The following is a 250,296-nucleotide window of genomic DNA, read 5'->3' as shown; positions in this document are numbered from 1 at the left end:
AGGCAGGGCAGATATCAGCAAGAATCCTTACTCCATTGAAAGAAAAAGGATTCGGCAGGCTCTCCAGAGCAAAAAACTCCAGCAGCAGTCAAGGGCAGCCCAAGAAAGAAAGACTCACCATGGCTTAATAACTTCTAAGCATTTTAATAATTTTTTTTAAAAATATTCCTCTTACAAATTCAAACCTTCAATGTAGCAAAATAGCCAGCCAGCTGTATGTGGACGCCCGTCTAAGAGACCAGGTACGTGGAGACATCAGCACGTCAAACTCCTCCGGATGCACGTCAATACAATGACATCGTCTGGGAAAACTCAGTCTCAGGCCGCGTACACACGGGCGGACTGTTCGCCCAACCTTGTCCGCTGAACAGTGTTTGGGCGGACAGTCCGCTCGTGTGTGGGCTTTCAGCGGACAGTTTCAGCGGACAGTTGGACGGACAAAGTCTTTCGGAAATTCCGAAAAACTGTCCGCTGAAACTGTGTTTGAGCGAACAGTCCGCCCGTGTGTGGGCTTGTCCGCTGTACTTTCGAAATGAGCAAACTGTTCCCGCTCGGAAAGTCCGCCCATTTCGAGCGCGTGTACAGGTAGGCGGGGCCCGCGAAGGAGACGTCGCGGGCTCCGCCGCCTGGAATGGGCTTAAAGGGGAACCCCAACGCCGAAAAAAATCGGCGTGGGGGTTCCCCCCAAGTCCACACCAGACCCTTGTCCGAGCACGCTACCCGGCCGGCCAGGAAAGGGGGGCGAGCGAGCGCGCCCCCCTCCTGAGCCGTACCAGGCCGCGTGCCCTCAACATGGGGGGGTGCCTTGGGGAAGGGGGGGCCGCGCGGCCCCCCCACCCCAAAGCACCTTGTCCCCATGTTGATGAGGACAAGGGCCTCTTCCCGACAACCCTGGCCGTTGGTTGTCGGGGTCTGCGGGCGGGGGGCTTATCGGAATCCGGGAGCCCCCTTTAAGAAGGGGGCCCCCGGATACCGGCCCCCCACCCTATGTGAATGAGTATGGGGTACAATGTACCCCTACCCATTCACCTGTGAACTAAAGTACAATAAAAAACACAACACAGAGAAAAAATATTTTATTGCACAGCTCCGGGGGTCTTCCGTCTTCGGGGGTCTTCTCGCCGGACTCCTCCGCTATGTGTGTGTAGCTCTTTTGCTAGCGGAGGAGTCCGGCTTTCTTCCTCCCCGCCGCCGGCCTCTTCTCCCGACTTCGGGGGTCTTGTCCCCCTCTTCGGTTCTTCTGCCAGGCCACCGCGCCTGGTCCGGTGGCCCGGTCTTCTGTCGCCGTCTTCCGTTCTTCTGTCGCCGCCTTCGGTTCTTCTGCCGGGCCACCGCGCCTTCTTGTAGCTCTTTTACAGGCGGTGGCCCGGTCTTCTGTCGCCGCCGCCGCCTTCCGTTCTTGTTCTTCTTCTTGTTCTTCTTCTTCTCCTGGAGATGTTGACTCGACGAGCTCTCCGGCCGGAATGCCAGAGCCGCGCTGTGCGGTCACTTATATAGTGACAATGGGGCGGTGTCACATGGTATATGTCACATGGGTTGGTCACATGGGTTGATGTCACATGGGGACTATGACATCGTAAGGGGGCGGGGTCACCATGTGACCAACCCATGTGACATATACCATGTGACACCGCCCCATTGTCACTATATAAGTGACCGCACAGCGCGGCTCTGGCATTCCGGCCGGAGAGCTCGTCGAGTCAACATCTCCAGGAGAAGAAGAAGAAGAACAAGAAGAAGAACAAGAACGGAAGGCGGCGGCGGCGACAGAAGACCGGGCCACCGCCTGTAAAAGAGCTACAAGAAGGCGCGGTGGCCCGGCAGAAGAACCGAAGGCGGCGACAGAAGAACGGAAGACGGCGACAGAAGACCGGGCCACCGGACCAGGCGCGGTGGCCCGGCAGAAGAACCGAAGAGGGGGACAAGACCCCCGAAGTCGGGAGAAGAGGCCGGCGGCGGGGAGGAAGAAAGCCGGACTCCTCCGCTAGCAAAAGAGCTACACACACATAGCGGAGGAGTCCGGCGAGAAGACCCCCGAAGACGGAAGACCCCCGGAGCTGTGCAATAAAATATTTTTTCTCTGTGTTGTGTTTTTTATTGTACTTTAGTTCACAGGTGAATGGGTAGGGGTACATTGTACCCCATACTCATTCACATAGGGTGGGGGGCCGGTATCCGGGGGCCCCCTTCTTAAAGGGGGCTCCCGGATTCCGATAAGCCCCCCGCCCGCAGACCCCGACAACCAACGGCCAGGGTTGTCGGGAAGAGGCCCTTGTCCTCATCAACATGGGGACAAGGTGCTTTGGGGTGGGGGGGCCGCGCGGCCCCCCCTTCCCCAAGGCACCCCCCATGTTGAGGGCGCGCGGCCTGGTACGGCTCAGGAGGGGGGGCGCGCTCGCTCGCCCCCCTTTCCTGGCCGGCCGGGTAGCGTGCTCGGACAAGGGTCTGGTGTGGACTTGGGGGGAACCCCCACGCCGATTTTTTTCGGCGTTAGGGTTCCCCTTTAAGCCCATTCCAGGCGGCGGAGCCCGCGACGTCTCCTTCGCGGGCCCCGCCTACCTGTACACGCGCTCGAAATGGGCGGATTTGCCTCCGCCTTACGTGGGCGAGTCCGTTCATTTCAAAAGTTGAGCGAACTGTTTGCCCAACCTTGTTCGTCAAACAGTCCGCTCGTGTGTGGGCAAGTCCGCTCATGCAAATTTTGAGCGGACTGTTTGATGAAACTGTTTGCCGAACAAGGTTGGGCGAACAGTCCGCCCGTGTGTACGCGGCCTCAGATGTGCATCTTTCCCTATGAGTTTGTGCAGGCGAGGGAGAGGCCATCCCTTCCCTGCACTCAGATCTCAGGTTACACTAAGCTCCCTGCTCTTTGATGTTCAGTTTGTGATGTCAATTTCCCCACCCTCTGCCTTCTGGTGCTCTAAAATGCTGTAGAAAAGAGAAGACTGCAGATAAACAGGTACAGTTTCTGTAGGCGGATTTGTTTCATCACTGTTTATCGCCTGAGGCCAGTCACTTCACTTGGTATATGTAATGGAACCACTTTAAGCCTTATACACACGGTCGAACTGTTTGACGTACTTAGTCCGTTGAAACATATTTCAGCGGACAATCCGCTCGTGTGTGGGCTTCAGCTGACTTTTTCAGCGTGCAGTCCGGAGTACTAAGATTTTCGGTTTTTCCAAAAATCTGTCCGTCGTACTTTGGTTTTTAGCGGACAATACGGTCGTCAGTATGCTAGTCCGATGGACTAAGAATGACGCATGCCCAGAAAGGATTTACAGGGCTTTGCTGTGTCTTGGACTTCCTATTTCTAGTCCCGTCGTACGTGCTGTACGTCATCGCGCAAGCTTTCGTCGGACTGTTTGGGTATCCGTGTGTGGTCAAGTCCTTTCAGTGGAAAGTACGATGGATTGTCCGTCGGATTGTATGACGGACTAAGTACGTCAAACAGTTCGACCGTGTGTACGCGGCATTAGAGAGGATCAATCACATTCTTTTGTGTAAGCCCTATAAACAGCAGTGTGGTTTGAAATAGGGTGCAGCTCCAAGGTGGTTATGCTCCTCTTTACTTATAATGATTGGAGTTAATGGAATCACAGTGAAGATGTTGTGAATACAATGTCTGTTTTTCTCCTATTATAACAATCGGTGTAGAAAAGTTACTGAAAAATGTTTCATACTGGAAATATTATTTATTTGGATTGACCCACTCAGAAATCTGGCATTCCAGAGATTTCAGCTGGAGAGAGAGTAGTTGTCCCAGCATGCCCTTTCTTATTGGGAGTGGGTGGGGGTATAATTCTCACAACAGCATGACAAGTAATGAGGTCTTTGAGAATCAGTGGAAAAATTGGGATTGCTACAAAATGAGGGCCCATCTGGTGGTTTTGTGTTTCCCCTTTGCCAGTTGTTAAGCCCCGTACACACGACCGGACTTTTCAACATCCAAAGTCTGACGGAATGATTCCGGCAGACTATTCGATCGTATGTGGGCTGCAACGGACTTTTGATTCACAAAAGTCTGACAGACTTTAGAAATGGAACATGCTTCAAATTTTTCCGCCAGAACTCTGCCAGACCCAGAAATCCGCTCGTGTGTGTGATAGTCTGACGGACTAAAACCGACTCTAGGGCAGCTATTGGCTACTGGCTATGAACTTCCTTATTCGAGTCCAGTCGTACGTCATCACGTTCGAATCCGTCGGAGTTTGGTGTGATTGTGTGTGGCCAAGTCCGCTCATTCGGAAAGTCCGTCAGAACTCTGTCAGAACTCCGTCAGAACTCCGTCGAAAGTCTGCCGGACTTAAGTCCTGTCGTGTGTACGCGGCATTAGTTGTTCTGTTTGGGACTTGTATCTCTAGAGAAAGTAAAAAATAAGCCATTGGAAACTGTCTGTGATTCAAAAGATGGGGTGGATCTTAGGTTTTTCTGTTGGTGGGTACACAGAGACTTCCTCCTGGTAGCATTTGTCAAAAGATATTATGCTGCTGTGGCTAACTAAAACTCATGTCAGCAGGGAATATTCAGACTTTGGAGTCCTGGTGCACTGTGTTAGCACATGTGTGTTAATGCACATTTTTGCTTGCGTTAAGGCAGCCCATTCAAATGCATAGGCTGGCAATACATCAAGTCATCTAAAAAAAAAGACACAGCATTATTTTTGGCAATGCTCAACACCACAACACATGACAGTGCATCATCATGTGTTGTCATGAACTTCAAAATATGTACGTTTGTTGGAGCTGCATTGCCACAATGCGTTGACATGCCATTCAAAATGACATTAAGTACTGTATGTTGCATTAATGCACCACTTGCCCTACTGCACCGAAAAGGTGTAAATGAGCTCTTGGTCATGGGTTTTCAGTTATAAGTAAAAAACACAACAAGGAGAATAATGGCTATAGAAGAATGGTGGAATTTCTTGAAGAAATATACATTTATTGGCTGATTTAATCTTTTTGTTTGTAGCCAAGCCTGAATTATACCTTTTACATATCAAGGATTTACTGCAGGACCAGATTAAGACCCACTGGAGCTCTGAACAAGATGTAGTGTCTTATATTCAGCTTTAAAAATCTATAGAATAGTCATTGGGGTTTATTTACAAAAGGAAAATCCACTTTGCACTGCAAGTGCACTTGGAAGTAAAGTCGCTGTAGATCTGAGTGGGACATTCAAGGAAAATAAAAAACAACATTTTAGCTTGCACATGATTGGATGATAAAATCAGCAGAGCTTCCACTCATTTCAGATCTACCCCTTAGATTGAGAGAGACTGCACTTCCAAGTGCACTTGCAGTGAAAAGTGGATTTGCCTTTCGTGAATAACCCCCGTTGTTTGTTATATACATTTTCAAACCTTTTTTTGATTTTGATGACTATGCATCCATGTAAAGACACATAAAGCAACTAGATTAGAAATGAATGGTTGTATCTGATATTGATAAGTGTGCAAGAATCTCAAAGGCCAAAGTGCAAGCGATCAAGCAGTGCCAAAGACTGGAGACTTGCAAGGGGCTAATGGGTGGGGGATTAAATAAATAGGTGTGCCTGCACTATTAGTGTAGTTACACTTTGGAATTAGGAAGACAAACACTTAACAGCTTTGTTTCTATTGCTTTCTCTCCTATAATTCCGTCAAATCCAGTTGATGACCTAATTTTACTTACTCTAATTTTATACTGCCAAGCCCATACAAGTCCAACTGACTTCTAACTTATCATTATACCTCGTTTTATTGGCTTATAAAGGAGAATTAGATCATTCAGACTGTATAAACTAACAGAGTAGTCCGGATAATACCATTCAACAAACATGTCTCTGTTAATGTTTCCTTTATAATCAAGCTCAAACATAATACCCAACTGGTGACAACAATGCAAAGAACAATATGGTATCCAAGCTGCAGTATTCCATAGCAGCCCATTAATAATACAGTTATTTTTTACTGATGTATAACTACAATAATTTATTATTTACGGTTGATGTAGGTTACTTTGTATTGCATGCTATCATTACTCTTTGCACTTCCCTAAGTTCACAATGTCTTTGCTTTAGTTGAAGCTGGAAGCTCATTAGAAGAATGGTCGTTGCATGTGTTATGTATATCATTGCTATCTTAAGTATAGATATCAAAGATTTTTTTAAGATATTGATCAAGTAAATATTTTAAATACATTTCAGGAAATATTGCCAAATAGTTATTATACTAACATTAGTATTAATGCTGATTTTAAATGACAGAGCCTTGTAGTGTTTTAGCTTGGTTAACGTGTTTTATGCCGTTTGCATGTGTACTCATTTTAAATGCATTTTACATGCAGTTATAGTCATCATGACTGCTGGTGTGCTTAATGAAAACTTTACCTAAACTGCAGCAAGCAGGTTTTTAATAAGTAATGCCACCCAAAACTGATATTTTAGATTTTGAGTCAACCAGTAGGCAACTTTCAGGGACTCTATTGGTGGATATCTCTCTGCTTGACTTCTCTAGTATGCACTTTTGCCATGAACAGAGGGGTTCACACTCTCTGTTGATTTTTTAAATGTATTTTTTATTGTAGAGAATGCAACAGGAAGTGCAAGAAGTATCGTGTTGTAGAAAAAGCAAACTCAGCCTCCCAATCCCACCTATAATTAAAATGTCAGTTTTGGGTTGACCTTTTTTTAGAAATTCACCAAACTAAAACAAATTGGTGAAACTCTGTCAGGGTTTTTGGTGAACCATTGAGGAAGCTTTCTTTTACTTTGTGTTCTATAGCCCAAAAAAAATGAGATGAAACCCCTCCAAATTGAGGGAAATTCTTGATCTGCCACCAGAACTAGTGTCTCCATGGGAAGATTTCCCCTCTATACCTATTCTAGTGACCACTCCCATTTTGGATTTTCTTTCCCTTTCCGTGATAATGGTCACCAAAACAACTTTAGAGGGTGGATCTCCCCAGTAGGAATGAAAACCTGATAAGTGTTCTACTGCCTCTCTATTCTATATATAAAAAAAAAAGTTTTGCCTTCAGTTATACTTTAAGACGCTTAATATGTAGTTTCCAGAATGCCAGTATGTAATCTGGATCCACTGAAAATGCTTTATTGATTATTCAACAGTGTAAACCTGATATCCATACTTGCACATTTTGGTCAATTTTGGCTTTAATCATACCAACGAATGAGCTACGATTTAGGCTGAAGTTTAGGTCTGTATATTTTTCCATGGTAACACTGGTCCAGCTTGGATGCATGTGTCATACCTGGCCAATCCCTATGGAAGCTGGAAATCACGTTAGTAGCTATCACTTAAACAGTGATTGCCATAAGCTTCCAGATCTTGTGCCCACCATCTTCATTGCTACTTCACTGAACACAGGAAGTTGCTCCCTCAGCCCAGGCACCAGTCAGAGATAACTTTGCATTTTCTTAATGAATGCGAAGCACTCTTTGAATGAACGAAGTGGAGAGATGGGGTGGCATCATTACAATATCCATCTCATCCAATCAGGGAACGCTTTGCATTCATTGTGAAAATGCAATGTGTGCTCTAAATGGCGCCCATGCCAAGAGAGCAATCTCTTGTGTTCAGTAAGCAGCACAACAGCCACAGCTTGGCATGGGACCCAGAAGCCAATGGCAATCCCTATAGTCGCATTGTCTACAACAGTTATTTCCAGATTCCTCGGGAGTCAGTTAGGTATGACACATACATACTTGTTGGTTTATGCTAGATCATTGTAACTATGCAAACATGTACATACCTAACCTTCAGCTTTAAGGCCAGAGTTGGTATAAACTATGTAAAGGTGGACATCAGTTTTACCCTCTTGTGTAATCAATAAAGCATCTTCAGAAAACCCCCTATGGAGTGCCGCTGTTCTTTGAACTGTTTATATTATACATAGTGGAAGTGTAACTGCCTGACACTTGTGCTAGCATGTTAAGGTGGTTAAAGTGTGCCAAGGTGTTGACTGGTAGACATAAATGTGTAAAATGTTCTCTTGTTTTATAAAATCTTCTCTTTTCACTTTGCAAAAAAAAAGGTAACCAGTTGTAGGATGCTTTCTTATATTTCGTCCACAGTGATGTTGCTTATTCAGGTTGGGTGTAGCCTGATAATGTAATAAACACACAAAGTAACCAGCAGTGTCATGTAACCCATAACAATCATATAAGATTATATCACGTGCAATAGGTTATTGCTGTTTGAACTGTTGTTAAATAATTAACTTCGTTGTAATTTTATTACTACATTTTGCGTTAAGGATCATACTGTATATATATTTCATAGAAATTCTTTTGATTCCAGAGCTGCCAGCATTATGGAAGATTGTTTTCTTATATAATATTATTATCTTGTATTACCACTATGATTTTCCTTGTTGATACATCTTGCTATTTACTTTAGAATCTCATTCAGTCAAAGACAACTAAAAATCTGCCTAAATTTTTTATGTACTGTTTGTGTAAATATATATTTTATGTTTTGCGTTATCTAAATTCAGACTTTTTTTGACCTTTGCATGTATACCAATGCCTAGCATTACCTTGAATAAAAGTACTTTTTTCTAATAAGGTTGTTTTGGATTGTTTTCTGGAGCTTAAATTGTCTTCTTATATATATGTTAATAGAAACCAAATGCATAAATAAAGGTTTATGAGGTAGGTACTGTGACAAATGGAAGGTCTGTTACTAAAGTAAAGCGTAAAAGTGTCCCTGATCAGGTGTAAGCCCTTGTACACACGGTCAGACATTCCGATAACAAAATCCGTCGGATTTTGTCCGAAACTGGTGTTGCATACACACGGTCGGGCAAAGTTGTCGGAAAATCAGATCGTTCGTAACATGATGATGTTATTTAGTTACGACGGGACTACATTCAGGCTAGTAGCCAATAGCTTTGGTCTAGGAATTTGATCTGAGCATGTGTGGCACTTTGTCCAATCGAAATTCTCTACAAACGATCGGACAAAGTCCGATCGGATCAAGTTGTTGGAAAAGTTTTATATCCAACTCTCAAACTTTGTTGGTCGGACATTCCGATGGAAAAAGTCAGATGAAGCCCACACACGGTCGGATTATCCGACAACACGGTCCGATCGGACATTTTCCATCGGAATGTCCGACCATGTGTACAAGGGCTTAGGGTCTACGACACAGTGGCTGGTGTGCAGTGTGATCCGGTGTTCTGCCGTATAGTGTCCGGCCATCATATAGCGTCCGCCCCGTACTGCGCATGCGCAGTACGGAGCAGACGAAGCTTCGGAAAATTTCCGAAGCTGAACGGCACCTGCGCCGTGAGTGGAGGTGGTAGCCCCACCATCCAAGCGGACATAGGGTTGTGAGTATTAAAGGGCCCCTCAAGGGCGAGCTTCGCTCTCCGCGCTTCGGGCTCGGCCTCGCTGCGCTCGGCTTTTTTTTATTCCTACTCTATGTCCACTTGGATAGTGGGGATAGAACCTGGACTCACGGCGCAGGCGCCGTTCATCCTCGGCAATTTTCGGAATCTGTGTTGCTGTGTACTGCGCATGCGCAGTACACAGCGGACACTATCCGATGGAGGACATTATTAGACAAGACACCGGCCTGGATAACTACAGTACCAATGCGCAGACTGCAATGTATTATATTGTTTGGTTTCTTTTTGTTTGTTTTTTTGCGGACCTTATTGAAATGCCACAGGTGACATTTCAAAAAATTCAATTGGCCACCGTGTGGTGCAAGGCAGTGGATTGCCTTACATTGCACTGCACTGGAAAAAGTGTCCTTGTGCCTGTGGTGCCATACATTTTGCCATACATTTCTTCAGTGCACACTGCCCATACACCATTGCAATGCAGTGTTCTGGACCAGGCACATAGGAGACAAGCCATTTTGTCTTCTCTTGCTGTGGGATTAACCTACCCAAATCAGCCCCACTGCATCTGCTGTAAGTAGGCCTGAAATAAATTTGGGGTGTTTTTTGGATCCCCCTACTTAAATTATAAACATGTATTATCATGTCTGTTCCTACAGTTAGCTAGTCTATCAAAGCTATGCTAATAATAATGGTGATGGTATAATAATAACATGAGCTATAAAAATAAATACAATGCTCAACAAAGCAAAGGTCTTATTTATTTATTGAGAACATAGAACACTAACATAGAAATCTAAGAATAATCCGGGATGACGACCGCAAGGGTGTGCCCGTCCATGATCTCTTGCTTTCTGCTCGGTTGTCTTCCCCGAGCCTTTGAAGCAGTTTGTTTCTGCCTGGTGCTGGATTTTGACTCATACCAGACGATGTGACCATGCTCTCCTGGCCCATGCCTCCCCCCCCTTCCCTGTTTTTATTTTATAAATTTATAGCTACTTTATGTTTTTACTTAATCTTATGCGCCTTCACCTTAGACTTTAGGCTGTTGTCGGTGATCCAGCCCTACTAAGACTGCCTAGTTTTGCCCAAACCCCCCAGCTAACCTGGGGGCCTTCTCTCGGGGCATAATATTTTTTATATATATATATATATATTTTTTTTTTTTAAGGGAGGAAAAGAAAGTGGGACCATACCCCTGGTGGGATAGAGGCAGTCTGGGGGGCCGATTCCAGGGCTTAATGTATATAAAGTCTAATTTTTTATGTGTACTGGTTGGTTTCTGGACCCTAGGAACTATAAAGGGCTCTAATCCTTTAATCTTTCCATCTTTTACCCTGCCTTACCTCCTTCTCCCCACTCCCTCCTCTCCTCATCCATGCTCCCTCCCCGTTCCCCTTCCATTCCCCTGCTCCCCACACCCTGCACCTCTCTTCCCCCCTTCCTGCCATTCCCTCCTCCCCCCTGCTCCCCCTCTTACTTCCTCCTCCCCATCCCCCTCCTCTTAATTCCCTTCCCTTACCACTCCCTCCTTCCTATAAATTTTTTTTTATTTTTTTATTTTTTCTTTCTTTCCCTGATCCCCCCACTTCCTTCCTATCCTCCCTTCCTTGCTCGGGTCAAGACATGGTTTATTTCAGGTCTACCCCCCCTTAAGGGGGCGGGTCATAATCAGCACTGGTGGCCTCCCGCCTAGGCCTTACGGGGTCCCCTCTTATTGTTGGACTCCTGGGGGCCTGACGGCGCTTCGGCGCGGGGGTCACGTTCGGGGACCGAGGTTATGTTCTCCCCTCGGCGCTTCCTGCGGGGCGGCGCCGGCTGGGGAGAACCTTTAATCCCATTGTTAGTTTTATCCACTGCTACCCGGTAGCAGTACTACGAGATGGGCTTAGCTCGTCTCGCCTGTTTTTGTTCTAGTTTTAATTGCCCTGTGCAGGGGCAGTAATAAGGTAATAATGTAGTAATATTCTAGTAATATTGTAGTATTATTGCTGTTAATGCTGTTATGTTTTGCTCTTTGCTAGCCTTGTGGTTGGTGGTAGAGCCACCTCTTTTAGTGTCCTGTAGCAGGATGCAATGCCCACCAATTGTGGTGTTTATGTGTTTCACTTGTCTACTCTGTGTTTCCTTTTCTCTCTCTTTCTCTTTCTCCTTGTGTTTCCCTTCCTCCCACTCCCCTATTCGGGCTTGGATTGCCTCGCCATGGGATCAGGGTAAGTACGTACCTTGTTGGCCGCTCTATAATTATATGGACCTTCCTTTACCCCCCAGATGGCTCAGAATGTGCTGAAAATATTCTCGCAGAACATCCATGGGTTTAATTCCCCCATTAAAAGGTCAAAGGTTTTCCGTCATTTAAAATCTCAATCTATTGATGTGGTGTGTCTGCAGGAAACCAGGTTCTCCCTATCCTCATCCCCCAAATATTTGTCCTCCCATTATCCAGTGTTTTATACGGCTTCCGCTTCTGAGAAGCAAAGAGGGGTGCTGATGGCCTTTAGGCGTAACCTCCAATTTACCTGTTCTAAGGAAATCGCAGACCCTACGGGAAGATATTTGATCTTGCAGAGCACCCTGTGGGACCAGGAGGTCACTTTGGTTGGATACTATGCTCCTAACTCATTTCAACAGAGGTTTTTCTCCCATTCGCTTCAGGTGATCACTAGGCACCAAAAAGGCCTCCTGATTATGATGGGAGACTCCAACTCTGTTTTTAACTCCTCTTTGGACAGACGTAGTCTCAGGGAAGTGCCTCCGTCCCATGATGCCTGCCAAGAACATATATTGCGTGATCTCTTCCAGTCATATGGCATGGTGGACGTGTGGCGCGAGCAACATCCGTTGTCACAGGAATTTACCTTTTTCTCTAACCCCCACCAGAGTTTTTGTAGAATAGATCACGTGTTTCTGCAACTTAGCTCCCTGCCGTTGGTACATAAGATCATTATCGCCACTTCTCCATGGTCTGATCGTGATCCCTTGATCCTCGGAATCTCCTTGGCGGGATTCTCCCGCCCGGCCTTTCTCTGGCGGATTAATGAATCCCTCCTGAGTACGCAAGCAACATCCTCTCAGATAGAAACACATATCCAAACCTATTTCACAGAAAATGTAGGCTCAGTTGATTCTCCAGTTGCCTTGTGGGAAGCCCACAAGGCGACGGTCAGGGGACATCTAATCCGGATCGCTTCCTGTACAAAGCAGGCCAGGGAGCAGCGGATACGGGAGTTGACTTCCTTATTAGAAGCGGCAGATGCGACGTGGAAGGCACGTCCTATAGTAGCCCATAGGCGGACACGTGACAACTTGGCCACCGAGTTGGACCTGCTCGTCTCTGCTCAGGCAGAGAAAGCCCTGCGCTGGTCCAAGTATAAATTCTACAGTTGCTCGAACAAACCTGGTCCTATGTTAGCTAGGAAACTTAATTCAGCGGGACGTCCGGGCAGGCCGGTTCGATTACAGGTGACAGGTGGGGGATTCACGTCAAAAATCCATCCAAGGTAGCGGCTGGCTTTGCCTCCTTCCTCTCCTCCCTCTATAGTGGACCAGCTGCCTTCGACCGAGACAAGGCCGAGAGTTTCTTCCAATCGATTAGTCTTCCTTTATTATCCTCGGCGGCACAGGCCAATTTGAACGCTCCTATAACGGAAATGGAGGTCGCCCAAGTAATCTACGCCCCTTTCCGCAGAGAGCTATCCCGGAAGTGGGTGCAGAATACCTGTACTGTACAGGTATCTGCACCCCCCTCCCCCCTGAAAGGTGCCAATTGTGGCGCCGGAGGGGGGGAGGGTTCCGATGAGCGGAAGGTCCACTTTAGGGTGGACCTCCGCTTTAATCTTCACATCAAGAGATGGTCTGAAGCAAAGCTCTCCTAGTCCCATAGTCCACTACAAGGGTGGCGATGTGAATACTTTTTCCAGATGAAGAATTCTGATATGCACTCTTCTGTTATACACACCTTGCTGGGTAATCCTGCTTGAAAAAGCATCCCAAGACTACCCCAGCAGTATCCAGATGGCTTAGGTATAACCAGGTTTCCACAGTCTAGATATATCTGATATTAAAAAACATGCACCCATGGCTCGAATTGTGGCCAAAAAGTCAATTTATTTGGCTCCAAATGGAGAGATTTAACAGTCTCAGTTTGCTTGCTGACTTGTGCCTTTAGAGGTTACCACCCACATTTAATGATACCACTTTGAACCATCCAGCACTTGGATCTGGTTTTTACACATCTAATAAAGCTATTTTCACTGTCTGTCATCTAGGTTCCTGCTCAACCTTTCAATCATTGCTAGTGGGAGTAATCAAGAGCTCTAATATATATGTAATTGGTGGGTCCCACTTTTCCAACTCCGACCAGCAGAGAAAGATGTTTGATATGCCTTTGTTTTACAGTACAAGTAAAATGCATGTCCTGGGACCTGTACCAATGGAAGAGTCTTTGTCTCCACTTTGGTTAAAAAAAAAAATCAATCCTCTACAGATCAGTTACATATTTAGCAAGGATTTTAGACCTCATGCACCCAGGAGGTTTGGTCGATCAGCATCAAATCCCACCATTTGTGGGTGCCTGGAAGGCACAGGTACAGCCTCCAGCCCTGCTGCCAGCAGCATGTCAAAATCTATAGCAGGCTGAAATACGTGGTAGTTACACATGGCTGGACACTGTATTGAGCAGCACTGAAAACAGGAATAATGCAATCAGGGCATACATTAACACTTTAATATCACTTTTGTAGTAGGGTACCATATTTAACACTGAAATAAATTTCACAGTATTAAAACACATTACATGTCCATTATATTTTCTCTAGCTTTACCGACATACAGCAAGGTTGAGAAATATGCAGACATACCCAGCTCTACCCACCCACAGACCGTGTGACTTCAGAAGCACACCTAGACTGTCAAGCTTTGACTTAGCTACAACTGGATTTCCATGACACATCATGAGTCAGTCAATTGTGTTTCCTCCTATGGAGGAATTTCCTGTGTTATAAAAGCAAAAAAGGTAAACCGGTAACAAAAATGTATATTAGGGACACTCCCTGCTCTCCTACGTGAGGCAAGATATACAGTGACAGTGACATTCCTTCCTGTATACACTATGCAGTATGAGGTTTAATAATGTATTGACACAGTAAAGGTTAAGTAATTTCAAACTGAAAAAAAAAAGTTCCTAATATAGAGTGGAGCCCTATTTGTATGCCGAATGGTTCATACCAATTTAATAAAGTTCAGGAAAATCACAGGCTTTAAACTGAACATAAAAGTCAGAAGTTAGCTTTTAATGTTGACAGAAAAGCAAAAAAATAGCATAAATAGTCAAAAAATAGAACTGGAAAATTGCACATTTTTTATGAATGGCTCAGTAGTGGGAGTAGGTTATTAAAGGTACAGAACATGCTGTGTTGGTCATCCAATAGCAAAATCCATTACACCTCCAATATTCTGCAGACATATTTGTTTTCTACATAGCTTGCACCGTGGTGTTTCATTTAGCACCATCACATAGCGATACATAGGAGAAAACGACTTATTTTTTAAACATAAATGTTAGGCCGCGTACACACGGGCGGACTGTTCGCCCAACTTTGTCCGCTGAACAGTGTTTGGGCGGACAGTCCGCTCGTGTGTGGGCTTTCAGCGGACAGTTTCAGCGGACATTTTGACGGACAAAGTCTTTCGGAAATTCCGAAAAACTGTCCGCTGAAACTTGGTTTGAGCGAACAGTCCGCCCGTGTGTAGGCTACTTTCGAAATGAGCAAACTGTTCCCGCTCGGAGGGAAGTCTGCTCATTTCGAGCGCGTGTGCAGGTAGGCGGGGCACGCGACGGAGACGTCGCGGGCTCCGCCGCCTGGAATGGACTTAAAGGGGAACCCCAACGCCGAAAAAAATCGGCGTGGGGGTCCCCCCAAAGTCCACAACAGACCCTTGTCCGAGCACGCTACCCGGCCGGCCAGGAAAGGGGGGCGAGCGCGCCCCCCCTCCTGAGCCGTACCAGGCCGCGTGCCCTCAACATGGGGGGTGCCTTGGGGAAGGGGGGGCCGCGCGGCCCCCCCACCCCAAAGCACCTTGTCCCCATGTTGATGAGGACAAGGGCCTCTTCCCGACAACCCTGGCCGTTGGTTGTCGGGGTCTGCGGGCGGGGGGCTTATCGGAATCCGGGAGCCCCCTTTAAGAAGGGGGCCCCCGGATACCGGCCCCCCACCCTATGTGAATGAGTATGGGGTACAATGTACCCCTACCCATTCACCTGTAAAATAAAAGTACCCAAAAAAAAAACACAACACACGAGAAAAAATATTTTATTGCACAGCTCCGGGGGTCTTCCGTCTTCGGGGGTCTTCTCGCCGGACTCCTCCGCTATCTTCTTGTAGCTCTTTTACTAGCGGAGGAGTCCGGCTTTCTTCCTCCCCGCCGCCGGCCTCTTCTCCCGACTTCGGGGGTCTTGTCCCCCTCTTCGGTTCTTCTGCCAGGCCACCGCGCCTTCTTGTAGCTCTTTTACAGGCGGTGGCCCGGTCTTCTGTCGCCGCCGCCTTCCGTTCTTCTGCCGGGCCACCGCGCCTTCTTATAGCTCTTTTGCAGGCGGTGGCCCGGTCTTCTGTCGCCGCTGTCGCCGTCGCCGCCTTCCGTTCTTCTTCTTCTTCTTGTTCTTCTTCTTCTCCAGGAGATGTTGACACGACGCTCTCTCCGGCCGGAATGCCAGAGCCGCCCTGCGCTGCCACTTATATAGTGACAATGGGGCGGTGTCACATGGTATATGTCACATGGGTTGGTCACATGGGTTGATGTCACATGGTGACCCCGCCCCCTTACGATGTCATAGTCCCCATGTGACATCAACCCATGTGACCAACCCATGTGACATATACCATGTGACACCGCCCCATTGTCACTATATAAGTGGCAGCGCAGGGCGGCTCTGGCATTCCGGCCGGAGAGAGCGTCGTGTCAACATCTCCTGGAGAAGAAGAAGAACAAGAAGAAGAAGAAGAACGGAAGGCGGCGACGGCGACAGTAGCGACAGAAGACCGGGCCACCGCCTGCAAAAGAGCTATAAGAAGGCGCGGTGGCCCGGCAGAAGAACGGAAGGCGGCGGCGACAGAAGACCGGGCCACCGCCTGTAAAAGAGCTACAAGAAGGCGCGGTGGCCTGACAGAAGAACCGAAGAGGGGGACAAGACCCCCGAAGTCGGGAGAAGAGGCCGGCGGCGGGGGAGGAAGAAAGCCGGGCTCCTCCGCTAGTAAAAGAGCTACAAGAAGATAGCGGAGGAGTCTGGCGAGAAGACCCCCGAAGAAGGAAGACCCCCGGAGCTGTGCAATAAAATATTTTTTCTCGTGTGTTGTGTTTTTTTTTGGGGTACTTTTATTTTACAGGTGAATGGGTAGGGGTACATTGTACCCCATACTCATTCACATAGGGTGGGGGGCCGGTATCCGGGGGCCCCCTTCTTAAAGGGGGCTCCCGGATTCCGATAAGCCCCCCGCCCGCAGACCCCGACAACCAACGGCCAGGGTTGTCGGGAAGAGGCCCTTGTCCTCATCAACATGGGGACAAGGTGCTTTGGGGTGGGGGGGCCGCGCGGCCCCCCTTCCCCAAGGCACCCCCCATGTTGAGGGCACGCGGCCTGGTACGGCTCAGGAGGGGGGGCGCGCTCGCTCGCCCCCCTTTCCTGGCCGGCCGGGTAGCGTGCTCGGACAAGGGTCTGTTGTGGACTTTGGGGGGACCCCCACGCCGATTTTTTTCGGCGTTGGGGTTCCCCTTTAAGTCCATTCCAGGAGGCGGAGCCCGCGACGTCTCCGTCGCGGGCCCCGCCTACCTGCACACACGCTCGAAATGGGCGGACTTGCCTCCGCCTTACGTGGGCGAGTCCGTTCATTTCAAAAGTTGAGCGAACTGTTTGGCAAACAGTTCGCTGAAACAGTCCGCTCGTGTGTGGGCAAGTCCGCTCATGCAAATTTTGAGCGGACTGTTTGCCGAAACTGTTTGACGAACAAGGTTGGGCGAACAGTCCGCGCGTGTGTACGCGGCCTTAGTTTTTGAGTACCAGGATTTCATGTCCAGCAGTACTACAAAGTTCATTTCACCACATACAGTCCCAGTAAAAAATAAACAAATAAATAAATATATAGCGTTACCTGGCTATTTCGGCCTATTTTCCCCATTCACAGCATGTACAGCCAGGCAGACGGCATTTTCAGCATTATTCCTTTGGCTCAAGAATCAGTCTAGGCGTTTTTTGTTGTGTTTTTATTGAAGAACAATGGACTTGGTCGTGGATAGGGAGCATGGGATACCCCTGAACTGTAAAACTTGAACTTAAACATCTTGAGGTCTGCTAAATTTCTGCCTATTCTGCACAAGCCTTAAAATCTTGGCAGAACTTTGCCTGCACTCTCCCAGCAAAGTCCCATATAATCTCCAGCTGTCTGTGACCTGTACTTCACTCACAGCTCCAAGCACCTCACTGTCACCCTTACAGCACTGGAATCCTATACTTAGCCCTTGTACACACGATCGGAGATTCCGTGGGAATGTTTATGATCGGAGCGTTTTGTCAGATATTCCGACTGTGTGTGGTCTGCATCGGACTGTTTCCATCGGAATATCCGACGGACCAACTTTTCCAACTTGCAGGAAATATTTTCTGACAAAATGCTCCAATCGGACATACTCCAATCATGTGTAGTCTACTCCGATGGACAAGGTGCCACGCATGCTCACAATCAAATTCCGACATGGAAGCGCTCGCTCAGGTAAAACTACTGCTCGTAATCGATATAGCACATTCGTCACGCTGCAATGTTACAAATTCTTTCATGAAGCGCATTCTCTTGTTCTTTACAATGCTGCAAGAAGGAACTTCTTTTGATGCTCATAGTCACACACACTTCTCCCAAACGTATTTCCTGACTCTTTTTTACTCATTTCAGCAATACAATTTTTGAATTCGCCTCATATTGTCTTCACTTTTCAAAGTTGAACTTTGTAAGTTCCTGTGTTCTGTATGTTACGCTTTACACAAAAACACCAAGTAAACAAAAATTACCTGAAATAATGTTTTTGATACACCCAATTTGTTGGTTTCTTGCACAATGAACAATGTGTGATTTCCTTTTTCATTGCGCAAATGATGTATTTGGACTAAAATTGTTGTTTTCGGTGAGAATGGGTGTTATTTACTAAAGGTAACTCCACCTTGCACTCCAAGTGCAGTTTCAGGTGCACTTTTGCAGTGCACTTGTAGTGCATAGTGGATGTGCCTTTAATAAAAAACACCCACAGTGATGTGTTAATTTTGACAATCATGCCATTTTCCTGCCATGATGCTGAAAATGAGCACGATTTTGGTCAGTAATGCACTACATACATTAGTTACCAAAAACAAGGTGTGTGTGTAGCAGACCCACAACATAATAAGATTATCTGAAGAAGAGACTGTCCCCTCATCTCGCTCAGAACTTGGGTTTGCACTGTTGGTGAAAAAGGCACAACAAGAAAAAACATAAATTTACCTAGGAGACACCTAAAACCAAGCCAAGCAGTAAATGTAATCAAATATTGGAGTTTCAAAGAAAAATTTATTCATAAAATGCCGCTCAGACATTGTCTGGCATATCAATGGCCCCCCTACCCACAAAGTAGTCCATGTATTGGGTTCTAATCTGACGGTGCTTTGGGGGGCCAAGCCAGGACGAGAAGCTTCAAGGCCCGTGAGGTTCTCATTTTCCAGCAAGTTTGCTTCTTGGGCAACTGAGACTGCATAGTTTGCAGAATGTCTTTTGAGGAAATTGTGCAGAACACAGCAGGCCAGCACAATGTGATTGATTTTGTATTCCGCCATGTGGATAGACGTTAAAAAAAGGTGGAACCGGCTGGCCAGTATTCCAAAGGTGTTCTCCACCACTCTTCGGGCTCTGGACAGCCGGAAATTAAAAATCTTCTGGTCCAGGGTGAGGGTCCTCATCGGGAAAGGCCGCATCAGATTGTTTGCCAGGGCAAACGCCTCATCCGCGACAAAGACGAACAGGAGTCCTTCCTGATTCTCCTCTGGGGGTGGCAAGCCCAGACTGCCACTCTGGAGATGCCAGTAGAACTCCATCTGTGCGAACACTCCACCATCCGACATCCGTCCATTTTGCCCCACGTCCCCATACAAAAACTCATATGTCGCAGACACCACCGCCAACATCACAATACTATGAAACCCCTTGTAGTTAAAATAGTACGACCCCGAGTTGGGTGGTGGGACGATGCGGACGTGCTTCCCATCAATTGCACCTCCACAATTGGGAAAGTCCCAACGACTGGCAAAGTGGGAGGCCACAGTCTGCCATTCCTGTGGCGTTGAAGGACACTGTGGAGTGAAACGAGACCAAAAATTAGGGGGGGGGGGATGTATTGGACAGGTAACCCTCTCCACTTGATTGAAAGCTGAATGCCTAAATAATATGTGATACTTTGGGAAGCCCCTCCTTACTTACACTATTGGCAGCCCATCGGACAGGTAATAAGTGTCATAATACCAAAAAGAAAACAAAATGGAAGCACATTTTGACATTCTGCTATTACATATCAAGATAATTATAGGGGAAAAAATTAAAAAATTATAGCATTTGAAAGTATTGAGGAAGGCCCTTGCACTACATGCTTAGGTGAATTCATCCATAAATGTGACCATCAAAAAGGTAGATATAGTGTGTATTGGGTTTGGTAAAGTCAGCAGATAGAGGATTGCTATCAGCTGAGCTAGCAGTTGGGGGGAGGGGGTTCCTAATGAGTTTGGCACAACCAAAAAAAAAAAATGTCACTCTGCATGAATTGAAGCACGCATATCACATTTGTAGACATTTTAGGGGGTGTTTAGGGGAAAGCAATACTATGGAGCTGACAAAAGACATTGGTAAGTAACTAGACTATAGTTTTATGGGCCAAGAAGAGCATGGTGGGGAAGTTAGTGAGGCAAATATGCATGAGGACAAAGAGGCAGAGCATATGAATTAGAGCATATTGCAATGATGGTAATTAGGGAATGAGGAAAGAAATGCAAGACATTAGCAATCATGAAATACATAGAATGTGATGTTTAAGGATAAAACTTACCTTCATATAGTCCTTCTGCAGGACCTGAATGATGGCAGAACAGGTCTCTGGAATAATGATCCCCAGAGCCTGGGGGGAGATGCCTGTAGAGAACTTGAGGTCCTGAAGGCTTCTCCCAGTCGCCAAGTAGTGTAACGTGGCGATGAGCCTCTGCTCCGGAGTAATGGATTGCCGCATGCAGGTATCCTGCCTGCTGATATAAGGGGTCAGCAAAGCCAGCAGACGGTGAAAAACGGGGTCCGTCATCCGGAGATAATTCCTGTAATCATCAGGATTATTCTCCCGGATCTCAAGGAGCAAAGGCATGTGCGAGAACTGGTCACGCTGGCACAACCAATTCTTGGTCCACAAACGCGTCCCCTCCCTGTTCATGGACCAGGCTTGTGTCAAAGTAAGAACCCCAACATGAAGCCCCTGCACAGCACAAACTCTACGACGAGTACGTAGACGAAACATGGTTTGAAAACGGTCGGCTGGTCAGAACGGATAACAGAAAGCACCGATAAACAGCAATGCCTGAAAGAACGAACTGAATAGCAGAAGCAAGCAGACAATAAGCAATGCAAATTAAAGCGTACTATACCAAGATATAGTCCACAATGAGAAACAAATACTTACTGACTACACGCACTGATTATCAGATACGCAAAGACAAGCAGAAACTGAAGAGCAGTAGCGATCTGAATCACTAATCTGAAAAGCGCAAATCGTCTCTCACCAAACTTCTACTAACACGCGATACACACAAGATCAGCAGAAGGAGCCTAAAGGGTGCCGGACGTGGTGCTGAACTTCCCTTTTCTAGTCCCGTCGCATGCGGCTTACGTCACCGCATTCTTGGCAACCGGAAACTCCGACAACTTGGTCCGACCGTGTGTATGCAACATCACTTCTGGACCTCGTCCGCAATTAATCCGGTCGGAATAACTCAGACGGATTTGGTTGTTTGGAATCTTCGACCGTGTGTACAAGGGCTTATTCAGCCAACAGGATCATTGGTTGCGTCCTGCCAATATCACTCCCTTACTTGTGATGCAGATGTAGACTCACACCGCCTCTTGGACAACTTGGGCTCTCTCCCACAGTTTCCCACCATCTCCATCCTGTGAGCTGTCTCCTGATCCCCTGGATTCTTGGTTTGCTTTGCAATAGGCCCCCCAACTAAGCCTAGATGGGACCTCAGTGTCTTCAGACTGGCTTCCTTCCCTGCCCTCTGCCCAGGAGGGCAAGACCCCATGACAGGGGTCTCCTCTAAAAGCCTGGACCCAGAAACACTGCCCTACATCCACATACTGCAAGCTGCTCTTACTGCACAGGACTCAGACTATTTATGGACTCTCCCCCACCTTCTCGGCACACCTCCCCAGGGATTGTCTGAAAATATTCAGGCTGCAGTCTCTGCCCACCCTCCCTCTATGTTCTAGAAATCTCTATAAGCCAGGGGGAAGTATCAGAGCAGATATACTTACCTGCTCTGTGCAAAGGTTTTGCACACAGCATCCCTGATTCTCTTCTTTTTGGGACCCCCGCCAGCAGTCCTGGCTTCTCCCCCCTTCCAGGCAAACAGGGATAGTCAGGGACACACCAAAAGGTCAGGATCACAGGCAAACAGGGATAGTCAGGGGCACGCCAAAGTCGGTAACAGAACAACAGAAGAGCACACGGCAGGTAACAGGAAGCCAACACACACAAAGGTTGATCAGCAGGGTAGGCCTGCTGTGCACAGGTTAATATAGAGTTCTCTGATAGGAGCTAGGGTGGAGCCATGCTAGAGGAGGGATTACAAAAGCAGTCAGGTCAGAGTTGACTGGTCTCTAGAGATGAACACATGGAGACAGGTAAGCAGACAAACTCTATTGCATAACCATGACAGTACCCCCCCCCTCTTACAAGACCTAGCCCTTCCCCGCCTGGGACCAGGTTTAGAGGGGAACTTCAAATCAAACTTCCTCAACAGACGAGGTGCAAAGACCTTGGAAGCCAAAATCCGCGACCTCTCCTCAGGACCAAACCCTTTCCAGTGCACGAGGTACTGGAGAATGCCTCTACAGAGTCGGGAATCCAAAATTTGGCTAACCTCGTACTCCTGATCCTCCTCAGAGACTGGCGCTTCGGTAGGGAGAGGACGAGAGAACTTATTGAGGACTAAAGGCTTCAGAAGAGCAACATGGAAGGAGTTAGAGATTTTGAGGCTTTTGGGAATCTGGAGCTTGAAACAAACCGGATTCAGTTTAGAAGTTATGGTGTACGGACCAATGAATCTTGGGGAAAATTTGAGAGAAGGAATCCGGAGTTTGATGTTCCTGGTGGAGAGCCAGACTTTGTCTCCTGGCTGAAGAGAAGGTGGCTTACGCCTGCGACGGTCAACAAAACTCTTGAATTTGTTGGCAACTTTCTGGAGGGAATCATGAACGTAAGCCCACAGGGAATTGAATGATTTCTGAACAGTAGCCAAAGCTGGAATGTCAGAAGAACAAGTCATAGGAAGAGGGAGTTGAGGATGTCTTCCATAAACAGTGACAAAGGGGGTTTTCTGAGAACTGACGTTGACATGATTATTGTAGGAGAACTCAGCCCACGGTAATAGTGATGCCCAATCATCATAATGGGCCGAGACCAAGGTATGGAGAAAGACCTCCAACTCCTGATTAACTCTCTCAGTCTGGCCATTGGATTGGGGATGGTAAACTGCACACCCCTGTCCGAAACAACATGGTAAGGAACACCATGAAGGCGGAAAATCTCTCGTACAAAAATGGGAACCAAGGCAGGGGCAGAAGGGAGACCAGGAAGAGGAACAAAATGAGCCACCTTGGAGAACCAATCGTTTACCACCCAAATGGCCATATTATTATCCGACAGTGGAAGATCAGTGATAAAATCCATGGCAATATGAGACCAGGGCTCCTTAGGAATGGGCAAGGGCGTGAGGAGACCAGCAGGGGCTTGAGTGGAAGATTTAGGCTGCGTACACACGGGCGGACTGTCTGCCCAACTTAGTCCGCCGAAACACATTTGAGCGGACAGTCCGCTCGTGTGTGGGCTTCAGCTGACTTTTTCAGCGGACAGTCTGATGAACAAAGTCTTACGGAATTTCCGTAAAACTGTCCGTTCAAACTTGGTTTGAGCGGACAGTCCGCCCGTGTGTGTGCCAGTCCGCTGTACTTTCGAAATGAGCGGACTTTTCCCGCCCGGAGAAAAGTCCGCTCATTTCGAGCGCGTCTCCAGGTAGGCGGGGCCCGCGACGGAGACGTCACTGGCCCCGCCGCCTGGTATGGACTTAAAGGGGAACCCCAACGCCAAAAAAAATCGGCGTGGGGGTCCCCCCCAAGTCCACAACAGACCCTTTTCCAAGCACGCTACCCGGCAGGCCAGGAAAGGGGGGCGAGCGAGCGCCCCCCCCCCTCCTGAGCCGTACCAGGCCGCATGCCCTCAACATGGGGGGTGCCTTGGGGAAGGGGGGGCCGCGCGGCCCCCCCACCCCAAAGCACCTTGTCCCCATGTTGATGAGGACAAGGGCCTCTTCCCGACAACCCTGGCCGTTGGTTGTCTGGGTCTGCGGGCGAGGGCTTATCGGAATCCGGGAGCCCCCTTTAAGAAGGGGGCCCCCGGATACCGGCCCCCCACCCTATGTGAATGAGTATGGGGTACAATGTACCCCTACCCATTCACCTGTGAAAAAAGTACAAAAAAAAACACAACACAGGGTTAAAATATTTTATTGCACAGCTCCGGGGGTCTTCCGTCTTCGGGGGTCTTCTCGCCGGACTCCTCCGCTATCTTCTTGTAGCTCTTTTGCTAGCGGAGGAGTCCAGCTTTCTTCCTCCCCGCCGGCGGCCTCTTCTCCCGACTTCGGGGGTCTTGTCCCCCACTTCGGTTCTTCTGCCGGGCCACCGCGCCTTCTTATAGCTCTTTTAGAGGCGGTGGCCTGGTCTTCTGTCGCCGCTGTCGCTGTCACCGCCGCCGCCGCCTTCCGTTCTTCTTCTTCTTCTTCTTCTTCTCCAGGAGATGTTGCCTCGACGATCTCTCCGGCCGGAATGCCAGAGCCGCGCTGCGCGGCCACTTATATAGTGACAATGGGGTGGTGTCACATGGTATATGTCACATGGGTTTGTCACATGGGTTGATGTCACATGGGGACTATGACATCGTAAAGGGGCGGGGTCACCATGTGACACCAACCCATGTGACATATACCATGTGACACCGCCCCATTGTCACTATATAAGTGGCCGCGCAGCGCGGCTCTGGCATTCCGGCCGGAGATATCGTCGAGGCAACATCTCCTGGAGAAGAAGAAGAAGAAGAAGAAGAAGAAGAAGAAGAAGAAGAACGGAAGGCGGCGGCGGCGGCAACAGCGACAGCGGCGACAGAAGACCGGGCCACCGCCTCTAAAAGAGCTATAAGAAGGCGCGGTGGCCCGGCAGAAGAACCGAAGAGGGGGACAAGACCCCCGAAGTCGGGAGAAGAGGCTGCCGGCGGGGAGGAAGAAAGCCGGACTCCTCCGCTAGCAAAAGAGCTACAAGAAGATAGCGGAGGAGTCCGGCGAGAAGACCCCCGAAGACGGAAGACCCCCGGAGCTGTGCAATAAAATATTTTAACCCTGTGTTGTGTTTTTTTTTGTACTTTTTTCACAGGTGAATGGGTAGGGGTACATTGTACCCCATACTCATTCACATAGGGTGGGGGGCCGGTATCCGGGGGCCCCCTTATTAAAGGGGGCTCCCGGATTCCGATAAGCCCCCGCCCGCAGACCCCGACAACCAACGGCCAGGGTTGTCGGGAAGAGGCCCTTGTCCTCATCAACATGGGGACAAGGTGCTTTGGGGTGGGGGGGCCGCGCGGCCCCCCTTCCCCAAGGCACCCCCCATGTTGAGGGCACGCGGCCTGGTACGGCTCAGGAGGGGGGGGGGCGCTCGCTCGCCCCCCTTTCCTGGCCTGCCGGGTAGCGTGCTTGGAAAAGGGTCTGTTGTGGACTTGGGGGGGACCCCCACGCCGATTTTTTTTGGCGTTGGGGTTCCCCTTTAAGTCCATACCAGGCGGCGGGGCCAGTGACGTCTCCGTCGCGGGCCCCGCCTACCTGGAGACGCGCTCGAAATGAGCGGACTTTCCTCCGCGTGTGTGGGCGAGTCCGTTCATTTCAAAAGTTGAGCGGATTGTTTGGCGGACTTAGTCCGCTGTAATTAGTCCGCTCAAAAAGTGCCGTGTGTGGGCAAGTCCGTTCATTCAAAAGTTTGGACGGACTGTCTGTCGGATTGTCTGACGAACTTCGTTGGGCAGACAATCCGCCCGTGTGTACGCGGCCTTAGACTGCGTACAGACGTGACAAGCCTTAATGTAGTCTTTAACATCCGAGCCAAGATTAGGCCACTAGTAGTGACGACTGATGAGCAGGAAGGATCGGAGGAACCCAGCATGACCTGCCACCTTGGAATTACTGTATGTCCCCAACGAAGGACCTTAGCTCTTAGCTCCGTGGGAACAAAGGTCTTGCCAGGAGGAATTTTTGATTCCAGTGTGGTAGAATGGGCAACAATGCATGAAGTAGTAATGATCGGCTCAGGATCAGGGGTGGACTCCTCGTCCAAAGTGTCAAATGACCTAGAGATCGCATCAGCTCGACTGTTGTAGGAACCAGGTTTGTACGTAATCGTGAATTTAAAACAGGAAAAGAAGAGACTCCACCTGGCCTGTCTGGGGATCAGACGTTTAGCATTCTGCAGGTATTGTAGATTCTTGTGATCACTAAAGATCGTTATGGAGTGAGGGGAACCTTCCACGAGATGACGCCACTCCTCCAACGTCAATTTAATTGCGAGAAGTTCCCGATCACTAATGGCATAATTTCTCTCTGCCTGAGATTTTTTTTTGGAGAAGAACGCACATGGTTGACGTTTCTTCTCAAAGAACTGAAGAAACCCAGCTCCCACCCCCTTCGAAGAAGCGTCTACTTTAATAAAAACTGGGTCCCCAGGATTTGGTTTCCTCAAGAGAGGTCCAGAGACAAAGGTCTGTTTCAGATTGTGAAATGCAGAGACAGCCTCGGGAGGCCAGTCTTTGGCATTCGCACCCTTCTTGGTCAAAGCGATAATAGGCGCGGTAATGGAAGAATAATTCCTTATGAACTGCCTATAATAATTTGTGAAGCCAAGAAAGCGCTGTTTGGCCTTGAGGCTAGCGGGAAGTGGCTAGTTGGTAATGGCTGAGACCTTTCTGGGATCCATGCGAAGACCCGAACTAGAAACAAAACATCCCAGAAACAGGACCTCAGAACTTTAAAGGAACATTTCTCCATCTTGGCATAGAGATTATTCTCTCTAAGGCGCTGAACTACGGTGCGGACATGGTTTCTGTGAGCAGGCAGATTTTCGGAAAAGATGAGAATATCATTCAGATAGATGACAACAAACTGGTACAGTAGATCCCTGAAGATTTCATTGACAAAGTTCTGGAACACAGCTGGAGCATCACACAAACCAAAAGGCATAACCAGGTATTCGTAATGCCCGTCCCTAGTGTTAAACGCAGTCTTCCATTCATCACCTTCCCGTATTCGAATGAGATTGTATGCACCTCTGAGATCCAACTTAGTGAAAATGGAAGCCCCCTTCAACCTGTCGAATAGCTCAGATATTAGAGGTAAGGGGTATCGGCTTTTGATAGTCACTGCGTTTAAGCCTCTATAGTCGATGCAGGGTCTGAGGGTACCATCCTTTTTGACAACGAAAAACAAACCTACTCCGCCAGGCGATGAGGATTTCCAGATGAAACCTCTCTCCAGATTCTCAGCGACATACTCAGACATGGCCTGGGTCTCTGGAATGGACAGAGGGTAGGTATGACCCCTGGGCAGTGTTGCTCCAGGGACAAGAGGCGATTCAGTTCGCATTGTGCACTATACAAGTATTTCATTCATTCATTCATTCACAAGGTCAATAGCACAGTCAAAAGATCTGTGGGGAGGAAGCACCTCAGCAGACTTCTTACAGAACACATCCCGGTAATCGCTGTATGCCGTGGGAAGATCAGACGATACGGATGTGGTAGCAATGGGAAGTTTCCCCTTGGGAGCCACCTTGAGAAGACAGGACGAGAAGCACGAAGGACCCCAAGCCAGGATCTGCCCAGAAACCCAGTCCACATGTGAAGAGTGGAGCTGTAGCCAGGGAAGGCCCAATACAATGGGGGTAGAGGCCTTGGGTAGAATGAGGAAGGAAATCCACTCCTAATGGAGTATCCCTACCGACATCCTAATAGGTAGTGTCTGGAAACGGATAGGGCCCCCTGGGAGCACAATGCCATCAATTGCCGAGACTACCAGTGGTGTAGTGAGGGGAGAAAGGGTAAGCTTCATAGAAGAAGCAGTTCTCCAGTCCATAAAATTGCCGGCAGCCCCGGAGTCAAGATATGCTAGGACCGATTGGGGAGAAATACCTACATGGAGGAACACCGGAAGAAGAAGATGAGAAGGTGATGTTTCTGGGTCCAATACTCCACCTTCCAAATGTATTAGACCCGAGCGTTTCCTTAACGAAGCCAGCAGGAGTCACGAAAATTACCCTTGCCCCCACAATAAAGACACAAGCCCAGAGTTCTGTGTCTAGCACGTTCTTCGGGGGTTAGTCTGGTCCGGCCCAGCTGCATGTGTTCCTCAGCAGGCAGAGGATGCTCCACAGGGCGACGGGGAAGGAGTTTAGGCTGACTAGGACCTAGGGGGTGCTGGCGTCTTTTTTCTAAGGATCTCTCCTGGAAACGAACATCAATCTGATTGCATAAGGAAATTACATCGTCCAGACCGGCGGGGATAGCTCTTCCTGCTAATTTGTCCTTCACTCGGTCAGAGAAACCATGTAAAAAGGTTGCGACCAGGGCCTCATTGTTCCAGCTCAATTCAGCTGTGAGGATACGGAACTGAAGTGCATATTGTCCTACTGAACAAGATTCTTGGCAAAGGCGTAAAAGGGCACTAGCCGCAGAAGAAACCCGAGCTGGCTCCTCGAAGATATTATAAAAGAGCTTCAAGAAGTCGGACAGGCTGGAAACCACCGGATCATTTTTCTCCCACAGGGGAGCAGCCCAGACTAAAGCTTCACCGGAGAGGAGGGAAATGATATAGGCTACCTTTGCCCGATCAGACAGAAAGTTTTGAGGCTGGAGCTCAAAATTAATGGTGCATTGGCTGAGGAAGCCCCTGCAGGCCTTGGAGTCCCCAGAGAAAGGGGGCGGAGCTGGCAGTAATAATGAATGCGTGGATGCGACTGGTGTGATAGGTCCAGCTGCTGACTGTACTTGAAGCTGCAGGTTCGGGGTTCCAAAGGAAGCCTGCAGCTGCTCGAAGCGGGAAGCCAGATCTTGAAGGAATCGCATCACCTAAATCTGATTAGATTCCTGGGTCTCGAGTCTCCGAACTATGCCCTACAAAGGATCGACTGCAGGATGGGGCACGTCAGCCGGGTCCATGGCTGATCAAACTGTCAGGTCACCTAGAGGCCAGGTGACAGATGCACACCATAGGGATCAGGAGTGTACGCAAGGTTGTGGACCCTACGGCTGACTGCTGTGGACAGGAGTCAAGGTGATAAGGAAGGCAGGGCCGCCGGAACACCAAGACGGATCCCGCCAGGGTTAGAGAGTAAGATTCCCTGGGGCACGGTGTCTAAGAGCCAGCAGGTGTTCACCAGAGCCTCTAGTGGTGAGGATGGACTGGGCTGCAACTGGCTCCAGGTCATGACCCCCAGGGTACCCCAGCTCACACCCACAGTCGGAAACAGGTGCATAGGGATAGTGAGGGATTAAGCCAAGGTCGGGGCCACAAGCAGACAAGGACAGCAGAGTTCACGCCAAAGGTTCAGGATCACAGGCAAACAGGGATAGTCAGGGACACGCCAAAGGTTCAGGATCACAGGCAAACAGGGATAGTCAGGGACACGCCAAAAGGTCAGGATCACAGGCAAACAGGGATAGTCAGGGACACGCCAAAGTTGGTAACAGAACAACAGAAGAGCAGGTAACAGGAAGCCAAACACACAAAGGTTGATCAGCAGGGTAGGCCTGCAGTGCACAGGTTAATATAGAATTCACTGATAGGAGCTAGGGTTGAGCCATGCCAGAGGAGGGATTACAAAAGCAGTCAGGTGAGATTCGGCTGGTCTCTAGAGATGAACACATGGAGACAGGTAAGCAGACAAATTCTATTGCATAACCATGACAGTAACACTAAAGAGTCACATGACACTGGGGAGGGAAAATGGCTACTTAGGCCCAATTTGGACATTTACACTTAGGTATGTACTCACTTTTGTTGCCAGTGGTTTAGACATTAATGGCTGTGTGTTGAGTTATCTTGAGGGGACAGCAAATGTACACTGTTATACAAGCTGTACACTCACTACTTTACATTGTAGCAAAGTGTAATTTCTTCAGTGTTGTCACATGAAAAGATATAATAAAATAATTACAAAAATGTAAGGCGTGTACTCACTTTTGTGAGATACTGTATATAGCTGTATATAAAATGCACTTTTTAAATTTTAGAAGCCAACATAAAGGAATAGTAGTGGTAAAAAAAAGCCCTTTTGGATTTATTGAACCTTTTTTTTGTTAATTCTCCTTTAAGGGGGTGTGACAGGGGGGGTGTCCTATGCCTACATACGTTTGCTAGTAGGTGTCCCTCATTCCCATCTCAAAATGTTGGGAGGTATGGGCTTTTGAATTTTGAAGTGAAAAAAGCTCATCAATACAGGCCTTTAACCACTTGCCGCCCGCCAGCGGCGCGGCTCTCATTCTAGGTGGGAAGATTCTGCCGTCCATCCATTTAAACAGGGAATGCGTGAAATCATGTGTGCGCATCCCTGTACCTTCAGTGGCAACGTGTCATGGAGACGCCGCTTGCCACCGAGGGGTGTGAACAGCCATTGGGCATGGCCGTTTACTATGTGATCGGCCGTGATGAAGTCATGGCCAATCACAGATGATACCGCCCCACTTTTCACTGCGCATGCTCTCAAACGCGAGCATGCTGCGTGTGCACGATGGTAGCAGAGTGTTCCCGGGAACACTGCTTGTCACCGATGCTGGTAAACAGCCATTGGTCGGCGGATGTTTACCATGTGATTGGCTGTGATCCTTTCACAGCCGATCACTAAATTTAAATACAGAGCGGTAACGAGATGTTACCGGCTTCTCCTCCATGATCGTGTGTGAGAAGGAGATTGCGGTAACATCTCATTACCGCCTACAGTGTACACCAATCACACTGATTGCCCCCCCCCCCCCCCCAATAAAAAGGACCTGTCACCACCCATCAAAGTACCTGTCACAGTCAATCTGAATACCTATCACAGTCCATCTGAGTACCCGAGTACCTGTCACAGTCCATCTGAGTACCCGAGTACCTGTCACAGTCCATCTGAGTACCCGAGTACCTGTCACAGTCCATCTGAGTACCTGAGTACCTGTCACAGTCCATCTGAGTACCCGAGTACCTGTCACAGTCCATATGAGTACCTGTCACAGTCCATATGATTACCTGAGTACCTGTCACAGTCCATATGAGTACCTGAGTACCTGTAACCACCCATCAGAGTACCCGAGTACCTGTCACCAGGCCATCAGAGTACCTGAGTACCTGTCACCATCCCATCAGAGTACCCGAGTACCTGTACCATCCCATCAGAGTACCCAAGTACCTGTCACCAGCCCATCAGAGTACCGTGGGCGGCACAGTGGTGTAGTGGTTAGCACTCTTGCCTAGCAGTAAAAAGAGTCGCTAGTTAAAATCCCAACCACGACACTACCTGCCTGGAGTTTGCATGTTCTCCCTGTGCCTGCGTGGGTTTCCTCCGGGTACTCCAGCTTCCTCCCACACTCCAAAGACATGGAATTGGCTTCTGTCTGAAAAAAAAATTGGTCCTAGTATATGACCAATGTGAGTGTGCGATGTACAGGGATAGGGACAATTGTAGACACTCACTCAGGTTGAACTGGATGGACTGGTGTCTTTATACAACCTTACTAACTATGAAACTATGTTGTGGGAAAAAATTACAACTTAAAAAAACTCACCATGCTACTTACTAAATACCTTGAAATGTCTACTTTCTAAAAAGGGGTCATTTAGGGGGTATTTGTACTTTCCTGACTTTTACCAAATATATGTAACAGTATAAATTTTGGCCAAAATGTATGAAGAAAAATTACTAATTAGCAAAATTTTATGACAGAAATACAGAAAAGGGCATTTTTTTCACAAAATTTATGTTTTTTTTAATTTATAGCACAAAAAATAAAAACCCACTAGGGATTAAATACCACCAAAAAAAGCTCTATTTGTGTGAAAAAAAAGGATGCAAATTTCATATGGGTACAGTGTTGCATGACTGAGTAATTGTCATTCAAAGCGTGAGAGCGCTGAAAGCTGAAAATTGGTCTGGGTAGGAAGTGTCCTGTACTGAGGTGGTTAAAGCGGAAGAAAAGCCTTACTATAATTATTCTTAAAAGTGTTCCCCTCCTCCTCCTCCTACATATACCATGCAAAAAGATCACAGTCTGGTTACATGATTCTGCAGATCCACTCCCCTGTATAAGGGGCTCAACAACGGCTGTGAATTCCTGGAGCAATGACATCATACATAGGCTTCCATGGCTCAGCGGTTGTTGGTGCTCCCTCCTCTCCCCTGCAGCCACCCATCACAGACACAGGGGAGCCAGAGCTGTAGGATCATACGATTGGACCCAAGAGGATGAAACGTAAATACAAAGATCTTTTTTGTACAGGGTAGGCAGGATAGGTATGAGGAGGAACATTTTCAAGAGTAGTTATATATATTTTATCGCTTATTTTCCTAGTGTCTTACCTATCTGGTTATCATGCTGTATATTGCAGAAACAACTTCCCTTAGGGCTGTGATTGAGAATTTTTTGCTCCAATTAGGACATCTGGTGGACATTTTTGTCAATACATGTTTAAAGTGGTAACTCCTGCAGTTCAGCAATTTATATGTACTTACTGTGCTTAAAGTGAAGTTCCACCAGAATTTTTTTTTTAAAAGTCAGCAGCTACAAAAAGTGTAGCTGCTGACTTTTAATAATCAGACACTCACCTGTCCTACGGTCCAGCAATGCTGGCATACGAAGTCCGGCTCCTCTCCCCCTCCTCTCCATGGCGCCGCCATTCTTACTGTGGGCACTCGGCTGTGGCTTCACAGCCGGGCACGCACTGCGTATGCGCGAGCCATGCTGTGAATGGCCGGGCAATCTTCTGGGACCTGTTCCAGAAGATTGTAGGGAGGGAGGGGGAAGAGGAGAACTTCTTTCCGGCTCCGCGGTGCCCTGGGAAGAAGTGGGAGCTAAGTGCCTCTGTAAAGAGGGTATCCGCTCCCCACAAAAAAATGACATGCCAAATGTGGTATGCCAGGGGGTCACCATCACTTAAAGCGGAAGTTACATTTTTGGGTGGAGCTCCGCTTTAAACCCTTCAGCCCTGGAAGAATTTACCCCCTTCCTGACCAGAGCACTTTTTGTGATTCGGCACTGCGTCGCTTTAACTGACAATTGCGCAGTCATGCCATCCCAAACAAAATTGACGTCCTTTTTTTCCCCTCAAATATAGCTTTCTTTTGGTTATATTTGATCACCCCTGCGGTTTTCATTTTTTGCGCTATAAACAAAAAAAGGGCAAACATTTTGAAAAAAACTTATTATTTTTTACTTTTTGCTATAATAAATATCCCCAAAAATATATATAAAAAAACGGAAAATTGTATACTCACCTTTCCGTAATTTTCCTTTTCTGACGCATCCCATGGCAGCACACACAGTGGGTTGTGACTCCGCCTCCACAACCTGATAGGACTGGTTAGTTATAAGATTTGAAGAGGAGTCCACCGTTGCATTCTCAGTAACTATCACCTTAGAGGGGTGGGATCCTGTGTGCTGCCATGGGATGCGTCAGGAAAGGAAAATTACGGAAAGGTGAGTATACAATTTTCCGTTTTCCTGACGCATCATGGCAGCACACACAGTGGGAAATAACTCGCTACATGGGAGGGTGCCTTTTAGAAGTTTTTTATTTACTCAAGTACAAGATATGGATGAGTTTGATTGAATAATTGATCTCCCGAACTCAACCGTAGTTAATTGAGCCGGGTCTATTCTATAGTGTGACATGAATGTGGTTTTTGATGACCAAGTTGCTGCCTTGCAAATAGTCTCTGGTGATACTCTGCTGTACGCTGCCCATGAGGTCGCCATCGCTCTCGTCGAATGCGCTTTCAGGTTTTCCGGTATTGGAAGGTGTTGAACTAGGTATGCTTTCTTGATGACTTTAATCAACCATGAGGATATTGTTCTTGAAGAAGCCGCTTGACCTTTTTTGGCGCTGTGCGGTATGACCAGGAGGTTTTCTGACTTCCTGAATGGAGCGGTAGCCTCCAGGTAGGCGGATATTGCAGACTTCACGTCCAGAGGATGTGGATTTCCATCTATGTTGAGAAAAACGGGAAGATTGATCTCCGGATTAAAGTGGAAGCTAGATGCTACCTTTGGCACAAACCGTTCTGAAGGTCTGAGTACGACCCTGTCTGGGAAAAAAACTAGGTGTGGTTCTTTGATTAGTAGAGCTTGCAGCTCGGAGACCCTTTTGGCCGATGTGATTGCAACTAGAAACGATAGTTTTAGTGTCAAGTCCCATAGGGATATTGATCCCCCCGTCGAGAAAGGTTCTTTGGTTAAAGCTTCCAGGACAATCGATAGGTCCCAGGTCGGAAAAATTGGTTTTCTAGGAGGCCTTATTTTTAGGCATGCTTTCTGAAACTGAATGATGAGGGGGTTTAAAGCCCACTTGATTCCTGTCATTGCGGATATGGCAGAGACGTGAACCTTTAAAGTGCTTGACCTTAAGCCTTTCTGTAGGCCTAGTTGTAGGAATTCTAACACCTGAGAGACTGATGGAGAAAGGGGATTCCAGGACTGTAGTTGGGCTATTGCAGAAAATCTTTTCCAAATCTTATTATATATGTTGTTTGTCGATTTCTTCCTTGCTTGTTGTAAGGTGGATATTACTCTTAATGAACAACCCTGATCTAGTAACCTTTCCCTTTCAGTTTCCAAGCCGTCAGGTGTAGTCGCTCTGGTGACGGGTGTAGAAATTTCCCCTGTGAGAGCAAGTCTGGGAACAGCGGAAGTGGGAGAGGCTCTTCTGTGTTCAATTGCAGGATGGTCGGAAACCATGGTCTTCTGGGCCAGAAGGGCAACACTGCTATTACCGTGGAAGACGAAGTCCTCAGTCTGGCCAGAAACCTGGCTATCAAGGGCACCGGAGGGAATATGTAACCTAGGCGAAATTCCCAAGGATGGTGGAGACAGTCGATCCCTGTTGCTGCTGGATAGGCGGTCCTTGCCAAGAAGCGAGTACATTTGCGATTCGCTGGAGTCGCTGCCAGATCTATATCGGGAACACCCCATTTGTGTGTCAGAAGAGTAAAGGCCTTGTGACTGAGAGACCACTCGTTGTTTGAAATAAATATTCGACTTAGATCGTCCGCGAGTTGGATGTGAATTGCGGGTACGTATACTGCCTTCAGATCCGTCAGGTAGACTTGGGCCCACTCGATTATAGGTCGTACCTCCTGCATTAGGACTTTGCTTCTGGTGCCCCCTTGCCTGTGGACATAATTCACAGCCACTGTGTTGTCCATACGTAGGAGGACACTCTTCCCTGAAAGGAGGGGACTGAAAGTTAGAAGTGCTTTCCATGCAGCCCTGAGTTCCAGAACATTTGAGACTATCCCCTGTGGACAGAAGGACCAGCGGCCCTGTGCTCCCCGATCTAGATGATACGCTCCCCAGCCAAGGTAACTGGCATCTGACGTTACTATTTCTGGGAGTGGATGAACGATGGGACGACGGCGAGTTAAATTGCTGGTTTGAGTCCACCAACGTACTGACTCCTTGACTGCTCTGGTGATTGTTATTTGTTGTGACATTGACACCCCGTTCCATTGTTTTAGGAACGAATTCTGGAATACCCTGGAGTTCCATTGAGACCACTGAACCATTAGAAAGGTTGATGACATTGAGCCCAGAACACTTAAGCATTTTCTTGCAGATAGGTGGTCTACTGATAGTAGCTTTCTCACTTTGCGGATAAGAGGATGAAGCTTCTCCTGGGGGAGCCCTACTGTGTTGGAACTGGTGTCCAATTCGGCTCCTAGGAAGACCATCTTCTGTACTGGGACCAGGCTGCTCTTCCTCCAATTCACTATCCACCCGAATTGCTGGAGCGTGGAAATCAGAATTGAACGATGTCGTAGAAGTGTTTCTCGACTGTCTGCTAGAAGAAGAATATCGTCGAGATAGTGTAGGACTCTTAGACCTCTTTCTCTCAATAGTGCTATAACCGGAAGTAACACCTTTGTGAAGGTCCTGGGCGCCGTTGATATCCCAAATGGGAGGCTTTTGAATTGAAAGTGTTGCCTGCCTATCGCAAAGCGTAGGTACTTTTGAAAGGTTTGATGCACTGGAATGTGTAGATAAGCGTCGGATAAATCGACCGAGAGCATCCAATCTTTCTCCCCTATTGCTAGTAATATTGATTGGAGACTCTCCATCCTGAATGATTCGACTAGAATCATTTGGTTTAACTTCTTTAAATCCAACACGGGCCTCAGGTCTCCTGTTTTCTTTGACACCAAGAAAAGGGGAGAGTAAAACCCCTCTCCTCTCTGCTCCTGTGGAACTTCTATGATTGCTTGCTTCTGGAGCAACTCCATAATGTATATGACCAAAAGCTTTCGCTTTAGGCGCGAAAAGGGTAGTTTGGTAGATTTGTAGTGTTTTTTTGGCGGTTTTCGCTTGAATTTCCACCTGTGACCTTGCTGAATGGTGGATATCACCCAGGGTTCTTTTATTTTGTCTATCCAAGTTTGGGCAAATAGCCTCAGCCTCGCACCAACTATTGTGGGCTGGGCATGCGTGGCATCAAAAAGGTTTTTGTTGGTCTCCCGGCACGGTTGTCTTCGATTTTTGGACTCTCACAAAAGAGGGTTGTGTGCTTCGCCAATTCCGTTTGAATTCTTTCCCGGGTCTATAAGACCTTACGTCCCGGTACCTTTCCGGAAGGTGACGTCTGAAGGGCGGATTTTTCTGTTGCTTGGATCTTCTGTCCGACGGTATTAGACCCGATTTTCCCCCCGTGACCTTTGATATTGCGGAATCTAATTTTGAACCAAAAAGGTTAGTGCCATCATAAGGGATCTTACACCAGCTGGATTTGGAAGTCGCATCAGCAACCCAAGGTTTTAGCCAGAGAGCCCTTCTGGAAGTTACTGAGGCCAGCATTGCTCTTGCTGAGGACCGAATAACGTCCACCGCCGCCTCCGCTACGAAATCACCCGCAAGGCTGAGTTCCTGCAGTGCTGAAATGATTTTGTCTTGGTCTGCTGCTTCTGCGATTCATTTTTCAACTCCAGATGTCCAGGAGGTGATGGCTCTACCGACCGCTGCTAGAGCGATTGCAGGCCTACAGGCCCCCCCCCCGCTGCTGAGTAGGCTTTCTTAAGGTCGAGATCGATTTTGCGATCCATCACATCTTTAAAGGTTACGGCGTCTTCTATTGGTAGGGTTACATGGCGCGCTAAGCGCATCAGTGAGGAGTCTACCACGGGAGCGGAGATAAGAGGGTTCACTGCTGGCTCTTTTAGGGGATAGAGCTTCGCTAATCTGTTGTTTAAGCCGGATTTCTTTTCTGGTTTTTGCCATTCATCTCTTATGAGCTCCTCTAGCTCTTCGATAAAGGGGAAGACCTCAGGGTCTTTTTTTTGGGTTAGGGAAGTATTTCCTTAACTTAGGCGGGACATCTCTCTCTTCCTCCCAACCGATCGCTTCCTTAACCGATTTCGCAAAAGGGTTTATTAATGCAAAGTCGAAAACTGTAGGGGTCAGGGGATCCTCATCCTCTGGGGAGTCATCTGGATCCTGAGGGGAATGAGAGGTTGAGGCTGAGTTAGATGACCTGATTGGATCATAAGCTGTCACCTGTAGGATTGTTTCCTTAACTGAGTCTCTTATAATATTGGAGGCTTCTCTAGCGTCAGCTTCCTTGTCCCGAGTTGCTTCCTCCAGACAGATTTGGCAAACAAGCTTACTAGGTAATGCTTGCGCTCCACAGACCCAGCAGGTATTAACCGCAGGAAGGGTATGGTGTTCCTCTCGATGTGAGGATGGCGGTTCTCTGTGATGACGGGAAGACCTTGACCGACTTCGCCGAGAGTGAGAGTGTCTTGAGGGGGAACGTTCCTTTCTTTTAGAATGGGATGACCCCGAAGACCTGCCAGAGCTACCAAAATGAAAGGTATTAGTGGCAGTGCTCTCTTTTCCTCCTCTTCACTACTTACCAATCCATACGCCCCCTTACCTTGCAGTTCTAGGATGGTCTACTAAGGCAGCGGTCTCCATGGGAAGAATAGAGTACACCTGTGACCAGAGGTTTTCAGTATAAGAGCCAATGCAGAGTATGGGCAGAAGGTGCAGCACATAAATGAATGGCAAAGTGCATAAAGATGAAAGAAAAGAGGCGCAAGAAAACCCGTATACCACGGTCACAGTTAACGTTACCGAAGCACTATGGCGGGCTTGCGATCCCAGATGTGAGGAGGTATTACCTAGCAGTACATTTGGGAAGAGTCATTGACTGGCAGCGTCATGGTAATCTAAAACTGTGGGCGCAGATCGAACAGGAACAATCCCCTGTCCCCTTGAATAGAGCACTATGGTGTTGGGAAGACTTGCCACAGTCCTTAAAATCGCACCCTTTAATAGGAAATTCACTGAGAAAAAGCAGACAGGCAGTGTTAAGTGTACAGCAGACGTCCACGACCTCGCCCCTAACGCCCATTCTAGGCAACCCCAAATTCCCTCCGGGCATGTCATCCATACACTTCCGGACCCTACGGGAGTCCGACATCACAGCCGCATCTAATTTTGTCCTAGGAAATAGATGGCCATCTATTACAGAGTTGACAGATTCTGCAGGTCCCTTCCGTGTGCCCTTCTGGCCGGCGGCACAACTACATCACTTCCTACACTCTTTACATGACCCACATCAATACTGTAGACCCCTTACTACATTTGAGGATTACTGCTCGGGCAGGGAACCACTTCCCCGGGTCCTGTCTGGAGCATATACCCTTCTTAATACACCCCCGGTCCAACCTGAACTGACTTGCATTGAGAAATGGGGCGTAGATCTCCAACGTACTTTTGACGCAGGGCAGGTCCACAGGATGATACACCTGTCTCTCAAGTCTTCCATTTGTTCAAAGACACAAGAAACGAATTATAAGGTTTTGATGAGATGGTACTTGACTCCCAGCAGACTCCGTGCCATGTTCCCGGAGACCTCAGATCGGTGCTGGCGATGTGGCACGGATAAGGGGACATTGCTCCATATTTTTTGGACCTGCCCCAAACTGCTAACATTTTGGCACTCGGTACGCACTATATCTCAGGACTTCACGGAATTCGTGATACCTGATGATCCCGCCTTCTTCCTGCTGCATGTCTCTACCATGTCGCTCAAGACCTATAAAAAATCTATTCTACGACATTTGGTGAATGCGGCCAAGGCCTGCGTTCCCCTCATGTGGAAACAGCAAAACCCACCTACGGTGGCATTGTGGCTGAGAAAGGTTGAAGAAATCAATAAAATGGAGGACTTGATTTTGACAGCAGCGGATAAACGTGAGGTGTATCTGCAGATATGGACCCGTTGGAACCTATTCAAGTATTCAGATGCAGGGAGACCCTTATTTGACGCCTGACGTGTTAAATAGTGTATGTTACCCGGGGGCTCTACTATTGAGACTAGAGACCCTGCGACCTGCCTCTACAGATTTGTCTACCCGTTACCCCTTCCTCCCTTCCCTCTCCCTCTTCCCCCCTCCTTCCCCCAATCCCTATCTCTACTTATTGTTTCTCCTTCTTTATTTTCAGACTATCCATTCTCTCTGTTTTCTCTGGTGATTCCAGTTCACGTATTTTACATTGCACAGTGGTGATATATGGTTGTAGTCAATTATATATGAATGGAGGATGGTCATCAAAGTGGCTACTTTCAATATACGTCTGTGCATTTCACCGTGCCCTCGGGCAACCATAGATATTCGATCTGAGCTGGATTTTGTCTTCCACCGGTGCTGCGCACCTGTTTTCACCAATCTCTGTTACCTATATGATATGGTCACCAGACTGTTTGTTTTTTCTTCTCTGTTCTATGTACCGATAAAATTAATAAAACTATATTTGGGAAAGAAAAGAGGCTTACCAGAGTTCAGGAGGACTTGTCTTGCAAGGCAGCAGGCTGTGTGCAGAGATCAGGATGGTAGATGGCGTGGAAAGCACCAGCAGCACTTCCAAACGAAAATGACATTTTTTAAATAGCCCGCCGTCGCTGGAGGAGTGACGTCACCGCCGCGCATGCGCACTGGCCGCCTGCGCCGTCCTGCGCCATCTTGGATGCTGGCAAATGCAGAGGGCAAGGGGAAAACGTCACTTCCTGAGCGCCGATCGTCCGAACGGAACCGCCATGATGGAAAGGTCACAGCGCCGTGGAACTACAGGGCTCAGCGTGCCCAGAGGGGGAAAAAAAAGGAGAGGAAAAAAAAAAAGGACTGAAAACAGAAGGTAGGCAGAAAAAGGAGACATGCTGGGGAGCACGACAGATAGGAAGGGGGAGACCGCTGCAATCATTACAACCTTTTTAAGGTTTTCCCTTTTAAAAGCCCGCTGCTTTGTAATTTTTTTGCCCCTGAGACCACCAGAGTGGGGCTCCCTGCGTTATGGCTCATTTAGAGACCGTACGGACAGGGACTTCCAGGTAGGAGAGGCTGAACCTAGCTGGGGTGGTGCGGTAAGGGGTTCCATGCTAACCGAACTCGAAACGTAATGTCCCATACAGGTGAGGAAAAAAAGGAGAATGCAACGGTGGACTCCTCTTCAAATCTTATAGCTAACCAGTCCTATCAGGTTGTGGAGGCGGAGTCACAACCCACTGTGTGTGCTGCCATGATGCGTCAGGAAAACAATTTTTTTCCTCAGTTTAGGCCGATACGTATTCTTCTACATATTTTTGGTAAAAAAAAAAAATGCAAAAAGCGATTTTTGATTGGTTTGCACAAAAGTTATAGTGTTTACAAAATAGGGGATGGGTTTATGGCATTTTTATTAACTTTTTTTTAAACGGCGGCGATCTGCGATTTTTATCGGGACTGCAACATTATGGCAGACACATTGGACATTTTTGACACATTTTTGGGACCATTGTCATTTATACAGCAATCAGTGCTATACAAATGCACTGATTCCTGTGTAAATGACACTGGCAGTGAAGGGGTTAAACCATTTGGTGGCAGTGTAGGGGTTAAGTGTGTCCTGGGGTGTGTTGCTAACTGTGGGGGGTGTGGCTGTGTTTTAAAGTTCACTGATCTCTGCTCCAATCACATGGAGCAGAGATCAGTGTCACTGTTCCTAATCAGAACAGAGAGATGCTTGTTTATTTTAGCATCTCCCCGTTCTTCCTCTCCATGAGGCGATCACGGGTATCCCCGCAGTGATCGAGTCTGCGCGACTGGACTCATGGACTGGACTCGCGTGCGCCCCCCTGCCGCCACTTAAAGGACAACGTACAGGTATGTGATTCTGCCTGTACGTGCCCTTCTGCTGACGTATATCGGTGTGAGGCGGTCAGGAAGCGGTTAAAGTGCTTGTTACCCCAACATTTCATTTCCCTGATATGTGTCTGCTGTACTTGTATGAGCAAGTATCCTGTTCTCTTTGTATTTCTTCCTTTATGTGAAATTCCTGATGGTGGTCCTGCTAGTCCACTTACCATCCAATTAAAAACTGACCACACTAAGCAGGAGAGCACACTGTGGTAACTTCTTTAGCTATGCTGGGAACTCAGTGTACTCTCCTCCAATGATCAGACTTATCCTGAACTTGCCCCCCCCCCCCCCTGCACAGCCATTCATTGGGAAGCTCAGTGTGCAGCTGCTTCTCCTCCCCCAGCTCTTAGCCCTTGTACACACGGTCGGAGACTCCAGAGGTCCGGAAGTGATGTTGCATACACACGGTCGGACTAAGTTGTCGGAAAATCCGATTGTACATAACGTGATGACGTTATTTCGTTACGACGGAACTACGTTCAGGCTAGTAGCCAATAGCTTTGGTCTAGGAATTTGATCTGAGCATGCGTGGCACTTTGTCCTTCGGAGTAGGCTACACATGATTGGAGTATGTCCGATAGGAGCATTTTGTCTGAAAATTTTACCGGCAAGTTGGAAAACTTGGTCCGTCGGATATTCCCACGGAAACAGTCCGATGCAGATCACAGACAGTCGGAATATCCGACAAAACGGTCCAATAGGACACATTCCTTCGGAATCTCCGACCGTGTGTACAAGGGCTCATGCAGCTGAGAACAGAAGGAATGTGATCACTTAGAAAAAGGAAAAAAGGTATTTATAATTTTTTTTATATCTATACAAAAGTGTTTTGCCTTTCGCTTCTATTTTAAACTGAATGGGTTGTTTTACAAGGTGATCGTTTACAATCACCTTGTAAAACAACCCATTCAGTTTAAAATTGATGCAAAAGGCAAAACATTTTTGTATAGATATAAAAAAAAAAAACATAAATACCTTTGAGAACATGATGTTACAGGTTCCACTCATGTTTAGGGTGGAATATGTAACATGTTCTCACTGCTACTGCCTCGCCGCCTCTAAGCTCTTGTACACACGGTCAGAGATTCCGACAACCAAATCCGTCGGATTTTGTCTGTCGGATTTTGCCCGACGGATCTTGTCCGAAACTGTTGCATACACACGGTCGGACAAAGTTGTCGGAAAATCCGATCTTTCAGAACGTGATGACGTAATTTCATTACGATGGGACTACGTTCAGGCTAGTAGCCAATAGCTTTGATGTAGGAATTTGATCTGAGCATGCGTGGCACTTTGTCCGATCGGAATTCTCTACACATGATCGGAGTATGTCCGATCGGAGAATTTTGTCGGAAAATATTTCTGGCAAGTTGGAAAAGTTGGTCCGATGGATATTCCGACGGAAACAGTCCGATGCAGACCACACACAGTCGGAATATCCGACAAAACGCTCCGATCGGACACATTCCGTCGGAATCTCCGATCGTGTGTACAAGGGCTAAGTATAGGATCCCAGTGCTGTAAGGGTGACAGTGAGGTGCTTGGAGCTGTGAGTGAAGTACAGGTCACAGACAGCTGGAGATTATATGGGACTTAACAGCGAGCTGGGGATCTTCTCCCTGAACTTGCTGTCGCAATAAAAAAAATGTGTCTTCAAGCGCCGGCCATGTCATTCAATCACAGTTCTGTGAATGGGAGAACTACAACTACCAACAGCCTTTGGAGCTTTCGGCTTGTAGTTCTCACTGAACTACCAGGGTGCTGTTGAGTGCTCTAGTAGTTCACTGTTTCTTCCTGTCGTTGTGTAACTGCCTGCCCGTACAAGCAGACAGCTTTCACTGACAGTGTGCAGGAGACCTGCATTGCACCTGCGATCTGCTAATTGCAGATGCAATGCTTTACAGGCTCCTGGGTAAAATAAATAATATATGCATTTTTTTTACCTGTAAAGATGTGAATTTATTCATTTTTTTACAAAGTTGAACTTATTCTTTAAGGCGGAACTTTGTCTAAAATCAGAAACTTCACCCAAAAGTTCTGCTATAAGTCCCCACTTTCATATTTGGCATGTCATTTTTTGGGGGGCGGGTACCTAGTTTTGACAGGTACCTGTTCCCACATTTTTACTCTTATTGCTTAGGTGATCTGAGCAGAAGTTGTCCTTCCCCCCTCCCCACATTCCTCTGGGACCTGTCATAGGTCCCAGAAGACTACAGGACCATTCAAAATGTGCAGCACGGGTCATGCATATGCAGCGGGCAGCCGGCTGTGAAGCCTAAAGCAGCTAGGATGCCTGGCACTGGGAACCTGAAGGATAGTGAAGAACATGCCCGGGTGAGGACAGTGCTGGATCAATGGACAGTTAAGAATCCTTTTATACACTGGCTTTCTTTTTCTCTTCCAGCTTCTGCTGACATTGCTCTCCAGGCTGCTAGAAGGGGCTCAGTTGAAGTGCACTTGGTATCACTCTGCCTGGAACAGGAGCTGAAGCTACAGAGGAAGCATTGGCATGTGACTCCTGGATCCTCCTTGGCTGCCTGCTTGGTGCCCGCTTCATGCCCTCTGATGCTCTGGGATGGCGGGTCGGCAAACACAGATCGTGATCAATGGATTGCTGACCCCGGGCATGCACTTCCCTTGTTTAAGGTTTAGGTCCACACATCAGAGGGCCCTGAGGGCCACTTGTGGTCTGCAAGTTACAGCTTGAGCACCCCTGCTATAGAGGGATATGCTTTGTTCGTATTTCATGTCTGAACTCCTCAGCCATGTGTCTGTCAGTATGATGACGCAGAAGCCAAGGTGGGAGGGAATGTGCTGAGGAAGGAGGGTTCGGTATGGTCAACATCATCATAAATTGCCGACATCAACACATTCCTGCACCTGTCTTTCAGGCAAAATCCACTGTCACTGTTGTGCCCCAAGGGGAGTCTAATAGGGGGCTATAAGCCACTTTAAAAATACCCCAAATTGTTTCCAAACACTACACTGATAATGACTTAAAGCAGAACGTGAGTCATTTTTTCAGCTTTCCATCTAGTAAATCTTCTGCCCTTGATGTTTTAACTTTGGATAGTAAAACATTTTTTTTCTGCCAGTGAATACCTTATATAGCCCACTTCCTGTTTCTTGTCTGGTAAAAAGCCTAGGCTGATGACATCATACACAGCTCTCTCTCTCACTCTTGTGAGAGTTTGCCAGGAAGGGAGGGGGGATGAGTCATAAGAGGGCCAATGAGAGCTGCAGGGCTGCAGAGCTGGAGGTGTGCCTCTGTGCCTCTGTGTAAATCCAGGAAGTGAACATTTAGCAGCTTCAGCTGCCCACAGTTAAAATGGTTGCAATCAGACTAAGTGGAGGAAGATTTCTGCAGCATATTTGGTAGTACAGTATATAGAAAATAATATACAAAGTGATTGGAGGGAAGCTTCAGAATGGCAAAGATGTTTTTATTACAAATTATGTGAGCAGACTGCAGTTCCTCTTTAACCACTTAAGGACCAGAAGGATTTCCCCCCTTAATGACCAGGCCATTTTTTGCAATACGGCACTGTGTCGCTTTAACTGACACAAAGTTGCACCCAAACAAAATTGACATCCTTTTTTTCCATAAATAGAGCTTTCCTTTGGTATTTGACCACCTCTGCAGTTTTTATTTTTTGCGTGATAAACAAAGAACGACAATTTTGGAAACAAATATTTTTTTTTACTTTTTGCTAGAATACATATCCCAAAAAATATATACAAAAAAACACATTATTCCTCAGTTTAGGCTGACATGTATTCTTTTACATATTTTTGGTAAAAATAAAATCACAATAGGTGTATATTGATTGGTTTGTGCAAAAGTTATTGCGTATAAAACTATGGAATAGATTTAGGAACTTTTATCTATTTTTTATTGTTTTTACTAGTAATGGCAGCGATCTGCAATTTTTAGCAGTACTGCGAAATTTCGGCATTGCATTATAACATTGATCAGTGCTAGAAAAATGCACTGATCAATGTAAAAATTACACTGGCAGGGAATGGGGTTAACACTAGGGGGCGATCAAGGGGTTAAGTGTGCTCCCTGGGTGTGTTCTTACTGTAGGAGGGATGGGGTGCCAGGGACATGACATGACCATTATCATTGAAAGTAAAAGAAAATCAAATATTTTGGGTTGTCCCCAGAAAAGTAATAGAGGGGAAATCTTCCAATGGGGACACTAGTTCTTGTCACCCTGGGGGACCCAAGGAATTCCCCTTAATTTTCAGGGATTTCCTCTCACTTCCAGTTTGGCTATGGGACAGGAAGTGAAGGGAAATCTCCCCAATGGGACACTGATGGTGCAAAACAAAAAAAAAAAATGACTGGGGTTATAATCCTCCCTTACTCCAAAATGAAAAAAAAAGTTTTGTCTATAGTTCTACTTTAAACACTAGCTGCCCACAGTCAAATGATGGCTGGGCGGTGCAGCTCTCCTTCTGGGTGGACGTCATATGACGGCCTTCCAGAACGACCGCTCTCGTGTGCCCATGGGGGCACGCATCGCGGCAATCGGTGGTGTGGTGTGTCAGTCTGAAACTAAAGAGCCTTTGACGGAGGTTCTTTACCATGTGATCAGCCATGTCCAATCACGGCTGATCACGATGCAAACAGGAAGAGCCGTTGATCGGCTTTTCCTCACTCGCGTCTGACATTAGAGGAGAGCTGATCATCTGCTCTACTGACGGGGGAGGGGGCAGTGCTGATTATTTATCACCGCAGCCCCTATCGGATGCACATCCAGGACCACCAGGTATGCCACCCTAGACCACCAGGGAAATGCCAATCAGTGCCCATGCCCAATGCCTGCCAGTGCCATCAGTGATGCCTATCAATGCCATCTATCAGTGCCTCCTATCACTGCCACCCATAAGTACTCATCAGTGCAGCCTTTCAGTGCCCATCAGTGTCGCCTATCAGTACCCATCAGTGCCCACCAGTGCCATTCATGAGTGCCCATCAGTGCCACTTATCAATGCCTATCAGTGCTGCATATCAATGCCGCCTACCAGTGCCCATCAGTGCCCATCCTCAGTAACTGTCAGAGCCACCTCATTGGTGCCACCTCATCGGTCCTGCCTTATCAGTGCCCATCAGTGAAGAACTTACTTATTTACAAAATGTTATAACAGAAAAAAAAAATGTTATTTATTTTTTAAAATTTTAGACCTTTTTTTATTTGTTTAGCAAAAAATAAAAACACAGAGGTGATAAAATACCACCAAAAGAAAGCTGTATTTGTGGGAACAAAATGATAAAAATTCTGCTTGGGTACAGTGTAGCATGACCGCTCAACAGCACTGAAAGCTGAAAATTGGCCTGGGCAGGAAGGGGGTGTAAGTGGCTGGTACTGAAGTGGTTAAAAGCATGTAACAGCTGTTATATTGTGCTGATCAGTAGCTGTCATATGGGCAGAGATAAATGAGTAGCAAAATATAACAAAGTATTTTATTGCATTTCAAAGTCCATCAAAAACAGCTGAGTGATAGATGAGCTGGAGCAGAGTACAGGCTGTATACACAGGGGGAGCGCACATGCAGACACCGGCCAGAAGTGGCAGTAATGAGCTCTACCTGACTGGCACGCTCTCGCCTTCTACCTGCCTGAGCTTTATTAGCATATATCACGCCCACACACCAATCACATAACCCCATATGACAAGCCCTTTTAGGAAGTAAGCGCAATAGATTATGGGAGTTGTAGTGTCAGCCGGTCATAGGAAGTGACGTGTTAGTTTTCTATGAGGCCGCCCTCCGTTGCTTAGTGATGTGGGCGGAGGGAGGTGGGATGTGAAGTGACAGTGGAGGAATGGTACAGTGAAGAGTATACGGAGAAGAAGAGCGGCAGAGAAAGTCTCATCCATCCAGGTAAGCTATACACCGGGCGCTGTGTGTAGCGGGTATATAGAGAATATACAGGCGGCTGTCCTGTCACCATTCATCTCCTCACCTGACATACAGAGTGTGTGTGGTGAGGTCACAGCCCGATCACTGTACGGGAAATGATCTGTATCCTCTCATGGTGGGTCCAGCGCTGAGATCTGATAATATTATTATTATTAGTATTACAGGTGATAGATGACAATCCTGTACATTCACATCGCACTCTGCACCCAAAGAGCTTACAATCGAAGGCCCCTGACTCACATAGACAGGAGACTAGTATCCTATTATCCATGTGTCTGGAGTGTGGGAGGAAATCCGAGGACATGGAGGAATCCCACACAGGAGGACATACACACTCCATGCAGACATTGTCCTGTCTGGGATCTGATCACAGGACATGCAGACACAGGAATTCAAGTACAACTATAGGCAAACTTCTTTTTTTTCATGTTGAGTAGAGCAAGGGAGGGTTATAACCCCTGTCAGATTGTTTTTTTTTTTTCTTTTTCCCACCATCTGTGTCCCTGACTTCCTGTCACATAACCAAACAGGAAATTAGAGGAAATCCCTACAAATTAAGGGAATCCCTTTTGGGGACCCCCCCCAGATCACCAGAACTAGCTTCCCCATTGGAAGATTGACTCTCCATTACTTTTCTGGGGACAGGCCAAAATTTGGGCTTTTCTTTTTTACTTTCACTTTTAATGATCATGATAAAGAGGACATATAGAGAGGGTGAATCTCCAACCTCTTAACCACATAAGGACCGGGGCTCTTTTTCAAACTTGTTGTTTACGATTAAAAAATAAAATAAAAATAAATTCCCGTTTAAGACCATTGGGTGGAAGTGATGATTGACATCGCTTCCGTCATGCAATGTTATGAAGACGAGGGGGGGGGGGGGCATCATTTCCCCTACTAGATTTCCTGCCTCTCAGGGGAGAGGATCGTATCGTCTCCACCGCTACCGACTGATCCAGTAAGCAGCAGAGACAACCCGGAGCATGGCAGGAGGGGGGGGGGGGGAGAGACACCTCTCTCATACCGTGGATAAATGTGATCTCACGGCGAATCCGCCACAGACACCACTCTTATGTTAAAGTGGACCTCCTGCCTTTTTTAAAAATACCGTTGTTATGGCAACTATCTACTGCCATAACAACGGTATTTAGCGCCAAAGTACCAGCATATACCAGAAGTGGTTAATGGGGGCACAGACGGCAATAAAAAGTGACAGGCATTCAAATCCCTCTTTACTCTATCCAAAACTAAAAAAACGTTTTGCCCTTTTGTTATTCTTTAATAATATATAGAGCAGGGATGTCCAAACTTTTTTCAAAGAGGGCCAGATTTGATGAAGTGAACATGCGCGAGGGCCAACCATTTTGCCTGACATTCTTTGAACCATTAAAATTCGGTCTAAGTGTGTTCATCCGAGCACTAATACACTTCCCCACAAGAATTCTCTTGCCTTTGTGGCTTTGTGTGTTGAAGAGATGAACTCAAGTGTATTATTTGGATACACCGTATTTATTGGCGTATAACACGCACCTTCACTTTAAGAGGGAAGTTTCAGGAAAAAAAAAACTTTAAAATTTTAAATAAAGAACTGTGAAGCAAAATAAGGGTCAGTGCCCATCTGCAGCGCCCACCATTGCCGGGAATGCAGCGCCCACCATTGCCGGGAATGCAGCGCCCACCATTGCCGGGAATGCAGCGCCCACCATTGCCGGGAATGCAGCGCCACCATTGACGGGAATGCAGCCACCATTACCATCAGTGCAGCCATGGAGGGCAGGACGAGCGCCAAAGACATCCTACAGGAGAATCTCCTGTTTACACAACGGCCTCTTTAAGAGAAAGTCCCGCCTCTTTTGATGGACAGAACAGTCGTCCAATGGCAGAGACGGGACTTCCTATTACAGAGGCTGCCGTGTAAACAGGAAATTCTCCTCCTGTGTGCACGGCACTTGTCCCGCCTCTTCCCTCTGAGGCAGCCAGACTATATATCTTTTGTGGCCCCAGCGCTGGGAGATCGCCGGGGGCCACAAAAGATATATATGTTTAAATAACCAGGCGGGCCGTTCAAAACCGGGCCGCGGGCGGCCCGCGGGCCGGGGGCGGCCCGCGGGCCGGACTTTGGACATGCCTGATATAGAGTGTAGAAGGAGAACAGCTGAGCTCACTTCCAGTGTACTAAATTATCGGGTTGCACTGATACCGGTATCGGTGCCGATGCTAAGCATTTTACACGAGGACTTGTACTCCAATACTAAAACCCCATTCCTTCCGGGCAGTTTGTAGTGCCATTCCAATGTGCATTGTAGTTTATGAGATTAGAAATCGCACCTAAACTGGACTGAAATCGCACAGGACTCTTTTTCAAATTGCACTGCGGACAGGCTGTAAAAACCGTTGTCTCTGCAAGTGAAAGCTATCTGGGTTTTCCCATCAGTTTTCATGCCAATATGGTGAGAAGTCCTAAAAACAGTCACATGACACCATCAATAGGTATTGGTATCAGTGAGTACTTGAGAAAAAGTATCGGTACTCGGTCTTAAAAACTGGTATTGGTGCACCCCTAATAATGATACCCTATAGCAGTGTTTGTCACATTTTTAGACTGGAGTATATTGAGATTTTCCAAACTTTAAAGGTAGTCAGGACTGAAAATAGTTGAGAAGTGCTGCTCTGTAGGATCCTCCATATACAGACAGATCTTCACACTTTACTGTACTTGGCCCTCGCTTTTATACTGTGAGCTCTAAGGAGCAAGGCCCTCTGATTCCTATTGTATTAAATTGTATTGTGATTGTTCTGTCTGCCCTCCTGTTGTAAAGCGCTATGTAAACTGTTGGCACTATATAAATCCTCAATAATAATGTTTGTATGCAGACTGAGATCCCTAAATTTATTTTATTATAAAAATACGATTTATAACCCTCTTGTATTTTATTGTAATTGTACTGTTGTTTCTATACATCTTCTAAAGAAGAACAATAATAATGTCTCATTTGCTGGGTACCTGGCGGAGTGGTTTTGCTGTTTGGCATGGAAGGTGCGAGGTGGTGAATGATTACATATTGTTTGCATATAGCAGAGTATGATATAAATATAATTTTTTTTTTTTTTTTTTATTGGAAATGTACTATTTTGTCCAGGGAGGGTTTTTTTATTAGATCTTTGACTAATACATTTGTACAACATTTATATTCTATGTTCATTAGTAATACACATATTGTATATTTGAGCTTTACAGAACCTCACCTGCCTCTGTTATGTATATATTGGGATGGGCCATTCTTGTTCAATTACTAAAATCTTTAAAGTGAACCTTTGGCTTTCTATGAAGGGCCAACCAACAGATTCATGTTACAGCCCTTCTCCCCAATGGCACACGCTCTCCTTTCCTATACTCAACACTGGGAGCAAAGAAGAAGCTTGGTGAAGCTGTCCTGTATAGTCTGCAAGCTATTCCAGTTCAAGTGAACCTGATGGTATTGGGTCACTTTGTATGATAACAATGCCTGTAATAGAAGGGGCAATACATTTACTTTACTAGCAGCCTATTTGCTGATATACCATCTCTCTACTAAATGCATTTGAGTGGCTGGATGGGTCCCTTCCCCCCCCATTTATATACGGTGATTCCTGTTGCCAGCTTGCATCCTGTAATCACAACTAATTTGGTGGGAGAAACCACAGCGTACAGAGGGTTAGCAGGTATTCTACATACCCAGAGGTATGTAATATTTGTATTACGGGTAGGCTTGACCATAAAAGGTGACACTGTGCCAACTGCACTGTGGGACATAGCATGGAAGTGTGCTTAGTAAATGATTGCAGATGCAGCTCTGGTCTATTGATACTTCTTCATTGTTTGGTTTCACATTGAGAAAAGACTACATTTCTTGTTTTTTCAACTCAGGTAGACATGGCAGACCTGGGGCAGGAGTGTCTGGATTTTGCTGTTGAAGTAGCCAAGAAAGCCGGTGCAGTATGTATCTCTACAACCTTCTCTCTATATATGCCAAAATTAGCAGCAATTTTTCCTTTCCTTTTGAATATTACATGAAATGTGAAAGAGCTTTCTAAATTAAGTACAGTATGTGTGCTATCTCGCTATCTCGCTATCTATATCTCATGACACTGATAGAGATTACTCTCTATAAAAGCTCTTTTACTAATTCTTGCTCCCACTTCTTACTGATGGGGCCACACATGGCCCTCTTCTTGCAGGTTGGGTACCAGGGCTTTAGAGTCTTTTTTGTAATCTTTCTTCATAGTCCGGGCACAGGTGCACTTTAAGTCTGTAATGCCTCTTGCATAGATAAATCGTAGTGCCTCTCAGTTTACTATTAGTAGTAGTACTAGTCTTTGCCATGGGTGAATAGGTGACCTTCTTAGTGTATGCTCTGTCTTGGCAGGTGGTATGTGCAGCACTGAAGGAGGAGGTGTCAGTGATGGTGAAGAGCTCCCCAGCAGACCTGGTGACGGCCACTGACCAGAAGGTGGAAGAGATGATTATCTCATCCATCAAGGAGAAATATCCAACTCACAGGCAAGGCTGCAATAAACTATACACCTCACTGAATGTCATTTGGATATTTGCGTTGTTCCAAACAATGCTATGTACATAGGCTGACCAATCTCATTACACACCGCTAACGTTGTGTTCCCTCCCCTTCTGTTTCAGCTTTATTGGTGAGGAGTCTGTAGCAGCAGGTCAGAAAAGCATACTGACCGATAACCCAACGTGGATTATTGACCCCATTGATGGCACCACTAACTTTGTACACAGGTAGTTTTTTTCTTTTTATTTCAACAATGACTTCCAGAAAGAAATGTTTCTGTGGCATAAAATATCTACATATGTGATTTTGATATGTCTGGTATTGGTTACATCGATGTGGTTTTTATTCAGTGAAACAGCAATTTTATTACCGTAGTTGTACAACTGAAGAACCCAAAACTGAATTTGCTACAAATCTAGTCACAAACTAGCAATTCTGTTCCTCAGACCACCAGGTAACTGCACACTTATTCTACCTTTTTTGTTCCTGCATGTGACTACTTCTCCTCAAGATGGTGTAGTTAGGCCCTTTTCACACGCCTGATTTGTTGCAACCTCCAGGTTCCCGCAGCAAGAATCTGTGTCCAGGTTTGGACATCTGTCCCGGAACCGCAGCTAATTGCTCTGTGTGCAGCTACATGTCGCTATCAGCCCACCGTTAGTTTAAATAGGCTGATTGGTGCATATCTTGGCGATTCCTGCAGTAAGAATCTGCCAACCAGCCGTGTGAAAGCGGCCATAAAGTGATACTCTTGTTGCCCCTAAAAAATAGTAGTAGTTCTCTGTAACAGAAGTTGACTTATCTCTACAGCAGCTCATGTACTGAAGGTCTGGAGCCTCCGTCATAATCGCCAGCATTTAACACTTTTTTTTGTGGTGTTTTTTTTATTTCTCATCCCCCGCAGTACGCTGTGGTTTCATCCTTTGCCCTCTACATTACATTATTACTACAGAACACAGTAGTGACATTGGGGTCAGCAGATGGAACCAAATTGTGTGGCAGGGGATCAGAAATCTTACACATTCCGAATTGTAGAGTGCTAAGATTTTTGAAAAAAGCTGTAGCTGTTTAATGGAGAGAAGATCGGAGATCTGAGCTGCCATATAGGTAGGCATAATACCTTTCCTTTTTTACAGGGTACTGGTTTGGGGGATTTTATGGTGTGAGTCACTTTATTCAGTTTGAACTAGAATAAAAAGGTTCCTTTCTATAATGCTGAGGCTGCTTTTAATTTATGGTCCAAGCCTTCAAAAGCCACTGGGGTTAATATACTAAAACTGGCGAGTGCAAAATCTGGTGCAGCTGTGAATGGTAGCCAATCGGCTTTTAACTTCAGCTTGTTCAATTAAAGTGTTTGTAAAGGCTTTGTGTGTGTGTGTGTGTGTGTGTGTGGTGTTTTTTTTTTTTTTTTAAAATAACAAACATGTCATACTTGCCTGCTCTATGCAGATGGTTTTTCACAGGGCAGCTTGGATCCTCCTCTTCTCGGGTCCCTCTTTGCTGCTCCTGGCCCCTCCCTCCTGTGGAGTGCCCCCCACAGCAAGCAGCTTGCTATGGGGGCACCCGAGCCGAGCTACAGCTCTGTGCGTCCATGCAGACATGGAGCTGCTAACTGACTTTGACAACCACGGGATCCAATGGCGCCTTTGCTGTGTATCAGCCAAACAGGAGGGAGAGTCCTGGGCGGCCGAGGGATTCGTGGACATCATTTGACAGAGAAGGGGTTCAGGTAAGTATTAGGGGGGCTGAGGGGGGCTGCTACATACAGAAGGTTTTTTTTTTTATCTTAATGAATAGAATGTATTAAGATAAAACCTTCTGCCTTTACAAGTCCTAAAGCTTTGACAATAAGTTTACGTTCACATTGGGCTGATTTGGCATGTGATTTGATATGTAAAATTGCATGCCAAATCGGATCCTATTGCCAGCAAGGGCACCTCCCTAATCGGTGTGACGCCGACTTTTTACGGCGCCGCACGGATTCCCAAAAGTAGTTCCTGCACTACTTTTGGCGACTTCGGGGGCAATTGAATAGACATCTGTGCGGGTTCATGCAAATCGTCCCTGATGTCGGACTTAAATGCTGGTTTGAAATTGTGCGCGTTCAGCTGAACGCACACGATTTCAAACTGGCCCTCAGTGTGAACCAGGGCTAAAACCTGGAAGCTGATGGGTTTCTATGCAGGGCTATACCATATTTTGCACACTCCAGTTTTGGTAAATCAACCCCATTATGTAGTGGAGGGGATGGGTACAATTTCTGAAGGTGTATTAAATTTGCAAGTTCAAGCCCCAAAATAACGCAAAGTAAGAAAAATATATAATCAGAGGTTTCAATAACTCCTCATCTTTAGAATTTTTTTCTCAAAGTGTCTTTAAGGACAGCACCCGGAGAGAGAGTAGTTCCACCTAACTTCCCAGGAAACATTGCAAATCCTTTTAAGGCAGCCCCCTTCCACCATGGCCTCAGTTGTAGTGTTTCCTCCGTCATGGTGGAAGCACTGCGAGGAAGTGTGGGTGGGCTGCACTCTCTTCAGGCAGAGGTCCTGTGTGTGGGTGCATGGCTCACCTTAAAAGGTTTCTTTTTTTTTTTTCTAAATTGAACCTTGTGGTCCCCTGGGGCTGGGCCATCCCAGCATCCCCCCAGATGGGTGGGGGATGCTCCGGAGCTCCCCCTTTCTTTCCCGGCTGTCCCGAGCTCTCGACAAGTGGGGGAGTCTACCCCCTTCCTGGAGCATAGAGCCGAGGCTTCCCGCGTCTCCCTTTTGTTCCAGGTCTGGATAGCGGGCGATGTCATTTCTGGAGGGGGGGAACGTGTGGCCGGGCACATGGCTTCTGGTTCCGGCCTGTGTCACGCAGGAAGGCAGGGAGCGGGCCCTGGCTGGTGTAGACTTCCGGTCCTCACAGCGGCGAGGAGACTGAGAGTTTAAAAAAAAAAAAGACTGACAGCAGAGCGGCTACTCCTGCTGCAGTATGGACTTGGTGGAAATAGCAGTGATGGCGGGAACAGGAGCCACAAACGCCAGCCCAGCCCAGGTAAGCTGGGGCAGAGGCCCCTGGGCCTTTTTTACCTTGGGACTTTTCTTTTTCCCTCCACATTCCCCCGTTGACTGTAGTTTGAGGAGCCTGTTCCATGTCCCTTTGGGCAGCATTTTCCCAGGTTTCTCGCAATACTGACTTTGCATTTGAGCATATGGGCATTCTGAAGGATGCCATAGATAAACTTGCTGATTCCCTTCTAAAAAAAAAAAAAAAAAAAAAAAAAAAAAAAACATGGGTCTCATCTATGGCAAATCTTAAACTGGTCATGGCTTCAACCGTGGTTGCCAGAAACTTGGAGCAGTTGAAGCAGCACATCGAGGGAGGTACCTCCGGAGAGGATCTGTTGGATACCATCCCAGTTCTGTCAAAGGCAGTGGGATATTTAGCGGATACCTCAACGGAATCAAACAGAATGTTCACGAGGACTTCAGCCCTGGTAAATTCAGCTCGAAGGGTGCTCTGGGTAAAAACTTGGTCCGGGGACTCGGCTTTTAAAGTGAAGCGCTGTGATCTCTACTTTTTTAGGCCATTTTGGCCAAGAAAAAGGCTTTTCCCGCAAAGAACATGCCTTTTAATCAAAAATAATTTTCGTCCTCTTTAGCAAACCCAGGCCCCCAAGGAAATAGGCTATAAAGAAGCCCTGGGGTACACAGAGGAGGAAGAGGTAGGGCGGCTGTTCTGTTCAGACATCCCGAACAGCTAGCTAATGGCCAGTGACGGTGATCCTGCTGTGGGAGGGAGACTTCTAGCCTTCTTCCCTCAGTGGCGGGCAGTAACGTCCAGTCCATTTGTCCTGAATGTCCTCTCCCAGGGGTACGGGCTGGAGTTTTCAGAGAGACCTCCTAAACCGCTTCTTTGTTTGTGATTCCAGTGCAAGTGAATCACAAACAAAGCTTGTGGTTTGTGATTCCGGCGCAAGTGAGGAGAGGGTGGTGGAGGAACCAGTTAAACCTAAGCGAGGGCCTATTTTGGGTATTTCCTACCTCAAAAAGGTTAAAGACCAATGCAAGCTCCTGGGGGGCTCACCTGGAAGATCATTTTACCCATGGAATCTGGACAAGTTCAGCTGGAGGGAGCTGAAAGCAATTTGGATGGGGCTACTCTGGTTTCTGGAAGAGATCAGGGATCAACACGTTCAGGTCTTGTGCAACAATGCCACGGCTGTCGCCTACAAAGCAAAGCAGGAATGGAGCAGGGTTCTCCTGTCCTTGGCTCGGGAGATCTTAATCTGGGCAGAGAAGAATCTGGGGTCCCTGTCAGCCATACACCTGAAAGGAAGCTTAAATCTGATGGCCGACTTTCTGACCAGAACAGTTTTCGGAATCAGAGTGGAGTCTAAACTCTGAAGTTTTCCAGGTGGTGATAAGCAGGTGGGGCAGTCCTTAGATCGACCTATTTGTGACCAACTCAAACTCGCAACTTACTTTTCCCTGAGCAGACGGGAGCAGGCAAGAGTTTTGGATGCTCTGGCTCAGCCTTGGGACATCCATTTGTGCTATGCTTTCCCCCTCCCTTCCTGTTAATACCATTTAGTCCTCAAAAAATTTCAGGAAGAGTCCACGAATCTAATACTGGTGGTTCCTTTTTGGCCCAAGAGGGTTTGGTTCGCAACACTCCTGAACCTAGTGATGGAACCCCATTGGATGTTACCCCTACGGGACGATCTTCTGAGCCAGGGACCCATCTGGCATCCAGACATAAGCCAGCTCAAGTTAGCAGCCTGGTTTCTGAGGAGAAGATACTAAAGAAAAGGGGTCTGTTGGACAAATTTGTTTCCATGTTGTTAAACAGCAAGAAAAAAGTCACAAGATATTTATTTCAAGGTTTGGAAATGCTACAACTCTTGGCGCGGGGCAAAGAAGTATTTGCCGCAGGAGACTATTTTCATCCTGGAATTTCTTCATGATGGAATGGAGAAGGGGTTAGCCACAGGTGGCCGCGTTATTTTTTATTTTTTGGAAGTACAGTTATCAAGAGATCCATTAATTATTAGGTTCTTTAAAGCAATGTCTAGGTCAAGGCCAGCACCTATATAAAAAAAAAAAAAAAAAATCCAAGTTTTGACTTGTCAGTGGTCCTGCAGGGGCTAACGGGGCATCCTTGCGAACCTCTAGAGGAGGCGACAGTGAAAGATTGGACTCTGAAAACACACTTATTATTCGCAGTAACCTCCGCCAGGACAGTCTGTAAGCTGCAAGCTTTTTCCATAATAGAACCTTTCCTAACAACAGTATTTTCAGATCTAATCCTGAAGGTGTACCCAGGCTTTCTTCCTAGTGTGTCATCTGCCTTTCATTGTTCTCAGAAGGTGATTCTACCAACATTCTGCACATCCCCAGACAATTCTGAAGAGGAAAAGTTCCACACGCTGGATGTGAAAAGATGCCTAATGCATTATCTGGAATTGACCAAACATTTTAGGAAGTCAAATTCCCTTTTTGTGCTGTTCTTAGGGGCACGTAAGGGACAGAGTGCTTCCAAGAGCTCAATAGGCAATTGAGGAAGCCTACAAAGTCTCAGGACAGATACCGCCAGAGGGTATCCAAGCCCACTCAATGAGGACAGTGGCAACATCTTGGGCTGAGAGGGCTGGTGCCTCTCCCGACCAAATCTGTAAAGCCGCAACGTGGGCAAGATTCACTACATTCATTCGGCATTATAGAGTAAATCTAATGCAGCCTCAGAGCAGGCCTTCGGCCGGAAAGGTCCTGCAGGCGGTGGTCCCACCCTTTCTCGCTTATCCTCTCCAGGTGCTGTCCTGAAAGACGCTTTGAGAAAACCTTCGTTAGAATTACCGGTGACGATATTTCTAGAGCCGCGTACACACGGGCGGACTGTATGGCCAACTTAGTCCGTCAGACAATCCGACGGACAGTCCGTCCTACTTTCGAATGAACGGACTTGACCACACACGGATGCACAAACAGTCCGTCGAAAGTTTGCGCGATGACGTGTACAGCGCGTACGACGGGACTAGAAATAGGAAGTCCAATACACAGCAATGCAACCTTTCGCCGTGTAAATCCTTTCTGAGCATGCGCCATACTTAGTCCGTCGAACTAGCCTACTCACGAGCGGATTGTCCGCTGAAACCAAAGTACGACGGACAATATTACGGAAATTCCGAAATACTTAGTCCGCCAGTCTGCACGCTGAAAAAGTCCGCTGAAGTCCACACACGAGCGGACTGTCCGCTGAAATGTGTTTCGACGGACTAAGTTGGCCAGACAGTCCGCCCGTGTGTACGCGGCCTAGAAGTCTTTCAGGACAGCAGCTATTATGCCGCGTACACACGACCAGACTTATGTCCGACAGACTTTCGAAGGAGTTCTGCCGGAGTTCTGACAGAGTTCTGACGGACTTTCCGAATGAGCGGACTTGGCCACACACAATCACACTAAACTCCGACGGATTCGAACCTGATGACGTACGATTGGACTTGAATAAGGAAGTTCATAGCCAGTAGCCAATAGCTGCCCTAGCGTCGGTTTTAGTCCGTCGGAATAGCATACACACGAGCGAATTTTTCGGTAGGAACTGGGTCCGGCAGAGTTCTGGCGGAAAAATTTGAAGCATGTTCCATTTCTAAAGTCTGTCAGACTTTTGCGAATCAAAAGTCCGTTGCAGCCCACACACGATCGAATAGTCTGCCGGAATCATTCCGTCAGACTTTGGATGTTGAAAAGTCCGCTCGTGTGTACGGGGCTTTACCCTCCCTAGTGGTTTTGCACTGTTATATGTGTATATTTTGTTTTTAAATTCAGTTTTTCAGCATGGCTGGAGGTTTCTTGTTTATGACTGAGGCCATGGTGGAAGGGGGCTGCCTTTAAGGCCGGGTTCACACCGCTGCGATGCGGGAACGCCGCAAATCCGCGGCGTTTTCCCGCAACGCACACCTCCCGCCGGCAGTTCACACTGCCCTATGCGGACGGCTGGGAGTGTCAATGTTATGTTAATGACACCCCCAGATCCGTCTGCATATCGCAGTGTGATCTGCCGACTCGCACAGGAATCGGATCGCATGGTGTGAACCCCCTTGCGATCCGATTCTGTTGCGGACCAAAAAAAGGGTCCCGTGCGAGTTTGCTGCGGGAGCGCTGCGAATTCAGCCATACTATCTGTATGGCTGTACTCGCATCGCTACGGAGATCGGATGTGATTTGCGGTGCGAATCACATCCGGATCTCCCCCCGCAGCAGTGTGAACCCAGCCTTAAAGTAATTATTTGCAGTGTTTCCTGGGAAGTTGGGTGGAGCTACGCTCTCTCCAGGTGCTGTCCAGAAGACTTCTAGAAATGCCGTCACCGGTAAGTCTAACTAAGGTGTTTTTTTTTATTTTTTTTATTTTTTTGTATCCAAAAAGCTTTGTGTATGTGTTTACTCTGTCAGTTGTGTTTGTTCATACTTTTTTTTTTTTTTCAAAATCCTGCATTTGGCTTTGCCTTTTTGGCCAGATCCAGCTTTTTCAGATGTTTTTGCACTGGATGATCAGTGAAGCGTTAGAACCTCTGTGTTGACATGAACAAAGACTGCTGTAATCACTTTAAACTGATTAAAGATATAGTGGAGTGTTAGCCATCAGTTAATGCAAAAAGTTTGGAGTTCCAGGCCTGGTTTACCCTGGCCTTTTGAGAGGCAGTAAAATCCCATGGTTCAGCTGTGTTTTTACTGCCCCTCAACTGCTCCCCTTTAGCAGTGACTGGGGTGTATACATGCCACGACAGGAATTATACCCTCTGTCACATTTAGCTGGCACTACTATTCAAGTAAATGGGGTTACGCTGCAACCACCCTGCAACACTCACATGGTTGTGGTACAGTAGTCCGGCATTTAGGAGGTTAAAACAGGTGGCAAGGAGCTGATAAAATGACTCCTTACCGCCTGCTAAATGCAGCAACTGAAATCCCAAGCAATGATACCAGCCCCATCGGGTTTCTTTTTTTGCTGGATTGAAAAACACCTCCTCCTATTCTTCTCTTAATAGCATATGGGAGAACTTACAATCTAGATCCTATTATGTCATTTGTTTTCTAGGTTTCCATTTGTGGCAATCTCTATTGGATTTGCTGTGAATAAGCAGGTAGGTTGAACTCCCACTTTATCAAATATATTGATTTTATAGTTGCAATGTTTTTTTGTAGCTGTCAATTTATGAACTTCATTAACCGCTTCAGCCCTGAAAGATTTTACCCCCTACTTGACCTGAGCACTTTTTGCAATACGGCACTGCGTCACTTTAATTGACAATTGCGGGGTCGTGCAAAGTTACACCAAAACAAAATTGAGTCCTTTTTTCCCCCCACAAATGGAGCTTTCTTTTGGTGGTATTTGATCACCTCTGTGGTTTTTATTTTTTGCGCTATAAACAAAAAAAAAAAACGACAATTTAGAAAAAAAGCAATAGTGTCTACAAAATAAGAGATAGTTTTATGGCATTTTTATTATAAATGTTTTTATTAGTAATGGTGGCGATTTTGCGATTTTATTTATTTATTTTTTGCAGACACTTTTGACACTATTTTGGGACCATTGTCCTTTTTACAGCGATCAGTGCTATAAAAATGCACTGTAAATGACACTGACAGGGAAGGGGTTAAACACTAGAGGACGATCAAGGGGTTAAGTGTGTCCTAGGGAGTGATTCTAACTGTGGGGGGGGGGTGGGCTACCACTGACATGACAGCGATCACTGCTCCTGATGACAGGGAGCAGTAGATCCTGTCATGTCGCTAGGCAGAACGGGGAAATGCCTTATTTACACAGGCATCTCCCTGTTCTGCAGCTCCGTGACATGATCGCCGGGACACCGGCGGACATCGAGTCCACGGGACCTGTGGGCACGGTCACGCTGTACGCGGTGAGTGCTAACCCTGCCAATTAAAGGGGACGTACAGGTACACCCATTTGGCGACTGCTGCCATTGTGCTGATGTATATCGGCGTGCAGCAGTCAGCAAGTGGTTAATCACTGTTTTTGAGCTAACTGCTACAAAATACTAGCTGGCCACTTTATTGGGTACACCTGTTCACTTGCTCGGTAACATAAATTGCTAATCGGCCAATCACATGGTAGCAACTCAATGCATTTAGGCATCTAGTTGTGGTGAGGACGACTTGCTAAAGTTCAAAAGGAGTATCAGAATATGGTGATTTAAAGCGGTAGTAAACCCGCAATTTTTTTTTTTTAACACCTGCAAAGCAAAAGGCATAATGAGCTAGTATGCACTGCATACTAGCTCATTATGAAATACTTACCTTAGAACGAGGCCCCGACATCTGGCCCGATCCACGCCGAGGGAGCTGACATGCTCCCTAGGCGTTTCTTCCGGGTATCGCGGCTCCGGCAGTGTGAGTGGCCGGAGCCGTGATATCGTCACTCCCGCGCATTCGCGCAGGAGATTTCATTCCGGCCGGCTGGCCACTGCCGGATTTTCAGGCCAAGAATCCCCTTGTGCGCATGCGCCGCTGCAGTCAGCGGCGCATACGAGGGGAATATCTCCTAAACCGTACAGGTTTAGGAGATATTTTTTTTACCTACAGGTAAGCCTTATTATAGGCTTTCCTGTAGGTAAAAGTTAAAAAATTGAGTATACAACCACTTTAAGTGACTTTAAACGTGGCATGCTTGTTGGTGCCAGGTGGGCTGGTCTGAGTATTTCAAAAACTGCTGCTCTACTGGGATTTTCACACGCAACCATCTCTCGGGTTTGCATAGAATTGTCCGAAAAATAGAAAATATCCAGTGAGCAGCAGTTTTGTGGAGGAAATGCCTTGTTGATGTCAGAGGAGAATGGGCATATTGGTTCAAGATGATAGGCAACAGTAACTCGGATAACTACTTGTTACAACCAATGTATGCAGAATACCATCTCTGGATGCACAACACATTTAACCTTGAAGCAGATGGGCTACAGCAGCAGAAGACCTAACTAGGTGCCACTCCTGTCTGCTAAGAACAAACTGAGGCTACAATTTGCACAGACTCCCCAAGATTGGCCTGCCTTGTATAAATGGTTCAGGCTGGTGGAGGTGTAATGGTGTGCGGGATATTCTCTTGGCACACCTTTGGTACCAATTGAGGTACCGTTTAAATGCTACGGACTACCTGGGTATTTTTGCTGACCACGTCTATCCCTTTATGACTACAGCGTACCCATCTTCTGATGGCTCCTTCCAGCAGGATAATGCACCATTTCACAGAGCTCAAATCATCTCACCACTGGTTTCTTGAACATGACAATGAGGTGACTGTACTCCAATGGCTTCCACAGTCGCCAGATCTCAATCCAGTAGAGCATTCCTGGTAAGGGAACCAGGCAGTGAAGACTTTCAGCTTCACTCCTGGTTCCCTACTGCGCATGCGCGAATTGCGCTGCTCTTTCTGATTTGGTCCCTGCTGTCTTCTGGGACCTGTGTGAGGTTTAAGAAGCACAGAGACACAGAATGAGTAAGGTGGAAGCAGAGAGATCCTCACATACAGCTTTCTCTACAGCAAGAAGACCAGTGATCAGTACAATAGTGACGTCACCAAATCTTGTAAAATTAGCAGTTGGAGGCAGCAGCCCTTTAGTTCCCACACTGCATATAAACAGCTATGAGGCTGTAGGCACAGGACATGCACTGCATTTTTTAAGTTGAATTCTTTTAGGGTATTGCATAGATCAGGGGTGCTCAACCTGTGGCCCTCGACCTCAAACTAGGGAGGTGTAGGCTCGAGGTTGGCAACCTGTTGATTGCAATCTGGACCCACCCAACAGCCATCGCAGAGCATCAGTGCATTGAGCTGGCCCCGGATCGGGAGGAAGTGCAGGAGACGTATAAGCGGATGCTTCCTCTGTAGCGCAGGCCCATGTCCCATTATACACCACATAAACTGCACTTTTGCAGTGGGCCTATTGGCACCTATAAAAATAACGACTATCAGGCTGATTTAACACTGATTCACAGGCGCAGCTCAGTGTGGCTTTCCATTGGGTTAGCTGCACTGAGCCATAGACTTCTATTATATCCTGATGGTTTTGGTGCAAAATGCACCACACCTGCAAGATATACATTTATGGCAAAGGTGCACTGTGCTGCATCCATGGTGTGGGTAAAGTGTCTTGCATCAGTGTGAAAGCAGTCTTATGGGGGGCTCAGGATAGGTTGGGCTTGTTTTACAAGCGGTTGTTTTTTTGCGGTTTGGGGGGTGGTAAAACCCCATAGTTAAGATGTGTTTCCACCACATCCCCCAACCAGTGTTGTAGCATCAAAAGTCGCAATGGCGACCCCCGCCTCATGCTCCAGGGGGCCTGCAAGACCTCCCTGTCACATTCTGTTTTAAACTTGAACAGGAGGGGAGGCACATATAATACAGGACCTGATCTCTCCATTTTCTTCCTGCAACCACTGAAAGCCAGCTATTCCTCCTCTCCCTCCCACCGGCATTCAGCGACTGCAAGAGGAAAATGTTCATTATGTTATTTAAAATCAAAAATTTGAATTTCCGAACAACGTCATTTAATTGTGGTAACCAGTCGTGGGACACATCACTTAAAGTGATACTAAAGTCTTATTTTTAAAGAAAAAAAAAACGGCTAACATGTTATACTTACCTGCAGTGGTTTTGCACAGAGCAGCCCCTATCCTCCTCTTCACGGGTCTGTCTTCGATGCTCTTGGCCCCTCCCTCCTGTTGAGTGCCCCCACAGCAAGCAGCTTGCTATGGGGTCACCTGAGCCGAGCCGCAGCTCCGTGTGTCCATTCAGACACAGAGCTGCAGTTTGGCCCCGCCCCTGCCTCTCCTGATTGGCTAACTGACTTTGACAGCAGCGGGAGCCAGTGGTACCGTTGATGTGTCTCAGCCATTCGGGAGGGAGAGTCTCGGATGCCTGAGGCACTCGTGTAAATCACTGGAGGGCTGCTGTAGACAGAAGGCTTTTTATCTTAATGCATAGAATGCATTAATATAGAAAAACCTTCTGCCTTTACAACCCCTTTAACCACTTCGCGCCCGCGGTATAGCCAAAAGACGGCTGCAGCGTGGACGCTATCTGCCGGGAGGCCGTCCCTGGACTTCCTCCCTTTAACTTCCCCTATGCGCGCCGCCGCGGGCGCTCATCGGGGAAGTTCTGTGCTGGCCATGTCCCCCAGACACAGCCAGTCACAGATCGCTGTAAGCGGCCAATCACAGCGGCCGTTTACAGCGCAATCGGCGTGCCCAATGAGAGATGATCTCATATGTAAACATATGAGATCATCTCTCAGCGCCGCTCTCCCTCCTCACACAGACAGCGTGTGAGGAGGGAGAGATGAACCGCTGCAGAGATGCAGCGGTTAGTGTAAAAAATAAATAAAAAGAAAATAAATTGCCCATCTGTCCCCACTGCCACCTGTCCTTAGTGCCATCTGTCATCAGTGCCTCATATCAGTGCCATCTGTCATCAGTGCCACCTGTCAGTGTCACGTGCCATCTGTTATCAGTGTCATGCGTAATCAATGGCAGGTATGAGTGCCATGTGTCATCGGTGCCATCTGTCAGTGTCTCGTGTCATCAGTGTCACGTATTAGTGGCATCTGTCATCAGTGCCACGTTCGTGTCACTTGTCATTGTCCTGGTGCTCCAGGGCCTTCAAAAGTGTAATAGGTAGTCACCAAGTTAGATGTGTAATTTATGCTCCTAGAACACATGACGGCGCTCCTGCATGTTGGGCCTCTCTATGTGGCCAGGCTGTGGAAAAGTCCCACAAATGTGGTATCGTAATACTCAGGAGGAGTAGCAGAATTTATTTTGGGGCATTATTTGTGGTATACACATGCCACGTGAGAGAAATGACCTATTACAATGACAATTTTGTGGAAAAATTTAAATAAAATAATCTTCATTTTGCAAAGAATTGTGGGAAAAAATGACAACATCAAAAAGCTCACCATTCCTCTTACTCAATACCTTGGAATGTCTACTTTCAAAAAAGGGGTCATTTGGGGGGTATTTGTACTTTCCTGGCTTGTTCGGGTCGCATGAAATGAGATCGGCTACCAGTACATCAGACGTGATCAATGTTTTATGATTTTCACCACAGCTTGTAGACTCTCTAACTTTCACAAAGACCAAATAATATCCACTAATTTGGGTTATTTTTACCAAAGATATGTAGCAGTATAAATTGTGGCCAAAATTTATGAAGAAAAATTAATCATTTGCAAAATTGTATCACAGAAACAAAGAAAAAAAATTTTTTTTTTTTTTTTTTCTAAATTTTTGGTCTTTTTTCATTTATAGCGCAAAAAATAAAAACCCCAGAGGAGATCAAATACCACCAAAAGAAAGCTCTATTTGTGGGGAAAAAAAGGACAAATCATTTAGATACAGTGTTGCATGACTGAGTAATTGTCATTCAAAGTGTGAGAGCACCGAAAGCTGAAAATTGGTCTGGGCAGGAGGGGTGTTTAAGTGCCCAGTAGCCAAGTGGTTAATTGGCCCTTGCTCCCCTGGTCTAGGCGTTTCCTATAAGATGGCAAACCTTCACTATTTGAGTTTGATTCCCTTTGAATTTACAGTAAATGTAAAATGATGTGCTTTCCAGCTTTAGCATATTTACATATTTGCTGGATAATTATAAAATCAGTCATGTGGTGATGTGATGTTAGGAATTTGGTGGTAGTATATAAAGCGGCTGAGATCCAGGAATAGCTACACATGTTGAGCACAGCCGGTGCACAGAGCTGGCACTGATGCAAACGCACAGCCAGAACTAGTCATTTACCTGACTCTTTTTAGTTCAACTGAAAAAAAAATGTTTAATTCCTTTCATCCACATTGACAACACCCAGTCATTAGAAATGTGTAATATATAACCGGGTCCTCCATTTTTAGCTAACTGTAACCATAATTATATACCATACATACTGCTCTCTGTGTTAAAATAATTCTGTGACTCATTGCTATGTACAGTATATAGTTTAAGGTTTTATAAAGCACCCATCATAAAATCTCAGTAAATCTAATGGAAACACTCTTGTACTATTCCTTGTAGCGTTTAGATGTTTCTGATTATTTATTTTTGTGACTACTGGAGGCAGACAAAACACATACTGACTTATTTAGTAAAAACAGCCAATTATATTCCAACCCACTGGAGTCAGATCATTAAAGTAGAACTAAAGGCAAAACTTTTTTCTTTTTCATGTTAATTAGCGCAAAGGAGGGTTATAATTCCTGGCTTTTTTTCTCTTTTTTGCCATATGTATCCCATTAGAGAGATTTACCTTCACTTCCTGTTCCATAGCCAAAACAGGAAGTGAATGCAAATCCCACCAAAGTGAGAGAATTCTTGGTTGTCACCAGAATTAGTGTCCCCATTGGAAGATTTTGCCTCTATTACTAATCTGGGGACAACCCAGAGAATGTGATTTTCTTTCATTTTCCGTGATGATAAAACCCTGACATTAAATAACAAGTCTGTGTGTGTGTGTGTGTGTGTGTGTGTGTGTGTGTGTATATATCTATCTTTCCTTAGGTAGAATTTGGGGTTGTGTACAGTTGTGTAGAAGATAAGATGTACACTGGCAGAAAAGGAAAAGGAGCCTTTTGTAATGGTCAGAAATTGCAAGTTTCTGGACAGAAAGGTAAGCATACTGCCTGCTGTCATACCATCAGCAAGTCCTCCTACACATACTGCCCATTGTCATATCCTCCACATCACTCTCCTGGACATACTGCCTGCTGTCCTACCCACAGCAAGTCCTCCTACACATACTGCCCTTTGTCGTATCCTCCACATGCCTCTCCTGCACATACTGCCTGCTGTCATTCTCTCAACAAGTCCTCTTACACATACTGCCCAATGTCATACCCTCCACATCACTCTCCTGGACATACTGCCTGCTGTCCTACCCACAGCAAGTCCTCCTTTACATACTGCCTGCTGTCATACCATCAGCAAGTCCTCCTACACATACTGCCCATTGTCATACCCTCCACATGCCTCTCCTGCACATACTGCCTGCTGTCATACCCTCACCTAGTCAATAGGGTTCAATATTGAGTTGGCCAACTCTTTACAGTTATAACAGCTTCAATTCCTCTGGGAAGGCTGTCCACAAAGTTTATTGAAGATTACAAATCGTCAGACAACATCGTGGACATCACAACAGCAATGCAGACCTGGCAGAGATTTAATCTCTGCCAGGTCTGCATTGCTAGAACGATGTCCACGATGTCTGATTTTTATCTTCAAGAAATGTTCACCTTTGCTTCAAACTTGTGAGTGTGGTCAACATTTTGGCTTCTATCCAGATTACGGACTGGACCTGCACCAAAAGGTTGAAGTGTGAGATTGCTTCCACCTGGAGTGGCTTGGCTTTGCTTTCTGTTAGACTGTCTATGGGAATGTTTGACCATTCTTCCAGAGGCACTTTTGTGAGGCCAGGGACTGATGTTGGATGAGAAGGCCTGGCTCACAGTCTCCACTCTAATTCATCCCAAAGGTGTTCTATCGGGTTGAGTCCAGGACTCTGTGCAGGCCAGTCAAGTTCCTCCACCCCAAACTCTCTCATCCATGTCTTTTATAGACCTTGCTTTATGCACTGGTGCTCACTCATGTTAGAATAGGAAGGGGCCATCCCCAAATGGTTCGCACAAAGTTTGGAACATGAAATTGTCCAAAATGTCTTGGTATGCTGACGCCTTAAGTGTTCCCTTCACTTGAACTAAGGAGCCAAGCCCAACCCCTGAAAAACAACCCCGCACCATAATCCCCCCTCCACCAAATGATTTGGACCATTGCACAAAGCAAGGTCAGTAAAGACATGAGTTTGGGGTGGATGAACTTGACTGGCCTGTGTCCTGACCTCAACCCAATACAACACCTTTGGGATGAATTAGAGCAGAGACTACGAGACAGGCCTTCTCGTCTACCTTGTAAATGTGCTTCTGGAAGAATGGTCAAACATTCCCATAGACACTCCTAAACCTTGTGGACAGCCTTCCTAGAAGAGTTGAAGCTGTTATAGCTGCAAAGGGAGGGCCAACTCAATATTGAACCCTACGGATGAAGACTGGGATGCCATTAAAGCATTAAAGTTCCTGTACGTGTAAAGGCAGGTGTCCCAATACTTCTGGTAATAGTGTATTTAACTTGTGCAGAATTGTTATGTAGTGGACTGTAATAGCTTGAAACTAATTTAGCAAAAGTCTATTGTATGCCTTTCTTCTTGCAAACCAGGATTCAAACCTATAACCCAAGGTTAATAAAATGTACATTTAAATGAGGATGCATTGTTCTCCTGATTTGTTTTTAACCTTTTAGTCAAGGCCTCTATTTGTTGATTTCCAGCAGTGCTGAATAAATATAAACTATATTCTTGCTTCATATTTTCCAGATATAACCACATCCATGATTATCACAGAACTTGGATCAAATCGCAATCCAGAGGTCATTAAAATTATTCTATCCAACATGGAGAGACTGTTGTGTATTCCAATCCATGGGTAATTGACAACATAGTACTACAAATATTGTGAATATGTTTTCTTTTACAAACAGTATGTATGTCTTTTTCTTTCTAAAATTGGTCCAAATTGGTAGAACATGTGCCATGTTTGTGTTTTCAGCTTATGGTATGCCTACAGTTGATTGTGATTCCCCTATTGATTGCTGTTGTGATTTCAAATAGAACACTGACCACCTTTAATAATGCTTTACTCTAATATTTTAGTATTGTAAAAAAGTGGCAACAACTCCAACTGAAAAAGCTATTGCGCTGACTAAAACCCAACTGTCATTTAACGGGGCACATAAGAGGGCCAGGATAGTGGTAGGGAACACCAGGTGAAGTGGATGCAGCTCATCTCAGATTAGGTCTTTAGATCTTGATGCACATATAAAAAACAAACACAAGAGGGAGTCTCCATCTAGGTGTAGCGATTTATTAAAATGAATAAAACACCATAAAAATGTACCACTAGTAGATCAAGGCTTGTCATAAACCCATATAGACCTTCAAAGGCTCACCCTGAGGCGCATGTGGCTGTTGAAGCAAAGTTCTTGGTGGAAGTACGGCTGTCAGGCTTTACTTTCTTTTACTAAAAACTGTATATGGGTTTTCCCACCCCACACCTGTCTATGATGCTCCAACCTACATGATCTTGCCAGAAGAGCTTTAATCTTCTCACCTCCAATGTAATGGAGATGATCAAAAATATAATTGTAGTCCTTCATGGATGACCAACCATGGCTACATAGATATGGTAGAGAAGTGAGCATGGCAACCCTAAGACAAAAAGTGTGCTATTGGCATGATTACCAAAATAAAGAGACACAAGACTGGAAAGAAAACCAACGCAGGACTGGTAAGCTGCAATAAGTTACATTTTGTCTTTTGGGTTTAGATTTGATTTAACTTTGTTTTAGTATCAAAGGTGCCATGATCCCTTTCATGAATATTTTTAGCATGTGGCATTATGCTTGTCCTATGTAGGATCCGTGCAGTGGGCACAGCAGCTGTGAACATGTGTCTTGTAGCTACCGGAGGAGCTGATGCTTATTATGAGATGGGAATCCATTGCTGGGATATGGCTGCAGCATCGATTATAGTTACAGAGGCTGGTGGAGTAGTGCTGGATGTGAAAGGTTGGTATTTTCAACAGTAATTTACTTTTTAAATTGTTCAGAAAAGAAACGAATTGTCATATATATATATATATATATATATATATATATATATATATATATATATATATATATATATATATATATATATATATATAAATTATATTGTGTGTGTGTGTGTGTGTGTGTGTGTGTGTACTCATTTGCAAAAATAAACAATTTTCACAGAACAGTCACCAAGCAAACCTCCCTATTATATTAACTAATGAGTGATTGCTAGCGTTAGCATGTGTCACCACACCTAATGAAATATCAAACAAAAAACAATGCAGCGCTACTCCAAATAAATATAAATGACCATAAAGTGCTAGTACAGCACCCTACAAGTGTCTACCTAAAATATACAAATACAACATCCATGTAAGTAAGCAGAATATGTGCAAACACACAAAGGAAATAATCCTCCTGGTGAATAATAAATAGTACACCCCCTAGGGAGTGTATGCACATTAAAATATTGTGTATATAGTATGTGTAATAATGTCACCCTCTGGTAATAATGAAACCCAGCCTTGAAGTGTGATTAAAAATATAAAAGCCAAAGTACATATAAGCAGTGCAATAATATAACTGTAATCCTACTAAATATAAAGAAATGCATACATATCACATGCACTGATATTACAGGGTATGTATAGCAATGATGGTGTCACCCTTCTGGTGATTACAAGACCCAAAGTAAATAGAATAAGTGGCCATACATATATCCTTTTAAATTTATGCAACAGTTTATTCATACATGGAATATATGCAGATAAGGTGCACTTCTCCTTTTAAGAAGCATGCAGTGACTAACTGCTGTTTGTTTTGCCTTGTGAATCCATCACCAATGTGGATAGCAGCTCATCTCAATGATCGGACCTAGTAGGTATAGGTCTAATGCTCATCTCCCTTTTAGAGTTGAGACCAACTCCTATCCTGATGGTGTTCCTCTGGGATAGGGCTTTTTAAATCCACTCCTTAATTGTTAGGCGCATGTGCTCAAAAGGAACAACATTACGCAAACAAACCATAAAAAACTAGCAAAGAATTTATTAAAAACCTTTTCTGAAGTGGGCTCTGATAAAGTATATTGCTTAGAACCAGGAATCACTTATTTTATTTATTTTCAGCTATTTATGTAGCACTGTCCACTTACACAGCGTTTTTATATAGTTATACTTTTTTTTTTTTCTGATAGATTAGTGCATTTTATATACTATATAGATCAGACCAAAATGAGAGGGAAAGACAGACTTTGTTTCCGAATGAGGAACAGTCCCTCGAACGCAGGGAAAGTTGGGAGCTATGCAAGATGCAAAATGGAGGAACCTTCCAGTAAGACTGCATTCTCTGTTAAATTACATTTTTAAACAACTCCTATGAGGTCCACTTGCATCTAACAGTCTAAATAACTTATATATGACATTATCAATCAATTTTGGTAAAACAAAACAACCCCATAATGCTCCTTAAGTAGATGGATTAGACAAAGAAGAATTGTGTTTGGCTCAGTGTCCTCTGCATGTTATAACTGAACAGGTCTGACAGATGGAGAAAACTAATTTGAGGTCTGTACTGTGGAATAGGTTGGTTTGCAATGCAAAAAAGGGGTTTGTTAACCCCAACGTATTTGAAAACGATTTTGTCTCTTTAAATGACTGGAGTGTACCTCTTTAAGATCTTGTCTGCAGTGCTTTTTTTATTTTTTGTGGCTTTCTATTTTTGCTAACTCGTTCCATTGTCTTTTGTTCCAGGGGGACCATTTGACCTGATGTCTTGTAGAGTGATTGCAGCCAGCAGCACAGAAATTGCAGAGAGAATCTCCAAGGAGCTGCAGCTCATACCATTAGTGCGGGATGATGAGTAGTAGGAGTGGATCGATTTGTTGGATGCACTGTATTAAATTTGCACTCTAGAGTCACTCAGGTGGACATGCTGCCTTTTTATATGCAACAATATCGAGATTTTACCGCCTTCATTTTTTTTAAATGACTTTTTATGTCCAATGCTTCACAATATTACTTTTAAAATAATTATTATTGTTGTTACTTTTGTCATTTCTGTTTATCAGTCAAACGTACAACAAGGGCCAGCAAGTAAGAGATTCTGAGATCTGTAACTTACTTCACATGGCTTATTTACACATGGTTTGAGACTGTTGTATTTTAAGTTATATTAGTTGCTTATGTTTTCAAATGACGGTAGCTTGTTTATTTGCATTATATCTGTCAAAATAAATGGATATGTCATGCCATAAAAGTTGCAATGAATTTTACTGTGTTTTATGACTTTCTGCAATGTTGGTGTGCCATTACTAGAAAGCATGTGTCTGAAAGAGAAATACTGTAATACAGGAATTTAGAGAGACATTTCCTGCTCTGTTGATTATATGCAATGCCACTCCTGTCCAGTGATATTTGGGAGATGCCTTTTATGTATTGTGCAGAATTAAACTATAGATCTACAGCTGCTGATTTCTTCACATTGCTCTGTCTACTTTATTGTGTGTAAAGTGTCTAGGTTTTCTACTTTCCCTTTGGCTCCATTCCAGCTGCTGATCGGTGGGTGATGTGACATTAATTCTGAAAGTCATCTGCCTGAAAGATACCATACTGTCTGAAGATACCACTGGGTGGTATCAAGTATGATTGGTGCAACCACTGCCAATCAGCATTCAGGCAGGCTTTCCACCTCCAAAGAAAACCCAAGTTCGATCAGTGGTTTATGTCCATGTACATGTACAGAACATCCTAGTTGAGCAGTAGAGCATAGATTAGATGTGTTTTTTGTTCTTCTTCTTCTTTTTTTTTTTTTTTTTTTTTTTTGCATTTATGTATAGAAGTTTAAAAAAAAAAAAAAGTCTCTCTCTCTAAATAAACTTGTCGTGCTCACCTGCTCTGTGAAGTGGTTTTGCACAGAGCAGCCTGGATCCTCCTCTTTTCGGGTTCTCCACCGGTGCTCCTGGAGCCCCCCCCCAGTCTAGTGCCCCTAGAGCAAGCAGTTTGCTGTGCGGGCACTGAAGCAGGCTGTTCTGTGTGTCCTTTGGCCCCCGCCCCCTCTCTTCCCTGGTTGGCTCACTGCTACCAATAGCTCCCACCTCAGCCAATGAGGAATGAGTCTCCAGAGAGCCAAGGCTTCCGTGCACATTGCAGCATCTTGATAGGGCTCAGGTACGTATATATATTTTTTTTTTTGGGGGGGGGGGGGGGGGGACAAAAACTTTAGAACCTCATTTAAAGGTCCGTATTTGCACAGAATGGCCATAAGACATTGCCAGACCACCTTTATCAAAGCCATTCTGGATATGCCATATCATGCTATACGGATACTGGAATCCAGATTCTGATTTGTACTCCATAATACAGATTAACTCAACTGTCCTCTGAAATTATCTTTTAACCTGAACTCCAACTTCCCACTAATTTGTACTCCTCCCATGAGCTGCATGTTGGTTCATTCCTGCCCCATAGCTCCCGTAAACTGTGGGGTGGGAAAGGACCTGGGCCACAGCCTACAGGAATACAAAAGAAGTGGAAGTTTGGGTTAGAGATGAGTTCAGAGGAAGCCTGAGCTTATCTCTACTCTGGCATCCCACCCATCTCTTATACACTTTCTGTCAGCTTAAGCCTCATACACACGGTCGGACTTTGTACAAACTTTTCCGTGGACTTTTGTACAAAGGGCGTGGTCCACAAGTTTGTATTGCATACACACGGTCGGACTTTTTGACAACAAACACGAACGTAATGACGTCACAACGTACTGACGCCGCTTCAAAAGAGGACGTTCAATGACTCCATCGCCACCTTTGGTGAACTTCTGTATTGTAGTCTGATCTTTTGCATTGGTTCTGAGCATGCGTGTTTGTACCTTGTACAAAAGTCCGATGCTTTTGCGTACACACGGTCGGACTTTGCTCCATCGGACTTTTGTTGCCAGAAAGTTTGTCCGTTCGCACAGCCAACAAAAGTCCGATGAAAACAGAAAAAGTTTGTCCGATGGAGCGTACACACAGTCGGATGTTGCTCCAAAACAGCTCATTTGCATGTTTGTTGTCAAAAAGTCCGACCGTGTGTACGGGCCTTTATAGACAAGGCCAGGTATAGCCCTTCATTATTCTAGGAAGAGCTGAGTAGTCTTACACAGAGTAATGTGATAGTTCAGGAATACTAGACTATTGGAGGTCCACCTAGGTGAAATATGTCTTATTCAGAGTCATTTATGTCCACAAATCTGTATAAATAAAAAATCTTTCACAAATTTCTCAGTTCAGTTTCTGCTCTTTTACATTTATTTTACATTATTTGATATGAACAAGAAATTTACAATGTACATTACAAGTGGTAGTAAATGTTTTCCTCTTGTCTACTTGAAGTAAATGCATACACAAACATTGTGTTTTATATATTGAGTTATTCATACATATAAATAGTAAAAGAGGAAAGCAAGTGTTTAAACATAGCATTGGTTTTTGGTCTCAGTCCTCATCTCTACATCTTACTTTACAATACAGTAAGATTTTCATAGCATGCTCTCTCCACATGAATAGGGTGGTGAAGAATATTTCTTTCTGTCCAGAAAACCTTACAGGAAGTGAGAAATCTGCCAAATGGGTACGGAGGCAGCAGCAACATTGACAGAGGTTCTACTAAATACGTTTTTTTTTTTTTTTTCTTTTATCTCGGTGAGATTTCCCTAATTTCCTCTCCCAGTGACCTCACCACAACTAGGAAAACGCTCCAATGGGGTGAGTTGTCCCATCTTGCCGATATTACATCTAAAACAGAGTTCTGTTTCTACTACTGTATCTCACCTGGCTGTTCACATAGATATGCACAGGAAGACTACATTTTCAAGTTTACAAAATGTATTTGTTAATCAATTTGGAAAAACAAACCAATTAGTACTTGCGCTGCTGTTATATAAAACACATACAATAAACTTAGAAGCAAGTAAATCACAAATCCAGCGCTCATGGAAATGTAATTTACATATATGAACATATAAGCTGCTGCTATAACATAAAAATCAATATCTCTTATGCTTTAAAATGATCAGAAATGATAAGCAATAAAGCAAAAGCAGCGCTCTTTGGTGTATTAACACCTTGCTTCCAAACTGTTCAAGATGATTACACCCTGTGACAGGTGAGTCCAAGTAAAGGTTTCTCCACTCAGTATTCTTTTAGATATGTCAGGTGTATAGATGTACAAAACCTTCACCACACCTCGTAATACCGCTCCCCTCAGAATTTGCACTCCCCAGATAAAGATATATATGCCATTTGATCATATCTTTCACATTAATGAGTCACTCAAGAACAGGATATTCCCCCAGTCTCAATATCTCATGACATGCCCTTTGCTGCTTTGGCAGCCAGCGCTATTCTCTTCACTCTGAAGTCCCAGGATGTGGACAGGCCCTTGGGATTTTCACTGGTGGCCATGCATTGTACAAGATGACATTGAAAAGTGGCTTCAGGGTACTGGTCAAAGAAAGCTTAGCTAGCTTGGCTTTCCAGGTACTGTCCAGGGGTATGGAACTCAATCTCCAGAAATTTTCCAAGCCGAAAATTGCTGGAGATTGAGTTCCAAACCCGTGGACAGTCCCTGGAAATCCAGGCTAGCTAAGCTTCCTTTGACTGGTACCCTGAAGCCACTTTTCTATATCACTTTGTGCAATGCATGGCCACCAGTAAAAATCCTGGGACTTCAGAGAGAAGAGAATAGCACTGGCTGCTGAGCCAGCAAAGGACATGTCATGAGATAGAGATCGGTGCAAGATTCTGATCTTGAGAGACTTGTTAATGTGAAAGATCTGATCAAAAAGTGTATATATCTTGTTTTTCTGGTGAGTGCAAATTCTGAGGAGAGTGGTATTATCAGGTGTTGAGAAGGTTTTGTACATCTATACACCTGATAAATCCCAAAAGAACAGTGAGTGCAGAAAGCTTTACTTATCTGTCGCAGGGTGTAATCATCTTGAACGGTTTGGAAGCAAAGTGTTCAATACACGAAGAGCGCTGCTTTTGCTTTATTGATTATAATATAATATAATTTATGATCGTTTTAAAGCATAAGAGATATTCATAACATATACAGAGATGTAGTTATCTGAATAGTACATTTTAAGGGTAATTGCAGGTTCTGTAACAACTCCATCCAAATCTGCTGACTTACATTCTTCCAGATCAAGCACACTGGCATCTAGCTTTAGGCAAATTTACCCTTTTTTTTTTATTATGGATGTTATTAATATAATGCATCCAGAGTATTCTTCTCCATAACACAGTCTTGTTGATCGTAGTGACTGCTTCTCAACTGAGTTCTTAGTTGAAGTCACCCACCTGTTCGGTGCTTGTTCTGCTCTTTAAATCCTTTTAGTCAGATCACACAAAGTTATGCCTCACTTTGATCTGTATACACAAACAATGGTATGTCTTGCTTTATTTTCTGAAAGACAAATTAAAGGTCTTGTTAAAAAAATAAAAAGGAAAGACAAATACATTGATGTTTATTTATTAACACTAAAAAATTTAATTTTGGGGCTTAAAATGAAAAAGATGTTATACTAATCTGCTCTGTGCAACAATATTACACAGAGTGGTATGTTACCCCCTTTCGGCAGTCCCCTGCCGGCACTGTCCACTGCCTCCTGTAGATGCCTCCTTAGATACCCAGGTTCTATGGAGGCAATCATGTCCACAAGCTCTCGAGCTGGGCTGTGTGCATCCATAGACACAAAGCAACGTTAAGCCGTGCCCTTGCTCACTCCACACAGTTTGACTAACAGCAGCAGGAGCCTGTGGCTCCCAATGCCCACTGTCTGCTGAGTAACAAGAAGTGAGGGGAGCAGTGGTGGAGCCAGACCAAGAGCCAGACAGGAGTTTGGGAATGGAGGTGTGTAGAACAGGTACTGGGGCTTTTTTTCTTTTTACCTTAATGCAGAGAATGCATTATGGTAAAAAAACATTTTGACTTTAGAACCATTTTAAGATAAATAATTTTTTTTTTTTTTAATATTCGCTTATACCAATGACGATGCCTACCGCGACTGTTTTGTTTATACTTCAGCTATCAGCAATCGCACAAATTCATTTTTTTTTTTGTATGTGTGTTTTGTTTTTTCAATGTAAAACGTGTGAATATATGTTAAAATATCAACGAACAAAGCAAACAAAAAACAGGTTTTAATTATTAATAACACAAGGGAAGAAAGAATTTCAAAATCGCGCTACCAAATTCCTCCCACCTCAGCGCTAAAGGTTCAAGTATCGCTAAACGTAATAAATATATGGTTTGCACCTAAACAGCAGCCACTTAGGCCGCGTACACACGCGGGGACTGTTCGCTCAACTTTGTCCGCTGAACAGTGTTTCGGCGGACAGTCCGCTCGTGTGTGGGCTTTCAGCGGACAGTCTGCTGAACAAAGTTTTTCGGAAATTCCGGAAAAACTGTCCGCTGAAACTTAGTTTCAGCGAACAGTCCCCTCGTGTGTAGGCTTGTTCGTCAAACTAAGTTCCGCGCATGCTCAGAAAGGATTTACACGCCGAAGTTTGCATTGCAGTGTATAGGACGTCGTTTTCTAGTCCCGTCGTACGTGCCGTTCACGTCATCGCGCACGGTTTCAGCGGACTGTTCGTTCGTCGTGTGTGGGCAAGTCCGTCCATGCTAATTTTGAGCGGACTGTCCGCTGAAACTGTTTGACGGACAAAGTTGAGCGAACAGTCCCCGCGTGTGTACGCGGCCTCACAAATAACTTATTACATATAGATATGAATGATTAAAACAATTTTGCGATCACTTAAAAGCGATTAAAATTCAATAATCAAAGCAGCGCTCCAGTCAACACGTACTAGTGACATAAATGTACATGATTAATATATACATATAAACAGACTCAAAATAGTGCTGCTAATCACAGTCTTAAATACAGTGGTAGATGTGCAGGAAATAAACCAAGTCTGTGAGAGAGCTGAAATAGGTGAGTATTGTAGATAGATTAATCGGTAAGTGCACTCAACACCGTTATCCTCCACACCATGCTCCACACGACCCCCCTAAGGGTTTAAACTCACCAAATGGAAGAATTTAACAAGCCTTACTCCACCAACCAAATCACAGCCTCCACCTCTGGTTCAAACTCCAGACATCCGAAATAGCAGCAGTACATGAAAAAGAAGCAAGCAGACTCCACATCGAGCAGATCTGTTTGATTTGTTTTAGTATAGAAGGAGGAGGAGGTCACTTCCCAGCGTTTAATTCTTCCATTTATTGAGTTTAAAACCTCAGTGGGTCGTGTGGAGCATGGTGTGGAGGATAACGGTGTTGAGTGCACTTACCGATTAATCTATCTACAAAACTCACCTATTTCAGCTCTCTCACAGACTTGGTTTATTTCCTGCACATCTACCACTGTATTTAAGACTGTGATTAGCAGCACTATTTTGAGTCTGTTTATATGTATATATTAATCATGTACATTTATGTCAATAGTACATGTTGACTGGAGCGCTGCTTTAATTATTAATAATTAAAAAAAAAACGAGTGAACAAAAAAAACATAGGCAGAAAAATGGAGGAGACTAAGAAGTTAATTAAGGCTGATTATAGTAAATTAAGGGTTAAAGGAGAAGTCCATCCTTAGCTCGTTTGGCTGGGCTTCTTCTATGGGTCACAGATGCGCAATTCGTTTTCCACTGCTGTGACCCTTTTTCAGCAGAGAGCGGTCTGAAGTCCGCTCTCTGCGGACGTCACTGGAATCAGTCCAGGCACCACATCATCAGGACAATAAAGTCTGGATCCACCAGGTGCCTGGACTGATGCCTGTCTCGGCCTCTCAGCAAACTGCAGAGAGACAGAGATGGCCAATCCCTGCCCCTCCACAGCTCATCTGCAGTGAGCAGAGAGGAGAGCTGCTGATTGACAGTCAGAAGCTCTCGTCTCGTGGGATCTGTGAGAACCGAGCCTTCTGTGATTATCGATGGCTCGGTTCTCAGTGTAGAGGCGCCGGGGGAACAGATGCAGCATCGGTCCCATGCTGCATCCATCTAGGTATGCATAAAAGGGGAGGGAAAAAAAATACTTCTCTTTTAACCACTTGCTTAACTCTGGGAGGGCGTACTATGACGTCCACCCAGAATTCCGCTCTTGCGTGCCCCCTGGGGCGTGCACTGGAGAACTTCCATGACCGCTGGGTCCTATGGATCATGGTGAATGGCCGCTGATCGCAGCCGTTTACCATATGACGGAGCGATCACATGTAAACAAACCGGCGTGATTTCTGGTTCATCCCTCCCCTCTCAGTCTAGTGTGAGCGGAGACAGCAGTGCTGTGGGCTGCATGTGTAGTGCCCCCAGCGCTGCTCAGTAACAGATCCATCGATCCATCCATCTATGCTCACCCATCCATACTCTGCATTCTCTGCATACCCATGCATACTCTGCATACCCATCCATACTCTGCATTCTTATCTATCCATCCATGCTCACCCATCCATACTCAGCATACTCATCCATGCATCCTCACCCATACTCATCCATCCATCCTCAGCAATACTAATCCATTCATCCATCCATGCTCAGCCATCCCATCTACCACATCCATAATTGGCCATGCTCAGGCATACCCAGCCATACTCAACTGTACCCAGCCATAAACAGCCATACTCCGCCATACCCAGTCGGACCCAGCCATACCCAGTTGGACCCAGCCCTACCCAGCCATACTCCACCATACCCAGCTGTACTCAGCCATATCCAGCCATAGTCAATCGTACTCAGCCATACCCAGCCGTACGCAGCCATACCCAGCCATACTCAGCCGGACCCAGCCATACCCAGCCATACTCAATCGTGCTCAGTCATACCCAGCCATACTCAGCCGTACCCAGCCATCCCATCTATACCCATCCATACTCAGCCGTACCCATCCATACTCCTTCATGCGCAGCTATCCCCATCCATGCTCATCCATGCCACACCCATGCCATTACAGTGCCTCACAAAAGTGTAATAGGTAGTCAAATTAGATTTGAAACTTATGTCCCTAGAACACCTGATGGTGCTCCCTGCATGTTGGTCCTCTGTGTGTGGCCACGCTGTGGAAAAGTCTCACACATGTGGTATCGCCATACTCAGGAGGAGTAGGAGAATCTATTTTGGGGTGTCATTTTTGGTATGTACTGTGTTAGAAATATTGTGTAAATGGACAACGATGTTTAAAAAAAAAAAATGCGTTTTCATTTTCTTTACACATTTTCCAAAAACTTGTAGAAAAAAATTAAATGTTCAAAAGAATTGATATGCCTCATAGATTATACATTGGGTTGTTTTCTTTCCAAAATGGGGTAATTTTTGGGGCGTTTCCATTGTCCTAGTTCTCCAGGGCCTTCAAAAATGTAAGAGGTAGTCAAGAAATTATATGTGTAATTTATGCTCCAAGAACGCCTGATTGCGCTCCCTGCATGTTGGGCCTCAGTATTTGGCCACACTGTGTAAAAGTCTGACACGTGGTATTGCCATACTCAAGAGCAGTAGTAGAATGTGTTTTGGGGTGTAATTTGTGCTATGCATATGCTGTGTGTGAGAAATAACGTGGTAATATAACAATTTTGTGAACAAAAAAAAAAAAAAGAAAATCTTGATTTTGGAAAGAATCGTGGGAAAAAATGACAACTTCAAAAAACTCACCATCTCTCTTACTAAATACCTTGGAATATCTACTTTCCAAAAAGGGGTCATTTGTGGGGTTATTTGTACTTTCCTGGCTTGTTAGGGTCTCAAGACATGAGATAGGCCGTCAGTACTTCAGGTGTGATCAATTTTCAGAGATTGACACCATAGCTTGTGGACTCTATAACTTTCACAAAGACCAAATAATATACACCGATTTGGGTTATTTTTAACAAAGATATGTAGTGGTATAAAAAAATATATAAAATATATGAAGAAAAAATACAAATTTGCAAAACTTTATAACAGAAAGGAAGACATTTTTTTACGTCTCTTAAAATAAAAAACCCAGCAGTGATTAAATACCACCAAAAGAAAGCTCTATTTGTGTGAAAAAAAGGACAAAAAATTCAAATAGGTACAGTGTTGCATGACACTGTAATTGTCATTGTCATTCAAAATGTGAGAGCACCGAAAGCTGAAAATTGGTTTGGTTATTAAGGAGGTTTAAGTGCCCAGTGGTCAAGTGGTTAATAAGGGGTTAAACAGAGCAACATTTAATAAAAAACTAAAAAGATTTTTTTTTACTTGACAGGTAGGCTGGTTTAAACTGACTTCATCTGCAGATCAAAGTTCTTCCCTTTGATCTGTAGATGAAGAAAACAGTAAGATACAAAAAAGGAACAATGTTTCTTTTTATCTTTCGGATTAGCGATGTTTTTTTTTTTTAATTTACATCTCCAATTTCTGGGACATCAGTTTACACTTCAGCTGTTAACAGGGGAACCCCACTGACAGCTGAATGAGTCATTAGTTGTTAAGGACGCCGCGGTCCTGCTCTTTAACAACCAATGATTGCCGGCATTTTCTTTTCTTCTACATTTCTACTGTCAGTGGGGGAATCCCGCGGTCGGCTGACAGAACTGAGCCTGAAATTATCGGTTTCAGGTATTGGAGTATTTGCACTAGTACTGATACTCGTGCAAATGCTTAGTATCAGTGGAACCCTATAAGAAATAATATTGTAATAAACCAGTAATTGTTTTTTATGATACTTTTCCACCACCAGATGCTAAGGCCTGCTTTAAAGAGAAGAAGCATATCTACTCCTGCACTCTACAACTTTTTGTCATTTTCTTCATCTTAATCTTAAGTGTGTTGGCTTGAATTTGTGTGAAATAACTTGTTCCCCAGACAGGCTGTGGTGCGAGACAAACAAGGCGTTTGCCTTGGGCGGTATTTTCCAGGGGACGGCACCACCCCCCCAGGCAGAAGGGACACTGTACCAGCAATTGTGTTGGTGCGTGGGGTGCGGACCACACTTCGCACCGACCCTCTGATAGTCTTAAATGTAAGCTCCTCTTCCGGTGACCAAGCTGCAGCCACCGATACTCCGGTGATGTCACCCGGCTGTTACCGCTTCACCTGGACTCCGTGGCCGCAACTTCTAGGTGCTGCATGTGAGATTACCCCATCCAGCAGAGAGGAGAATGAGAGGAGAGCGGAGGGGACGTCACATTGCTCAGCCATTTCTACGTGACTGACAATGGGGAGGAAGAAGAGGGACACCCTTTGAGCGGCTCTGCTGTGCCTCCTGCTGCAGGTGAGTGGGGACCTACAATGTCCCATTCCAGGCCTGGAGAAAGCAAACCAACCAGCTGGTGTCACCTCAATCCTAGGGACACCTACCTATAGTACCTGGACAGCACACTATAATCCTAGGAACACCTACCTGACCATGTGTAGACATACCTACGTTCCCTGGACAGCTATATACTCTACTGCCCTATCAGCTCCGACCCTTCTCTATACTACCTACTGCACTATGGACACCTACCCTTTTCTACACTACTTACTGAACTATGGGTCATATGCCCTTCTCTATATCTACTACCTACTGCAATATGGACACCTACCCTTCTCTTTACTACCTACTGTACTATGGTCACCTACCCCCCTTTATACTACCTACTGCACTATGGACACCTACCCTTCTCTACACTATTTACTGCACTATGGACATATACCCTTCTCTATATCTACTACCTACTGCAATATGGACACCTACCCTTCTCTATACTACCTACTGCACTATGGATAACTACCCCTCTCTATACTACCTGCTGCACTATGCACACCAACCCTTCTCTATACTACCTGCTGCTCTATGGACACCTACCCTTCTCTATACTACCTACTGCACTATGGACACCCACCCTTCTCTATACTACCTGCTGCACTATGGGCACCTACCCTTCTCTATACTACCTGCTGCTCTATGGACACCTACCATTCTCTATACTACCTACTGCACTATGGATAACTACCCTTCTAAAGTTACCCTTTAACTTGTGCTTTATTGGAATCTACCCTACCATTAGCTTCTCATATTTTGGACACCTACAACCCATTGCTGTATTAGCTACTGCCTTGTAGATACCCTCTTTACTAAATATTATCTACTGTACTATGGACACCTATGCAAATCTGTATCACCCCCCTTTTCTCCCCCTCTCTCTCTTCCCCATCTCTGAAGAGGTGGGGCTCTACTAGGAAGAGGTGGAGCCTAAAGAAGAATGGATGGAGTCTGAAAATAAAGGTGTGGATCATAAACAGGAAGGGGTGGGGCAAATTTAGATATGGGGGGAGCGCCTGACTTTAGTCTTGCCTAGGGCAGCACAAAACCTAACTACACCACTGGCTGTGGCACTGGACATGGTTGTATAGTGAAGATCTCTGGAAAAGGAGAAACGTGACTATTGTATGTGACATTGCAGACAATACAGGCGGGGCAGGGGCAGGTACATACACAACACATTAACTAAAGAAGAACTTGTACTTTAAGCATCATGCTCCTAACGGCAGACCTGAATGATGAGTTTATGACAGAAAACTGTTATGCAACATTAGATATTATATGGGGTGATCCAAGATATGATGAATAATTAATAATTCATATAATATAACACATCCCTAGCTAACTGAAAGCTCACAAAATAATTGTTTCTATCCTGTTGAACTCCATGAAGTCATACAAAAACTTAGCAGCATCTCCACATGCTATGTAATGCTAACATCTTTGGTTATCCTACCCCTCTCCCAGTCTGCAACAATCCTTTCTTAAGGAGTGCCAATTGTGAAAGAAAGCTCTAGCCCTCTATTTCACCAACAATGTAGGATGTCCGAGCATGGAAAAAAATAATGCCTATATTCCCCTATAGATTTAATTGCACACCCGATACTAACTCTAAAACCACAAAGACGAGACACATATTTCTACTACCCTGAGTTCTTTTGAGCTATCCGCTAACTGTCTTATTTCACACTAAATCTGATTAACTGCGAACAACCGCCAAAGTTCCAAATCAACTTCAAAGACTCCTTGCAGACTCAATTTTCAGAACAATGGGATAACACTAACCAATAAATCTTCTGTTAGCCCTAGAATCCACATTTGCACATTGGTATGATATACAAGCGAAGCTACAGAACTTTTTCTGACTATGACAGATAAATGCTAACACTGCCTACATGGCACCATCGTACAAATGAGACTGGAATGGCACTTGATCAAACCCTTTTGAGCTGACATCTCTGATATCCTAATCTGGTGGGAAGTCCGCCAGCAGTCTGGCGGTAAGTCCGCCAGACTAAGTCCGTCGGATAGACGGCTACGTGTGTACGCGGCATAAGCGGGGTTTCTGGAAGAAGCATAAAGAACTGCCAAAGACACCCTCCCAAAACCTTCAGACAAACCTGGAAATACTGGATTCAAGTAAACATTCACCTATAAATTGCTAGCTTTGGCAATTCACAATCACCAATGACATCCTAAACTCTTCCTGGTGAGACATAACTTTAAATGATATTGTCCATCCTTCTTTTTCCCCCTTTTAGTTCTCTCACTCCCTCCTTTTTTCCTTTCTCCTCTTTTCACTATCCCTTTCTCTGCTGTTTCTGAAGTGTTTCCATTTTTGCCTAGGAGATTGGAGATCACAGATAAACTTACCTAATCCTCCAATACTCCCAGCACAAGACCTTCCCTATGGCTCGTGCCCCCATCCCCCCCGCCCCAACACACACACATACAGTCTATCGGTCTTGTGCGGTGGACTTTTCCTGACATCATCACACCTATAGACCTGCTCTGGAGGTGAACACACCAGGAACAGTCCACCGCTGGATCGAGGGAGAGCGATGTTTGCCGCTGGAATGGAGGACTGGAAAAATTAAACAGCTTTCTGGGCGCCCCTTGACAAAAAAAGCAGTTGCCCATGCATAAAAAAAAAATTGCCCGATATTAAAATGGTTGTAAAGGCAGAAGGTTTTTTTTTTTTATCTTAATGCATTTTATGCATTAACATAAAAAAACCTTCTGTGTGCAACAGCCCACCTCAGCTCCTCTAATACTTACCTGAGCACATCTCGATCCAGCAATGTTGCATGAGAGACTCTGCTGTCCGGGACTCTCCCTCCTTATTTGGCTGAAACAGTAGAGAAGTGCCATTGGCTCCCACTGCTGTCAAAGTCAGTGAGGAGAGAGAGAGAGAGAGAGAGGGGGAGTGGGGCAGGGCCGGGCCGTGGCTCCATGTCAGAATGCCACACAGAGCTGCAGTTCGGCTCAGGTGCCCCCCATAGCTGCTTGCTGTGGGGGCACTCAACAGGAGGGAGGGGCTAGGAATGCCAGCGAGGGACCCAAGAAGAGGAGCAAAACCACTGCACAGAGGAGGTAAGTATAACATGTTTGTTATTTTTAACAAAAAAAATAATTGATTTAGTAACACTTTAAGCTTTAAGACCAAATCTCTTTTGGCATTCAGAGAGTGGGTCTTAAAGCTTAAGTGCTAGAGTACAAGAGCTAGACCAGTATATGAATTTGGCGCATTTGTCACCACTTTTAGACTGCATGAGAAACACTTTTGCAAAATCTACTTGCACCAGTCTTTATGAATCCCAGGGTTTATTGCTTGTGCTTATTTAATGCCTGACAGTGGTCTAAAGTCCTATTATGTATATGCATAGCAACTTGTATTTCGATTTGGAAATGCCATTCCCCTTCTTGAATTCCAATTCTAGAGAGAGGTTAATGTTATGTAAAGTATTCCCCAGCATCTCCTTGGATGTCCATGCTGCCCATACTGGTAGGTGTGCACAGCCTATTGCATTGGGGTGTGCACCCCAAAGCTCAAACACACATGCGTGTGTTTGTATATACACTATATATATATACACATGTGTGTGTAGCGCTGACATCATGGTTTATTGATGTGATTATACATGCTTTAATGTGAGGTATATGGACATTACTGTGGTTTCGCACTAGAGCCATCTAGTGGCCAAATATGGGTAACACACCTGTTTATCATTTACCTCAGAACAACCTAAAGACTTGTACAGGAAGTAACTGTTTGTTTTGGATTCTGAAGGTTGATCTCATTACCCAGGAGTCCGTGTGTGACCTACCCATGAACACTCTCACGCAGTGCATGCTGGGTAGGGGATATAAGGGACATCAGCGGCCATTTTAGGTCTCTTGGGACCACGTTACCTGCCTGTGCGGATCGGCGGAGGGGTTTCCCGAGAGGCAGCGGCTAACAGCTATTGTGGAGCGCCAGACTGCTCACGTTTGTGACGTGACCTGACGGAGCCTGAGAGCTGTTGATCAGATTGACGAGGCCCAGTGACACTTATCTGAGTATCGGAGGACTAGATCCAGTCAGTGGAGTGACACAGAACATCTGCCCAGCTGATACAGAAGCAAGCTACAGTTGCCGGATCAAAGTTGTCACCCAGAACTCCGATCCAGTTGGTGAGCGGGTTACGGCCCACCATTTGTTAATTTGCTGCACACAGTTAGACTCATTTACAGGCCTTGCTGGAACTTGTTGTTCCACGGAGGCTTAACAGAGCAACTGACATTGAGCAGGCTTGAGGCCTACTTCACTTTAGAACAAAAATATTACAGCGCACACATGCAAAACTAACATTTACCTCCAGCAAGGCTTTTTAAAAACACCTAGACAATTTCAAAAAACATTATCAAAAAATATGGGGATTTGGTCACACCATATTGCTATATGGTGCTTAAGCCCACTTACTGTGACAACGTACCCCATGATTAGTGGGTCCTACACTATCCATAGATTGGGAGATCCTGCTTCTCTGAACCATGGGAGCTATACTCCTCTATATGGGAGAATATGAGATATTTTTTTGGGTGGAGCACCCCACTCCCTCAGTGAGAACCTCTCATTAGTGACCACCTGTGTCATGGTGGAGAGGAGTATAGCTCCCATATAGAGGAGTATAGCTCCTATGGTTCAGAGAAGCAGGATCTCCCAATCTATGGATAGTGTAGGACCCACTAATCATGGGGTACGTTGTCTCAGTAAGTGGGCTTAAGCACCATATAGCAATACGGTGTGACCAAATCCCCATATTTTTTGATAATGTCTAGGTGTTTTTAAAAAGTCTTGCTGGAGGTAAATGTTAGTTTTGCATGTTAGTTTTGCATGTGTGCGCTGCAATATTTTTGTTCTGTTGTATGGTCTTATGGCAGCATCATCTTTATGCATTTTTTTAGGGTGTGCCCCCCAAATATCTTGTTTGTCTATTGTATGGATTCTGACCAAATCCCTTTGGGTGGAGCACCCCACTCCCTCAGTAAGTATTTCTCATTAGTGACCACCTGTGTTATGGTGGAGACCTCATGTTCTCCCATATAGAGGAGTAGAGCTCCCATGGTTCAGAGAAGCAGGATCTCCCAATCTATGGATAGTGTAGGACCCACTAATCATGGGGTACTTTGTCGCAGTAAGTGGGCTTAAGCACCATATAGCAATATGGTGTGACCAAATCCCCATATTTTTTGATAATGTTTTTTGAAAATGTCTAGGTGTTTTTAAAAAGCCTTGCTGGAGGTAAATGTTAGTTTTGCATGTGTGTGCTGTAATATTTTTGTTCTGTTGTATGGTCTTATGGCAGCACCATCTTTATGCATTTTTTTAGGGTGTGCCCCCCAAATATCTTACTAACTAACTAACTAAATACTAAATAAATACTAACTGAGGTGTTACTTTTACGGGCCAGTAACACCTCAGTTAGTATTTATCACGCTCTTATTAGTTACCATTTTAAGTTTTTCCAGATAAGATTCTTTGCTGTCATTTCTATTGTGATCAGGAACTGATGACTTCCCTCGCTGGAGCTCTATTATCATCTCCTCTTCTGTGTACAGATCCACTGGGTCCAGGAAGTTAGCGTTGATTAATTGGACCAATAATTCTTTCTCTGCAAAACTTTTAAAAAAGTAAAAAAAAAAAGACAATTATCTATCAGATAATTAAAATACTTAAAGTGATTGTAAAGTATCGTTTTTTATTTTTTTTAAATAACAAACATATCATTCTTACCTCCACTGTGCAGCTCGTTTTGTACAGAGTGGTCCCGATCATCCTCTTCTGGGGTCCCCCGGCGGCTCTGGCAGCTACTCCCTGCATCAGATAACCCCCGTAGGAGAAGAGCTCTCCCATAGGGTTACCTTGTGGATGCGCTCCCGAATCCAGTATTTGTGTCCATAGACAGCCCTGCCAACACCCCCCCCCCCCCCCCCACGCCCGCGTCATTGGATTTGATTGACAGCAACGGGAGTCAATGCTGCTATCAATCTATCCAATCAATATCTCTCACTGCTACTTTTGCTGGATAGCTTAATAAATGAGAGAAAATGTTTAAAAAGGCGTGTGAAATAAAAAATTGGAAACCATTATGGTTTAGGGTCAATGTTATTTTTCCCTTTTTCATGTAAATGTTTTCCATGAAAAAAAAATATGAATTTAAAATATCCATATGCAATACTGCACTATTCTTTAGGGCCTCTGCTAAAAAAAAAATAATGTTTGGGGGTTCTGAGTAATTTTCTAGCAAAAAAAGCAGATTTTACATGTAAGCAAAAAGTGTCAGAAAAGACCTGGTCTTCACACTTGTTTTTGTTTTTTTTTAGACTAAAGTAAGCATAATTCTTTTGTACTGCATATATTTTAGGCTGGGTTCACACTGTGCAGAGCGGCTTGCAGCAAGGGTCCAGTGCGTCCCTGTTCAGGGGTAAATCTGGTCCGAATTTATTTTAAATTATTTTACATACTGTCACCAGTCAGTGTTCCTGGTCGCCTCCACACCAGTTATATGACAACGCTGTATGCACCGGTGACAGTATGGAAAAAAAAAATGAAAATTGTGATAAAAATGTACAACTTTAAAAAATGTGCCATGCCTCTTACAAAATACCTTAGACTGTTTACTTTCCAAAAAGGTCATTTGGGGGGTATTTGCACCGTCCAGACATTTTTGGGTCTCAAGAACTTAGATTAGGCCATCAGTACATCAGGATTGATCGATTTTCAGATACAGTGCCTTGAAAAGGTATTCATACCCCTTGAAATTTTCCACATTTTGTCATGTTACAACCAAAAACATAAATGTATATTATTGGGATTTTATGTGATAGACCAACACAAAGTGGCACATAATTGTGAAGTGGAAGGAAAATTATAAATGGTTTTCAAAATGTTTTAAAAATAAATATCTTGAAAAGTGTGGCATGCATTTGTATTCTGCCCCCCTGACTTAATACTCTGTCGAACCACCTTTCACTGCAATTACAGCTGCAAGTCTTTTTGGGGATGTCTCTACCAGCTTTGCATATCTGGAGAGTGACATTTTTGCCTATTCTTCTTTGCAAAATAGCTCAAGCTCTGTCAGATTGGATGGAGAGCGTCTGCTAACAGAAATTTTAAACTCTTGCCACATATTCTCAATTGGATTTAGGTCTGGACTTTGACTGGGCCATTCTAACACATGACTATGGTTTGATCTAAAGCATTCCATTGTAGCTGTATGTTTAGGGTCATTTTCCTGCTGGAAGGTGAACCTCCACCCCAGTCTCAAGTCTTTTGTAGACTCTAACAGATTTTCTTCTAATGCCGCGTCCACATGATCGGACTATCAGGCGGGGCACCGGCTGACTTTTTCTTCCCAAAAGTCCGGCGGACTTAGAAAGAAGTTTTGACTCAAAATTGTCCACTAGACTCAGCAGTCCGGCGGACAATCCTCCCGTCTGTGTGCTAGTCCGCTGGACTTTTCAAATGAACGGACTTTCCCACACACTGAGTAAAGTCCATTAATTTTGAACGTGACTCCAAGTAGACAAAACTGTCGAAGGAAGTCAATGTCGCCACCTCCATCGGCGAGATTGATGCCTCGCTAGCCCCGTCGCCTGGTATGGATTTTAAGGAAAAAAATGGCGTGGGGGTCCCCCCAAAGTCCATACCAGACCCATATCCGAGCATGCAGCATGGCTGGTCAGGAAAGGGGGTAGGGGCGAGCGAGCGCCCCCTCCCTCCTGAGCCGTACCAGGCCACATGCCCTCAACATGGGCCCCCTGTGGCCCCCCCACCCCAAAGCACCTTGTCCCCATGTTGATGAGGACAAGGGCCTCTTCCTGACAACCCTGGCCGTTGGTTGTCGGGGTCTGTAGGCGGGGGGCTTATCGGAATCCAGGAGCCCCCAGGTTACGGCCCCCCACCTTATGTGAATGAGTATGGGGTGCAATGTACCCCTACCCATTCACCTGGGGGAAAAAAGTAAATAAAAAACACACAACACAGGTTTTTAAAGTAGTCCGCCGGAAAAGTCAGGTCATGTGTGGGCGTGTGTGGGCAAGTCCGCTCGTTTGGAAAGTCCGGCGGACCTCCGCTGCAAAGTCCGGCGGATTGTCCACCTGACTAAGTCCGCCGGATAGTCTGATCATGTGTACGCAGCATAAGATTCCCCTGTATTTGGCTCCATCCATCTTCTCATCAACTTTGATCAGCTTCCCTGTCCCTGCTGAACAAAAGTATCCCCACAATGTGATGCTGCCACCACCATGTTTCACACTGGGTATGGTGTGTTCAGGGTGATGTGCAGTGTTAGTTTTCCACTACACACATAGCCTTTTGCTTTTAGGCCAAAAAGTTCAATTTTGGTCTCATCTGACCAGAGAACCTTCTTCTACATGTTTGCTGTGTCTCCCACATGGCTTCTCGCAAACTGCAAATGAGACTTCTTATGGTTTTCATTCAACAATGAATGAATGAAATGAAATCCCGAAATGTAACACACATTAGGACAGAAAAGGACCCGGCAGTCCTAGTAGATGATAGGCTCAGCAATGGCATGCAATGCCAAGCTGCCGCTAACAAAGCAAACAGAATATAGGCATGCTTTAAAAAGGGATCAACTCCAGAGATAAAACGATAATTCTCCCGTTCTACAAGACTCTGGTCTGGCCGCACCTAGAGTATGCTCTCCAGTTCTGGGCACCAGTCCTCAGGAAGGATGTACTGGAAATGGAGTGAGTACAAAGAAGGGCAACAAAGCTAATAAAGGGTCTGGAGGATATTAGTTATGAGGAAAGGTTACGAGCACTGAACTTATTCTTTCTGGAGAAGAGACGCTTGAGAGGGGATATGATTTCAATATACAAATACCGTACTGGTGACCCCACAATAGGGATAAAACTTTTTCGCAAAAGGGTGTTTAACACGACTCCTGGCCATTCATTAAAATTAGAAGAAAAGAGGTTTAACCTTAAACTACTTAGAGGGTTCTTTACTGTAAGAGCGCCAAGGATGTGGAATTTCCTTCCACATGCAGTGGTCACAACAGGGGGCATTGATAGTTTCAAAAAAACTATTAGATAAGCACCTGAATGACCACAACATACAGGGATATACAATGTAATACTGACATATAACCACACACATAGGTTGGACTTGTGTCTTTTTTAAACCTCACCTACTATGTAACATTCTCTTCTTCTTTAATGGGATAATAATAAAGCTGCTTTGCTAGTGATACTGATGGAGTTCTGCCAAATGTATTTTCAAAGGCTTTTATTTTCTAGTAATATCAAGAATAATATTATGCTTTTTTTTTTTTTTTAACAATGGCAAATCCAAAAGCTGTCATAACTTACTTTTTATCACCACTGTCTTCTGTGTTTTCTGCTTTGTCCTCAACCTTCTTTTTTTGTGTGTCTTTTTTTAGTATTCCTGAAAATGAATAAATTAATATGTACTGTATATTATTACCAAGAGACCTTTGAATTGTAAAATGCCAAATTGTAATCTGAGCCCTTGTCTGTATTCCAAATATTCTTACAACGTATATGCAATGTGATATATTCTATATGATTAGTATAGTTGTTACTATAGTTCTCTAGGTTATAATTAGGGTTGTCCCGATACCACTTTTTTAAGACCAAGTACCGATACTTTTTTCAAGTACTCACCGATACTGATATTTTTTTTTATGTCATGTGACAATTTAACTGATGGCCACTGATAGGTGGCACTGACTGATGGCTGACACTGATGCCTGGCACTGATAAATGGCACTGATAGGTGGCATTTATGGGCACTGATAAGCGGCACTAATGGGCACTGATAGGTGGCACTGACAGGTGGCTGTCACTGATGGGCGGCACTTATGGATAATGACAGGTGCCATGCACTGATAGGTGGCAACTTATGGGCACTGATAAGCGGCACTAATGGGCACTGATAGGTGGCACTGACAGGTGGCTGTCACTGATGGGCGGCACTTATGGACAATGACAGGTGCCATGCACTGATAGGTGGAAACTTATGGGCACTGATAAATGGCACTGATGGGCAGAACCTTTGGGCACTGATAGGTGGTGCTGACAGGTTGCTGCCACTGATAGGCGGCACTTATAGGTGGCACTGACAGGTGGTTGGTACTGATAGGCAGCACTTATGGGCACTGATAGGTGGCACTGATGGGTGGCTGGCAGTGATGGCTGGCACTGACAGGGGCACTTATGGGCACTGATAGATGGCACTGATAGGCAGCACTTATGGGCAGGCACTAAAATGCAGCACTGATTGGCAACTGCATAATAAATTATATGAATGATGATGACATGGCATATAGCATTGCAAAATCCTTCTTTGCCTCTCATCATTCATGACATTTAACATTTAACATCTAGTAAGTATGCTGCGAAGCCCATCTCGGTACGCTTTGCACTCGGCTGCAGTAAGCCAGCAGCGGATATCTTGTTACACCTAGCCCATATAGTTCAGGCTGGATGCAACAAGATGCCCATATAGTTCAGGCTGGATGCAACAAGATGTCCGCTGCTGGCTTACTGCAGCCGAGTGCAAGGTGTACCAAGATGGACGTCATGAATTTTACCCTTCGAAGGAGACATGGAGCATGACTTGCTGTACTGAATGTGATGGCTCCGATCACCGTTTTGGACAGAATGTGCGGCGGCGCCCTGCATTCCTGCCCCGGACAGCTTAAGCATAGTTCTTCTGTTGCCAGACCAATCTCTGCCCGCCAACCTCCGGTTGCAGGTATTGGATTAGGCTTCGGGGGCATTTTTGCAAGAAGAAAAACTCACACAAATGCTCAGAATCAATCCTGATACCGATACTAGTATCAGTATTGGGACAACCCTAGTTATTATGATAGCAAACTGATATTACTGTCCTTATTTTTAGCAACGGGGACGGTCAGTGCACCTAGCAGTATCATCGTTCAGGGTGCAATGCTTGAAATGCATACTGCCTGCATTCCAGATATGCAACCCTGGGCACATACTGCCCCCTCCAGCCAAAGCAGCTGTCAGCTTCTCAAAGAGTTTGACAGGCTGCTGGCAGTAAGGTTGGATGGGGCACCTGTGCCCTCTGCTAGAGCTAAACTATAGGGCACTAAACGTCAGAGTCTCATGCCTAAACCTAAACACTTAGTGTGAATGGGGAGTTAGTAAAAAAGAAAAACATCTGACAAGAGACAATACTGTTTAAATTCAGGCTGAAACCAAACGGAGGAATAACGTGTTAATCTTACATGTCTCTTTGGTGAAATTTTCTTATTCAAGACACACAAATGAGGTTCACGATTTAACTTGTAGGTACTAAATAAAGTTTTTTTTATAGGTATAGCCTAAAACATTTAGATTAATACAATGTATGGAATTTATTGGGGGTCTTGTCAGCTCCACTTACCTTGCAAGGAATTTACAGAAAGCTTACGGAGATCATTCTCATATTGTATTCCATTTTTCTGTAACAAATAACAATAATATTAACATGCAATGTATGCAAAACAAGCTGGAATAGACATCATACCAGTTGATTCAAATGTTTTCATACAGACAACATTTTAGTCCAGACTTCATCCATTCCACTCTATTCCAGCCCTGATAAATGGGGTCCCCAAGAGGCCATAAAACCCATTGGCTCTTATTACTGAACATAAATAAAAAATATTCTCTGGACACATATCAGTGACGTGGCACATTCATTCCCCATCCTTGACCTTCAGGCTGCCATTGGATCTCACATGTTGGTAATGTATTTTTAGACTCTAAGTTAATATGAAATGTACCCAAAAGTATGTAATGTTTCATGTTTAGATTTTTATATTCTTCCTCTAATAAATGTCAGAAAGGTATGCTTTAAATGCCACCATTTTCTATGTAATTTAATGAATGTTATTATCACACAAAAAGATTGTAATGTGGTCATATCTGTGCATTTTGTCTCTCCAAAAATAAAATGAAATGTGTGTGTATATATATATATATATATATATATATATATATATATATATATATATATATATTGTGAGGGGTTAGCTCGGCAGCGGGTGTGTGTGACCCCCTGGATGGGTTCACAACACAAAATCAGGCACAGCAGACAGCGTTGTAGGTGCAAAAAAACAAAAGATGCGGTTTATTTATGCTACATGCAGTGATACATATAACAGCCAAACAAAATAAAACATGAAAATAAATCCTGGTCAGCTTGACCTCTAACTACACACTTAGATTTCCCTGTCTAACAACTGAGAGCAGCCTTGTGCTGCCCCAGTCCCTGTCCCTGTCGTAGAGGTTTGCCACACAGGCGTTAACTCACCGCACAGAACAGGTGTCACACTCCCCAGTCTATACAACACAAAAACTGGTTCCAGGATGGAGCATCTCCCTAAGCATGCTGGGGTTTTTTGTAGAGGTCTTAATGAGCCCACTTACTTCAGCTGGGCTCATTAACTCTTCCCTTCTAGTTGTATAAGTCTGCATAAAGCCTGAATCTGGCGCACACATATTTCCCATCCTGGATACAACCAGGTGATTTTACCTGCGTGCTGCCACATACCCCCCCCTCTTGTTTCAACCTTGGGGTTGTAACACAAGCAGTCAGACACGAATGTATCCGAGACAAAGCATCCACATTCCCCATTTTAACACCAGGGCGATGCTTAACTGTAAAGTTAAATTCCTGTAGGACCAGGAACCACCTATTTACCCTTCTATTGGTCTCCTTGTTTTGAGACATCCACTTTAAAGGAGCGTGATCGGTCACCAGGTCAAAGTGTCTACCTAGCAGATAGTACCGAAGGGAATCTAGAGCCCACTTCACTGCTAAACATTCCTTCTCAATCGTGGCGTAATTTACCTCATGGGACTTCAACTTCCTGCTGAGGTAAATGACTGGGTACTCTTCCCCGTTCCAGACCTGGGATAACACTGCTCCTAACCCAACGTCTGATGCATCAGTTTGTACCACAAAGTCCTTAGAGAAGTCTGGTGAGTACAACACTGGCTGGCTACATAAGGCTGTTTTTAAGGACTGAAATGCTTCTTCAGCCTCTGGGGACCATTTAACCATGACCGACTCTTTCCCTTTTGTCAGGTTGGTGAGAGGCACCGCCTGAGAAGCAAAATGGGGAATGAATCGTCGATAATAGCCAGCGATTCCCAGAAAGGCTCGTACCTGTTTCTTGCTGTTGGGACGTGGCCAACTCTGTATGGCCTCGACTTTATTGACTTGGGGTTTTATCACCCCCCTCCCAATAGTGTACCCAAGATATTTGGCCTCCTCCTGTCCAATGGTACACTTCTTTGGATTGGCCGTAAACCCAGCTTCCTGGATAGAGTCTAGGACTGCTTGTACTTTTGGCAAATGTGAGACCCAGTCTGTGCTATGGATAATCACATCATCCAGGTAAGCTGCAGCATATTTCTGATGGGGCCTCAGAATCTTATCCATTTTTCGCTGGAACGTTGCCGGTGCATTCTGTAACCCAAACGGCATTCTCTTATATTGGAATGCCCCATCTGGGGTTACAAACGCAGTTTTCTCCTTGGCCGACTCGGCCAGGGGAATTTGCCAATACCCTTTGGTGAGATCAAGAGTTGTCATATATCGGGCCGTTCCCAGCCGGTCAATCAACTCATCTATACGCGGCATGGGGTAGGTGTCAAATTTTGTAACTTTATTCAATTGTCGAAAATCGTTACAAAACCGCCAGCTCCCATCAGGTTTGGGCACTAGTACGATAGGACTGGACCAGTCACTCTGGGACTCCTCTATCACACCCAATTCCAGCATCCTTTGAACCTCCCCACGTATTGCCTCCCGTCGGGCCTCTGGTATTCTATAAGGTTTTAGTTTTACCCTTTCTCCTGGCGGGGTGATAATGTCATGCTCTACGCCAGATGTTTGTCCCGGCAGCTCAGAGAAAATCTCTTTGTTACGAAGTACAAACTCTTTAACCTCCTGTTGTTGGGCTTTCGATAAGGTGTCTGCTATTCCAACCTCAGGAACTAAGCAATTAGGCTGTGCTTGTGACAAAGTCTCTGCGACTAGGGATTCCCTATCCCTCCAGGCTTTCAGCAGATTGACATGATAGATCTGCTCCAGCTTTCGCCTTCCTGGCTGTCTAACCCTGTAGTTCACCTCACTAATTTTTTCAATTACTTCGTATGGACCTTGCCATTTGGCCAGAAATTTGCTTTCAACCGTAGGGACTAGCACCAAGACCCTATCCCCCGGGGAAAAAGTACGGGTCTTGGCCCCGCGGTTGTACACTCTCTGCTGTGCTAACTGCGCTTGGGTCAAATGTTCCTTTACGATTGGCATTACCTGTGCAATTCTATCTTGCATCAGGGCGACATGCTCAATCACGCTCCTGTGAGGAGAAATCTCATTTTCCCAAGTTTCCTTGGCGATATCCAGCAGCCCTCTTGGGTGTCTCCCATAGAGCAACTCGAAGGGTGAGAAACCCGTAGAGGATTGGGGTACCTCCCTAATGGCAAACATCAGGTAGGGTATTAGACAGTCCCAATTCTTTCCATCTCTATCCACCACCTTCTTTGACATTTGTTTTAGGGTTTTGTTGAATCTTTCAACCAACCCATCTGTTTGGGGGTGATACACAGATGTACGCAATTGTGTCACTTTTTACAACTTGCATAGTTCCTTCATAACCCTGGACATAAAGGGTGTACCTTGGTCCGTAAGCAGTTCCTTACAAATACCCACGCAGCTAAAAACAAGAGATAGCTCTTTGGCTATGGTTTTGGCCGAGGTATTTCGAAGAGGAATTGCTTCCGGATAACGGGTGGCATAGTCCAATATAACCAAAATGTACTGATGCCCCCTGGCGGACTTCATTATCGGACCTACCAAATCCATTGCGATCCTTTCAAAGGGGACCTCAATGATAGGAAGAGGTACCAGCGGGTTACGGAAATGTGGCATAGGTGCCGACTTCTGACACACCGGGCAGGAGGAACAATAATTTTCTATTTCCTTCATGACCCCAGGCCAATAGAATCTCTGCAATATCCTCTCTCTGGTTTTCTCTGTCCCCAGATGACCTCCCAGAATGTGCCCATGGGCCAATTCTAACACCAACTTCCTGTAAGGTTTGGGCACTACAAGTTGCTCAATGGTTTCTTCTGCCCTTTGAGCCACTCGATACAGCAGGTCCCTTTCCATAGTAAAGTACGGATAAGTGCAGGTCTTATCTGGGTTCACTAACTCGCCATCTATTTTCACCACATTTTCCCGTGCCTTTATTAGGGTGGGATCTTTTAACTGTTCTGTGGCAAAATTTTCCCTGTGAACCTCAAGATCTGAAAACTCCACAGACGGCATGTTTTCATCTGACGATGTTGGCTCCTCCCTAGTTTCTCGAGTTTGCCCCGCCAATACCGACAAGGGAAATTCAGGAGAGTCCTCACCACTCCCAGAGGAATTCTGGTCATCTTCCTGGTCTATAGGGGCACCAGTGGGGGGCTCTGGACAATCCCAGAGTTCCCAGAACTTTGGAAAATCCCTTCCCACAATAGCATCATGTGGTAAGTGAGACACTAACCCCACCTGATGAGAGAGGTTACCTTTGGGGGTCTCAAAAAACACTGAAGTTACAGGATACTCTTGGGTGTCCCCATGCACACAAATAACAGCCACCTTGTTCTTCCCAGAGACCTCTGTAGTAACTAATTCAGCTTTTATCAATGTTACCAGGCTACCTGAATCCAGCAACACATCAACATTTCTACCATTAATACACATTTTACATAAATGTTTCTCAGGTCCCCGAATGGCAGTGCATGCAACTGTCGCAAACAGCGACTGACGTCTTTCCCTTATAAAGTCACATTGCATAGGCTCATCCACAACTGGGCAATTGGCTGCAATATGTCCCTCTTGCCGGCAGCGGTAGCAAATAATCTTTTTCGCTGCCTCTTGCAGCATGGGCTTCCTGGGTTGCTCCCGCCAGACCTTGGGTAGAACTCCCACCCTCTCACTCTCTCCACCCTCACCTCTTGGAGTCATCTTACCCGCCACTGGGGATGATCTGGTCTTAGGGTAGAAAGTCCGTGAGTCCCTGGAAGAGGTGGTCAGGTTCTCTGTAGCCAAGTACCTCTCAACCAGATCCACAAGTTTATCTGCATTTTCTGGGTCTCCATGGCTTACCCATTTTTGGATGGCAGTAGGAAGAGCTCTCAGGAAACGATCCATGACAACACGTTCCACAATGTTTGGTGCGGTCAAAGTCTCTGGCTGCAACCACTTCCTGCTCAGGTGAATGAGATCATACATTTGAGACCTGGGAGGTTTTCCAACCTGAAAAGTCCAATTATGCACACGCTGAGCCCGGACGGCCAGGGTGACACCCAGCCGTGCCAATATTTCTGTTTTTAGTACCACATAGTCTTTTACTTGGTCAGGCTCTAGGTCATAATAAGCTTTCTGCGATTCCCCAGTTAACAGAGGGGCCACCAGTCCAGCCCATTGCTCCTTAGGCCACTTTTCCCTTTCAGCAGTCCTTTCAAATGTGGTCAAAAACACCCTTGGATCATCCTCTCCAGTCATTTTTGTCAGTAAACGGCTCACACCAAAGGATGCGGTATTATTGTAACCACTTGCTTCATTGGTCTGCGGACGTTGCTGTATCAATGTCTCTATTTTCTGTTGAAAACTCTGCTCTTGCTTCTGCAACAGGTCTATGAAGCGGGCTTCAGATTGCTGCTGGGCTTGTTGCTGAGCTTCCAAACTCTGCTGGTGAGCTTTCTGCTGAGCTTCCAGACTTTGCTGCAAAGTCGCATTTGTCTGCTGCTGGGCTGCAAGGCTCTGTTGTTGAGCTGCAAGGCTCCTTTGTAAACTCGCATTTGTCTGCTGCTGATTGGCATTTGCTAGAGCCAGCTGTCTCAGTATCTCCTCCATGCTGGCCTTAAAAAAAAAAAAAAAAAACTGCCAAAATTCTCCACCAACTGTGAGGGGTTAGCTCGGCAGCGGGTGTGTGTGACCCCCTGGATGGGTTCACAACACAAAATCAGGCACAGCAGACAGCGTTGTAGGTGCAAAAAAACAAAAGATGCGATTTATTTATGCTACATGCAGTGATACATATAACAGCCAAACAAAATAAAACATGAAAATAAATCCTGGTCAGCTTGACCTCTAACTACACACTTAGATTTCCCTGTCTAACAACTGAGAGCAGCCTTGTGCTGCCCCAGTCCCTGTCCCTGTCGTAGAGGTTTGCCACACAGGCGTTAACTCACCGCACAGAACAGGTGTCACACTCCCCAGTCTATACAACACAAAAACTGGTTCCAGGATGGAGCATCTCCCTAAGCATGCTGGGGTTTTTTGTAGAGGTCTTAATGAGCCCACTTACTTCAGCTGGGCTCATTAACTCTTCCCTTCTAGTTGTACAAGTCTACATAAAGCCTGAATCTAGGGCACACATATTTCCCATCCTGGATACAACCAGGTGATTTTACCTGCGTGCTGCCACAATATATATATATATATATATATATATATATATATATATATATATAGTATACATACGCCTGTAGATATATATTGTGGCAGTGTAATGCTTTGATACAGTGAAAAAAGGTGTTATTACTACCCAGGGTTCTCATCCAGGTTGAGGGGCTCCAGGGTGGTTTTCTCATTCAGAGGAAACTGTTTTTCTAGGTTTTCTCACTGCTTGGTAAAACCTGGTTTGGGACCTGGAGTCCAGAGACTTCATAGAGGATTGGATGGGATGAAGTTTGCAATCATGAGTCCTGATTTTGCAGACGACCAGCGCACTAACTGACATTAGGAAGGCTCCCCTTAAGAGACTTGTGTGAGCCTATATTGCTTTTTGCTTTGAGCTTTGGAGACAAGATTGTCTAGAGGAGGCAGTCATGGACCTGAGACTTGGGGCCAGAGTAGCTGTGTGCACTGAGTAATGGCCGGTACATACGATGCAAAAATAAGATGACAGATCTTCGTTTTTTTTTTGTGCATGCTAGTCAGATATCAAAAATGGAGAGTTTACTAAAGTTATGAAAATTCTCATACGACAGAATAAAGAATCGGAAGTGATGTCATGTGTTGTGTTGTATTTCTATTGTGATTTCTGACGACAACTGTACTGATTAAACGAAAATTGTACAATCTGGTATCATACAAGAAAAATGTTTGTGCTTGTTCCATCGGATAATATCGGATGAACTGTCATGATCGGCTCTCAAAATCTCTGTACCAACGATCCGATTATCGTACGATTGTGTTGAAAGTGGCATTTTTCGTCTGACTTTCGGATCGTGTGTACGGGCCATAAGCCAGGAGTCTAATGACCATCTGTTTTGTGTTACTGCAGATGTACAGAGAAACAGATTAAAAACATTATTACACATTGATTATTAAGATTTTTTACACTAAGCTTATTCATTAACAGATACAGAAAATAAATTGCAAACAGTCTGTAGATTTACCATTTACCCATTCACATCTTTGCTTTTGCTAATTGTTAGTGAATAAAAATCTCTCTCACACACCAATTTATAATTGTATTGTTGTTTTGTTATTTTTATTTATTTATTGTCATTAGTATTAGTGCTATTATATCTATATATTTTTTGGAGGTGATAGGATTATGGGGGTGGCTGCTTGTTGTATGGTTCTCTTGTGTGAACACTGGGGGTCTTTTACAGAGTGTTTATTTTCATATATCGCCTGTTTAATTGGGTTCCGCCCACACTTTCGTTAAGGGAGGAGATTCTGGTGACATTTAAAGTGTGGGATTTCATCAGATTGGATTAGCTCTGAGGAAGGAGGTATGACCCCCCCCAAATGTGTAATGCCCCATACACACGGTCGGAAATTCCAACGGAAAAAGTCAGATCGGATTATGTTGTTGGAAAATCCGATCGTGTGTAGGCTCTATCGGACTTTTTCTGTCGGTTTGAGAGCTGGATCTAAAATTTTCTGACAACAGAATCCGATCGGACTTTTTCCAATCGTGTGTAGTGAATTCCGTTGCATAAAGTGCCACGCATGCTCAGAAAAAATTTGGAGATGAAAGCTATTGGCTACTGGCCTCTACGTAGTCCTGTCATACGTGTACAAAGTCACCTCGTCCGAATGATCGGATTTTCCGACAACTTTGTTTCGTGTACCGTGTGTATACAAGACAAATTTCGCGCAAAATCCATCGGAAAAAATCAGACGGATTTTGTCTGATTTTAGCCTTTTGACTTGCCCCATGAGCAAGGACTGATGTGATATGTATATATAAAATCTCATCGGTTGTATTTCTGGATACACAGCCACCTGCAGAAGTTGCTGAAGTCTCCTGATGCTCCAGTCCCTCAAGTAATAGAAACAGTCACGGGTGTGATGGGCGTGAAATCCCTGCCCTTGGCATTCCTTAGAGAAATTACAATCCTGGCAAGAAATAATGACAAAAAAAAACATTACAGTCCATTCACATTCAAACCTACACATTATAACACATAGTAATGCATGACATGCCAGAATCTATTATTTTCAATGGTGCTTGTTCAGATCTGTGCACAGCAGATCTGATCCAACATCCTCTCTGCTTTATCACCATTCTGGTTCAAACAGATCAAAATGGTTTGAAACTGAATGTGCTATGGTTATATAGTTAAATAGTTACAGTGGTGTGAAAAAGTGTTTGCCCCCTTCCTCATTTCCTGTTCCTTTGCATGTTTGTCACACTTAAGTGTTTCGGAACATCAAACCAATTGAAACAATAGTCAAGGACAACACAAGTAAACACAAAATGCAATTTGTAAATGAAGGTGTTTATTATTAAAGGTGAAAAAAAATCCAAACCATCATGGCCCTGTGTGAAAAAGTGATTGCCCCCCTTGTTAAAACATACTATAACTGTGGTTGTCCACACCTCAGTTCAATTTCTCTAGCCACACCCAGGCCTGATTATTGCCACACCTGTTCACAATCAAGGCATCACTTAAATAGGAGCTGCTTGACACAGTAAGGTCCACCAGAAGATCCTTAAAAGCTACACATCATGCCGAGACCCAAAGAAATTCAGGAACAATTGAGAAAGAAAGTAATTGAGATCTATCAGTCTGGAAAGGGTTATAAAGCCATTTCCAAAGCTTTGGGAATCCAGCGAACCACAGTGAGAGCCATTATCCACAAATGGCGAAGACATGGAACAGTGGTGAACCTTTCCAGGAGTGGCTGGCCACCCAAAATTAACCCAAGAGCGCAGCGACGACTCATCCAAGAGGTCACAAAAGACCCCACAACAACGTCCAAGGAACTGCAGGCCTCACTTGCCTCAGTTAAGGTCAGCGTTCATGCCTCCACCATACCATCAGGAAAGACTGGGCAAAAATGGCCTGCATGGCAGAGTTCCAAGGAGAAAACCACTGCTGAGCAAAAAGAACATCAAAGCTCGTCTCAATTTCTCCACAACACATCTTGATGATCCCCAAGACTTTTGGGACAACATTCTGTGGACCGATGAGACAAAAGTGGAACTCTTTGGAAGGTGTGTGTCCAAGTATATCTGGCGTAGAAGGAACACTGCATTTCATAAAAAGAACATTATACCAACAGTAAAATATGGTGGTGGTAGTGTGATGGTCTGGGGCTGTTTTGCTGCTTCAGGACCTGGAAGACTTGCCGTGATAAAAGGAACTATGAATTCTGCTGTCTACCAAGAGATCCTGAAGGAGAATGTCCAACCATCTGTTCGTGTACTCAAGCTGAAACGAACTTGGGTTCTGCAGCAGGACAATGATCCTAAACACACCAGCAAGTCCACCACCGAATGGCTGAAGAAAAACAAAATGAAGACTTTGGAGTGGCCTAGCCAAAGTCCTGACCTGAATCCTATTGAGATGTTGTGGTATGACCTTAAAAAGGCCGTTCATGCTTGAAAACCCTCTAATGTAACTGAATTAGGACAATTCTGCAAAGATGAGTGGGCCAAAATTCCTCCAGGACGCTGTAAAAGCCTCATTGCACGTTATCGCAAACGCTTGGTTGCAGTTGTTGCTGCGAAGGGTGGCCCAACCAGTTATTAGGTTTAGGGGGCAATCACTTTTTCACACAGGGCCATGATGGTTTGGATTTTTTTTCACCTTTAATAATAAACACCTTCATTTACAAATTGCATTTTGTGTTTACTTGTGTTGTCCTTGACTATTGTTTAAATTGGTTTGATGGTCCGAAACACTTAAGTGTGACAAACATGCAAAGGAACAGGAAATGAGGAAGGGGGCAAACACTTTTTCACACCACTGTACATAGTAGGTGAGGTTGAAAAAAAGACACAAGCCCATCAAGTCCAACCTATGTGTGTGTGGGTATATGTCAGTATTACATTGTATATACCTGTATGTTGTGGTCGTTCAGGTGCTTATCTAATAGTTTCTTGAAACTATCAATGCCCCCTGCTGAGACCACCACCTGTGGAAGGAAATTCCACATCCTTGGCGCTCTTACAGTAAAGAACCCTCTAAGTAGTTTAAGGTTAAACCTCTTTTCTTCTAATTTTAATGAGTGGCCAGGAGTCTTGTTAAACTCCCTTCTGCGAAAAAGTTTTATCTCTATTGTGGGGTCACCGGTGTGGTAATTGTATATTGAAATCATATCCCCTCCCAACCATTTCTTCTCCAGAGAGAATAAGTTCAGTGCCCGGAACCTTTCCTCATAGCTAATATCCCCCAAACTCTTTATTAGCTTTGTTGCCCTTCTTTGTACTCGCTCCATTTCCAGTACATCCTTCCTGAGGACTGGTGCCCAGAACTGGACAGCATACTCTAGGTGTGGCCAGACCAGAGTCTTGTAGAGCGGGAGAATTATCGTTTTATCTCTGGAGTTGATCCCCTTTTTAATGCAAGACAATATTCTGTTTGCTTTGCATGTCATTGCTGAGCCTATCATCTACTAGGACCCCCAGGTCCTTTTCCATCCTAGATTCCCCCAGAGGTTCTCCTCCCAGTGTATAGATTGCATTCATATTTTTGCCACCTAAAGGCATTATTTTATATTTTACTACATTTAACCTCATTTGCCATGTAGTTGCCCACCCCATTAATTTGTTCAGATCTTTTTGCAAGGTTTCCACATCCTGCGGAGAAGTTATTGCCCTGCTTAGCTTAGTATTGTCAGAAAATACAGAGATTTAACTGTTTACCCCATCCTCCAGGTCATTTATGAACAAATTAAATAGGATTGGTCCCAGCACGGAACCCTGGGGGACCCCACTACCCACCCCTGACCATTCCGAGTACTCCCCATTTATCACCACCCTCTGAACTCACTCCTGTAGTCAGTTTTCAATCCATGTACTCACCCAATGGTCCATGCCAAGGGACCTTATTTTGTACAGTAAATGTTTATTGGGAACTGTGTCAAATGCTTTGAAAAAATCCAGATACATCACATCTATGGGTCTTCCTTTATCTAGCTGGCAACTCACCTCCTCATAGAAGGTTAGTAGTTTGGTTTGGCAAGAATGATTCTTCATAAATCCATGCTGATTACTGCTAATGATGCGGTTCTCAATACTAAAATCTTGTATATAGTCCCTTCTCATCCCCTCCAAGATTTTACATACTTTTGATGTTAGGCTAACTGTTCTGTAATTCCCAGGGATGTAATTTGGGCCCTTTTTAAATATTGATGCTACATTGGCTTTTCTCCAATCAGCTGGTACCATTCCAGTCAGTAGACTGTCAGTAAAATTTAGGAGCAATGGTCTGGCAATTACTTGACTGAGTTCCCTAAGTACCCTCGGGTGCAAGCCTCTGGTCCCGGTGATTTATTAATGCTAAGTTTCCCAAGTCTAATTTTAATTCTGTCCTCTGTTAACCACGGAGGTGCTTCCTGTGATGTGCCATGAGGATAAACACTGCGGTTTTGGTTGCTGAAGTCCTCCGATTCCCTCGTGAAGACTGAGGAAATGGTTGTGAGGAATGTAATGACAATAATGCACCAGACTTTCTGCATTCCTGGAATACCTCTCCCATATTACAGTTAAGCCTCCTTCCACAGTTGGGGAGATTTACTAAAACTGGTGCACATAGAATCTGGTACAACTGTGCATAGTAACCAATCTGCTTCTAACTTCAGTTTGTTCAATTAAGCTTTGACAATACGACCTAGAAGCTGAGTGGTTACTATGCACAGCTGCACCAGATTCTGTGTACATCACTTATTAGTAAATCTCCCCCAGCGTGTACTATACTATATGTCTGCGCAGGGCCATGTTTACCCGCAGTTGTAGGCGGGGCTTAATGCGCCCTAGTGGGGACACTGTGTCACAGCACGCGCTAGTGCCTGAATCACATGCATGTGAATTCAACATTAAGGCGGTATTCCAGACTTAAAGAGGAGTAGGATAACTTGTACAGTTAACACTTTGTAGTCTGTGGCCATATGTATCACACTGTTAACACTAAGCACTTTGAACTTCTGTTAGAATTGACCTCCTCCCAGGTGTGCAGCATTTCTGAGCCAGCACTGTAGAGTCACCTGTCACCTCACTGCCAGTGATCAATTCGTATATTAAAAATGGATGCAGGAAATACACTTCTCCATAACTCCATGCTTGGTTTTCTACTGGGGCCCCACTTCTTCTTCCTCCATGACTCCAGGCTAGGTCCCTGGGTACTCTGTGCCACAAGGTCAGTCCAAGTATGTGGGTTGCTAGTGAAGGGGCAAAGCATAACACTACCAGAGTACCTGTCACCCCTGCCATGTAACCCTGTTCTTGGTTGGTTGACTGGTTTAGCATATGACACAAATACCATAGCCATTAGCAACAGCAATATAGCTACCTTAGAACAGCTCCTCTGATCCTTAGACCTTAGACTGTATCTTCTCTGAACCTCTTTAGTCCCCTGTTGTAAGCCCTGTTCTATTGATATGCCTTACATGCACCCTTTTAGAGACTTCAGACCAGGCAGATTAGATGAACCAAGAAGTAGCAATAATAAATAAGCAGGGCCCAGCATAAGGTAGCACAAGTCCATACAAATCAACAGGCTCCAAACCCCGCTGGAAACTCTAACTGGACTTCCCCCAAGGTAAAGTTCAGACCAACAGAATGACGGTTACATTTTGTCAGTCTTTCCCCTAACCGACCCTACCTGATTCCCTTATGGCAATAATGAGACCTTTTTTTTTTGGTATGACCTGTAGGGGGCGGTAAACTTCTTGAAAATAGTGGGAAAATCTGTCCGGCAACATTAATAACTCTTCCTTCTCAGGAACCTCTAGCTCAGCCAAGGACACTTACAGTACATTGTAGCAAAGGGCTTTTATACATAAACACAATTGAAATGACCAAACCCAGAGTATATAACATAGCAGGAGAAAACCTTTTACCACAGAGAACCTTTTGGAAGCACCTGCTTACATGTGGATGCACAGGTTTCCCTGCATTCCTATGCAGGCAGACAGTGTGAGTTCGGAGACACATGAATATCATATTGGGACCTTTGGCTGTGCCTGTGAAACCACTGTGTCCTGACTGCCGTCAGTGGGATTGCCTGCATAGGAATGCATGGAACACCTGTGCATTCCTGTGTTGGTAAACAACGCCCTACACGGGCGTTTGGTTTAGTGTGCCCTGTGTTGACAAAGCCCTAAACAAAGAGGTTCTCAGATCATCACTGACATAAGGGATTATGTGTATTGATCATTTACAGCAGTGACAGGATAAAAAACTGAAATCCCAAGCAGATTTCCTGTGTCTCTTCTTCATTTCAAGGATTAACGTATATATCAAGCCACAAACCATGGATTGCTCTTCAGATGGCATTTGACAGAGAGTGAGGAGGCATTATGTCTCCTGCTCATCACTTTTTCTAACCACTTAAGCCCCGGACCAATTTGCAGCCAAAGGACCAAGCCCCTTTTTGCGATTCGGCACTGCGTCGCTTTAACTGACAATTGCGCGTGGCTCCCAAACAAAATTGGTGTCCTTTTTTTTCCCACAAATAGAGCTTTCTTTTGGTGATATTTGATCACCTCTGTGGTTTTTATTTTTTGTGCTATAAACAAAAATAGAGCGACAATTTTGAAAAAAATGCTTTTTACCTTTGGCTATAATAAATATCCCCCAAAAATATATAAAAAAAACATTTTTTTCCTCAGTTTAGGCCGATGTATATTCTTCTACATATTTTTGGTAAAAAAACCCCGCAATTAGTGATTATTGATTGGTTTGCGCAAAAGTTATAGCGTTTACAAAATAGGGGATAGTTTTATAGCATTTTTTTTTTTTTTTTTACTAGTAATGGCAGCGATCAGCGATTTTTATTGTGACTGCGACATTATGGCGGACACATCGGACATTTTTGACACATTTTTGGGACCATTGTCATTTATACAGCAATCAGTGCAATTTAAATGCACTGATTCCTGTGTAAATGACACTGGCAGTGAAGGAGTTAACCACTAGTGGGCAGTGTAGGTGTTATGTATGACGTTATGTGGCTTTTTTTTGTAGGGGGCGTGGCCTGGCATGTGACATCACTGATCGTCTTTCCCTATAAAAGGGAACAGACGATCAGTGACAGCCACAGTAGGAAGCACAGGGAGAGCTTTGTTTACACAGACCTCTCCTCATTCTTCAGCTCTGTGACCCGATCCACTGGTCCCGCAGCCATGGTCACGGAGCTCAGGACCGGAGGCATGCTCCCGACCCATGGCTGGGCACTTAAAAAGCAACATACAGGTACGTGCTTGTGCCCAGCCATGCCATTCTGTTGACGTATATCGGCGTGAGGCGGCCCTTAAGTGGTTAAACATAAATACCCACATCACTGCCCCCCCATCACTGCCCCCCCAACTACATGCATTCATAGTTTCATAGTTCGTAAGGTTGAATAAAGACACCAGTCCATCCAGTTCAACCTGAGTGAGTGTCTAAAATTGTCCCTATCCCTGTACATTGCATACTCACATTGGTCCCCACAATCCAAGTTCCCCATTCATATACTATGGCCAATTTTGGACAGAAGCCAATTAACCTACCTGCATGTCTTTGGATTGTGGGAGGAAACCGGAGTACCTGGAGGAAACCCACGCAGGCACAGGGAGAACATGCAAACTCCAGGCAGGTAGTGTCGTGGTTGGGATTTGAACCAGTGACCCTTCTTACTGCTAGGTGAGAGTGCTAACCACTACACCACTGTGCATTGAGGCTGAATGGGTCACGTTTAGCCAAGCACGGCAGTGGGGATAAATTTTGCTGCACCTCTATGTTAAGCATTGCAGCTGCAGCATATTTACACCCCTGTCCGCTGCCTTTGCTGTTTATGAGGGAGTGGTTGGGGGGAGGGGGCAAAAATGCCCCTCAACCACGTATTTACAGTTCCCAACTGCAAGTATAAATGAAGCTTTACTTTGCCTGTAGAGAAAGAATGATTATTCTTGCCTGTCCCTGTTGAAATTGTGCTTTGCACGCACCGCAGAATTCACACTGACACTGCGTGCACTTGAAGTGTAGACATCCTCCTTTCAATAATTCAAACTGGAACTTACAGGAAGGACATTCTGTACAGCATTAAAAGGAAAGAAAAAAAAAACTGAGATATCTTGTGATCACAAAATGTGCATTTTACAAGCATATGTATTTTTTCTGCAGTGCAAAGCAATAATAGGATTTTTATATACAGCTTACCTGTAAAATCCTTTTCTTGAGAGTACATCACAGGACACAGAAGCTTCATTACATAGTGGGTTATATAGGCACCTTCGGGGATTGGACACTGGCTAACCCCAATTAAGGAGAATTCCTCCCCTATATAACCCCTCCCATATGGGAGGCACCTCAGTTTTGTAGCAAAGCAATAGGAAACCACGTAAAAACCCAAGAAGGGCGGGAGATCTGATGTACTCTCAAGAAAAGGATTTTACAGGTAAGCTGTATATAAAAATCCTATTTTCTTGATCATACATCATGGGACACAGAAGCTTCATTACATAGTGGGATGTCCCAAAGCTCAGTTTGAGGGGAGGGAGACACAGACCAGGATTATAGACCGCCATGGACCAGAGGAACTAAACTGCAGCCTGCAGTACACTGCGCCCGAAGGCGATATCCTCTTGCCCTCTGACATCCACCTGATAAAATCTGATGAATGTATGGACTGATGACCAAGTTGCAGCCTTACAGATCTGAGTCAGGGAGGCCTGGTGATGCACTGCCCAAGAAGCACTTACAGCCCTAGCTGAGTGCGCTTTCACTTGAAAGGGAGGAATCTTCCCCTTTACACTATAGGCCTGAAGAATAACTTGTCTAATCCATCAAGAGAGAGTGGATTTCAATGCTGCCTGGCCCCTTTTAGGGCCTTCTGGCAAAATAAATAAACAATCAGTCTTTCTTATCTGAGCAGTTGCCTGGAGATAGATACTGATCGCCCTTACCACATCTAGAGTGTGCAAAGACTCTTCTTCTGAGGACTGTGGATCTGGAAAAAAGGATGGTATGATTACATCTTGATTCAAATGGATTCCCGAAACCACCTTAGGTAGAAAGGACCTATTAGGATGCATCACTACTCGGTCCTTGTGAATAATTAAATAAGGTTCTTTGCTTGAAAGAGCTGCTAGCTCTGAAACTCTCCTAGCCGAGGAGATGGCTATCAAGAAGACTAATTTTTTAGTCAAAAGAACTAACAAAGCCTGATGTAATGGTTCAAATGGTTGTCCCTGCAATGCAGAGAGAACCAAATTCAAATCCCATGGGCACACTGGAGGTTTGACTGGCAGCTTTAACCGCATGGCCCCCTGAATGAAAGCCCAGATAAGAGAATGTGATGCAAGTGGCTTCTGGAAAAACACTGACAAAGCTGAAATCTGAACCTTGATAGTGCTTACGCCAAATTAATTTCTAGGTCTGACTGGAGGAAAGCCAAAATCCTGCTAACGACATACTTTCCAGGATGCCATCCCCTGGGTTCACACCAGGAAACATATGCCTTCCAGATTTTATAGTAAATAAGCCTGGAGGCCGGCTTTCTGGTATTGACCAGAGTAGAAAGGACTGACTCAGAGAATCCACGGTCTTTCAGAATGTGGGTCTCAGCAGACAAACCGTTAAATTCAGACTGTGTAAAGCAGGATGGTAGATTGGACCTTGGGAGAGCAGATCTGTTCGGAGAGGAAGGATCCAAGGCCTGCCTACTGCCATCTGCATGATCTCTGCATACCAAGGTCGTCTGGGCTACCAACAGAACAAACTTTGTTTCCCTCTTGACTCTTCCCAGGAACCGCGACAGAAGCGGATACGGCAGGAAGGCATAGATTAGATTGTACCGATCCCAGGGAATTGTCAGAGCATCTGACCCCTGAGCAAGTACGTCTTTTGTTCTTGACACAAACTTGTCCAGCTTCTTGTTGAATCTGGACGCAAACAGATCTACATCCGGAGTACCCCATTTGTGACATATGGTTTGAAATATGTCGGGGTGTCGGAGCCCATTCTCCTGGACATAATTGTTGGAGGCTTAGAAAGTCCGCTTGCCAATTTTACACTCCTGGAATGAAGACTGCAGAAAGGCACGGAACATGCCTCTCCGCCCAAGCAAGTATGCGATTCACCTCTCTTTGTGCATCCAGACTTTTGGTGCCACCTTGGTGATTGATATAAGCCACCGCTGTGGCATTGTCAGACTGTATTTGAACAGGGTGACCCTGTAGTCTGTAGGACCAGTCCATGAGGGCCATATAAACTGCCCGAATTTCCAGAATATTTATGGGCAGGAGTCTTTCGGTCGCAGACCAGCTTCCCTGCGTGCATACCTCTTCCAACACTGCTCCCCAGCCTGTCAGACTGGCATCTGTAGTTACGATTATCCATGGAAGGGGAAGAAAAGTTTTGCCCTTCAGTAGATTCTTGGTCTGTAACCACTAAATGAGACTCTTGCGTATCCCTGGGGATAAACACATAGGAAGATCCAAGGCTTGGAGCTTCTTGTTCCAAGCCGCAAGTATGCATCTCTGTAAAGGCCTTGAATGAAACCGGGTGAATGGAACGGCCTCGAAGGAGGCGACCATTTTCCCTAACAGTCTCATACACAGCCAAATGGGAGAACTCCTTCTGCTCAGCACTAGGCGAACCAGAACCCTTATAGCCATGGCTTTTGGCCTTGGTAGAAACACCCTGCCCTGAGCGGTGTCTATGATCATGCCCAGATATTCCAACCTTGTAGCAGGTTGCAGGGACGATTTTTCTAGGTTTATAATCCAACCTAGGTTTTCCAGGAGCTCTAATGTTTTTACAATACTGTGGTTCAAGAGCGCTACTGTCTGCTCTATGAGTAGCAAATCGTCTAGATAAGATATCATGTTTATGCCCTGACCTCTTAGGTTTGCCAAGAGAGGGTCTAGAATCTTTGTGAAAACGCAAGGAGCTGTAGTGAGACCAAAAGGCAGGGCCACAAATTGAAAATGGTGCTGATCTACCACGAACCTTAGGTATTTTTGGTGTGCAGGAAATATTGTCACATGAAAATGATATCTATTGATATTGATATTGATATTGATATCTATTGATGCCATAAACTCTCCCCCTTGCAGGGAGGAGACCACAGAGCGTATTGACTGCATTCGGAAAGACCAAATGTGCAGAAACTGATTCAAATCCTTTAGATCCAGGATAGGTCTGACATTTCCATTTGGTTTTGGAACGGTGAAGAGATTTGAGTAAAACCCTGAACCCTGCTCTTTTGGGTCCACTTTCACTATCACCCCCTGGGATAGTAAGTGATCTAAGGCAAAAAGTAGCGGTCTTCGCTTTTCTGGATCCTTGGGGATCCCTGACCTTAGAAAGCGAGATGGTGGAATCTCCTGGAACTCTAGCTTGTAGCCCAGAGATATTGAGGAGGTTACCCATTTGTCCTGAATCTCTTCCCGCCAGGCTTCTGCAAACTGCAGGAGCCTTCCCGCCACTCAGCCGAGTGGGGGCACCCCTTCACAAGGAAGCTTTGGGGCAGGCTTTCGCCCCCAAGTCTTCTTCCGACCCTGGGTGTGACCTTGGGCCTTTCCTCTAGAGGGAGGTTGGGAAGGCCGTCGCCACTGCTTGGAGCTTGATGCTCCAGGAGAAAGAGAACACCTAAATGAGGGATGTTTGTTCCTTCTGATTGGTAAGAGAATAGATTTACCCCCCTGTAATCTTTTGGATGAATTTATCCAAGTCCTCCCCAAATAAGCGTTCCTCATTAAACGGGAACCCAGTCAAATATTTTTTACACGACAGCTCAGCTGCCCAATTTTTCAGCCACAGGGACCTTCGCATGTGTACCAACAGGAGAGACAAACGAGATGCTTGTTGGACAGAATCCAAAATCGCATCAATCATGAAACACAGAATCTGAGGAAGTTCTACATAATTCTCCACTTCCTCACTGGGAAGGAGGCCAAGCATTTGCTTAACCTGTTCCTTGAGGAACTGAGACAACCCCACAGTTGCGACTGTAGGTTGCACTACAGCGCCAGCCATGGAAAAGGAGGCTTTCAATAAAGTTTCCAGCTTCTTATCAGTTGGATCTTTAAATACCTGAGCATTATCCAAAGGACAGGTCAGGTTTCTATTCACACAAGAAACAGCTGCATCGATGGATGGGACCCCCATTTCTTGGTGAAACTTTCCTTCAGAGGATAAAGCATTGAAAACCTTTCAGGAGGAGAAAACAGTTTATCGGGATGCCCCCAATCCTCGTACAACAATTTATCCATTAAGGGATGAATTGGAAAGGAAAAAGCAGTCTGTGGGATTTTTCCTGACCCCCAGGGAAGAAACAGAGGATGTAGCGGCCTCAGCAGTGGGCATTCTAAAAGTGGTATGCACCAATTCAGTGTAATATTGGACCTGCTTTTTGAGTGCCTGAGAGGAGGAGACTCTTTCCTCTTCCTCTGATTCATTCGACTGCTCTTGATCCCTATCCCATGATAGGGATTTCTCCTCATTGTCAGAGGTGTCATCTGAAAGAGGAATTTCAGCAGAGGGAGGGGATCTACCCCTTTTTCTGCTATCTTTTAGGGAAGCTGAAATAAAATTCATAATTCTCCCTTCAAAACCCTCCAATGTAGCCTTAAGGGAGTCTTCTGTGACATACGCTGGGGCTGAAACATTAAGAGAGGCTGCAAAACCTGACAGGGGCACTGACTCATCCTGTGAGGCTGGCTCCAGTCTTGCAGGGAGGGATGGTAACCTACAGGCATCTTTAGGACACTTAGACCTAGGCGGTGATTTCCAGTGCCCTTGTTACCTCCCCTGAGACCTTCTTACAAGGAGACATAGTCCTAAGCTACAAAGCAGAGGTACTAGTACAAGGTGCAATCACTGTTGTGCTACAAGTCTCACAATATACATATATGCTTAAACTGCACAACCTGATGCTGAGTTTGTGTCTTAGGATTGCCTGGATCCACTCCCTTAGGATGCTTACTGCCCACAGCTCTGTGTCATCCGCTTACATATCCCTGCCGCTCTGGGCTTTTTAAATTTGCTGCTTTGACGCCTGCGCAGTGAAGCGCCATGCATGCCGGCATGCAAGGCCCCCGCAACCACACCCCCCCTCCGTTTTGCCATAGGAGCGCGCCCTTGCATGTTTACGCACGCACGCGCACGCGTGCGTGCACGAGGTCTGTCAGTATCCGAGGGGGAGGAAGAGGACCACCTGCTGAGCTGCGTGGGACCCCCCCAGACTACGTGGTACCTCTCTTTTAGCCCCTTTTTGTGGCAGAGCCTGCACCGGAGGATGTTAGCCGTCTGGAGACTGGCTTCAATGAGCGTGTATCCTGGAAAGGCATGCAAGTATACACCAGGCTGCTCTTTACTCCCTCTAGTGGGGGAAACCAGATAAGACATACAACTACTCACATGAAGAAATACATAATATATGATTTATATAGGATTAACTTCTCCTACCTGTCCCCGCCGCAGGAACTGCTGAAAACAGACAGTTTCCAACCTTCACCCATCACAGCGGGCAGAGTTGTGCCAACCTTCAGGATTTTTGGGGTTCCTTCTCAGAGGAACCTCTTACCTGGACCTTGTAAAAGACTCTGCCAGAAACGTTCGTGCCACTGTTTTTAATAGTACACCAAATCTGGTTTTCCCAGAGCCCAGTCTTCCAAAGGAGAGGACTTACAGGCAAAACCTCTTTTCTTCGGATGACGAGACCCGGGTACCATATCATCTTGGGAGTCAAATATCGGCCCGAGATATGGATCCGGTTAGCATAGCCCTTAAACCCATGCAGGGACCTGCATAGAGCTTTCTTCATAGCACATGTTTTACGTGACCAACCACCTTAGACACTGGCAAAAAAAAACATATGGGAGGAGTTATATAGGGGAGGAATTCTCCTTAATTGGGGTTAGCCATTGTCCAAAGGTGCCTATATAACCCACTATGTAATGAAGCTTCTTTGTCCTGTGATGTATGATCAAGAAAAATTATTTTGAAGAAACTATAAGTTATTTATTAAAACATTCATTTCTCCTCATACTAGATATATGTGTGGTATGAGTACATTGTATAACTTTCAGTAAATCTTTAATATTCTATAAATGAGTATCCTTTTTTGGAGTAACGTCATACATGAAGTTACACAGACTCCCAAAATTCTCATGCTGCATTATATATGGAAGAACCTTATAGTTTTCTCCCATCTCAAGCTATTTATGATGGAATAAACTGATGCAGGTGGCCTGTATTTTAAGAAATATGTAGGTTACCATTACCCTTCCTTGCTATCATGTTCATCCAGTGGCTTTAGTATTGGTCACTGTATATGCAGATCAAAACTGTGCATATGTATATAGCATGAAGGTTGTTTAGTGACAGACTCCGTAAAGTTGGAGTTGGTAAAGTGGTACTAAATGATAGACATTCTCTCCCCAATGCCCCAGTACCCTTCTATGACTCCCCATACCCAAACACTTACCTATCCCCAAGACAATCTGCACCATTTCTCCTATCTTTGGGGTACCAAACTGGGACGTGCGGTGAGGTCAGTGGCTGTTGAGGCACTGGCTAGTATCAGAGCCAGATACACACACGTTACATAAACCGCGAACATCCCCTTTAACAAGGGGAACCCAGATCCCAGCCCCCCACCCTATCTGAATGGGTAGCGGATATATCGTACCCCTACCCATTCACCTGGTGTTTTTTTCCTCCTTGCATCGCCGTCTTCTTCTTCTTTGTATTGCCATCTTCTTTTTTTTCTTCCTCCAAGCTGCTGCTGGTTACTCGATAAGAAACAAACAAAAAAATGACATGTGATGTCACAAGAGGCGGGCCCTCCGTGCGATGTCATTGGATGGCCATGCCCCATTCCTATATATGAGGCGCCGGACAGCTGGGAACATAACGGAGGAAGACAGCTTTGCGACACCAGCTTTTTTTTCGTATGTTTCTTAGCGGGTAACTGGCAGCAGCGAGGAGGAAGAAGATGAAGAAGACGGAGACGCGAGGAAGAAAAAGACAGCGACATGAGAAGGAAGAAGAAGAAGAAGGCAGCAAGGAAGAAGATGACACCAAGAGATGACAGCTGGGGGAGAAAACGGTGTTAGAAAAAGACGAGGGCACCAGGAGCGACGACACCGGGAGAGACGGTGGCTCAGGGTTATTTTACTAATAAAGGAATTGTCAAAAACTGTACTACGATGTATCCCTACCCATTCACATAGGGTGGGGGGCCAGGATCTGAGGGTCCCCTTGTTAAAGTGGGCTTCCAGATTCTGATACCCCCCCTGCCCACAGACCCTGACAACCACGGGCAAGGGTTGTCGGGAAGAGGCCCTTGTCCTCATCAATATAGGGGCACGGTGCTTTGGGGTGGGGGGATGCAGAGTCCCCCTGCCCCAAAGCACCCACCCCCCCGTGTTGAGGGCATGCGGCCTGTAATGGTTCAGGAGGGGGGCTGCTCACTCATCCCCTCTCTTTCCCAACCTGCTGAGCGGCATGCTTGGATATGTATGGATTTTGGGGGTGAACCCTGCGTGTTTTTTTTTTTTTTTGGTGTGGGAGTTCCCTCTGAATCAATACTAGACTCCAAAAGCCTGGTAAAAACCTGGGGGGGAAACCCCACAGTGTTTTGTTTCTTGAATAATTTTTTTTTTAAATCAGCTGTCAGCGGGGAACCCCACTGACAGCGGATGGCTCATCGGTTGCTATGGACACGGCGGCCAGCTCCCCGGCCCCCTGCTTAGCAAACAGCTATATACAGTAGTAAAATAAGAAACACAAAACGCAAAACCCATCAAAAATGCACTACTTGCATTTCTCCTGCAGCTCCATTGAAGTCTATTAGCCGCAAATCATGGGAAAAAGGTCCCTGACCTTTTCCAAAAACGCACCAGCCCCAAAACGCATAGATGTGAACTAGTACCATAGGAAACAATGTTAAATGGACTAGTGCATTTCTGCAAACTGCAAAATGCACTAAAAACACATAGGTGTGAATGTAAGGTCACAGACAAATTACTGAAATTTTGAAGTCATAACCTCATTACTGTAATTTCACAGTAAGTAGATAAATAATAAATGATTATGTTATTACATATAGCATAATAATATATTATTTAGCTTGATTAAAACATTCTTTATTCTCCCTTTTAAGGCTCCATGCACACTGGAGCTCATAAACTGCAGTTTATTGGAGTTTGGGCGTTTTTTTTAAAAGCCCATAAACTCCACTCTATGTTAGCCTATGTGTCCATGCACACATAGACATTTTTCAGCTTTAATGAGCAGTGGAGTTTATGGGCTTTTTTCTGAACGCCAGAAATTCGCGCTCAAAGTGCCGTTTTTCACAGCCAAAAAACGACAAACGCTGATAAACGCTCATAAAAGCTTATAAACGCTCATAAACGCGCGTTAATTAGTGTTCAGCATTCTATTTTTTCAATGCATTGTGGGAGTTTGGAATGTACTGTGGGATTTTTGGAGTGCCCTCTGTGTATTTTTATTAAAAACGCCCATAAACGCTAACGCTAATAAACGCTCATAAACGCTCATAAACGCTACTACAAAACGCTGTTAAAAGCACGTTTTTCAACCAGCGTTTTCTGCCAGCAATCTGGCGTCCAGAAAAAGCTTTTTTGAGCTTCAGTGTGCATGGAGCCTAACTGTGTGAGAACAGCATAGGGAATGGGACATAGGGAGCTCTGCTGCATCTGCCTTCCAGCTGCCCAATGCGTCAGGTGCTGCAGGTCTCTGTTCTTCGCTCTCTGCAAGTACTGCATAACTTCTGTGAGTGCCGCTGCCAGTTCTAAATCACTGCATAAACTCTGTTATTGTATGTTGGAACATGTTGACAATACAACCCCTGCAATTTCAACCACTGTATGCACGCTATGCCTTCCCCCTCTAGAGTACATGTTTTTTCTATTACAGGGTTGATCATTTTAGCTGATATGCAAAGTACAACTGGAATATTTACACTGAATTACAGAATGCAGATAAAATTCCCTGTGAAATATGTGCAAATAAGCATTAGTAATCATAAAAACAAAAAAAAAATAGGGCATAGGGCTTCATTTAAAAGCCTTTGACATTTCCTTTTACTTATCTGCACACATTTTCCAGTACTGCCTGAAGATTTCCTACATGTACTTTGTACTCCATGGCAATTCATCTACTAAAAATGCAAATGTTGATTGCTATAATTATTATACCTATCCCATTTATGGAAAGAAATTCATCCAGTTCCTGGTTTTGTTGCTTCCACAATTTAAAGTTCTCGCAGCTCATTGTCTCATGTATGTCTTCCCACTGTGTGATACAAATCAAAGATAATCACTATTCTGCACAGAAAAAATGCTGCACTTGTAATGTTTGTAGTGTATCTTATAGAATCTGCATATCAAACTAGAATAATGCACTTGATCTTTCTTGCTCATTAGGATCAAAAGCCAGGAAGGTCCCCGAAGCTCAACTGGTCACGATGCTTTCTTGGTTAACTAAGTAATACAGGCAGCCCCTGGGTTACGAACAAGATAGGGTCTGTAGGTTTGTTCTCAAGTTGAATTTGTTTGTAAGTTGAAACAGGTAAATTTTTTAAGTGTAGCTCCAGCCAAAATAATATTTAAGCTTTTTGGATAGCATAGGGAAGAGTTAACACCCCTGTAATGTTTTTTTTTCTGTCTGTACCCCTGTTCAAAAGATTTCGCCTTACTTTCTGTCCCCATGACAGTTGGATTTTGAACATTTTGGGTTGTTGTGGAAACAAGGATTGGTGATAGCTCCAGTGGAGACACCTTTTTCCCATAATAACTCTTAGGCCGCGTACACACGGGCGGACTGTATGGCCTACTTAGTCCGTCGAAACACATTTCAGCGGACAGTCCGCTCGTGTGTGGGCTTCAGCGGACTTTTTCAGCGTGCAGTCTGGCGTACTAAGTATTTCGGATTTTTCGAAATACTGTCTGTCATACTTTGGTTTCAGCGGACAATCCGCTCGTCAGTAGGCTAGTTCGACGGACTAAGAATGGCGCATGCTCAGAAAGGATTTACACGGCGAAAGGTTGCATTGCTGTGTATTGGACTTCCTATTTCTAGTCCCGTCGTACGTGCTGTACACGTCATCGCGCAAGCTTTCGACGGACTGTTTGTGCATCCTTGTGTGGTCAAGTCCGTTCATTCGAAAGTAGGACGGACTGTCCGTCGGATTGTATGACGGACCAAGTAGGCCATACAGTCCGCCCGTGTGTACGTGGCTTTACAAGAGTGAATTTTCCTTCCTAGGGGGAGATTTCCTCTCACTTCCTGTTGTCTCCCCTCCGTTTGTAAGTAGGATGCGTTTTTAAGTCAGATGTTTGTAACCTGGGGACTGCCCGTACTTGGTAGATATATTTATTGCAAGCTAATATTTTCACTATACTTGTCAAAGACCTTGGAGGCTTTAATGCAAACAGACCTTTACGTACACTAACGGCCAGCACAAAATAGACTAGAGGTATTTACTTATGTAGTAGCCCAAGGAAAACCTCATGTCTACATGTCTGATTGATTGAAGTTAGACATTTGCTAAGAAAGAAATGTCCATCCAGTCCTGAGATTAAAGATCCCAGACAGATAACCTTGCCAGCCTGGAAGCCTGACTTTTCTAGGTCACCTTTGTGCCTCCAACTTGTGACTGCACAATAAAGGAACAGCAGCAGACTGATGAGCTCCCCCTCTTCTCTTTCCTCCTATTAGGGTGTTCCTTAGGAGTATATTTACATGCAATACCTCTGCCTGACTTCTAGTGATTTCCCACTCCCTGACAGCCTTAATTCTACTGTTCAGGGGTATACATGAAGTTAATATCAAGACAAATTCAAGCACCTCCACTGGTTGCATTTAAAATACATGTAATCGTTATACTGAATACTCAGCTGCTTTAATTTGGGATGTTTTTTTATATGTGGCTGAAGTTCAACTTTAAAGTAACTCTGTTGCTAAAATTACAAGTATACAATTATGTAGGGCTAAAGGCAAATGAGCAAGATGTTAGAAAACTAAAATTCCACTCCCTCAGTGTGCACGGTGAATACTAAAACTATAGCTGCTGCTATATTAATACAACATTCTTAAATTTGGTGCCAAATAAGACCACCAATGGTAAAAATTACTAAGGCACTAGCAGTGCTTTAAATAGCCTAAACTTACTAAAATAAAGAAATAGTCAAAATAAAATTCTAAGTGTAAAATCACCTTACTGGGTGTATGTAAAGCCGCGTACACACATAGCCGTCTGTCCGACGTACTTAGTCTGGCGGACGTCCGCCAGACTGTCCGTCGGAATTTTCAAACGGGCTACTTGCCCACACACGGCACTTTTTCAGCGGACTAATACGGCGTACTAAGTCCGCCGTACTAAGTCCGCCGTACTTTCGAAATGAACGGACTCGCCCACACACACGGAGGAAAGTCCGCTCATTTCGAGCGCGTCTCCAGGTAGGTGGGGCCCGCGAAGGAGACGTCGCTGGCCCCGCCGCCTGGTATGGACTTAAAGGCGAACCCCCAACACCGAAAAAAATCGGCGTGGGGGTCCCCCCCCAAGTCCACAACAGACCCTTGTCCGAGCACGCTACCCGGCCGGTCAGGAAAGGGGGGCGAGCGAGCGCCCCCCCCCCCTCCTGAGCCGTACCAGGCCGCGTGCCCTCAACATGGGGGGTGCCTTGGGGAAGGGGGGGCCGCGCGGCCCCCCCACCCCAAAGCACCTTGTCCCCATGTTGATGAGGACAAGGGCCTCTTCCCGACAACCCTGGCCGATGGTTGTCAGTGTCTGCGGGCGGGGGGCTTATCGGAATCCGGGAGCCCCCTTTAATAAGGGGGCCCCCAGAAACCGGCCCCCCACCCTATGTGAATGAGTATGGGGTACAATGTACCCCTACCCATTCACCTGTAAAATAAAGTACAAAAAAAACACAACACACGAGATAAAATACTTTATTGCACAGCTCCGGGGGGTCTTCCGTCTTCGGGGGTCTTCTCGCCGGACTCCTCCGCTATCTTCTTGTAGCTCTTTTGCTAGCGGAGGAGTCCGGCTTTCTTCCTCGCCGCCGGCCTCTTCTCCCGACTTCGGGGGTCTTGTCCCCCTCTTCGGTTCTTCTGCCGGGCCACCGCGCCTTCTTCTAGCTCTTTTACAGGCAGTGGCCTGGTCTTCTGTCGCCGCTGCCGCCTTCCGTTCTTCTTCTTCTTCTCCAGGAGATGTTGACTCGACGATCTCTCCGGCCACAATGCCAGGGACGCCCTGCGCTGCCACTTATATAGGGACAAGGGGCGGTGTCACATGGCTTTATGTCACATGGGTTGGTCACATGGGTTGATGTCTCATGGGGACTGTGACATCGTAAGGGGGCGGGGTCACCATGTGACACCAACCCATGTGACACCGCCCCTTGTCCCTATATAAGTGGCCACGCAGAGCGTCCCTGGCATTGTGGCCGGAGAGAGCGTCGAGTCAACATCTCCAGGAGAAGAAGGAGAAGAAGAAGAAGAAGAAGAAGAATAACGGAAGGCGGCGGCAACAGAAGACCGGGCCACCGCCTGTAAAAGAGCTAGAAGAAGGCGCGGTGGCCCGGCAGAAGAACCGAAGAGGGGGGCAAGACCCCCGAAGTCGGGAGAAGAGGCTGGCGGTGAGGAAGAAAGCCGGACTCCTCCGCTAGCAAAAGAGCTACAAGAAGATAGCGGAGGAGTCCAACGAGAAGACCCCAGAAGACGGAAGACCCCCGGAGCTGTGCAATAAAGTATTTTATCTCGTGTGTTGTGTTTTTTTTGTACTTTATTTTACAGGTGAATGGGTAGGGGTACATTGTACCCCATACTCATTCACATAGGGTGGGGGGGCCGGTATCCGGGGGCCCCCTTATTAAAGGGGGCTCCCGGATTCCGATAAGCCCCCCGTCCGCAGACCCCGACAACCAACGGCCAGGGTTGTCGGGAAGAGGCCCTTGTCCTCATCAACATGGGGACAAGGTGCTTTGGGGTGGGGGGGCCGCGCGGCCCCCCCTTCCCCAAGGCACCCCCCATGTTGAGGGCACGCGGCCTGGTACGGCTCAGGAGGGGGGGGCGCTCGCTCGCCCCCCTTTCCTGGCCGGCCGGGTAGCGTGCTCGGACAAGGGTCTGTTGTGGACTTGGGGGGACCCCCACGATGATTTTTTTCGGCGTTGGGGGTTCCCCTTTAAGTCCATACCAGGCGGCGGGGCCAGTGACGTCTCCTTCGCGGGCCCCGCCTACCTGGAGACCCGCTCGAAACGAGCGGACTTTTCTCCGGGCGGGAAAAGTCCGCTCATTTCAAAAGTACGGCGGACTGGCATACACACGGCCATATTGTCCGCCGAAATGCGAGTACGGCGGGCAGATTGGTGTGCAACACGGCATTCTAAGTCCGCCGTACTTTCGGGTCAAAAAAGTATGCCGGAGGCTACACACGGGGGGGATTGTTTGGCGGACTTGAGTTTGCCGGACTTTTCCACCGGATTGTTTGATCGTGTGTACGCGGCATAAATGTCAACTTTCACAGAGTAAGAAACCTTATGGTATAAAATTGTAATTCATTTGATAGAATAAATACTGTATATTATTTAAACTTAACTCATTCCTCTATGGACCACTATGCATCAATATTCCTTATGATCAATTAGCATGCCTCTATTCATATATTTAGTGCATTCGGTTACAGTGAAGAAACAAAGTAAAAATGTAAGGAACAACAAAGTCCCTCACTGTTTCAATAATAGTTCATTGTCAAAGACAAGGTAGTGCAAGAAAAAAAAATATATGACAAGTGTTGATAGCAGGTCACTCCAAATAACTGCAGTCCACCACCACACCTCCTGTGCAATTCCCTATGGATTTTGCACTTACCAGAAACACCTGGTTCAAAAGCACTTCTCTTATCTGCAGATGACCACTCTTATCGTTAGCTCTCAATTTTGACACCAAGGCATCAGATATATCCCATAAGTTATATATCAATCACTTTTTCAAAGTCACTTTGCACATGTAGAGGAATATATAAAGAAACTACATAGCGTAATCCCGTTCGTAACAAACAATTTATTTATACTTAAAAATCATCAAATTGCACACTCACAAAATCATCATCTTGTACAGCGCATATAACGCTCTACCCTTCCCAGGAACACCGTGGTTAAGCGCTGCAAGGTTAGACTGGAACGATCATAATGTGTTTTTGAATTTATATGCACTGTACAAGATGATGATTTTGTGAGTGTTCAATTTGATGATTTTATTTAGATTATTTCTTTATCTTAGTAATTTAATTATGTAGGGCTCCCTACAATGAAGAGCACGATACTCATAGCTGCTGATGCCTACACTCCTGAACTATGTAGAAGGGAAAGGAAACCACAACTGAAAATCCTTCAGAATCCAGTGTTAATTTTCTTGTCACCTGCTGTGCACTGTGGTTCCTCAGGCCTGGAAGAGCAAATCACTGAGTGCACTACTGGACCAAAAAAATTACCCCCCCCCCCCCAAAGCGTCAAGTTCTGTAGGATCTTTAGACAGCAGTTTCTCTTTATTATTGCAAAGACTGGCAGTCCCAGCAGCAAGGGATTAAAGTGGTTGTAAACCCTTACAACACACTTTGACCTACAGGTAAGCCTAGATTAAGGCTTACCTGTAGGTCCAACAAATGTCTCCTAAACCTACACGGTTTAGGAGATATTTGCCGAAAGACAGGCACCACTGTCTACGGCGCATGCGCCGTAGACAGTGTCGCGCAGGTGCACTGAGCGCGCCACCCGTCAATGGCTATATGCCGCGCGTGGCAGCTCTCGTGCACATGCGCGGGACTGACGTCATTGCGGCTTCGCTGAATGCCAGCGGCGGAGCAGCGAGACCCACCGAGAAGATGGATGCGCCGGACTACAGGGGACAGCGGTGACTTCGCTGGCTCCTGTGTCAGGTAAGTGACACATAATGGACTACTATGCAATGCACCTTTGCAGGGAATCAAAGAGGAAGTAAACTCATCAGGGTTTACTTCCTCTTTAAGTATTCTGTGTCTTCCTTGTGGGAGCCTGTTTAATGTACAGTTTTATTTTAGCAAGTCTTTCAAATGTTGCATAAATTACTTTAAATGTTGCATAGTTCAGTGCAGAGCAACTGTAATATCTAGGGGACACTTATCCTTACCTTTTTGTGTTAAAATTATAATACTTGCTGCATAATTATTTATTAAATACTTAGGCTTACTTGCTGTTTGCAGCTGAAACAAGTGCTTTTATTGCAAGTTGGACATTCCATTTTTAATGTGTCTCCCTCGTGTAGAACTCCAAAAGGACACTAAGAAAAAGGTAAACACATTAAGAAATATTAACAAACTTTTTTTAAAACATATATCAAAATCTGTACATACTTCATCAGTGCCATGTTGTAGAACAATGTCACCACTGTAAGCTATGTGTAAGTACCAAAACAGTTTGTACACATTTTAGAATAGAGGAGGTTGGTGTAGGTAGGTAGCTCAGAGGAGGCAATAGTGACTGGACATGCCTTTCTCACCTGTCTAGTTGATTTCCCCCTCTTTGAGAGAGCTAGTCTATGGTTATCATATCATATTATCATATATACTGTATATGTGATGGTTTTCTAGTCTGCACTGGCTGACTCAGGAGATGCTCATGTCATGCCTATGGACAGCTTTTAGATGGCATAGACAGTAGAGGTTGGTTGGATCATGCCTCTACATCTACATTTATGACAGGTTCCTAAACAAGATATTTGCCTTGGATTCATGTTTAGTCCTATGAAGCGGGAAGGGGTAAACAGACTACAGACTCCTCGCATGCCTGTTCATTAGGGAAAACAATAGTGATAAAATAAGGTTTTTCAACCTGTCAAAATCACAGTTTTCTCCCAGATGCTTTAAAAAACAGTATCTGTCAGTAACTCATATACATGTGACTGTCACTAAATCAGGCTAGACCATGCAATTGTCCATCTTGAGCCCTGGAGTGAGTGTCCTAAATTAGTGTAGCATTTTATTTTATGAATTGTCTCTTCATATAATACCGTAATTGGATTATAAACTATTTTAATGTTTGAAGATTTGTTTTTATGTCTTGAGAGGGATAAAAGTTTATACAATGCCCAGGATCATTAATGCTATAATAATAATAATACATTTTATTTATAATGCACTTTCCATCAAAAGATCTCAAAGTGCTACATAGTTACAATTAAAATATACAACTAACATCAATTAAAAAATGTATTAAAAAGAAAAGTCTTTAATCCCTTTTTAAAACTTATAGTTGATTGAAATACCCTCAGACTATCAGGCAGAGCATTTCACAATCGTGGGGCAGCAGAACAAAAAGCCCTATCTCCCATTGTCGTTAATCTGGTTTTTGGAATTTGGAGAAGATTTAATTAAGTTGAACGAAGGGAATGAGATAGATTTTGTAATCTCAAAAGTTCCTTAAGATAAGATGGAGCATGTCCATATATGCATTGGTGTGTAAGAAGAGAGACCTTATACTCTCTTCTTACAATAATAAGTACAATAATAATAATAACTTATTTTAAGAGGTTATATGGAGAGCTCAAATTTGCCACTGGGAATTACTATGCAATGTTATTTTTTTTGTATCCATTTGCTAATGCCAATTCTAGCAAATTCACAAATCCAGTTTCTGAAGCTTACATGACTGCACCAGCTGAATTCAGGCATCTCCATCAGTGCTCTGTCTCTCAGCTTTCTTTGAAATAAATCATGGGTTGCTTTGTCAAGATAGTGATGGATCTGTAAAACAAAATAAATTCTGGATAAGGAGTTACAGATAGACCAGTACTCTTATTGCCACCAGAAATCCCTTATCACTGTGTATGTCTTCTTAAAGTGGACCTACCAGTAACTTTACAAGTCTGCGTAAATATACGTATACCTAACGTGACTCAATATACAATAGTACAGTTTAAAAAAGATCCACTCTCTTTCATTATAAAGCAGTCCATGAGCTTCAGTCAAGTGATGACTTTGCCTAGGCTAAGAAGATGTTATGGTACTGCTGTAGTCAGAAGACATGAGGTCAGCTAGGAGGTCCACAGGAGGCACCACTGGGAGGAGTTGCCCATGGACACAGAGCCCTTCAACATAGACAACTTAAATGTCCCTGACTTTAACCCCCAGAAAATGCAGCACATTGGGACTGCTGTCTCTCCCGCTCCAGCCTTAGACCCTATCTCATGGGTACCTTATAATAAATGTACAGTTTTTTTTAACATTTGTATTTTTGGAACCTGGGTATCCAGCAAGTTGAAGAACTCCATAGATTCCTCAGAGTTCCTGTTTTTCTCCAGTTCTGGTTTCTTGCAAATGGGGCACACCACATGTATAATACTCTTCTCTTTGATGACAGAGGAAAAATGACGAACAAAACACTGCTCACAAAAAGAACAATTGCAATGTGTCATGTTCACAATCTGGAAGAAAATAAATGTGATAAATTAACCATATGAGTGGGAGTTTAGTACATTTGCCACATCTCTATTTTTATTGTGTAGCTTTCATCCTCACTGGCATAGTCAGCACTACCACTGCATATCTACTGTGTAGTGTGCGTGTGTGTGTGTGTGTGTGTGTGTGTGTGTGTGTGTGTGTGTGTGTATATATATATATATACACACACACACACACACACACACACCACACACACACACACACACACAGTATATATACACACAATACTGTCCAAATTGTTTAGGCAAAAAGATAAATAAAAATGTTAATAGTTTATTTTTATCAATTAACAAAATGGAAAGTAAATGAACAGAAGAGAAATCCAAATCAAATGAACATTTGGTGTGACCACCCTTTGCCTTCAAAACAGCATAAATTCTAGGTACACTTGCACACAGTTTTAGAAGGAACACGGCAGGTAGGTTGTTCCAAACATCTTAAATAACTAACCACAGATCTTCTGTGGATGTAAGGCTGCCTAAAATCATGGACACCATTGATCCTGACCAAATCTCCAAATCTATTTGCAGAAATGCAGCCTCAAACTTGCAAGGAACCTCAACCGTGCTTCACTGTTGCCTGCAGACACTCATTATTGTACCGTTCTCCAGTCCTTTGGTGAACAAACTGCCTCCTGCTACAGTCAAAAAAAAATAAAAAATTTTGACTCATCAGTCCATGATGTCCACCTGTCGCCATTTTTCTGCACCCCATTTCCTATGTTTTCATGCATAGTTGAGTCGCTTAGCCTAGTTTCCACATCAGATGTATAGCTTTCTGGCTGCAATTTTCCATGAAGACCACTTCTGGCCCGACTTCTCCTGACAGTAGATGGGTGTACCTGGTTCCCACTGGTTTCTGCCAGTTCTGTGCTGATGAGACTGCTGGACATCGTCTGATGTCAAAAGGAAGTAAGCATGATGTGTCTTTTATCTGCTTCATTAAATTTTCTTGGCTGACCACTGCGTTTAGGGTCCTCAGTGTTGTCCTTTTCTTTGTGCTTTTTCAAAAGTGCTTGCGCAGTACATCTTAAAACCCTAGTCTGCTTTGAAATCTTTGCCTGGGAGAGATATTACTGATGCAATACAACTACCTTGTGTCTTGTTACTGTGCTCAGTCCTGGCACATGAAACTTTCTTCTCCAACCTCACCTTAGTTGCAGAGTTTGGCTGTTCCTCGCTCAGTCTTAAGCCTTCTACACAGCTGTCGCTGTTTCAGTCAATGACTGTGTTTCAACTTACATATAAAATTAATGATCATTAGCACCTTGGCATAATTAGTTAAGCATACACTGACTCTAATCCTACAAAATCCCCGACTGTGCAAATGTACAAAGCGTGCAAGTGTAATAATTTATGCTGGTTTAAAGCCAAGGGTAGTTACACCAAATATTGATCTGATTTAGATTTTTCTTATGTTCATTCACTTAAACGTTCACTAAAAAAATAAATGAATATAATATATACTTTTTTGAAAGCATTCTTACGTTACAGCATTTTTTTCACAGCTGCCTAAAACTTTTGCACATTTCATAGGACATGTACTGTGTAAAAGTCTTAGGCAGGTGTAGAAAAAATGCTGTAAATTAGATATTCTTTCAGAAATAGAAGTGTCAATAGTTTATTTTTATCAATGTACAAAATATAAAGTAAATGAACAGAAGAGTAATCCAAATCAAATCAATATTTGGTGTGACCACCCTTTGCCTTTAAAACCTTACATTTCTCAATTCTTTTGGTTACACAGTTTTTGAAGGAACCCAGCAGGTAGGTTGTTCTAAACATTGTCACATTTCCATGTCCTATGAACAAGGAGTCTTGGAAGTGATGGTTTGGCTCTCACAGAGCCCCAATCTCAACATCTTTGAGTCTGTTTGGGGTTACATGAAGAGGCAGAAGGATTTGAGGCAGCCTAGGTCCACAAAAGATTTGTGGTTACCTCCAAGATGTATGAAACAACCTACCTCCTGAGTTCCTTCAAAAGCTGTGTGCAAGTGTACCTAGAAGGATAGAAGAATTGATGCTGTTTTGAAGACAAAAGGTGGTCACACCAAACAATGGTTCTGATCTCTTGCCATATTACATAACCTTTATCTTTTTTGGGTTCTGATCCAAGTTATGGACCAAAATTATATTCAACAATAGATACTGCCTTCTCTACCCTGCTAGCAGACCCCCTTGTAGCCCCATTATGATGAGTTCCAACTTTTCTTGTGTTGCAAATGCTGCACAGGTAGTATGCCTACCCCTGAACAAATCTATTAGTAGAAACAGTGTAAGAGAACAATATTTCAACCCAGATGGGCCTTTGTTTTGCTGGGTCATAATTAGTAAATCCAAACCTAGATTCTTCTTTCTCCATTATAAATTACCATATATTAAACTGATCTGATTGATAGAAAGATAGATACCTTGGAATATGGGTATTGGTCACAGCACAGAGGGCATTCGTGTGTGAGATACTGGAGAGCAGAGTTGTAATCTTGACATGATGAAACAGCCTCTTCTATATTTTCCTGGCTCCAGGAGCCCTTGTTCATTTTACATAATTGCTCATAGATTTGTTTCGTTTCCTGTAACTGAAATAAAATCTCCAGTTGAATCAAAGAAAATAAAATAAAGCATGATAAGGTATACATGATCAAATACTAGCAATGATTAGATTTTCCACTGCATATTTTGTTCTCTTCCCTGCCATAACCCCTGGCAACTCCCATGGAGCATTGGGATGTTACTAACACTGTGATAATGCTCATTGGGTCTAGGTCCCTCTACAATGAGTTTCAGATGGATCACATTACAAATAATGTTATCCTGGTCCATTTTTAGTCCCTTTAAAGGAACAGGAGCACACTGGACACCCAGCAAGAGCACAATGGCGGCGAAGGTGCCCAGTGTGTCCCCGGACCATATATACGAACAGTAACAAAAAACTGGCCACTGCCCACACCCATAACTGATCTTCACAGTAAGGAGCACATGGAGGGCATATGCATGTAAGATAAAAACAATTCCATAGCTCAACTCACCAACCAGTCTGCTGACCAACCAAATGAACCTATCTAACCATCTGTTAAAAGCAGGGGTTTGGTAAGCACGCATTTGCAAAAGCATGTGAAAGCTGCCTTTTCCTTTGCCTGTTCAGTGTTCCTGTTTGTTTGATCTTCTGTTGCCGATCCTGCCTGAACTTGACCATTCTCTTCCTGCTGCTTCTGTCTGGCTGATCCGCTGCTGTGACTTGGCTTGTCTGACCCTGCACCTGCCTACATCCGTGCCCATCTGCCTACAAGTTCTGCATCCGTGCACGTCTGCCTGCAAGTTCTTCATCCGTGCACGTCTGCCTGCAAGTCCTGCATCCGTGCGCATCTGCCTACAAGTCCTGCATCTGTTTGCATCTGCCTACAAGTCCTGCATCAGTGCGCACCTGTCTGCTACTTCTCAGCGTTCCTGCATCCGCAGCAATCAAGCCTGTTCCTGTCTCTGCCAAGTGGATACCATCTTCTGCCAAGCAGACCCTGCAGGCTCTCCTACCCCACTGTGCTCCGAGGGTCACTGTTCCCACTCCAGTGAACCCGGAACCAGACCCATATGAGAGGTCTCCCTCTGCACGTCAGGCTCACCTCCAAGGTGCGTGTCAGAGGAAAAGGACCCCCAAGCTAGTATTCTCAGGAATTCTACTGGTACCTCGAGCCACACTAGAAAGGAAGAGGGGGTGTGTGTATTTTCGGGGGGGCGTGGCCGGATGTGCGGAGTGGAGTGAGTGAGTGTGTGGAAGACACCGTGTGTGTCTCCCTCCCAGGCCCCCATGGCGAAAGCGTGGAGCGCTTAATATTACGGCCGGGTGCAGCGCGAGGAGGGCTGGAGCTGAGCAGCATAGCTGGACGCTGGACGGGAGGAGGAGCGACGGCGCTACACTACCTTATTGTGCCGAGCTCTCCGGGATCTCCGCTGACTTCCGGGTTCCGTATCCCGACGGCCGAAGAGAAGTACGAGCTCACGAGTACCTCCGACCAACGCCGAACCTCTCCTACTGAGAGACGCCGCTTACAGTAACCACCGAAGGTTCCCCCGCTCTCCGGTAAGCCGCGACAGGAGGAAGGAGGTAAGCGGCGGGATTGCGGGGAGGAAGAAACCGGCAGTCTGAGGGGCATTGTAGGCGGAGGTCTGGTGGAGAAAGCTGGGACACAGTGATGCCTGTGGGCTGGTAACATTTAATCAGGAGGGCACCGGAGGGGGTAAGAAAGACTTGTATTTTCCTGTCAGCTTTTTCCCTCTGGATGTCTGGATGCCCGGATCCCATCGCCTTGTGTGTGAGACTGCTAAACTAAACTATTAGCCTGGGTAATACATGCAAAGGAATACTTCCTGTCAAAAAAAAAAAAAAACCCGAACATTTTGTAAGCAGTGTTCAGGAATATCCGATTCTGAGAGCCTGTGGCCTGTGGACTGACTATAAGTCTAGCTCAGTACTGCATTAATTTATCAACTGAGGGACGGTGTTTGTGCTAAATATTAACAGGCTAAACGGTACCTGAGCTAATGTGAGCAAAATAAATGTTTGTGGTGTTACGAAACCAAGAAAAACCAAGAAATAGGAAGTGTTTGTGATACCTGAAATGAACATTGGAATACGGCTATTACTGCATTTAGTGATTATTGTGTGGTGGGCGGTTGGGTCAAAATCCTCTTAAAACACGCTATATCCAGGATTGTTCTGAAGTAAGGGGTGAGGAAGGGAAAGTAAGATGCAACACCTGCGTTCTGCAAAAGAAAGGGGGGAAAAAAGCTTGCAACAGTCCGCCACAGCAGCTAAGTTAGAACAATATGCTCATAACCCGGTACAGTCATCTCAGACTCCTCCAAAAAAAGGACAGTCAAAGGGGCAGCAAGGTGTAATGACCGAAAGGAAAAGCATGGGACAGTCAAACATTAATATTAACACGCAGGCTGGAGCAGTGGCAAAATCCTCAGTAAATAAAAATGCGGATGCAGGGGAACAGTATATAGAAACTACAGCAGGTGACTCCCCCCCGTTAGAAAAAGAGCCAACTATAAAGGACGTGCTATTGGCCGTAAACGCATGTAACATCTCACTGAAAGAACTTTGTAACCAAATGAAGGGAGTGAAGGAGGATCTACTGGTAGTAAGGCAAGACCTACAGAAAGTGGTGGAAAGGACGACAGAACTTGAGATAAGGACTAGTAGATTAGAAGACGATACAACCTTCCTAATTAAAGAAGTAGAAAGCTTGAAGGAGCAGTTCAGTGGATACAGAACAAGAATGGATGAAATGGAAAATAGGCTCCGGAGGGACAATGTGCGAATAGTGGGACTTCCTGAAAGAAGCGAGGGTGTAAACCCTGCTGAATTTATGGAGCATCTTTTGGTTGATTTGTTTGGAAGGGAGGCTTTTTCAACAACATTCTCTATAGAGAGGGCACATAGGGTACCCTTTAGAGCCCCACCTGAGGGGGGGCGCCCCAGGCCACTACTGATGAAATTACTCAATTATAAAGATAAAGTGGTGTTGTTACGGAAAGCAAGGGAAATGGGGAATGTATTGTATAAGGGTGTTAGAATCTCATTATATTCTGACTTCTCCCCAGAACTCCAGAGAAAAAGGGCAGAGTTCTTCCAGGTGAAACGCAGGCTACAGAAGCTTAGGGTGTCGTATGCTCTTCTTTATCCTGCAAAGTTACGGATTAATGCTCTAGGGCATACCCAGGTTTTTTGCTCCCCAATGGAAGTGGAAAAATGGATAGAAGAAAATAAAGAAAAATTTTAGCCCTTGGGGATCTTGGTCAGGAGTGTGCTAGGAAGATAGAAAGAGCTGGGGGGGTGAAGTATGTACGGTGTTTTTTTTTTTTGTTTTTTTTGTGTGAAAGGGGGGGCGGGAGGGAGGTAACACACGGCGAGTGTAGCAGGTGTGGGTGGTGAATAGGTTGTGAAGAGAGTGGTATAAGGTCACTAATAGCCCCTTGGGTAACACCTGGGAAGGTGGGGGAGGGGTGGGAGGGAGGTAGAATGGGAGGGGAGGGAAGAATATGGGGGAGGTTGAGGGAAAAAAAAAATATATGTTTGCACTAAACGGGGTTCAGGAGATAACCCAAACAAAGAAAGGATACAAAGTCTGGGGTGGTAAAATTTGGGGTGGTAAAAAACAAGGAAAATCTGTTGGTTTCACGGGGGAAAATTGTAATAAACAACTATATAGTATAATTCACGTTAAGAGACACATAATATATGAAATAATGGTGATGATTAGTAATTTTGTTATTATATTGGGGATTAATATCGGGGGAGTTTGGTATAATTTAATAAAGAAGGTAGGGGGGAGTTGGAGGGTACTGGGGGACAAGTGGATCCCAGTAGTGTCCTCATTAGACTGTTCATCTTGTTCTCTCTCCTCCCTGCTCAATTTCTCTTCCCCATCTATTTATGTTAATGCAGGATGGAAAAATTAGAAAAAAAAAAGAAGAGGAAGAGGGAGATTAGGGAAGTAAACAAGTGGCTGAGGAGCTGGTGAAGTAAGGAGAGGTTTGAGTTCCTGGAGAACTGGGCCGACTTCTTAGTCAGTCACCAGTTCTATAGAAGGGAGGGACTGCACATAAATGAGGATGGTGCAGATCTGCTGGGAGTGAAGATGGCCAAAAAGTTAGAGGGGTCTTTAAACTAGGAGACGGGGATGGGGACGGGGGGTACAGAGGTAGAGATAGTCAGCCATGAACATATTAAAGAGGGTAGTATTGGGGACGTGAGTGATAGGTTGCTAAAGCACATAAATCTGAGGTAAGTATAGTAACAAGTCCTATTTGCAATCTCAGAACACCTAATAAGAGGACAGTATGCGACCGGTCTAAACTATGTGGCATGTTCACCAATGCCAGGAGCCTGGCGGACAAGATGAGTGAACTAGAGATACTGTTGAACGAGGAGGATTTCGTATTTTTTTTTCAAAATTTCAGAGGCCTGGTTCAACAGCTCTCATGATTGGCTGGCGACTATTTAAGGGTATTCCCTTTATCGCAGGGATAGAGAGGGTACAAAAAAAAGGGGTATGCCTATATATCAGGAATAATGTACAAGTGAATGTGGGAGATTACATCACTAAGGGAGCTAGGGAGGAGGTGGAATCCTTATGGGTAGAGCTCCAAAGGGATGAAGCTAAGGGGAAAATAATACTGGGAGTATGCTATAGGCCCCCCTAACCTGAGGGAGGAGGGGGAGACAGACCTCCTATAACAATTTGGATTAGCAGCAAGGATGGGAAGTGTTATCATAATGGGCGATTTTAATTATCCAGACATAGACTGGGCGGAGGGAACCACACATTCGCCCAAGGCTCGCCAGTTCCTAGATGCCTTTCAGGACAATTTCATGGGTCAGATGGTAGACGCACCAACTAGAAGCAAGGCGTTACTAGATCTACTGATTACCAACAATACAGACCTGATCACGGATGTGGAAATAAAGGGCAATTTAGGAAACAGTGATCACAGGTCAATTGGCTTCAGTATAAATCACACAAATAGGAAACGCAAGGGGAACACAAAGACACCGAATTTCAAAAGAGCCAACTTCCTTAAACTACAAACCTTAACCACTTTCAGACCGGACCATTTTGCTGGTAAATGACCAGAGGTCTTTTTACACTTTGGCACTGCGCTGTTTTAACTGGTAATTGCGCGGTCATGCAATGTTGTACCCAAACAAAATTTGCGTCCTTTTCTTCCCACAAATAGAGCTTTCTTTTGATGGTATTTGATTGCCTCTGCGATTTTTATTTTTTGCGATATAAACGTAAAAAGACCGCAAATTTTGAAAAAAAATGATATTTTCTACTTTTTGTTATTAGAAAAATCCAATAAACTCAATTTTAGTCATACATTTAGGCCAAAATGTATTCAGCCACATGTCTTTGGTAAAAAAAAAGTCAATAATTGTATATTTATTGGTTTGCGCAAAAGTTGTCACATCTACAAACTAAGGTACGTTTTCTGGAATTTACGCAGCTTTTAGTTTACGACTGCCTATCTCATTTCTTGAGGTGCTAAAATGGCAGGGCAGTACAAAACCCCCCCAAATGACCCCATTTTGGAAAGAAGACCCCCTAAGGAAATTGATAAGAGGCATGTTGAGCCCATTGAATATTTTATTTTTTTGCCTCAAGCGATTGAATAATGACAAAAAAAAAAATTTTTTTTTTTTTTACACAAAGTTGTCACTAAATGATATATTGTTCACACATGCTATGGGCGTATGTGAAATGACACCCCAAAATAAATTCTGCTGCTTCTCCTGAGTACGGGGATACCACATATGTGGGACTTTTTGGGAGCCTAGCCGCGTACCGGGCCCCGAAAACCAAGCACCGCCTTCAGGCTTTCTAAGGGCGTAAATTTTTGAGTTCACTTCTCACTACCTATTACAGTTTTGAAGGCCATAAAATGCCAAGATGGCACAAAACCCCCACAAATGACCCCATTTTAGAAAGTAGACACCCCAAGCTATTTGCTGAGAGGCATGTTGAGTTCATGGAATATTTTATATTTTGCCACAAGTTGCGGGAAAATTACAAACTTTTTTTTTTTTTTTTTTTTTTTTAACAAAGTTGTCACTAAATGATATATTGCTCATGCATGCCATGGGCATATGTGAAATGACACCCCAAAATAAATTCTGCTGCTTCTCCTGAGTACGGGGATACCACATATGTGGGACTTTTTGGGAGCCTAGCCGCGTACGGGGCCCCGAAAACCAAGCACCGCCTTCAGGCTTTCTAAGGGCGTAAATTTTTGAGTTCACTTCTCACTACCTATTACAGTTTTGAAGGCCATAAAATGCCAAGATGGCACAAAACCCCCACAAATGACCCCATTTTAGAAAGTAGACACCCCAAGCTATTTGCTGAGAGGCATGTTGAGTCCATGGAATATTTTATATTTTGCCACAAGTTGCGGGAAAATTACAAACTTTTTTTTTTTTTTTTTTTCACAAAGTTGTCACTAAATGATATATTGCTCACGCATGCCATGGGCATATGTGAAATGACACCCCAAAATAAATTCTGCTGCTTCTCCTGAGTACGGGGATACCACATATGTGGGACTTTTTGGGAGCCTAGCCGCGTACGGGGCCCCGAAAACCAATCACCGCCTTTAGGGTTTCTAAGGGCGTTACAGTTTTGAAGGCCATAAAATGCCAAGATGGCACAAACCCCCCCCAAATGACCCCATTTTGGAAAGTAGACACCCCTAAATTTAGGGGTACACTAGTGAGACTAGGTAATAAATGGCGGGTGCCCTGAAACTATAAAAAAATAACTAACCAACCAGCGTCACCTGTAACAGTTATATGGTGATCACTGGTGAAAGGGTTAACTAGGGGGCAATTAGGGGGCTTTATGCGGTAGTATATGGGGGTCCCTGGCGCTATAAAAAGCTGCAGCGAACCTAAATACCTACCTGCCTAACTAGCGTCACCTGTGACACTAATACAGCGATCAGAAAAACGATCGCTTATTAGGCTGGGTTCACACTGGAGCGATGCGGGAACGCCACGAATGCGCGGCGGGTTCCCGCATCGCATGCCTCCCGGCGGCAATTCACACTGCCCTATGCGAACTGCTGGGAGTGTCAGTGAAATGTTACTGACACCCCCAGATCAGTTCGCATATCGCAGTGCGATCTGCAAACTCGGATCGCATGGTGTGAACACCCATGCGATCCGATTCTGCTGCGGGCCAAAAAAAGGGTCCCGTGCGAATTTGCGGCGGGTGCGGCGGGTGCGGCGAATGGCTGAACTCGAATCGCACAGAGATCGGATGTGATTTGCACTGCAGTGCGGTGCGAATCACATCCGTTCTCATAAACCGCTGCAATGTGAACCCAGCCTTAGTGACACTGGCGACGGGGGGTGATCACGGGGTTAAACCTTTATTGGGGGGGTTAGGGGGGTACCTTAGAACTAAAGGGGGCTAACCCTAACTGCCCTAACAGTTATTAGTCACAAATGACACCCGCCGGGTGATCAGGGGGTTAAACCTTTATTAGGTAATAAATGGCGGGTGCCCTGAAACTATAAAAAAATAACTAACCAACCAGCGTCACCTGTAACAGTTATATGGTGATCACTGGTGAAAGGGTTAACTAGGGGGCAATCAGGGGGCTTTATGCGGTAGTATATGGGGGTCCCTGGCGCTATAAAAAGCTGCGGCGAACCTAAATACCTACCTGCCTAACTAGCGTCACCTGTGACACTAATACGGCGATCAGAAAAATTATCGCTTATTAGGCTGGGTTCACACTGGAGCGATGCGGAAACGCCGCGAATCCGCGGCGGGTTCCCGCATCGCATGCCTCCCGGCGGCAGTTCACACTGCCCTATGCGAACTGCTGGGAGTGTCAGTGAAATGTTACTGACACCCCCAGATCAGTTCGCATATCGCAGTGCGATCTGCAAACTCGGATCGCATGGTGTGAACACCCATGCGATCCGATTCTGCTGCGGGCCAAAAAAAGGGTCCCGTGCGAATTTGCGGCGGGTGCGGCGGGTGCGGCGGGTGTGGCGGGTGCGGCGGGTGCGGCGAATGGCTGAACTCGAATCGCACAGAGATCGGATGTGATTTGCACTGCAGTGCGGTGCGAATCACATTCGTTCTCATAAACCGCTGCAATGTGAACCCAGCCTTAGTGACACTGGCGACGGGGGGTGATCACGGGGTTAAACCTTTATTGGGGGGGTTAGGGGGGTACATTAGAACTAAAGGGGGCTAACTCTAACTGCCCTAACAGTTATTACAGTCACAAATGACACCAATGCAAAAAAAAAAAAATGACATTGGTGTCACTGTGACTGGGGGGCAGGGGTAATTGGGGGGGTGATCGGGGGGTAAAGGGGGGGTGTGAGTGTGCCTGGCATGTTCTACTGTGTAGTGTAGTGCTTGTGCAACTCACCGATCCGCTCTCCTCCGTGTCGGAACGAAAAATACCGACACGGAGGAGAGAATACATCACTTCCTCTCCTGTGTTTACATTACAGGAGAGGAAGTGATGTCACCGGGGATTTCTATTCGTCGGGAGCGATCGCGAGGGGGTGGCCATGAATGAATGGCCGCCCCCTCGTCCCGGATCGCTCCCGGACGAAAACCGACCGCCGCAGGCACCGGGCGGGGGGGGGGAGGCAAGGGACGTACATGTAAGTCCTTATGCCTGCCCGTGCCATTCTACCGACGTACATCGGCGTGCGGCGGTCGGCAACTGGTTAAAAAAGGTTAAATGTTAAAAAAGACCTAATGTTCTAATGGTCTTGTAATCAATTTTTCATTCAATTGCATCAAAGATGGCTGAGGTCAATTACAAATTGCTAACCAGATGGCACTACACACCATCAAAACTCCATCAGATGTTCCCCGCCAATTCCCTGTTGTGTTGGAGGAATTGTGGGAGCAAAGCAACACACGCGCACATATGGTGGTCGTGTTCACATATCCGCCCCTTCTGGGCTAGAATTATCCGACTTATACAACAAATATCCAATGTTACTCTACCTTCAGACCCATGGGCCATCCTCTTCCATGCTACCACGGAACCAGTTGGAAGATATAAACGTTCCATAGTCCCTCACCTGCTCAACGCGGCCAAAGCACTCATACCCACCCATTGGGGTCAGCCAGAAACTCCAACCATGAAAAAGTGGTTTCAAAAAATTTCAGAGGTTAATCTCATTGAAGAAATCACCCACCGCATCAAGGACACTTATCGACGACACACTCTAACCTGGTCCCCGTGGACAGAATTCAAGCACACCACAACTTATAAGGAGATAATTGCACAACCCCACTGAGACTCAATCCACGCCTGTTACATACGCTATTATTATCTTAAGGTTGATCCCCTGAGGTTATTATTTGGCTCATCTCTCATGTGAACATAATGTACTCTGACATATTCTTTACTGTGCTCCATGCATGCCAGCCTCCCCTTCCTCCTCCTCCTTACCCCCCTACTTCTTTTTCTTTTCTCTCCTTCTTTTCCAAATTTCTTCTGGGAACTATGCACACTTTCCCCAACTTGAACGTAAACATAAGGGCTTACATAAACACGGCTGAGTGCAATTCATTCAAACACCTTGACGTAAGGATTTTAAAATTGGTTTTATAATGCATTCTTGGGTCCATAAGTGACCTTACATGTCTTCAATGCCCTAGACTTTACCCACAGAATCGACACTACAATGTCTTGTTTAGGTTCATGCTTTAATGTAATTTGTATTCCCTGTTTTTCCTTCAATAGTATTCTTCCTCTATCTTTGGTCTCAAAAAATATATGTAATTTTCTGTAATTAAAATGCGTGCATTTCCCGCCTTGATTATATGTCTTGGCTCAGCTACAGCGGAAGGCTGTCAGAAGTTTTACAGTGCCGAAGTTCATAGCTTGCTGCTGCTGTTGCAGAGGGAGAAGGGGGGATATCAGGGAGATAGACAAGACACTATCCTTGCAGGTTTAACTCAGCACAGTATGTGTCATTCCCGTTCTCCTTCAGCAGTAAATCTTGAGGTTGTCAGCTGATCAGCCTCTAGTATTTTAAACACAGTGATGAGAATACAGGACAACAGAGGCTGTGCAGAGCAGAATGAGATTGTATTTTAAACAGTTTATTTTAATCATTCGTTTTAATGTTTTACATTTTCTGACTAAAGCTCCACTTTAAAGCGGAGGTCCACCCTAAAATGGACATTCCGCTCATCGGATTCCTCCCCCCCTCCGGCGCCACGATTGGCACCTTTCAGGGGGGAGGGGGGTGCAGTTACCTGGATAATCCAGGTAACTGCACCCACTTCCGGGCTAGCTCTCTGCGGAAAGGGGCGTACATTACGCCCCTTTCCGCAAGTGCCCACCCCCTTCCGCAAGTGCCCCGCTGCCTGCTGGGAAACACACAGATCCCAGAGGCAGCGGGGACCGTCCTCATTGCGCAGCGCGGCTCGCGCATGCGCAGTAGGGAACCGGGAAATGAAGCCGAAAGGCTCCATTTCCTGATTCCCATACCCAAGATGGCGGCGGCAGCACTCGAGTGTTGATCTAGAGATTGGCTTCGGGTGCCGACATCGCGGGCGCGCTGGACAGGTAAGTGTCACTATTTTAAAAGTCAGCAGCTGCAGTATTTGTAGCTGCTGACTTTAAAAAAAAAAAAAAAACGCGGAGTCCCGGCGGACTCCCGCTTTAAGTTAAGCATTCCTAATTTGAACTGATATAGACATATTTCTGTAAACCACTGGATGTTTGGCATTACTGAAGGGTCAGCAGATAAAAAAAAAAAAAAAAGGGTACTTATCGTACTAGAGCATATTGACTGGGAGGGACAGCTGTCTGTCCCTAGGGTCATGTTTAGCAGATTATATCTAAAATGATTTGATCTGTAACACAGTCACCTCACGTATAGGCAGACTTAAGCAGGGACAAATGTTGATCCATTTGCTGCTGTTTCTGCTTAATAGAAATCAATCTAATGATTGACTTCCGTCAAATTGGACTGTTGGAAAATGTTTCTTGATCAGCATGCTGCAGCCAGTTGGCTGCAGTGCTGATTACTATATTCTAAGGCCGCGTACACACGGGCGGATTGTCTGCCCAACTTAGTCCGCTGAACCGCGTTTCAGCGGACAATCCGCTCGTGTGTGGGCTTCAGCGGACTTTTTCAGCGGACAGTCTGACGGACTTTGTCTTTCGGAATTTCCGTAATTTTGTCCGTCCAAACTTGGTTTTGTCCGTCCAAACTTGGTTTCAGCGGACAGTCCGCTCGTGTGTAGGCAAGTTGGACGGACTAAGTATGGCGCATGCTCAGAAAGGATTTACACGGCCGAAGGTTGCATTGCAGTGTATTGGACGTCGTTTTTCTAGTCCCGTCGTACGTGCTGTACACGTCATCGCGCAAGTTTTCAGCGGACTGTCTGTTCATCGTGTGTGGTCAAGTCCGTTCATTCAAAATTTGGACGGACTGTCTGTCGGATTGTCTGACGAACTTAGTTGGGCAGACAATCCGCCCGTGTGTACGCGGCCTAATAGTGAAGAAGTCCCTGCTTTCAGAATACAATAGAACCGTGGGGAGGATTCCTGCTTCCACATAACATTTGTTGAGGGGGGAATATGGTCGCTTTTTTTTTTTTTTTTTGATCAGCCCAATGGCTGAAAGAAAAAATAAAATCTATGGCCAACCTTAGTATGAAATCAGGACATTCCTTTCCCTAATCACCATATATTATACAGATTCACAGAAAGCTACAGCACATGGGTTTGTTCACACTGGACAATTACATTTGTACTCGGAGTCAATCTGTTATAGTCTAGGAAAGGAACAAAGAGCAACAGAGAACATAGACCTGAAGTGTGCTGGGGTCACATGGTCAGTATGCCTAAAAGGGGGCATAACCAAGTATGAAATTAATGAAATGAAAGAAGAAAGAAAAAGGGAATGGGTGGGTGGGACACGACGGCCTACCACCACGAGGGGAGGAGGCAAAGGAAGGCAGGCTTTATGCAGCCTGACTCCTTCCACAAATACAGGCTGACCTGCGGTCAGCCTTACACTTGTACTCGGAGTCAATCTGTGATAGTCTAGGAAAGGAACAAAGAGCAACAGAGAACATAGACCTGAAGTGTGCTGGGGTCACCTGGTCAGTATGCCTAAAAGGGGGCAAAAATAAACACAGTAGGATGAAAGCTTTAACAATCCGATTTATTACACACTGAATTATGTATAACCTGCCAAAACTGACAACCGCTTGTGGTATCTTGAAAAGTGGCTCTGGGACATACCCAGAGAAACAAGTCGACCTTCACCTACCCAAAAAAACAACTAATAAGGACTGGGGCCCCCCCAGCGCAAAGCCACAGAAGCTACTCCTATCCTGAATGAATAGCCAAAGTACGCTTAAGGGTGCAGACCCTGACTGGCCAAAAAAGAGGGTGTCAATGAAGTATGCATTGAGCTGCAGTGAGAGGAGCGCTAGGGAAAGGCAAACAGACAACCATCCCTGGGTTTGACAGATGTAGTACTGATAAGCTGGTTTAAACCAACACCGGGCACCATGCTCCCTGATGACAGGAACAGGAACCTGATGACAGTGCCGCCTCCCGATTGCTGTGTCTTGTGAGCATGCAGATGAAAACCGGGGTGCCAAACCAGTTGATTGACCAAAGTAAGCAAGACCCTGGGCCAGAAGCGCAACTCCCCTGGCCTCAGGAAACATAAAAGTCCAGATAAAACACTGCCTTGAGCACCAAGCTGGTCCACAACGTAAAAGGAGACCTTGAGAGCATGTTGGAATGTCACGAAGAATATGACCCTCGATGGGAAGACTGCTGAGCACAGCAGGAGGGCTACTTTCCTGGAACCCTGAGGACAGATTATAATGCACAACCTGGGCCAGAAACATAACTGCAAGAGAAAGGCGAGCAGAACTGAGAAACCTGTGACAGCAATGTAAGCTGCGTGAAGGAACGTGACCGAACGAGAACATGAGTAGCGCGCGCTGACGAAAACCGAGGCTGCAAGAAAAAAACGCAACCTGCAGAAGAAACGCCAGTTACACGAAAGCGTGAATTGATGAACAACGTGAGAATCTGGGAAAACAAGAGAAACCTGGGAAAATGAGAAACCTGGGAAAACGAGAGAACATGAACGTGAGTTGGCATAGAAACGTAAATGGCACAAGAAACTTACCTGCATGAGAAACGTTGTTTCGAACATAGTTTTGAACGAAAAAAGTGAGCAGTGTAAGAAACAGATGAGGAGACTTGCCACCGAACAAGCCAATTAAACAACCACCTCAATCTGTTAACCCATAGACGTGATGGGTAACCTGCAGTGGAAGAACAAACCCAGCTGTGTGAAAATGACCAGAGAACATAACAGACAATCAGCCCATGACATAACAATACCCCTGGTACCTGACAAGTATAAGGATGTGGGTGGAGAAATGACAAGACCAACAGCGCATGAATGTGAACCTAATGACAACCCACCCTACTGTATGCAGTAAGCGAGCCCGAGCAACCTGCAGCTCTAAGGCAGGAAATTAAACATGAACACTCAGGGCCAAGGTACCCAGAGACTGTGGTGGGTAGTAGTAAAGGTGTAATGGTGAAAGTGCATGTATGACGTATGGACTACAGGCGAGAAGTTTGTGGGACAACAATCAATTAAAAATGAAACCTCAGCCCGTATGGTGCTGTAGACGTGACAGATCCTGGATGTAAGCACTAGCTAACGGAAATGTAGTGAACGAAAGGAAATGACATAAAAAAGGCATAAGACATGAATGTAAGAAACATTGGAAATGTGAGAACGTGAGATTACGTAAGAAACATGGGAAACGTAAGAAACGCGAGAATACGTAAAAAACATGGAAAACGTGAGAAACATGGGAAACACGAGAACACGAGAATATGTAAGAAATGTGAGAAACGCGAGAATACGTAAGAAACATGAGAAACGTAAAAAACATGAGAAACATGAAAAACGCGAGAAAACGTAAGAACACGGGAAACGGGAGAAACATGGGAAACGTGAGAAACGTGAGAAACGCGGGAAATGTGAGAAACATGGGAAACGTGAGAAACATGGGAAACGTGAGAAACGTGAGAATACGTTAAATTTGAGAAATGTAAGAAACATAGGAAACATAAGAAACGTGAGGAAACGTAAGAAACCCGGGAAACAGAAGAAAACATAGGAAACGGGAGAAACGTGAGAAACATGGGAAACGAGAGAAACAAGGGTAACGAGAGAAACATGGGAAACATGGGAAATGTGAAAAAACATGGGAAACGTGAAAAAACATGGGAAACGTGAGAAACGCAAGACACACGAGCACCGCAAGAAATACGGGAAAGGTGAGAAAATGTAAGAAACATGGGAAACGTGAGAAACGTGGGAAACGCGAGAAACGTGGGAAACATGGGAAACATGAGAAACGCGAGAATACGTAAAAACATGAGAAACTTAAGCAACATGAAAACATGAGAAACGTGAGAAAACGTAAGAAACATGGGAAACGGGAGAAACATGGGAACGGGAGAAACGTGGGAAACGCGGGAAACGAGAGAAACATGGGACACTAGAGAAACAAGGGACACTAGAGAAACAAGGGAAACGAGAGAAACAAGGGAAACGAGAGAAACATGGGAAACGTGAGAAGCACAAGAAACACGAGAAGCACAAGAAACACGAGAACCACAAGAAATACGGGAAACGTGAGAAACGTAAGAACGTGAAAAGTACGTAAGAAACACGGGAAACGTAAGACACATGGGAAACGTAAGAAACATGGGAAACGTGAGAAACATGGGAAACGTAAGAAACATAACGTAAGAAACAGGAGAAACGTAAGAAATGCGGGAAACATGAGAAACTTAAGAAACATGGGAAAAACCATGAATTGGTATGAGAAGCGAAAAAAATTGACTGAGAACCCTACAATTGCATGAAAAACTGTAAATTGCCCGAGAAACCGTAAATTGCATGAGAAACCGCAAATTGCATGAGAAATCGCAAATTGCATAAGAAACCGTAAATTGCACACAAAAAACGTAAATTGCACAAAAGGCCTTAATTGCATAAGAAACCGTAAATTGCATGAAAAACCATAAATCACATGGAAACCGTAAATTGCCTGCTAAACGAAAGTGCATGAAACCGAAAATTGCCTAAGAACCGTAAATTGCATAAGAACCGTAAATTGGATGATAAATATAATTGCATGAAAAAAAACATAAATTGCATGAGAAACCGTAAATCGCATGAGAACGTAAAGTGCATGAGAACCGCAAATTGCATGAAAACCGTAAATTGCATGAGAAAACCGTTACTGCATGAGAAACATAAATTGCATGAAAAACCGTAACTGCATGAGACCATACCTACCTGGAACCCCCACTCCCCACAGAAAATGCTTGGTTTGCCGCTCATGAACACCAGGCTGTACAGGCCGCAGAAATGCTGAAACTGGGAGTAGTATGCACTGGATGGCCATATGAATGAGTGAAAAGATAAGCCGGTTGCAGCTTTATAGCTCAGAGCACCGGGAGAAGCATGTGGACAGCCCCCCCCCCCCCCCACACGAAGATATTGTACCAGGAGAGGGGAGCTGGCGGGAGGCCGGCCGAACACCTCCCCCCGGCGTGAGCACTGGGAGAAGCATGTGGACAGCCCCCCCCACGAAGATATTGTACCAGGAGAGGGGAGCTGGCGGGCGGCCGGCCGAACACCCCCCCTCCCCAGCACGCGCACCCCGGGAGAAGCAGGCGGGCGGACACCCCCCGTGATGTCAGATAACCCAAGGGGTAATAAGAAGGTAGGTGAGCAGGTGGTCGGTCTCCCTGGTGGTGCCCGGCGTGAGCCCCGAGGAAGGAACCGCCACCACGACTGCAGCCGATTCGCACAGTGAGGACCCGGAACTGATGTCACAACACGACGGCCTACCACCTGCGGTCAGCCTTACACGTATCTATCCCAAAAAGGTTTTCCATTACTGGGCCCCTGTGAGCAATACTAGGTCCATAAAGACTGCAAAGACATGGTTTGATGAGTTTGGTATACAAGAATTCAAGAGGCCTGCACAGAATCCTGATTTCAAGTCTATTGAAAAGTTTTGGGATGAATTGGGACACTGATTGGGAGCCAGGTGTTTCCATCCAACATTTGTATTTAACCTCACAAATGCTATTTTGTGGAAATTTGTGGATATCATTCTTAGAAGAGTGGAAGTGCTAAAGCAACAATTAGTGTGCCAACTCTTTATTAATGGCTATGGTTTGGAAGGGGGTGTCTAAAAAACTCATATAGGTGTGATGGTCACGTATCTACAAACCTTTGGCCATATGATGTAGTTACCTGTGAGGATTGAGTTTGATCATCAGAGCGTTCTCGTGAAAGGTAATGAAAAGCAGATGTGTAGTCTGAACAGGAGGAAACAGCCTCTTGTATGTCTTCATGGCTCCAGCTGCCATCGTTCACCTCACAGAGTTGCTCATAGATCATTTGCTTTGTTTCCAAGGACTGTAAAATACAATTTCATAGTAATAGTAAAAGGGATAAGAAATACATGTATACAACCACAAGTCTTCAGTCCAAGATCCTTATATCTAACTAAAACCTTCAGGGCCCTGCTGCAAGAAACCAAGATACCCCAGCCTGGGCCCTTTCCTCCGGCCAGGGGCCCTTCACATGTTCTGCAGCTGGCTTCCTTCCTTCCATCTTGGGGCCCCCTCACAGTGGTGGAATATCAGGGCCCAGTGGCAGGTGTGACCTTTGTGACCCTAGTAGTTCCGTCAATGGTGTCAATAGTTGTTTATTTTTGTTATTTTAATTTATTGTTATTTTATTTATTATTATTTTTTTACATTTTATTTTATTAATTTATTTTTTTACATTTCATATTATTTTTATTTTTTCCAATTTTATTTTTTTATATTTTGACAATTGTTTTAGGAGTCCCACTGGGGGCTTTGGTGAAATATCAGGAGTCTAAACAAACCTCTGATATTTCACCTTTGAGGCAGAGAAAGGAGATTGAGGACACAACTCTTAATCTCCATCTCTGCAGCCTCAGCTGCAAAAATGAATGGGCAGGAATAGCTCTGTAAAGAGCTTCCCATAAACATTTTTAATGTTTTACATTTTCTGACTAAAGCTCCACTTTATGTTTAGCATTCCTAATTTGAACTGATATAGACATATTTCTGTAAACCACTGAATGTTTGGCATTACTGAAGGGTCAGCAGATAAAAAAAAAAGGGTACTGATCATACTAGAGCATATTGACTGGGGGGGACAGCTGTCTGTCCCTACGGTCATGTTTAGCAGATTATATCTAAAATGATTTGATCTGTAAGACAGTCACCTCACGTATAGGCAGACTTTCTGCTTAATAGAGATCAATCTAATGATTGACTTCCATCAAATTGGACAGTTGGAAAATGTTTCTTGATCAGCATGCTGATTACTATATTCTAATAGTGAAGAAGTCCCTGCTGTCAGAATACAATAGAACCATGGGGAGGATTCCTGCTTCCACATAACATTTGTTGAGGGGGGAATATGGTCGCTTTTTAAAAAAAATTTTGATCAGCCCGATGGCTGAAAGAAAAAATAAAATCTATGGCCAACCTTAGTATGAAATCAGGACATTCCTTTCCCTAATCACCATATATTATACAGATTCACAGAAAGCTACAGCACATGGGTTGGTTCACACTGGACAATTACATGTATCTATCCCAAAAAGGTTTTCCATTACTGGGCCCCTGTGAGCAATACTAGGTCCATAAAGACTACAAAGACATGGTTTGGTGAGTTTGGTATACAAGAATTCAAGAGGCCTGCACAGAACCATGATTTCAAGTCTAGTGAAAAGTTTTGGGATAAATTGGGACGCTGATTGGGAGCTAGGTGTTTCCATCCAACATTTGTATTTAACCTCACAAATGCTATTTTGTGGAAATATGTGGATATCATTCTTAGAAGAGTGCAAGTGCTAAAGCAACAATTAGTGTGCTGACTCTTTATTAATGGCTATGGTTTGGAATGGGGTGTCTAAAAAACTCATATAGGTGTGATGGTCAGGTATCTACAAACCTTTGGCCATATGATGTAGTTACCTGTGAGGATTGAGTTTGATCACTGCACACAGAGAGTTCTCGTGAAAGGTAATGAAAAGCAGATGTGTAGTCTGAACAGGAGGAAACAGCCTCTTGTATGTCTTCATGGCTCCACCTGCCATCGTTCACCTCACAGAGTTGCTCATAGATCATTTGCTTTGTTTCCAAGGACTGTAAAATACAATTTCATATTGAGGATTAGAAAAAGAAATATTGAATCATTAAGGTTATCATATTTCAGTGATGATTATATTTCTAAAAATATGATTATCAAAATATTAAAAGGCCTAACTCCTACGAGAGTATCGAAATTCTGCACACCCCAAAATGACCGATGTTGGAGACAATGTGGCGGAAAAGGGGATATGCTCCACACATTTTGGAGCTGCCCCAAGCTGACATCCTTTTGGGAGTACATTTTTCAACTATTCTCTGATATAGCCCAGGTACCAGTAACATCTCAACCCGACCTGGCAATTCTCTCCCTAAACCTAGATATATACCCCAAACATCTCAGACTTGTGATTCTACATGTCTTACTCTCAGCCAGGCTGTGTATTACTAGACTGTGGAAAAATCCTTTACCGCCCACGGTGGGAGACGTGGTGAAAACGACACACCTGCATTTCACTTACGAACGAACGATAGCACGCTGCCAAGGTACCCTACAACACAACTCCCAGGTATGGCTCCCATGGTCAACATGGATCAAACACCAAACTATCCTTCCATTGTCGCAAGGGAGTACTATCATAAATCCACCCGCAGATTTCTGAATACAGGAACATTACTGTCGTTACCCTATGCGCCATAGTTATGTTGTCAACCATACGTATTATGATATTTTGCTTATAGCTGTACCTTCTGCACTAAAAGATTAGTATTTTACATACCATCAGAGGGGTGGACTCTCCTCCTGGCCACAGCATTGTTCCCATGAGGGGTGTCCAGGGGGGAAGCTCCAATGTCCCCTTAGACAAATTAGCAACAAGATAACATCTCTATTACTAATAACTGCCTGTATTCTACGTTACTGTACACTTACCCTTGTCTTTGACTCACTCTGGGTTAATTCCGATATCGACAAGTTAACGAATGTATGTATTTTGATACTATTGTAATGCACTGTCATTTGTAATACTTGTTAAAATCTAATAAAAATCTATATTTGAAAAAAAATAAAAAAAATATTAAAAGGCATAAGAAATACATGTATACAACCACAAGTCTTCAGTCCAAGATCCTTATATCTAACTAAAACCTTCAGGGCCCTGCTGCAAGAAACCAAGTTACCCCAGCCTGGGCCCTTTCCTCCTTGTCAGGGGCCCTTCACATGTTCTGCAGCTGGCCTCCTTCCTTCCATCTTGGGGCCCCCTCACGGTGGTGGAATATCAGGGTCGCAGGTGTGACCTTTGTGACCCTAGTAGTTCCGCCAATGGTGTCAAAAGTTGTTTATTTTTGTTATTTTAATTTATTGTTATTTTATTTATTATTATTTTTTTTATATTTTATTTTATTAATTAATTTTTTTACATTTCCTTTTATTTTAATTTTTTCCAATTTTATTTTTTTATATTTTTACAATTGTGTTAATAGCCCGATTGGGGGCTTTTGTGAAATATCAGGAGTGTAAACAAACCTCTGATATTTCACCTTTGAGGCAGAGAAAGGAGATTGAGGACACAACTCTTATGCCCCATACACACGAGCGGACTTTTCAACATCCAAACTCCGACGGACTGAGTCCGTCAGACTATTCGATCGTGTGTGGGCTGCAACGGACTTTTGATTCGCCAAAGTCTGACGGACTTTAGAAATGAACCATGCTTCAAATTTTCCCGACGGAACTCCGCCGGACCCGGTCCCCTTCGAAAAATCCGCTCGTGTGTATGCTACTCCGACGGACTAAAACCGACGCTAGGGCAGCTATTGGCTACTGGCTATGAACTTCCTTATTCGAATCCAGTCGTACGTCATCACGTTCGACTCCGTCGGAGTTTGGTGTGATGGTGTGTGTCCAAGTCCGTTCGGTCGAAAAGTCCGCCAGAACTCCGCCAGAACTCCGTCGGAACTCCGGCGGAACTCCTTTGGAGGTCTGTCGGACATAAGTCCTCTCGTGTGTACGCGGCATTAATCTCCATCTCTGTAGCCTCAGCTGCACACAATGAATGGGCAGGAATAGCTCTGTAAAGAGCTTCCCATAAACATAGTTTACTAAGCTTTAGTTATGAATGGACAAAGTCAGTGATCAATACTGGTTCCATTCTGAAGAGGAAGGGGTCGGTAAATGACATATTTACCGGCCCCTTCACCACTCTCCATCCTCACACATTCCCCTCAGCAGATGGCTGGAGAAGAGAGGGGGAAAGCTGGCAGAGATGCGTGGGACAAGGGGGGGGGGGGCAGGGGAGCCCACATGGGCCTGGGGACAGCAGAAAGAAGAGGAAGCTGAATAGGAGGGATAGCAGGGGTGGCATATAGAGGAAGCGATCCCCTTCATTTTCCTCCTGCAGTCACTGTGGGAGGGAGGGAGAGAAAGCAGGCTTTCACCAGTTGCAGCAGGAAAATGGAGAGAAGCGGCTCATCTTTATGCAGCCCCCTCTGCCCCTCCTATCCAAGTGTACAGGAGAGCTGCACAGGCCCCCTGGAGCTGGACAAGACCCCTGTAGTTTCCATGAAACACTGAAAATTCTGCAGCCTTTTGTAATTTTTATAAGCAATGCAGGCAATATAAGCAGTTACAATGAGATTTTAGTAAAAAGAAAAAATCAGCGCACTAAAGAGACCTATACGTAAATTGTGGTATATAAAATAGTCATTTATTGAATGCTAAAAAATCACACACGCAATGTCCAACTCGGGAACTTATCCACAATTGTCTATGTGAAAAAGAGGTTCATATCGTGGTTATCAAACCTTGTGTAAATTGAGACACTTAAACATGGATTACATACGATACCGCCAGTACGCCAGATCACTCGGGGTTAACACCATCTGAGCTCCCGATCTTCTAGGTGAGCTGATGTCCCAAGTAGGGATGAGCTTCGTGTTCGAGTCGAACGTACGTTCGACTCGAACATTGGCTGTTCGGCCGTTCGGCGAATTCCGAACCCTCCGATGCTGCTCATGCTGTCTTGATGTGTCACTCTGATCCAATAGCAAGAAGGCATATTGGACAGTGAGAGGAAACCTAGCAGGTGAGAACATGATTGTGGATACAGCCATGGCTAATTAGAAGGGGATGTGCCCCAAGGAATGCTGGGTGCCTGTATTTAAATCTGATGGGCACATGTGCTCAGGGTTCCCTCTTGGTCCTAGAAGTCAGCATATTGGGCATGTGAGCTAAAGGGGGAACTGGCTAGTGACTTGAAGAAACAGAGTCCACTGAGTTTCTTCTGCAACAAAGGGACTTGTTCTTCCATACAAATGCTGTATGGTTCAGCAGATAATCTGCTTCACAGTTCTACAGAGAGAGTGGTCCTCGCTTGTGCATACGCTTGTGCATAGTTAATTTGCAGTAGCCTACTAATTCCCTGCTCCTATCCACTTTCTCCAAGTAAAAAATAAAAACACATCCCCTAAACTGATCATTAGAGGCAATGAACGGAAGAGCGTGCGCACCTGGCTGTGTGGAAATACAGTGTAATTGGCTGTGGATTAATCAGTGGGAGACCCAGGATCCAAGCAGCTCCTATGGGAGCAGGGCTACATGTAGTTATGCATTAGATCTGGCGGGCTGACATTGGCCTTTTATACCTCAAGAGTAAAATTCCCCCCTCCCTGCATAAATCCCAACAAAGGAGATCAGGATGTTCCTGAACATCTTTGTGTTTTTCAGGTCTTCCTGTTGCATTTGACATTCTAAAAAATTCCTAAACGCAAAATGTATAGTGGAAACCCATCCTAATGGCCACAGACTCAAATGTGCAAACCCATGAACTCAAGCAAAGGGGTCTCGTCAATAGAACTGCCAAAAGTTATAAGACATTGTCAGGTGGATTAACTCTCCAGCATTTACTAAAAACTGAAAATATTTTTGAGTGGACAGAAAAATTAAGGTGGAAAAATACAATAATACAATCTAAATCTATTCTAAATTCTCATTTAGAAGACATCATGTATTGGTTACTCTATTAGAGTCAAAACCAGCATTCCTTACTTGACTGAAGCTTATTCTTCTGGAGCTGGCTGTATTGACAACTTCGTTTCTTGTGGCTGTATTGTCAGAGTCTGTTAAAAACAAACTTGGATGAATTCACTGATGTGCCTGTTGTTAATATAACATTACAATTAAATATTTAAAAATTAACAAATTTTCTGTAATGCCCTATACACACGACGTCAAAATCCATCTGATTTTTTTCGACGGATTTTGGGCCAAACTTGACTTGCATACACGCGGTCGCACAAAGTTGTCGGAAAATCCAATCGTTCAGAATGAGGTGGCGTAAACCACTTAAGACAGGACTGTAAAGAGGGCAGTAGCCAATAGCTTTCATCTCGTAATTTATTCTGAGCATACATGGCACTTTGTCCATCGGAATTGTCTACACACGATCGGAATTTGAACAATCGGATTTTGTTGTCGGAAAATTTTAGATCCAGATCTCAAACTTTGTGTGTTGGAAATGCTGACGGAAAAAGTCTGATGGAGCCCACACACGATCGGATTTTCCGACAACGCGATCCGATCGCACATTTTCCGTCAGAAAGTCTGACCGTGTGTACAGGGCATTACAGTACCTATAAATAGTAATCATCCCCTTAGAATATTAAATCAACATTTGTTTGGCTGTACTTCTCCTGTGGATCACAGGAGTGCAGTTTGTGTATAAGTATACATCAACTTTACTATGACACATTCCAATCATCACAGGTGCAGCTAATTCTTTTCCAAAGTCACATAACAGGAGATTACTTGTGTGTAGTTAAGGGGTTTCAGGAAAGTTCAACCACTTCCCTACCCACCCATAGTCATATGACGCCCACAGATGGGATCTTCCATCCTGGGTGGGCGTCATATGACATCCTCCCATTCCCGGTCGCCTAGGGGGCACGAGAGCGCAACCGGCGACGCGCGGGACCCGGTGCGCGTGCCTGGCGGCTGTGATGTCTGCCGGGCACCCACGATTGCCCGGGAACACAGCAGGACCGTGGCTCTGTGTATGTAAACACACAGATCCACGTCCTGTCAGTGGAAAGGAGGCCGATGGTGTGTTCCCAGTACAGAGGAACACCGATCGGTCTCCTCCCCTCAAAGTTAGAATCACTCCCATAGGGAACATATTAACCCCTGCAGCGCCCCCTGGTGTTAACCCCTTCCCTGCCAGTCACATTTACACAGTAATCAGTGCAAATTTATAAAACCAATCGCTGTGTAAATGTGAATGGTCCCAAAAATGTGTCAAAAGTGTCCGATATGTCCATCACAATGTCGCAGTCACGAAAAAAATGCAGATCGCCGCCATTACTAGTAAAAAAAATTTAAAAAAAGGCCTTAAATATAACCCCTATTTTGTAGACGCTATAACTTTTGCGCAAACCAATCTATATAAGCTTATTGTGATTTTTTTTTAGCAAAAATATGTAGAAGAATACATATCAGCCTAAACTGAGGGAAAATTATTATTATTTTTTTTTAAATGGGATATTTATTATAGCAAAAAGTAAAAAATATTGTGTTTTTTTCAAAATTGTCGCTCTTCTTTTGTTTATAGCACAAAAAATAAAAACCGCAGAGGTGATCAAATACCACCAAAAGAAATCTCTATTTGTGGGAAAAAATTACGTCAATTTTGTTTGGGTGCAACGTCGCACGACCGCGCAATTGTCAGTTAAAGCGACGCTGTGCCGAAACACAAAAAGTGCTCTGGTAAGGAAGGGGGTAAAATTGTCCGGGGCTGAAGTGGTTCATTTCTGGCAAGTTTGTACTGTGGCGGCAAACCAACCAACACTGGTCAATAGACTATCGCGAAGGTGGTGATTGGTCAATTAGTTATGATGCACGTGCGTCACTTCCGGCGCGGGACTGAGAGTGAGGCTTGGGCTCTCCATGGAGGAGGAGGCTTGGGTCATAGCATATTATAAAAAGAGGCAGAATGGCGTGTCACCCGTACCCCGAGACGACGTGATATATCACGAAACGCGTAGGGTGGTGTGACACGCTACTCTTTGCCTCAAACTACCAGCTGGAATAAGGATATACCTTTGGAGAATTGCGTTCGGCCGATGCTTCCCATTGTGACATGCCTTATCTTACAGTAATTTTGTAAGTGTATTTCTTATTATTTGATACTTTTAATAAATGTTTTTACACTATTTGGAGCGCTTTCTTTCCCTTCTTATGGTGGACCATTCATTTTAAACACATTGGAGCCCCTTTGAATTGTGGTCTTGGATGAGGGTGGAGTCTTGTTGGAGGATTGAGGAATACGTACGGTCTGGCTTGATCCCTTAGAGCGTATTATTTGAGGACGTCTGGTAAGGAGCCAATCTTAATTTCTGGTGGTGGTGCACTATAGTATGCCTCGTGGCTTGGAATATGAATCAGAAAGTCAACGCTACTAGATGTGACACGTGGTGTTTTTTACAACCTACCGTTTTTCTGGATTTAGTTTAAGGACTACCAAAAAAAAGGACACATTCAGATTTTCAGTTGGTTTGCTTATGTTATAAAAAAACTTTTTTCGAAGTGTATGCACAATATATTTTGCACTTTTTTCTGTATAATCTGTAGGCATTGGTGCTATTTTTGCAATTTCTGTGATTTATAACATGTAATATTTGACACTATACTACATTTATCGTTTGTTTTTTCATATATAGTCTCCCACACAGGAGGTGTATTTTGAGTTTAACGTATGTAATAGGTGATACTGCACTCTATTCACTATTTGCTTTGTATATGTAGTCTCCTATACGGGGGGCGTACACCCTAATATTAATTTTTAGGGACTGCGCGGTTCTTCTTCTCTTTTCTTGTACTGTGGCATAACCTACTCCATGAAAACAAAAGACCACTCCAAGCAACCCCATGACAAGAACATTTCTAAGTTACTAATTATCCCTTGGACTACAGTTAAAGCAATCATCAAGAAATAAAAAAGTATGGCATACCTGTAAACCTGAAAAGAACATGCTGTCAAATGTAAGGCTGGATTCACACCTACACATGTTTAGTGTCTTTTTGCATTTTACAGATTTGCACTACAGAACATATTCCATAGGAAACAATGTTAAATGTTAGTGCAATTCTGCAAAATGCAAAAAGCACTAAAAATGCCTAGGTGTGAATCCAGCCTAAGTGAACATGCATGGAAGATGTTTCTTTGCAGCAGGCTTTGGAAGGTTTGTGAGGGTAGAGGGTAAAATTAATACAGCAAAATACAAGAAAAGCCAGTGGGAAAGAGGGTGTCTATAAAAAAAACCAAGACTTATGATATATATAATATATAATATAAAAAAAAAAATATATATATATATATATATATATATACACACACACACACATTGTGATTCAATGTTCTATGACATGCTAGCTCTGCTTCTGAATGTCTGTGGACTGGTAGCAAACCTTTGCTTTGGATGAAAGCCTGGGCTGTATCTTTCTGTTTCTGTCCACTTTTGCATTGTCATACATGCATGTTTTGTGTATATGTGGACCCACTAGAAGTATTATCAAAACTAATTATTGATGTTGAGTCATCTTTTGGCTCTATTCATATGGATATCATAAGGGGTTCTCAGCATGCTTACATAATATCCACTAAGCACTTCCTGGACAATAGATTCTAAGGCTGGATTCACACCTATGCAGTTTGAATGTGTGTGTGAATCCAGCCTTAAGCAGGGTCAGCCATACCTCTCTGAGTTATGTGAACCACATGATTAGGGGTATGGGACTGAATCTCTCAATAATATAACAAATTGGCACATGAATCTCTGCATTATTGAACCTGTAATCAAAGCTAAATAAACTGACGTGATGTGTGAGATGGCATGCATTATATAACAAGGTCAGTAACTGTAACTTAATTCTGTGTAGCGAATGACTGTACAAAAACAACAGTTTGAATTTTACTAGATGTAGTTAGCGTGTGTGTCTAAGGTTTTTATATAAGTAAATATAAAATCCTTATCTCTATAAACTTTGCTCCTTCCTATCCATCCAAAAAGTAAAACCATGCTATTGACCTCTCTTGAGCTGATGCTGGTACCTTATAGGACTGGCGATGAAGATGGTTTCTGGAGTCTGAGGAAAGTAATCAAAAAATGCCAAGAGTGTTTAGTGAGAGGGGTACTAAAATGTACTTTTAGTATTATCTTCTTCTGTTTGCTTGGGAAAGCAATAATGTCACGGGCAGTGCCAGAAACATGTCCACTGGGTGCTAATAATATTTGAAGGTGTTTTATTTAGGCTCAGTATCTTTGAACCCTGGGTAATGTACACATTACATATTTAGAGCTATGTGTTATACTACAAGCTTCAAAACAGACTGAGTGTACATGATAAACATATATGCGGTTTACCTCTTTTTGTACAGCAAAGCCAACTTAAACATCGACGAATGACAATCTAAAGTCAAAGAAAGAAGTCATTTTTAAAAGACACAAACTGAAATGTTTTCTTGAAATATGCAGAGTCTGATTAACTAAAGTGTGATAGAAGGTAAAGAAAAATAATGAGAAGCTCAATCTAAAAAAATAAAAATAAATTAAGGAACAATTCCTTTGCGCGTGACTGATGTTTGAAGAGAACAAATGTTCATACGTTAATAAATCACCTAACAAATGTCAACATTATCAAAGTATCTTTTTAGGAGTACATGTTTTACAGTAGCTACACATTTTTATTTCCACATTTCATTGTCATTTCCATCTTATTTAATAATTTGCCAAGTTAGCAGTCTCTAGACCAGTGTTTCTCAAACTTTTTTCAGTCAAGGCAACCTTTAACAATTATGGACAACCTTGAGACACCCTTTAAAAAGTACACCCAATTCTAAAATGTAAAAACTATTCTAATAGTTTTACATAATGCATCAACATCCACACATGTAGGATGCCCAACCTTAGAGGTGATATATTCCTCCAAAATCCACTTTTACAAACTGTTACTGACTAGCATTCCAATGTTTCTCTTCTCTCTCAGCTTTTCTCCATCGCTCAGCTAATGTGACCCCAATGCTGATGGAGAGGAGCAGAGGAGGGTCAAACAATAATGCTATGCAGGCGACTGACATCCCCCCTTATCAAGTGGTTATGCTAATGGTTGTTAGGATGCCGGCAGCTAGAAGGTTGTAATGGTGCACAATGAAAACCTGTGGCTTTGTGTACAATATCTTATAAAAGTGAGTACACCCTTCACATTTTTATAAATATTTTATTCTATCTTTTCATGTGACAACACTGAAGAAATGACACTTTGCTACAATGTAAAGTAGTGAGTGTACAGCTTGTATAACAGTGTAAATTTGCTGTCCCCTCAAAATAACTCAATGCACAGCCATTCATGTCTAAACCACTGGCAACAAAAGTGAGTACACCCCTAAGTGAAAATTTCCAAATTTGGCCCAAAGTGTCAATATTTTGTGTGGCCATTATTATTTTACAGCACTGCCTTAACCATATTGGGCATATAAATCACCAAAGCTTCAAAGGCTACCACTGGAGTCCTCTTCCACTCCTCCAAGATGACATCACAGAGCGGGTGGATGTTAGAGATCTTCCACCTTTCATTTGAGGATGCCCCACAGATGTTCAATAGGGTTTAGGTCTGGAGACATGTTTGGCCAGTCCATCATCTTTACCCTCAGCTTCTTTAGCAAGGCAGTGGTCATCTTGGAGGTGGGTTTGGGGTTGTTTTCATGTTGGAATACTGCCCTACGGCCCAGTCTCTGAAGGGAGGAGATCGTGCTCTGCTTCAGTATGTCACAGTGCATGTTGGCATTCATGGTTCCCTCAATGATTTGTAGCTCCCCAGTGCCGGCAGCACTTATGAAGCCCCAGACCATTACACTCCCACCATCATGCTTGACTGTAGGTAAGACACACTTGTCTTTGTACTCCTCACCTGGTTGCCGCCACATACACAGACTCCATCTGAACCAAATATGTTTATATTGGTCTCATCAGACCACAGGACATGGTTCCAGTAATCCCTGTCCTTAGTCTGCTTGTCTTCAGCAAACTGCGGGCTTTCTTGTGCATCATCTTTAGAAGAGGCTTCCTTCTGGGATGACAGCCACGCAGACCAATTTGATGTAGTGTGTGGCGTATGCTCTGAGCACTGACAGGCTAACCCCCTCCCTTTCAACCTCTGCAGCAATGCTGACAGCACTCATATGTCTATTTCCCAAAGACAACCTCTGGATATGACTCTGAGCACTCAACTTCTTTGGTCAACCATGGCGAAGCCTGTTCTGAATGGAACCTGTCCTGTTAAATCACTGTATGGTCTTTGCCACGTGCTGTAGCTCAGTTTCAGGATCTTGGCAATATTCTTAGAGCCTAGGCCATCTTTATGTAGAGCAACAATTCCTTTTATCAGATCCTCAGAGTTCTTTGCCATGAGGTGCCATGTTGAACTTCCAGTGACCAGTATGATAGAGGGTGATAACACCAAATTTAACACACCTGCTCCTCATTCACACCTGAGACCTTGTGACACTAACGAGTCATATGACACCAGGGAGGGAAATGGCTAATTGGGCCCAATTTGGACATTTTCACTTAGGGGTGTACTCACTTTTGTTGCCAGTGGTTTAGACATTAATGGCTGTGTATTGAGTTATTTGAGAGGACAGCAAATTGACACTGTTATATAAGCTGTACACTCACTAATTTACATTGTAGCAAAGTGTCATTTCTTTAGTGTTGTCACATGAAAAGATATAATAAAATAATTACAAAAATGTGAGGGGTGTACTCACTTTTGTGAGATACTGTAACTAAAAGGCAGGCTTCATCTACATGCTGGTTTGTTTACAGTGTTTGGGCAATTTTATGCATTTTGCCAAGCCACTTCTGAAGAAATCTCAAGGTACCCCTAGGCACCATGGTTGAAAAAGACTTCTCTAGACCACGGTTTCTCAACCAGGGTTCCGTGGAGCCCTAGGGTTCCTCCAGGGGTTGACAATTTTTGCCTCTCGGATAAGTTCCCACTGATAACAATGATCTTTTTAGCTATCTGTAAAAAGGGCATATTTCCCAATAATCACAAGTGTACGGAGCATTCTTCTCACCATCACTCTAATGCACAGGTTTCAAACTGATGGCCTTCCAGCTTTTGCAAAAGTACAAGTCCCATGAAGCATTGCAAGACTGATAGTTATAAGCATGGCTCCCACAGGCAGAGGCTTGTTGGGACTTGTAGTTCTTCAACAGCTGGAGGGCTTCCCAGTTTTGACACCCCTGCTCTAATGTATCATGAGCTGTAGATATAGTAACGTTTAGCAGGGGTTCACTGAGACAAGGAAAGTAATTTCAAGGGTTTCTCTGTGCTGAAAAGTTTGAGAAAGCCTGCAGGGAATGAATACCATGTTTTCCCTGAAAATAAGACCTACCCTGAAAATAAGACCTACCCTGAAAATAAGCCCTAATTTAAAGTGCTGATAGAGTGCTGGAATCCAGTAGTGTATAGTGTAGACTGTGTCGGTTTGTGTGATCTAATTGTGGCAAGTACCTGAGGAATATCGCTGTTCGGCGATCAGCTGATCTCCTGCTGCTCTCCTCCCAGCTGTCAGCAGGGGATCCCCCCGCAGTGCTCAGAGCGGGGAGGAGAGGTTCTGCAGGCTAAGGAAGTGGCAAGTGGGGCTCAGATGATCTCCCCTTCTCCAAGCTGTCAGCAGGAGATCTTGGGCCCCCCTCCCTCTGCTCCCTCGGGTCATGGAAGCGCCAATCGGTTCTATAAGAAGGTATGTGGCATGGTTGGATTGCAGAAGCATACATTTTGCATTGTGTGATACAGTAATGGAGTGGATTCTAGTATTGTACAAGCACTTTTACACAGGGAATTCCTGACAGGCATGGAGGGAGAGAAGACAGCATATGTGTCTTTTGTTGTCAAAATTAATATAAAACCCGGTCTTATTTTTGGGGAAACATGGTAGTCTTCTGTGCCCATGAAAAACATGGCTTGCAGAGCCGCACAAGTGAGACTCTAGCTTGGGGGGGGGGGGGGATTCCACTTGTTATGTAGAGATATGCACTCTGTTGCCTCTCTGGAACAAGACATGAAGAGAACTCTACTAACAGGACACAGACAGCTAAAAATAGACTGAAGGAAGTTTTTACCCTTCCCTACTTGATCCAAAACTGAAGAAAAAATGTGGTACTTTTTTTCCCAATATTTTCTTTAAGTAATTTTCAATGTGATTTTTACACATTTACTAGCTTCCTCTTCCTTTTTTTAGTTTAGCGCTGTTGATAAATGGCCTTGTTTATGAATGAAAATATGTGATCACTATAACTGTAGCTGCAGTGGTATAGAGTTAGAGCAGAACAATCATCCTGTAAATCATATTTTACAATTCTTCTGTCTCTTATAGCAAAGTGTCCCTTCAGGCACAATGCCCCGTCCTGACCTGGAGGCAGTTATTTTCCGCATGTTCTATTTTCATGATCTGGAACATAAGGCAAAATGACAATGTTAGATTATACCGCATAGATGAAATGTAGCATATAATATAAAACATTGCATTTAACTTTCAACATTTACCATTATCCTAGTCCATTGTCAAAAATGTATATTTGTAGCAATAAATGTATATTTGATATATATAAAAAAAACACCACTAAAGTGATGGCCAGGATCAGATAAAAAAATACTTTTAAACTCCTAATTTCAGTGAAATGTCCCCTCCATTACGATAAAGCTCTTGTCATATCAGTAACATTTAAAACATTTAATCTTCCTTACTCCAGGAACATAGATTACAAATAGGGATGAGGTTCAGGTTCGCCTTACCGTTTTTCCAGGAACCACTCATTTTTTTAAATAAAACTCCGTAGGCTTACCACCAGGAACAGCCTATAATGCAGTACACAGCATTTGCCTTTGGTCAGTGACATCAATATTTACATGGAATTGATAACCTAATTCCCTTTCTATAAAAGGATGGGCTCACAGCAACTATAATGTCATTGTGTGTTGGAGCTGTTGGGTACAACTGACAATTCTGTGTATTGAGACATACAGTTTTTTTATTATTATTTATTATTTTTATTTTTTTAGCTTTAGCATTGATACTGCATGTTTCCCTTGTGGCAGTGCCCAGTTTCCCATGCCTTTTGTTTGATTTACACTCTCTAGACTAGAAAATAGCGCAAGATTCATGAAACTGTTTGTGAATGAATCCCTGGCAGATTTGCTCCTCTTTATTTACAAGCATATTCAACATGGCCCTATGAAAGGAAACAATAATATGAAACTTTAAAGTGATTGTAAAGTATTATATACAGTATAAGAGTGTTATTCTGCTACCTAAATATTTTTTAACTTAATGCAAGGAATGCTTTAAGGTAAAAATGTTTAGGCTTTAGGATCACTTTAAGGGGCTTGGTGTCTCATTGTGGCATGGGGGTGCACAGAATGATCTGACAGCTGTGTGTGAGGTTTTGACCGAGGGGTATCTCTAAATGCAGTGGTAATTATGTGCAACGTGTTACCAAACATTTTTGCATATATTATATCTTGTTTTTAAATAAATTTGATATAGTATTATAAATTTTATTTTTCTTAGCAAACTTATCCTCTGAAGAGACCCCAAACACCATGGGTCGAAACGCGTCAGTAACTGATATGCAATAGTCTTATGAAATGCTTTGTATAACCCTTATGTTTGCTACCTCCTGTATTTGGCATGGTTATATCCCCATTCAAGCTCATATTTTGACACTCATGTAATATCCCACCTTATCTTCCAATAAAGATTTTTTATTCTTTACTCAATGGTTATTTTTCTCATCTATATATAGCTGCCTAAAAAAAAAAACCCTGAGGGACTGTTTCCATTTTTTTTGGGATCACTTTAAGTAGCCAAATCAGGTTAAAATTTACTGCAGTCATGCTGTAATTAAAATAAAATTTTTGATTTGTACATGTGGATTACTGCGCCCTTTTCATGATCATCCCTTTTTGCTCCATGTAAAGAGTGATGAAGATGTTTTTTTTTTTTTTTTTTGCAATATAAGTTTTATTAATGCAAACTGTGCCCAATAAGGGCATATACAAAACAATAGACACACATTTTTTAGAAACAAAGGGGAAAAGATGGAGGGAGAGGCAGATATGCTATATCACATACTTAACATAGATCAAGTGGATGAGCTAGTTCAAGTTATAATCGGCCAGTCAAAGACTTGCAAGTATAAGGTCCTCTGTTAGTGAGTAGGGTGAATATTACCAGCCTATGTCTCTTCTGTCTTTTGCTTCCCTCTCCCTCTAGCTTCTCATTTCCCCGGGTGAGGTCCAGCGCCCGGGGCTCAAGGTCAACAAGAATGGTATGGAACAACATGTAGGGAAGGAGAGAAAAAAGAGAGAAGAAAAAAAAGGGGGGTGGAAGAAGGAGCAGGATGGGGGGAGGGGGGTTCTGGTTGATTCAGGACAGCCCCCAACTTTATCCCCCGTTCTTCAGGTTATTGTGATGAAGATTTTAAATGAAACACATAATATAAAACATAAACAGACTAGAAAATGCATTTCCTGGAGAAAATGCGTGGGAATGCTGAATAGCATCAAAATTGCCCCATCATATTGCCACCATCAAAACTGCCCCATCATATTCCTCTATATATACATGGTGTCTGTGCTCTCTGTAATATGAGATGCTCCAGCCGCCTCTCCCCACTGCCAATCACTGTGTATAAGATTTGGTAACCATGGAAACAAAACAGACAACAAAAGCCTAGATGCCCTAAACTTAATGAAATTTTCTGAAATGGTCACTAAACTTAAACAGCTTCTTCACAAAAACTGTAAAAGATATCAAACTGAAAATATATAGCCAGATAGCTGAATATTTTGTGAACATTTTAAAGTTTGTTTGGCGTCTGTAGGTGAAAGTATGAAGGAGCTAAAACTTTTGGCAGCGGAAGAAGATTTTACAGATTTTTAGCATGCTCTCATTGACTTCAATGTTAAAAAAAGTGTTAAGAAGCCTAATATTTTAAAAAGTATAAATAGTAGAAAAAAAGTTGAAGGAGAGCACACATCAGCTGAAAGAGCTGAACATTTTAAAAGTTGAATGGCTTTAATAGCTGAAAGTATGCAGAAGTTACGCAGAGCCAAAAAACTTACGGAATAATACAATTTAAAAGATGATGATGATGATGATGATGATTAATAAATAAAAAAACAAATAACAATAGTGGGACTGCTGAAGCATTCCCACTAAAAAGATGATGACGATGATGATGATTAACTAGAAAATGCATTTCCTGGAGAAAATGTGTGGGAATGCTCAATAGCATCAAAACTGCCCCATCAAAACTGCCCCATCATATTCCTCTATTATAAATCAGTACGTGGTGTATCTGTGCTCTCCCCCACTGCCCATCACTGTGTATAAGAAGTGTTGGTAACCATGGAAACAAAACAGACAACAAAAGCCTGGCTGCCCTAAATTTAATGAAATTTAATGAAATTATCACTAAACTTAAAAAGCTTTTTCACAAAAACTGTAAAAGATATCTAGCTGAAAAGATACAGCCAGATAGCTGAATATTTTGTGAACATTTTAAAGTTTGTTTGGCATCTGTAGGTGAAAGTATGAAGGAGCTGAAACTTTTGGCAGCAGAAGAAGATTTTACGGATTTCATGCTCTCATTGACTTCAATGTTAAAAAAAAGTGTTAAAAAGCTTAATATTTTAAAAAGTATAAATAGTAGGAAAAAAGTTGAAGGAGAGCACACATCAGCTGAAAGAGATGAACATTTTAAAAGTTGAATGGCTTTAATAGCTAAAAGTATGCAGAAGTTGTTACACAGAGCCAAAAAACATACGGAATAATAATAAAAAGATGATGATTATTAACTAGAAAATGCATTTCCTGGAGAAAATGCGTGGGAATGCTGAATAGCATCAAAACTGTCCCATTATATTGCCCCCATCAAAACTGCCCATCATATTCCTCTATTAGAAATCAGTACATGGTGTGTCTGTGCTCTCCCTCACTGCCCATCACTGTGTATAAGAAGTGTTGGTAACCATGGAAACAAAACAGACAACAAAAGCCTGGCTTCCCTAAATTTAATGAAATGTTCTGAAATTATCACTAAACTTAAACACCTTTATCACAAAAACTGTAAAAGATATCAAACTGAAAAGATATAGCCAGATAGCTGAATATTTTGTGAACATTTTTTGTAGTTTGCATCTGTAGGTAAAAGTATGCAGGAGCTGAAACTTTTGGCAGCAGAAGAAGATTTTACGGATTTTAAGCATGCTCTCATTGACTTCAATGTTAAAAAAAAGGGTTAAAAAGCTTACTATTTTAAAAAGTATAAATAGTAGAAAAAAGTTTGAAGGAGAGCACACATCAGCTGAAAGAGCTGAACGTTATAAAAGTTGAATGGCTTTAATAGCTGAAAGTATGCAGAACTTACGCAGAGCCAAAAAACGTACGGAAAAATAAAATTAAAAAGATGATGATGATTAATAAATAAAAAAAGAATAACAATAGTGGGACTGCTAAAGCAGTCCCACTAATTATTATTCTTCTGATTATTTCAATTGATTTCCACAGGTATGTGGTGATTTTGCTGAGCAGGTTAAAATATGGTTGCTGTGGTAGATAGTTCTTGCATACACTTTCTTAAATAAGACTCATTTGTAGGTAGGTGCCAATTGTACTTGTAGCACCCCCTAATGTGGCTTTGGTGCTAATGTTAGGATTTTTGTTAGTGTAGGTAAATTCAGACTTGGGCAGCAGCCAAGCCTATGTTTGATTTTCTGGGTTAGAGTTTGAGTGACTGGATGACTCAGCAGCAGCTTCTCTGGTGAACTCCTCCTTGCTTGCTGAAAATTTGGAGAAGATTCCAGAAGCAGTTGGGAGGGTTCTAGGAGGAGCTGGCTGAAGTATTCTAAGAGGCCCTGACCAATCCCCAACAGATGGGTTGGCAGGGGGCAGGCCCCCCTCAATACTCTGGGTCAGCCCAGTTGGGGCAGTGTGAGTTCGGGTGGAAGATGGAGATGAAGTGTTAGGCTGTCGGAGGCCTTTGAGAGTAGGCTCCTAGTCTGGGGGGGGGGGAGACTGCGCTGGGGTGTGAAAGAGACCCCTTCTCATGACACATGGAGGCACGGGAGCAAGGAGAAGACAGCAGGAGGACACTACCGGGCAAGTCGCCAGGGAAAAAGACTGCCAAGTGGGCTGCTGAGTGTTGCAGTCAGAAGACTGAGAGGAATGCCTGAAGGGACTGGGTGCAAGCAGTCTGGGTGATGCAGAGTAGTCTGGGAGGAATGTGGAGAAATTGCCAGGAGGGCTAGTGAAAGGGGCAGCTGCAGCCAGGTGGGCTGGCATTGCCTGCAGAGGTGGTATTGGGAGCAGTAGCCACAGGAATAGGACAGCTAGCACCAAAGACCTCTCTTTTACTAAACTACCAAAGGGGTCCACAGTCCCTGCCTGCAAGGGCATTTGCTTTGCTGGCTGAGATTGTGTTGGATTAAACTGTCAGTGCTAGCTGGTCCTGGGCGTTGTAGTTCTACAAGCAAGTTTGTGCTGGAGGTAGAAGAGAAGTGTATATACTGGATGTATATATTTTTTTCCCTGAAGATTTCTCTACTGATCAAGAACCCTTGAACCGTTACCCCATCCAAGTTTAATCTCCCTAAATAAAAAAACAAAACAAAGCTGAAAAGACTCTTGTCTCAATAGTAAGTAGAAAATTCATGTGCCTGGCTGTGCAGGGTGGGAGATACCCATCTTCACCAGTGGCTCCTATGGGGTATCGCTACATTTGGAGCTGTTGTCTGGGATATCTGCCGACAGTCAACCTGACAGCCGTTTCTCCTAGGAACCAGAGTTTTCCATTAAGCCAGGAAACTGCCTTGTTCCAAAAGACCACCAGAGGGGTTGAACCAGGGAATGACTTATGTGCTCTGCCTGTTTGTGACTGTAACTTCAAAAATTAAGTGCAGTTGTCCATAGCAACCAGCGGGAGCTGCCTGTCAAATTATTCTTGCCATGCTTAGCCAGTTGCCCCAACCACACTTGCATTGTTATCCTGCTACTCAGTGACTTTACCATTTGCTGTCACCCGTGGCAACCACGACGGGCGATTGCGCCCATGGATTACAAATACAATATCTCACAAAAGTGAGTACGCCCCTCAAATTTTTTAAAATATTTTATTATACCTTTTCATGTGACAACACTGCAGAAATTACACTTTGCTAAAATAAAATAGTGTATAACAGTGTAAATTTGCTGTCCCCTCAAAATAACTCAACACACAGCTCTTAATGTCTAAACCACTGGCAACAAAAGTGAGCACACCCCTAAGTGAAAACGCCCAATTGGGCCCAAAGTGTCAATATTTTGTGTGGTCACAATTATTTTCCAGCACTGCCTTAACCCTCTTGGGTATAGAGTTCACCAGAGCTTTACAGGTTGCCACTGAAGTCCTCTTCCACTCCTCCATGACGACATCACAGAGCTGGTGGATGTTAGAGACCTTGCGCTCATCCACCTTCCAATTGAGGATGCCCCACAGATGCTCAATATGGTTTAGGTCTGGAGACATGATTGACTAGTCCATCACCTTTACCCTCAGCTTCTTTAGCAAGGCAGTGGTCGTCTTGGAGGTGTGTTTGGGGACGTTATCATGTTAGAATACTGCCCTGCAGGCCAGTCTCCGGAGAGAGGGGATCATGCTTTGCTACAGTATGTCACAGTACATGTGGGAATTCATGGTTCCCTCAATGAACTGTAGCTCCCCAGTGCCGGCAGCACTCATGCAGCCCCAGACCATGACATTCCCACCAGCATGCTTGACTGTAGGTAAGACACACTTGTCTTTGTACTCCTCACCGGGTTGCCGCCACACACGCTTGACATGATCTGACCCTTAGTCTGCTTGTCTTCAGTAAAATGTTTGCAGGTTTTCTTGTGCATCATCTTTAGAACAGGCTTCCTTCTGGGATGACAACCATGCAGACCAATTTGATGCAGTGTGCGGCGGAGCACTGACAGGCTGGCCCCCCATCCCTTCAACCTCTGCAGCAATGCTGGCAGCACTCATATGTCTATTTTCCAAAGACAAATTCTGGATATGACGCTGAGCACGTGCACTCAACTTCTTTGGTCGACCATGGCGAGGCCTGTTTTTAGTGGAACCTGTCCTGTTGAACCACTGTATGGTCTTGGCCATCCTGCTGCAGCTCAGTTTCAGGGTCTGGGCAATCTTTTTATAGCCTAGGCCATCTTTATGTAGAGCAACAATTCTTTTTTTCAGATCCTCAGAGAGTTCTTTGCCATGAGGTGCTATGTTGAACTTCCAGTGACTAGTGTGAGAGAGTGAGAGCGATAACACCAAATTTAACACACCTGCTCCCCATTCACACTTGAGCCCATGTAACACTAACAAGTCACATGACATCAAGGAGGGAAAATAGCTAATTGGGTCCTATTTTGGACATTTTCATTTAGTCGTGTACTCACTTTTGTTGCCAGTGGTTTAGACATTATGGCTCTGTGTTGAGTTATTTTGAGGGGACAGCAAATTTACACTGTTATACAAGCTGTACACTCACTACTTTACATTGTAGAAAAGTGTAATTTCTTCAGTGCTGTTACATGAAAATATATAATCACACTGTAGCTCGGAGGAAGAATGGGAGATGGCAGGCTCCCTGGTCCAGAAAGAGATCCAGCCTGAGGTGTTAGATGTAACAGATCTTGCTGTGGGAACTGGAGAAACGACAGGAACCCCTGTCAGTGCAAGAAAGATCTTCTAAAACAGACCCTCCCCCACCCAGTGCAGAGCAGCTTAATTCAAGCAGAGGGTCAATAGTAGTGATGGACGAACTTCCGACGGGACGTTTCGCGAACGCGGACCGCGAACGTTCGCTGCGGGCCCCATTGACTTCAATGGGAGGCGAACTTCGCAAACCTACAGGTCAAATTTGCAGCCACAAAATAATTAATAGCTGTGCAAACATAGTCCCACCACATGGCCAATGACATAACACACGTATGAGGTGAATTTGGAATCGACAACTACAAGCATTCTTTTTTTATATGGAAAATTGTTGTGACAATTCAGGACTGTGGAGCGCATGAAGGCAATGGAGGAGAGGGAAGGTCAGGGACCAGGGTAGGCAAAGAAGAGGGTGCAGGAGATGATCACCAGCAGCGTGACATACAGCAATGACACCTGCACCGTGATAGAGTCATCTGACAGCAGCACCGTGATAGAGAGCACTGACATCAGCAGCGTGACATACAGCAATGACACCTGCACCGTGATAGAGTCATCTGACAACAGCACCGTGATAGAGAGCACTGACATCAGCAGCGTGACATAAAGCACTCACACCAGCACCGTGATATACAGCACTGACAGCACCACCATGACAGAGAGCACTGACATCAGCACCGTGATATACAGCACTGACACCTGCACCGTAAGCAGCCCCAGGAGGAAGTTAGCATAGCACAGGGATGGTGGGAGCCCCTCATAATGAGCATAGCACAGGGATGGTGGAAGCCCCTCAAAATATGCACAGCAGAAGTACAGCCCCAGGAGGAAGTCAGCACGACACAGGGATGGTGGGATCCCCTCATAATATGCACAGCAGAGGTACAGCCCAGGAGGATGTCAGCACAGCACAGGGATGGTGGGAGCCCCTCAGACCAAGTTACCAGTCCTTATAAGGAGCTTTGTGGACCAAGCAGGTTGTGTGTGAGTGATTAGCAGACTGTACGTCAGTCCCTATACCGATGAAGGACTGCTGCAGTATAGGGCAGCAGTCAGCAGTAGTGCACCTCAACCCTATGTATTGTGGACCGATACCAGTCCTTATAGAATAGCAGACTGTACCTCACTCAACCTTATGTACTGTAGCACCCTAGACAGACCAAGTTACCAGTCCTGATAAAGGGCTTTGTGGAACAAGTGAGTTGTGAATGATTAGCAGATTGCGGCAGAAGGGCAGCAGTCAAGTATAATATTCTTTCTATATTTGGAAGAAAGAATATTATACGTGTACAAGCCTATTACCATACCACTGATACCAGTCCTGAAAAGAACCTTTATGGAACTAATAGTAACAGCTACTGATTAAACTGACCCTCACTGCCTGACACACTGCTTCCTGCCTGTCCCTATATAAACTGACAAAACAGAGGCTACTGGAACAATAACTGGAATAGCACTTTTGTGGACCTGATAGTAACAGCTAATGATGATGACTAAACTGACTGTCCCTACAGCAGACACAGCGTCCTGTCCCTTTCTCTAAACTGAAAAAAGACACTCAGGCTGCTGCAACAATCAGTAGCACAGCAAACCTATATACACCTAACACCTATACCAGTCCTGAAAAGAACTTTTGTGTACCAAATAGCTAGCGATTTGGGTCACTGTAATCTCTCCCTGCTCCACACAGCAACCTCTCCATATAGTGACAGAAGAGAGAATGTAAAATGGCCGCCGGATCGGGTGTATTTATAGGTTAGGGGGAATGTCCAAGTGTCCATGTGCTGTAATGTCTCAATTGGCTGTCCTGTACCCCATGATGGATGTGTCATCATAGGTCAAAGTTCTTTTACACAGTAAACGCAGAAGTCCGCCGGGCGAACGGCGCCAATAGTCCGCAGAATGGGCGGACCGCGAACAGACGAAATTCGCTGCGAAACGACCGCCGGGCGAACCGTTCGGCCATCACTAGTCAATAGGTCCCCCAATGCTTGTGTGCTTCCAGGAAAAGGGAAGCCAAGAGAACTGCCCAGGTGTCACGATCTGGAGTCAGGCTCAGAGACCAATAGCTATAGCAGCAGAGCAGATATTCACACAGGTCACCCTGGCTGATGGCACGGGTTCACCTGAGGTGCGGGGTCTAAGCACTAACCGGTATTCACCAGAGCTCCCAAAGGTGGAGATGGGCTTGGCTGCGTGTTAGTGCCAGGTCGCAGTCCTCAGGATAGCCCCACCAGGAGGTGAGCAAGCCGGGGGTCTGGTAGCAGATATAGCAGGTAGAGATCAAGCAGGAGCGTAGTTGAGAAACAAGCCAAAAGTCGGTAACCAATAGTTGCAGATTGGGATTCAGCGGAAGCGTAGTCCAGGAGCAAGCCAAATGTCGGTAACGAAAGGTAGCAAGGATACGGTCGGCAGCAGGAGAGATAGGAGCAAGATATTGGCTGGTAAAGGCACAATATTCTGGCAACCAGGAAGTGCAGAGACATGGCTTATATAGGAAGTTCATGGGAGGAGCAAAGGGTTCAAGGTTCAAGGCAAACAAGATTCAAGACATGATCACTAAAGGAACTGTCCAAGGAGCTGTCCAGCATTCCAGGTGGCTCAGCAAGCAGAGCCACCGCCAGACACACCAGAGGTCCCAGGTTCAAGCCCAGGTCCTAACAGTACTCCCCTCCTCCCAGGACGTCCCCTGGACGTCTTAGGGCCAGGTTTCTGAGGAAACCTCTGGTGGAATTCCCTTGTTAATCTAGGGGCATGAACATTCTCCTCAGGCTCCCAAGAATTTTCTTCTGGCCCATATCCTTCCCATTGAACCAAATATTGCAATTTGTTCCTAGAGATCCTGGAGTCAAGAATTTTTCCCACCACAAATTCTTCTTCACCCTGTACCTCGACAGGTGGGGGAGGAGGATGAATTCTTCCAGAAAAAGTATTTTCATGAAATGGTTTGAGTAGTGATATATGAAACACAGGGTGAATCTTCATATTGTCAGGAAGTTTTAGGCGAAAAGTGACCGGGTTGATTTGAGCAGAAATCTCAAAAGGTCCCATAAACTTTTGACCCAACTTAGCACATGGAACTTGAACTTTTAAATTTTTGGTAGATAACCAAACTTTCTCACCTACTTGAAAAGTGGGAATTGACCTACGATGTCTGTCAGCAGCCCTCTTGTAATATTCCTGCGCCTCCTTCAATGTATCAGTCAATTTCTCCTGGATCTCATGTAATGAAGTTAGTCTGTTGGTAACAGCAGGAATTGAAGTTGAGATGGGGAGATCAGGAATAAAAACTGGATGATACCCCGTGTTTAAGAAAAATGGGCTTTGGGATGTGGAACTATGTTTAGAGTTATTACAAGCAAACTCTGCCGTAGGAAGGTAGTCCACCCAGTCATCCTGAAGATAACTCACGAAGCATCGAAGGTATTGCTCCAGAGTTTGATTGGTCCTCTCGGTCTGACCATTAGACTGCGGATGAAAAGCCGAGGACAGATTAACTGTTACACCCAAAGCTGAGCAAAAACTTCTCCAAAATTTTGAGGTAAACTGTACCCCTCTGTCAGACACCACATCATCAGGAATTCCATGAAGTTTAAAAACTTCTCTAACCATTACCTCAGCAGTATGTTCGGCGGAGGGTACCCCTTTAACTGGAATAAAATGAGCCATCTTGGTGAGACGGTCAACGACTACCAGAATGGTGGTCATCCCTTTTGAAAGAGGAAGGTCAACCACAAAGTCCATAGAAATTGACCCCCATGGTCTTGATGGAACAGGTAGTGGTAGAAGTAACCCCAGAGGAGAAGATCGAGGTGTCTTATTGCGAGCACAGGTTAGACATGAAGCCACATAACTCTTAACATCTTTCTTGTACCCAGGCCACCAAAAGGAACGTGATAAGAGTTCTTCTGTTTTAGAAACCCCAAAATGACCAGCAAGCTTAGAGTCATGTACCAACCTGAGGGCTTCTACCCGAACTGATTCAGGTACATAGAGGCAATGCGCTTGAGTCCAAAAACCATTGTTGTACTTGAGGTTAATGTCCTTAGGAGGATTATTAAGAAGTGGGTCATTCTCATACCCCTCCTTGAGAAGATTAAGAAATGTCTTTGAACTCATGGCCCCTAGAAAGTTCTTTTGAGGCAGGATTGTACATTCAGAGGTGCTTTCCTGGAGAGGCCCAGACAACATCCGTGATAGGGCATCAGCCTTACCATTCCTTGACCCAGGGCGGTATGAAATAACAAAATTAAACCTGGAAAAGAAAAGGGTCCAACGTGCTTGTCTAGATGACAACCTTTTAGCAGACCTAATAAATTCTAAATTTTTATGATCGGTGAGAACGGTTACAGGGTGCTTAGCTCCTTCCAGCAGATGCCTCCACTCAGAAAATGCTTCCTTAATTGCCAGCAGCTCCTTGTTTCCAATGTCATAATTCATCTCGGCTGAAGACATCAGTCGAGAGAAATAAGCACAAGGATGAAGCTGCATTTTTTCTCCCATTCGCTGAGAAAGGATAGCTCCTACAGCAGAATTAGAAGCATCAACTTCTACGATGAAAGGTAGTTCTGGATCTGGATGTACCAGGATTGGTGCAGAAGTGAAGAGAGTTTTCAGTTTACTAAAGGCAGCCTGTGCCTCAGGAGACCACAAAAAGGGCACCCCTTTCTTTGTCAACTGTGTGATTGGAGCAATTACCCTAGAGAAATTCCTTATAAATCTTCTGTAAAAGTTGGCAAAACCAACAAATCGCTGTATCTCTTTAACATTCTTAGGGGCGGGCCAATCCACCACAGCTTTGATCTTATCGGGATCCATGCTTACCCCTTCAGCAGAGATTATGTATCCCAAGAACTGGATCTGAGTTTGTTCAAACTCGCATTTCTCTAATTTTATGTAAAGTTGATTTCACCTTAATCTCTCGAAAACAATACAGACATGCTTGCGGTGTTCTTCCAAGGTATCAGAGAAAATGAGAATGTCATCCAAATATGCTATTACAAACTGATCAAGCAAATCTCGAAAGACATCATTAATAAAATGTTGAAAAGTTGCAGGAGCATTGCAAAGCCCAAAGGGCATGACCAAAGACTCAAAATGTCCATATCTGGTTCTGAAAGCAGTTTTCCATTCATCACTGGAACGAATGCGGACAAGGTTGTATGCCCCCCGTAAATCTAATTTGGTAAAGAGCTTGGCAGAGCGGAGTCTCTCAAGCATTTCTGGAATCAGTGGGAGTGGATAGCGATTCTTAATTGTGATCTTATTTAAATCTCTGTAGTCGATACACGGACGCAGGGTGGAGTCCTTTTTCGTCACGAAGAATAAGGCTGCGCCAGCAGGAGAGGTTGAGTGTCTGATAAAACCCTTCTCAAGATTCTCATTAATCCACTCCCTGAGCACTTTCAGTTCAGGTTCTGATAAAGAATAAAGGCGACCAAATGGTATTTCTGCCCCTGGAAGCAATTCAATGGGACAATCATAAGAGCGATGAGGAGGCAGCTGATCTGCGTTCTTTTTATCACAAACATCCCGAAACTCAAGATATTGTGGAGGTAGCTTGTCATATGACTGGATAGTTGCCAAAACTGCTTGTAAATCTTGGGTTGGTGGAGGGCTTATTTGATAAGATTCTTTGCAATGTTTCTTGCAATGGTCAGATGTAAAGCTTAAAGAACGTGTCTCCCAGTTGATGGAGGGATTATGGATAGAGAACCAAGGAATGCCCAGGATAATAGGGAACTTGGGTGATGTAATCAGCTCAAAGCTGATAGTCTCCTGATGGTCAGTTTCAATTAGGAGTTTAAGTGGGATTGTCTCGTGGGTAACAGGGCCTGAAGTCAAAGGTGAGCCATCCACAGTTTCCATATCAATTGGGGCAAGTTTATTTCTTATTTGAATGTTATTACTTTGGGCAAATTCGATGTCGATGAAGTTTCCCCCAGCCCCTGAGTCCAGCATAGCAGAGCAAGGTATTTCATTGCTTTCAACAATAAGCTTTATAGGGATGACAAAATGAGTTGATAAAGAATTAACTTTATTTGCTTCCTGAATCAAAGGAGAGATGGACTGAGAAATTGAGTTTATTTGTTCAGATACTGTAACATCCATTGCTGCAATTGTTCTTTTAAATTTATTGGGACAATTAACTGCGTAATGTCCAGAGTCTCCACAATAAAGACATAAGTTTTCTGAACGTCGTCTTTCTTTCTCCTGAGTAGTAATAGATCTTTTAATAGCATCCACCTGCATAGGTTCAGGAGTGTCAGAATCAGGAAAAACTCTTGGAACCTTAGGAGGATACTGAGTAGTAGAAAAACGCATGCCACCATTACTGCCTAGGATTCCCAGTCTCTCCTTTCTCCTTTCAGTAAGTCTCTGATCAATTCGAATACATAATTTAATAAAAGCTTCAAGGTCATCAGGACTTTCTACTCTGGCAAGCTCATCTTTTACTTGTTCCGAGAGTCCTTGACGGAACTGACTCTTCTGTGCTGCTGGATTCCAATTGGTATCTGAGATCCAACGTCGGAATTCAGTTGTGTACTCTGCAACAGAGCGTCTTCCCTGACGTAAATTGTGCAATTTTGCCTCAGCAGTAGCACAGCGGTTAGGATCATCGAAAACTTGGTTCATCGCAGTCACAAAAGAATCAAAATTATCCAGGATGACATCATCTTTCTCCACATAAGGGGAGGCCCAGGCTAAGGCTTCCTCAGTCAGGAGGTTGATAATAAACAGCACCTTTTTCCTGTCAAAAGTGAATGCAGCAGGTTGCATCTGAAAGTATATACGACATTGATTAAGGAATCCTCTATAATGGCGGCGGTCTCCGCTAAACTTGAGTGGTAGGGGCATTCGTGCATTAATTTCTATGGCAGCAGTATCTCGGGCATGAAAATCCCGCAATTGTTTGTGTAGATCAAGGATTTCCTCTTGTAGACCTTTCATTTCAATTTGTAACTCAGAAAATTTTTCCTGGTAGTCAACACCAAATGCCTGTAACTCAGCGATTTGAACCCTGAGAGGAGCCACGGCAGCTGCTACAACGGCCTCCATGTTTTTGGCCAGAATATTCTGTCACGATCTGGAGTCAGGCTCAGAGACCAATAGCTATAGCAGCAGAGCAGATATTCACACAGGTCACCCTGGCTGATGGCACGGGTTCACCTGAGGTGCGGGGTCTAAGCACTAACCGGTATTCACCAGAGCTCCCAAAGGTGGAGATGGGCTTGGCTGCGTGTTAGTGCCAGGTCGCGGTCCTCAGGATAGCCCCACCAGGAGGTGAGCAAGCCGGGGGTCTGGTAGCAGATATAGCAGGTAGAGATCAAGCAGGAGCGTAGTTGAGAAACAAGCCAAAAGTCGGTAACCAATAGTTGCAGATTGGGATTCAGCGGAAGCGTAGTCCAGGAGCAAGCCAAATGTCGGTAACGAAAGGTAGCAAGGATACGGTCGGCAGCAGGAGAGATAGGAGCAAGATATTGGCTGGTAAAGGCACAATATTCTGGCAACCAGGAAGTGCAGAGACATGGCTTATATAGGAAGTTCATGGGAGGAGCAAAGGGTTCAAGGTTCAAGGCAAACAAGATTCAAGACATGATCACTAAAGGAACTGTCCAAGGAGCTGTCCAAGGAGCTGTCCAAGGAGCTGTCCAAGGAGCTGTCCAAGGAGCTGTCCAGCATTCCAGGTGGCTCAGCAAGCAGAGCCACCGCCAGACACACCAGAGGTCCCAGGTTCAAGCCCAGGTCCTAACACCAGGTTTTCCAGGTTCTAGTGAGAAGTTCAGTGCAAAACAGCTCTGGGGTGGGGTCTGGACTACCCCTATGTCCCTCCCGACATCATGGACTTAATTGAAAACTCCTGCGGAGAATGGGAGAATGACCTGGTGTGGGAGTACCTACACATCCCTAAGCCTCTGCGGGTGCCAGATTGTGAAGAGGCCTGGGTCTGGTTTCAGGATGTTCAGAAGGAATGGAGGCTGAGGGGGCAATCTGCAAGGACAATGTGGTGATCGTGAAAGCAGGGCAGCCTGCTAGGAGCCACTCTGTTGCTGCCAGGATTGCTGATGTCAGTTTGCAAAGATTGCCAAATCCCGACTTTTATCTGTGAGGGACTGCTAGAGTGTGCAGCTTACAGGTGTAAGTTTTTTTTACATGGAGAGCTGGGAGATGGCTGCCTGTGTCATTTGTTACTGAGACAGCCTGCCACCCTGACCTATGCCAGATGGATGGACTGTTCCCACCTGAAGAAGTCTGGGTGATGCTTAGCCATGTGACACCCCACTTTGCGAAGAGCCTGATGCTCCAGGAGGGGCTTCTCCTAACAGGGGATCTTAAAGCAAACGTTTGTGTTGTTTCCGCCAGCAGGATTTATAAGCCCTTGCTGCCAGAATAAAGAAACATATATGTGAATTTTCTTGATTATTTTCTGTCAGTGGGATCATAACCCCCTGCTGACAGAAAATGTGTACAGTCAGTCAGTTGTTAGTGGTAGAAATTTGTACCTTGTGTTTTCTCTGTTTTGCAGGTGTCGTTGTGAGCAGCCGCTCACCCTGCTATCGTTGGACAACATTTTCCAGAGGGCTTCCCTTGCGGGGGAGGTGCTCTGGCCCTTTGTGTACAGTTTTTGTCATACTGTGTATGTTAGCTGCGGGGACCTTTAGCCAGGATGTATATAATGTGTCAGATGACAAAAATTATTTGAAGTTAAGGGGGGATCCTACATCCTCCTTTAAAAAGGATCTTAATGCACTTTTAGAGCAATCGCAGCAGGCATTTTCACTCAAGTTGAGAGAGACATGTTCATCCCTGATGCCCAGATTATGCCAATCTTTCATCATGTATAAGTTGCATAAAGGTTGTCAACCACTAACAGGTAGACCTATAGTGGCAGGCATTGGGTCGTTGAATGAGCGTTTGGGAGAATGGGTAGATTTCCAGTTACAGCCATTCGTTTCTGGTTTACCTGGCTTCTTAATCTATTACGTGGGATTCGGATCCTGTGTGGATTACCTGTGATGTGACTAGCTTGTATTCATCTATCCCTCACTCTTTAGGAATCCAGGCCGTAGCATTCTTCCATCATAGCCAGCACTCCTTGGTACACCAAGAGTTGATTTTATGTTGTTTTAAATATTTGTCAACTCATAATTTTTTCATGTTCGATGGGGACCACTACCTCCAGAAATGCGGGGCCTTGATGGGAGGCAAATTTTTCCCCTCCCTGGACAATTCGTATATGGGATGGTGGGAGAGGTTCCCTCATTTTTGGCGCTGTTTGTCTCCATTGTTCTGAGATTAAATTTTCCCGCCGCTATATAGACGATTAAATTTTTGTGTGCAGCAGGAGTGTTGGCGATTTAGATGAATGGCTTTTGTGCCTCAACGATAATAACCTCAACCTTAAATTTACAGGTGTCATGGACCCTAAGCAAATTGAATTTTTGGATGTTGTCCTAATAGGTGAAGGGGAATGTATTTCCTCTAAACTTTTCAGGAAGCCCTCTGCGGGTAATACTTTGTTGAGGGCTGATTCTGGCCATCCAAGACATACACCATCAAGGGTATTCCCGTGGGACAGTTTTTAAGGCTAAAGCGGGTGTCTTTTCTGAAGGAAGCCTCTGCCAAGAAAAAGCGTTTCATGGAAAGAGGCTATACAGCCCCTGTACTTGATAGAGCGTTTAACATAGCTCTTAAAACTGATAGAGGCATCTGATAAATATATTCAAACTCCGGTATTTTCTTTTTTTTTTTTTTTTTTTCTATGAAAGAATTTTATTGAAAATAAAATGAAAAAACAGAAGTATCATAGAAATGAACTGACAATGTGTATACATAGCAGACATTTGTAGAAGTAATTAACAGAGTGTACTGGTATTTCACCAACTTTATATGTCTCCACTTTGTATTGGTAGGCCGAGTCTCTCAATGCATCTGCCCTTCATATAGTTTCCAGAGTATGAAGCTTAAAAACTGCATTTCAATAATCAGATTAGAAGACTTTAGGTGGAAAAAAATTTTTTTATTTGATATCGTCTGTCCCGATAGGTAGAAAGAGTATAAATGTAGATAGTCGTCTAGGTCAGGGTAGTCAAGGGCTAAAGAACGTCAGTCGTCAATAGGGAGAAAACTGAAAAAAAAGAAAACACAAAGAAAAGAAGAAAAAGAAAAAAAAAAAGAAAAGGAGAAAAAAGAAAAGAAAAGAAATAAATAAATAAAATAAAAATAAAGGGGGGTGGAGTATCTTAGAAGAACGTGACTAGGGGAGGATAGGGAGGGGTAGATGGAGAGTCAGGGGAGGAGGGGGGGGTGATCCAAGGGTGTCGCCCTCCCAGCCTCCACCATCTTCCAGTGAGGGGGGGTTCCATGTAGGGGCCCCCGACCAGCGGGGGCTTTCCCTGGGCCCCTATGCATGTGGGCCAGGGATATTAGACAGGACAAGCAGAAATGTTTACCTAGGGGGAACTGGTGGGGAAGCTTCTGAGCCTCTATTAGTACAGTGAGGATGATTTGGGTTCATGATAGTGGAGTATCTGTCTGAAGTACTAAAGTGTTTCCAACAGGCCCATGTCTGTGAGTATTTTGAAGGGGAATCTCGGGCAATGTAGATCAATTCTTCCATCTCGGCTATTCTCCCCACGCGCATAAGCCATTCAGATGTCGTTGGAGTATGTGGGGTGCCCCAGTGGGATGAAATGCACAGTTTAGCAGCATTTATCATATGAACCCCTATGGATTTCCTGTACGATTGGGTTGAGGTGGAAGCGTGGTGTAGAATGAGCCGAGCTGGGGTGAAATCAATAGGATATGTGGTTACTTGTGAGGTTATATCACGTACCTGTGTCCAGAAAGTCTGAAGGAGTGGGCATGACCACCATATGTGCAGGAGTGTGCCTCTATCGTTCGAGCACCTCCAGCACTTGTCAGATGTGTCAGGATTGAATTTGTGTAAGAGCTCTGGTGTGCGTTACCATCTGGAGATCGTTTTGTAGTTATTTTCTTGAATCGAGACGTTAAGTGAGCCTTTATGGGCTATCGTAAAGATACGTTCCCAGTCTGCTTCTGATAAATCTAGTTGTAAATCTTTTTCCCACGACTGACATGCCTTCCCTTCTTTCGGGGAGACTGCTGTGAAGAACATGGAGTGTATGTTGGAGATCATACAGTGGTGTGAAAAAGTGTTTGCCCCCTCCCTCATTTCCTGTTCCTTTGCATGTTTGTCACACTTAAGTGTTTCGGAACATCAAACCAATTTAAACAATAGTCAAGGACAACACAAGTAAACACAAAATGCAATTTGTAAATGAAGGTGTTTATTATTAAAGGTGAAAAAAAATCCAAACCATCATGGCCCTGTGTGAAAAAGTGATTGCCCCCCTTGTTAAAACATACTATAACTGTGGTTGTCCACACCTGAGTTCAATTTCTCTAGCCACACCCAGGCCTGATTATTGCCACACCTGTTCACAATCAAGGCATCACTTAAATAGGAGCTGCTTGACACAGTAAGGTCCACCAGAAGATCCTTAAAAGCTACACATCATGCCGAGACCCAAAGAAATTCAGGAACAATTGAGAAAGAAAGTAATTGAGATCTATCAGTCTGGAAAGGGTTATAAAGCCATTTCCAAAGCTTTGGGAATCCAGCGAACCACAGTGAGAGCCATTATCCACAAATGGCGAAGACATGGAACAGTGGTGAACCTTCCCAGGAGTGGCCGGCTGCCCAAAATTACCCCAAGAGCACAGCGACGACTCATCCAAGAGGTCACAAAAGACCCCACAACAACGTCCAAGGAACTGCAGGCCTCACTTGCCTCAGTTAAGGTCAGCGTTCATGCCTCCACCATCAGGAAAAGACTGGGCAAAAATGGCCTGCATGGCAGAGTTCCAAGGAGAAAACCACTGCTGAGCAAAAAGAACATCAAAGCTCGTCTCAATTTCTCCACAACACATCTTGATGATCCCCAAGACTTTTGGGACAACATTCTGTGGACCGATGAGACAAAAGTGGAACTCTTTGGAAGGTGTGTGTCCAAGTATATCTGGCGTAGAAGGAACACTGCATTTCATAAAAAGAACATTATACCAACAGTAAAATATGGTGGTGGTAGTGTGATGGTCTGGGGCTGTTTTGCTGCTTCAGGACCTGGAAGACTTGCCGTGATAAAAGGAACTATGAATTCTGCTGTCTACCAAGAGATCCTGAAGGAGAATGTCCGACCATCTGTTCGTGTACTCAAGCTGAAACGAACTTGGGTTCTGCAGCAGGACAATGATCCTAAACACACCAGCAAGTCCACCACCGAATGGCTGAAGAAAAACAAAATGAAGACTTTGGAGTGGCCTAGCCAAAGTCCTGACCTGAATCCTATTGAGATGTTGTGGTATGACCTTAAAAAGCCCGTTCATGCTCGAAAACCCTCTAATGTAACTGAATTAGGACAATTCTGCAAAGATGAGTGGGCCAAAATTCCTCCAGGACGCTGTAAAAGCCTCATTGCACGTTATCGCAAACGCTTGGTTGCAGTTGTTGCTGCTAAGGGTGGCCCAACCAGTTATTAGGTTTAGGGGGCAATCACTTTTTCACACAGGGCCATGATGGTTTGGATTTTTTTTCACCTTTAATAATAAACACCTTCATTTACAAATTGCATTTTGTGTTTACTTGTGTTGTCCTTGACTATTGTTTAAATTGGTTTGATGTTCCGAAACACTTAAGTGTGACAAACATGCAAAGGAACAGGAAATGAGGGAGGGGGCAAACACTTTTTCACACCACTGTATGTTGTTGTGTCGTGGTCTGGGAACATAAGTTCTCAAATGGGGTCAGGTCTCGCGCCAGGCGCGAATCCTGGTTGTTTGTGGTGAGGAAGTGTCGGACTTGGAAATAGGACCAATAGGGGAATGCAGGGCTATCTGGGAGGCGTGGAAATGCGTTTCGTTCTAGGAGTGTGCCCCCCTGAAAGAAGTGTCGGACTAAGATTGATTCATGTGGCCATATATTCGCTAGGAAATTACTGGACATCCCAGGAGAAAAGGCTGGGTTATAGCAAACCGGTGTGAGGGGGCCCGGATTGGATGAGATCCGGGATTCCCTACACACCTCCCTGAAGCATCCCAAGGTTTCTCCTATGAGGGGATGTTCCTTCAAGGTCTTAGGCACATGGGGGAAAAGTATCCACGGTGTGGACTTGAGAGGTAATTCTGAGAATGATTCCTCTAAGGTTACCCAGTCTTTACAGCTTTTGTCTAAAGACCAATCTACTATCCTTCCAAGGTGGCAGGCTCGGGAATAGTTCAGGATATCTGGGAGACCGATTCCTCCTTTAGTTTTGGGCTTAGAAAGTTGAGAGAAACTTATCCTTGGACTTTTTTGTCTCCATAGGAACTTTAAGGATAGACGTTTTACTGTCTGAAAGAAAGCTTTTGGGAGTTTAATGGGGAGTGCTTGTAAAAGATATAAGATACGTGGGAGGACATTCATTTTAAGAATGCCCGCTCGACCAAACCAAGAAAAATGAGGTCTTTCCCATCTGCGTAAGTCTTCAGAAATGGACTGGACCAGTGGAGCAAAGTTTTTTGCATATAAATCTGATAAATGAGTGGTTAGTTGGGTACCTAGGTATGTGATAGCGTCTTTTTTCCATACGAAGGGGAAATTATTTTGACATTGGGTGACTATCTCTTCTGGTAGTGAAATGTTTAGGGCGTGGGATTTAGAAAAATTAATCTTTAAGTTGGATATGCGGTGGAAGAGTTCGAAGTCTTTAAGTAGATTGGGAATCGACGTCAGAGGATCGGTCAGGAAGAGCAAGATATCGTCGGCAAAGGCCGCTAGCTTATAGGTGCGTCCTGCTACTGGAATCCCTTTTATGTTACCGTTGGAACGGAGGCATTGGAGGAAGGGTTCCAATGTCAAAATGAAGAGGAGTGGGGAGAGTGGACATCCCTGTCTCGTTCCATTATGGATGGGGAAGGCGTTTGACAGATGGCCGTTAACCCGGACTCTTGCCGTCGGCGTAGCATATAAGGCCATAATGAAATCATACATACGGTTTTGTATTCCTAAGTGGCGTAAAACCGCACCTAGATAGTCCCAGGCCAACCAGTCAAACGCCTTCTCCGCATCCAAGGACAGAAAGAAACCCTGCCGATGTTGGGTAGTCAAAAGGTGGTGTAGGTTGATAGCTTTGATGGTGTTGTCCCTGGCCTCTCTGCGGTATTTTCTACTCCTTATAGTTTGGAGTTTAGTAAAATTAAAGGGATTGTGGAGAAATATTTACCTGTTCTCTATAATGATCCTGTGTATGCGCAAATTTTGTCTAATGGTATACGATCAGTTTCCCGCAGGGCTCCAACTATTGGCGATATGTTGTCTCCCAGTCTGTATTCAAGTAGCGCTCAACGTTCTAATTGGTTGCAGTTTAAAGGCTCGTTTCGATGTGGGAGTCAAAATTGTCCATGTTGCCCCCACATTTTATGAGGTGACACTATTCCTTCAAAGTCTTCAAATAAGGACTTTAAAGCTAAGTCCTTTATTAACTGCAACACGAAATTTGTTGTTTATGTAGTTACATGTGAGCAATGTTTATACAGTACGTTGCACGCACTACACGAAGATTGAGAGATAGATTATACAATCACCTCTACGACCTTTCTAAAAACCATCCTACTAACGTGGCGAGGCACTGGAATCTTTGTCATGACAGGTACGTCAGTGGCTTGCGCATTCAGGGGGTTGAAAAAGTCATTTTGACTAAAAGGGGTGATAGGTTTAGTTTATTGTGTAAGAGGGAGGTTTATTGGATATTCCACCTCCATACAAGACAACCTATGGGCCTCAACTTTGAGTGGGATATTTCCTTTTTTTATGAGTAAAAAGATTTTTCCACACATTAATTAGAGTCTCTTTGGTTATTAGGTATGAGTACTATCTCTTTGGTAGCCGGTTTGGTGCTAAGGTTTTTTCATCTGGTTCTGCTGGACTCACTTTTTTATGTTGTCACCAGTTTCTATTCATTATTTCCTGTTCATCATGATTTCCATATTTAGGACAAGCGAACTATTTCATTATTTGATTCCTGTGGGCTGTGCACATGTGCTGTACACCCATTTTACACTGCGCAGGCACCGGCGGATATATAATGGCCGCCGAATGCCTGCTTCAGTGTGTTGTTCAAACGCAGTGATATTCTGTTCTCCCAGCAGCACAATATAAGGGTTTTTTTTGGTGATGGTTATTGTCATATTTCTTTATTATATTTGTTTGCTTTTTTTTGGGGGGGGGGGGATTTGCAATATTTATACATGTTCATTTATGAGTACTTTCTTTTTTCTGTTTTTTAGACCTATGTGCGGGTTTGATGCGAGCCACCTGTGGGTCCCTAGCACTTTCTGGCTGCGCATCTCCGTGAGGTGATCTATCAATAATTCTGGCAGACAACATTTTTGATATACATTTATATATACTCAAATACAACTATTTACTCTTGATATGAGATTTATTCTCAGTAGTTTTGTTCATTTACAAATAAATGGTATGTACCCTGGATGTATATGTTTGAAGCTATGTGAATCTTGCCTTGTTGAACATGCCATTAAAGAAATTTCTCTTGTTCAGATTACAGCTATTTGTTCTCCTTACATATGCCTCTGAAGATGGGAATGTTTTCCTGAAACATGTCAGGCGTTTTGGAGTTCACATTATAAAATCATATATTAAACCTTTGATGTTGTGTAGACTATATATTTACATGTATGATTCCACGCATTGATATATGTATGGATTTTTATACTGTCTTGTGAAATGATTTTGTGTATTATTTTTGTGAATAAATTTGTAATATATTTTTTACTCATATTTTGGTCTGCCTTAAAAGTCCCGCTGTACCGGGGGGTACTGTGATCTCCTTGTTAGGGGATCTTTCTACTTGCATGTTTTGGGATGCCGGCGGCAATGATATTGGAGAGTTTCCTATGGTTCATCTCTTATATAATTAATTATTTGATTAAGACCATTCTTTGGACAGGGCAGCATGCATAGATTGCACAAAAAAAAAAAATTGCTGCAGTAACTTTCATTACTCATGTGTGTTTTTATTGCATACTATTTTTTATTTATATTTACATACTTTTGTGGACACGTGTCTAATATGATATGTTACATTCTGCATGCGATTAATTAGCTAGGTATTTTTATTAGCCTTGCCCGACCCGTTGCTTCTGGTTATATGTATATATTTATTTATTTTTGGTTATTTTTATTAGTTTATTTCTATTCTCATTTTATAGCTAACTGGGCAACTAATAATACCAGCAGGTTTTAATCAATACACTTTTATATATATCTTTTATTTGGTTGATGGGCATAAGTTTAAAGTATTGTGCTGTGGATGCGATTAACTAGGTAGATAGGCACATGCTTAATAGGCTTCACTATATATGTCATTAACAAGTTAAATAGTCATTAGTGTTTATTGAGCTGTATATATATATATATATATATATATATATATATATATTTATATATTTACCAGTTTGCCTCATTTGTTGGTTTCAGGATTTATACATATACACGTGTTTAATTTATTTTTGGTTAGGCCTCTTTCACACTGACGTCCCGTTCAGGCCCGCCTGTCAGTTTTTCAGGCGGACCTGAACGGGTGCTCCATAGAGCTCTATGGAGCGTCGGATGTCAGCGGTGACATGTCCGCTGACATCCGACCCGCTCCGATCCGAAAAAGTGTAACGGAGGAAAAAGCTATTTTTCCATCCGTCTGCGGATCGGATCGGGTGGCGACGGGCACTGCGGTCCGTCGTCATCCGATCTCCCATAGGGGAGAGCGGCGCTGTGACAGGTCCGTCCCTGCGCAGTGTGCAGAGACGGAGCTGTCATCTCCCTGCTCAGCGGGGATCGGTGGAGTGATCCCCGCTGAGCAAACGGATATCCACGGGGCGGATCAGAACTGATCCGCCCCGTGTGAAAGGACCCTTACATGGTTTGGTTCAGATCGTTCTTTTGCTTCATTCATTTATTTATTTTTTGTTTTCATTTCAACTTCTACATTGTATCAAAGGAGAGGGTTTGAATAGATACATTTGATAATGAGAATGAATCATTTCATCAGATATTCCGATCATGTGTGGGCTTCTTTGGAATTTTTTTTTCAAAAATTCTGACAGGCCTAGAAATAGAACATGTTTTAAATCTTTCAGACGGAATCAATCCTACCGGGAAAACCGGCACATGCGGCACATGCGGCACGTGCGCACTGAAGCAAACGGCACGTACGTGCCGTTTGCTTCAGTGAGTGTGCCGTTACCGGCAGCTCCCGCGTGCAAGCACGGGAGTGACATCATTGCGGCTCTGGCCAATCACAGCGCTGGAGTCGCGATACCTGGGAGTAACTCTGGGGAGAAGTGTCGCTGGCCGGTGCTGTAACGAGGGCTCGATCTCAGGTGAGTATTACATAATGAGCTACGGTAGTATGCTAGGCATATTAGTTCATTAAGCCTTTGTCTTGCAGGTGTTAGTATTTGTTTTTCAAAGTCGGTTTACAACCACTTTAAGTAATGACAAAGTTGGTGCCAAATAAACAGGTATACCTATGAGAGCTGAAGCATTTTAAATCTTCCTGTTGTATAAGTATTTCTGGGAAATCAGCTGCCATGTATTATTTGCACTGTGTTTCCTTAATCCTCTGCGGGTAGGGTGACAGTTGACCCACATCAACAAATTTCCCTTATTTTCCCCTTTTCAACAACAGTACTGGGATTTCCCTGTTCTGCTTGTGGTTAATTGAGGTATATGGCAATTGGACCCCTGTCTTGTTATTTGATATTTCCCTCTTGCCATTCCCTCAGTTATTAAATTCTCAGGGCGTTAAATTCTCTTGTGAAAAAAAAACAACATAATGATTAAAGCACTATATATCTAAACCCTATAACCAAAAATAATATATTGCCCTTACACGTGGTGGAGGCATTATTCTTTTTAAAGTGATATCAACCCCTTTGCGCCTAAGGGTAAAATAAAGCACAGTGGGTAAAACAAACACAACTTTCACATGTGTTAGTAAAACTGTGCATATCATCACAACTACTTTGTGCGTCCAGGTGGATTATATTGCATTCAGGACATTGGGCTTTCATTTGGTGGTAAATGGTAATGGATAGCGCCTAATTATAATTTTTATTTTATATCAAAGGTAAACTGGACCAAAATAGTAAAAAAACAAAAAAAAACATTTTTTTTAACCACTTCAATACCGGGCTACAGTCATATGACGTCCGCAGAGGGGATCTCCCATCCTGGGCGTCCTCGGTATCTCGCCACTCCTGCGGGCCCCCAGGGGCCCTCGGAGCGGTGATCGTGGAGGAGGTGCATCCATCGGACACAGCCCATCCCTGATCTGGGTAAAGAGCCAATAACAAATGGCCCTTTACCATGTGACCGGCTGTGTCCAATCACAGCCGGTCACATGCATTCCACACGTGCACGTCGCTTGTGCACGCCCCTAGGGCGCGCACAGAGCAGCGATTGGGGATGCGGCTTGTCACCCTGACAAAGCCCAACCCTGATCGCAGTAAAGAGTCAATGAAATTGGCTCTTTACCATGTGACCGGCTGTGTCCAATCACAGCTGGTCACAGAATGTAAACAAACTGCAGTAACGAGATGTTACGGGTTCTACTCCTCACAGACCGATCGTGTGTGAGAAGGAGATTGCGGTAACGTATCGTTACCGCTTACTGTACACACCAAAACACACTGATTGCCCCCCCCAATAAAGAGTACCTGTCACCACCCATCAAAGTACCTGTCACCACCCATCAAAGTACCTGAGTACCTGTCCCAGTCCATCTGAGTACCCGAGTACCTGAGTACTGGTCACAGCCCATCCGAGTACCTGTCACCACCCATCAAAGTACCTGAGTACCTGTCACAGCCCATCTTAGTACCCAAGTACCTGTCACAGCCCATCTGAGTACCCAAGTATTTGTTATAGCCCACGTGAGTACCCAAGTACCTGAGTACCTGTCACAGCCCATCTGAGTACCCAAGTACCTGTCACAGCCCATCTGAGTACCGGAGTACCTGAGTACCTGTCACAGCCCATCTGAGTACCCGAGTACCTGTCACAGCCCATCTGAGTACCTGCGTACCTGAGTACCTGTCACAGCCCATCTGATTACCTGAGTACCTGTCACAGTATATTTGAGTACCTGTCACAGCCCATCTGAGTACCTGAGTACCTGTCACAGTATATCTGAGTACCTGTCACAGCCCATCTGAGTACCTGTCACAGTATATCTGAGTACCTGTCACAGCCCATCTGAGTACCTAAGTACCTGTCACAGTATATCTGAGTACCTGTCACAGTTCATCTGAGTACCTGAGTACCTGTCACAGTCCATCTGTTAGGATTTCGGATGGTGAGTCTGACTTGGTGGAAGGAGACCTCTCTTACGACTCTGGTTCAAGTCTCTCTGGAGTGGGAACAGAGGGACAGGAGCACAGCGGGGTAGGAGCGTCCGGCCAGATGCAGCAGCAGGTGCTAGGAAGGTGGAGATCTTCAGGTGCAGGAGCTCTCGGTAGCAAGAAGGCAGCCGGTGGAGATTGGCAACAGGCCGTGGTACCAGGACGGGTGTAGCACGGGTCTGGAGAAGCAGAGGCAGGCCCGGATGGATCTCTGGGTGAGGAAGCAGCAGACACAGGAGCAAGCAGGAGCCAGCAGGAGAATCAGATAACAAGCAGGGGTTCGGCAACAGGTATCAGTCCAAGAAGGGTCAAACAAGCCGGGATCGGAGCAGGAGAGGTCAGCAGAGTCAAACGGAGCCGGGTCAGGTATCAGGTAGGGTTCAGGCAGAATAACAGATAGCTTCGGGTACTAGCTGCAGACGAACAGCACAGAACATCCATAGCTGTGCCTTTAAAAAGGGCCACTGGCGCCAATCGCACTAACGCGCACACGTGCGTGCGTGTGCCGCGCGCACATACGAACGGCGTGCACCCGCGCGCGTCTGTAGACGCGCGTGCCCACGACAACCCGCGGCATGAACGCGCGTGCGCGTACGGAGACCCGATCGCACAGAACGGGCGGATTCCTGACATTGGCCCCCCACAAGGGGCAACCTCCGGGTGCCCCTAGCGACTCTTTTTTCTGGGTGTGCAGTAAAAAAGGCCTGGATTAGTCTATCAGCATGTAAATTAGCAGCAGGTTCCCATGAATTATTCTCCGGGCCATAGCCCTTCCACTTAATCAAAAACAGACCTTGTCCTCGTCGTCCAAAATGGCCTCTACTTCATATTCCTCACTGCCATCAATCAGCACAGGGTCAGGTGGCCTTGTTCCTCTACCGGGGAAGGGATCAGGTACAGCAGGCTTAAGCAGAGCTACATGGAAGACTGGGTGTATTTTCATGGAATCAGGTAAGGACAGTTCATATGACACCTCGTTAATCCTCCTCTTAACTGGAAATGGACCCAGAAATTTGGGTGCCAACTTCTTAGAGGGGCAAGCTAATTTTAAGTTAGAAGAAGAAAGCCATACCTGGTCCCCGACTTGAAGAATCAATTCTCCCCTTCTTCCTCGATCGAAGCTCCTCTTGCTGTCAGCCTGAGCCTTAGTTATGGCCTCCTGCAGGGTCCGGTTATTCCGTTGAAGAAAAGATACTGTGTCCTGTACCGCTGGAACATGGGACTCTGTAAGGATATCAGGAAGAAAGGACAGGTTAAAACCGTAATTAGCAAAAAACAGGGATTGCCCTGTGGTAGCATGGCTGGCATTGTTGTAGGCGAATTCCGCCAAAGGTAAGAGGGAAACCCAATCGTCCTGAACAAAGGATGAAAAACATCTAATGTATTGCTCGAGGGTTTGGTTGGTACGTTCCGTTTGCCCATTGGTCTGCGGGTGGTAGGCGGAGGACAAGGCCAATTCTATTTTCAAAGCCTCACATAGGGCTCTCCAAAAACGAGAGGTGAACTGGACCCCCCTGTCGGATACGATATTGGTGGGTACCCCGTGAAGCCTAATTATCTCCTTGATGAAGATGTGGGCTGTCTCAGTCGCGGAGGGGGTTCCCTTCAAGGGTAGGAAGTGGGCCATCTTAGACAAGCGGTCACAAACCACAAAGATGGCTGTACAGTTCTCAGAAGGAGGGAGTTCCACAATAAAATCCATAGTAATCATCCGCCAGGGGCGGTCAGGTGCGGGAAGTGGTTTAAGCAGCCCCCAGGCCCGGTTTCTGGGGACCTTATTCCGACTACACACGGGGCAAGAGTTCACATATTGCTTGCAGAATTCCCTCATGCCTGGCCACCAGAAGGAGTGCTGTACAAGCTCCAAAGTTTTGCGGACACCAAAGTGCCCTGCGAGAGGATGATCATGGAGGAGACCCAAGATCTTTATTCGGACGTCTTCAGGAACGAAGATCAGATTATCCTTCCAAAGCAGCCCTTCTCTGGATGCTAATGAAATTCCTGGGGGACAGGAGGATGTGATGGAAGCTCTCTTTAACTGGGACAATAGGTCTGGCTGAACGAGTAGAAAGGTGTAAGCAGGGAGGATGGTATCCGGGGGTGCGATGTCCTTGGAGCTATCAAACATGCGGGAAAGTGCATCCGGCTTCACATTTCTTGACCCAGGGCGATAGGTAATGTGAAAGCAGAACCGAGAGAAGAAGAGGGCCCAGCGGGCCTGCCGAGGTTTCAGACGTTTAGCGGTACGGAGGAGGTACTCGAGGTTCTTGAGATCCGTGTAGATGAGTACGGGGTTTACCGCTCCCTCTAGTAAGTATCTCCACTCCTCCAAAGCAGACTTAATGGCAAGTAATTCTCGGTCCCCCACATCATAGTTCCTCTCTGCCGGAGAGAGTTTCCGAGAAAAGAACCCCACGGGGTGCATCAGGTCATCTTTACCTAGACGCTGGGAAACCACCGCCCCTACTGCTACCTCAGAGGCATCTACCTCCAGAATATAGGGTCTAGACGGATCCGGGTGGCTGAGGATGGGAGCAGAGGTGAACAAGTCTTTGAGTTTCTTGAAGGCGGCCTGGGCTTCAGGACCCCAATGAAAACGCATATTTTGTTTAGTGAGCTGGGTGATGGGAGAGATAATGGCCGAGAACCCCTTAATAAATTTTCTATAAAAATTGGCGAAGCCCACAAAGCGTTGGATTCCCTTTTTATCGGTGGGGGCTGGCCATTCGAGGACAGCAGAGACCTTTTGCGGGTCCATCTTGATGCCTGCTAGGGAGATTTCAAGGCCGAGAAATTGGATATTCTGCTGCTCAAATTTACACTTTTCGGCTTTAGCGTAAAGTCCGTGTTGCCGGAGCCGAAGCAGTACACTGCTGACATGCCCACGGTGCTGTTCCAGGGACCCGGAGAAAATCAGGATGTCGTCTAGATATACTATGACGAAAATGTCCAGAAAGTCCCGGAAAACGTCATTAATCAGGTGCTGGAAGGTGGCTGGGGCGTTGCAAAGCCCGAAAGGCATCACTAGGTACTCGTAGTGCCCAAAACGAGTTCGGAACGCAGTCTTCCACTCGTCACCCCTGCTCGTATACGGACCAGATTATAGGCTACCCTCAAGTCCAACTTGGTGAAAATAGTAGCCGACCTCAGTTTTTGAAAAAGTTCCGGAATCAGGGGTAGGGGATAGCGATTCTTAATCGTGATTCTGTTTAGCTCCCGGTAATCCACACAAGGTCGAAGGGTCTGGTCTTTTTTTGTAACGAAAAATATTCCGGCACCGGCAGGAGACGTGGAGTGGCAGATGAACCCCTTCTTGAGGTTCTCGGAGATATAGACCTTCAGGGCCTCTTGCTCCTTCTCGGACAAAGGGAAGACACGCCCAAACGGAATCTCTGCCCCAGGAAGGAGCTCAATGGGGCAATCGTAAGGGCGATGCGGGGGAAGGGAATCAGCCCCCCGTTTACTGAAGACGTCCAGAAACTCGTGGTAAGGCTCGGGGACTGACTGACACAAGTCCAGGTCTGGGTCCAGGCAGAGGAGCGTTCTGGGCTGTACAGGAGCCCCAGGAAGACAGTGGTCCTGGCAGTAAGGGGAGAGAAACCTCACCTCCCCAGAAGACCAGTCAATGGAGGGATTATGTGCCTGCAGCCATGGTATGCCCAGGATCACAGGGAAAAGTGGTGATGAAATGACATCAAATGTTAATAGTTCCATATGTTGGAAGGAGGTGGTGGTTGGTAGTGGAAGGGTCTCCTGGGTGACTCGGCCGGATTTAATTTGGGAACCATCGGCCAGGAAGATGGAAAGTCCATGAGACTTTTTCTGAAGAGGAATGGAGTGTAAGTTGGTGAAGGCAGCGTCAATGAAACAACCGCAGGCCCCGGAGTCAAGGATGGCGTTGACGTGGATCGTTCTTTCCTGTAGCTGAAATGAGAGCAGAAGGGCAACATGGAAAGTGTTGGAAGGCAGGGTTACGGAACTGTGAGACACAGAAGAGAGGCACTTACGTGTCTTAACAGGGCAGTTGGTCACGTAATGTCCGGAACCGCCACAATACAAACACAAGTTCATCTGTCGGCGGCGGGCTCGCTCTTCAGGTGACAGGGTTGGCTGGAGTAAGCTGAGCTGCATGGGTTCCTCAGTAGCTTGAGCAACACTGGCAGGCCCCCCTTGAGGGGGAGGAGTGAAGAAAGGTGTAGAAGAAGGGGTTCTGGCGGTCATCCAGGCTGGTCTTTGGGGTTGGGAGGAGCGTTCAGCCCTATGCTCGCGAAGTCTCCGATCAATCCGAATGGCCAAGGCAATTAGGTCTTCCAAAGAGTCGGGGGTACCAACACGGGCTAACTCATCCTTAAGGCCCTCAGACAGGCCCATGCGGAATTGATGTCTTAGGGCCGACTCGTTCCACTGGGTATCTGCGCTCCAGCGTCTAAAGTCCGAGACATAGTCCTCAGCCATCCTACGGCCCTGCTGGAGCGCAGTTAAAGCGGATTCCGCAGTGGCGGCCCGCTGGGGGTCATCGTAGAGTTGAGCCATCCCTTCGAAGAAGGTAGAGAGAGTCTGGGTGAGGGGATTGTCATTCTCCAGAAGGTGATGGGCCCAGGACTGGGGTTCTTCTTGCAGAAGGGAGATAACGAAACCCACTTTAGTTGCTTCCAGAGAGAAGGTCCTGGGCTGGAGAGCAAAATATAACTGGCAGGTGTTGCGAAAGGCCCGGAATTTAGACCGGTCCCCTGGAATCCTCTCCGGGATGGGAACCCTAGGTTCAGGCGGCAGCATCATAAAGGCCGAATGGGTGGCTGGCTGAACAGGAGGAGGCTGAGGGGCGGTGACTGATGAACCGGGAGTAGACAGATGCTGAACACGCTCCTCCAACCTGGTGTAACCATCCTGAAGGGACTTCACGGCCTGGGTGAGGGCCGCAAGGTGCGAGCAGATCTCCTTCGTGGCGGAGGCCCTTTCCGCAGACTCAGTCATGGCTGTTCCTACTGTTAGGATTTCGGATGGTGAGTCTGACTTGGTGGAAGGAGACCTCCCTTACGACTCTGGTTCAAGTCTCTCTGGAGTGGAAACAGAGGGACAGGAGCACAGCGGGGTAGGAGCGTCCGGCCAGATGCAGCAGCAGGTGCTAGGAAGGTGGAGATCTTCAGGTGCAGGAGCTCTCGGTAGCAAGAAGGCAGCCGGTGGAGATTGGCAACAGGCCGTGGTACCAGGACGGGTGTAGCACGGGTCTGGAGAGGCAGAGGCAGGCCCGGATGGATCTCTGGGTGAGGAAGCAGCAGACACAGGAGCAAGCAGGAGCCAGCAGGAGAATCAGATAACAAGCAGGGGTTCGGCAACAGGTATCAGTCCAAGAAGGGTCAAACAAGCCGGGATCGGAGCAGGAGAGGTCAGCAGAGTCAAACGGAGCCGGGTCAGGTATCAGGTAGGGTTCAGGCAGAATAACAGATAGCTTCGGGTACTAGCTGCAGACGAACAGCACAGAACATCCGTAGCTGTGCCTTTAAAAAGGGCCACTGGCGCCAATCGCGCTAACGCGCACACGTGCGTGCGTGTGCCGCGCGCACATACGAACGGCGTGCACCCGCGCGCGTCTGTAGACGCGCGTGCCCACGACGACCCGCGGCACGAACGCGCGTGCGCGTACGGAGACCCGATCGCACAGAACAGGCGGATTCCTGACACCATCTGATTACCTGAGTACTGGTCACCGTTCATCCGAGTACCTGAGTACCTGTCACAGTCCATCTGAGTACCCAGGTACCTGTCGCAGTCCATCTGAGTACCCGAGCACCTGTCACAGTTCATCTGAGTACCAAGTACCTGGCACAGTTCATCTGAGTACCAGTCACCAGCCCATCAGAGTACCCGAATACCTATCTGTAGCCCATCAGATTACCTGACTACCTGTCACCAGGCCATCATAGTACCCGAGTACCTGTCACCAGGCCATCAGAGTACCCAGAATATGTTGGAGTGTTTGCTTTCCAAAATGGGGTCATTTTGTGGGTAATTCAACTGTCCTTGTGTTCCTAGACCTTCAAAAGTGTGATTGATAGGAATGAAATGAGATGGGTCATTTATGCTCCTAGAACGCCTGAAGGTACTACGTCAATGTTGGGCCTCTGTATGTGGACTGGCTGTGTAAACGTCTCACACATATGGTATCTCCATACTCAGGAAGAGTAGCACAATATGTTTTGGGGTGTCATTTTTGCTATATACATGCCATGTGTTAGAAATATCTTATAAATTGACAACTTTGTGTAAAAAAAAAAGATTTTCATTTTCTTTCCACGTTTTCTGAAGACTTGTGTAAAAAAAAATTGTGGGTAATTCCACTGTCCCGGTGCTCCAGGGCCTTCAAAAGTGTAATAGGATGTTAGGAAATTAGTGGTGTAATTTATGCTCCTAGAACACCTGATGGTGCTCCCTGCATGCTGAGCCTCTGTATGTGGCCAGGTTGTGTAAAAGTCACACCCATGGGGTATTGCTATACTCGGGAGGAGTAGCAGAATGTATTTTGAGGTGTAATTTTTGCTATATACATGCTTTGAGTTAGAAATATCTACTAAACTGACCACTTTGTGTAAAAAAAAAATAAGTTTTAATTTTCTTTTTACATTTTCCGAAGACTTTCGGAAAAAAAATTAACCATTCAAAAGACTCATTATGCCTCATAGAATAGACATTGGGGTGTCTGCTTTCCAAAATGGGGTCATTTTGTGGGTAATACCACTGTCCTGGGGCTCCAGGGCCTTCAAAATTGTAATAGGTGGTTAGGAAATTAGAGGTGTAATTTTATGCACCTAGAACCCCTGACGGTGCTCCCTGAATGTTTGACCCAGGCTGTGTAAAAGTCACTCACATGTGGTATCGCCATACTCGGGAGAAGTAGCAGAATGTATTTTGGGGTGTAATTGGAAGTATGCATATGCTGTGTGTGAAAAATTACAACTTCAAAAAACTCTCCATGCCTTTTGCTGAATACCTTGGACTGTCTACTTTTCAAAAAGGGGTCATTTGGGGGGTATTTGTACTTTCCTGACATTTCAGGGCCTCAAGAAATGAGATAGGCCATCAGTGCATAAGGTGTGATCAATTTTTAATGCTTTGCACCATAGCTTGTAGACTCTATAGCTTTCACAGAGACTAAATAATATCCACTAATTTGTTTTTGTTTTTTACCAAAGAGATGTAGCTGTATAAATTTGGCCCAAATGTATGAATAAAAATGACTTATTTGCAAACTTTTATCATAGAAACTAAAAAAAAGTTTTTTTTTTTTTTTTAAATCGCTCTTTTTTCACTTATGTTGCAAAAAATAAAAAACCCAGTGGTGATTAAATACCACCAAAAGAAAGCTCTATTTGTATGAAAAAAAATTAAAAAAATGTTGTTTGGGTACAGTGTTGCATGACTGAGTAATTGGCATTCAAAGTGTAAGAGCGGTGAAAGCTAAAAATTGTTCTGGGAAGGAAGGGTGTATAAATGTCCTGTATTGAAGTGGTTAAATGTAGCTGTATATTTCTTTCTACTAGCCTTCCACCAAAGAACAACCCAACAAACTTAAAATTCTCCTGCTCCTTGTGATTGCAGAGATACCACATATGTGTAAGTTAGTTGTTTGTACTCGTAGTGCAGCCCAGAAACAATAGTGCGCATTTTGCTTTTTTAAAGGCTGCAACGCACTAATATCTTTTTTCCTTCAACTCAGCAGGTTGAACGAAAAACATTTACAGTTCCGGTCAGAGCCGCTGTACTAACGATCCACTGTTAGAGGGCTTTCACAATGCCATGCCCATAGCGTCGGAGGTAAAACGCCGCTATTTTTAGCGGCGTTTTACCGTCAGATTTTACCGTCGCTTTTACCCCCGCTAGCGGCTGAGAAAGGGGTAAAACCGCCCACAATACACCTCAATGGCAGCGTTTTAACGGCGGTATTGCAGAGCTGCCCCATTGATTTCAATGGGGAGCAGTGGTGAAGGAGCGGTAAACACACCGCTCCTTCACCGCTCCAAAGAAGCTGCTGGCAGGACTTTTCCTGACGTCCTGCCAGCGCACCGCTCCGGTGTGAAAGCCCTCGGGCTCTCACACTGGAGACAATGGTGCAGCTGTTTGAGGGCAGATTGCAGGCACTATTTCTAACGCTATAGCGCCTGCAAAATGCCCTAGTGTGAAAGGGGTCTTAGTACAGCGATCTCCCCTGCTAAGCTGTTGTGTTCTGACAGGGGGACAGCCCCCCCGCCAGAACATTCCAGTCAGCGTTAATTAGGAGCTGGTCAGTTGCTGGTTTTCCAGCATGCTCATCCAACAGAAACCAAATAGCTGACTTCTGTCGGACTGGCTGAATGTCAGGTTGAATGTCAGCTGGTTTTTATTGAACTGGCCAATGTTTCCCGTCATTTGGCCCGTATGTACTAGGTATAACTGACACTGATATTCATTTTAAAAAAATCCTGTAAAAAAACAAAACAAAAACGGACTTCACAGTAACTGATCATTGTCATAGCCAATCAGATGCTATCACAGCAATAATTTGAGCAGGAATCGGAGGTTCTGGATCCCAATCGTTAGATGGGGCCAGGGCTCTTGGTGAGACCCCAGTGTCTGTGCTAGGAGCGCTCAGCACTAAGGGAGATAGACAAATATGCAGCCCCACAGAAAAAAGCGCAGTCCAGTGGGGCTGCATATTTGCGTACAGTCGGCTTGAAGGTGTTAAAGGCAAAAAATTTTTTTAAACAATAAACATGTCATACTTACCTGCTCTGTCGTTTTGTACAGCGCAGCCTCAATCTTCTTCACGGATCCCCCACCAGGCCCCTCCCTCCCGGCAACAGCCCCCATAACAAGCAGGCGTGCTCCCAAGCCCCTGCTCTGCATGTTCATTTAAACACGGAGCCCCCTCTCTCTCCTCAATGGCTCTTGCTGCTGTCTCAGCCAATGAGGAGTGAGAGTCCCCGGAGAGATGATGGTTTCCTGCACATCTCTGGATTGTGATGGGGCTCAGGTAAGTATTAGGGGAGCTGGGGAGGGTTGCTACACACAGAAAGTTTTTCACCTTCATGCGTGAAGGTAAAAAACTGCAGCCTTAATGCCTTGTACACACGGTCGGACATTCCGACCACAAAATCCGTCGGATTTTGTCCTAAACTGTTGTTGCATACACACGGTCGGACAAAGTTGTCGGAAAACCCAATCGTTCGGAAAGTGATGACGTTCGTTAGTTACGACGGGACTACGTTGAGGCTAGTAGCCAATAGCTTTGGTCACTATTCGATCAGACCTTTTCCTTTAGAATTTCCGACCGTGTGTACGGGGGCTTAGATCAACTTTAAGTCTAGGTTCACAGGTGGTTGTCGCTGTGGGACCACACCTGTTCCCACAGCTGTAACCACCCACAAAGAAAAATGCGCTAGAGATACGTGGGGGTAGTTCCAATGGCACTCCCATGCACTTGAACTGCAGAGACCATGTTTTCTGAAAAGGTGCAGAGACCTTTTTCCTGCTCTTTCAGTGGATATAGTACAACACAGCTGTAGGTGCTTTTCTGAAAGTACAAAAAAATACCCATTGTTCCTGTCAAAAGTCCAAAGTCCTTGTAACTTCCTGTGTACTGAACTGAAATCTCAAACTATTTTCTCAACAATCTTCTGTCAACAACAAAGCAACAGCCCTCTGTGTAATGAAGGTGATGGGGTGGAGGAGGGGGGAGTTGTAGTCAAAACATGGAAAGCAGGCTAAGTAAGTTTCTCTACCCAAACGGTACAGTGAACACTGTCATCTTAGGACAACCTAGGACAGTATGTTATTTGCAAAATCACAGGTAGGGATGAGCTCAGGCGTGTACGCACGGTGCAGAGCCCGCCAGGAAGTCGGCGCAGCACTGCGCTAATCATAGGTAGTAAGACATTGCCCAATCTCTGCAGTCACGCATCAGGGTGTTCTATTGGATGAAATCTGGTGACTGTGAAGGCCATTGAAGTACAGTGACCTCATTGTCATGTTCAAGAAATCAGTAGTGAGATGATTTGGGCTTTGTGACATGGCGTATTATCCTGCTGGAAGGAGCCATCAGAAGATGGGTTCACTGTAGACATAAAGGGATGGACAGGGTCAGTGGCGGCTGGTGAAGTTTTAGGATGGGGGGGCGCAAGACCCCGTCCCTTCAGATCTGGCCCCTCCCACTTCTCACAAGCCACACCCCTTATTGAATCAACATCATATACCAGGCTGCACATTATACACTGGGCTCTGCACATCATATACCAGGCTGCACATTATACACAGGGCTCTACTAAAGCAGATGAATCATGCCTATCATGTGTATAACCACATCAGGCACCTTTTCTGCAACCTGTAAATCACACATATCTGCATTCTGCAACCTGTAAATCACACATATCTGCATTCTGCAACCTGTAAATTGCACATATCTGCATTCTGTAAATCACACATAACTGCATTCTGCAAACTGTAAATTGCACATAACTGCATACAACAGTCTGTAAATTGCACATATCTGCATTCTGTAAATCACACATAACTGCATTCTGCAAACTGTAAATTGCACATATCTGCATTATGTAAATCGCACATATCTGCATTCTGTAAATCGCATTCTGTAAACCGCACATATCTGCATTCTGTAAATCTCACATATCTGCATTCTGCATTCTGTAAATCACACATATCTGCATTCTGTAAATCGCACATATCTACAACCTGCAAATCGCACATATCTGCATTCTGTAAATCTCACATATCTGCATTCTGCATTCTGTAAATTGCACATATCTGCATTCTGTAAATCGCACATATCTACAACCTGTAAATCGCACATATCTGCATTCTGCAAACTGTAAATTGCACATAACTGCATACAGCAGCCTGTAAATTGCACATATCTGCATTCTGTAAATCGCACATATCTGCAACCTGTAAATCGCACATATCTGCATTCTGTAAATCACACATCTGCATTCTGTAAATCGCATTCTGTTAATTGCACATATCTGCATTCTGAAAATCGCACATATCTACAACCTGCAAATTGCACATATCTACAACCTGTAAATCACACATATCTGCATTTTGCAAATCGCACATATCTACAACCTGTAAATTGCACATATCTACAACCTGTAAATCACATTCTGTAAATCACACATATCTGCATTCTGCAAATCGCACATATCTACAACCTGTAAATTGCACATATCTACAACCTGTAAATCGCATGTATCTACAACCTGTAAATCGCATGTATCTACAACGAAGAAGTGGTAAGCAGCCGTGCGGCAGCCTTACCTGATCCTCTCACAGAGAACAGAGCAGTGCCGTGTCAACGTCACTTTCTTGAATGACGTCGGAAGCACCGCCCACTGCTCACTCAAAGTGCAAGTCTATGCACTCGCTCGGCCAGTCCATCGCGTCGGAAGCTGTGGCGCGATCAGCTGCGCCACAGAGCGCTTTTTTTGGCCAAATGAAGCGCCTCGTCTGCAATCTTGTGATTGCATAGACGTGGTGCTTCCTATATTGCACTGCGCCCGGGCCAGGATAAAGTGCACATAGGGTGGAAATTTAAAAAAAAATATATATTTTTTTTTGACTACATGGGGGGCCTCCACTGGACAGGGTCAGCAACAATACTCAGGTAGGCTGATGATTAATTGGAACAAAGGGTCCCAAAGTGTGCCAAGAAAATATTCCCCGCACTATTACACCACCACCAGCTTGGACCATTGATACAAGACCGAATGGATCCATTCTCTCATTTTTTTACGTCAAATTCTGACCCCACCATCTGAATGTCCCCGCTGAAATCGAGACTCATTAGACCAGGGAATGTTTTTCCAATCTTCAATTGTGCAATTTTGGGGAGCCTGTGCGCATTGTAGCCTCAGTTTCCTGTTCTTAGCTGACAGTAGTTGCACCTGGTGTGGTCCTCTGCTGCTGTAGTCCATATGCTTCAAAGTTCTATGTTTTGTGCGTTCAGAGATGGTATTCTGGATACCTTTGTTGTAACAAGTGATTATTTGTGTTACTATTGCCTTTCTATCATCTTGAACCTGCCCTGTTGTCATTCTCTGACATCAACAAGGCATTTTCATCCACACAACTGCTGCTCACCAACGCTGTAGCCTGGCCTAGGCCAACAAGGCCCAGGCCTAGGGCAGCACTTTGCAGGGGGCAGCACGGAAAGAGTCCCCACCGGCTTGCGCTGTTAGTATAGTGCAAGTCTTATGGGGCAGACTGGGCTGAGAGACAAATTAGCGGCCGCACTGCTTCTGGTATGCGGGCGGCTGGCATTCCGCAACTGTGGGGGGGCGCTTCTAATTTTGACTGTCCTATCATCCTGGACCACAAATCTTCCTCACTGTGCTATGTTTTCTGCTGCATCATGGGCATGGTAATATCTTCTTAGTCCTCTCCTCATTCCCAAGTCCCGCTACAAATCCAAGGGAGAACGAATACCCACCAACATCCGCATGCAAGGAAACCATCGGGCCTTCAGAAAAAAACTCAAGACCCACCTCTTCTGAGAGCAAATCTATGCAAATTAAGGGAAGCCATTACCCCCCCCCCCCCCCCGGCCATCAGAACTAGTGTCCCCACTTGAAAATTTCAGGGCGGGTCTTAAACAGCAAGGGCAGTGGCCTGGACAGGAAGGGGCGGGTCATATATAAATTAGGGGTGCACGAGTTTAGTCAGGCCTAGGGCAGCACAAAACCTAAATACACTACTGCCGCTCATTGGATCTCTGTAAACCCTAAAGATGGTTATGTGTGAAAATCCCAGTGGATCAGCAGTAGAAGCAAATAATCTGGTCAGCCGCACAGCCAATAAAATCCCCTTCATTTGGACATATTCAAAATAGACACTCCACACTACAATCAAGGGAACATAGCACTCCAGATAATGTGTTTCATGCCAACATCAGTTATGACTGAGCGCTAATGTTGGCGTGAAACACGTAAGCTGAAATGCTGCATTCCCTTGACTGTAGGGTGAAGTGTCTATTTTGAATATGTCCAAATAAAGGTGATTTTATCGGATGTGCGGCCCACCAGATTATTTTCTTCTACTATGAAGCCTGTGACGAACAGGGCCAGCACCTGCTAGCGTGCAGTGGAGGTGATCTAGTTGGAGACCAACCTTAAACAGGGATTATTTTCTATTCACCCATCAGATCAGCAGTTTTTGAAATACTCAGACCAACCTGTCTGGCACCAACAACCATGCCATGTCCAAAGTCACCTAAATCCTCTTTCTTCCCCACTCTGATGCTTGGTTTGAACTTCAGCAAGTGCCTTCACCACGTCTGGATGCCTAAATGTATTGAGTTGTTGCCATGTGATTGTCTGATTAGCAATTTGTGTTACCAAGCAATTTAACAGGTGTACCTAATAAAGTGGCCGATGCGGGTATATACGGTGCCTTGAAAAAGTAATTATACCCATTGAAATTTTACCACATGTTGTCATGTTACAACTAAAAACATAAATGTATTTTATTGAAATTTTATGTGATAGACCAACACAACGTGGCACATAATTGTGAAGTGAAAGGTGTGGTGTGCGTTTGTATTCAGCCCTCCTGTGTCAATACTTTGTAGAACCACCTTTCACTGCAGCTATAGCTGCAAGTCTTCTTGGGGATGTCTCTACCAGCTTTGCACATCTAGAGAGTGGAATTTTTGTGCATTCTTCTTTATAATAGCTCAAAATCTGTCAGATTGGATGGAGAGCAGCTGTGAACAGCAATTTTTGAAGTCTTGCCACAGATTCTTAATTTGAATTACTGTAGGTCTGGACTTTCACTGGGCCATTCTAACAAATGAATATGCTTTGATCTAAACCATCCAATGTAGCTGTATGTTTAGGGTTGTTGTCCTGCTACAAGATTAACCTCTGCCCCAGTCTCAAGACTTTTACAGACTAACAGATTTTCTTCTAAGATTTCCCTGTATTTGGCTCCATCCATCTTCCCATCAACTCTGACCAGCTTCCCTGTCCTTGCTGAAAAAAAGCATCCCCACAACATGATGATGCCACCACCATGTTTCACGGTGGGGATGGTGTATTCAGGGTGTTGTGTAATGTTTTGTTTTCCGCCACAACTATTGTTTTGCTTTTAGGCTAAAAAGTAAAATTTTGGTCTCATCTGACCAAAGCACCTTCTTCCACATGTTTGCTGTGTTCCTCACATGGCTTTTTACAAACTTCAAAGGGGACTTCGTATGGCTTTCCTTGAACAATAACTTTCTTCTTGCCACTTTTCCATAAAGGCCAGATTTGTGGAGTGCACGACTGATAGTTGTCCTGTGGACAGAATCCCCTTCCTGAGCTGTGGATCTCTGCAGCTCCTTGTGAGTTAACATGGGCCTCTTGGCTGCTTCTCTGATTTATTGCTCTCCTTGCTCTCCTTGCCCGGTCAGTCAGTTTAGGTGGACAGCCATGTTTTGGTAGGTTTGCAGTTGTGTCACTCTTTCCATTTTCGGATAATGGATTGAACAATGCTCCATGAGATGTTCAAAGCTTGGGGTATTTTTTTATACCCTAACCCTGCTTTAAACTTGTCCACAACTTTATCTTTGACCTGTCTGGTGTGTTTCTTGGCCTTTATGACGCTGTTTGTTCACTACGTTTTTAACAAACCTCTGAGGGCTTCACAGAACAGCTGTATTTATACTGAGATTAAATTAAACACGGGTGGACTATATTTACTAATTAGTTGACTTCTGAAGGCAATTGGTCCACTTGATTTTAGTTAGGGGTATCAGAGTACAGGGGGCTGGATACAAATGCATGCCACACTTTTCAGATATTTATTTGTAAAAAAAAATGAAAAAAAACATTTATTATTTTCCTTCCACTTCACAATTATGTGCCACTTTGTGTTGGTCTATTACATAAAATCCCAATAAAATACATTTACATTTTTGGTTGTAACAAAATGTGGAAAATTTCAAACGTTATGAATACTTTTTCAAGGCACTGTATATGCGTGTGTGTGTATATGTATATATATATATATATATATATATATATATATATATATATATATATATATGTACAGTATATATTTGTTTTTAAGTTTAGGTAGGCTTAAAGTAATATCAAATATTACAGCTTAACAATCCTTCAATGTGGTGGTATTCATTTTTTCTTTTAGGCTTTTATTTGTTTAGTTATCTGGCCTTTAGCACACTTCCTGTCTTAAGCCTATATGGACTATAATTTTTTCAACCGCTGGATTGAACAAAAAAAAAAAACTGACAGCTCCACTTGCAGCCACAGTACTAACTATGCAAAGTTAGTGCAGCGATCTCCCCCCACTGAGCTGTTGTGTCCTGACAGGGGGACGGCACCCCGGCCAGAACTAACCCATCAACACTCTCCGCCATTTTCTGATCGGCATTTAGTCAGCTGCTGGTTTTCCGTCATGCTCGACTGACAGAAGCCAGCCAAATAACTGGCTTCTGTCGGACTGGCTGACAAGCACACTTGCCTGATGTCAGCTGTTTTTTATTGAACCGGCTGATGTCTCCTGAAATTCGACCAGTGTTTACTAGGCACTGTATCTGACACTGATACTGGTTAAGAAAAAAAATCCTGTAAAAAAATAAAATACTGACCCTGACCTTGACCCAAACACTAACCCTGGCACTGACCTAACTCAAACCTTGATCAAGTTATTATTTTGTACTTTTATTTTTTTTTCCCGACATTCAGCCCATGTGCATGGGGCATTAGGATGTCTCCAGTCTAGATGGAAGAGCACCGGAGACAACTTTTGACATCAGCAGTGTCAATCTGGGGAGATGGTAGTGTTAATACACTAGCAAATTTAGATGGACTTGGCTAACTAGCTACACTCCAGCTAACGCTGTTTAAGCAGTTACAGCAACATTTATTCCCTTTTGGGATAAATGTTTTACATAAATGAATAAAAGCTGATCATTGTACGCACACTGCCAGTAGTAAATGGTTTGTCTCAACCTTCTCACTGCCACTTTGTTTGGACAGTTTGGTCTATTAAAGGAAGTTTTAATGGAGCAAGGTACATATGAATGCAGTAGGAGAGGCTACATATACTTAAGGAAAGTAAAATATAATTACCAGCCTATTTGTCCTTTGTCTTGGGAGATGGAGCAGTCATGCAGATCAGCAGAAACAATGAAGATTTCACAGAGGACCGATCCTCCTAGCACCACCAGTTCCCTCCTCCCCTCCTTTGCATGCATTCCCATATATCTGTAGACAGATCACTTTCTGTATTTAACTTCCTGCTATTTCTACATTAGTTCAGCAAGAAATATACTTATATCTACCTACCTAAGGGACGATTTATGGAATGTAGGCTGACAACATGCCGTCACTAAGCCATTCTCCACTGGCAATCTAACTTTAGCATTTATATATGTGGGCAAAGTCTACCTGTTCTATTATTTGTACTTTGCCATCATGTTACTTGTGATTCATAAGTAAGATGGTTTGCTGTGGTCAAAAAAATTCTATTTCTACAGCAGTAAGGGGCATAATGTATCTTTATTTATAGCAAACCCCCATTGTGTGCATTTGGGACATTACAACCTCATCCAGCAAAACCTCAATACAGTACCATTTTTTATTGTGCTACTCCACCCATTTAAGTTGTATAAATTAGAAATATTCTGCTAAAACTCAAACGTTTGGAAAGTGGGGGCCACCAGGGTTCTGTGCTGGGACCAATCCTATTTTATTTATTCATAAATGACCTGGAGGATGGGATAAACAGCTCAATCTCCGTATTTGCGTACAGTACTAAGCTGAGCAGGGCAATAATTTCTCTGCAGGATGTGGAAACCTTGCAAGTAGAAAAAATGAATGCGGTGGGTAATTACATGGCAAATGAGGTTTAACATGGAAAAAATGTAAATAATGCACTTGGGTGGCAAAAATATGAATGCAATCTATACATTGGGGGGAGAACCTCTGGGGGAATCTAGGATGGAAAAGGACCTGGGAGTCCTAGTAGATGATAGGCTTAGCAATGGCATGCAATGCCAAGCTGCTGCATGCAAAGCAAACAGAATATTGACATGCATTAAAAAGGGATCACCTTCAGAGATAAAGCGATAATTCTCCAACTCTACAAGACTCTGGTCCGGCCGCACCTGGAGTATGCTGTCCAGTTCTGGGCATCAGGCCTCAAGAAGGATGTACTGAAAATGAAGCAAGTACAAAGAAGGGCAACAAAGCTAATAAAGGGTCTGGAAGATGTCAGTTATGAAGAAAGGTGACGGGCACTGAACTTATTGTCTGGAGAAGAGAAGCTTGAGAGGGGATATGATTTCAATTTACAAATACCATAATGGTGACCCACAATAGGGATAAAACTTTTCAGCGAAACAGAGTTTAATAAGACAGTCGGCCACGCATTAAAATGAGAAGAAAAGAGGTTTAACTTTCAACTGCGTAGAGGGTTCTTTACTATAAGAGCAGCAAGGATGTGGAATTCCTTTCCACAGGAGGTGGTTTCAGCAGGGAGCATTGATAGTTTCAAGAAACTATTAGATAAGCACCTGACCGACCACAACATACAGGGATATACAATGTAACACTGACATAAAATCACACACATAGGTTGGACTTGATGGACTTGTGTCTTTTTTTTGATCTCACCTACTATGTAACTGTAGCGGTGTGTTGCCACTAGTTACTAACATCCACGCAAATTCACCCTGCTGCCAGACATCCATACATCCCACTTGTAGACAAAAGTCTTTTGCTTTGTTTTTGTTTTTTTATTGAGGGATATAACTTGGTTGGGGAAAGGAAATATATGGGATGCCCATAGATCAAATTACTTTGCCATCATATCTATAAATTAGAACTTCGTTTGAGCCTTGAAGAAATGATGCACATGTATAACATCTACAGTCTTTTCCTTGCATCACCATGTAGATTATTGCTCCTCCTCTGCGTAACTCCTGCAGACTATTGCTCCCAGGAATCCTTCCCTCCTGCACAATCTTATACTGTAGCACATTATATTCCTTGTCACATCCACTTCTATATGCAAAAGAACACGCTCCGAATAGTCTCTAATGCTGACTCTAATTGGTTGCTGATACTAGGCCAGAGTTCTGCAGTACCTCTCCCCAGAGGCCTAGTAGTTTATTAGCATGTGCTGAACGGTGGACTACTGTTCCCAGCTAGTTCAGCTTGCAAATCCTGCACCCTCGGGTCGCATCGATTTGACACTATGCCCCAAGTCTCTCCTCTGTTCCAGGACTCCTCAACAATGACCGTCTAAAGATGAGGACTTCATCCATGACAGTTTAAGGATGAAGTTCCCTCCCAGACTTCCTGGCATGTCTCCACATCCAGCTCTCCACTGTGGTACACTCACCAACCTTTCTCTGCCCCGAGTCCATGGAAAACTTAACCGGACCGTACATTCAGACAGCTTCTCCTGCCCCTCTTCTTCGGGAATTCCTCATCAATGACCATGTAAAGATGAGGACTTCACCCATGACTGAAATTCCCTCACAGTTCTCCCGGGACTCCTCCTGTGATTGGCGCACCCCCCCCCCCCAAGATGGAGGTGCCCTCCTGCTGCTGTCTAGTACTCCATTCTCCACTTCTCCCGGCCAACAACTCCACCCAGAGGCTTGTTAACTCAGCTTATATGGGAGGCCAGCCCCCTGCCAATTCCAGTTGGGGATTGGTCAGGGCTCCTCACATGAGCTGTCTGCCACTCCAGTTCTAGGCCCTGCCCCTCTTCCAGAACATTCTCACTGGAAGCAGGGGAGGCGCTTCAGAACTAAAGTACAGGTGGTCACACCCACTGCTACACTGACCACTCCCTACCCCCAGATCAAAAACAAACAGGCCTAGCTTGCAGCATAGGCCTGCTTAAATTTACCTGTACTGACAGAACCTACAACACTATACTTTTAGCACCTACCTATGGTAGAGGGTGCTACATAAACATATAACTATATTTGGAACATAGAATATTGCATTTCCCCCTACTATACTAGATGCCATGGGACTGACTAGCGATTTTAACACAATTGCAGCATCCCATGGATCCACTGCTGGAACCAGGGCTGCTGTTAGAAATCACGGGGCCCCATACAGCCTACCTGACAGCCCCCCAACCTTAAGTGACTAAGGATATAGATTTATCAGCCCTTTTCTATACAGCCTTAGCTGCACAGATAAATGAACAGGAAACGCTCTGAGGCTTCATTCACAAATTGAAGCATAGTAAACAAAGTTTACTATGTTCACTGGTGAATGGACACAGGAATGATTGGTACCAATTGCTCACTGTGGTCATTCAAGAAGGGAAGGGGTCATTACATTACATATCCTTCCCCCACTCTCTGCCTTGAGACATTTCCCAGCTTTCAGTGGGAGAGGAGGGAAGCCAGCAGCCCGGACAGTAGATGGAAGGGGCGCATGTGCTAGAACCAATCCCCCTGCAGTGAAGCGGGAGAAAGGCGATGGCAGCTGGCAGTGCTGCGGGGGGAAAGGGGCACACTGGGGGGCCCAGACAGCAGATGGATGGGGCGCACCTGCTAGAAACAATCCCCCTACAGTGCAGCTGGAGGAAGGGAGAGGAGGAGAAGCTGGCATTGCTGCAGGGGGAGGCAGAAGAGGGTTGATGTCTGCAATAAGGCAGTACACTTTTGAACTGACGAGGCCCAGGGCCAGTAAAGGAGGACTGGTGGTACTGCCTTGTCAGCAGCCCTGCCTGGAGGCTTGTTAGAGCACCCAGTGCCAGTTCTACTCAAGAGTCTATATAGTTCCAGGAGCAGGAGGAAGGAAAGAACAGCAGCATGGGACATAGACTGCAGGACAAGGTAAGTGTTTTTCATTTTCACCAGTGTTTACCCTCTTACCCCCAATAGTGCCATTGGACACTATTGTTCCTCTATACCCCACACTTAACATTGTTCCTCCCCACTCTCCATTAGGCACTACTGCTCCCACCCACTGCTGGGCACTTTTGTTCCTCCTCTTTCCTTATCGGGTACCATTATTCCCCCAGCCCTCTTGGGGCACTTTTTCTCCCTCTACCCCCTGGTGAGCACCATTGTGTTCTCCCCTTCCTTTCCTATTGTCCTGACCCCCCCCCCCCACCCCTTCCTAAAGTCACCAATAATACTGTGAATGGGCAAGGGGAGAGGAGGGGTGCATAAATGACAGAGCTATTTCTGCTGCAGCTCTCATAACCACAATGTTGGAAGTACAGTATAACAAATCTCCCAACTGTCTCTGATTTCGAGGGACTGTCCCTGATTTGGAGCAATGTCCCTCTGTCCCTCATTCCTCCTCATTTGTCCCTCATTTTGGTCTGATCTATATTGCTGTATATAAGACCCCTTTCACACTGCAGAGCCTATAGCATTGGCGGTAAAACGCCGCTAATTTTAGCAGCGTTTTACCGTCAGATTTGCAGCGCATTTGGGCCGCTAGCGGGGAGATTTTACCCCCGCTAGCGGCCGAGAAAGGGTTAAAACCATCCCAATACGCCGCAATAGTGGCATTTTGCTGGCGGTAATACAGCGCTGCCCCATTGATTTCAATGGGGAGCAGCGGTGGAGGAGCGGTAAACACATCGCTCCTTCACCACTCCAAAGAAGCTGCTGGCAGGACTTTTGCTGACGTCCTGCCAGCGCACCGCTCCAGTGTGAAAGCCCTCGGGGCTTTCACACTGGAGACAAAGGAGCAGCAGTTTGAGGGCAGATTGCAGGCGCTATTTCTAATGCTATAGCGCCTGCAAAACGCCCTCAGTGTGAAAGGGGTCTTAAATGCACTTTTAATCTATCAAAAAGTGTTTTCTAGCACTAAACCTGTCATCTGATTTCTAAATTGCTGCATTTTTAAATTCCAAAAGCCAATATAAAGAAATAGTAGTGGTTAGAAAAAGCACTTGTGGGTTTAACCAATCTTGTTTTTTTGTACAATTCTCCTTTAAGGGGGCATGGCCAGGGGTGTGTCCTATGCCTGCATACTTTTGCTGATAGGTGTCCCTCATTCTCATCTCAAAAACCTGGGAGGTATGCAGTAAACAGGGCCAATCTGAACATTAAGCACACATGACAAGAGGTAACTTTTTTCCCTGAGAAATTTAAATAGATGTCTATTTCTACACTTTTGCTTTAGATGATTACTAAGAACTACTATTAGGTATACAGTACATATGACACATATTATTATTATTATTATTCAGGATGTCAACAATTTGCGCAGCACTTTACAACATGAGGGCAGACAGTACACTTACAATACAAATCAATACAGGAGGGATCAGAGGGCCCTGCTTGTTAGAGCTTACAGTCTAGAAGGGAGGGTCAAGTTGAAACAAAAAAGGTGATAACTGGGGGGGTTGAGCTGATGGAGAAAATGAAAATACAGTTGTTAGGTGTGGGTAGGGTAGGCTTCTCTGGGGATCGTCTAAAAGCTAATAAAGTAGGAGATAGGCAGACAGATTGGGGTAAGGCATTCCATAGGATTGGAGAGGCTTTGGAAAAGTCCTGGAGGCGAGCATGGGAGGAGGTGATGAGGGAGCTAGAGTGCAGGAGGTCTTGAGAGGAACGAAAAGAATGAGTAGGTTGGTATTTAGAGACTAAGCTAGGGATGTAGCTGGGGGCAGAGTTGTGGATGGAGTTTATATAAACATTATACAGTAAATCAGGAAACTGCAACATAATAATAACTACGTTTGCATTTAATTTTACTGAATAGTGTGATCAAGGCCAGATTAAGAGCATCTTGGGCCTGGGGCTGAGGATTTTGGTGGGCCTCGGATCTACAGCAACTGCACTTCCAAGTGCACTTTCAGTGCAATTTTAAGTGCACTTTGCACTCGTAGTTTGCACTTGTAGTGCAAAGTGTACTTGCCTTCGGTAAATAACCCCCTATGTATTTTTTTTAAATATGACAGCAAGTTCAGGGAGAAGATTCTCCTCCACTAGATCCAGTGGATAGGGGAGATGCTGCAGGGGGAAGTGGGAACATGTTACATGTTCCCAAAGGCTTATCCTTTAACCACTTTCCCATGGACGCTTTCACCCCCTTCCTGCCCAGCAGTGGTGGAACTACCGCCATAGTGACCCACGTGGACGCTATAGGGCCCACAGCCGAGTACGGCGCGGTGAGCGGGCAGCTGGTGGGCCGCCGAGTTGCCGGTCCGCTCGGCGCTCGTACAGTCACACTCACTGTATGAGTGGATGAAGCTGGGTGGCTTGGCAAGGGGAGGAAGCTGCCAGCTGGGAGGCTCAGTGGGTGGACTGGTCAATCAGTGGGTTGCAGAGCAGAGAGATGACATAATCTCTCACCGTCCGGTGCCCACCCTGCTTCCTGGCAGTTTCGCCCTCACTCACTGTGCAGGCAGCAGAAAGATTATATCACCTCTCTGCTGCCTGATTCAGACTGGGACACAGCCATTCCCCACCTTAGCAGGAAAGTGACAATCTGCAACTTGTGGCAGGTGATGGGGCAAGTGGAAAATACGCAATGTGTGGCAGGTGAGGTGGCAAGTGGACAATTTGCAACTTGTAGCAAGTGACAATCCGCAACTTGTGACAAGTGGACAATCCGCAATGGGTGGCAGGTGATAGTGGACAATTTGCAAAAGTGGAAGGTGAAATGGCAAGTGGACAATCCACAATGTGTGGCAGGTGATAGTGGACAATTTGCAACGTGTGGCAGGTGACGTGGCAAGTGACAATCCACAATGTGTGACAGGTGACGTGGCAAGTGGACAATCCGCAATGTGTGTCAGGTGACATGGCAAGTGAACAATTTGCAACTTGTGACAAGTGACAATCCGCAACTTGTGGCAGGTGACATGGCAAGTGGACACTCTGCAATGGGTATCAGGTGACATGGCAAGTGGACAATTCGCAATGTGTGGCAAGTGACAATCCACAACTTATGGCAGGTGAAGTGGCAAGTGGACAATCCGCAATGTGTGGCAGGTGACAGTGGACAATTTGCAACATGTGGCAGGCGACTTGGCAAGTGACAATCCGCAATGTGTGGCAGGTGACAGTGGACAATTTGCAACGTGTGGCAGGTGACTTGGCAAGTGACAATCCGCAACGTGTGGCAGGTGATGTGGCAAGTGACAAACCACAACTTGGGGCAGGTGACGTGGCAAGTGGACAATCCGCAATGGGTGGCAGGTGATGTGGCAAGTGGACAATTTGCAATGTTTGGCAAGTGACAGTCCGTAACTTGTGGCAGGTGATGTGGCAAGTGACAATCTGAAACGTGTGACAATGGACAATCTGCATCTGGTGGCAGGCGACGGTGGCAAGTGACACACTCGGGGCTCCCACTGATTCTGCATTATGGTGAGTTTAACTATTTCATTTTATATAACAATGTAATAATAGAAATAATGTGTTTCAATCATCCTGACACCAATCATCACGGAACCATGGTTGTTATGAAGCGCCAACATCAGCCATTGCCCCAATAAATTGCCCCCAAAAAAACATATTTTCTGGGCGGGGGGGGGGGGGGGGTCATGCAACACTGTACCCATATGACATTTTTATCTTTTTTTTACACAAATAGAGCTTTCTTTTGGTGGTATTTAAACACCACTGGTGGTTTAATATTTAAAAGGTCAGTTCATATAATAATGATATTTTAGTTGAGTTATGCTGCGATCACACGACCGGACTTTGACGGACTAGGTCAGACGGAATGAATCCGCTGGACAATTTGATCATGTGTGGGCTTCATCAGACCTTTGCTGTCTAAAAGTCAGACAGACTTGAGATTTAAAACATGTTTCAAATCTTTCCAACGGACTCGAGTCCGGTTGAAAAATCAGTTTGTCTGTATTGCTAGTCCAACAGACGAAAACCGATGCTAGGGCAGCTATTGGCTACTGGCTATGAACTTCCTTATTCTAGTCCGGTTGTACGTCATCATGTTCAAATCCGTCAGACTTTGGTGTGCTTGTGCTTGGCCAAGTCCATTCGTTCGGAAAGTCCTTTGGAACTCCGCCAAAAGTCTGTCGGGAAGACCGTCGGACCTAGTCCGTCGAAAAGTCTGGTCGTGTGTACGCGGCATAAGTGCTAGAGAGGTTAACTACCAAATACTTTTTTATATATCGAAGACTGGGAGGCTCTACTGGCAAGGTGTCTGCAAATGTTCCAGGTCTGCACACTTGCTGCATCTTGTTGGACCTCTTTAGAGGTTGCAAAAGAACAAGTAGAAACATTTAGCATACTGAGATGAGCAGAAACAGACCAGGGTTCTAGAGGGAAGTCCTAACCATTGTAAAATGTAGGCTACAGAGGTGTATTTAACCTCTTCCTGCCAGTGTGGTGTTTATATGCGGCTTCTCAGTGTGTGTAGAAGCTTAGCGGCTGCATATATGTGTCTATTTGTAAACAATTTAATGTGCTGAAAGAGCACTCACTGCTGTGACAGCCAAACACAGCGGTCACATGATCGAAATGCCTGTCTCCGCCTCCTAGCATTTCAGCCAGTTATAGGGCTGGGAGCTGGCCACAGGAAGGCATCTGTGAATAGCGATTTTCAAGTTTTTCCACAGATTCTCAATTGGATTTAGGTCTGGATTTTGACTGGGCCATTCTAACGCATGAGTATTCTTTGATCTAAAGCATTCCATTGTAGCTCTGGCTGTATGTTTAGGGTTGTTGTCCTGCTGGAAGGTGAACCTCCACCCCAGTCTCAAGTCTTTTGCAGACTCTAAGCCCTTGTACACACGGTCAGACATTCCGACGGAAAATGTCCGATCGGACCTCGTTGTCGGATAATCCGACAGTGTGTGGGCTCCATCAGACCAAGTTTTCCAGCTGGGCTATAACATTTTCCGACAACATGATCCGATCGGACTTTGTCCGATCATGTGTAGAGAATTCCGATCGGACAAAGTGCCACGCATGCTCAGATCAAATTCCTAGACCAAAGCTATTGGCTACTAGCCTGAACGTAGTCCCTTCCTAACGAAATAACATCATCACATTAAGTATGATCGGATTTCCTGACAACTTTGTCTGACTGTGTGTATGCAATAGTTTCGGACAAAATCCGACGGATTTGGTTGTCGAAATGTCCGACCGTGTGTACAAGGGCTAACAGGTTTTCTTCTAATGCCACGTACACATGACTGGACTTTTTGACAGCAAAGATCCGACGGAACAAGTCCGTCGGACAATTCGATCGTGTGTGGGCTCCATCGGACATTTGCTTGCCAAAAATCCGGCAGGCTTTAGAAATAGAACATGTTTTAAATTTTCCCACCGGAACTCCGCCGGACCGAGATATCCGTTCGTGTGTGCGCTAGTCCGACGGAAGAAAACTGACGCTAGGGCAGCTATTGGCTACTGGCTATGAACTTCCTTATTCTAGTCCGGTCGTACATCAGACTTTGGTGTGATTGTGTGTGGCCAAGTCCGTTCATTTGGAAAGTCCGTCGGAACTCCGCCGAAAGTCCGTCGGACAGACCGTCGAACCTAGTCCCTCGAAAAGTCCGGTCATATGTACGCGGCATTAGATTGCCCTGTATTTGACTCCATCCATCTTCCCATCAACTCTGACCAGCATCCCTGTCCCTGCTGAAGAAAAGAATCCAGATAACATGATGCTGACACCACCACATTTTATGGTGGAGATGTTGTGTTCAGGGAGATGTGCAGCGTTCGTTTTCCACCACACATAGCGCTTTGCTCTTAGGCCAAAAAGTTCAATTTGGTCTCATCTGACCAGAGCACCTTCTTCCACGTGTTTGCTGTGTCCCCCACATGGCTTCTCACAAACTGCAAACAGAACTTCTTATGGCTTTCTTTCAACAATGGCTTTTTTCTTGACACTCTCCCATAAAGGCCAGATTTGTGGAGTGCATGACTGATAGTTGTCCTGTGGACGGATTCTCTCACCTGAGCTGTGGATCTCTGCAACTCCTCCAGAGTTACCATGGGCCTCTTGACTGCTTCTATGATTAATGCTCTCCTTGCCTGGCCTGTCAGTTTAGGTGGACGGCCATGTCTTGGTAGGTTTGTATTTGTGCCGCACTCTTTGGATGGATTGGTGAATTGAACAGTGCTCCGTGAGATGTTCAAAGCTTGGGACATTTTTTTATAACCTAACCCTGCTTTAAACTTTTTCACAACTTTATCCTGACCTGTCTGGTGTGTTCCTTGGGCTTTATGATACTGTTTGTTCACTAAGGGATTAAATTGTACACAGGTGGACACTATTTACTAAGTTAGTTTTGAAGGCAATTGGTTCTACTAGATTGTGGTTAGGGGTATCAGAGTAAAGTGGGCTGAATACAAATGCACACCACACTTTTCACATAATTATTTGTAAAACCATTTTGAAAACCATTTATCCTTTTTCTTCCACTTCACAATTATGCGCCACTTTGTACTGGTCTATCACATAAAATCCCAATAAAATACATTTACATTTCGCTAACATGAAAAAATGTGGAAAATGCCAAGGGGTATGAATACTTTTTCAAAGCACTGTACAGTGCAGGGAGTATTGTGTGATGTGGCATAGTGTATAGCGATGTGGTACAATGCATTGATGTGAGTGCTGTGTGACACAGTACAGTATACAGATGTAAATACAGTATAACGCAGCACAGTGTACAGATATAAATATGGTATTGTAGTGGAATATTCTAAACCACTCCTATAAGCAAATAATTCCATTGCGCTGAAAAGCACAATTATGGCTCTTTATGGCGTACTTTTATATCTCCAAGTAACACAGACACATGCTGGTATCACATTGAGCTTAACCAACTCCTCCTGAATAGGAGCTGCTGTCTTTATTTATAGTGTAAAACATGAATAACAAAGGGAGGTGGTGGCTTCACAATCAGCCAATCAGACACTTGTATTCCTTCAAAAGAACCAATCAGACACATGTATATACTCAAATAGAATTCCAGTGATGACGTGTGCAAACGGTCGTGTGCAGGGCCATGTGGGCATTTCCTGTTGAGACACAATGTGCCTCACATTGTGAACACTACAAACATGGTTCTGATCACAACTGTGTGCACATTCCCACTGCTACCATTGATGCAAGCCATACTCTACAATGGCTCAGTGAACCATAGTTTTGTATGGTTATGCTATTGTTCCCATGTAAGCAGATCTCTTTGCTAGGAGCTAGATGCAGTCGCTATGAGGTGGCCAGACTCTTGGTGAGGCATAAACGAACATCTCTTAAAGGGTGAACAGATCTGCCATGTCCAATGGTCTTTCACCGACGTCTGTATGTGCGAATACGCTCACATGAGTGTATTGCAGCAAAACTGACACTGGGGGACATCTGACAACATACAAATAAAAATTTCCACAACAGTCCCTTCTCTGTCATATGCTCCCATGTTTTCCTTGCTGAATCTTGATCTTCTTCTTACACCTGGAAATGAATCAGTCTTTACAGCCAATATGAGTCCATAACAAGGAAAACAGGGCTTAAATTGTAGACTCTATTCTTCAGGACTCGGTATAACCTAAAGGAGGACATGAAGGCCGGTTGGTCTGGGATCCTCTGTGTCTTGTACATGGACTGGGCATCGGTGCACAGCGAGGAAGATGCGGTCATCTGCTTGGGCTCTGTTCACTCGTCCAATCAGGCAACAGTAGCACCTCATCACGGCATATAGAAGGAATAGAAACAAAAACAACATGAGTATATATACCCCTACTTCCTTCAACCAAGATCCGATTAAAAATAAAAAAATCCCCAAAGATTCCCAGACCCTTAAAAGGATTCCAACCTTCACTAGCTATATCTATGGCTTTGGTGAATGGAATATATCTAAATATATAACTCACTCTAGAAGTATATGTAAAAAAATATGGGAAAAATATGCATAAGCGACTGTGAAGTTACAGCTGCTATACACAAAGTGCTAGCACTTGACAAATGGATAAATTAAAATAATTACAGCCCTCACAAATATACAAATAATATAACAATAAATGCAGGGCCGTCTTTAAAATTGATTGGACCCTGGGCAAAAATTTTCTTAGGGCCCCCCTCCCCCCATGCAATTTCGCTTTCCACCTTCTCTGATACATACAATAAATAGCAGCTAGACTTAAAATCAGTTTACTGTATCAGATCAGGCAGCGATTGTGATTGGTTGCCAGAGGTTACAGCATATCATTACTGCTCACTGACTGGTTGCTAGAGGTTACAGCACATTTCTGCTTGTTGATTGGCTGCTAGAGATTGCTGTACAGTAATACTGCTCACTGGGTGCTATAGGTTACAGTACATGTGTTCCTCACTGCAGGGGGGCATGATATACCTATGAATGCTGCCTTTATTTACATATCAATACAGATGGCCTCAGCTATTTACCGTATATACTCGAGTATAAGCCGAGATTTTCAGCCTCTTTTTTGAGGCTGAAAGTGCCCCCTCGGCTTATACTCGAGTCGCCGCTGTCTGACTGCTCGATCAGCGTATCGAGCAGACAGACGGCGGACATTAATTTTCAAAAGCCGCGCCTCCTTCTCCGCCTCCGCCTGTGATAGGCGGAACACTGAATTTCCCAGCAGTCAGTGTTCCGCCTATCACGGACATCCGCTCATTCTCATACTACGGACGAGTATGAGAGGATGTCTGTGATAGGCGGAACACAGGCTGCTGGGAAATTGAGTGTTCCGCCTATCACAGGCGGAGGCGGAATTTTGAATTGTAGAATGGCCGCCGAGAAGAGCGGCGATCCATCGGCACGGGACGGAGGAGGCACGGCACGGCACGGGACGGAGGAGACACGGGACGGAGGAGGCACGGCACGGGGGAGGCACGGCACGGGACGGAGGAGGCTCGGGACGACGGCGGCTCGGGACGGAGGCTTGGGACACAGGTAGGCTGGACACACACACAAGGCTGCACGGACACACACACACACACACACACACACACACACACACACACAGGGATGGATGGATGGATGGATGGATACACACACACACACACACACACACACACACACACACACAGGGATGGATGGATGGATGGATGGATACACACACACACACACACACACACAGGGATGGATGGATGGATGGATGGATGGATACACACACACACACACACACACACACACAGGGATGGATGGATGGATGGATACACACACAGGGATGGATGGACGGACACACACACAGGGATGGACGGACACACAGGGATGGACAGCCATGTCTCACCCTCGGCTTATACACGAGTCAATAAGTTTTCCAGTTTTTTGGGGGTAAATTGGGGGCCTCGGCTTATACTCGGGTCGGCCTATACTCGAGTATATACGGTACATATGCATGTCACTGCTACTTACATATGAATGCCAGTATTTAGATGTAAACACAGGTCTGCAGGTGAGTCATCTGTACACAACAATAGGGCAGAGCTGGGCAGCATTAGTAGCAGCACAGGACTAAAACTTTAAGGGAATGTAAACTGGGATAGTTGGCAAGTATGAGGCAGCTGCTTTGGGCCCCACAATAATGACAGGGCCCAGGGCAGCTGCCCCTTTTGCCCTGCCTTAAAGACAGCCCTGAATAAATGCAGTGAAAACAATTCATAAAAAAGTGAAAGTCCATGTTGGTGAATGATGTGCTCCAATATTAAAAGTGCAGTTGTGCTCCAAATCTCAAGTTGTGCCACACTTTCTCCTTTGTCCCCACTCACCGGATGGAATGGACCCCTAGCTTTTCAGTCTAGGGGTCATTCAGGCTTAGAGTGTTGGCCAGGGATGGCTGAGTCACATCAATATACCAGGAAGATCGCCAATGTTCATGACCATCAGGCATGGATCATATTGCCCAAAAACAACATAAAGAAAGGAAACTATAGTGAAGTACTGCTTAATAAAGGAATTTATTGCACAAATAGACAGGTACACAATGTAGGTTAAAAATAGGCATGAATTTAGCAAAGGATTAAAATAGGAAGCATCGCCAACAGTGTGTGTTCCACCAAAGAACCGGAAATGACTTTGTGTGGATTACAAACTGGAAATTCCGTCAATGCATTTCGCCCTCTCACAGGCCGTCTTCAAGGACCTTACTTCCGGTTAGAAAAGCCGGCCTATACACATAAATGGTCACTTCCCCCATAGTCAGCCAATCAGAAGCCGCGAAGCGGCCATTTTGTTTGTAGGATAAACATGTCTCCTCAACCATAATGTATCTCCCACAAGGGAAACTTGTGACCATTATGTTGGTTTGACATCCATTCCTCAACATCCATTCCTTACCATTCCATTCCTCACCTATATGTAGAAGAAAAGAATAGGATTTTTAAGCTGCAAATTAATTTGAAGAATAATAACAACTATATTATATAAGAAAGATGTTAAAAACACAACAATTGGCAAGTGCAAATCAACAAGATTTTGTGGATTTTTTGATCACAGACAAGACAATTTAGTAATAGCACCACATCCCTTGATAGATTATATGTAGAAGAAAGGAATGGGATTTTTAAGGTGGAAATTCATTTGAAGAATAGTAACAGCTATATTATGTAAAAGAAAGTTTTTTTATTTTAGAAAAACTAAAAATTTGTTAAAAACATAACAATTGGCAAGTACAAATCAACAAGATTTTATGGATACAACATAAAAAAATAGAATTCCCAACATGTTTCCCCCATATATTGGGCTTCTTCATGGGATGCCGTCCAGCTAGAGGTACAAGCCTTTTATTGAAAGAACATACAATGATTACATCAACATTTGCTAGGCTAATATTATACCAAACTGCCTTGAATCTTTTCTATTCGGTTTTTTTATATTCTATTTTGGAGATTTATCCCTATATTTTTTATATTTAAACTAAATCTACTTTATTATTTGTTTAGTCGGTCCTTGAATGGCCTCTGAATGCCCCCTATGGTCACCTTTAGCACATGGTTCTCTGGATGTATTTAGACACCTGTGACCTTTTAGTGATTTGATACATTTTCAAGAGACCAAGGTAAGGAGTATTGCCTTGATAATAGACATGCACATGTATAGATTGAAGCTGTTATGCAATTAAAATTGAAGTATTATGCATGTGATATTATGGCTATAATTTAACTGTTGATGTAATCATTGTATGTTTATGTTCTTTCAATAAAAGGCTTGTACCTCTAGCTGGACAGCATCCCCTGAAGAAGCCCGATATATGGGTGAAACATGTTGGGAATTCTATTCTTTTATGCTGTATCCATAAAATCTTGTTGATTTGTACTTGCCAATTGTTATGTTTTTAACAAATTTTTCGTTTTTCTAAAATAAAAAAACTTTTTATATAATATAGCTGTTACTATTCTTCAAATGAATTTCCACCTTAAAAATCCCATTCCTTTCTTCTACATGTAATCTATCAAGGGATGTGGTGCTATTACTAAGTTGTCTTGTCTGTGATCAAAAAATCTCTTTCCCCTTAGAGAAGTGTTTTCCACAATTATAAAAATTAATCCAAAGAACGTCACTCACATAAAAGTACTATGATCTTATTAAGTACATGTTCTATTAAGCATTCGACATACAGTGCTTTGCAAAAGTATTCACCCCCCTTGCCATTTTTCATATTTTGTTGCCTCACAACCTGGAATTAAAGCGGTTGCATAGTCATTTTTGTAACTTTTACCTACAAGTAAGCCTAAAATAAGGCTTACCTGTAGGTAAAAAGAATATCTCCTAAACCTGTACAGTTTAGGAGATATTCCCCTCGCAATGAGCCGCTGACACGGGCACTGGAAATTCTCGGCTGAAAGTCTGGCGGACGGCAGACCCTGGCGGGAAGAAAACTCCCGTGTGCATGCATGGGAATGATGGCATCACGGCTCCGGCCACTTACAGTGCCGGAGCCGCAATACCCAGAAGACACGCAGAGGGAGCTGACATGTAAGTATTTCATAATGAGTTACCTCGTTATGCCTTTTCCATTACAGGTGTATATATATTTTTATTTTTTTTTTAAGAAAAAATGTTAATAACCTAATAATAGAAATAAACTAAAAGTGAACAACAAAATTAAAAATAGAGAGAAAAAACGTACTTGTTATCCATTACCAATTTGACAGAAAACAGTTGAGGCCAAGTTCAGTATTTAACCCCAATGGACTCATCGTTCTGAGGCGATGTATCCACTGGGTCTCGTTGAGAGAGAAGGCCCTCTTAAGGTTACCTCCCCCTAATGACCCTCAATTCTATCTATGCCATGGAATGTCAAACCACTCAGATCCCTCTCCCTCCTTCCCATGGTGGAGTCTATAGTGGTTAGACAGACTGTAGTGCCTATAGCCTTTCTTAATTCTATTCACATGTTTGCAAAGTCTTACTCCTAATTTCCTAGTGGTTTTGCCCATGTATTGCAACCGAAATGGACATGTGAGAAGGTAATTTACATGTGTGGTCCCACACGTGATGAACTTCCTGATTTTGTGGGACTCACCCGAGGTGTGAGAGGTGAAATGCGTAGTCCTCCTGGTCCTGTGTCGAGAAGTCCTACATATTACACACCTACCACAACTGAAGAAGCCAACTTGATCCTAGAACGTATGCACTTTCTTGGGTGGGTCTATCATATTGGGTGTTAATTTTAAACGTAAAGTGGGGGGCTTGGTGTAGATGAACTGTGGTTTTGTTGGCAAAATTTTATTTAGATCCGCATCTTTCAAAAGTAGAGGCCAGTGCTTATAAATTATTTTTTCTTTTACTGGCCTCTTTCTTCTTTAATAAATCCTCTCTCTTCATTTCACCTACCACTAGATTAGTTTGAACTAAATCCTTAGAGCAGTAACCCTTTTCCTTAAACCTATGAAGTAAAATTTTGGCCTGTATATCATAATCGTCTTTCTTGACACAATTACGCCTAACTCTCATGAATTGGCTTTTGGGGAGTTCACTCAGCTATCTAGGATGATGACAACTTCCCAGTGGGATGTAGCCATTTCTGTCCACTTATTTAAAATGAGTTTTAGTGAACAGTTATGATTCTCCTTGAATGTTGCAAGATCCAAAAAATTAACATATTGTTAGTCACAAGCTGTGAAGGAAATACTATATCTATTATTTCCAATTTCCATCAAAAATTGCATGAAAGACTCCTGGGTGCCTACCCAAATAATTATGATATTGTCTATATAATGCTTGTAAAATTTTAATTCAGGTAGAGTGTTGTTGAAAATTGCTTCTTTTTCCCAATGGCTCATAAACAGATTGGCCACTGAGGGGGCGTACTTTGCACCCATAGCTATGCCCTTCTTCTGTCTAAAGTATGGTTTATTATGCCAGAAGTTATGGCTCATGGCCTAAGCCAACACCTGAACCAAAAAACCTTTATTTTATTTATTGATATTAGTGCTATTGAGGGCCCGGATGACTGCTTCAATCGCATATTGTTGTTTGATGCTGGTATATAAAGAGTTGACATCAACACTTAGCCCTTGTACACACGGTCGGACAGTCCGATGGAAAATGTCTGATCGGACCGTGTTGTCGGATAATCCGACTGTGTGTGGGCTCCATCGGACTGTTTCCGTCGGAATATCCGACGGACAAAGTTTTAGAGCTGGGTTATAAAACTTTCCGACAAAATGATCCGATCGGACTTTGTCCAAATGTGTGTAGAGAATTCCGATTGGACAAAGTGCCACGCATGCTCAGATCAAATTCCTAGACCAAAGCTATTGGCTACTAGCCTGAACGTAGTCCCGTCGTAACGAAATAACGTCATCACGTTACCTACGATTGGATTTTCCGACAACTTTGTCCGACCGTGTGTATGCAACACAAGTTTCGGACAAAATCCGTCAGACAAAATCCGACGGATTTTGTTGTCGGAATGTCCGACCGTGTGTACAAGGGCTTACCAATAGATGTTCCTCATTTACCTCAACTTCCTACAGTAATGCCATCAGGTTCCTGCTGTCTCTAAGATAAGCTGGACATTTCTGTACCAACGGTTGCAAGAACCGATCCAAATATTACCCCGTTTTGGCAAACAAGGAATCAACCTTACTCACAATGGATCTACCAGAGGGGTTCAGAGGGTTCTTGTGCACCTTGGGCAACTGGTAAATGAAAGGAACCTAGGAGCATCAGGCACTAGATATCTGGCTTCTTTTTTGGTAACAATACCTTCCTCCTGTGCCTTTTTGACCAATCATTTCAACTAGCTTTATACTTAATCATAGGGATCCCCTTTAGTTTTTCATATGTTTTCACATCATCCACTAATCTATTTAGCTCTGCTAAATAATCTGATTTATTAAGGATGACGACCCACCCCCTTTGTCGGCCCCTCTAATAACAATCTGTTTATTTTCTACCTCTCTTTGTCATCCACTGGGTTTGGTTTGTAGAGCCTCTAAATTGGGCATCACTAAATGGCGAACCACAGGCCAAATGTGGACAACCTCACTCCCCTGTGCGGCTCACTGCATTACCGCCATTTAGCAGCATTTTCGCCCACCTGCAGTCTCTGTAATCCTCACACAGAGCCGACAGCGGGAAGCAGGACAGCTCTGGATGGAGGGCGGAGCTGCCGGAGGTTAACAAGCAGGTGATTGGCTGCTAGGATGAAGGGCGGTCTTAGCAACCAATCACCATCTTGAAACACCCGCCCTCCATCCGAGACATGCCGTGTCTCCCTCCGATCATCGGTCTGTGCAAGGTAACCGAGGGAAGGGGCGAAGTTACAGGGAGTGAGGACACTAGTCTGAAAAGTTGAAAAGGAGGAAAGTGTGTGCTGACTCGCTGAGGACATTAAAGTGGAGTTGTTGAGGCCTGTGATGTGGTGGGCTGAGCGGACTGCGGTGTATGGGGGAGATGTGGACATTACAGTGGGGGAGATGTGAACATTACAGTGGGGGAGATGTGGACATTACAGTGTGGGAGACGTGGACATTACAGTGGGGAGATGTGGACATTACAGTGGGGGGAGATGTGAATATTACAATGGGGGAGATGTGGACATTACAGTGGACATTACAGTGGGGGAGATGTGGTTATTACTGTGGGGAGATGTGGATATTACTGTGGTGAGATGTAGACATTACAATGGGGGAGGCTGAGAAATGTAGCGTGGGAGAAATGAGGACAGTAATGTGAAGGGGGCTGAGGATAGTAATGTGGCGGGATAATGTAAATAGGGGCAAAGGACAGTACTGGCGGGGGGTTTGGTGTCAAGGGAGTGTGAAGGGGGAGGGGGGTGATATAAAGGAGGACCTGAGGGCACTCATCAAGAGAGAGAGGACTCTGATGTGCATGACCCGTGTAGCCCAGATATACACTCAGCTGAAATAGCCCCTTTACTCCTACCCCTTTTCCCTTAATAATAGACCACACAGTTCTCGTGGAGTAAACTGGCCACAACAGCCTTTATTAAACCAACCAAAATAAAACTCCAAATTACTTTAATAATAAATACCCTTAAATAACATATTAACACATATAACCAAGAAGCAACATGTTTCACCAGATTGATTGGTCAGTGACGGAGCTAAACTCCTTCTTCCCATATACCTATAAATATATATATTCGTATATATCTATATATACACCCAGGGGGGCACTGCGGGACTTTTTCCATAACCTCATAGGCCTCCAGCTGTACCGCTCGGAGACAACCAACGTTCCCGCAGTGCAACAACACCAGTATTCATCAAAACTTTTGATGTACACACCGGAGGGGCCATCTACCGACGAGCCCCCCACCCACTTTTTCCACCTCTATAACTGCTACCGTCACTGACCAATAAATAACTACCGCCAACCCCAGCTGTCATGACGACCCTTGCTCCCGAACCTGCAATGACAAACAAACATTAACACAGCCTACAGTAACAACAACCTATAAAGGGAGGGTGGGTGGGAAAAAACTGCCTCCTCGTGTCTTCCTCCTTCCGCACTGCCCGTTCCCGGCTCCGCCCCCTTCATTTAAATGGCCGCTCCCCTTCCTTCGACCCCGCCTCTCCTTTCTAAATCCCACCCCTTCGTGTGTCACTAGACACACGGTCATGCCCGGCCCTCCTCTATCCTTCCCTGTGGTCCGTCCCGCTCCGGTCCTCTCTTTGGGGACTGAGGATGCTGATGTAAGAATGCGTTCAGATCTTTATATGTGCATTAGAGGCACATATCGTTAGTAGGTCAGACCATTTTAATGGGCTGTACTACCTGCAAGAAACACAGAAAGAAGTCTTTGACATCTTTTCCAAAATAGTGCAGCAGCAACATGCGATTTGGCACATGCGAAAAGGTGCCACGGGTAACGACATGATGTTCGGACCTCTCCTGGAAGAAAATTTTGCTGACCGGACCTCTGTGAATTTTAATTTATTACCCTTGCTCTAAATCTTGCTCAACACTAGGGTTTTAAAGACTTCTGGGAAATGACTGTTAGTGTTTTTAGGGTTAAATACCAAATTATTCCTCAAATTGGTATGGTCATAGTAAGACGATTCCTGATCTAACTGAACTAAATCTGTTAAAATGTTTTTTAATATTCACTTTCTGCATACATTTGTGAAAATCTTTAAAAACATCAAATTTGTTAAGTTTCCTATCTGGAACGTACTTAAGGCCTAATTCCAAAACGTTTAATTCATCCACTGTAAAAGTGGCATCACTAATGTTAAAAATCTCTTGCATTAAGTCTCCTGCTTTCTTTTTCCTTTTCCCACCCCTACACCCCCTGGATTTTTGTTTCTTTGCTCCTCTCCTTTTTCAGGTGTTTGTATTGAGTTGTATACCAATTTTATGCAGTCAATACCATTTTTAAACTCTGGAGGGCAGCAAAACACTTATGCAAGAATATGAAGATGACAATAGTAATGCCAACTTCCTATAAATACTCTAGCAGTCTTTCCCAAGTTGCAATATGATTCTCTGTGCAATTAGTGTTGGTATTCTCGGTAACTGGGAGTCTTACTAGCCTGCAATTTGAAAAAAAGCATCTGGACCTGAAATTACTGATAAACACGGACGCTATTGGACTGTGCTGGTACTGAAAGCATTAACAAAATAAAAGCTTATTCTGATTTTTGAATGGTGACATGAGATATTATTCACTTTGTGTAGTGTCATCCACAACAAAGACACTTCAAGACTTTTGCACAATAATAATAATAATATTTAGAATTTTGGGAATAGATCTAAAATACAGACCAATTTTTAATTAATAAAGGATTTATTTATATACTAAGGCTCCATGCACACTAAAGCTCATAAACGTCAGTTTTTGGGAGTTTGGGCGTATGTTATCCTATGTGTCCATGCAAACATGGATGTTTTTGAATGTTTATCAGCAGTGAAGCTTATGGACTGTTTTCTGAACGCCATAAGGAGTCGTTTTTCTGACCACAAAAAACACCAAACCCTCATAAACGCTGATAAAAACTCAAAAACATGGCTTACCAGCATTTTTTTATATTTTTGATCCATTTAAAAAAAAAAATGATATATATATATACCAGCCTGTTACCAAATAGCAAGGAGTCCTCAAAGGGGATCCACCAGGCTTGTTTGGACGTCGGCTTGGCGACCCAAGGCCATAACCACAATGCCCGTTTATCCAAGAACGAAGACAGCATAGTCCGGGAATGCAGGCATATCGATAGAAGAAAAAAGAAAGGGCAAGGCCTTCCAAAGGGGTCGTAGTAACTGAACGCTATGGTTGAATTTGATTACATTTTATTTAGAAAAAACACACCATAGGTCTTATAGGGCAAATGCACTGAGGGGGACATGCAAGGAAAATAAAAAACAGCATTTTTGCTTGTACATGATTGGATGATAAAATCAGCAGAGCTTCCCCTCATTTCACATCTTCCCCTCTGATCTACAGCGACTGCACTTCCAAGTGCACTTGCAGTGTAAAGTGGATTTGCCTTTAGTAAATCAACCCCCATAACATCAAATATGCCAAAATGCCAAAAAATAGTGGTCTGAGTATAACTTTCCAAAACATTAAAAAAGACAACGCTGTCATATAAAAAGAGAGATCGCAGCTGCACATACATACACACAGCTCAAAGGATGGGAGTTGATTGAAGTATTGATGATCAATATATTGCATATACTATCGTCCTCCTTCCTAATTAAGCAGTAGATTGTGGTCATCCCAAACAGGATATATAACTGTAAACTAATTGAAATGTCGATAAACAAACAGGTAGGTATATCACGGGCCTTCCTAAATCATTAGTACACAAATTCAACTGTGACACCAAGGATTAAGGGCTCTCATTTATCTGTTAGAGGCACAGGTGGCTTAATTGTATTGTATATGCTACAGTGTCCAGTAAGCAAGCCTCTGGGGGTAAAACTTCTTAAGTGTAATCCACGTTCTCTGTCCAGCTTTCCATAGCCTTGGACATAGCCGCTAGGGCCAGGGCAGGTTTGCAAGCCATACAACGCATCATCCAAGGTAAGAGTGACATGTTTCACCAGACGCATCAGTGCTGTGTGTACAAGGGGAGCATTTTCCAGATGTTTCACTTCCTCTGCCTTGAAGGGATATAGTCTGGATGTTTTGTGTGACATAGAGGCTTTCTTGTCTATTTTGCTCTACTCCTCGTCAATGATATCCTTCAATTCCAAAAGAAGCAAAAAAAAAGTGTTTGAAGAACTTCCTTTGTTTAGCCAACGGAATAGAAGGGTCTTCCCACTTAAGGGCTTCTTTGACCACTTTGACTAGTGGGGAAACCCCCGGCAAATTAATCTGCTTCTAATTCACTGTCCGAAGATCCCAGAGAAGCATCGTAGGGCTGGGATGGGCCCGGATCCTCCTGGGCCTCATCAGCCAGGGAGCCAGATAGTGTGGTGGACTGGCTCTGTGTGCGGGTTGTACCCCACTCTTTTAGAGACTGCTGCACCACACACTTGATAAGAGACTCCATCTATTGGTTTTCTGTCTCTTTTTCTCCAACCACCCATGCAAAACATGGGTCACACAGTGACTTGCCCTCTGGAACTCGTGTTCCACATCCCCAGCAGGCTCTGTGATCAGGACGGCTGTCATGGCCGTGAGTGTGGTGACTGGAGGAGGAATGGGAGCATCTCCACTGTTTGGTGGAGGATTGGGAACATCTCCTCTGCTGTTCGGTCCTGGACGGAGAATCACGTTGGGACCTGGATGATGAGTGTAGCATTTATTGGGTCCCAATGACAGATGACAAAGTCCAACAGAGTATTTAAAAAAGAATACACTAATAAAAAAACCTTTAGAGAATATGATTGTTCTCATATATTTGCAAGCACGATGAAAGGAAAGGAATCTGGTTGGCTGCACATCTGATAAAATCACCTTTATATGGACATATTCCAAATAGACACACCACAAATAAACAACAAAAATAGCACACCAGCTTACGCGTTTCACACCAACATCAGCACTTAATCACAGCTAAAGTACAATGTTCACACAAGTATATATACACACATATATGCAGATTTACTGAATAACCTCTTAACTGCAAGAACCTTGTGTGAAACAAATGAGACATATCCATTGATAATTATCAGTGACTTTCTGTATCTCAGAAACCACAGAACCATTAAAAATATATACAGCAAGGCACATATGTGCGGCGGCCGGGACAGACATGTAGTAGCCGTGCTCCGCACACCACCGCCTTCACAATAGCTAAAATCAGTGCAGGATAGAGCAGAGCGGCCGCAAACGAACCCCCAGCTGCAGCGGAACCCGAGGGGAAGGAGATGCGTCAATTTGGATGCGGATAGAGGCAGCAGACTGTATGACACACCCAATTTCCTGCAGATAGGTGTGATAATAGAGGAATTTTAACGAGAAAGGCACTGGAAGACAAGCACCAGCTTACGATCTCGGAACACTACAGATACGTTCAGTGCATTTCTTGTCAACAATTTCTAGAAACTTAACCACGAGGACACCCATGGAATACTTTTGCTCACACTATGATAAGATAAGAGGCCATATATCTGAACTATACACAGTTCTCACGAAAAGCACTGTAAAACTAGAATACATGAAGAGATGGGAGGCAGATCTCCAGGGGAGTATTGAGCTGGACAAATGGCACAAACTAGCCCAGGGAGCAGCAAAATCCATTATAAATACTTCACTAATTGAAGCAAATTATAAAGTTTTATTGAGATGGTACATGGTCCCAACAAGATTGGCGACCTTTATTCCCGAGGCATCCCCTAGATGCTTCCGCAACTGGGGACAATGTACCACACATGGTGGCAATGCCCCAAAGTAAAATGTTACTGGATTAGGGTGTATAATTTTATATATTCCCTCACCCAGGTAAATTTAATTAAATCCCTGAAGCAGGCACTGCTAGGGGCAGAGGTGGATTCAGCCTCAAAACCTCAAAAGCGTCTAATATTGTTTATTTACACAGCAGCGAGAATCATAATAGCCAAATCATGGAAATCGGCTGTGGTGCCGTTTGGCCAGCTCAAACATAAACTCTCCTGGATCATGATTAAAGAAAGAATGACAGCGATATTAAATGACAAAATACAGCAGTTTGAAAAAATATGGAGCCCCTGGATCCAGTACCTAGCAGGAGAACATAGAGTGATAGGGACATAAAGAGGGCCGGCAGGGGGTGGGGGTCGGGATATGGGGGGGGGTCACCTTCTAAACCTTTAAAACTCGAACTCAATTCGTATTCTTTCCTTTCTTCACCTATCTCTTTTTTGGTTTAAATATCTATGCCAGCCATCTCTAACCGGTCTGCCATGAGGTGGCAAATCCTAATATAAACACCAGTGACAGTCTATAATTTTTTTTACAGTGGGACATAAATGTAACAATAATGACGTCAATGCTACCTCAGAAAACAATGTTATTGGAAGTTTTTTTATCATTAATAGATGTTGGTATGGTAATCACTTAAGCGATACTGTTTACTTATTTTGTATTTCTGTTTTATTATGGAAAATCGAAAACTTGAAATAAAAAAACTATTAAAAAAAAATACATATAGATATATATATATATATATATATGTATATATATATGTATTTTTTTTTAATAGACCGGCGGTCTGCGGGCGCTAGCGGGGTGGTTTTAACCCCCGCTAGCGGCCGAAAAAGGGTTAAACCCGCCCGCAAAGCGCCGCTGCAGCGGCGCTTTGCCGGCGGTATTGCCGCGGTGTCCCATTGATTTCAATGGGTAGGAGCGGTATAGGAGCGGTGAATACACCGCTCCTTCACCGCTCCAAAGATGCGGCTAGCAGGACTTTTTTCACCGTCCTGCCAGCGCATCGCTCCAGTATGAAAGCCCTCCGGCTTTCACACTGGAGGAAAAGGGGCCGGTTTTTTTCAGGCGCAAAACGGGCGCTATTTTTAGCGCTGTAACGCCTGAATACCGCCCCAGTGTGAAAGCAGCCTAAGATCTTAGTAACACTTTTTTGTCTGCAGGCAGAGTATTGTTATAATTAGGGGGTGGGGCATTCATTTGTAGGCGTGACATAGCGGGCAGAAAAATGTGGTGTGGTTTAAACTAAATATTGGCTTAAAAGGGGTGTGGTTAGTGTCTGAGATGAAAGAAGGATGGAGGGAGAAGGAAGAGAGTGATGGAGGGAGAAAGAAAGGGGGGGAGAAAGAAAGAGAAAGGGAGAAAGAGTGAAAGAGGGTGAGAAAGAAAGAAAACAAAAGAATGTTCCCTCCTTCTACCGGAGAGCATTACTCTATTATGTTGTCAAACACTGAACCCTTCCACCCTCCTTCCACTTCCCGAGGGGGGAATAGAGGAGGAGGAGTCGAGTCCTGACTTGTCACCCCCATAAAAGAAAGAAAGAGATAGGGAGGCAAGGAGAGAGAAAGATAGAAAGCAAGAGAAAGAGATAGGGACTCAGGGAAGGAGAGAGAAGGAAGTAAAGAAAGAGGGATGGAGGGACAGCAGGCCCAGATCCTACACCACAATAGAAATATATGTATTCCAGAAAGTTTAGATGTTGGCATTTTAATCATCATGGCACCATGGATGATATGTTGTCGGGATTATTGAAGCGTATTATTTCTTATATTACATTGTAATATAAAATGAAATGGTTCAACTCATCATAATGCAGAATCAGTGGGAGCCTGAGCATGTCACTTGCCGCCGTCACCTGCCACCAGATGAAGCTTGTTATTTGCCACCATTCCTGCCACCAGATGCAGTGTGTCACTTGCCACGTTGCCTGTCACCAAATGCAGATTGTCACTTGCCATGGCACCTGTCACCAGATGTAGCATGTCACTTGCCACGTCGCCTGCCACCAGATGCAGCTTGTCACTTGCCACGTTGCCTACCACCAGATGCAGCTTGTCACCTGCCACATCATTTGCTGCCACCAGATGCAGCGTGTCACCAGCAATGTCTCTTGTCACCAAATGCAGCACTCACTTGTCAAATGCAGCATGTCACCAGATGCCGCACTCACTTGTCACCAGATTCAGCATGTCACCAGATGCAGCATGTCACCGGATGCAGCTTGTCATCTGATGCAGCATGTCATCAGATGCAGCTTCTCACCAGATGCAGCATGTCACCAGATGCAACACTCACTTGTCACCAGATGTAGCTTGTCATCAGATGCTGCATGTCACCAGATGCAGCTTGTCACCAGATGCAGCATGTCACCAAATGCAACTTGTCACCAGATGCAGCATGTCACCAGATGCAGCACTCACATTGTAATATAAAATTACTTGTCAAATGCAGCATGTCACCAGATGCAGCACTCACCTGTCACCAGATGCAGCTTGTCACCAGATTCAGCATGTCACCAGATTCAGCATGTCACCAGATGCAGCATGTCACCGGATACAGCTTGTCATCTGATGGAGCATGTCACCAGATGCAGCTTCTCACCAGATGCAGCATGTCACCAGATGCAACACTCACTTATCACCAGATGTAGCTTGTCATCAGATGCAGCTTGTCACCAGATGCAGCTTGTCACCAGATGCAACACTCACTTGTCACCAGATGTAGCTTGTCATCAGATGCAGCATGTCACCAGATGCAGCTTGTCACCAGATGCAGCATGTCACCAAATGCAACTTGTCACCAGATGCAGCATGTCACCAGATGCAGCATTCACATTGTAATATAAAATTAAATAGTCACCATAATGCAGAATCAGTGGGAGCCTGAGCATGTCACTTGCCGCTGTCACCTGCCACCAGATGCAGCTTGTTATTTGCCACCGTTGCCTGCCACCAGATGCAGCACGTCACTTGCCACGTCACCTGCCACCAGATGCAGTGTGTCACTTGCCACGTTACCCGTCACCAGATGTAGCGTGTCACTTGCCATGCCGCCTGCCACCAGATGCAGCGTGTCACTTGCCACATCGCCTGTCACCAGATACAGCTTGTCACTTGCCATGTAATCTGCCACCAGATACAGCATGTCACTTGCCACATCAGCTGCCACCAGATGCAGCTTGTCACCTGCCACATCATTTTCCACATCACTTGCCACCAGATGCAGCGTGTCACCTGCAAAATCACTTGACACTAGATGCAGCGCTCACTTGTCACTAGATGCAGCTTGTCACCAGATTGAGCATGTCATCAGATGCAGCATGTCACCGGATGCAGCTTGTCCTCAGATGCAGCATGTCACCAGATACAGTGCTCACTTGTAACCAGATGTAGCTTGTCACCAGATGCAGCTTGTCACCAGATGCAGCATGTTACCAAATGCAACTTGTCACCAGATGCAGCATGTCACCAGATGCAGCACTCACTTGTCACCAAGTGAAGGAATGTAATGTAGATAATGATTATCATAAAAATTTCTATTTTCTTATGTGTATACATGTTTCTATGCAACTCCTTACTTATTATATAGTAAACAGATAGGCTCTGCTTTGCAACTGAAGATGGCATCTATACCCTGCTACCCACATATTGCAAGAATGGGGAAGTAAAGACAGAGCCAGCAACAACCAAACCTCAACATCATGTTTCTTAATTTCTCTTCTATTTCAACCAATGAGATATACCTGTTAGCCCTTGTACACACGGTCAGAGATTCCGACAACCAAATCCAATTTTGTCCGACGGATCTTGTCCGAAACTGTTGCATACACACGGTTGGACAAAGTTGTCGGAAAATCCGATCTTTCAGAACGTGATGACGTAATTTAGTTACAATGGGACTACGTTCAGGCTAGTAGCCAATAGCTTTGATGTAGGAATTTGATCTGAGCATGCGTGGCACTTTGTCCGATCGAAATTCTCTACACATGATCGGAGTATGTCCGATCGGAGCATTTTGTCGGAAAATATTTCCGGCAAGTTGGAAAATTTGGTCCGACGGATATTCCAACGGAAACAGTCCGATGCAGACCACACACAGTCGGAATATCCGACAAAACGCTCCGATCGGACACATTCCGTCGGAATCTCCGATCGTGTGTACAAGGGCTAAGACTGACATAGCAATGACGTATAATCCATCATTCTCTCTGTATAAAACATTAGCACCGCCCTGCAAATAAACAGTGATAAGGAAATGATCGTACTGAACACATGTGTCAGTGTCTGCTTCCAGCATGCTTGCACATGCACACTTTTTAATTAGAAACAGCAGCAGATAACCTTGATCTCGATTGAAGTTCTTAACCTTTTTAGTTGGTGCCCAACGTGGGGCCTCCAGGCTTTGATCCAAGGGAGACCTCATTCCAGGACCGAACAGCTAGCCAAGTCAGAGCAAGGGGGTCTACGCAACCCTAACAGTATGGTATGCATATTTATTCTTAACGCTGTACGACTTGTCTATGGCTGGGCTGGTTGATTGGTCTTGTTGTCTCTGAGATTGTTCAAACAGGCAGGCACTTTATTCCTCACCTGGGGCTGTTTTAATGAACCTGTCAAGCTCAGTCAAGCTCAAAGAGGGCGCATCATTGCCCCGGAAACCACAATACCCTCTAAAATTAGCCCAATCTACAGCTATTTCGAAACATGTCAAAGCCCTTGTGTCAAATGGAGCCCTGATACCCTGTACATCTCCATGTAACACACTGCTGGCCCCTGTGAAAAAGAGAACCAGCTACTTGCGGTGGTGACTCTGACCGCAAAGTACCTCACAGTGGTGGACCTTGCAAATGCTTTCTCCAGTGTCCACCCTCACCCCTCCTGCTGGTACCTATTGCATTCACCCACAAAAAGAAACAGCAACATACCTAAACAGTTATGCCACAAGGCGCACAGAACTGTCCAAGCCAGTTTTCCATAGCTATGGCTATCATCCTTGACACAAGACAAGAGAATCACCTGGAAGTGATTCTCCTCCAATAAGTTGATAACCTTCTCCTCTGGGCAGATGACTTACCCCCATCGAAGTCACCTTAGAAAGCCTGCTGTGCTATCTTGCCAACCAGGGTTGCAAAGCCTTGAAACCCAAATTGCAGTGGAGCTCAACATCTGTAATTTTCCTTGGACACTGTTTGTCCCATGTAACAAGACATCCTCACTGAAGAAAGGGTGAAAGCAATCTCTGACATCCCACTGCCACAAGGCCAGAAGTCCCTTCATGCCTTCCTTGGACTAATTTCCTAGTGCAGAGCATGGATTCCAGAAGCCTCCCTACTGATGCAACCTTTATATGATGCTTTGAAATCAGACACCTTCCAGATGTCTCCCGAAGTAATATCCAACTTTGAGGCCCTCAAGCGCGGCATCTCCAGATCTAGGGCTCCCAGACTATGACAAAACGTTCAAGCTCTTTGTATCCGAATGCCTGGGACATGCTGCAGGTGTACTCCGCCAATCACACGGCATTCGCCTACGCCCCATAGGATATTATTCCTGTCAGCTGGATGCGGTAGCAAGAGGAGGTTCATCATGTCTGCGAGCTGTCTTTGCTGCACAAGCCTTGCTTGACAAAACTTTGGACTTGGTCCTCGGACCCTGCCTCATTCTGCTTGCCCCCCATGACTTTGCTGCCATACTCAACCAGATCCAGCCAAAACATCTGTCCACTGCCAGACACTTGAGACTCCTATGTTCCCTCCTTCTACCGGACAGCATTATTCTATTATGTTGTCAAACACTGAACCCTTCCACCCTCCTTCCACTTCCCAAGGGGGAATAGAGGAGGAGGAGTCGAGTCCTGACTTGTCACCCCATGACTGCTTCGAACTATGCAGCTGGAAACCATGAATCTCCCCACCGTGAGTGAAATACTCCTGCAGGATCCAGACAGTGAGACATCAAGCCATCAAGGACTTGATAGATGCCTTGCTTCTCCCAACCCAAGTGGCTATTCTGAAAGTAAAAGCACACAATAAACGGAACTCAAAGGAAGTTTGAAGCAATCATCTAGCCAATTCAGTTGCCAAACAGGCAGCCAGCGGTCCATGGGAAGTTGAAAGCAGAGTGGCAGAAGAAGATCACCCCGTGCTTGCCCTACATACTCTCCCAGTGGACAGAATTTATCTGAAAGAACTACAAGAAGCAGCAAGTCCGGATGAGAAGGAAAGCTGGAAGTAGAGAGGAGCAACTCTCAGAGATGGACTATTCGAGTGCAACAAAAAGCCTTGTCTACCCAAGAGTATGTACCCAGCCATGGGGAAATAGGCACATGGAGCTGCCCACTTGACAAAGATTCTTATGAACTCTCTTATCAACAAGTACTATGTAGCACCAGGAGTTACTCCACTGACCAGCAACTTCTGCAGATCATGCACTATCTGCACCAAATGTAACCCAGGATGCACAGAAAAGGCACAGAAGAAGCAACTGCCAAAAGCCCTATACCCCTTCCAGAGGATACAAATTGATCACTCCCAAATGCCAAGGAGAGGAAGATTCGAATACGCCCTAGTGGAGGTGGACATGACTGCCAGGACCACGGCTAAGATACTACTGAGTGAGATAGTATGTAGATTTGGGGTCCCAGAGGTGATAGAGAGTGATCAGGGCCGAGCCTTGACTGCAACCCTTACAAAAGAGATATGGGCAGCACTGCGGGTTCAGTTGGCTCTACACACCCCATATCACCATCAAAGCAGTGGGAAGGTAGAAAGGATGAATGGGACACTAAAAACCAGGATGTTAAAGATGGCCCAAGAGATTAACATGAGTTGGCCAGACAGTTTGCCCAGTTCAGTGTCAGACACACCCCACGGGGGAAACATGCCCTATCCCCTTATGAAATTTTGTTTGGTTCAGCCCCAGACTTAGCTGTTACCTTCCACAACAGTAATGCCACGTACACACAATCGGACTTTCCAGCAGACTTGGTCCAGCGGACCGGAATCCGATGGACAAATCAATCATGTGTGGGCTCCAGCAGACTTTTTTTACCAAAAGTCAGACGGACCTAGAAATAAAACATGTTTCAAATCTATCCGACGGACTCAAGTCCGACGGACTAAAAATCGAGAAAATTCCCAAAAGTCCGACAGACCAGATACGACGCAAGGGCAGCTATTGGCTATTGAACTTCCTTGTTTAGTCCTGTTTATGTCATCACATTCAAAACGAACGGACTTTCGAAAAGACTTTTGAACGGACTTAGTCCGGTCATGTGTGGCCAAGTCCGTTCATTCAGAAAGCCCGTCGGACCTCCGTCGAAAGTCCGTCGGGAAGACCGTCGGACCTAGTCTGACGAAACGTCCGGTTGTGTGTACGTGGCATTACTTCGGCATAGTACCTTGTCCATTTGACCCTTCATGGCAAAGCCATTGGTACAGTGACATCCCTGAAGATAAGGACATACCGGGGACAGAGTTGTGGTTCCTGGGGGGCAGTGGGTTGGAACACAGAGCCAGACTGGGGGTACAGGCCACAGAGTGCATTAGACAAGAAAGATGAAAATGGAAAACCCCTGATAAGCAGAATGACTTTGCAGAAGGCAGGTACAAAACCAGGTGCAGTCCTTTGGTGATGTGTATTGGATCTATGGGAATTTGAAAATGAGGACCAGATTAGCGGGAACCTGGACAGGTGAATGTTCCTTTGCAAAGGTCATTATGCCCCTCCATATCCTAACAGAAGATACCCCTGATACATACACTGACCCATCACCTAGTCAGAGGAGGAAGCGAGCAGCTCTCTCCGGAAGCTTTGACCCTCATGTGTACATAGATGCCATAGGGGTCCCAAGGGGGGTCCCTGATGAATTCAAAGCCAGGGATTAGGCAAATACTGGTTTTGAGTCTTTGATCCCCATAATAACTTTCAACAAGAATGTAGATTGGATCAACTACATATACTACAACCAACAGAAATTCGTGAGTTATACCAAAGATGCCCTCTAGGGAATTGCTGACCAATTAGCCCCCACTTCCTACATGACATTCCAAAATCGGATGGCCTTAGACATGGTGTTAACTGAGAAAGGAGGTGTCTGTAAAATGATAGAAAAAATGGGAACCTGTTGCACCTGCATTCCTGATAATACTGGCCCAAATCGTAAGGTTACGCTAGCTATAAAGAAATTAGAAGATCTGTCATTGGAGTTGAAGATGAACTCAGGTATTACAGACCCATGGGATCAATATTTTAGCTGGATGAGTGGGTGGGTAAAGGTACTCTCCCAGATAGGGGTAACAGTATTAATAATCCTGGTTCTTTTAGCCCTGATTGTATGCTGTTTTCAATCTTTCGTAAAGAAGTTAATGAGCAAGGCTGTAGACAACAGCACACCTTGATTTCTCCACCAGGAAGAGGAGGACCCACTTATGATGGAAGATGACAAACCCTTCACCCCTCTACATTCACTCCCTGTCCAAAATCTCACAATCCTATAGGGTTATAGGGATAGATAGTGCCTGACTGCCCTTCTCTAGCTGTATTGAGGGGGGTAGTGAACTAGTTGCGGCCCAACTCTATAAACAGTCTAAAAGAGTTACATACAAACAATCTACACAATGAATAAATATATCAATAGATAAATTAATCCACCAATAGAAAACAGCGCATAGCACTACATTAGCTATAATAGTCGGGTGCAATCCTCTATATCAAATCCTACAAATAGTCCTCTGTAAGTCCTTAGTGTGCACTCATTTTATAAAAATGACACATATATCCGACTTGTGATTCCGCTTCAATATTCGTCAATTATGTAGCCCTTCCACCAGGAATACACCTCCACACGTGCACAAGTATACACGAAAGCCACACTGAGAGAAATGTGGAGATAAACAGATCCCCCTTTGGTGTTGCTCTTACCAGACCCCGCTGGTTTCACAGGCCTTTACAAATCACTTTTGCTGGCTCCAAATGCTGGGTTCCATCAACATCGTTGGCCACAGGTGTGCGGAGTCTCGGAAAAGGGCAATATTACAAAGCACACATAGCGTAATTCCGTTATATGCAAAATGTATTTAATTAAAAACAAAAATCCCAAATAGATTGCACTCACAAACATAAAAGCTTTAAAGACATTGATTCATTCTAAATGAATGGTTCCGAGGGTGGAATCTACAACACGAGTAGAGTGGAATTGACAGGAGGAAAGACAGACATCCAGCCAAAACTGTGAGCCATTAATGGTTACCATTTAGGAGCTGTGAAGGATAGGATTGTCTCTCACCTTGGTCGATTGAATGAACCATTCATTTAGAATGAATCAATGTCTTTAAAGCTTTTATGTTTGTGAGTGCAATCTATTTGGGATTTTTGTTTTTAATTAAATACATTTTGCATATAACGGAATTACGCTATGTGTGCTTTGTAATATTGCCCTTTTCCGAGACTCCGCACACCTGTGGCCAACGATGTTGATGGAACCCAGCATTTGGAGCCAGCAAAAGTGATTTGTAAAGGCCTGTGAAACCAGCGGGGTCTGGTAAGAGCAACACCAAAGGGGGATCTGTTTATCTCCACATTTCTCTCAGTGTGGCTTTCGTGTATACTTGTGCACGTGTGGAGGTGTATTCCTGGTGGAAGGGCTACATAATTGACGAATATTGAAGCGGAATCACAAGTCGGATATATGTGTCATTTTTATAAAATGAGTGCACACTAAGGACTTACAGAGGACTATTTGTAGGATTTGATATAGAGGATTGCACCCGACTATTATAGCTAATGTAGTGCTATGCGCTGTTTTCTATTGGTGGATTAATTTATCTATTGATATATTTATTCATTGTGTAGATTGTTTGTATGTATTCGTATGGGTTTAATACCCTTTTTAAAAACAGCTGCTAATTAGAAATAGATTATAAAATTCCACAGCCCCCAGGTACAAACACGCATATTGAGTGTAAGCGCCTGGAATTGTTCAGTTAACGGGGCGGAGGTTACCTGTAACAAAAGGGTTGATTGACTTAGTCTAAAAGAGTTGCTGAGGAGAATGGGCCAGGTGAGTAGGACCTTTAGATAAGGGACAAAAGAAAATAGCCATTTTAGGGGGGACTGTGAAGGAATGTAATGTAGATAATGATAATCATAAAAATGTCTATTTTCTTATGTGCATACATGTTTCTATGTAACTCCTTACTTATTATATAGTATACAGGCTCTGCTTTGCAACTGGAGATGGTATGAAAAAGGCTCACCTTTGCCTATATGTGTGTATTTATCTGCAAATCAGTGTAAATCAGTTTTTGCACTTTTACATTATCAGGTCCCCAAAAATTATCCCCAAAGAATATCTGTCACAGAGCTGTTCTGTTGATTCTTGTGATGAAATGAAGGGGGTGGTTACAAATTATTCATGTCTCATCATGCATGCATGTTTTTTTTTTTTTGCTATTAAAAAATGACTATTACAAAATTATCCCAACTATATTTTTTATCAGTGATCATCAATAATTTTTTGGAGGGGTTCTGAAATGAATTAATTCACAAATGCTGTAATTAATCATAAAATGATGAAGGCTCTTTTATTCTTTTATTTGTGCTAGTAAAAATGTGAAATGACAAATGATTGAAGGCATCAAAAGAAAAAAACAATATAATGAATTCTAGTTTTGAGGCCTTGAAAAAGCATCAAGCTGACAATTTTGAAGAAAGTACTCATTGTTCCATCTTCACGTTGAAAGCTGTGGGACTTTGTACTGACAGGAAAGACAACTTTTACACCAAATTGTAATAATCACTTAACTTAATGATAGGATTTCCAGTGAAAACAGTGCTCCTTTTCTGTGAAAGAATGACTAAGAGCTTGCGTTTCAAATCCTCTGTTGTTTGGCTCTATTGAAGACAATTTTAGGGCATCGAAGGTCACGTGATTCAGTTTAATTGAATGAAAAAAAAGGGTTAAAACACTTCTGAATTTTGTGTAATTAGGATGGGTCCTCTCTTCTTTGCCTTGACCTTTTCCAAAAAACCTCAGCCCCTCTAACACACCAGGCTGAGTGTACAAACATACAATATGACAGTGAATCACTGAAAGTAAAACTTTGTACCCAGTAGTAGCACTCTATCATAAAAAACAGGCGCCAAACTAGGCACCTAATATAGTTGGTAACTAGGCAGGCATAAAATGGTTTAAAATGGTAAAAACACAATTTAGCATACAAATTGATTGACAGTAGGGACTAGGAATGGATATTTTGGTCCAGATCAGCATAAACAGTATCAAGGACAATTCAAGTGCAGCAGTAAGCAGTAGTAAAGTTTATTCTCTCGAGTGCTGGAATTCCAGCATTTATAGAGACTATACTGGACCTAGACCAAATGGATATGCACCATCCAAAAGAAAAGGAGGATGGTAACGGAGAGGGAAGGGGAACAAAGGGGCCTTGCAGAATAATTATTAAGGAGGGCAGGCCTTTGAGATGTTCTTGTGCCGGCCTTTAAGAGCGTTTGTTGTTCTTACAGAAGAGTTCCAGTCAATTTTGTGCTTTTAGTAAACAGTCACTCACCTGTCTCAGGATCCAGCGATGTGCTCACCTGAGCTGCTCCTTTCCTTACTGCTCTGTCCCCGGTGCTGTAATTTCAACTGTGGGCACCCAGCTGTGACAGCTTGCAGCTTCACAGCTGGGTGCCCACTGCTTATGCACAAGCAGCACTGCACATTGTGAATGGTCCTGCAGTCTTCTGGGACCTGTATCATGACTGCAGGGAGGGGGAGAACTGTCAAAACCAGTTGCCTGCTCCACCCCCCCCCCACCCCCACACATAAATAAAGTGCCATTTAGTGAAGAGGAGGGGGAGAAGAGGCCTTAAAGTGTAACTTCCCCTTTTGGGTGGAGCTCCACTTTGATGACAGTCCCAGTTAACTCGCATGCAGTATAGGATGCTTTATGGGTGTGCTATAGATTGGATACACTTGGTGTCCTGCTCTGAGCGGCTCAGTACCTGCTAGCAACATAAACAATGCCCGGGATGCTGCAGTGACCTCTCACTGTAGAAGGGCCTCTCCCAGAAAGCCTCCGGTGATCAGCTGTGGGAAGCAGAGGGTGTGTGGATGCTCTAGTCTCCCTGTGGCAGGGATGCAGGTGCTGTGATGTGGGCAGTGCTGCATCTATTTTTAGCGCCCTCAACTGCAAGTGTAAATGAGCTCTAAAATAAATATATTTCCTGTAGAATATATAATAAAAAGCAGAAACCAGGAGTAAAAAGGGTTATGGTCCATTTCACACTTTGCACCCTTGCCCAATGCATGGACAAGACAACAGCACCACAGTGGTGTGCACTTCAAAAAAGGTAGGACATGCACTACTTTTTTGGAAAAAAGTAAATAAAAAGTAAAGTACGATGCGTAATTTATGAGAAGTTAGCATCTTTCCCTTCACAGTGCACACTAGCAGCCTCCGTATAATGCTGGTGTGAAGGAGCCCTAAAACATGGAGTATTTAAAAAAAAACGAACATATAATTCTAATCATCATATGAACAAACGCATAAGAGATTTATATTGTGCAACAGTTTTCCTCCTGCTTTTTACAAAGAAAGAGTGATTAGAAGAAGATTAAAAAGAGATGAAAGTAAAAGACATCATAAGTGCACATAGCCTTATGAATAAATGGCGTGACTGAAAACCAACAGCTACAGTGTACTTAAATGGACTCACAAACCACAAGGCACCTAGTACTTGTTGCAGGACAGGGACTGATAGGGCAAGATGTTACCAGGCCTTATCCCAGAACTAGGGGCTAGCATAACGGGGGGGGGGGGGGGGGGCAGCAAAAACATTCATCTGACAAACATTTGTAAAATTCAACAGTTATGAGCCAAACAATGGCAAATGCAAGGGTCACTAACGATCAGCGGGACTCCATTGGATAGTACTGAGGGCCTTGCGCCTATTGCTTTAAATTGCAGAGTTGCTATTGGCTGTTGCAGTTATTGGTTTTAAAAAAATGGCGGGCAATTGTCCCGAGCTTATCCCTATATTAAGCTGCCCGCTGAATCTGCCCAGCTCCTCCAGACTGGACTGCAGCTCCTACCCACCCACCTTCTTCTTATAATTGTTAACGGCCATGGTGTTTGATCAGTAGGGGTTTAAATGTCCAGTATATCTGGATGGACAATGTGACTGTATTGATAATTAATGCTTTTGTTTCAGCCAGGATGGCTAGATATTTGATATGTTATTTATTAATCAATTAAGGTTACACTTTGATTAACACCATGGCCAATGAAACATCCAATAAAGATTTAAGAATCAAAACATTTGGTGTGTTTTGGTATTGTATTGTTATGGTTCTATACTATTATCCCATGAGCATACACACTCAGTCTGCAGCCCCAACCGCTTTATAGACTTGTGGCCCCAAGCAAACTCCTCAGCACTCATAGTCTGCGTCAGCAACTAAATGTAGTTGGCAGTCTACCAGGAAAAAGAGGAGCTCACCTACCAAGCCAGACATGTTGTAACATTGCCTACAGGGTGATTGCAGAATCTCTTATCTGTCTTTCCCAAGACAGAAGGTGTGCCACCAGAGGTAGCTTACCATGCCTGTCTCTTGCCAATACCTGACCTACCTGCAGGGGACCCCAGATGCACCATTATACCCAAAGTGTGATATTTGTTTATCTTCCAGGACACCACATGCTGACTATTCTCTTCCAAATGATTTATTTCTCTTCCAGTCAGAACCAGAACACATTTAATGTAAAAAATTATTTGCCTTGGGTAACTACTGTACACTAACTAAGCACCTTGTCCCCATGTTGATGAGGACAAGGGCCTCTTCCCGACGACAACCCTGGCCGTTGGTTTTCGGGTCTGCAGGCGGGGGGGTTATCGGAATCCGGGAGCCCCCTTTAATAAGGGGGTACCCAGATTCCGCCCCCCCACCCTATGTGAATGAGTATGGGCTACATGGTACCTCTACCCATTCACCTGAGGGAAAAAGTGTTAATAAAAAAAACACAACACAGGTTTTTAAAGTAGTTTATTAGACATCTCCGGGGGTCTTCTTCCGACTTCGGGGGTCTTCTCGCCGGGTTCCTCCGCTATCTTTTGCTGCTCTTTTGCTAGCAGAGGAGCCCGGCTTTCTTCTTCGGCGTCGCCACCATTCGGGGGTCTTCTTCCGACTTCGGGGGTCTTGTCCCGCTCTTCGGTTCTTCTGCCGGGCCTTCGCTATCTTCTTCCAGCTCTTTAACTAGCGTTGGCCCAGTCTTCTGCCGCTGTCGTCGCCGCCTTCTTCTTCTTTCTTCTTCCTTCTTCCGATGTTGACACGACGCTCACAGCGTTTTTTCGGCGTAGGGGTTCCCCTTTAAATCCATACCAGGCGACGGAGCTAGCAAGGTGTCAATCTCGCTGATGGAGGCGGCAACATTGACTTCCTTCGCTAGTCCCATCGTACCTCAAGTCACGTTCAAAATGAACGAACTTACTCCGTGTGTGGGCAAGTCCGTTCATTTGGAAAGTCCGGCGGACCTCCGCTGGAAAGTCTGGCGGATTGTCTGCCGGATAGTCTGATCGTATGTACGTGGCATTAGAGTAAAAAATATTTAAAAATATACTTATACAGTACATAGGAGCTGAATATCATCCGCTACTGGTCGGTTTAACAGAAACATGTTTCCATTAGGAAGTAATCAGGCAACAAGAATGCAGTAAGGATTTTTCTATAGTAGGGAGGTCCACTAGTTGAGTCAGTGGATCTATTGAACTGAAGTGTACAGTATCTTTAAATAAAAGTATAAAATGTATGCTAAACAGAGCTGAACTAGAGTTTAGACAAAGGAGAGAGCAAGAGAGAGATTTCAGCCATGCATTTCTTTATTTTAAATATGAGATGTTCACATTAATATCTGCTTTATGTTATGTAAATATATGTAAATGGAACACACCTTTAAGGAAACCTGTATCAGAGAAGAATAGAAGCTGGCTTTTATTATTTTCCCTTCCTGTAAGGCAATATCATAATGTGCTAGTATGCACCACATACTAGCACATTATTAGAGACTTGCCTTGAAACAAAGCCCTCCAGCAGCACGCTGTCACCTCTGCAGAGGCTTCCATCCTCACCCAGTCTTCCTTCCGGGTTTGCTGGCTGCGGTGGCTTGAATGGCTGAGTCAACCCACTTGAATGGCACTCCCGCTGTTCCTTCAGAGTGCATGCGCCAATGACATCACCAGCATGCTAGAATATCTCCTTAACAGTGCATGTTTTGGAGATATTTATTTTCCCTACAGGTAACCTTTATTATAAGCTTACCTGTAGGTAAAAATAATGAGACTTTAAGTCTCCATTCACATCATGGCGTTCCAGATCGCAGGCGTAAACGGGGGAGGGAAGCAAACAGCTAGTGAAAGATTTTTAACCTAATGCAGGTAATTAGGCTCCATTCACACCATGGCGTTCCGAATCACGGGTGGAATCAGGGTCAGGGGGAGGTAAATGAACAGTTAGTGAAAGATTTTTCACCCTAATGCAGGTAATTAGGCTCCATTCACACCATGGCTTTCTGGATCATGGGCGTAATCAGTGCAATTCTGCCCACGAGATTCCAAATCACTGCAAAACGCCAGACGTGCTCACAATCCCTGTTACTTTCAATGGCACCCAAATCTCTGCACGATTTTGCCGTGCTTGTCGCCTGACTAATAGCGGTAAAATCGCACAAACAAAAACACGTGCGACAGGAGTCCTGCAATTTTGTTTGCACGATTTTACCGTGATTTGTCTGGCAACAATCATGGCAAAACCACAGGGATTGCAAGCGCGTCCCACGTTTTGCAGCGATTCGGGATCGTGGGCATAATCGTGCAGATTCCGCCCGCGATCCAGAACGCCATGGTGTGAAATGGCACCTAATTACCTGCAGTAGGATAAAAAATCTTTCACTAGCTGTTCATTTCCATCTCCCTCCCTAAATACTTCCCTGAGTCCTATATTAATCCAGCGCTGTGCCCATCTGTATCAGCTCTGTTCTTTCTCCCAGGTTTCACAAGGCAGATTGATGGCAGCGGGAGTAATTGGTTCTTGCTGCTGTCAGTAGTAAGAAGGGTAAGAGTAAGAAGGGAGCAGGGGGTGGGACCACGCCCCCACGTGTGTCGCCATAGCAAGCAGCTTGCTATGGGAACACACAGAGAAGAGGAGGAGTAAAGAACACTGGCAGTGGACTCCAGAAGAAGGTAAGGAGCCACACGGTGCAATACCATTACACAGAGCAGGCAAGTATAAACTTTTTTATCTTAGGAAAAAAAAGGGGGGCTTTAGAATCACTTTAAATTTGAGATATCAGTTTAATGTCGCTTTAAAGCAGAGGTTAACACAAAAATTGAACCTACACTTTTTGGAACCCTCCTCCCCTCCGGTGTCACATTTACCACCTTTCAGGGGGGAGGGGGGTGCAGATACCTGCCTAAGACAGGTATTTTCACCCACTTCTGGGGATAGACTCCCACGGGAGTCTGTGCCTCTTCCTGTCCTGCCGTGCTGTCTGCTGGGACACAAACGGGTCCCAGAGACAGAAGGGACCATTCGGATTGCGCTGCGCGACTCACGCTTTAGCAGTAGGGAACTGGGAAGTGAAGCCGCAAGGCTTCATTTCCTGATTCTCTTACCGAAGATGGTGGTGGCAGCATCCGAGGACCGAGGGATGTTTCGGTCTCGGGTGCCGACATCTCTGGACCCTGGAACAGGTGAGTGTCATTATTTTGCAGGACTCCCACTTTAAGCTTTCTTTTTCTTTATTTTTCAGGCTTTACCTTTTAATTTCATCTGGTAATAAGCGAATAAAACAATTTCTGCCCTAGCTTGGCTACGCTCCCCCCTCTACTGTATCTATGGAGGGAGCCATGGCTGTCATGCTGGCCAGATTTCAAACATATCTTCCTTTCTTCATCTTCCTTACATAGAGGATAGCAGGGATTAGCAGGTTACGGAAGAAAGATAACATTTAGTGTAGCTTACAAGAAGTAAGGGAGGATCAACGATGAATTTTTGTACATGCTAAAAATGTTCTTAGCCTGCAAAATTAAAACAAATGCAGTCACCGAATCAAATAACTAGTAAACTGAAATCTATAAAATTTTGGTTTTTGGGTTTAGATATTCTTATTACAAACTCACTGGACAGATTGATAGTAAGAGGAGCCATTGGCTCCTGCTGCTGTCAATCAAAAGCTGTGACACGAGGGGCAAGAGGCAGGGCTGAGTTGCGCTGTCTGTGTCAATGGACACAGCAGCGGGACCGGGGAGCGAGCTCCCATGGGGGCACCCGATGAAGAGGAGGGGCTTGGAGCGCTGGCAGGGTACCCCATAAGAAGAGGATTAGGGCTTCTCTGTGCAAAACCATTACACAGAGCTGGTAAATATAGGCATGTTTGTTTGTTTACAATCACTTTAAGTATTTAGGTAACACCTTAGCACTACAACAAGAAGGGCTGAAGAGTTTGTTTTGAGAGATTACGTTAATTGTATGTAAAATGATCTTCTCATTACAGCATGGGGAGACACACCTTGTTTGTTTATCAGTGAAATATCACAGTAACATGCTGTTTTAATATAATTCAAGGTTTTGCCAAATATAATAGCACTTATTATAAACAGCATTAGGCATCATCTATCTTTAAAAACATTAAGTGACTATATAAAAACATCCCTTTGTTTATTTACATATTGCATATAAAGCTATGAAATGATATTTCCGTTCAAGCGATGTCAGGGCTGGGCAATCTCCGAGTGCCAAGTCGTCATTGAGAGCCAGTCCTTTATTTTGCCAGAATGCTCCAGTACTGGTCCTTTATTTGAGGTTCACATACCAGGAAAACTCACCTTGTGCCAAAAAAAAGGGGACAAATTATGTGTCTCTTATTCAGACAGCTGCAGCACCCCTGGCTGCTGGGATACCTAAACAATGACTACATCAGATTGGATGCAGTCACTTTTCAGCCAACAATTTTTTACCCAGCTCCTTCCAGCTTTAACTGGTTTTAAAGCCTTAAAGTTCTTAACCTTAATGCATTCTATGTATTAGGATAAAAAAAAACCTTCTGTGCTGCAGAATCCCTCCCGCCCCCCCTCTTTCTTACCTGAGCCCGATCCAGTGATGTGCTCAAGAGCTCTCGCCGCGGTCTCCTTCCTCATTAGGCAGATTGATAACAGCGGCAGCCATTGGCCGAGCCACCTGCTAAGTGTCAATAGATGCAGACAGGGCTGCTGGGGAGTGAGCCCGCGCAGGTGCCCTCATGGAACGTGACTCCAGAGTCACCGACCAGTTCATTTAGTGTGCCTGTACTGTTTGATCATCTCTGATAGCATGTACACAGTCCCTGACCAACACCCCTATCATGTCTTTTCGTTATCTATGTAGTTGTATGCAGGTTGTATAGTATTGTCTCCTAGTTTTTGGTGAGATTTGTTCAGACATGATTTACAGATACCTGTCTTTTAGTGAGCTAGAACCTGTGTGCCAAAAGCTGGACTCAGGCTTGCAATAGTATTGTTTGCTGTACAAACAGATAAGTAGGTGCTGTCTTTGGGCGAGCTTACTTCAGGAGAAGGAGCTTGAGCTCAGGTTTGATGTCACCACCACCAAGGTTAGGGATTGTAGTAGGCCAGTAGGCAGACAGAAGGTGGAGAAGGGTTTGTAGCGCTGACATCTTTGCTTATTGATGTGGTTATGTATACTTTAATGTAAGGTTAATGGACATTACTCTGGTTTCATACCAGAGCCATCTAGTGACCAAATATGGGTAACGCACCTGTATATTTTTACTTGAGAACAACCTAAAGACTTGGACAGGAAGTGACTGTTGTTTTGATTGAGAAGGTTGACTTTTTTACCCAGGAGTCTGTGTGACCTACCCAAGAACACTCTCATATGCAGTGCGTGCTGGGTAGGGGATAAAAAGGACCCAACCGGCCATTTTAGGACTCTTGGGATCATGTTGCCTGCCTGTGCGGATCTGTGGGGAGGCTTCCCGGAGACAGCGGCCTATAGCCATCGCGGAACGTCAGCCTGTTCGGTTGTGAAGGGACCTGACGGAGCCGGAGAGACAGAGACTGGATTGAGAAGGTCCAGGAACACTCAGCGGAGAATCGGAGAACCGGATTCATTCAGCGGAGCGATACATAGCGTCTGGCCCAACTGACTGAGAGACAAGCTACAATCACCAGACTAAAGTGATCACGCGGAACTCCGATCCAGTTGGTGAGCGGGATACAGCCCACCGCTTGTTAATTTTTGCATCCAGTTAGACTCACATACAGGCCCCGCTGGAATCTGTGGTTACACTGAGGAGTAGCAGAGCAACTGACATTGAGCAGGCTTGAGGCATATCTACCTTGGTGCCTCAAGCGTTGTAGACAAGTTATTAGAGTTACACCAGGAGCATTTCATATAAATATACAGTTATTATTGTTTTTATATTGTACCGTCGTCCGTTGGGATGACAGCACTATTTCTGTAACCACCTGTCTAAATATTTTGCAGTAAACATATTTCTGGTTAAGTTTCCAGTTGTGAGGCATACTGTTTGTCCCCACCAGGTGGAGTCAGTGGATCCTGAGGGTATAATACAGGTACTTTGCATTGTCTTATATTGTACTGTATTACATTGCATCACAGCTGTGTCAAGGGGATTGAGTCAAGTTAGTGGGGTTTCTTGGTGCAGACCCAATTCAAACCAGCAGCTCCTTCGGGGGTCAGTGCTACAGGTTTATGGAATTACATACAGAAAATATTATCACCCTTTTAATGCTATGTAGCTGTATGGTTTAACAGAATGGTGGATCACAAGAGTGTGAAAGGTCAGCATAATTAACCTTCAGACAGAGTTGTACCACTAGTAACATTTTGAGAAGTGAAACCCGGAGAACAAAGGTTGTAACCAGATTCACATGGCAGATACTAAACTGAAACCCAACAAGAACCAGCTCTGGTGCTTTCTTATTCAGTAAGCTGAATATGCACTTGTCACATGATGTCACATGCTTGTTGAAGTATGCTGGCACTGTTGTTTCTGTTTCTAAATTTCATATAGTAAGTGCTAGACGAAGTAGAGATCGAGATTGAGGTAACAAAATACTTATAGGATGTGGGAGCATAGAGCTATTCATTTGTATTTTCATTGCTGGGCCTATAGACTATATGGGGAGATTTACTAAAACTGGTGCAGTCAGAATCTGGTACAGCTGTGCATAGTAACTAACCAATTCTAACTTCAGCTTCCGGGCAAAAACTTTTTTCCATGTTCTCGTTGCTGATCTCCTACTTCACCATGTCATCTTCTTCTAAGCTCTGTAGTTCCTCTGTAATAGCCTGCTGAACTTGCTGAAAAACCATTAGTGCCTGGTGATTTCTTGTTTGCAAGACCGCTAGCTGCATATCCCTCCAGTAACCTCAGCCAGTGGTCTGACACGCCCCCTTGTAGTCCTCTGAAAGCAAGCAGGGAGTTGTACTTCCACCTGACTCGCTGTAGTGGTCTGTGGCACCCATAGATGTGGTGTCCTTCTGCTCCCTCTTCCTCCTTTCTGCCAGCACTGCCCCCATGCCCCCTGCCGCCACTGCCCACTATCCCACCATCTCTCTCCAGTGCGGGATAGTTATAGATAATCAGGACAGAGCACATCTCAAGCTGACAGGCCTGTATGTGAAAGCACAGCTCATCGTACAGCTCCGCCTCCCTGCACATTGAAACAGTGTGCTCTGCGCTGTCTATCACAATTCTTGTGCAGGGAGACGGGGCTGTACGATGAGCGGTGCTTTCACATACAGCAACTGTCAGCCGAGATGTGATCTGTCTCCAGATTATCTGTAACTCTCCCTGCTCTGCACTGATAATCTGCACTGGTGACACTGCAATGATGAGCAATGATAATCTGCACGGGGGGATACCGCACTGAAGGGCACTGATAATCTGCACTGGTGACACCGCAATGATGGGTACTGATAATCTGCACTGGTGACACTGCACTGATGGGCACTGATAATCTGTACTGGTGACACTGCACTGAAAGGCACTGATAATCTGCCCTTGTGACAACGCACTGAAGGGCACTTATAATCTGCACTGGTGACACCGCACTGATGGCCACTGATAATCTGCACTGGTGACACTGCACTGATGGCCACTGATAATCTGCACTGGTGACACTGCACTGATGGCCACTGATAATCTGCACTGGTGGTCCTTGACATGCAGCACTGATGGTCCCTGACATACGGCACTGGTGGTCCCTGATAAGCTGCACTGGTGGACACTGACACTGCACTGGTGGACACTGACAAATTGCACTGGTTTGCATTTATATTAAATTAATTAAAGTAATATTATACTAATATGCATTTATATTAAAATGCTTTGCATTTATAAGGCTGTAACCTAACATACTGTGTGTTACTGAGTAGCATGGCTGGCTGGCTGCAGAATGAGGGGTGTGCTTTATGTTGAGTGGGCGAGTTCACATTTACATGTTCACATTTACATGTACAAGCCTAGTGTTTCCTCCCACATTCACTCCAATCCCAAGGATTCATGGAAAATGTAGTCTGATTACAGTTTAGAGAGCAAGAGGATATGATGCATTCATTGTTTTAAGAGATCCTCCTTGCCAGAATACTGGCTGCATTTTTTTGAATCACAGAGCTGACTTCCTGAAAATTCAATCAGACATCTCTCTTAAACGGTAAGAATTTTTTGGGAAAATCCCGGAGATCTGCTTTAAGCTTTGACAATAAAACCAGGAAGCCGATTGGTTTCTATGCAGAGCTGTGACCAGATTTTGCACTCACCAGCTTTAGTAAATAACACCCCAAGTTCCTTTATTATGTGGAGCATGTTATAGGTGCAACACAAAAATGAATATCTCTTATGAACATTTCCCCATATGCTCAGATAGCAGTTGCTAGACACTGTGGGGGTTATTTCCGAAAGGCAAATCTACTTTGCACTACAAGTGGAAGTGCAGTTGCTATAAATCTGCAGGGTAGATCTGAAATAAATGGAAGCTCTGCTGATTTTATCATCCAATCAAGTGCAAGCTAAAATGCTGTTTTTTATTTTCCTTGCATGTCCCCCTCGGATCTAGAGCTACTTTACTTCGAAGTGCACTTGCAGTGCAAAGTGGATTTGCCTTTCGTAAATAACTCCCTGTGTGTTGGTTTTGATTCATGACCCTGCACTTGTTCCAGAATGAGTATTAGGAAGAATCACCCATGGTGAGTTATTGGTATGTCAATTTGACAGCCTGCTCCCCATCAATAATGAGGCTGGCCATCAGGCTTTTGGCTAGTGGTAAGCACTGTTCCCTTTGTTTTGAAGTTCATCCTGTCTTCTTGGGTCCTGCTTGTTGGCCTGTTTCTTTGGTTGCTCCTCTGCTTGGTTGGGAGAATACCTACTCTAAGCCCTTGTACACACGGTCTGAGATTCCGACGGAATGTGTCCAACCGGACCAGTTTGTCGGATATTCCGACTGTGTGTGGTATACATTGGACTGTTTCCGTTGGAGTATCCGACGGATCAAGTTTTCCAACTTGTTGGTAAAATTTTCCGACAAAATGCTCCGATCAGACATACTCCGATCATGTGTAGAGAATTCCGATCGGACAAAGTGCCACGCATTCTCAGATCAAATTCCTACACCAAAGCTATTGGCTACTAGCGTGAACGTAGTCCCGTCGTAACGAAATAACTTCATCACGTCGGATTTTCCGACAACTTTGTCCAACCGTGTGTATGCAACTGTTTCGGACAAAATCCGTCGGACAAAATCCGACGGATTTGGTTTTCGGAATCTCCGACCGTGTGTACAAGGGCTAATAGTCTTTTCAGGTGAGCTGTGCAAATGCATTGCAGCAGTAATCATCTGGGCTCAACAGATACAGACTCTTATAATAGGATTACTGTTCCACTGTATTATATGATATTGTTCTGTAATTCTCTGAGTACAGTTTTATACAGTCTGTGCTGTGTCTGAGAACACAACATTTACCAGTGCAGTAGATGTTGTATGGCTGCCTCGCTTTCAGTATGATACCCTATGGCTTCAGAACCTTACAACACATCCAAAAAGTAAGGATGAGCTTCGTGTTCGAGTCGAACGCATGTTCGACTCGAACATCGGTCGTTCGTGCGTTCGCCGAATTCCGAACGTTTGGGCCGTTCGCGGCAAAATTCGTGTGGCCCACAATGCACTGCGATGGCGCAATGCATTGTTGTCTCACGATTGGCCAAGCATGCACTGTGACCCCGCATGCTTGGCCAATCGCAGCGCCAGTAGCGAGGAGAGCAATGGTTGGCCACAGGCATCCTGCCTGTGGCCAATCATAGCTCAGGCTGTGTAGTGCACGCCCCACACTATATAAAGCTGCCTTTCAGGCGGCCTCGTGTAGTGTTTGTTAGCATCTGAAGCAGTGGGTGTTCTGTGTACCTTCAACACAGTTACACACCAATCGTTTTTGGCTGATTTACTATTTTGCTCTTGTGTAGTGGTTACTGTCTGTGCCCTGACCGCAGTATACACCACTATATTCACCTCACCTATATAGCTAGTGATCTAGCTTTAATAATAGAGCTTGTAGTCAGTAGTGTTAGTGCGTGCTGTCTGCGTGCTCTGTACCCAGTACATACCGCTATTATCCACCTACATAGCTGTTCTCTATTTGGGCCCGATTGTCATCTGCGGGAGTTATTGGAAGTTGTGTGTGCCTCCAGCACAGCACAGTATACATCTGTATATACCCCTTTAACTCTGCTGTTTTCTGGTTATTGTCTGCGTGCCCTGACCACAGTATACACCGTGATATTCACCTCACCTATATAGCTAGTGGTCCATCTTTAACAATAGAGCTTGCAGTCAGTAGTGTCACTCAGGAGATAGTGCGTGCTGTGTGCGTGCAGTCTGTACCCAGTACATACCGCTATTATCCACCTACATAGCTGTTCTCTATTTGGGCCCGATTGTCATCTGCGGGAGTTATTGGAAGTTGTGTGTGCCTCCAGCACAGCACAGTATACATCTGTATATACCCCTTTAACTCTGCTGTTTTCTGGTTATTGTCTGCGTGCCCTGACCGCAGTATACACCGTGATATTCACCTCACCTATATAGCTAGTGGTCCATCTTTAACAATAGAGCTTGCAGTCAGTAGTGTCACTCAGGAGATAGTGTGTGCTGTGTGCGTGCTCTGTACCCAGTACATATCGCTATTATCCACCTACATAGCTGTTCTCTATTTGGGCCCGATTGTCATCTGC

The 250,296-nt window shown here is 44.7% G+C and overlaps 2 protein-coding genes across 2 annotated transcripts; one reads left to right on the top strand and one right to left on the bottom strand.

The window, feature by feature from the left end:
• The first annotated feature begins 46,952 nt into the window (after positions 1-46,952).
• On the top strand, positions 46,953-71,799 carry IMPA1 (inositol monophosphatase 1). Its single transcript, XM_077492940.1, has 9 exons — positions 46,953-47,068; positions 51,015-51,083; positions 51,514-51,647; positions 51,783-51,887; positions 59,737-59,786; positions 66,203-66,307; positions 68,063-68,171; positions 69,161-69,312; positions 71,088-71,799. Exons 2-9 carry the CDS (start codon positions 51,021-51,023, stop codon positions 71,198-71,200), a joined length of 831 nt encoding a protein of 276 aa, XP_077349066.1. The 5' UTR covers positions 46,953-47,068; positions 51,015-51,020; the 3' UTR covers positions 71,201-71,799.
• A 3,441-nt stretch (positions 71,800-75,240) lies between these two features.
• Positions 75,241-201,997, bottom strand: LOC143997354 (E3 ubiquitin-protein ligase RNF31-like). The gene is made up of 17 exons (XM_077492934.1): positions 201,847-201,997; positions 158,911-158,949; positions 154,856-154,901; positions 150,486-150,556; positions 146,327-146,497; positions 144,561-144,725; positions 128,080-128,247; positions 125,450-125,632; positions 124,854-124,952; positions 123,401-123,490; positions 117,367-117,463; positions 108,110-108,228; positions 100,990-101,103; positions 93,085-93,142; positions 91,023-91,098; positions 87,135-87,303; positions 75,241-75,785 (listed from the first exon to the last, which is right to left on the bottom strand). The coding sequence occupies exons 2-17, from the start codon at positions 158,944-158,946 to the stop codon at positions 75,732-75,734; spliced, it is 1,716 nt and encodes a 571-aa protein (XP_077349060.1). The 5' UTR covers positions 158,947-158,949; positions 201,847-201,997; the 3' UTR covers positions 75,241-75,731.
• Between the last annotated feature and the right edge of the window lie 48,299 nt (positions 201,998-250,296).

The sequence above is a fragment of the Lithobates pipiens genome, unplaced genomic scaffold (genome assembly GCF_037356315.1).
Source record: "Lithobates pipiens isolate NorthernLeopardFrog02 unplaced genomic scaffold, aLitPip1_a1.2 Scaffold_19, whole genome shotgun sequence".
In the NCBI taxonomy this organism is placed as follows: domain Eukaryota; kingdom Metazoa; phylum Chordata; class Amphibia; order Anura; family Ranidae; genus Lithobates; species Lithobates pipiens.
This window is presented reverse-complemented; position numbering and strand designations above follow the sequence as displayed.

What these genes read in the sequence shown, in the direction of transcription:
- IMPA1 (XM_077492940.1), top strand. Translation starts at nt 51,021, where the DNA reads ATGGCAGACCTGGGGCAGGAGTGTCTGGATTTTGCTGTTGAAGTAGCC. An exon ending in TTGTGTATTCCAATCCATGG is followed by an intron (nt 68,172 to 69,160) that starts GTAATTGACAAC and finishes TGTCCTATGTAG; the next exon opens with GATCCGTGCAGTGGGCACAG. An exon ending in AGTAGTGCTGGATGTGAAAG is followed by an intron (nt 69,313 to 71,087) that starts GTTGGTATTTTC and finishes CTTTTGTTCCAG; the next exon opens with GGGGACCATTTGACCTGATG.
- LOC143997354 (XM_077492934.1), bottom strand. Translation starts at nt 158,946, where the DNA reads ATGAAAATAGAACATGCGGAAAATAACTGCCTCCAG. An exon ending in ATCAAACTCAATCCTCACAG is followed by an intron (nt 144,726 to 146,326) that starts GTAACTACATCA and finishes TGTATTTTACAG; the next exon opens with TCCTTGGAAACAAAGCAAAT. An exon ending in ATCTGGAAAAACTTAAAATG is followed by an intron (nt 75,786 to 87,134) that starts GTAACTAATAAG and finishes TTTGTCTTTCAG; the next exon opens with AAAATAAAGCAAGACATACC.